The 288,358-nt window shown below is 45.7% G+C and overlaps 1 protein-coding gene and 1 non-coding gene across 7 annotated transcripts; both read right to left on the bottom strand.

Annotated features, from left to right (window-relative positions):
* Nucleotides 1–83,831: 83,831 nt before the first annotated feature.
* LOC134959523 (U5 spliceosomal RNA) lies at nt 83,832–83,944 on the bottom strand. The gene has a single exon (XR_010187549.1). It is a non-coding gene; the product is annotated as a U5 spliceosomal RNA (small nuclear RNA).
* Nucleotides 83,945–88,120: 4,176 nt separating this feature from the next.
* LOC134958056 (transcription factor 20-like) lies at nt 88,121–231,264 on the bottom strand. 6 transcript variants are annotated; one of them, XR_010186858.1, is made up of 7 exons: nt 231,162–231,264; nt 202,572–207,872; nt 177,653–177,746; nt 100,994–101,043; nt 89,722–89,844; nt 88,592–88,774; nt 88,121–88,487 (listed from the first exon to the last, which is right to left on the bottom strand). XR_010186858.1 is itself a non-coding variant. In XM_063940397.1 (6 exons), exons 2-6 carry the CDS (start codon nt 207,858–207,860, stop codon nt 88,763–88,765), a joined length of 5,568 nt encoding a protein of 1,855 aa, XP_063796467.1. In that variant the 5' UTR covers nt 207,861–207,872; nt 231,162–231,264; the 3' UTR covers nt 88,121–88,762. The 6 variants fall into 6 exon arrangements, 5 of the variants coding, with proteins under 5 accessions (XP_063796467.1, XP_063796469.1, XP_063796470.1 ...); XM_063940397.1 differs by having other exon boundaries at nt 88,121–88,774; XM_063940399.1 differs by having other exon boundaries at nt 88,121–88,738.
* Nucleotides 231,265–288,358: the final 57,094 nt, after the last annotated feature.

Genomic DNA, 288,358 nt, shown 5'->3' with positions numbered 1-288,358 from the left:
ATTTTTTTCAGTCTTCTTTATACATACATAGTTACATAGACATCTTCTCTTTATCAACCAGTCTATATTAGCTGCAGACACAGTACAGTACGGTAGTTCACGGCTGTGGCTACCTCTGTGTCTGCACTCGGCAGGCAGTCCATAATTGTATACTAGTATCCATCTCCATTGTTTACCTGAGGTGCCTTTTAGTTGTGCCTATTAAAATATGGAGAACAAAAATGTTGAGGTTCCAAAATTAGGGAAAGATCAAGATCCACTTCCACCTCGTGCTGAAGCTGCTGCCACTAGTCATGGCCGAGACGATGAAATGCCAGCAACGTCGTCTGCCAAGGCCGATGCCCAATGTCATAGTACAGAGCATGTCAAATCCAAAACACCAAATATCAGAAAAAAAAGGACTCCAAAACCTAAAATAAAATTGTCGGAGGAGAAGCGTAAACTTGCCAATATGCCATTTACCACACGGAGTGGCAAGGAACGGCTGAGGCCCTGGCCTATGTTCATGGCTAGTGGTTCAGCTTCACATGAGGATGGAAGCACTCAGCCTCTCGCTAGAAAAATGAAAAGACTCAAGCTGACAAAAGCAGCACAGCAAAGAACTGTGCATTCTTCGAAATCCCAAATCCACAAGGAGAGTCCAATTGTGTCGGTTGCGATGCCTGACCTTCCCAACACTGGACGTGAAGAGCATGCGCCTTCCACCATTTGCACGCCCCCTGCAAGTGCTGGAAGGAGCACCCGCAGTCCAGTTCCTGATAGTCAGATTGAAGATGTCAGTGTTGAAGTACACCAGGATGAGGAGGATATGGGTGTTGCTGGCGCTGGGGAGGAAATTGACCAGGAGGATTCTGATGGTGAGGTGGTTTGTTTAAGTCAGGCACCCGGGGAGACACCTGTTGTCCGTGGGAGGAATATGGCCGTTGACATGCCAGGTGAAAATACCAAAAAAATCAGCTCTTCGGTGTGGAGGTATTTCACCAGAAATGCGGACAACAGGTGTCAAGCCGTGTGTTCCCTTTGTCAAGCTGTAATAAGTAGGGGTAAGGACGTTAACCACCTCGGAACATCCTCCCTTATACGTCACCTGCAGCGCATTCATAATAAGTCAGTGACAAGTTCAAAAACTTTGGGTGACAGCGGAAGCAGTCCGCTGACCAGTAAATCCCTTCCTCTTGTAACCAAGCTCACGCAAACCACCCCACCAACTCCCTCAGTGTCAATTTCCTCCTTCCCCAGGAATGCCAATAGTCCTGCAGGCCATGTCACTGGCAATTCTGACGAGTCCTCTCCTGCCTGGGATTCCTCCGATGCATCCTTGCGTGTAACGCCTACTGCTGCTGGCGCTGCTGTTGTTGCCGCTGGGAGTCGATGGTCATCCCAGAGGGGAAGTCGTAAGCCCACTTGTACTACTTCCAGTAAGCAATTGACTGTTCAACAGTCCTTTGCGAGGAAGATGAAATATCACAGCAGTCATCCTACTGCAAAGCGGATAACTGAGGCCTTGACAACTATGTTGGTGTTAGACGTGCGTCCGGTATCCGCCGTTAGTTCACAGGGAACTAGACAATTTATTGAGGCAGTGTGCCCCCGTTACCAAATACCATCTAGGTTCCACTTCTCTAGGCAGGCGATACCGAGAATGTACACGGACGTCAGAAAAAGACTCACCAGTGTCCTAAAAAATGCAGTTGTACCCAATGTCCACTTAACCACGGACATGTGGACAAGTGGAGCAGGGCAGGGTCAGGACTATATGACTGTGACAGCCCACTGGGTAGATGTATGGACTCCCGCCGCAAGAACAGCAGCGGCGGCACCAGTAGCAGCATCTCGCAAACGCCAACTCTTTCCTAGGCAGGCTACGCTTTGTATCACCGCTTTCCAGAATACGCACACAGCTGAAAACCTCTTACGGCAACTGAGGAAGATCATCGCGGAATGGCTTACCCCAATTGGACTCTCCTGTGGATTTGTGGCATCGGACAACGCCAGCAATATTGTGTGTGCATTAAATATGGGCAAATTCCAGCACGTCCCATGTTTTGCACATACCTTGAATTTGGTGGTGCAGAATTTTTTAAAAAACGACAGGGGCGTGCAAGAGATGCTGTCGGTGGCCAGAAGAATTGCGGGACACTTTCGGCGTACAGGCACCACGTACAGAAGACTGGAGCACCACCAAAAACTACTGAACCTGCCCTGCCATCATCTGAAGCAAGAAGTGGTAACGAGGTGGAATTCAACCCTCTATATGCTTCAGAGGTTGGAGGAGCAGCAAAAGGCCATTCAAGCCTATACAATTGAGCACGATATAGGAGGTGGAATGCACCTGTCTCAAGTGCAGTGGAGAATGATTTCAACGTTGTGCAAGGTTCTGATGCCCTTTGAACTTGCCACACGTGAAGTCAGTTCAGACACTGCCAGCCTGAGTCAGGTCATTCCCCTCATCAGGCTTTTGCAGAAGAAGCTGGAGGCATTGAAGAAGGAGCTAAAAGGGAGCGATTCCGCTAGGCATGTGGGACTTGTGGATGCAGCCCTTAATTCGCTTAACAAGGATTCACGGGTGGTCAATCTGTTGAAATCAGAGCACTACATTTTGGCCACCGTGCTCGATCCTAGATTTAAAGCCTACCTTGGATCTCTCTTTCCGGCAGACACAAGTCTGCTGGGGTTGAAAGACCTGCTGGTGACAAAATTGTCAAGTCAAGCGGAACGCGACCTGTCAACATCTCCTCCTTCACATTCTCCCGCAACTGGGGGTGCGAGGAAAAGGCTCAGAATTCCGAGCCCACCCGCTGGCGGTGATGCAGGGCAGTCTGGAGCGACTGCTGATGCTGACATCTGGTCCGGACTGAAGGACCTGACAACGATTACGGACATGTCGTCTACTGTCACTGCATATGATTCTCTCAACATTGATAGAATGGTGGAGGATTATATGAGTGACCGCATCCAAGTAGGCACGTCACACAGTCCGTACTTATACTGGCAGGAAAAAGAGGCAATTTGGAGGCCCTTGCACAAACTGGCTTTATTCTACCTAAGTTGCCCTCCCACAAGTGTGTACTCCGAAAGAGTGTTTAGTGCCGCCGCTCACCTTGTCAGCAATCGGCGTACGAGGTTACATCCAGAAAATGTGGAGAAGATGATGTTCATTAAAATGAATTATAATCAATTCCTCCGTGGAGACATTGACCAGCAGCAATTGCCTCCACAAAGTACACAGGGAGCTGAGATGGTGGATTCCAGTGGGGATGAATTGATAATCTGTGAGGAGGGGGATGTACACGGTGATATATCGGAGGGTGAAGATGAGGTGGACATCTTGCCTCTGTAGAGCCAGTTTGTGCAAGGAGAGATTAATTGCTTCTTTTTTGGGGGGGGTCCAAACCAACCCGTCATATCAGTCACAGTCGTGTGGCAGACCCTGTCACTGAAATGATGGGTTGGTTAAAGTGTGCATGTCCTGTTTTGTTTATACAACATAAGGGTGGGTGGGAGGGCCCAAGGACAATTCCATCTTGCACCTCTTTTTTCTTTTCTTTTTCTTTGCATCATGTGCTGATTGGGGAGGGTTTTTTGGAAGGGACATCCTGCGTGACACTGCAGTGCCACTCCTAGATGGGCCCGGTGTTTGTGTCGGCCACTAGGGTCGCTAATCTTACTCACACAGTCAGCTACCTCATTGCGCCTCTTTTTTTCTTTGCGTCATGTGCTGTTTGGGGAGGGTTTTTTGGAAGGGACATCCTGCGTGACACTGCAGTGCCACTCCTAGATGGGCCCGGTGTTTGTGTCGGCCACTAGGGTCGCTAATCTTACTCACACAGCTACCTCATTGCGCCTCTTTTTTTCTTTGCGTCATGTGCTGTTTGGGGAGGGTTTTTTGGAAGGGACATCCTGCGTGACACTGCAGTGCCACTCCTAGATGGGCCCGGTGTTTGTGTCGGCCACTAGGGTCGCTTATCTTACTCACACAGCGACCTCGGTGCAAATTTTAGGACTAAAAATAATATTGTGAGGTGTGAGGTATTCAGAATAGACTGAAAATGAGTGTAAATTATGGTTTTTGAGGTTAATAATACTTTGGGATCAAAATGACCCCCAAATTCTATGATTTAAGCTGTTTTTTAGTGTTTTTTGAAAAAAACACCCGAATCCAAAACACACCCGAATCCGACAAAAAAAATTCGGTGAGGTTTTGCCAAAACGCGTTCGAACCCAAAACACGGCCGCGGAACCGAACCCAAAACCAAAACACAAAACCCGAAAAATTTCAGGCGCTCATCTCTAGTTTCCATGCTGTCAATCTACCTACAGGTGACTTGCTAAGTTTTTCAGAGTCAGAAGCTGAGGCACTATTAGTTAAAGATACCTTTCAGGCTGCAGAAGGAGGAGAATCTGTAGAAGACATTTATTTTTCTTTATTGAAGCTACGCAAAAGAGAGATTGACTACCATTTACATGGGGTCACCATCTCCGATTATTATAGGGAACGGAAAATCCCAAGGGGATTCAGGATAAAAAGTATCCCCACAATTGGAAGTACTAATCCTGAATTTTGTAGGAGGTGGGTAGCAGTATTGAACAAATGCTCGCTAGATTTGATGATTTTGGTTGTGGAGGAATCCACTAGAATTCTGAATGAAACCAAATCAAAAATTGATGAGATAGAACGCGTCTCTAAACATCTAAAGGGGGCTTACCAGAGTTGAAAGTTGTCGCCTGATCAGAGTCAGTGGCCGAGCTGTCCACAGCTGACCCCTCAGTGTCCGTCAAGAACCTTCTTGTGTTGCGTCTGGGAAAATACTTTTTATTTCTTGCTGGAAATTTCCCTGTAGCCCATGGGTACACTGCCTGATCTTCATAATCTTTATTGACGGTCGCCAATTTCGTTTTTTTATATTTAATTAACTCTTGCCTATGGGAATCAATTTTGGCTTGTAATTTTTTCAGCCAATCATCCTTGGTGTCATTCACTAGGAGATGTTTAGAGACGCGTTCTATCTCATCAATTTTTGATTTGGTTTCATTCAGAATTCTAGTGGATTCCTCCACAACCAAAATCATCAAATCTAGCGAGCATTTGTTCAATACTGCTACCCACCTCCTACAAAATTCAGGATTAGTTCTTCCAATTGTGGGGATATTTTTTATCCTGAATCCCCTTGGGATTTTCCGTTCCCTATAATAATCGGAGATGGTGACCCCATGTAAATGGTAGTCAATCTCTCTTTTGCGTAGCTTCAATAAAGAAAAATAAATGTCTTCTACAGATTCTCCTCCTGCTGCAGCCTGAAAGGTATCTTTAACTAATAGTGCCTCAGCTTCTGACTCTGAAAAACTTAGCAAGTCACCTGTAGGTAGATTGACAGCATGGAAACCTAAAGACTTGGAGATACCAGCACCTGCTTCCATGTTGATTAAGTCTATACACAACTGTGCATTCAAATAGTCCCACCTGGCAAAAAGTTCAAAGTGATACAAACACACACAAATCCCAGCACTGACGTTATTCACACATGTAGTAGCGTGGTTGCCATGTCGAAAAGGTACTTGTACATCCAAGCCTTCCTTACCCAATTGAGGATCTTGAAAGTGCCAAAAGAAAAGCATTGGCACTCCCACGCACACAACGTCTGCAGCGGAAAGAAAAAACATCAGAGAAGGTACTTCCGCTAATTACCACCTTTAATACTGCAAGCACAATAGTGCGGAAGAAAGTCAGGAAACTGTGGCCAATCATCAAGACAGATAAATCTTTACCATCTTTGAACCAATATAGGGTGCTGAACTGTCATCGGAGGGGACACAACCTTAAGGATTGGTTGGTCCACAATGATACTACAGCAGAGAAAAGGGAATTACGTTCACATTTCCTTACTAAAAAACCAGGTTCAAACAGATGCACAGGCTGTACCACATGCAGGTACCTGGAAGTAGGTCCAGTAGTGTTACATCCACACTCAGGAAAGAAAGTTCCCATTAAACATGTTTTAACTTGCACGTCTAAATTTGTGATTTACATCATCAAATGTCCTTGTGGGTTCGCCTACATTGGTAAGACCACCTGTTCCTTTAGAGAACGGGCAGCTCAACACAGGTCAGCTATAAGACAAGCTCTGGAAGGAAAAGAGATTGAACAGCCTGTTGCGAGACATTTTAGGGAGGCGATACACACGATGGCAGCCTTACGATATAAACTCATCGATCATGTCCCCCCTATGCCCAGGGGAGGTGACCGCAACAAGAAACTATTACAGCTGGAAGCACGTTGGATCTTTGAGTTCAACACAGTTGCCCCATCAGGATTGAATGAAAATCTCTCCCTTCTATGCTTTCTTTAAAAACTCTGTTGGTAGTTTCTTTCCCTTTGACTCTGCATGTCTATCTGCCTCCAGGGGTTGCCATTGGGGTTATTAATCTTAATTATCAGTTTCTAGTTTAGTCTGCACAGTCCTCAAGTTTAGTTTACATACTTGTGGGGCATGTGTTGTATGTATTAGATTAATGCTTCAACACTGATGTTAATGTGTTCCCATGTTCTGGGAAATGAATATACATTTTGTTTGTTGAATCTCTACTTGATCCCTAATGGCATCCACCTGTACTTCTAATTTAATGTCTGGACTTCTGTAGGGTTGTGACATGATATAGAGTATACTGCTATGTTGGAGGAATCACTCTAGTCTGATCATTATTTTTCTGCTCCCTCTGGTGTTAGGTGTTGGTGTGATTTTCTTCACTTTTTAGTTACTATTGAAGCAACATGGACCGAGTGTGACGTCATTCAGTTCCATTAGTGCTTCATGGGGAACGAGCCGCCGCGTTATAGCGGTGTTTTTACACATGGTTAGCCTCGGGCTCTGTGCTCTGGCAGCCCGGCGTTGCTGACAGTGTGTTAGGCTGGTAGCTTTGACAACTATCCCCGCCCATTAGGTGGGGCTAGAGTGGCTTGCAGGAGCTGGACGTAGTGTGTCTAAAGCTCTGTTTAGTATTGTTGTTATGACAACCACTCCGCCTACCCTCTACGTAGCAGTAGGGGACGGCGTCTATGACGTCGGCGCCGGGGGCCGGAAGCAGAGGGGACGAGGCGTGTCTCACGTGTCTGGTGTTATAAAAGGTATGTTTGTTTTGTAAAATTTGTATCCTGACGAAAGGTGTAAATAAAGACACCTGAAACGTTGATCGCAAACTGGCTTGGTGAGCTGTATGATTTATTGAAAATCCTTTGGAGTGCCACCCATTACACTATTTTGTTTGCTGGGCCTTGCAGTGCCACGGGAGGGCACCCAGGTATTAGTTTTTTGCTGTAGGAGTGCCGGTCATAATTGTTTTTATATATATATATATATATATATATATATATATATATATATATATAAAATCCCATAACGGCCGGCACTCAGCGGTAATTGACAGCACGCCCCGGTGCCCTAGTCCAAATAAATATACTGGTCCAAACAGGAACAATTAAAGGCACTCAGAGAGGCACATTATCTGAGTGCTTCGTTCTTTTGCCTCTCTGAGTGCCTATATATATATATATATATATATATATATACATACACACATACATACATACATACACACACACACACTTGAATGCGAGGGGGGGCGCTAAGTTAATGGCTCGCCCCGGGTGCCAAAACTCCTAGTTTCGGCCCTGCCAGGGGGTACAAGCTGGAGTTTCAAACTCTCCCACCTCACAGTTTCTTCAAATCAGGCTTGCCAGCTCTGCCGGCAGACAGAATTATTCTTCTGGAAGCTATCCGAAAATTGGTAGTGTCCGAGGTCATTGTTCCAGTTCCGCCTCATCAGTGGAACAAAGGTTACTATTTGAACCTTTTCGTGGTACCGAAGCTGGATGGTTCGGTACGGCCAATTCTGAACTTAAAATCTTTGAACCCTTATCTCAGGGACTTCAAATTCAAGATGGAGTCTCTGACAGCTGTCATCTCAGGACTGAGGGAGGGGGGGTTCCTGGTGTCCCTGGACATCAAGGATGCGTACCTCCACATGCCCATTTGGTCGCCGCATCAGCCATATCTCAGGTTTGCACTGTTAGACGATCACTATCAGTTTCAGGCGCTGCCGTTCGGTCTCTCCACGGCACCAAGGGTCTTAACCAAGGTGATGGCAGAGATGATGGTTCACCTCCGCAAGCAAGGGGTGAACATAATTCCGTATCTGGACGATCTCCTGATCAAGGCGTCGTCCAGGGAGAAGTTGTTAAGATCCATTGCTCTCACGACACAACTAACTTCTCAAGGAGCACAGTTGGATCCTGAACCTTCCAAAGTCTCAGCTGGAGCCGACAAGGAGGCTGTCTTTCCTGGGGATGATCCTAGACACGGAAGTGCAGAGGGTGTTTCTACCGGTGGAGAAAGCATTGGTGATTCAAACAATGGTCTGGGATGTCTTGAAGCCTACCCGGGTATCGGTTCATCAGTGCATCAGCCTTCTGGGAAAGATGGTTGCCTCCTATGAGGCTCTGCAGTACGGAAGGTTTCATGCTCGATCCTTTCAGCTGGATCTCTTGGACCAGTGGTCGGGATCTCACCTACATATGCACCAGAGGATACGTCTGTCACCGAAAGACAGGATTTCGCTCCTCTGGTGGCTACAACTACCACACCTTCTGGAAGGCCGAAGGTTCGGAGTTCAGGACTGGATCCTTCTAACCACAGATGCAAGTCTAAGAGGTTGGGGAGCATCAAGAACCCCTTCTTCCAATAAACATCCTGGAGCTAAGGTCCGTATACAACGGACTTCTGCAAGCGGCACATCTTCTACAGGATCGGGCTGTTCAGGTGCAGTCTGACGCGACCACAGTGGCCTACATAAACCGACAAGGCGGAACGAAGAGCAGGGCTGCAATGTCAGAGGTGTCAAGAATCCTCCTTTGGGCAGAAAGACACGCGGTGGCGATGTCAGCAATCTTCATTCCGGGAGCAGACAACTGGGAAGCAGACTTCCTCAGAAGACATGATCTCCATCCAGAAGAGTGGGGCAACCATCCGGAGGTGTTCGAGGAGGTAACCGGTTGGTGGAGGGTTCCTCACATAGACATGATGGCCTCCCGCCTCAACAAGAAGCTGCAGAGGTACTGTTCCAGATCGAGAGACTCGCAAGCAGTGGCGGTGGACGCACTGGTAACACCGTGGGTGTTCACGTCAGTTTATGTGTTCCCTCCACTTCCTCTGATACCAAGAGTTCTTCAACTTGTAAAAAGAACAAAAGGTTCTGGCAATCTTCATTGCTCCGGACTGACCAAGGAGGGCTTGGTATGCGGATCTGCTGGATCTTCTGTTGGAAGATCCAAGGCCCTTACCTCTTCGGGAGGATCTGCTACTGCAGGGGCCGTTCGCTTATCAAGACTTATCATGGCTACGTTTGACAGCATGGCGCCAGATGTTAGCTCGGAAGGGTATCCTGAGTGAGGTTATTCCTACCCTGATACAGGCTAGGAAGGTGGTAACATCTAAACATTACCATCGAATTTGGAAAAAGTATGTTTCTTGGTGTGAATCCAAGAAATTTCCTGCGGTAGAGTTTCAACTTGGATGTTTTCTCCTTTTCCTGCAAGCAGGTATGGATATGGGCCTGAGATTGGGCTCCATCAAAGTCCAGATCTCAACTTTGTCCATTTTCTTCCAAAAACAATTGGCTGTCCTCCCTGAGGTTCAGATCTTTGTGAAAGGGGTTCTGCACATCCAGCCTCCCTTAGTGACACCAACGGCACCCTGGGATCTTGATGTGGTGTTGCAGTTCCTGCAATCGGATTGGTTGCAGGAAGGCTGAAATCAAGTTTCTCACATGGAAGGTGGTCACTTTGTTGGCCTTAGCTTCTGCTCGACGTGTGTCGGAATTGGGGGCTTTGTCTTGTAAAGGTCCCTATCTGATCTTCCATGAAGATAGGGCGGAATTCAGGACTCGTCCGCAGCTCCTGCCTAAGGTTGTATCAGCTTTTCATATCAACCAACCTATTGTGGTGCCAGTGGCTACTGACTTCTCAATTGCTTCAAAGGCCTTGGCTGTTGTGAGGGCTTTGAAGATTTATGTGAAGAGGACGGCTCGTCATAGAAAATCCGACTCTGTTTGTCCTTTATGATCCCAAGAAAATTGGTTGTCCTGCTTCTAAGCAGTCGATTTCACGCTGGATCAGGTTCACCATCCAGCATGCATATTCTACGGCAGGATTGATGTGTCCAAAATCTGTTAAGGCCCACTCTACTCGTAAGGTGTGCTCTTCATGGGCGGCTGTCCGGGGTGTCTCGGCTGTACAGCTTTGCCGAGCAGCTACTTGGTCTGGGTCGAACACGTTTGCTAAGTTTTACAAGTTCGATACTTTGGCCTCTGATTACCTCAAGTTTGGTCAAGCAGTCTTGCAGGAGCCTCTACGCTCTCCCTCCCGTTCTGGGAGCTGTGGTACATTCCCATGGTACTAATATGGACCTCAGCATCCTCTAGGACGTAAGAGAAAATAGGATTTTAATTACATACTGGTAAATCCTGTTCACGTAGTCTGTAGAGGATGCTGGGCGCCCGTCCAGCGCTTATTTTCCGGCATTGGTTTTATAGTTCAGTACTGCCTGGTTCCTAGGTAAGTTCTGCGTTATTTACTGTTTCAGTACGGTTTCAGCTGTTGCTGAGTTTTCCGAAATGTTAGCCGGATTTGCCTGTTGTGTGAGCTGGTATGAATCTCACCACTATCTGTGTATTTCCTTCTCTCAAAGTTTGTCGTCTCCTCGGGCACAGTTTCTAGACTGAGTCTGGTAGGAGGGGCATAGAGGGAGGAGCCAGCCCACACTATTAAACTCTTAAAGTGCCAATGGCTCCTGGTGGACCAGTCTATACCCTATGGTACCAATATGGACCCCATCATCCTATATGGACTACGAGAAAAGGATTTACCGGTAGGAAATTAAAATCCTATTATTCTACTTCATCATATGAAAGAGAGGTAGATCTCGAATATACCCGAGTTAATTGAAAGCAATAAAGCCCTGTTATCCTTAGAGGATACAGTAAAGCCTGTGTTAAAAACCAAGGCACCTGTGTTTAAACATCCCAATACTTGAGTTCCAAGAAAATCATGGTTGGGTTACGCCCAATAAAAAGTTAGCATTTCTAAGAAATGGAATTCCTATGATCTGCTTCCAGCTGGGGAGTGTTTAAAAAAAGGGGAGACGGCTCCTAAAGTAGATAAGGAGAATCTACAATAGCTTTGCTTTCAATTTTCCTGTCTAGGGCTATCATGAGGCCAAGCCTTGGCTTCAGCTTAAATGGCAAAGGCAGTGGTTGCCTGGGCTGATGCAATGGAAGAGCAGACTCCAAGAAAGTCAGGTTCCTTCCACATACAGTTCACGCATTGATATTACACTATCAATAGAAGCCTGTCATAGGCTGAATCACACGTCAGTGTGATTCCAAATTAAGAAACAATTGAGCTACCAGAGGATCTACAGTGTGGCCCTGGTTAGTATTCGGAGAATACCTGGTGCTGTAGAAAAATAAAACCATCAGTGGATGGTGTGGTCTCCACCCGGGAGATCCCAGGTTGGGGGGCAGACTTCATCAGGTCTCAGACCTGGCATGGTATCTCTAGCTATGTTTCGCCTTCAAAACAACCTATCTCGGCTATAGATGAAGGCCTGGCTTTGCAAGAAGCAGGTCAGAAAATTACTTCGGTCAGGAATAGTCATTCCAGTTCCTCTGGTAAACAAGGACAAGATTTTACTTCAACCTGGCTTAATCGGAAGACAAATGAGTCATTTCGGCTCATGCTAAATCCAAAAAATGCTGAGCACATGGAATCATATGTTCCTTATGTGGGGCATGGAGCCAGGGTTTTTTTAATTTTTTATGGATTCCTGGAGATACAGGAGGTTTACCTACATGTTCCTATACCTTTGTCCATCAGTGTTATCCAAGGTTCGGCTGTTCCTCCAGAAAAGCATTTTTTCAGTTTAGTCCCCGGACTATTTACCAGAAATATGGGGCAACTTATCTCCGCCAGCAGGGGTTAAGGTTTTTTTCCCATACCTAGGATCTTTTAATCCTGGCACAGTCACAGAGATTGCTCTTGTCACCGGCAACAGCAATAACGAGTTTTCAGGCAAGTGACTCATAACTTGGGGAAAATCGGCTCCAGTTTAGTCACATCGGATGACTCACTTGGGGGCTGTACTGGATTATGTCTGCAGAGAGTAATCTTTTACTTTGCAACAATAAAGCCAACGTTTACTATAGGATTTAAGAATCGCCACACAGTCAAACGGTATCCATTCTCGCAGCAATGCGGGGATGAGTTTGATGGTATCTGCATCGACAATAGGAGTACTGTATGCACAATTCCATTCTAGGTCTCTGCAGCGTCTGATTCTTACCTAGTATAATCTGCAACCACGCCACACTGGATATGCCCAGACTTTATTGGATCATGGAAGATTAGCATTGTGGGCCTGGCTGGTATCCAGAGAGACCAGCTGTGGATACAAGGTGTGGTAAGTATTAATGGATTGCATCAGATAATAAAGACCGACTATGGTACTTATGATAAAAGTAAGAAGGTCATTAGCCTGGTGGCTACAGACATCCCAGGGGAACAAAGGAAAATCCTTTTAATATCAGATTGGAGATTCTGACACTAGGATTAGTGTCAGGGAGATTGTGTTCCCAAAGTGCTGTCTACCAATAAAGGTTGAAACCTCGGGCCATATACAGGGCACCGGTGTAGGCACGGGACAGTTTTCATGTGAAAACCAGTCCAGTTCCGCTCGAACAAGACAATGGCACTAGAGTATCTCTACATCGGAAAGTAACTCTCAGCCGAAAAAGGGGATGAAGAAGGTAAGTCACATATCTAAGAGGATTGATTTCATCATCCAAGCCTTGTCCGCTGTTTTCAGTCCGAGAATCATAAACGGGTAAAAGGACTTTTTCAAGTCAATATACCATTCAGAGGAGTGAATGGGCTCTACACCTTCACACATCTTCCGGAATCTAGAAAACAAGTGGTGCGTGCTAGAGATGTATCTATCAGTGTTAATAATTCTACAATTAACCCTATCCATTAATCTTTCTTCCTAGGTGCCATTATGAGTAAGTTTAAACAGGAAGAATAGCAGAGAATCGCAATGGATGCTCTACTTCTGCTTCCTCAACGTCCAGACCTACTAATGCAGGGTACTGGTTATCACAGACATGTGGGTCAGCTGTCTTTGACAGCATAGCCATTGAAACCTTTATCCTCAGGTCATGAGGATACTTTCAGACAGTTTCAGAGCAAGGAAATCTTTCTTAGCTCGCATATATCACCAAATATGGCAAGCCTATATTCTTTGGTACAGTGAAAGAAAACCTACAGTGTTGGGCCTGGTGAGTACTTGGATGGGAAAACATCTGCAAACACCAGTTGCTGTAGGTGAATGGCCCCAAGAATTTTTTCAGAGTTCTAGGGTCATAGCATTCCTACATGAATCAATGGCTTCCTTGAGAGAAGCAAATGTCGGCATCGACTATAGAGTTTCAAAACTAAATAACCAACTTACAGGTTGTTTTTCCTACAGTGCCGTGGGACTTGGTTAGTCCTGAAAATCCTGCAAGTTGCCCCATTTGAACCAATTAAAAATATGGATTACAAATGGTTGACAGCTAAAGTGTCTTTTCTACTGACTGAGTTGTCAGCTAGAAGAATATCAGACTTAGGGATTGTCATATTGTTCCCCAGTTCTGACTGTTTATCCAGAGAAAGTAGTTCGCAGAACTAGATCTGGGTATCTTCTTTAGGTGATGACTAACTTCCACCTTAACAAAAGGAACTTTTGTCCCGGCCATTTAAAGTCTGGACCGTTTCTGCGGGAGATGCATCGCTGGACGTGATCCATGCATTAAGGATCTACGCAGATGGTACCAGTGTCATCAGAGAAGCATATTCTCTTTTCATTTTTCTATGGATTTCAATGACCTGTTGGTAGGCAGATACTGGAAAGATGACTTCGAATGACTAAGCATATTTTCAAGCTGATCTCCCTGTTCCGGCTAATATCTCTGTTCACTCTACTCGTAGGTCCTTCATGGGCAGCACAATGTGGTGCTTAAACAGATCAGATATGTAAGGCAGCCATACGGTCTTCCGTTTACACATTTTTTAAGACATTATGCCTTGGATACCTTTGCCTCTCACGATGCTGAATTTGGGCGAAGGATTCTCCTGAGCATCAGGAGCGTCCCCAACACTAAACTGCTTTGGAAAATCCCATTGTTATCCTGTGGACCCTGCTGGAGAAATATACGTTGTTGATAATGGTATTTCTCCTAAGTCCACAGGGATCCCACCCTGACGCATCTGATTTGAGGATCCTTTTTAACTCACTACACCTCTTCCTTCTGGCATGGAAGGGTGTGCATGTGTGTTCTTTTCGCCGGATTAGGGTTCTACATAATGCTCCTATCTTGAGCTTTGGAATACAACCGATTTGCCTGAGCCATGGGGCGGGGATATATGGACGGGCCCGTTGCATGCTGGGAGGCCAGAAAGCATTGACTGATTGGTGCAAATCCGCTGTCGCTCCATCATATCCCATTGTTATCCTGTGGAACCTGTGGACTTAGAGAAACACCGGTATCAACGGTAAGTTCTTACCATAACGTATATTTCTTTGCTATAAAAAATAAAATGGAAGAAGTTACTTATTTGTGAATGATGCCTTATATATTTATATGGTACCTATTGCCTTATCTGATTTTGTTTTGTAATGATGATACGGATTTTTATTCTCTTGTTTTCGTATGCTTGGCATTACTGTGGATTTTCTGCTTTAAGACTTCTTCTCAATAAAATTGTTTTTGAAAAGAAAACATGACAAATCAAAATCACTAAGCCATTTGGGGTAAGGGTTTTAAGGGAATAGATCCATCGCATCTCCAACTTGGATAGGCGTGAATCTATATCCCTTGTTCTCCATTTTGATAGGATCTGCTGTATTCCATAGAACTTTTTTCTATGGCATTCATTGGACCCATGTGTATTTTTAAAACGTGCTGACACTGAATGTGTTAAAAGGCCCTTACGTAGGTTATAAACATGTTCGGCAAGGCGCACCTTCAAATTTCTCGTTACTGAGTACACCTGTATGGGAATAGATATAGGCGCGTGATGCAAGCTATCTCCTTATAGGTGACATAAAATGATATGTACCACCCTAAATATATTTGATGCAAACTAAGAATGACAATGGGGTGAATATATTACGTTATAACTCTCGGGCCGGGTGTAAAGGGAGACAGATGTGCGGGAACGAAAGTGTGAGCTGTAGTCGATCGCGGTAGAGGAGAGCGCTCGCGGGGTCCTGCTGTGGGATGCCGCCGGAAGACGTGTTTCGCCCGTCAGACGGGCTTGGTCACTTCCCGGGGGGCTGTATCTCCTCCAGCTGCTTTTAACACGTCAGCGGGTTCGCCTCCTCCCTCATGGTGAGCGATGCTGATGTCACTCAAGCAGCTGTAATTGAAAGGTGGATCAGTAGGGAGAGTCCCCGTATCAGTGCAATCACCGTGGGCCTGCATAAATCCCTAAAAAATATATTTGAAAGAAATTCCAGGTGTACTATCACTATATATTAACCTGGAAAAATGGGTGCAAAAGAGGATAATAAATAAAGCACAAAAATTGTTAATATATGAAGGTAATTTAGTAATTATCCAATTAAAAAGAATAAAGATTAATTGGGAAAGTTTGAGAGAGGGGGGACCTGATCTGAACAGTGAATAAAAACAATTAAACCTTTTTTTTTTCGAAAAAGGGATTTTATAAAACAACTGAACATAAAATGTCCACACAGGTAGAGACAAACAGGGAGTATGACACACTTGGGAGTAGTGAGCACCATATTAAATGGGAAAAGGAGAAAAACTGTAAAATATAAAGCATGTAGTATATATACTAGAATGTTAATTTGGAGTGAATGTGTGGGACAAAGGATCAGAATCAATAATGGCACCTAGGAAGAAAGATTAATGGATAGGGTTAATTGTAGAATTATTAACACTGATAGAGGATTCCGGCCGGCGGCATTTAGTACTGATCCCGTTGGTAAATACTGTTTACCAGTGAGAATGTTAATTCTGTTTTGGAAAGATTAAGTTTGAGGTATCAAGGTGACATCCAATATCAAATGGCAAAAAGAAATTCAATAGAACCAAAATATACGTTATGGTAAGAACTTACCGTTGATAAAGGTATTTCTCCTGTGTCCACAGGTTCCACAGGATAACAATGGGATATGATGGAGCGACAGCGGATTGTCACCAAACAATCACAAGCTTTCAATCCTCTCAGGATGCAACGGGCCCGTCCATATATCCCCGCCCACTGGCTCAGGCAAATCAGTTGGATTCCAAAGCATTTACGCAGGAGCATTATGTAGAACCCTGTTCAGGCGAGAAGAACACACATGCACACCCTTCCATGCAAGAGGGAAGAGTTTAGTGAGTATAAAGATCCTCAAATCAGGTGCATCAGGGTGGGATCCCTGTGGAACCTGTGGACATAGGAGAAATACCGTTATCAACGGTAAGTTCTTACCATAACGTAAATTTCTCCGGCAGGGTCCACAGGTTATCCACAGTATAACAATGGGATTTCCCAAAGCAATTTTTAGTGGTGTGTACGCTCCTGATTAGACAAGAGAACCTTACGCCAGAATTCAGCGTTATGAGAGGCAAAATAATCCAAGGCATAATGTCTAATGAATGTGTTAATGGAAGACCATGTGGCTGCCTTACATATCTGTTCTGCTGAAGCACCATTTTGTGCTGCCCATGAAGGACCTACCTTACGCGTAGAGTGAGCAGAGACGTTAGCCGGAACAGGGAGATCAGCTTGAGAATATGCTTCTGAAATATTCATTCAAAGCCATCTTGCTAGCGTCTGTTTAGTAGCAGGCCATCCCCTCTTGTGAAATCTGTAGAGAATGAAGAGAGAATCTGTCTTTCTGATGGCACTGGTACGATCCACGTAGATTCTTATTGCACGGACTACGTCCAGCGACGCTTCTCCCGCAGAAAGTCCCGATACCTGAAAAGCCGGGACTACAATTTCTTCGTTCAGGTGAAATTTAGATACCACCTTAGGAAGATAACCAGACCTAGTTCTGAGAACTGCTTTATTTGGATAAAAAAAAATCAGAAAAGGAGATTTACATGACAGCGCTCCTAAATCTGATACTCTTCTGGCTTATGCCATAGTCAGTAGAAAGAGAACTTTAGCTATCAACCATTTAAGATCCACTTTATTAAGTGGTTCAAACGAAGCAACTTGAAGGGCTTTAAGAACCAGACTTACATCCCAAGGTACTGCAGGAGGAACAAAAGGCGGTTGAATGCGCAGCATTCCCTGGAAAAAAAGTACGCACATCCTGTAAATTGGCAATTTTCTTTTGAAACCATACAGTCAATGCTGATACTTGCACTCTCAAGGAAGCCACCTTCAAACCCTTATCCATTCCTGCCTGAAGGAAATCTAAGACCCTGGATACTCTGAAAGATTTTGGGTCCATACTTCTTTCACTGCACCAATGAATATAGGCTTGCCATATTTGGTGATAAATGCGAGCTGAGGAGGGTTTCCTTGCTCTGAGCATAGTTTGAATTACCTGTTGTGAGAATCCTCTTGACTTCAGGATAGAGATATCAATAGCCACGCCGTCAAAGACAGTCGATCCAGATGCCTGTGATAACAAGGACCCTGCATCAGTAGATATGGACGTTGAGGGAGCAGAATTGGAGCATCCATCGACATCCTCTGCAGATCTATGCACCAATGCTTTCTTGGCCAAGCTGGAGCTATTAGACTCACGGCATCCTTTGCTTGCTTTATTTTCCTCACCACCCCGGGTAACAGGGTGATCGGAGGAAACAGATAAGCCAGATGAGAAGTCCCATTTCACCGACAAGGCGTCCACAAAGATCGCTCCGGGATCCCTTGTTCTTGACCTGAATGCGGGCACTTTGTTGTTCAGACGGGATGCCATGAGATCTCTCTCTGGCAACCCCCATTTGTCTACTAGAGTCTAAAAAACCTCCGGGTGTAGAGCCCATTTGCTTGCTTGAATGGTGTGTCGACTGAGAAAGTCCGCTTCCCAGTTTAGGACTCCCGGAACGAACACTGTGGACAAGGCTGGAAGGTGGAGTTCTGCACACCTTAGTATGTGACTTATCTCCTTCATTGCTTTTTGGCTGCGAGTTCCTCCCTGATGGTTGAGGTACGCTACTGCCGTCGCATTGTCCGAGCGGATCTGGACTGGTTTTCCTTGCAGAGTGTCCTTTGTCTGAATCAGTGCTATGTATATGGCCCGAAGTTCCAACCGGTTTAGTAGCAGGCAACTTTCTTCTGTGGTCCACTGTCCTTGGAACCATAATTTTCCAGACACTGCTCCCCAGCCCTGAAGACTGGCATCAGGATCTCCCAATCTGATATCCAAAAGGGTCTCCCCTTGTCTAGATGGGATGTCTGCAGCCACCAGGCTAATGACCTTTTTACCTGAAAGTACTATGGTCTGTTTCTTTATTGTCTGATGTACTCCATTCCATCTGGCCAGAATCAGACGCAGCAGAGGTCTTGAGAGGAATTGTGCATACTCCACCATGTCGAATGTTGACACCATCAAACCCATCACTCGCATTGCTGCGTGAATTTATATTGTTTTACTGTGTAACTACTCCTGAGTTCTTAACTGCACCTTGGATATCTTGTTCCGAGGTAAAAATATTTTCTGCAGACTTGAATACAATACAGCACCCAAATGAATCATCTGTGACGGAATCAGAGATGACTTTGCCCAATTTATGAGCCATCTGTGCTTCTGTAGACAAGTTATTGTCTGTTGGAGCTGGCTCAAGAGCAATTCCTGGGATTGTGCCAGGATTAACAGATCATCGAGGTATGGTTAAAATAGGATTTTCATTACCTACCGGTAAATCCTTTTCTCGTAGTCCGTAGAGGATGCTGAGGTCCATTTTAGTACCATGGTGTATAGACGGTTCCGCAGGAGCCTTTGGCACTTTAAGACTTTTTAACAGTGTGAACTGGCTCCTCCCTCTATGCCCCTCCTCCAGACCTCAGTATAGGAACTGTGCCCGAGGAGACGGACATTTACGAGAGAGGAATTTATATTAAACTAGTGGCGAGATTCACACCAGCTCACACTTTACACAAAACATGCCGGCTAACATGGCCTTTAACATAACCCATGCCAACGAGCATGCATAACGCAACAGCTGTGAACATTTTAACACATGAAAAACTGTGCAAAAAGATAAACGTAATTCAGCAGGAAAAATGAGCACTGGGCAGGCGCCCAGCATCCTCTACGGACTACGAGAAAAGGATTTCCTGGTAGGTAATTAAAATCCTATTTTCTATTACGTCCTAGAGGATGCTGGGGTCCATTTTAGTACCATGGGTATGTACCAAAGCTCCCAGTACAGGCAGGAAAGTGCTAATGTTCCTGCAGAACTGACTGACCAAATTTAAGGTAGTCAGCAGCCAAGGTGTCAAACTTGTAAAACTTAGCAAACGTGTTTGCACCTGACCAAGTAGCAGCTCGGCAAATTTGCAATGCAGAGACACCCCGGGCAGCCACTCAGGACGAACCCACTTTCCAGGAAGAGTGGGCTTTTACCGAAGTCGGTAACGGCAATCCTGCCATGGAATGAGCGTGCTGAATGGTACCTCTGATCCAGCGCGCAATAGTCTGCTTAGAAGCAGGACCCCCAATCTTGTTGGGGTCATAGAGGACAAACAAAGATTCTGTTTTCCTTATCCGAGCCGTACTAGCAACATAAGTCCTCAATGCTCTGATGACATCCAAGGACTTTGAAACGGCTGAGGTGTCAGAAGCCACTGGCACCACCACAGGTTGGTTGATATGGAAAGAAGACACAACCTTCGGAAGAAAATGCTGACGTGTTCTCAGTTCAGCCTTATCTTCATGAAATATCAAATAAGGACTTTTGTGTGACAGAGCCCCTAACTCAGACACTTGTCTGCCTGAAGCCAAGGCCAACAGCATGACCACTTTCCAAGTGAGAAACTTCAACTCCACCTCTTGCAGAGGCTCAAACCAGTCCGATTTAAAGGAACTGCAACACCACGTTAAGATCCCATGGCGCCGCAGGTGGCACAAAGGGAGGTTGGATGCGCAGAACCCCCTTCACGAATGTCTGGACCTCAGGCAGGGAAGCCAACTGTTTCTGAAAGAAAACGGACAAAGACGAAATTTGGACCTTTATAGACCCTAGTCTCAATCCAGCATCCACACCCGCCTGTAGAAATAGGAGAAGCCGTCCTAATTGAAACTCCACCGCAGGATACTTCTTGGATTCACACCAAGATACATATCTTCTCCAAATACGATGGTAATGTTTGGACATTACCCCTTTCCTGGCCAGAATAAGTGTGGGAATGACTTCATTGGGAATACCCTTACAGGCTAGGATCTGGCGCTCAACAGCCATGCCGTCAAATGCAGCCGCGGTAAGTCCTGATAAACTAACGGCCCCTGCTGAAGTAGGTCCTCGCACAGAGGAAGAGGCCGAGGATCTTCCAGTAATAACTCCTGAAGGTCTGGATACCAAGCCCTCCTTGGCCAGTCTGGAGCAATGAGAATTGCTCGAACCCTTGTTCTTCTGATGATCTTGAGAACTTTTGGAATTAGTGGAAGTGGAGGGAACAGATACACCGACTGAAACACCCACTGAGTAACCAGTGCATCTACTGCTATTGCTTGTGGGTCTCTCGACCTGGAACAATATTTCTGAAGTTTCTTGTTGAGGCGTGATGCCATCATATCCACTTGAGGAACGCCCCAACGACTTGCTACCTTTGCAAATACTTCTGGGTGGAGGCCCCATTCTCCTGGATGGAGATAGTGTCTGCTGAGGAAGTCTGTTTCCCAGTTGTCCACTCCCGGAGTGAAAATTGCAGACAGAGCTTTTGCATTCCTTTCTGCCCAGAGGAGTATCCTTGTCACCTCTGCCATTGCCGCTCAGCTTTTTGTTCCGCCTTGACGGTTTATGTAAGCTACTGCCGTTACATTGTCTGACTGGATCTGTATGGGACGACCTTGAAGAAGGTGTGCCGCTTGATGAAGGCTGTCATATACAGCTCTCAATTCCAGAATGTTTATGTGAAGGAGTACCTCTTGACTTGACCATCATCCTTGGAAGCTATCCCCTTGCGTGACTGCTCCCCAACCTCGGAGGCTTGCATCTGTGGTCACCAGGATCCAGGCATGAATCCTGAACCTGCATCCCTCCAGGAGGTGAGAACTTTGTAGCCACCACAGGAGTGAAATTCTGGCTTTCGCTGACAAGATTATCCGTTGATGCATGTGCAGATGCGATCCGGACCACTTGTCCAGTAGGTCCCACTGGAACACCCTGGCATAGAATCGGCCATATTGTAGAGCCTCGTAAGCCGCTACCATCTTCCCCAGCAGGCAAATGCACTGATGAATAGATACACGTTTTGGTCTCAAAATCTGTTTGACCATGCATTGGATCTCCTGAGCCTTTTCCACCGGTAGCAATATTCTCTGTTCTTCATTGTCCAGTATCATTCCCACAAATGATGACCTCATTGTCGGTTCCAATTGTGATTTTTGGAAGTTGATAATCCAACCGTGCTGTTGCAGCACCGTCAGGGATAGTGTTAAGTCCTGGACTAACTTCTCCCTCGATCTTACCTTTATGAGGAGATCGTCCAAGTAAGGAATTATGTTGACTCCTTTCTTGCGAAGGAGAACCATCATCTCTGCCATTACCTTGGTGATCTGGAACTGGTAGTGAGAGTCTTGAACTGCAAACCTCAGGTATGCTTGAAACGGAGGAAAAATGGGAACATGCAAATAAGCAGCCTTGATGTCCACCGACCCCAGGAATTCCTTTCCCTCCAAGCCGGAGATCACTGCTCTCAGGGATTTCATCTTGAATTTGAATCTTTTCAAATAAAGATTCAGAGATTTTAGGTTTAAAATCGGTCTGACCGAGCCATCCGGCTTCGGCACTACGAACAGGCTTGAATAATATCCCTTGCTCTGTTGTTCGGCAGGAACCAAGGAAATTACTTCATCTTGACTTAATTTCTGTATTGCGTTCAGCACTTTTGTTCGGTCCTGAATCGAAACTGGCAAGGCTGATTTGAAAAATCGGCATGGAGGAAGGTCTTGAAATTCTAACTTGTAGCCTTGGGATACTATCTGCAATATCCAAGGATCCAGATCTGAGTGATCCCAGACCTGGCTGAAGAACAGAAGACACGCCCCCACCCGATCGCACTCCCGCAGGGGAGCCCCAGCGTCATGCTGTGGTTTTGGCAGAAGTAGCTGTTGACTTCTGCTCCTGAGAGCCTGATGGTGTTGTAGATTTCCTACCTCTTCCTCTCCCTCTTCCTGCAAAGACGGGAGTACCCTTTGCCTTTTTGTACTTGTTGGGCCGAAAGGACTGCATAGTATGAGAATGATATAGTTTTTTAGCCGGTGCATCTGCCGACGGCAGAAATGCTGATTTGCCAGCTGTAGTAGTTGATATCATGGCATCCAGCTTTTCACCAAAAAGAGCCTCACCATTGTAGGGGAGCGCCTCAATATTTCTTTTGGATTCTGCGTCAGCATTCCATTGGCGGATCTAGAGCGCCCTGCGGGCTGAAACTGCCATAGCAGAGGCTCTTGAGCCCATTAAGCCAATGTCCTTCATAGCCTCAACTAAGTAACCTGCAGAATCTTTGATATGACCTAAAATTAGAAGCATATCATCCTTATCGACCGTGTCAATATTAACAAATCAACTTGTCTGCCCATTTTTCCACTGCGTTACCTACACACGCAGAAGCAATTTTGGGTCCGAGTAATGTACCCGTAGCAATACAGATGGACTTTAAAGTTGTCTCTAACTTGCGGTCAGCAGGTTCTTTTAACGAAGCTGACCCTGGGGCAGGCAAAATAATTTTCTTTGACAACCTAGAGACTGAGGTGTCTACCATTGGGGGTGACTCCCACTTACGCCTGTCCTCTTCAGGGAAAGGGTACGCTACACGCAACCTTCTAGGAATAGCAAACTTCTTTTCCAGGTTAGACCAGGATTCTTCAAAGAATGCATTTAAGTCCTTAGACGGAGGAAAAGTCACTACCGTTTTTTTATTTAATTTAAAATAATCTTTTTCTCCAGGTGCAGGTGTTGTGTCAGTAAATTCTAACACCTCTTTAATAGCGACTATCATACATTGAATGCTCTTAGCTAGTTTGGGGTCTACCCCTCTCAAATCCCCAGTGGCGACCTCCGTGTCGGAATCTGTGTCAGTGTCCCTTTGCATAATTTGCGCCAGAGACCTTTTCTGGGAACTGGAGGGATCCCTAGTGGATGATGTGGAGGAGTCAGCAAACAGTGCATCCTCCACAGACTGTCTCCAATGCTTTGTCTGTTGTTCAGACTCAGAGAATTTCTTTGCCAGTTTAGACATATTACTCTACAGCTTTCTCACCCACACAGGCTCAGAACACTCTTGTGCATTCAAATTGGGTTCCTCTGGGGAAGAACTTTCTCCAGACATGGTACACACTTGTACAGTCACACCACTTCCACGCCGGGGAGCTAATGGGGACAGACCTACACTAATGCCTGTCAGAGGGACCCAGAGAGATTTGCCAGTCCATATCACGCACCTATAAGTATTGTATACAGTATACACAATCACAGCGCTGTATATTTAATATTAAGTCCACAGACCTAATGTAATATGTGCTCCCCTCCCCCTCTATAACACCCTGGTACTTGTATCAGCAATGTGTGAGGTGAAGCAGCGCTCAGGATCAGCACTCTGGAGTCCCTGTTGAAGAAAATGGCGCCCAATGTATGGAGTATGTGCATCAGCGGCTCACATGTATGTACTGTATGCCAGTGAGTGTAAGGATTTTAATATGTCCCTCAGAGCGCCCCCCCCCCCCTCCCCTCCCCTCCCCTCCCCCGACGCGTGCGCTCTGCACCCTGTGCTGAGGCTGAGAGACATGTCTCGCGCTAAGCTGGTACCTTTATGCCGCCACGAAGACCGGAGGACCCCTCTCTGCAGGTCTCCAGTAAATACTCACCAGCCTTCTGACTTCTGGCTCTGTTAGGGGGTGGCGGCAGTGCTGTGGGAGTGAGCAGCAGCCAGGCAAGGGCTGTGCTCAGTACCCTCAGGAGCTAATGGTGTCCTGTCAGCGGAAGCAGAGCCATTGAACTAATGGAGAAGTTGGTTCCTACTCCCCCCCCCCCCCCTCCTAAGTTCCACGAAGCAGGGAAGCTGTTGCCAGCAGCTTCCCTGTAAAATAAAAAACCTAACAAAAGTCTTTTCCAGCAGAACTCTGTAGAGCTCCACTGGTGTGCATCCAGTCTCCCGGGAACATTTTCTAAACTGAGGTCTGGAGGAGGGGCATAGAGGGTGGAGCCAGTTCACACTGTTAAAAAGTCTTAAATTGCCGAAGCTCCTGCGGAACCGTCTATACCCCATGGTACTAAAATGGACCCCAGCATCCTCTAGGACGTAAGAGAAATTCTTATCCCCTGCATGCGGAGATAAGCTGCCATAACCACCATGATCTTGGTAAATACTCTGGGGGCTGTGGCTAACCCAAAGGGTAAGGCCTGGAACGGAAAATGTTGCTGGAGGATGGCGAACCTGAGGTAACACTGATGAGACAATGCTATAGGAACATGCAGGTAAGCATCCTGTATATCCAGAGATACCATGTAATCACCTGGTTCCATGGCTAAAACTATGGAGCCTAACGTCTCCATGTGGAACTGTGGTACCCAAATGTATTTGTTTAACATTTTGAGATTGAGAATGGGCCGAAACGACCCATTTGGCTTCTGAACCAAAAACAGGTTGGAGTAAAAACCCTGTCCACGTTGTGCAGGGGGTACTGGAATAATTACTCCTGACTGAAGCAATTTCTGAACTGCTTCTTGCAGGGCTCTGGCCTTCGCCTCTATACGAGACGCACTGGTGCAGAAGAACCTTCGAGGAGGCTGCTTCTTGAAAGGGAAGACATAACCCAGAGATACCGCTTCTTGCACCCAGGCATCTGTTGTCGACTGCTGCCATATGTGTGCAAACTGAAGAAGTCGGCCCCCTACCCTGGTGTCCCCCAGGCGGAGGCCCGCACCATCAAGCTGATGGCTTATGTTCTGGTTTGGAAGCTGGCCCTCTGGTGGCCCATTGCTTCTTTGCCGTACCAAACTTATTGTACTGGGGCTGCTTAGAATCACTTTTTCCTTTTCTTTTTCCTTGCAACCAAAATGGCCGAAAAACCGAACCCCTAGGCCTAGGGTTATAATTGACAAAACCTGACCTTCTTGGATTCTGCTTCTGACTCCAAAATATCTGTCGACTCCTTACCAAACAGAATATTCCCAGCAAAAGGCAAAGATTCCAGAACCTTCTTAGATTCTGATTCAGCTTTCCATGTATGTAGCCAAATTGCTCTGGGAGCAGTTACTGTTAAGGCTGATTCTTTGGAAGCAATAGTACCCATATCTATTGCCGCTTCTTCTAAGAATACCGCAGCCTGCTTCATGTGAGCTATATGGGATTCCTGCTCCCTAGTAGGTGCCGAAAGCCCGTCTTCCAGTACGTAGGCCCATTCAGCTACCGCCTTTGACATCCAAGCTGAAGCCATAGCTGGCCTTATGACTGCCCCTGACAGTGAAAATATGGTTTTCAAAAACCCATCCACTCTTCTGTGACATCATTTAATGATGTTGACGGTAAAGGCAATATAGATTTTCGCACTAATCGAATGACATGCGTGTCTACCTTAGGAGGAACTTCTCTTTTTAAACAGTCCCCAGTTGGAAAAGGGTAATAGGAATCTAATTTTTTTGGAAATCTCTATTATTTTTTTTATTGTGTGTAGCCCAAGCTTCCTCCATAATTTCCATGAGCTAATCTGACCCTGGAAACTCGACCCAGTTTTGGGACGTTTAAACACAAGTGCCTTAGTTTTTAACACCGGCTCTGCTGAATCCTCTAGGGATAGAATAGCCTTCATTGCTCCAATTAATTCAGCTATATCCTCTGAGCTGATACCTTCTACCTGTTTTTTCATACGCTGAAGCAGAGTATATAGAGCTATCATCATCTGATGTATCATCCTGTGTAGCCTGTGAATTTGATGATATATTTACACTCGGTTTATCAACTTGTTTCCTTGGAGAAGCTGTTGGGGCTATACCGTAAGAAGGGAGCTGCGTGTATGGGTTAATAGTGTACCCTACTCCTGGTATTGAAGCTGTAGGGATTACCCGTTCAGCTATACTGGACAAGGTCTGTGCAAACATAGCCCAAGGTGGATCTACCTGCCGTTGAACAGGGATCTGCCTTGCAATCTGCTGAAATGCCAAACAATTTGTACATAACCCATCATGTGCCAGATCCTGGGAGAATAATCCCACTTTGCAGGACAAACATGTTATGAGTGTTGCTGTTACTGTTAATGTAACCTCGTCACCTTTGCCGCTCTTAGACATGATAAATAATCAGCTTTTCACAGTGTACTACACAATTTGTGACTGTAATAACTTTACTATATTTAAAGTGATATCAATCTGACCCAATCCTATGCACCAGCATTGAGGCTCAGAAGAAACCACTGACAAAAATATATAAAGTCAGCAATAACACTAGCAGTCAGTCACATGTTATATATTAGTCATATGAGCATATTATCAACTACAAACACATTTCAAAGTATGTAGGAGTACATATTACTGAATTCTGTTTTATACAGATCTTTAACGTATTCAGACGCATTGCGAAGAAAACCACAGTAATGTATACAGACTCATATGCAACAGGCACTAAAGTTAACTATTCATACTGACAAAAAGTAGATAGAAATTCAGTGCTGTATAACCCGTATTCAGTAGAGTGGGATACAGGTAGACTCACCCCACTTCCAAGATCGATCAATACGTTAGTGAACGCTGAGTGTATAATCTACATTCTGGGTGTTTGTCTTATTGATGTCGACAGTATTATGCCATGTGGTTTATTTTCTCCTTGTTATTTTTACATTTTGTTAATTAAAGCTCTATAATGACATATTTAATCATGGGAAGCACCTGTGTGAGAAAATGCAATTCTGTATACATAAAAACATTCAGTAACATGGACTAACACAGATGGTGACAAAACTGGAGAGTATTGGTAGATATGAGTATCATCCATATACAGATTATACTGAAATCTGAAAGTGCTGGTAAGTACCAAGAAACGTGGCATTGATTGAGAAAAGCAGAGGATCTAGTACTGAGCCTTGCAGTACTCCAACTGATAGAGGAAGCGAAGAATAGATGGATTTAAAGAAACGAACACTGGAAGAGTGACTTGATAAGTAAGATGACAATTAGGTTAGGACTGTTAGGGATTGTAGCGTTTGTATGAAAGAGAATGATTATTTTTTCTATTTCAGCAGCAACTAGTACAAATGTATTGAAGATTATGGCCCCAAAGCGTTTATTTTGGACTCCTGTGAAGTGACGTAGAGATACATGCAAGTCGGCTTCTTTACTCACTTAGAGACAAATGTGGATCTCAACATGTAATTACAGTTGGCGGCATTGCCACTCTTCATCTGCTTGCGTAAGCAGCCATCATCGCTATTGGCATGCATTCGCAATAACCCTATTCTGGGTGCAATATATCAGTCTAAAATAAAAAAGGATGTCTGCATACACCTCTAAATAGCCCACACTTTGCACCTGGAACACTAAGCCTGAGCCATACTGGAGCAGTATGGTTAGCATTACTGCTTCACAGAACTGGGCAGACTTGATTGGCCAAGTGGTTCTTGTTTGCCATCAAATTCCATGTTAAATGACCAGTCACGGCTCAGTTACACCTACTCTGCCGCAAGTAGAGATTCAACTGATGTATGTAATACTAAATCGCCAGTAGTTGCTCAAAGATGCATATGCTTGTCTAATGAGCATGCGCAGTGCGAAAAAGACTTGCTTGCAACTCTTAATCTCAACCATACTTGTCAGGCATAAATTGACCAAATAAAATAAAAAAAAGAAAGTTATGGTAGAATTTACCTTTGTTAACTCTTTTTCTTCGAGGTCCATGGGATACACAGATTTAACCTTGTGTATGCTCTGGTGGAGACAAGGACTGTAACCGAACAATAAACGTTTGTGAGGCTCCCAGGATGCAGTGGGCTCCTCTGCCTTCATACCCGCCTCCATGCTCAGGCACAACAGTTTTAGTTAACAAGCCCAAAGCAGGAGCTGGAGAGAAAAAAGTATGGTACACACAGAAAATCACACTCTCATAGAGAAGAGAAGGGAACTGGTGACAGGAAGGCAACCCACTGAAGCGTGGTATGTCAGGGTGGGCGCTGTGTGGATTCCAAGGACCTCAAAGAAAACTTACTGTTGATAACGCTATTTCTCCTAAATTCACAGGATCTACAGGATAACATTGGGATATGAGGTAGCGACAGTGGATTGGCACTAAACGATCAAAGCTTCAGTCTTCCAGCATGCAACGGGCCTGTCCCAAAGCTCAAGGCAGGAGCATCATAGAGAGCCCTAATCAGGTGAGAAGAACACACATGCACACCCTTCCGTACAAGAAGGAAGAGGTTAGTGAGTGAAAGGATCCTCAAATCAGGTGCGTTAGGGTGGGATCCCTGAAGACTTAGAAGGAATAGCGTTATCAATGGTAAGTCTTCCATAACGATTATTTCTCCGGCAGGGTCCACAGGTTATCCACTGGATAACACTGGGGTTTCCCAACGCAATTTAGTGGTGGGTACGCTCCTGATTGGACAGGAGAATCCTTCACCCGAATTCAGCGTCCTGAGAGGCCAAGGTATCAAAGACAATGTCTAATGAATGTGTTAATGGAAGACCATGTGGCTGCCTTACATATCTGTTCTGCTGAAGCACCACGTTGTGCTGCCCATGATGGACCTACAGTACCTTATGAGTAGAGTGAGCAGAGACATTAGCCGTTACAGGAATATCAGCTTGAGAATAGGCTTTTGAAATCGTCAACCGAAGCAACCTCGCCAGTGTCTGCTTATCAGCAGGCCATCCTCTGTTGTGAAAACCGCAGAGAGCGAAGAGAGTATCTGTTTTTCTGATGGCACTGGTACGATCCACGTAGATCCTTAAGGCACGGACAATGTCCAACGATGCATCTCCCGCAGAAAGGTCCGGCCCCTGGAAGACCAGGACTACAATTTCTTTGTTAAGGTGGAATTTAGACACCACTTTAGGAAGATACCCAGATTTGGTTCTGAGAACCACTCTATCTGGATTAAAAAAATAAAAAAAAATCAGGAAAGGAGGGCGACATAACAAAGCCCCTAAAACTGAAACTCTTCTAGCTGAAGCACTAGCCAGTAGAAAGAGAACTTTAGCTGTCAACCATTTAAGATCCACTTGTTTTAGTGGTTCAAATGGGGCAACTTGAAGGGCCTTTAGGACTAAATTTAAGTCCCAAGGCACTGTAGGAGGAACAAAAGGAGGTTGAATGTGTAGCAATTCCCTGGAAAAAAGTGCGTACATTTTGTAGGTTTGCAATTTTCTTTTGGAACCATACAGTCAATGCTGACACTTGCACTCTCAAGGAAGCCACCCGTAGACCTTTGTCCATTCCTACCTAAAGGAATGCTAAGACTGTGGAAACTCTGAACGACCTAGGGTCAAATTTCCAGTCACTGCACCATTGAATATAGGCTTGCCATATTCGGTGATAAATGCGAGCAGAAAAAGGTTTCCTTGCTCTGAGCAGTGTTTGAATTACCCATTTTGAGAATCCTCTTGCTTTCAGGATGGAAGTCTCAGAAGCCACGCCGTCAAAGACAGTCAACTCAGGTGTTTGTGATAGCAAGGACCCTGAGACAATAGATATGGACGTTGAGGGAGTAGGAATGGAGCATCCATCGACATCCTCTGCAGATCTGTGTACCAATGTCTTCTAGGCCAAGCCGGAGCTATTATTATCACGGTGCCCTTTACTTGTTTTACCTTTCGCATTACCCTGGGTAAAAGGGTGATTGGATTGGTGGAAACACATAGGCCAGACAAAAGTCCCATCTCACTGACAGAGTATCCACAAAGATCGCTTTGTGATCCTTTGTTCTTGACCTGTATGCGGGAACGTTGAGAAATTCAGCTTCACAGTTGAGGACTCCTGGAATGAACACTGCGGACAAGGCTGGATGATGAAGTTCTGCCCACTTTAACGTGTGACTTACCTCCTTCATTGCATTCTTATATATGGATCGAAGTTCCAATATATTTATTGGCAGGCAACTTTATTCCTTGGCCCACTGCCCCTGGAAGCAACTCCTTACTGACACCGCGCTACCCAGCCCTGAAGACTTGCATCCGTTGTCAGAATTTCCCAATCTGATAGCCAAAAGGGTCTCTCTCTGTCCAGATGGGATGTGTGTCGCCACCAGGCTAATGACTTCCTTACTCCCAGAGGAAGGACCATAGTCTGTGGTTTTACTGCCTGATGAAAAACATTCCATTTGGAAAGGATCAGACGTTGCAGAAGCCTCGAGTGAAACTGAGCATACTCCATAAAATGTCGAATGGCGACACCATCAACCCCATCACACGCATTGCTGCATGAATGGATACCCTTTGACTGACTGTGTAGCAGCTCCTGAATCCTTGACTGAATTTTGGATATTTTGTTTAGGAGGTAAAATAACTCTCTGAAGACCCGAATCCAACACAGCCCCCAAGTGAGTCATCCGTTGTGACGGAAACAGGGTCGACTTTGACCAATTTATGAGCCAACCGTGTCGCTGCAAAACAGCTATTGTCTGTTGCAGAGGACACTGAAGCAATTCCTGAGATTGTGCCATTATTAAATAAGTCGTCGAGGCATGGAAAAATTCTTATCCCCTGTTGACGGAGATTAGATGCCATTACCACCATAATTTTGGTGAATACTCTGGGAGCTGTGGTCAGTCCAAATGGTAGGGCCTGAAACGGAAAATGATGCAGGAGGATAGCAAACCTGAGATAGCGCTGATGGGACAGTGCTATATGAACATGTAGGTAAGCACCCTGGATATACAGGGATACCATAAAATCCGAAAGTAAAGTCTCCATATGAAACCGAGGCACCCAGATGTACTTGTTCAGTACTTTGAGATTGAGTATGGGCCAGAACAACCCATTTGGCTTCTGGACTAGAAACAGGTTGGAAAAAAACCTTGTCCTCGTTGTGCAGGAGGAACTGGAATTATCACTCCTGATTGAAGCAACTTCTGCACTGCCTCATGCAAAGCCCTGGACTTTGTTTCCACTGAAGACGGGCTAGTACAAAAAACCTTTGAGGAGGGTGCTTCTTGAAAACAAACGCATAATCATGAGATACCCCTTCTTGCACACAGGCATCTGTGGTAGATTGCTGCCAGATCTGTGCAAACTGAGTAAGTCGACCTCCCACCCTGGGGTACCCCAAGTTAAGGGCCGCACCATCAGGCTGATGGCTTATCTTCTGATTTGGAAGCCAGTCCTCTGGTAGCCCAATGCTTTTTAGTCTTACAAGACTTGTCAGATTGAGAATTTTTGCCATAACCCTTTTCTTTTGCTTTTCCTCGAGTCAAAAAGGGCTGATAAGATGGATAACAAGGCTTGGATTTGTGTGTGGAAGGAAACTTTACTTTCTTGGAATCTGCTTCTGACTCCAAAATACTGTTTAATTCTTTACCAAAAAGAATATCTTCAGTAAAAGGCAAAGATTCCAGAACCTTCTTGGATTCTGAGTCAGCTTTCCATGTACGTAGCCATACTGCTCTGCGAGCTGCTACTGCTGTGGCTGATGCCTGAGAGGAAACTGTACCCATATCCAAAGCTGCTTCTTCCATAAAAATAGCCGATTGTTTGATATGTGCAATATGGGATAGTTGCTCTCTAGATGCCATTGAAAGATTGTCCTCCAATGCATCAGCCAGGCTGCCACTGCCTTTGCCATCCAGGCTGAAGCCATGGCTGGTACTATGATTGCCCCAAAGAGAAAATGGTTTTTAGAAAGCCATCTATTTTCCTATCTGTGACATCATTTAATGATGTTGAATGCAGAGGTAATGTAGATTTTAGTATCAATCAAATGACATGTGTATCTACTTTGGGAGCCACCTCCCTTTTTAAACAGTCCCCAGCCGGAAAAGGATAATGGGAATTCCATTTCTTTGGAATCCTAAACTTCTTACAGGGCGTAACCCAGGCCTCTTGCATAATTTCCGTCAACTGATCTGACCCAGGAAACTCAGTCTTAACTGTTTTGGGACATTTAAACACAGGTGCCTTAGATTTTAACAAAGGCTCTGCTGCCTCTAAGGATAGAATGGCTTTCATAGCACTAATTATCTCAGGTATGTCCACTTCCTTCTTGTCTCTGTATGCAGACCTAGAGTGCGATGAGACCTCATCCTCCGACAAGACCTCATCTGAAATATGTGTAGACTGTGAAGATGTTGTTTCATGTCTATGTGATTTACTTACCATTGGCCCTTCAGCCTGCTTTTGTTGAGAGGCTGCCAATTCCTGTGCTTGATATGATAAACCCCAGGTGGTATGTTGCATGTAAGGTTTAATAGGGTAACCTATCCCTGGTATAGGAGCTGGCATTATTCGCTCAGCTATATTGGATGTCTGTGCAAAAGTAGCTCATGGGGGTTCAACTTAAACCTGTGCCTGCTTCGGATTATTTAAGAGGCTTTGGTAAAAGCTAAAACAATTTGCACATAATCCATTTTGAACTAAATCCTGAGATCTTTGCAAGACAAACATGAAATGAGTGTTGGTGCTGCTGTGGAGAGTGTATCCTCCTCACCCTTGCCTCTCTTAGACATGATAAATAAATCACACACCTGTACAGTGTTACTACACAATGTGACTGCAATGACTTTAAATTCTATTAAAGTGACATACAATCCGATCCCTCCCTGCTTTGCACCAGCATTGAGTTTTGGAATACACAGAAGACTGACAGAATAATTAGTAAAGTCAGCAATCACACTAGCAATCAGTCACAGGTCATACATTAGTATAATAAGCAATATGAGCACATAATCAACTACAGATACATTTCAGGTATGTAGGAGAAACATATTACAGCATTACCTTACATAGGAGTTTAAACGTATTCAGTCGCACAGCGAAAGAAACAGCAGTATTAGTTTACAGACTCATGCATCAGGCACTTATCCAATTATTTGTACTCAAAGTAGATAGAGAATTAGGGCCTAATTCAGAGTTGATCGCAGCAGAAAATTTGTTAGTAGTTGGGCAAAACCATGTGCACTGCAGCCCCCCTGCAAATATAAATATAACAAATATAACATGTGCAGAGAGTTAGATTTGGGAGGGGTGTGTTCAAACTGAAATCTGAATTGCAGTGTAAAAATAAAGCAGCCAGTATTTACCATGCACAGAAACAATATAACCCACCAAAATCTAACTCTCTCTGCAAATGTTATATCTGCCCCCCCCCCCTGCAGTGCACATGGTTTTGCCCAACTGCTAACAAATTTGCTGCTGCGATGATCTCTGAATTACCCCCTTCGTGCTGTATCACACGTCTCAGGAGAGTGGGATACAGGAAGACTTCACCCCGCTTCCAGGATTGATCAATACGTTAGTGAGCGCTGAGTGGATCCAGACGCTATTAGTGAACACAATCGCCCCGTGAACCTACAGTGAACATAGATGCCCAAGTGAACACTGACGCACCAGCCACCCGGCAGCCTGTGCTGCGACTTAGTCCTTTTAGATACACAGCATCTCAGATGGAAGTGGGAACTCAGTTCATGGGGGGAAACTGGTCACGAACTGGGGGGTGGGGGGGGAGAGAGAGAAGGGCGACCAAGGGAGCGTCTCACTCCCCACTGCTGACATCAACCCTATGGATCGCAGCCTCATACCACCCCTGGAGCCTATGATACTTAGGCCTAGTGCTGGTGCACCCGAGGTGGCAGCCATGTCAGCGACTGTTCGGTAGTCTCCATTCCGAAACAGTGCGGCTGTGTCTCACGTTTTCCCTACTAAGCGGAACCGATGCCTTACCTTCTCCCCGTGCTCCGGCCACAGCCTGGTAACATCTGCTGGTCTTGCTACTACATCCTACATAGAGGCCCACCGAAACAGCACTGTACACGTGAGTAAGTGTTGTCATGACCCGGCGAGGAGCTGTTGGAGCGACTCTTTCCAAGGTACGTATAAGACGCTTTTTAGAAAGATCGCTCAAAAAACAGACTATAAAAAAAAAAAAAAAAAAAAAAGCTTATGGCTGCTAAAAACCAGCAGCCCATTGACCATGGTCCGGCTCCTCCCGCACCAAACAAAAAATGTATGGATATTCTCCGAATGTGTAGCAATCCGCAGATTCTCAGCTGTAGTGTAAATATTTTGTCCAGAGGTAGAAAGATTTTCTGATGACTAGCATCCAATACAGCACCTAGGTGCATCATCCCTTGGGATAATACTAGGGTGGACTTTGCCCAATTTAAGAGCCAGCCGTGAGCCTGAAAGAAGGCTATTGACATTTGTATACGGCAGTGGAGTGTTTCCTGGGATTGTGCCAGGATTAGAAAACGTCCACGTATGGGAAAAACCTTATTCCCTGACGACGTAGGTGAGCTGCCATCACCACCACCACCATCATTCTGGTAAATCCCTGAGGAGCCGTAGTAAGGCCAAAGGGAAGTGCCTGAAACTAAAAATGTTGCTACAGTAGAGGATTGCAAACCTGAGATAGCGCTGATGAGAAAGTTTTATTGTACATGTACAGTAGGTAAGCATCTTGAATGACCAGGGAAACTATGAAATCCTCCGTGCTACATTACCAGGATAACAGTCCGTAATGTTTCCACATGGAATCGAGGCACCCAAATATATTTGTTCAGAGTTTTGACATTTAGATTGGGTGAGACCCATTTGGTTTCTGAACCAGGAACAAGTTTGAATAGAAACCTAGTCCTTGTTGGACTGAAGGAACTGGTATTATCACTCCTAATTGTAGCAATTTCTGTATTGCACCGTGTAGAGCCCTAACCTTCTTTGCCCCTGGCGGCGGGTGGTACAAAATAACTATTAAGGAGGGTGCTTCATGAAGACGTACCCATGGGACGCCGCTACTTGCAGCCATGTATCTGTGGTAGACTGCTGCCAAACCTGTGCAAATTGAAGAAGTCGGCCTACCATCCTGGGGTCCCCCAGGTGGAGGCCCATGCCATCAGGAAGGAGACTTATCTTCTGGTTTAGCAGTAGGGCGTGTGGTTGACCAAGACTTTTTGGCCTTAGTCCTAATAGTTTTGATTAAAACTGTTTGACATAAGCCATTCCCTGTGCTTTACCTTGGGGCCGAAAGGACCAAAAAGCAGGGAATCTCGGTTTAGATGTCAATACCAAGGGAAACCCTGTTGATTTAGAATTTGCTTCAGACATTAGAACGTTGTCCGATTCTGTTTCAAACAGAATATCTCCAACAAAGGGGAGGTATTCCGTATGAGCCTTCCATAGTGCTCTGTGAGCTGCTACTGAGGAAGCTGAGGCTTAAGAAGCTAATATACCCATATCAAGGGCTGCTTCTTCCATATAGACAGCTGCTAGCTTTATATTTGCTATATGGGATAATTGTTCCTTTGTTTCTAGAACGGAGAAATACTTTTCCAAAGCTTCCGCCAAGCCTGGCACGGCTTTAACCATGCATGCAGTGGCAATAGCTGGTCTTGTACTTGCCCCTGTTAGGGAAAACACAGTATTAAGATAGCCATCCTTTAATGATGTTGAAGGAAGAGGTAATGTAGATTTGGCACCAGTCGAGCTACGTGAGCATCTACCTTCAGAGGAACTTCCATTTTTTAAACTATCCACAGGTGAAAGAGGATAGTAAGAGACCAATATTTTTGGTAACTTAAACCTCTTAATGGGTGTTATCCATGCCTCTTGTATAATTTTGGGAAAATTATCTGTTTGGAAATTCAGTTATTACTGTTTTTGCACGTTTAAAGATTGGAGCCTTAGACTTTAGTATAGGCTCTGCTATTTCATCCACTGACAAAATGTATTTCACTGCATGAATTAACTCATGTATATCCACTGGGGTGCGGTGCTCCTCTTCTCTCGAGGTAGACTCAGAGAGAGATTTAGCTTCATCTGCAGTATCCTCAGATTCTAAAACATGCGTAGAGTGTGATACCTCATGTTTACTCGATTTCAAATCCCTAGGCCTGTCTGCCAGTAACAATTGCTGAAAGGCAGCCGAGGTCTGGGCCAAATCTTGGACTGAGTGTGACAGCACATCCATCCATGGGGGTTGTTGCATAAATGCAGCAGGATCTTGTGAGAACCTACCCTGTTTGCTTTCTGGGTAAGAGATCGCCAGTGCAACGTCTCACACAGCCTTGTGTGTGCTAGTTACTCTGTGCACCACAGCATTGCTATTATAGCATCCAGTTACATGAGATTCTTCCGATTCGCTGGATTTTCACCTGATCACCTTGGCTCGCTTGCTGGTCCTCCTATTTACCTTTGCTCCCAGCAAACATCAATTCATCCCAGCCTCCAGTCTCCTACTTCCGGGGTTCTGCCAGGCGTTCGCTCTCGGGCTACTGGGTTCTGCTGATCCACCTGCTCCGACAATAATACAAACTACAGCACCAGCTGTACCTCTGTAGGAGACCTATGAAAAATACCTTCATTCAGTCTGCCCGGATTTCCAAAACCCAGGAACTCTGACACTTCTAGTACACCCAACTGGCACCCGCCGTCACATCAGTGTTTACACAAGTGTAACTCTGTTGTTGTGACTATTTGGGCCATTTGATTAGCCATCCATCGTACTGAAGGAAGGCCACCGTCTGCTGTAGGTGACTTTCCTACACCGCAGGAGACTGCACCAGAAGAAGCAGGTCATCCAGGTAAAGAAATATCCAAATTAACCGTTTCCGGAGAGTAGCCATCATCACCGCCATGAGTTTGGTGAACACCCTGAGGGCTGTAGACATTCCGAAGGGTAGGGCCTGGAATTGGAAACCATATAGTCTCAAGGACGCATAGCCAGGACAATTGACTGTAGAGTTTCCATACGGAACCTGGGGGGTTTGAGGTACTTGTTCAGCAATTTCAGATTCAGAATTGGACGGTATCATCCATTTGGTTTCTGAACAAAAAAAAAAAAAAAAAGAGAGGATAGAATAGAACCCCTAACCCTGCTGAGACCGTGGAACAGGGATGATGACCCTCGACTATAGGAGGGATTGTATGACTCTAGACAGCACTTGTGCTTTGTCAAGGTCTGGTGGTGGAGTAGTAGTGAAATATTGTCAAGGGGGACGCTTCAGGAAGAAAAGAGCATACCCGTAATGGAGACCACTTCTAGGACCCAGGCGTTGGTGGTGACTTGACGTCAGTTGGACAAATTGAAGAAGTCGGTCCCCCAGGGGAAGGTATGCCCCATCAGGCAGAGGGTTTGTCCTCTGGCTTGGTAGTTGGATGTCAGTCTGCCCAAGCCTGTTTGGTCTTGGGTTTGGAAGTCTTGACAGTATGAGACCCTCCCGCGAATGTCTGACCTTTGGCCTTGCCGTGCTGATGAAAGGACCGAAAGGACAAAGTCCAAGGTTACACTGATGATGTTGAAGGCAGATAGGCTGTCTTAGAGGTAGCCAGCTTCTCAACAATTTTGTACAGTTCCAACCCAAACAGGAGGTTGCCTGTGTATGGCAAGGGCCTTCTTTGCGTCTGAATCTGCTTTCCAAGATCGAAGCCACACAATGCGGCGAGCTGCAATGCAAACAGCGGAAGCATTACAGGATAATAGGACTGTGTCCAGAGCTGCCTCCCCAATGTAATAGGCTGCGTCTCTAATATTATTGAGCAGAGACAACTGGTCCTTGGTGGGATCAGAGGTGATACTTTGTTCAAGGTTGTCCACCCAAGTCTTTATGGCCTTAGCTACCCAGGCTGTAGCAGTAGCAGGTCTATCCATTGCTCCCGAGAGGGAGTACATTAATTTGAGACACATATCCAACTGCCTACCTGGCAGATCCCTAAGGTAAGATGCCGTTGGGATAGGGAGTATTGAACTTTTAATTACATGTGTCACATGAGCATCCACTGTAGGTGGAGTTTACCATTTTGTACAATCAGCTGATGGTAGCAGATACAAGGAGCTGAGCTTTTTAGGGACCATAACTTTCTTAGTAGGAGTTTTCCATGCCTTGCTCATGGAGTGAATTGGTCCGAGTGAGGAAACTCCACTAAAAACTACCTTCTGCCGTTTACGCAGAGGATCTGTAGTAGTAGGGGCTGGTTCAGCAACCTTTAGCTGAAGTGACTTCACATACCTAATAAATGCCACCACAACCAAACTTAGGTGGGGGCTTCTCATCTCCGGAGAGGGATTCAGTGTCTGAAACCTCAGCTTGCTCTCGGCAGTAATGATTCGTCTGAATCAGAGAGGGGGGAAGATTGTGAGGAAGGCACAGGCCGCTTAGAAGTAGAGGGTGCAGGCAATGTGCCTTGACCCTGCATCATGTTCTGAAAAACAGTCAAGGAAGCAGATAAGCATCATGTTTTGAAAAACAGCTAAGCTTTGTACATTGCTAGAGAATTAATTCAACCATGTGGTAGGGACCAGTGGGGCTGCAATTGCCTGATAAACAGGCTGTAATGGACGTGGAAATCCCATAGAGGGAGCCATTGAGTGCTGCAATGGTTGTAGTATAGCGATAGGGGGAGCCACGGGCTGCAGTGGTTGTGATAGCCATAGGGGAAGCCACAGGTGGAGTAGCAATATGGTCAGCAATCTTAGTCAGCAATGTGGTTTTCCATGCTACCATTGTAGAAGCCCGGGACTGCATTATCTTAGCTTTGTTAGACAGAGCAGAACTACTGTGTACACATACAATTATGGCAATGTGCAGCGTGTAACAGGAGTAGTATGTGACAAGGTGCGCACACAAATTTCAATATACAGTACAGTGTGGCAAATATAACCCCAAACACACCAGTTTTCAAGGGTTAGAGAGAAAGCAATATCAGACAGAGAGATATTGAAAGCATGCAGCAGTACTAGCACAAGTCACATGCAATGCAAAATAAACAATTTAACTGCAATGGGCATGGCTATCAACTACCCTGCTCTGCCGAAGAGGCTTGGTAGGATGCAGTGCTTTGTATAACCTGCAATGTGGTAGAGGTATACAGGGAGATTCTGGCCACCGCTACTGGAGACCTGCAGAGCTCAGATAAAGGCTGCCCAATGTCTCTCTGTGGAGGAGGGAGGAATGGTTCAGGGCGGGAAAATCATTGTGGAATGGTGCCTTGGGCTGTGGCCGCTGGGGAAGCGCTGACCTCCCCAATACTGAATTTCACCACCGGTTCTTCTGACCTGCCTGTGTCGCCAGTGTACATTACACCCCTGGTGGTCTAGCGAGGCCGCAGGGAACACTTAATGGTCCGAGAGCACGTCAGCGCCGCTGGCCCTCTTCCCCAGGCCAGCAGTAAATGGACTGTGCTATACGCGGGTCCCGAAAGCAGGTTACCCGCTTAACCTGTCCGCCAGTGATCCGGTTGCAGTCCAGGAGTTGTGCCAGGGATCCCGCCAAAATCATACACATAGTCGTGTCTTTGCGGCCTGGTGGGGGTGTTGGAGCATCAGCACTGGATTTCTTTTGGACTGCCAGACGCTGATTGCTCAGTGAAAAGTTAGTAAATGAAAAATTGTTAAAGAAAATATAAAACCTTGGGCTGCAGCCCTTGTTCAAGGAGACCAGCTCCATGCTGGCACTGAAAAAAACTGATGAGCCCGAGCATGGGGACGGGGTATGATGGCAGAGGGGCACACTGCACCCTGGGAGCCTCACAAAGCTTTATTGTTCGATGCCAGTCCTGGTCTCCACCAGATCATACCCAAGGTTAACCCTGTGGAGACCATGGCCCCCAAAGAAAAACAATATTTTAATAAAACAGGTCCTGACTTTACCAGACAATGGGGCAGATGTATTAAGCCTGGAGAAGCGATAAGACAGTGATAAGTGGAAGGTGAAAACGCACCAGCCAATCAGCTACTAACTGTTAATTTACATATTGGAGCTGATTGGCTGGTGCGTATCACCTTGCACTTATCACTGCTTTATCACTTCTCCAGGCTTAATACATCTGCACCAATATGTCCTGGAGACACGTGCTTTGAATGTAGATCTTAGAGCAAAAAGACATCCAAGAAGAAAAGGAGATTTATGGTAAGAATTACCATTATTAACTCTTTTCTGCGAGGTACACTGGATTCCACAGGAAATAACATCGGGGTGTAGAGTTGGATCTTGATCCGAGGCACCAACAGGATAAAGCTTTGACTGTTCCCAGGATGCACTGCACCACCTCCTCTATATCCCCACCTCCAGGCACTGGAGCTCAGTTTTGTTATCCAGTCCAATGCAGTAGCTGGTAAAAGAGACGATAGTAGTTAGTAGCCACAGATAACCACATTCTCACGACAGGAGAAGGTAACAGCGGCTAATGCCATACAAACCCAAAGAAGCTAAGTGCGTCAGGGTGGGCGCCCTGTGGAATCCAGTGTACCTCGCAGAAAGAGATTTAACAATGGTAAGTCTTACTATAAATCTCCTTTTTTGCAGCAGGGTACACTGGTATGCCACAGGGAATAACATCGGGGATGTCCTACAGCAGTTCCTCATGGGAAGGGACGCACTGTAGCGGGCACAAGAACCCGGCGTCCAAAGGAAGCATTCTGGGAGGCAATAGTATCAAAGGCATAGAACCTGATGAACGTGTTCACCGAGGACCACGTAGCCGCCTTGCACAATTGTTCTAGGAACGCACCACGGCGGGTCGCCCAAGAAGGTCCAACAGACTAAGTAGAATGGGCCTTGATAGTAGCAGGAGCTGGAAGTCCAGCCTGTACATAAGCTTGTGCAATCACCATTCTAATACATCTGGCCAAGGTCTGCTTATTCGCAGGCCAGCCACGTTTGTGCAAACCAAAAAGGACAAAGAGAATCAGATCTCAAAAGAGAGGCCGTTCTCTTCACATATATACGGAGAGCCCGTACCACATCCAAAGACCGTTCTTTGGAGGACAAACCAGGAGAGATAAATGCTGGAACCACAATCTCTTGGTTTAGGTGGAAAGACGACACCACCTTAGACAGATAACCAAGGCAAGTTCTAAGAACCGCACAGTCACGGTGAAAAATCAGAAAGGGTGACCGACTGGATAAGGCACCCAAGTCCAAAACCCTTCTAGCAGAGGCAATAGCCAGCAAAAACAAGACCTTAAGCTTATGCCATTTAAGGTCCACAGACTCAAGGGGTTCAAACGGAGACTCTTGTAGAGCATCCAGAACCACAGACAAATCCCAAGGAGCCACAGGAGGGACATTGGGAGGTTGAATCTTTAAAAACACCTTGAGTGAAAGTATGAACATCAGGCAGAAACGCAATTTTTCTCTGAAACCATACCGACAAGGCTGAAATATGAACTTTGAGGGAGGCCAGACGAAGACCTGGCCTTGTTGCAGAAAAGCCAAAAGTTTGGCAGTATTGAACTTGTATGCATCATAATTCTTAGCCGCACACCAGGTGAAGTAAGCATTCCAGACCCTATAATAAACCCGAGCCGAAGCCGGTTTACGGGCTTTCAACATCATTCGAATGACCGCCTCAGAAAATCCTTTGGCCCTCAGGACTGAAGCTTCAAGAGCCACGCCGTCAAAGGCAGTCGGGCAAGATCCTGGTAGACACAAGGGCCGTGAACAAGGAGGTCTGTGCGTTGCGGAAGTAGAAGAGGGCGCTTTATCGAGAGACCCTGTAGGTCTGAGAACCAATGCCGTCTCGGCCACGCTGGAGCGATTAGAAGTAGTATTCCTCTCCTTCTTGCTTGATCTTCCCTATTACCCTGGGCAGGAGTGACACCGGAGGGAATTCGTATAGCAGCCGAAAATTCCATGGAATTGCCAGTGCGTCCACAAACACTGCTTGAGTCTCCCTTGTCCTTGCTCCGAAGACTGGAACCTTGTGATTGTGTCGAGACGCCATCAGGTCTACATCTGGTAGGCCCCACTTGTCCACTAGGAGTTGAAAGACTTCCAGATGAAGACTCCACTCTCCGGCGTGTACGTCCTGACGACTGAGGAAGTCTGCTTCCCAGTTGAGGACCCCTGGAATGAACACTGCCGATATTGCTGGCAGATGACATTCCGCCCATAGAAGAATCTTTGACACTTCCATCATTGCCATGCGGCTTCGAGTGCCGCCTTGATGATTTATGTACGCCACTATAGTGGCATTGTCCGACTGTACTTGAACAGGCCTGTTCTGTACCAGAGGCAGGGCCAGTTTCAAAGCATTGAACACTGCCCGCAACTCCAGAATGTTTATCGGGAGTTGAGACACCTCCCTGGTCCACCGATCCTGAAGAGAGTGTTGCTCCGACACCGCGCCCCAACCCATTAGACTGGCATCCGTCGTTAGAAGGACCCAGTTGGAGATCCAGAAGGGATGATCCCTGCTCAATCGTTGGTCCTGGAGCCACCAGGTCAGAGACAGATGAACTTGCGGAGTCAAAGAGATCATGTGAGACCTGATCCGGTGAGGCAGGCCGTCCCACTTGGAAAGGATTAACCGCTGCAGAGGGCGAGAATGAAATTGAGCGTACTCCATGTCAAAAGCAGACACCATGAGGCCTAGTACTTGCATTGCCGAGTGTATCGACACTCGTGGGCGAGAGTGGAAGCATCTTATCCTGTCTTGAAATTTCAGGACCTTTTCCAGAGAAAAGAACAGCCTTTGGTTGTGTGTGTCTAATAACGCCCCCCGGTGTACCATGCTCTGAGCAGGGACCAGCGAGTACTTCTTCCAGTTGATGAGCCACCTGTGGGCTTGTAGGAATTGGACAGTCAGTTCCCTTTGCTTTACTTGGAGGTCAAAAGGCACGAAAGGTGGTACTCTTAGCCTTTGGATTAGTACTTGGCAGACATGCAGTTTTAGCAGACGCTAAGTCAGCAACAATCTTGTTCAGATCCTCTCCAAAAAGGATGTTTCCCTTAAAAGGGATCACCTCCAAGGTCTTTTTAGAGTCCAGATCCACAGACTAGGACCGCAACCACAGAATCCGGCGAGCCAGAATGGACGTAGTATACGCTTTGACCGCCAGCACATGGGCATCAGAAGCCGCCTCCTGAATGTAATGAGAGGCTGTGTCTGGCATTATCAGAAAAATTCAGAGGTAGCTCCGCCTCAACTTCTTGAACCCAGGCTTCAATAGCTTTTGCAGCCCAAGAAACTGCTATAGTAGGTCTATGTACAGCACCCGCAAGAGTGCAAATAGACTTCAAACAATCCGCCACACGCTTATCCGTCGGTTCCTTCAGAGAGGTGACGGCAGTGACAGGCAGAGTAGAAGACACCACCAGACATGCAACATGTGAGTCTACCGGAGGTGGTGTTACCCAATTTTTACTTAACTCTGCAGCAAGGGTATAACGACTTAGCATCTTTTTCGACAGGGAGAATTTCTTTCCTGGAGACTCCCAGGATTCCTGACATATGTCAATTAAATGGTCAGAATGTGGCAAAACTAATTTAGTAACCTTCTGACATTTGAACTTATCAGGTTTCTTAGATGTATCTGGAGGGTCAGTTTCATCATCAATTTGAAGAATCAGTTTGATAGCCTCCAAGAGGTCAGGAACATCAACTTGTGTTGCAGATTCCCCATCAGAAGCATTTGCATCAGTGTCTGATGGATCAGAATATACCCCATCTTCATCGGATAAAGTATTCGAAACATTAGTGGATTGTGAGGAAGATATGGCCCGTTTAGATGACCCTTTGGTCCTAGGAGGGCGAGGGTCAGGCTTTAGTTTAACCAAAGACAGATTTAACTGCTGTAACCGAGTCGACAGAGTATCCGCCCATGGTGGATTTGCAACACGGACAATATGTGATTGTAAAGGCACAGGAGGTCCCACAGGGGGGTGCAAGACTCGTTAATAGCGTAGTCAGTAAATTAGAAAAAGCAGCCCAAGGTGGGTCTTGGTGCGCCACCGGGGTACAGAACCCTCAGTACCTGGATCCTCAGCTGGAATGGTTTCCTCAGATAAATCCACAGCGTCAGCACTGCATGACGCAGGATCAGCCACGAATCTCCCGCCCTGAGACGTGGACATTATTGGAAAATGTAGCCCTAGGGCATAATAGTACAATATAGCCAGACACAGTACCTGACAAAAAAAACCTGTGGAGTGTGATTGCAAATACAGATCACAAAAAGAGGATTTAAGTGGTATATGGTGACTGAAATACACAGAGAAAAATACCACAGAGTATAACCTGTGAAAACTATATATGAGACCCTGATGAACTTAGCCCCCTTCAGGGTACAGAATATAGGGGTAGCAATATGTGTGAGATACACGGAATAGGAACCACACAGCAGCTATAGGCACGCAAAGTCACATGTACAACGCAGAAATTATTACACACAACAATAAAACTGCACTGGACTAGCAATACTATGTAAAGATATGTATGTATACAGATATAACAATGCACAGTAAACACTGGATGTATATCACAGAATACTTGTACTAAATATTCCTGTAGGTATGCACTTGTTCTTAACTAACACTGTCTAAACGACATGTGGAATACTTAAGTGTCCTGTAAATGCACAGCGCTGATGAGGCAGGCGCCCAGCAGTCCCAGTATCAGCGCAGCTCTGTGTAATGGCGCCCAAACGTTGACAGGGAATGAGGGAGAGAGATGCAGCTCCAGGGCGGGAACATCTGCTGTAGTTGGTGCCTGGGGCTATAGGTCAGTGCCCTTTCCCCTATGCTGGACTTCACCATCGGGTACTATGGAAAGGGGACTTTAGTAAATCTGACCTGTGCTCCTTGCCCTGGTGGATATCGTGGGGTCCCTGTACGGCCACAGTGTCCACGCCAGCGTCGCAGTCTGTCTCCAGAGACCGCGCCTCGGATCAAGATTTCGGCGTGTGTCCCGCCTGGGGAACCCTTTTACCTCCTCCCTTAACGTGCGGCCACGCGATCCCGGAGAGCATCGGCGGTGTGTGTGTGCCTGAAGAGACCAGAGTGCTTCCGCTGTAAGTACCCGGCAACCAGGGTGCGGGAGTACACAGCGCCGCTGTGGGAGGTGAGGGAGCCGCAGCACGATATGTCAGAATGATATATAGCAGCTAGTTCCTGTGCTGCAGCCCTTGAAGTCTTCTTTCTTCAGAAAAGCGCTTTTCAGTGCTGCCTAACGCAGCCCTCCCTGTTAGCTGCCTGCACTGCAGGCACAACCTAACAAACTGAGCTCCAGTGCCTGGAGGCGGGGATGTAGAGGAGGCGGTGCAGTGCATCCTGGGAACAGTCAAAGCTTTAGCCTGTTGGTGCCTTGGATCAAGATCCAACCCTACACCCCTATGTTATTCCCTGTGGAATACCAGTGTACCCCGCTGCAGAAAAACAGTTGGTCAGTTAACCATTTAAGTTGTCATGTTTTTCTTATTCAGTCTGCTGCAATAATGCCATTGTCTCCTCATTGCCAAAATATGCCATGGACTCCGTAATTCACACAAAGGGATCAATTCAATCACCATTTCGCTAGCTCATGCATAGTAGTCCGCAGACCCATAGAAGTGTATATTCAAATACAAGATTTAAAGGATAGGACACGTACAGTTTATGTGCGTCATACATGGTTGGCATTGCACCTAAGTGAATTGCCCTTAAAGAATTCTCAATTCACACTATACCAGCAATTAGTACCTTACTTGAACAAGATCCATTGCAAAGAAAATACCTTATCACTTAGGACATTTTAGTCCAATAAGATAGAAGTCTAGCACCCAAGTGCAAAATCTTATGGAGAAAATGTTCTTACCTACTGTACTATGTGTACAAGGTTTAATGGTCCAAAATCAGTCATTTTCCTTTGCTCCAGCCATCTGCATCACGCTTCTGACAATGTTATTGTGGTGGAAAAATACCAGTAGTCAGTTTTGTAAGTGATCAGAATGGTCCTTTTATTATGTAAAAGCATAATATAAAAATGATAACAAAATAAATATATACTTTGTGGAGCAATCAAACAGTCATTATGTCCTTGAGATAGCTCCCCAGTATCCGTAAACACTAGTATGTGTAGGTTTGAAAACATTCATATACATTTTTTAAATGCACAGTACAACACAGGCAACTTTCGGCAATAAAATATAGTTGTTAGATGATTTACCACTAAATACATTTTATGAGAAACAAAAACAGCTGGTCTCTGTCAAAGTTATTAAAACACGTAGGTTAAAGATTAAGAATATGCAATACTAATACCTTTAAAGAGACATAATGGGCAGTATTCAATTCTTTTCACCCCTTCCACACCCATTCTGTTTCTGCTGACAAGCGTGGTATAATCATTTTAGTTCACCTCCCCCTGGGTTAGCGAGGGCGCCCAACCCTTTACGTAGCTAAACCTGATTACTATGGGCGCGATATGCGCAATAACGGGGATCACTTTAGAAAGATTGGGCCCAATATCATTTGAATACCGCCCAATATCTCTGCCAAAAAAAAAATGCAAGTGAAAACATGGTAATTAAATCTTAAGCAAATGTAACATGTTAATTAAACCATCGGCACATGCTTGATACCGTATAATAAATAGACTCTCAAACTGTATGGCTCTGGAACGGCCTCTGACAATAAAAATGACTGCATGACACCAGGTGGCTTATCCTGGGGAATATCTGTGTACTACTAGAGAGGCAAGTGTTGTGTCTACCTCTCGTGATTCCTGCACACATTATCCCCCTGTAGCATTTCCCATCCAGCCATGCTGGGAGACTCATGAAGATGGGTTCAAATTAAAGGCTCAAAAACTGCAACCACAAATAGGGGTATTGAAATCTTAAGCAGTGTCTGCAGCGTGGGACATTTTGGATGTGTTTTGATGAAGAATTTAGAGAACTATTGGACTGAAGAAGTGTATTGAGTCTATTTTAACTCATCCACTGATATTAAGGATATATTTTCTAAATCTTTCCCAAGAATTGAAGAAAGACCCGTATGCATTGTGCGGAGAGACTAAAATCTTTACTGTATTCAATTTTTGGGGTGTTTTAATTGTGGCTTATATTTATGCTTTAGCAGCAGAGTTAAGGTGTGCCATAATAGGATGAACATGTCAGCGGTCTTTTGCACCCAAAGGACATGTGGTGTTAACAGTCACAGCAGTGTGCTGCTGAGCTCACTGCTGATCCAGAACATCAATAGTGCACATGCCCAGAACTGATTTTGTCTTTTGAGGGAACTTCTGAGCTCATCACATGACAGTATGACAACAGCTGGCATATTAGTTGGCTGTGTACTTTACAATATTCACCAGCACAGGCTGTGTATTTTGTAACAGCCATCAAAGTGGTCTCTCTAGACCAGGCATGTTCAAACTGCGGCCCTCCAGCTGTTGAGAAACTACACATCCCAGCATGTGTAGTTTCACAACAGCTGGAGGGCCGCAGTTTGGACATGCATGCTCTAGACCGCAAAATGGGTTCTATACAGAGAGCAGTATAATCACCACGAGTTGGCTAGGAATTCTAATTAAACCATTAAAAAAGGCTATGCACTGTATAATATTCAGCAGAAAGGAATATAATTTATCATCGTACTTAACACAGGATTTACATTTTACACAATTTAGGATGAAAGTTGCTCGATCAATTTTAAGTCCACAACAGGCACTAGAAAGGGTGGGTTATCTAGAAAAATAAGATTTTGGTAGTTACCAAAAAAAGGATTTTAAATTACCTACCGGTAAATCCTTTTCTCGTAGTCCGTAGGGGATACTGGGAATCCATTTAGTACCATGGGGTATAGACAGGTCCACTAGGAGCCATGGGCACTTTAAGAAATTGATAGTGTGTGCTTGCTCCTCCCTCTATGCCCCTCCTACCAGACTAGTCTAGGAAACTGCCCGAGGAGACGGACATACTTTGGGAGAAGGATAGATAAGGAAAGTGGTGAGATTCCGAACCAGCACACACAAAACAAGAGGAAAGCCATGCTAACCAAATTTGAAACAGGTACAGCAACAGCTGAACAAACCATCCACCCCAAGTTGCCGTGGGAGGCACAAAGGGAGGCTGGATGTGAGGAACACCTTTCAAGAATGTCTGGACCTCAGGCAGAGAAGCCAATTGTTTCTAAAAGAAAATAGACACGGCCGAAATCCGGACTATTATGGAGTCTAGACGTAGGCCCACATCCACTTCCGACTGCAGAAAAAGCAGGAAACGTCCCAGATGAAATTCCACCGCAGAATATTGTCTGCTCTCACACCAAGAGACATATTTCTTCCAAATACGGTGGTAATGTTTATACGTTATCACCTTCCTGGCTTGGATCATAGTCGGGATGACCTTTTCAGGAATCCCTCTCCTGGCTAGAATTAGCCATTCATCTTCCATGCCGTTAAATGTAGCCGCGGTAAGTCTTGATAGACGAACGGGCCCTGTTGCAGAAGATCCTCGCGAAGAGGTAGAGGTCACAGATCTTCAGGAAGATCCGCATAACAGGCACTTCGTGGCCAGTCCGGGGCAATGAGGTTTGCTTGAACCTTTTCCTTTTTTATTCTTTTTAGAATTCTTGGGATCAGCGGAAGTGGACGAAACACGTACACCAGGTGGTAGACCCACGGAGTTGTCAGGGCATCTACCGCTACTGTCTGTGGGTCCCTCGACCTGGAACAATACCGCTTGAGCTTCTTGTTGAGTCGATAGGCCATCATGTCGATTTATGGATACCCCTACCGACATCTAAACCACCAAAACACCTCCGTGTGGAGGCCCCATTCCCCCAGGTGCAGATCGTGTCTGCTGAGGAATTCTGCTTCCCAGCTGTCTACTCCTGGAATGAAGACCGCTGACAACGCCACACCATGTTTTTCCACCCAGAGGAGAAATCTTGACAACTCTGACATTGTGGCTCTGCTTTTCGTTCCGCCCTGTCGGTTTATGTACGTCACTGCCGTCACATTGTTCGCCTGGACCTGAAAGGCCTGATTCTGAAGAAGAGATGAGAACTGCAGAAGGGCATTGTATATAGCCCTGAGTTCCAAGTTGTTTTTTGGAAGGACGAATTCCTGACTTGACCATTTTCCTGAAACTGCACCCCCTGGGTGACTGCGCCCCAACCTCTGACGCTTGCGTCTGTGGTTAGCAGAACCAATTCTGAATCCCAAACCTCCGACCTTCGACTAGGTGAGAAGTCTGTAGCCACAACAGGCTTTTGGCTACAGACGGATCCTCTGGTGCATATGAAGATGCGATCCGGACCATTTGTCCATCATATCCAGCTGGAATCGCCTCGTAAGAGGCCACCATTTTCCCTAGACGGTGAATGCACAGAGATCCGGGTTGGCTTCAGGACAGCCCGAACCATCGACTGGATTACCATTGCCTTTTCCAAGGAAAGGAAAACTTTCTGTGACTCTGTGTCCAGTATCATTCCAGGAAAGGAAGCCTCTGAGTTGGTTCTAGGTGAGATTTTGGTAGGTTAAGAATCCACCCCATGATCCAGGAGTAGTCTGGTTGAGAGTAGAATGCTGTCCAACAACCATTTCCCGGACGGAGCCTTTATCAGAAGATCGTCCAGGTACGGAATTATGTTCACTCCCTGTTTGCGGAGTAGAAACATCACTTTGGTGAAATCCCTCGGTGCCGTGGAGACCAAATGGCAGGGCCTGGAACTGGTAGTGACAGTGCTGCAGTGCAAACCGTAGATAAGCCTGATGAGGCAGCCAGACCGGGATGTGAAGGTACGCATCCTTAATATCCAGAGACACTAGGAATTCCCCCTCCTCCAGACCTGAGATCACCGCTCTCAGAGACTCCATCTTGTTTGAACAGGTTTAACAGCTTGAGGTTCAGAATCGGTCTTACCAAACCGTCCGGTTTTCGGTACTACAAACAAGTTGTAATAGTATAAAGAAATAAAGTGTACCAGCCCTGGCTGTAATAATTACATACAATAGACGGTATGCTTGAATTAAAAAATAACAATTTATTGACACAATACATAATAAAATTAGCAAAAATAAGTTGGGTATAAATGCTAATAGCAGCAATGGCATATACAGACACCTCACTAAAAAGGACCACTAATTGCACATCCACTCTTGTATATGTTTTTTATGCCGTCAACTTCTTATTGGCTAGGACAATTTCCAAAGTGCAGTCACTGTCAAGCAATCATTTACCGGATCCACAGGATGATATCCCTTGGTGGCATCAGCTTTAGATAGAGTCCATTTTTAGCTGCAGGGGTGGACCGGGATGATGCCGAATTGTAAATTTCCGTGATGTGAAATGTCCAATAGATGGCCAAATGGTTGAACGAGTTCAATAAATACAAGAAGTGGAGTGGAGTCCAAGTGGGTATCTGGAAATGAGCTCAACGCGTTTCGCTGGTAACAATAGGATCCAGCTTCCTCAGGAGCATTCTCCAAGTTGTAATAGTAACCCTTGTTTTGCAGATTAGGTGGAACTGGACCGGAGTCTGTACCAGTTTTTGAATGGCGTCCTGTAAAGTTATACTTGCCTCTTGTAAAACTGGTAAGCATGATTTGAAGAATCTGTGAGGTGGGAGCTCCTGGAACTCCAGTCTGTAGCCCTGAGAAATAAGATATATGACCCAGAGATCCTGGCACTAATTTGTCCAGATGTGACTGAAGAATTTTAGCTGAGCTCCCACCTGCCAGTCTACCAGGCATCGCGGTCCACCGTCATGCTGAAGGTTTTGAGGAAGCAGAGCTTGAGCACTGTTCCTGTGACTCAGCAGTTGCTGGCTTGTGTGATTTACCTCTAGTGCCTCTGGTGGCTGTAGAAGAACCTCTGGTTTTGCCCTTAACTTGGCAGTCTGAAAGAACTGTAAATTGGGACCTGAGTAGGCCTTCCTAGCTGGTGGAGCTGCATAAGGAAGGTATGTGGACTTACCCGCAGTAGCTTTGGAGATCTATGTCTAGTTCATCTCCAAATAAGGCCTTACCTGTGAAAGGTAGGCCCTCCACGCCTTTCCTGGAGTCCGCATCCGCAGTCCACTGGTGTAGCCATAGACCCATGCGTGCCATAGCCGTAGTGCGTGTATTAAGCAAGCCTATTTGTTTTATGGCCTCCACCATAAGTCCTGTATATGCTGTAGGAACAAGATAACCTCCTCCTGAGGCAAAGTTTCTAACCATTCAATCAGGTTACCCGACCATTTGGCAATGGCTCTAGTAATCCACCCACATGCTATAGTGCGTCTCTGGGCCAACCCAGCAGCTGTATATAAGGATTTGAGCGTAGTCTCAATTTTACGATCAGCCGCGTCTTTTAGGGAAGCTGCACCCAGGACAGGCAATACAATTTTTCTTGAAAGCCTGGATACTGAGGCATCCACTATCGGTGGATTTTCACATTTTTTCCTATCCTCAGGAGGAAAAGCAAAGGATGATAACAACCTTATAGGGTAGGGGTGGGCAAAATACGGCTCGCAGGCAACGGAATCAGCAGCTGCCAGGCTCCAGCCCTGAAGAGGGCACCTTGCTCCAATCTTCTTCATTGCAATGTACCCCTACTTCAGACCTGTGGGTGCAGCACCATCTGCATCTATCTAACTATGCCTGTGGCGGTCCACGCTTCCCTCCACCCCAGACTGCAACCCGGCCACTCTGACTCACACTGCACTGTAGCCCTCCTTCTAGCCATGCCCTCTTGTAATGATCACAGAAGTTCTTCCCCGGCCAGCACACTGACTGAAGCAGCACACTGAGTGACAGCACAGGGTCTTGGCGTTCACAACATTAAAAAGCAGCTATATCCAGGAGTCCTTGGAGCATAAAAGAATGAGTGGCTAAAGGTCACTCTCTTCTACTATCTCGTGCACTTGTAGTATCTTATTTCATCTCAGCAACACAGCAAGTGAGTACTAAGCTAACAACAAGCAGACACTTTACTGTTTCCTGCCTTGCTCAAATACATATAATGTTCATGTCCAACCTTTGCTTCTCCGCTCCTTTTCTATACTATTTCCCTGTACTTTTGATTAAATGTTAAGAAATTGTGGGGTAAATATATGGCCCTTTTCTTGTAGCATTTTGGGCTCAGCTGGAAGGATTGACCAACCATACCAGAGGATACAGTTTTCTCCACACCCCCCTTTCCCCTCTTCTTTCTGGCCTTGCCCCTGTGTGAGTTAATGAGGCTCATTATGTGATCATTTTTAGCCCAATGTCATGCAAATAAATGGAAGAGTGCATTATGCTGTGGGGATGCAGGAAACCGCCAGTCACTATACAGACAGCGGGATCCCAAACGGTGAACAGTCCAACGGTTGGCATGCCGACCAACAGGTACTATTCCCACTTGTGGGTGTCCACGGCACCCATAGAGTTGGAAGAGAACCTGTGGCGAGCTCAGCGAGCCATCAAGGGCCTTCGTTGCACTCGCTTCCACCCTTCCCCCGCCGGCCATCTAACTTGCCCAGGGAGCATGGGAGGGGTGTGGGGGGGGGGGGGGGGGGGAGAGAAGCAGGTAACTGCCCAGGAAGGGATGTGGGGGAAGATGGTAACTGTACAGGGAGCAAGAGGAGCTGATACCATTATTGCTAACCGTATAATACTGGAGGCTGTTTCTTAGTTTCCAGCACTGTTTTGTTCTGTTTTTTTTTTTTTTTTTTAAATTACTGGCTTATAGTGGTTTTTATACATTTATATTCTTTTTTGCCTGTCTCCATTATAAATATGCTAAAGACTTAGTACATCTCTCCCATAATGCGGAAGGGGGGGCCCCTCCAATAGTCACTGCAAAGTGTTCGATGGCCCCCAGCTGAAATAATTGCCCACCCCTGGTTTAGGGATTTGAAATTTACTATCAGGACTAACCTACAGTTTTTCAAATAGGGTATTCAGTTCCTTTGAAACAGGAAAAGTGGCTGAGGATTTATTTTTTATACTAAAATAAGATACCTCACTCTCCTCTGTCACCTTATCAGGGATATTTAGAACTTCTATGAGAGCCTCTATTCCCTGTGACCGAGTACCCTCTCCCACATCTGAGTCCACCTCACACTCCTCCATTTCTGACCCCTTATCATCTGAGTCAGACTGCAGGATATGGGCCAAAGTGCGTTTTTGCGGACAAATGGCAGGGCACTGAGACGCTGGTTTGGGTACTGAGTCTCTTTTCAAAAACTCAGTCATTTGTCTTAAGTATTGCAGCTCTTTCTCGGTCCGAGATAACTTAGTAGAGATTGTGGAAACTATTTCCCTAATGGAGTCCAGCCATGCTGGTTCTGCCCCACTAGCACTAGGGACACTACATTGAGTACACACAAGTGAACCCCCTGGGGCATAGGCACACTGTGCCTTACATGAAACACAGTCTTTTCCTGACATACTGTATAATGATAGCACACACACACAGGAAAAGGTTAAATGCACAATTAATCCGCAAAGAGCCCTTCTAGGGAGACACAGAAGGAGTATGTGCCCTTAACGCTAATCCCAAGTTTAGCCGGGTCACAGGCTAAGTACCTAGATTAGGGAGTTAGTACACTAATAATCGCTCCACCCCTGCTATGACCCCCTGGTACCGCTGAGGTAATCTGCAGTCTCTCCGGAGGAGCTGCGCGTCCCTGTCAGCTGCAGAGGGAAAATGGCGCTGGTGAGCTTCTGGATTCCCTCATAGTGAAGCCCCGTCCCTTCAACAGTGCGCGATCTTCTTGCTCTTTATTATACTGGCTGTTTGTGTCTAAGTGCATAAAATGGAGACAGGCTCCATTTATAGCTTTGTTGCCAGTCAGGGTACTGTGTCCGCTGTTCAGCGTCTGTGTCCTTACACAGTGGGAGACGCAGTCTGCCCCGTTTAGAAGCCATGTGCCTCCGTACCCTCATGCCGCCATAATGGGAGGTGATCCGCTAACCGGGACGCCGGCTTAGTACTCACCACTCTTCTTTCTTCTGGCTCTGTTAGGGGTGGTGGCGTGCTGCGGGAATGTAAGCTCGCTGCGGTGGGGATTGCGAATAGTTTCCTCAGGAGCTAGTGTCCTGTCTGCGGGGAACAGGACTAATAACCCTGAGATAGGTTGGCCCCTTCCCCCAACCTAAGTCCAACGAAGTAGGCAGGCTGGTGCCATCCAGTCCTCCCTGAAAACAACACACACAAAAAATAAATGCAGAAAACTCTTCAGGAGCTTCCAGAGACATGACCGGCTACTCCGGGCACATTTTCTAAATGGAGTCTGGTAGGAGGGGCATAGATGGAGGAGCCAGTGCACACTATCAATTTCTTAAAGTGCCCATGGCTCTTAGTGGACCGGTCTCTACCCCATGGTACTAAATGGATTCCCAGTATCCCCTAGGACGCAAGAGAAATATCCTTTTCTCCAATTCCATAGGAGACATTGGAGTATGTACATTGGGGTATAGACAGGGTGATGAGTGGAGCCTGGCACTTTCAATTTCTTTAGAACAGTAGCTGTCTCCTCCCCCTCTATGCCCCAGAAGACCAAGCCCGAGGGGAGACGGAACAGATACCACAGAGTAAGGAGAAGGAGGAACCAATGACGCAATCTGTCGAAGGATGGAAATGTCCAACCCGGTTGACGCTCAAACTGCAGGTAAGAATCACAAATACCTGCAACTCTCGAAGAACCACCGGCAGGTAGAACCGCAGCAAGGAGCAGTGCTGGGAGGGCGTCCAGTGTCCCCTATGGAATCGGAGAAAAGGATTTATCGGTAACTACCAAAATCTTATTTTCTCCTTCATCCACTAGGGGACACTGGAGTATGTACATTTAGGACGTCCCAAAGTTGACCCACTCGGGCGGAAAGACACTGAAAAACTGCAGAACTCGACCACCAAACCCGAATAGTGTCTTCAGAGTAGGAAACAGTGGTCAAAAATTAAAATCTCCATGTAGACCCTGAGCAGCTTGACAAGAGAATATGAATCAATCACCCTAATAAGAGGGTGACATAAACCTGGTATCATCACTATTGAATTACAAGAAGCAGGAACACTGCAGACAAAAGGTAGTACGAAGAGTATACCAAGTAACTAACATCCACAGGGGAAGAGAGAAACCACGAAGAGGAACCACCTGTGGCCACCGAAGAAAACCCCACGGAGGTATAGAAAATAAAAACCAAGGCAGATCGAAGAAAAAGCCTCCCAGTGATTACCCCAGAGAGACTAGATGAATCCACTGTATAAGACTCTGGTAAAAACAAGCCATCTATGGCTACAGGGAAGACAGTGAACTAGGTAGCACCTCACATTACTGGCAGCTATAGGTGTGCAGTCTAAGGCCCCTCCCTAGCAAACTAAAAGTGTTTTGTACAGACACACCTGAAGGAGTGAGACACCTTCATTCTTAGACTTGCACCCACCCGCACCTGACCCTCATTTATTTTAACTAGGGTACCTAGCATGACTGCACTTGTGAATATGGCACAATTCTAGGTAAGTCCAATTATTCAGAACAATAGGTCAGAAATAGGGTGGCTCCTGGGGTACGGGGCCTCCTGGACTACCGTGGCTGGGCGACAACAGGGCATCGCAGCATTACATTTAATTTGGCACTTTCACCGTTTGTTTATTATACATGTTACACATTTTTTTCACTTATATTAATTCACCCCATAACACCCTTTTTTTCTCACCTATCCCTTAATCCTTCTCACTACACATAATTATTCCCTGCGATGCCCTGGGGTTGCTTGGCTGTGTTTTTTTGGGGGGTCCCGTGCCCTAGGTTTGAACCCCTATAGTGTTAGGTACTGCAGCAGAGTGGAGTCCCTTGCCGCGGGGCTGCAGCTTCATGCATTGATCAATTCATAACTAAACTCCACTATTTATTATATGCTAAGCTGTATGATATCAGTAATGCTAGAGACAGTGCACCTACAACACCCCCCCTTTTCTTCTGTAGAACTACAAGTCTCAGTAGGTAGCACCTCACATTACTGGCAGCTATAGGTGTGCAGTCTAAGGCCCCTCCCTAGCAAACTAAAAGTGTTTTGTATAGACACACCTGAAGGAGTGAGACACCTTCATTCTTAGACTTGCACCCACCCGCACCTGACCTTCATTTATTTTAACTAGGGTACCTAGCATGACTGCACTTGTGAATATGGCACAATTCTAGGTAAGTCCAATTATTCAGAACAATAGGTCAGAAATGGGGTGGCTCCTGGGGTACGGGGCCTCCTGGACTGCCGTGGCTGGGCGACAACAGGGCATCGCAGCATTACATTTAATTTGGCACTTTCACCGTTTGTTTATTATACATGTTACACATTTTTTTCACTTATATTAATTCACCCCATAACACCCTTTTTTTCTCACCTATCCCTTAATCCTTCTCACTACACATAATTATTCCCTGCGATGCCCTGGGGTTGCTTGGCTGTAGTTTTTTGGGGGGTCCCGTGCCCTAGGTTTGAACCCCTATAGTGTTAGGTACTGCAGCAGAGTGGAGTCCCTTGCCGCGGGCTGCAGCTTCATGCATTGATCAATTCATAACTAAACTCCACTATTTATTATATGCTAAGCTGTATGATATCAGTAATGCTAGAGACAGTGCACCTACAACATCCCCCCTTTTCTTCTGAAGACAGTGAACTAGAAAGATCCGACATGCCACGGATTATGACAGCAGAAAAAAAATGGATTGAGGAAAAGGAAAAGCAGGAGCCACTATTGGCTAACTGCCGTAAGCGTGCAAACCACAAACCTGACCAGGGAGGTAAGGACAGCAACAACAAGAGCACTATGCTTTGACAACCTCCCATGTGTCCATCTGGACAACAGTGGAGATCCACCAGAATAAGGATTCCCACACAACCTGATTGACGGAAATAACCCAAGATTAAACCCCTGTACATTAGGAGGTACCAAAACGATTGGGGACCCAAATAAGGATCCCAAAAGAACAGTAGGGAACTGCGAGCAGGGCCTACTGAGGTATAACAATATTGAAAAAGTCCCTTGATTTTAGCCTGAACTAGCCCAAGCAAAACTGCGAATATCATTCACACCCTATGTGACTGGATCATAGGAAGAAGCAGCCTCTGAGATAACATGGTGCTACAGGAGGGTAGCATCCAAAACCTACTGGAATGAGACCTTTTTCACTATGATGGTAACCCAACCACAGACCGACAGCAGGGACTGCAGACAACCACCAACAAAGCTCAGGCCAAAAACATGAAGCCTTGAGGACCGCTGCCATGCTTTATGGGATATTATGGAATTCCAGGACTACCAGCCAGCCAGGAATTCCTGCTGCAGATGAATAAGTCCAGCTTAAGGAAGAAGTCCATTTAATACCAGCCTCTACAGGGATGTGTGTGCTTGCGCACAGTGAAAACATCGGCCCTTTTCCTATGTGACTTAGCAACTAGCTTACACATCAGCAAAAAAAATTCTTTGAGAAAGACCCTACAGCATACAGTTGCCGCTAAAAACTTAGAGAAGAGAAAACTCTAACAGGACTAAGTCAGTCTTCACAGGGGACCTCAATTTTCATAAAAAGGAGGAACTGAGAAGGCAAGGAGATGATGGAAACTACAACCATCCTGAGTGCTTTTGCAAAACCAGTAGTAAGATGACCTGGCCCTGGAGTGACATGTATGGCCGTAGCAATCAATCGCCTGTAGCCAAAAACCGCCTTATATTGTAGCCAGACAACTGAGGAAAACAGACGAACCTCCGATTTTGTAATGATGTTAGCTTGTCGGTGGCTTGTTATACTCCATGTTAAGTGGTTGTATTTTTTGTTTGTTTGTTTTATTTCACAGCTGCTGTTTGACAGAAGGAAAAAGGAGGCAACAGATAATGTAAATGGTCTACTGCTCACTAGAAACTTCAGGGACATTGGTCATGGAATGCATATGTTGACAAAAACAGGGTGATATGGTAAAGCTAGAGACAAGTCGCCAGAACATGAATAGGAGCGTGCACTCGAATGTAAGATACAGTCTCTGTACGCCCAGGTTGTCTGCCATCTAAGAACCAACCAGGCCTACCCATGCTTAGCTTCCAAGATCAGACAACTTTGAGGATGTCCAATGTACTGTGGCTTTGGATTACAGATAACCATAATTATATATACATACATACACACACACACACACACACACACACACACACACACACACACACACACACAGGTTGAGTAACCCTTATCCAAAATGCTTGTGACTAGAGGTATTTTGGATATCGGATTTTTCCGTATTTTGGAATAATTGCATACCATAATGAGATATCATGGTGATGGGACCTAAATATAAGCGCAGAATGCATTTATCTTACATATACACCTTATAAACACAGCCTGAAGGTAATTTTAGACAATATTTTTATAACTTTGTGCATTAAACAAAGTGTGTATACATTCACACAATTCATTTATGTTTCATAGGGGTATATGCAATTGTGGTCGAATTCCCGAAATTGTCGAATTTCGGGTCATTTTCGACCAAAAAAAAAAATTCCCCTATGCAATCCAGTGCTTTCCAACCAAAAAACGGACTTTCAAAATTCGACTTTTTGAAATTCGAATTTTTGCAAATTCGACTTTTCTGCAATGATACAAGTGCTGCAATTCGACCAAAGCATATTCAATTCAAGTTTTGAAATTCGACAGCAGTGCTTTTAGACAGCAAATTCGTCATTTTCAATCCGCCACACTTTGGAGGGTGAAAACAAATAAAAAAATTTTAAACATGTTTTTTTTGGTGTTTTTTTTTTTGGGAATAGCAGATCTATTTATATTAGAAGGGATTAGGTACTTTTTTTTTTTTTTTTGGGAGGCACAAATATTATTTATATATTTTTTAAAATATTATTTTTTTTTTATTATTATTTTTTTATGCTGGAAGGGTAAAATCATAAAAAAAAATGGCGTGGGGTCCCCCCTCCAAAGCATAACCAGCCTCGGGCTCATTGAGCTGGTCCTGGTTCTAAAAATGCGGGGGAAAAATTGACAGGGGATCCCCCGTATTTTTAAAACCAGCACCGGGCTCTGCGCCTGGTGCTGGTGCCAAAAATACGGGGGACAAAAAGAGTAGGGGTCCCCCGTATTTTTAACACCAGCATCGGGCTCCACTAGCTGGACAGATAATGCCACAGCCGGGGGTCACTTTTATGCCGTGCCCTGCGGCCGTGGCATCAAATATCCAACTAGTCACCCCTGGCCGGGGTACCCTGGGGGAGTGGGGACCCCTTCAATCAAGGGGTCCCCCCCCCCAGCCACCCAAGGGCCAGGGGTGAAGCCCGAGGCTGTCCCCCCCCATCCAATGGGCTGCGGATGGGGGGGCTGATAGCCTTTGTGATAATAAAAAGATATTGTTTTTTCCAATAGTACTACAAGTCCCAGCAAGCCTCCCCCGCAAGCTGGTACTTGGAGAACCACAAGTACCAGCATGCGGGAGAAAAACGGGCCCGCTGGTACCTGTAGTACTACTGGGGAAAAAATACCCAAATAAAAACAGGACACACACACCGTCGACAGTAAAACTTCATACGTCGACACACACATACTTACCTATGTTCACACGCCGACATCGGTCCTCTTCTCCATGTAGAATCCACGGATACCTGTAAAGAAAAGTTCAAAATACTCACCTCAACCATGGTCCAGAGATAAATCCACGGACTTGGCAAAATAAGAAAACGCAAATACCCGCACCAAAAACGGACTGAAAGGGGTCCCATGGGACACCTTTCCACGAATGAGACCTGTCAGTGACAGCTGTCACTGACAGGTCTCTAAGCCAATCAGGAAGCGCAACTTCGTTGCGCTCACCTGATTGGCTGAGCGCTGTCTGCACTGTGACAGCGCATCGCACAGCTCCCTCCATTATATTCAATGGTGGGAACTTAGCGGCTAGCGGTGAGGTCACCCGCCGGTCAGCGGCTGACCGGCGGGTGACCCCACCGCTACCCGCAAAGTTCCCACCATTGAAAGTAATGGAGCGGCTTTGCGATGCGCTGTCACAGTACAGACAGTGGACAGCCAATCAGGTGAGCGCCACGGAAGTAGCGCTTCCTGATTGGCTGAAGGGACGTCAGTGACAGGAGTCACGTGATGTCCCGGCATTCGGGAGAAAGGGGTCTGATGTGAAAACATTGGACCCCTTTCTAGTCCGGTATGGATCGGTGTTCGGTTTGTTTTTTTGCCAAGAACGTGGATTTACCTCTGGACGTGGATGTACCTCTGGACGCTGGAAGGTGAGTATAATTTTTTCACAGGTACCCTCGGATCGTCGGCGACCGTGGCAGTCGGCGTGTCAACATAGGTAAGTATGTGTGTGTCGGCAGTATGTAATAAAGTTGTACAAGTCACGGTGTCTGTGTCCTGTTTTTATTTGGGTATTTTTTTTCCAGTAGTACTACAGGTACCAGCGGGCCCGTTTTTCTCCCGCATGCTGGTACTTGTGGTTCTCCAAGTACCAGCTTGCGGGGGAGGCTTGCTGGGACTTGTAGTACTAATGGAAAAAACAATATCTTTTTATTATCACAAAGGCTATCAGCCCCCCCATCCGCAGCCCATTGGATGGGGGGGGGACAGCCTCGGGCTTCACCCCTGGCCCTTGGGTGGCTGGGGGGGGGGGGACCCCTTGATTGAAGGGGTCCCCACTCCCCCAGGGTACCCCGGCCAGGGGTGACTAGTTGGATATTTGATGCCACGGCCGCAGGGCACGGCATAAAAGTGACCCCCGGCTGTGGCATTATCTGTCCAGCTAGTGGAGCCCGATGCTGGTGTTAAAAATACGGGGGACCCCTACTCTTTTTGTCCCCCGTATTTTTGGCACCAGCATCAGGCGCAGAGCCCGGTGCTGGTTTTAAAAATACGGGGGATCCCTGGCCAATTTTTCCCCTGCATTTTTAGAACCAGGACCAGCTCAAAGAGCCCGAGGCTGGTTATGCTTTGGAGGGGGGACCCCACGCCATTTTTTTTTTCGGATTTTTCACGTTTTTTCCCCGTTTTTTAAAATCGCGGCAAAATCCGCCAAATCGGCCGATTTTCGCCCGCGATTCTGGCGAATCCGTTTTTCATTGAATATGGTGAATCCCGGCAGGCACCTGCCGGGATTCACCTGGCGAATTTGGTCGAATTAAAAAACGGCGATAATTGCCGCGAATTCGACCACAATTGCATATACCCCATATACACCTTACACACATAGCCTAAAGGTCATTTAATACAATATTTTTAATAACTTTGTGTATTAAACAAAGTTTGTGTACATTGAGCCATCAGAAAACAAAGGTTTCACTATCTCACTCAAAAAAGTCCGTATTTCGGAATATTCCGTATTTCAGAATATTTGGATATGGGATACTCAACCTGTATGTATGTATGTATGTATGTATGTATGTATGTATATATATATATATATATACACACACACACATATATATATATATATATATATATTTTATCGTGATTAAGCCACTATATGCGTCACAGGTAGAGCCGCAGCCCTTAGGAAATCAGAAATAGTGTGGAAGGCATACAAAATGGAAGAAAACCAAACCTATAATCGACCAAAAGGCTACGAACCCTGCAGACGAACTGACCTGTTCCAAACCGGGAGACTGACACGGGGGAGATGGTGGTGCTAGCCTAAGTTGTGAGGTTGGATGTAGCATAAACACAGATACAACCACAAGTAGTTGTGGCAGAAAACAGAGAACCTGCTTACATTTTCGGATTGTGGGTGGAAATCAGAAGTACCCGGAAGAAACCCACATCAGCATGGGGATTTACAAAATCCCTACAGTTTGGGCCATGGTGGTACCGAACTCCTGACCTCAGTGCTGCAAGGCAGCAATGCCAACCATTACACCAACCATACTATCCCCTAAGACACTCTGTATGAAGGTGCTAAGTTAACCACACATCTAATGACACGGTGTCCAAGGATCCGGACACCAGCCACCGGTAGCGGTGCGGATCACTGTCTCTGGCTGGATGACCACTAAATGGAACTTGTTTGAAGCACTGGAGCATTTACGGACTAGGTTATTTAAACCCTTGATGGTCAGGTCTCAATAAATTAACTATTGTCTTAAATAATATATATATATATATATATATACACACACACACACAAATATATATATATATATGTATATAAATCGTGTCAAGCAGCGGCACTCCACAGTCAATTTGAAGTGAAAGAAGTTTTTCTTCATTGCGGTCCTACGCCGTTTCAGGGTCTAGCCCCTTCGTCAGGGACAAACGTTACACACGAACAACATACAGACTATATACCCACATAACAAACATTCATTGAATAAAATTGTACTCACCTGTCCTGCACCTCTGTTCCCGCCGTGTCCTGCCGCACTCAGTACGGGTCGCCGGAGGCGTACGTCAGCAGATGGCGCCGGACAGGAGAGCCAATGGGGAAGTGCAAACTCCGTTGCTAGGTGACGCCTACAGAAAAAACAATAACAATCTAGATCGTAATCCAGATTTTACATGATACAAGTTATAAAACTTCCACCGAAACAAACAGTGATAATTATTGACTACTGCAGGGGATACTAAAGATCTATAACCAAAATGAGACGAGTTCAATTATTTATGTTAAGTAAAGCTAAATTTAAGCCATAAATAATATAGCCGCATACTGGTTATATTATGTTTGCCCTGTAAACAGTGTTGGACCACCAGCTGTTCATTCATGCCCTACTCGTGTGCCTGCTTGATGGCGCTATGATGCAACGCCATGCGTTCTCGAAATTGCCTCTGTGTCTTGTCCACATAGGCAAGTCCACAGGGGCATTTCAACATGTAGATGACATGCGTTGTGGTGCAGGTAACACGGTGTTGAATTGTATAGCTTTTGCCTGTATATGGGTGATTGAAGGTAGAACCCGTTAATAAAGTATTGCATGTAGAGTAACCCAAGCAGCGATAGCATCCTAATTTGGGGCGTAAAAAGTGAGTTTGCTGCTGTCTAGTTAAAGGGAATACATCTAGTTTAACTACTCTGTCTGCTATACTTCTACCTCTAGTGTAGCTAGGGAGCAGGCGAGTACCCAATAATGCTGGTAAAGCTCTATCTGTATTAACTATGGGCCAGTTTTTTTAGCCCGCTTAGTGATGGCGGCTGAGGCCGATGTATAACAATTGACCCATTGAATTGTAGGAGTCTCCTGAAGTTTGACTCTTGTAACTGAGTCTGATGATGTTAATAAGGACTCTCTAGTTTGCCTTAGAGCTTTGGCTTTACTTGCCAAAAGCTCTGCCTTGGGGTATCCCCTCTGTTCAAATCGGACGACCATCTGACCTATGGCCGTTTCTGCCTCTTGTGCATTAGATGTAATCCTCCTTGCTCTCAAGAATTGGGAATAAGGAAGGCCCTTGCGGAGTGAGAGAGGATGGAAACTCTCATGATGTAATAAGGAATTGTTGTCAGTGGGTTTAACATACAACGCTGTTTGCAATGTTTCCTCTCGTAGTGAAATAGCCACATCCAAAAAATGAACATCTGTGTTAGACATCTGATGGGTGAATTTAACTACTCCATCAGCATTATTATGTTCATCCAACAGACGCCTCAATTCCTCCTGTGGGCCCTGCCAAAAGATCAAGAGATCGTCTATGTACCTCTTATAGAAGTACAGAGATGATACCAAGTGTGGGCCAAACAATGCATTCTCAATGGTGTACATAAACGCATTTGCATACGATGGGGCCACTGGGGACCCCATCGCACACCCTGCTTGTTGTAAGTATATGCGGCCATTGAATGTGAAATAATTGCGGGTCAATACCAATGTTAATAATTGCAGAAAAAGTTCCAGTCGGTCCCTTGTATAGCGGATTGCCCGTGATAAACTGTCGTACCGCCTCCACACCTGTATCATGTGGGATGCAGGTGTAGAGGCTGGTCACATCAGCACTACACAGGGTTAACCCCTCTGGTGGTGTGCCCAGTTGCTAGAGTAAAATCAGCAATGCTGTTGTGTCCTTAAGATATGAGGGCATCGCTTGAACACAAGGGTTTAAGTACATGTCTAAAAATACTGCTATTGGATAATACAAGGAATTTCTCGCAGATACTATTGGTCGACCCGGTGGTTTAATTAATAATCTGTTGACCTTGGGTACAGTATAAAATAAGGGAACCTTAAGGTGATCTACGGTCATAGCTTGTACCTGTTCCTAAGATAAAATCCACCCTCACTAGCCACTGCTAGGATACCGTCTAGTTCCCTTTTATATTGCACCGTGGGGTCAAATGTCAACTGGACATAAGTAGCATTATCTGAAAGTTGCCTATTGCTTTCTACCATATAGTCCATCAAGTCCTGTATGACTGCTGTGCTGCCTTTATCGGCGCTACGGATGATCAAATCAGTCCTGTTGGTTAAGTCATTCATGGCTGCTAACTCTTGACTATGAAGGTTATAATGGATAAATTTGGTAGATTCCTCTTGGTACGATTGCTCCATCAACCGTGAGAAAGTCCGAAATAGATGGGTTGTTGGTATTAGGGTCAAATTTAAAGCGAGGTGCTATCGTTCTTAATTTTTCTGGAATATCACTGGCTTTGTCAATATTGGCGCTACTGCCAAAGTGTTCTTTAAGACGTAAAGTCCTGTTAAGTTTATAATTTTCCACTTGTGAGAGAAACGGGTCCGGTTTAACAGTGGGAACAAATGATAGTCCTTTTGATAAGACTTTTACTTCCAAATATGTCAGCGGTGATGTTGACAGATTAATTACCAAGTCAGTTAATGGCATGGCGGACGACACATGTAACCTCTAGTTCTGCCCCGACCTCTGCGTCCGCGGGCGGGCATTGCTTGATGTCCTGACCTGGTAACCACCCCTAAAGGGTATGATGTTTCTGTTGATGTCGCTGATGCATTAACCTGCTCCCCTTCACTCATAGATGTGCTTGAACCCGTGTGATCAGGATAACGTTTGCGCTGGCGGGGTCTCCTATTTTGTTGGGGACGTACATGATTACAGTTGGTGTTATTAAGCCAGGCATATACTTTTCTCTGCTGATAAGTGGGCTAAAAAACTATGGCCCATAGTTAAAAATAAGAATTTACTTACCGATAATTCTATTTCTCGTAGTCCGTAGTGGATGCTGGGAACTCCGTAAGGACCATGGGGAACAGCGGCTCCGCAGGAGACAGGGGCACATCTAAAGAAAGCTTTAGGATCACCTGGTGTGCACTGGCTCCTTCCCCTATGACCCTCCTCCAAGCCTCAGTTAGGATACTGTGCCCGGACGAGCGTACACAATAAGGAAGGATTTTGAATCCCGGGTAAGACTCATACCAGCCACACCAATCACACTGTACAACTTGTGATCTGAACCCAGTTAACAGCATGATAATAGAGAAGCCTCTCGAAAAGATGGCTCACTACAACAATAACCCGAATTTTTTGGTAACAATAATTATGTACCAGTATTGCAGACAATCCGCACTTGGGATGGGCGCCCAGCATCCACTACGGACTACGAGAAATAGAATTATCGGTAAGTAAATTCTTATTTTCTCTGACGTCCTAGTGGATGCTGGGAACTCCGTAAGGACCATGGGGATTATACCAAAGCTCCCAAACGGGCGGGAGAGTGCGGATGACTCTGCAGCCCCCAATGAGAGAACTCCCGGTCCTCCTCAGCCAGGGTATCAAATTTGTAGAATTTTACAAACGTATTTGCTCCTGACCAAGTAACTGCTCGGCAAAGTTGTAAAGCCGAGACCCCTCGGGCAGCTGCCCAAGATGAGCCCACCTTCCTTGTGGAGTGGGCATTTACAGATTATTGGCTGTGGCAGGCCTGCCACAGAATGTGCAAGCTGAATTGTACTACAAATCCAACGAGCAATAGTCTGCTTAGAAGCAGGAGCACCCAGCTAGTTGGGTGCATAGAGGATAAACAGCGAGTCAGATTTCCTGACTCCAGCCGTCCTGGAAACATATATTTTCCGGGTCCTGACAACGTCTAGCAACTTGGAGTCCTCCAAGTCCCTAGTAGCCGCAGGCACCACAATAGGTTTGGTTCAGGTGAACGCTGAAACCACCTTAGGGAGAAACTGAGGACGAGTCCTCAATTCCGCCCTGTCCGAATGGAAAATCAGATAAGGGCTTTTACAGGATAAAGCCACCAATTCTGACACGCGCCTGGCCCAGGCCAGAGCCAACAGCATGACCACTTTTTCTGTGAGATATTTTAACTCCACAGATTTAAGTGTGTCAAACCAATGTGACTTTTGGAACCCAAAAACCACCTGGAGATCCCAAAAGTGCCACTAAAGGCACAAAAGGAGGCTGTATATGCAGTACCCCTTTAACAATGTCTGAACTTCAGGGACTGAAGCTAGTTCTTTTTTGGAAGAAAATTGACAGAGCCGAAATTTGAACCTTAATGGACCCCAATTTCAGGCCCATAGATACTCCTGTTTGCAGGAAATGTAGGAATCGACCCAGGTGAATTTCCTCCGTCGAGCCTTACTGGCCTCGCACCACGCAACATATTTTCGCCAAATGCGGTGATAATGTTTTGCGGTTACATCCTTCCTGGCTTTGATCAGGATAGGGATGATTTCATCCGGAATGCCTTTTTCCTTCAGGATCCGGCGTTCAACCGCCATGCCGTCAACGCAGCCGCGGTAAGTCTTGTAACAGACAAGGTCCTTGCTGGAGCAGGTCCCTTCTTAGAGGTAGAGGCTACGGATCCTCCGTGAGCATCTCTTGAAGTTCCGGTTACCAATTCCTTCTTGGCCAATCCGGAGCCACTAATATAGTGCTTACTCCTCTCCATCTTATCAATCTCAGTACCTTGGGTATGAGAGGCAGAGAAGGGAACCCATACACTGATTGGTACACCCACGGTGTTACCAGAGCATCTACAGCTATTGCCTGAGGGTCCCTTGACGTGGCGCAATACCTGTCGAGTTTTTCCCAACGGTTTATAATCATGTGGAAGACTTCTGGGTGAAGTCCTTACTCTCCCGGGTGGAGGTCGTGCTGAGGAAAACTGCTTCCCAGTTGTCCACTCCCGGAATGAAAACTGCTGACAGTGCTATCACATGGTTTTTCGCCCCGCGAAGAATCCTTGCAGCTTCTGCCATTGCCCTCCTGCTTCTCGTGGCACCCTGTCTGTTTACGTGGGTGACTGCCGTAATGTTGTCCGACTGGATCAACACCGGCTGACCTTGAAGCAGAGGTCCTGCTAAGCTTAGAGCATTGTAAATGGCCCTTAGCTTCAGGACATTTATGTGAAGTGATGTCTCCAGGCTTGACCATAAGCCCTGGATATTCCTTCCCTGTGTGACTGCTCCCCAGCCTCGCAGGCTGGCATCCGTGGCCACCAGGACCCAGTCCCGCATGCCGAATCTGCGGCCCTCTAGAAGATGAGCACTCTGCAACCACCACAGGAGGGATACCCTTGTCCCTGGTGACAGGGTTATCCGCTGAAGCATCTGAAGATGCGACCCGGACCATTTGTCCAGTAGGTTCCACTGGAAAGTCTTGCGTGGAATCTGCCGAATGGGATTGCTTCGTAGGAAGCCACCATTTTTACCCAGAACCCTTGTGCATTGATGCACTGAGACTTGGTTCGGTTTTAGGAGGTTCCTGACTAGCTCGGATAACTCCCTGGCTTTCTCCTCCGGGAGAAACACCTTCTTTCTGGACTGTGTCCAGGATCATCCCTAGGAACAGAAGACAAGTCGTCGGAACCAGCTGCGATTTTGGAATATTGAGAATCCAATCGTGCTGCCGCAACACTACCTGAGGTAGTGCTACACCGATCTCCAACTGTTCCCTGGATCTCACCCTTATCAGGGAATCGTCCAAGTAAAGGATAACTAAAATTCCCTTCCTTCGAAGGAATATCATCATTACGGTCATTACTTCAGTAAAGACCCGGGGTGCCGTGGACCATCCCTACGGCAGCGTCTGAACTGATAGTGACAGTTCTGTACCATAACCTGAGATACCCTTGGTGAGAAGGGTAAATTTTGACATGAAGGTAAGCATCCTTGATGTCCCGAGACATCATGCAGTCCCCTTCTTCCAGGTTTGCAATCACTGCTCTGAGTGACTCAATTTTGAATTTGAACCTCTGTATGTAAGTGTTCAAAGATTTTTGATTTTAGATTTTAAAATCGGTCTCACCGAGCCGTCTGGCTTCGGTACCACAATAGTGTGGAATAATACCCCGTTCCCTGTTGTAGGAGGGGTACCTTAATTATCACCTGCTGGGAATACAGCTTGTGAATGGCTTCCAAAACTGCCTCCCTGTCAGCGGGAGACGTCGGTAAAACAGACTTTTGGAAACGGCGAGGGGAATACGTCTCGAATTCCAATTTGTACCCCTGAAATATTACCTGAAGGATCCAGGGGTCTACTTGCGAGTGAGCCCACTGCGCACTGAAATTCACTGAGAACGGGCCCCCACCGTGCCTGAACTTGTAAAGCCCTAGCGTCATACTGAGGGCTTGGCAGAGGCGGAAAAGGGTTTCTGTTCCTGGGAACTGGCTGATCTCTGCAGCCATTTTCCTCTCCCTCTGTCACGAGCAGAAAAGAGGAACCCTTTTGTCCGCTTGCCAACCAGGACTGCGCCTGATAATACGGCGTCTTATTTTGAGAGGCGACCTAGGGTACATCCCCTTTTTTAAGGCAATACTTCCAAATGCCGTTTGGAATCCCTGACCACTTTACTGGTAGAATACAACGCACTTATACTTGATGCCAGTCGGCAAATATTCCGCTGTGCATCATGCATATATAGAAATGCATCTTTTAATTGCTCTATAGGCAATAATATACTGTCCTTATCTAGGATATCAATATTTCCAGTCAGGGAATCCGACCACGCCAACCCAGCACTGCACATCCAGGCTGAGGCGATTGCTGGTCGCAGTATAACACTAGTATGTGTGTAAACACATTTTAGGATACCCTCCTGCTTTTTATCAGCAGGATCCTTAAGGGCGGCCATCTCAAGAGAGGGTAGAGCCCTTGTTCTTACAAGCGTGTGAGCGCCTTATCCCCTGTAGGGGGTGTTTCCCAACGCACCCTAACCTCTGGCGGGAAAAGGTATACTGCCAATAACTTTTTAGAATTATCAATTGTTATCGGGGGGAAACCCACGTATCATCACACACCTCATTTTATTTTTCAGATTCAGGAAAACTACAGGAAGTTTTTCCTCACCAAACATAATAATACCCCTTTTTTTTTGGTGGTATTCATATTATCAGAAAGGTGTAAACATTTTCCATTGCATCAATCATGCAATGAGTGGCCCTATTGGAAATCACGGTTGTCTCTTCACCGTCGACACAGGAGTCAGTATCCGTGTCGGCGTCTGTATCTGAGGTAACGGGCGCTTTAGAGCCCACTGTATGAGACGTCTGGACATGCACAAGCTGAGTAGCCGGCTGTCTCATGTCAACCACTGTCTTTTATACAAAGCTGACACTGTCACGCAATTTCAACAGTACATCCACTCAGGTGTGGACCCCCTAGGGGGTGACAACACTATTACAGACACTCTACTCCGTCTCCACATCATTTTTCTCCTCATACATGTCGACACAAACGTACCGACACACAGCACACACACAGGGAATGCTCTGATAGAGGACAGGACCCCACTAGCCCTTTGGGGAGACAGAGGGAGAGTTTGCCAGCACACACCAGAGCGCTATATATATATACAGGGATAACCTTATATAAGTGTTTTTCCCTTTATAGCTGCTGTATTGTTTATACTGCGCCTAATTTGTGCCCCCCTCTCTTTTTTAACCCCTTTCTGTAGTGTAGTGACTGCAGGGGAGAGCCAGGGAGCTTCCCTCCAACTGAGCTGTGAGGGAAAATGGCGCCAGTGTGCTGAGGAGATAGGCTCCGCCCCTTTCTCGGCGTCCTTATCATCCGTTTTCTTGTATGTTTTGGCAGGGGTTAAATGCATCCATATAGCCCAGGAGTTATATGTGATGCATTTATTTTAGCCATAAAAGGTTTTCTATCGATTTATTGCGTCTCAGGGCGCTGCCCCCCCAGCGCCCTGCACCCTCAGTGACCGGAGTGTGAAGTGTGCTGAGAGCAATGGCGCACAGCTGCGGTGCTGTGCGCCTACCTTTATCTGAAGACAGGAAAGTCTTCTGCCGCCGTTTTTCCGGACCTCTTCGCTCTTCTGGCTCTGTAAGGGGGCCGACGGCGCGGCTCCGGTGACCCATCCAGGCTGAACCTGTGATCGTCCCTCTGGAGCTAATGTCCAGTAGCCTAAGAAGCCCAATCCACTCTGCACGCAGGTGAGTTCGCTTCTTCTCCCCTTAGTCCCTCGATGCAGTGAGCCTGTTGCCAGCAGGTCTCACTGAAAATAATAAACCTAAACTAAAACTTTCACAAAGAGCTCAGGAGAGCCCCTAGTGTGCACCCTTCTCGTCGGGCACAGAAAATCTAACTGAGGCTTGGAGGAGGGTCATAGGGGGAGGAGCCAGTGCACACCAGGTGATCCTAAAGCTTTCTTTAGATGTGCCCCTGTCTCCTGCGGAGCCGCTGTTCCCCATGGTCCTTACGGAGTTCCCAGCATCCACTAGGACGTCAGAGAAATACAGATAGAGATTTACCAGCATTGAAGAGCTTTACACTAGAGGTAGAAGTATAGCAGAGTAGTTAAACTAGATGTATTACCTTTAACTAGACAGCAGCAAACTCACTTTTTACGCCCCAAATTAGGATGCTATCGCTGCTTAGGTTGCTCTACATGCAATACTTTATTTACGGGTTCTACCTTCAATCACCCATATACAGGCAAAAGCTATACAATTCAACACCGTGTTACCTGCACCACAACGCATGTCATCTACATGTTGAAATGCCCCTGTGGACTTGCCTATGTGGGCAAGACACAGAGGCAATTTCGAGAACGTATGGCGTTGCATCATAGCGCCATCAAGCAGGCACACAAGAAGGGAATGAGTGAACAACCGGTGGCCAGACACTGTTTACAGGTCAAACATAATATAGCCAGTATGCGGGCCATCATCATAGACCATGTACCCCTATCTCATAGGGGAGGAGACCGCAATAAAATCCTCCTGCAACGTGAAAGCAGGTGGATTTACGTGTTAAACACAGTGGCACCACGCGGCCTCAATGAATCTTTAGGGTTTCAATGCTTTCTCTAAATACAGTGGAGTTAGTCTAAATATAGTTTATTCATATGATAATATATAGATGTAGCTTAAAATTCAATCAAATTAGACATTGGAAGCAGTGTTAGTTTAAATTTAGCTTTACTTAACATAAATAATTGAACTCGTTGTCTCATTTTGGTTATAGATCTTTAGTATCCCCTGCAGTAGTCAATAATTATCACTGTTTGTTTCGGTGGAAGTTTTATAACATGTATCATGTAAAATCTGGATTATGATCTAGTTGTTATTGTTTTTTCTGTAGGCGTCACCTAGCAATGGAGATTGCACTTCCCCATTGGCTCTCCTGTCCGGCGCCATCTGCTGACGTACGCCTCCGGCGACCCGTACTGAGTGCGGCAGGACACGGCGGGAACAGCGGTGCAGGACAGGCGAGTACAATTTTATGCAATGAATGTTTGTTATGTGGGTATATTGTTTGTGTGTAACGTTTGTCCCGGACGACGGGGTTAGACCCCGAAACGGCGTAGGACCGCAATGAAGAAAAACTTCTCACACTTCAAATTGACTGTGGAGTGCCGCTTCTTGACACGATTTACATGGGACCTCAACACAGATCCACAGAGGGCACCGCAGCAAGTAACTATTAGCACCCACACGAGTGCCGGGCTTTTCCGACAATTATTTACACACACACATATATATGTATATATATATATATATATATATATATATATATATATAAAATGCACATATGTTGTAAGACTGTAATGCTAACCATTAGGCCAGCTGTACTGTGCTTCAATGTACATCAAGGTGAGGCTATAGTCCTATAAGACAATGATACTGACTTACTGCCTGCCACTTAGTTGTGGTGTTATATCATCACATAGCACAATGTTCACTGAGTAAGCTGCAGAATAAACAAAGGATACAAGACCTCTTTGCTGTGTTGCAGCAGATATTCTATGCTTTTAGCACTGTGGCTACTTTAGGTTTACAAAGCTTCCCCTCTCTAAGAGTAGTTGAAGTGGCAGTGCAGAGATAAGCGTTGTTCTCTTAGGGGAACAGGGGGAGCTAAGCCGTTCTGGAAAACAGGCTCCCCACGTAGACCGAGCTAAAGCAACCCAAGAGATTGGAGCCGTCGCTAAGCCCCGCCCTTCAGTGTTCAGTGCATTTTAAAACATATGAAATTGCTGCCCTTACTTAGAGCGTGGGCAAGCCAGTATATACTGTAATCTTGTAAGGGCTAAGTACACACAGCTCATACTGACAAAGCAGAAGTATGCTCCTCTTCTGCTGCTGCGTGTGGCGCATGTACCGGCTACAGACATCTGTGCCTCGTAAATACCAAAGGTACTGCTGTGTACAGCGCTTCCCCTATGAAGCCAGCGCTAATGTTTAAATAAATCTTCGGGAGTGAATCCGGGATTTCATTGCAGCTTGAAGGTGTGCTGCGGTTGGCGGGCGATCTCCGAAGAGTGCGCACCAACTGAGTAGGGAAATATCTACTTCCTGGGCTGCATGCTAACCATTGCTAAAGAGAGGTTCCCATTGACAGTAGGACCTTCCGCGGTGTAGCTAGCAGAGTGGTGATGTGGAGATAGCAGCGTCGCCACTAACCCCTCCCAAGCCCCATACCCACTCATTCTATATTTAATAATTATTTTTTGGTCGGGAGTAAGCTGAATACCGAGCCGCTTGTTTTCAGCCTCCTGGGCTGCATGCCATTAGCCCACCAAACTACAGGGTTCTGTTCCTGTATGTAAGTAAAGACACGCTATCACGCTGTCCTGCAGCAGCGCTGTGAGTGGGGTCTAGCAGGCTGGGGGACCTGCAGCTAACCAGACCCACCACCCTTGCTAATCGCGAGTGGTGGGTAACACCGCCGCCTAACGGGTCGGTGTGCGGGAGGCCTCGGGACTCCGACACAAGCCGCAACTGCTGTGGCCGGTCCCTTGGGTCCGTTGATCCTGTGGCCAGGGACCCAGCTACAAGCCTCGTGGACTGTGATGGGTCCCTTACGACAGCATTCCCACGGTGTAGGCATACTGCAGCAGGATTCAGTCTGCCTGTGAACTTGAGGGGGGTTTTGCAATTGCGCCTGAAAGGATGTTTAACTGTGACAATGATTGGTAAATGAATGAATATTTATTTATTTCAAATATTTAAACTAAATGCAACCTTAAGAATAAATGAAAAAGTTATAGATAATATAGTACAATATAAGTCCATATGCTAGTGCAGTGGAGCTGCGTCCTTGAAGTTAGATAGTCCCAATTCGGGTCTCAAAGTTAGTGTTCCTTTCCCCTCAGAGACAAGTACCGCATTACAACGTTCTGGCTGGCAGTTAGCGTCTGTTAGCTCAAGCGATCTCAGTTATCCCAGACGAAGGTAGAGAGCGGTCAGTCCGGAGCCACAATTCGCCTATCTCTCTGTATACATATCCCCCCCCCCCCCGTACATCCATTAGGGGTACCCCATCCACTTTAACCAGTCAGAATCACCCAGCCCTGGAAGACATTTATCATTCACCAGACTTTATGTTTTTACATTTTTGAGCTCTCAACGATCACCTGGAACTGTGTTGGAACCTATATAAAGACATTGCAATACACAATCGAATAGTGCACATTAAGGAGGTGGGACTCCACGCTCCACTGCATTAGCATATGGACTTATAGGGGGAGATTCAAATGTTTGAAAAGTCGGTTGGGTGTCTGTTTTTTCCTGTCTATTAGATAGGAAAAAACAGGCTCCCAACTGACTTTTTAAACATTTGAATCTCCCCCATAGTGTACTATTTTAGCTATAACTTTTTTCATTTCTTCTTATTTCATGTTTTCATAGGGGGCATATGTTATTTTTTGTTTTGTTTCGGATACATTTTTATGGTAACTTTAAAAGGTTACATTTAATTTAAATATTTTTATATAAATAAATATTCATTCATTTACCAATCATTGCCACAGTTAAACATAATTTCAGGAACAATTGCAAACCCCCCCTCAAGTTTATGTATTCGTCTATGAGGTTTTGGGTTTAGCCTCAGCTGCAATCTGCTGCCATTTTACGCTGACTCATAGAAGTAGAGCGCAGGATATAATCGTTGTATACTTAAAAGTCTGCCTGTGAAGATCATTCCAAAAGAAAAAGAAAATAAAATGAAAGGGCTGGAGATAGCCCTCCGTGCACCCGGCTCCCTCGGCCACTAATCTAAAACCGAGGTCTTCTGGGACATAGAGGGGGAGGAGCCAGCTACTGTTCTAAAGAAATTTAAAGTGCCAGGCTCCACTCATCACCCTGTCTATATCCCAATGTACACACTCCAGTGTCCCCTAGTGGATGAAGTCGAAATAAATAAAAATGACAACTGTGGGGTTCAGTATGTAATCCTGATGGACGGGATGCCGATGGTCTGAATACAGACTCTTGGTGTCAGTGTACTGACGCCAGGAATCCCACATCTGTCACCATTCTGGCATCAGTATTGGGGCCGCAAGGCGGGATTGCGGCGTCAGTATTGTGACCACAGGGATCCTGCCCGGTGGCATCTTAACTGCGTCCCCTACTGCGAACGTTACTGTGATGTTAAAAAGCAGGAGAGCAAAGTAATCAGCGTCCTGTAGGGGGAGGAATATCTGGTTGAGTAAACTGGAGCAGTGGTTCCCAAATGCTGTCCTAAAGGCAACCCAACAGTCCAGGTTCTAGGGTTAAACCTAAACAGACATGCTTCAAAGAATGGTAGTGGTTGCAAAGAATAAAATGTTCTTTGAAATATACTGTGAACTTAAGGGTTAGCTGATCCAACAAACTGGTATCCAGATGTGTTCTCCTATATCTAGCCTCAATACGTCATACAACATGACACTAGGACGCATGATGAGACTTTGCTGATTAATTTGATATATGACACTTGTATATTGTGTGTAACTGTCATTCCGTGTCAAATCATCACACTGATTTTACCTCACCAGCTCAGACTTTGATAAAATTTGGTAAATAAATAGAGTATATACGTACAGATGGAGCCACGCTCATCATGGCTACATCTGCGTCCCAGTGCGGTCACGGGCACAGTCGCATCTCGGGCGCGCGTCATATGCGCACGCTTCATTCGCATGAATGGGAGCGCTCCGTATGCTGCCTCGGCGCAGCTAGGCACTGGATCGCCTAGCTGCGAAAAGAGTGCATGTCTGTGATGTAGCCACACTAGATGAGCGTAGCTACATATGTAGTTTAAGAAAAAAAACATATATTTAAATATTTCATGCGGTTTCCAAAATATGGTTATGTAAAGTTTTTAAAAATCTGTCAAAAACACAGAACCAGCATATTTTCTCTCTCCTAATTAAGCTAGAGAGGTAGGCGTAGTGTCATTTTACTGTGTTTTTTTATGCCCTTGTGTATAACAAGAAATGGTGGCTTGCTTATGTGATGGACAAGAATGAAGATGAAGACAAATTAAAAGAGACCTTCCTTCATCCAGCTGGACCTTCACCACAATTCTTCTATGCAAAGAAGCCTGATGTACTATGGATACCTCTAATAGATGTCTTATGCAAAGTCGACCCTATAACTCTAACTCGAAGAACTTATGTCATGTATCCTGATGACGCTTTAAAAACCACTGAGGCATTATTTTACTATCTTCAGCTAACATTGGTGACTGATTGATACACTGTACAATGTCAAGTATTTCTATTCAATTTGATTTATACTGTATAATGAAACGAATGAAGCCATCAAATCTATTATTACCTATTACTATTTGTAATACAGCCAATTTTTCAGCCAATTTTTTTTTTTTTATAAACTACCTTGCTTTATAATAATTTTCAACTATGAACCCATTATCCTCCCACTTTTAAATTTGGACAAACCTTGAAGATTAGTTTAGAGAGACTACTTCCTGGAATTTTTCTTTTTTAACTTTTCTGTCTACGCACTTTTTGAGATAACCATGATCAAAAAATTCAGTTGAATTTGGGAAACGTTTTTCCTCACAAGGCCTGTTGTGTTGTATATCATATGGAAGGACATATAAACACAGTAAAATGACACCACTCCTACCTCTCTAGCTTAATTAGAACAGCTGCTATGGTGATTTGAAAATATGCTGGTTATGCGTTTTTGACAGATTTTTGAAAACTTTGCATAGTCATAATTTGGAAACGGCATGAGATATTTAAATAAAATGTAATATTTTTCTTAGATCACACATATACTCTCCATATATCAAATCTGAATAAAATCTGAGCTGGTGAGGTAAAACTCAACAAAAAGTGTGTTGATTAACACGGAATGACCCACGTGTGTGAGAGAGTTTGTAAAACTGCGGCTGCTACATTGTAGCTGCTTGCGTACAGATTCAGAGGCTCAGTCGCACACAGATATATTTATTAACAGTTTCTTATATAGCGCAGCATATTCCATTGCGCTTTACAACTAGAACAACAGTAATAGAACTATTGCCCTGCTCGCAAGCTTACAATCTATAGATATACAAGTGTCATATCAAATTAATCAGTAGTGTCTCCTGGCGCATCCTAGTCGCATTGCAAGTAAAAATAGGATTTTGGTACTTACCAGGTAAATCCTTTTCTTTGAATCCATAGGGGGCACTGGAGTACTCTTGGGATATGGGCGGCGTAGCAGAACAAAGGCACTGAATATTTAAATTTAGAACTCTCCACCCCTCCATATCCCTAGAGTACCTCAGTGTACGAACCCAGTGTTTTTACTGAGCGAACTACTATAGAGAGGTTGACAATGGAGAATTCCTATAACATAACGGACAACAACAAAGTTGACCCATAACGTTAGTGTCAACTAAACAGTTGACAGCATAACCGATAGACCTTTATAGTTTGAACCAATCGGTGAAAATGTGTTACCATAAGCTCCTTTGAGCTTAATACAAACCAGGTAAAACGTGTTACCCTAAGCTCCTCTGAGCTTAAAACAACCCAGGTAAAACTGCTCTGGGTGGGCGTCCAGTGCCCCCTATGGATTCAAAGAAAAGGATTTACCTGGTAAGTACCAAAATCCTATTTTCTTTTTCATCCACTAGGGGTCACTGGAGTACTCTTGGGACGTACCAAAGCTTCCCTCGTGGGCGGGAGAGCTGTTTGACACTTGTAACAGTAGGCAGCCAAAGCTAGATGCTGATGCCGCAACCATTCATAACGTGTAAACGTGCACAAACGTGGTGCACTGAAGGCTATGTAGCCGCGTCGTAGACGCTCCACGACCCGCTGGGTCTGACATTCCCACAGAACCTGTGGGATGAGCTATTACTGACGTAGGCGATTGTAACTTAGCCTTAAAGTAAGCCTGACTTGTAGTCATTATTATCCCACTGGATAATATCTGCTGAGAAACTGGCTAACCCCAGTTGGCAGCATTATAGAGAACAAACAACGTATCCGTATCACGTACTGTAGACGTTCGGGACATATATAAACGCGTAATGCGTGTACCACATTCAGAATTCTAGAATGTGCTGTCAACACAGGAACCACTATTGGTTTATTGATGTGAAGAATAAGAAAGCGGAATTCGTCCGAAGATCTGCTTTGTCATGAGAAAACTCAAATACGGTGGCTTGGAATACAAGGCACCCAAATATGAAAACAAAACAATTGCCGAAGCTAAGGCTAGAAGAAAAATGTTTTCCTAAGTGAGAAACTTAATCCCCATTTATTGTAAGGGTTCAAAATATGAAAACTGTAAGAAATCTGAACCCAACCTCAATTCACCTGGCGCTGTAGGTGGGATAAATGGAGGCTGCACTTTGATGACGTCTCCCAGCGCTAAAAATAATCAGGTTTGGAGTTGATTATAATTAGTGATATCTATAAATATACTTAAGAATCACTCAAAAAGCACTAAAAACGGCAATATAATTTATAAATGAATTTTTTATTGACCTGGTACAAAATAAAAATGGGACCCTAATCATAAGGTCTTCTCTATTCTTAAAATTAAAAGTGATCCTAATACCGGTATACAAGAAAAGTTACAAACAACATAGGAACATAAAAAACATAAAACACACAGTGATGCGCTAGATGGCGGTTTATTCACTGTACAAATTCCTCAGATATGTATAGGTACATAGGGCTGATTTATATACCACAGTCAGTGTTCATATTAGGAGTGCATCCAATAGATGGGACATCAGGGACACGCTAAATAGCGATGAATGTTTGTATTCCTTTAAGTGAAGTGCTGTCACAGTCACTACTCGTATGTGGAATCGATCCAACAGAGATTCTGGTAATTACCAGCCAACCTACATAAAGTCTATAATTGACAAAGACTATGAAGGCGGGGGTCTTCACTTCTGAGTGTGTTCAGGATATATAGCTGCACTTACTTCAAAGTATCCGGAAGTCGATAGAACGGGTGTCTGCCGGCAGACGAGATGGCTCCACGATCAACTAGTTTCGCCTGACTAGCAGGCTTCCTCAGGATGGTCGAGCCGTATCCATACCCGTTCTTTTATCCCTGTCTTGCGTCACCGTTGTCATGGTGACTATCCTTCTCAGAGTGAACGAGCCTCCGTTCACGTGATGTTCCTGATGACGCGTGTTGTTATGGGGACCAGACGTGATGCCGCGTATTGCTCCCTGCATGTCTCCCGCTTGTTGTGGCTTGTAGCCATGGAGACCGGACGTAATGACGCCTGTAACTTAGTCCAGTACTTCCCCATGAAGGCCGGGCACATCCCTCCAGCAGCGTCTCTTGTTACCATGGAGATCTTCTCCTAGCGATGTTCATTTCTTACCCCTCTCATTGTGTGTGGTTGAATAATGGAAAATTCATTATATATACCATATTTATACGTGTCCATAAGTGTTCCTCACGGTAGGTAGATAATGGATCCCATAATTATATAATCCAGGACAGTGTACAACATACAAAAAAGACATGAAACGAAAAGGACATAAAAAGACATAGAAAGACAGTGACTATGGTTTTTAATCTAAGCAATTAATCTCATGTTAAGTGTATATATATATATATACACATACAGGTGTATTCCTTTATAACCCCCTGGTTTCTCATGATATTTACTCCATATAGTTGGGTTTTATTCTTTAAGGAAGGGAAAAAGGTCCCATTCTATATTGAGACCTTTGGGTATCCGTGTTTCTAATTCAAAAATCATTTTGGCCTCTTCTCTCAATAGTGCATTGTCCCAGTTTCCTCCTCTCCATGATTTCTGCACTAATTTGATTCCAATAAATTCTAGACATTGGAATCAAATTAGTGCAGAAATCATGGATACCCAAAGGTCTCAATATAGAATGGGACCTTTTTCCCTTCCTTAAAGAATAAAACCCAACTATATGGAGTAAATATCATGAGAAACCAGGGGGTTATAAAGGAATACACCTGTATGTGTATATATATATATATACACTTAACATGAGATTAATTGCTTAGATTAAAAACCATAGTCACTGTCTTTCTATGTCTTTTTATGTCCTTTTCGTTTCATGTCTTTTTTGTATGTTGTACACTGTCCTGGATTATATAATTATGGGATCCATTATCTACCTACCGTGAGGAACACTTATGGACACGTATAAATATGGTATATATAATGAATTTTCCATTATTCAACCACACACAATGAGAGGGGTAAGAAATGAACATCGCTAGGAGAAGATCTCCATGGTAACAAGAGACGCTGCTGGAGGGATGTGCCCGGCCTTCATGGGGAAGTACTGGACTAAGTTACAGGCGTCATTACGTCCGGTCTCCATGGCTACAAGCCACAACAAGCGGGAGACATGCAGGGAGCAATACGCGGCATCACGTCTGGTCCCCATAACAACACGCGTCATCAGGAACATCACGTGAACGGAGGCTCGTTCACTCTGAGAAGGATAGTCACCATGACAACGGTGACGCAAGACAGGGATAAAAGAACGGGTATGGATACGGCTCGACCATCCTGAGGAAGCCTGCTAGTCAGGCGAAACTAGTTGATCGTGGAGCCATCTCGTCTGCCGGCAGACACCCGTTCTATCGACTTCCGGATACTTTGAAGTAAGTGCAGCTATATATCCTGAACACACTCAGAAGTGAAGACCCCCGCCTTCATAGTCTTTGTCAATTATAGACTTTATGTAGGTTGGCTGGTAATTACCAGAATCTCTGTTGGATCGATTCCACATACGAGTAGTGACTGTGACAGCACTTCACTTAAAGGAATACAAACATTCATCGCTATTTAGCGTGTCCCTGATGTCCCATCTATTGGATGCACTCCTAATATGAACACTGACTGTGGTATATAAATCAGCCCTATGTACCTATACATATCTGAGGAATTTGTACAGTGAATAAACCGCCATCTAGCGCATCACTGTGTGTTTTATGTTTTTATGTTTTTTATGTTCCTATGTTGTTTGTAACTTTTCTTGTATACCGGTATTAGGATCACTTTTAATTTTAAGAATAGAGAAGACCTTATGATTAGGGTCCCATTTTTATTTTGTACCAGGTCAATAAAAAATTAATTTATAAATTATATTGCCGTTTTTAGTGCTTTTTGAGTGATTCTTAAGTATATTTATAGATATCACTAATTATAATCAACTCCAAACCTGATTATTTTTAGCGCTGGGAGACGTCTCTTTTTTCGTTTATCAGTATCTTTGTGGGGATAGTGGAAATCCTCATTGTTTGCTCCCTAGCAGCTTGAACAGATCAGGATAGCACGACAGCGCAGTCCTCTACCCTTTGTTTTTATATTATGCACTTTGATGACACCTTGTAGAAAGGTGTGTACAGACGCAATAGAGTCAAACGTCTTTGAAAATAAGTTGACCACACAGATACCTGCACCCTCAGTGCAGATAAACGCAGTTTTCCATCCCACCCCGTTGAATACGGGTAACTTGAAGGATGATGTCGGAAACTTCCGAGCTTTACCACCTATGTAAGCACACCAAATTTTGTAATAATGAGCTGCCTTAAGCGGCTTACTAGCTCGTAACATGGTTGGTATAATACTGTAATGCCCTATTTCTTTTCTTAAGAGGGCGGTCTGAACCCTCACCCCGTCAACCGCAGCTGCGGTACATAGGTAATAGGTACATAGGTAACTATGGGTAAAAGAACGTTCCCTGTTGTAACAGGCTGGACGTATTATGAGCGGGCCAAGATCGTGTGCAAGTATTCCTTGGAGATTCGAGAAGCAAGCTCTCCGAAACCCATGAGATATCACTAGTATGACTGTGACGAACTGTCTTATGATCCGTTTTGGCAACGGAGAGAGCAGCGGAAAATGGTGGAGCCAGATACACGATGCTGAATGACCACACGAATGTGAGAGACTCCACCGCCACTGTCCTTGTGATCTGTTGTTTTGTACACATACTGAGCTGTAATTGTGGCGAGATGCCATCATGTATACCTGAGGGTAACCCCCTTCTGTGGACTCACATATGAAAGACCTCTGGATTTAATGTCCAGTTTTCAGGATCTAAATCCTGACGGGTGAGATCATCTGTCTAACAGATGTCCACTCACGGAATGAACCCCGTTGACATTATCACATAATGTGTTCTGGGCAATTGAGGATTCGAGTTACCTGCCGCATTGCCATGCGGCTTCTTGGTTCTCCCTGGTTGTTGTGTATGCAACTCCCGTTGCGTTGTCTGACTGTTGGTCAGACTGAAAGCGAAGCATGTAGTGCATTGTAAAATGCACGGAGTTCCAGGACATTTATCGACAGCAATCTGTCGTGATCCGTTTCAGAACCTCTGTCGCTGATCTTTTTTAACTACAACTCCTGAACCTCTGAGACTCTCGTCCAGATTATATACACCCTCGCCCCTCTGTGGGAAACGCGAGTGAAGGCCGGCGAACTAAATCGCTTTGAAACACATCATTATTCTTAACAGGCGAAACTAGCAATGTACCGCTAGTGCGCGTGTTGGCGAATACAGCAATGTACCGCTAGTGTGCGTGTTTTGCACTAATTACTAGATGTACATTTGTTCTTGCTGGTGTAGTAGGTAAATGTCTTCGATTTACCGTATTTATAATCTTACCTAGGAATTGACGTCGTTTAGACGGAATTAGATGCGATTGTTTTTGAACTTGATCTGCCACCGCAGTATACATTAGTAGCGCAAGTTAGAGGAACTTTGTTGAGACAGAGTTCTTATGAGCAGATCGTCTAAGATAGAGGAACTCTGTTGAGACAGAGTTCTTATGTCTATCAGGACTCTGAGATGAGCTATCATCACCAACATCACTTTGGTAAATACCCGAGGCGACAAGAAACGGTAGACCTGAAATGGTTAATGGTTGTGGCGTTTTGCAAACGCTAGAACCTGTGATGAACAAACCGGAATGGGTAAATACGCATTGTGAAGATCAAATGCAATTATGCAATTTTGTGGCTCTAATAAGCAAAATACTAACCGCAGAAATTCCATTTTCAAACTGCAGTAAGTGACTTGCTGATTGAGATTGCGACGGAGCTGTCTGGTTTTGCTCAAACAGAGGGGAATAAGTAACCCTGACTCTGTTGGTGTACTACTGCCTGGATTATAAAGACAGCTGAAAACCAGCAGAGACTAAATGGCAACCTGCCAAACCGTTCGACAGAGGCAGTCTTGTCCTTTATCTGTAAATAGCTGAGACATCCATGAGTTGAAGTCTGGAACCCCCGCAAATGTAAGATGTAAAGACGCGCTTCCACAATTGGAAAAGAGGTCATCAAACCACTGGCTTGCTGACTGTAGCGTCCTGTCGTTACAAGGCGTGACTGTTTTGTACCACCGTCTGGAAAAAACTGAAGTCTAAAGGGAATAAACGCCGGCACAAGTATTTCCGTTTTGATACTGGATGCGGTAATGGCTGAATATCAAATTTAGGACCAAACAAGCTCTGGCCTTGTCGTGCTGAAACTAGCGACGATGAAAAGTGAGAATCGAAGTAACCGGCGTTAGTAGAAGCTTTACAGATATACTCTGCAGCTTCTTTTAACAGTTATCTCATTGTTTCCATACATAGAGTCTAGTGACCCAAATGTATCTTGGGTCTTTATAATGTTTGACACAAACGCATTTACCAATGGTGGATCGCATCATTTTGGAAACGATTAAATAGTGGTCAAAGTCTACTCAGTCTTTGTAAAAATGGAGACATTGACTCACTGGGATTTAGCAATCTACGTCAACAACCCCGCACTATCTGAGTGCTGGTCTAATGTACCCTTCTCACTCGTAGTTATCGGTGTGAGATCTGACATAGAATCGTGCATTAAATTATAAGACCAGTTAAATAAACACCCTGGTACCCAAAGGGAATTTGGCCCTTTGGAAAGACTGTCTTTTGTTAGAGCAGGCGGAGTACTTCCGAGACTCCGATGTTACCGCTCTTTTAATGTGAATTGCCCATGCTTATAGGATTTTTAAAATTATTTTTAGTCTGCGCTAGAGCCGAACTCGCTATGCAGACAGACACCACAATAGGCAACGGACAGACACTTGCACGACTTATTGAAGTTATTATGTGTCATATATATATTTTATTGTATATGAAACTCATGGTTGTTCCTCTCTACGGAAATCTTTAGTAAAAGGCGAAAGATTTATTAGCTCTGAAGAGAAACAAGAGTATTCTTATGTGAAAAGCAGTTCACATGGGCATGTGAAACCCGAACCAAATTCCCACTAACACCCCTGCGCCTCTGGTGGCTTAGAGATGTAGGGCAGGAATGTTCCAGAATTACAAACTGGAAAACAACAGGAAGCATGGTTAAAATGGCCCCTTTGCCATGCTGACCTGATAATCACAGAACAAATTACAAATGTTTCCGTGTTAATATATTATACAGTATAATCACAGGCCGGGTACAACACATGCTCTATGAATAAATATATCTAAGCTCATAGCCTATCATAATTACATACATTAATATATTTATACAGCATTAATATAGGCTCAATAGCCTATTATACAGTGATACCACAGACCTTAATATAGGCTCCCTAGCCTATTTACAGTGTTAATAACAGCCATTAATATATAGGCTCAATAGCCTATTCACAGACAGTAATATAGATTCAATAGCCTATTACTGCCAGGACAGGTACAATACCTTATAAATACCTGTGATATATATATATATATATATATATATATATATATACCCTGCTGTTATATTTGATCCGCCAGCTTCCACCGTGCCTCTTCCCCCCTGCGGGAAGCCTGCACTGGCATGTCACCGTCTCTGTACTGAGACTGATGGAGCTGCGGCTGTATGGCGCTGGGCGGCCGGACGTAGCTGGGCGGCCGAACTCTCTGCGGAAGGCCTGCACTAGCACTTGTGGATGGAAGGTGCCGGAGCGGCGGTCATACTGAGTATGGCTTCCCCCCTGCTGTGCGGCCGGACGGAGCTGGGCGGCCGAACGGAGCGCTGGGACGGGCGGCTTGATGTCACCGTCCTGTTACTGAGTATGCGGCCGGACGGAGCTGGGCGCCGAACGGAGCGCTGGGACGGGCGCCGCTGTTAGACGTAGCGGCTGGGCTTGGCGGCGTATGAGCGGCGAAGCATATTAACCCTAACATAGCGGGGCGGCAGCCTGCGCTGACCGCCCCGTTCCCCAGCCTACCTTGCTCCTGATCATGGCTGCGACGGGGCTTCTTATGTGTAAGCTCCGTCCAGCTTCAGTGATGTGACTCATGGCTGTGACGGGCTTCTTCTGTGTAAGCTCCGTCCAGCTGTGTAGTCCTGGCTGCGACGGGGCTTCTATGTGTAAGCTCCGTCCAGCTTTCAGTCAGCTTCCAGTGATCTATGGCTGCGACGGGGCTTCTTCTGTGCAAGCTCCGTCCAGCTCTCTAGTCCTGGCTGCTCTTTGTAGGAGCAGTGGGCTGTCTGTGGCTGTGAGGGTGCTCTTTGTGAGGACCGACACGCCATGCGCTGCCCGTGCAGCGGCACTATCCCGGACCCATGTCTTTCTTGAAACTGGGAAGGGATGTGCTCTTAAAAAAAAATTAAAAATAAAAATGAAAAATTAATAAAATCTTCCAACAAGTGTGGGAATCCCACATGCCGATGTTAGTGCTTTGAGCACAGAAAAAACACTGGGTTCGTACACTGAGGTACTCTAGGGATATGGAGGGGTGGAGAGTTCTAAATTTAAATATTCAGTGCCTTTGTTCTGCTACGCCGCCCATATCCCAAGAGTACTCCAGTGACCCCTAGTGGATGAAAAAGAAATACATTTTCAACAGACAAGACACCCTATGCTAGAAGATTCTAAAGCGACCTGGTGTGCCAAGAGGGGCCGTTTGGTGCGACTGCAGCAAAGATGTATGAGGACATATCTGTAGAGGGAAGTTGCTAGAGATTGCAAAGCCCAGCCGAAAAGTAATTCATACAATGCTTTTCATCACCTATTCGAGATGAGAACCATCATATTGGCTTTTCTTTTGAAGATGCTATTTTGCATAGAACTTATTACACTATTACGTTCTTTCTTTTTGGGGGGAATTTATACTGAGGGAGTATTACCCATATTAAAGTAGTCAGTCGGCAATGCAAAATAACTAAACATTACCCGAAATTTCCTCCTACAGTATTTGGCAGCAGCAGGTAAATATGCAGGGGAATTGTAAAAAAACATGCATTCCAGAGTTCTGCAATTAGTTGGCACACAATAAACGGCTCACCAGCAGCAGTACTTCCTGACCAGGAGTATGCAAAGTTGTAGCATGAACCAACATGAAGCAGTCCTATAGGTAACCTAAAGAGACCGCTCCAAGAGTTGTGCCAACTTTGTATGGGGTTGATATTTATATCAACAGATACTAGAGAGGCACTCATAGCAAAACTGATGGAATGGAACTGGCAGCACCTGACAAAATTTCAATGACAGCTCGTGACTGAAGTCAGCAAAGTAGTAACTACGCTGACACTAGAGCCCTCCACACATACCTACTAGCAGTTCTGGGACAGAACGTTACGGAGAGCAAGACGACTTGCACTCTGGAGTTGGTCTTCAAAGTGAAGGACCGGCTACCCCTTTCACTTAGTGGGACACTGAATTGTACCCACATTTAAACTAAAAAAGGTACAGACAGCAGAACTCACTTGCATGTATTTAAAAGGAAGATGGCTATACATGGGATTTGGAGACAAACTGTTCCCAATACCTTGTACCCAGAGCAGATGATTTTTCAGTCACTTGTCGGTTTTTGGTGTTTGAGGGTGGGATCTTAAGAAGAGAGCTGGGCAACGAAGATCAACTTGTTCCAACCTCAGAAAATATTTTGGTTGTGCATTTGGGAGTGGGATTGTTAGGCCTTGAGGGGAGAGGCCCTCATTTCACTGTATCTTTCCTGCCTGGATTACCAAGGATTTGTGAGTACTCTTGACAACAGTGGAAACTAATATGATTTTGTAGAATTGGAGTTTGCCCCAGTGTAGCCAGATAGTGTAACATACTATGACCAAAGGCATGTACCAGCTATCCTGTACCACTGCCACTTGGCTGTTTAAATGACTATCCATGTACGTTGTGTAACCAGCTCCCATGCGTGATGAAACCAAGGACTCACAGCCAATTCATCAGGCCCAGATAGAAAACCAGATGTAAGGCAAGGAAGATGACTCAAGGAAAGCTGAAGCAGCCAAAGAGGGTTAAAATAATCATGACACCCATACAGGTGTGGATCATAACCCTAATTAAGTTGACCCCATATGGTCGACATGGTCATTAGGTTGACATGTAAAAAGGTAGACAATGCAAAAATTGTCTACCTTTGTCTACCATATGGTCGACAGGTACAAAAAGTTGACACATGAAAAGGTCAACAAATTTTTTTTTGTGTTGTTTTCGCTATCAGAGCATAGGTAACAACAATTAGTGTACCACTTCACTTCCCATGCTGCGGGCAAGGTGTCTCGCTGTGATCGGCACAGGTAACTATTCCCAATTGTAGTCCACATGGATGTTGACCATATGCGTGTCGACCATTGGCATGTTGACCATTGGAACCTGTCGCTCTATAGTCTGGATACCCATCCATACTTTGTTAGAAATGAGCGTCAAATTAATCTCTAGTTTCCTCGTAATGAACAGGAGAGTATCACCGTGCCCAGAGTAACATGCTGTGACATTGTCAGTTTCTAGTAAATTGGCTGTGAATGATCATGTCAGATCAGTGTGACAAGAATATCTGCACACAGACAAAACAGCTACATTAAATCATATGTATGGAATTATGACAGGGAAGTATAGACAAAGTACTGAATATTATTTACCCCAAGAAAATTGTAATCATTTTAGTTTGCAATTAGGTTTAATGAAGACTGCACAATTAAAGACAATTCCCAACCTACATGGCAAATTGACTTTAAACATACATATCCAAGATTGAGTCCAGTGTCTCCAAACTGAAACCCTCTGCCAGCTACTCAGTGCAGACTGGTCCATAGTGAGGGACCAGTGGGAATTAGCCCAGACTACCGAGGAGATACTGCAGCAGCGTATCTACACATACCCAGAAGTAGGTGTTACCAGGTGCTGCTGGTAGGAGCCTGCGTGGATTCAAGGTGCTGGTAAAGAGGCCGGTGGTAGCAGCGAACTACCGCCCACTACACACTGGGAGGAGTCAGTAACAAGCAGTTACTGACAGTGAGAGGCGATCTCTAGGAGTGGCGAAGTTAACCCACTCAGTTTTAATTAATTTAAAACCTGCCTTTCAGATATGTAATAAATCCACCACTTCCAAAAGGCTACTGCGAATAGGATGGTCTTAACTTTAATTAATGACAGTACCAACACTGGGTTAAATAAATCAATTTTATATTCGTCCATTGAGAGCAAAACATATTAAGAAGTACTCCAGCTCTCCATACAGATAAATAAATCCTATGGGAGGTCCAGACACACCAATAGGCAGCTGCAGGTCAACCATGGGCGCCTCCCCACCCCATAAGCATTGATAAAGAAAAAAACGACAAGTTCTTCAGTCAATTTACAATTGGCAAAAAGTGTAAGGGGAAGGGCCAACTACAAGCACAAGAAAAAGAAATGAAAAACCCCTGAACTTTGATATCAACAGGTGGGGCAAATCTGTGACTATGTCCTGCTGTCTCACACTGCCAGGATTTTGTCCCGAACTGCTGGCACAGTTGGAAGGTGTGCAAGGCTGCCTGCAAGCAAAATAGATCCATGTTAAATCCTGCTTCTAAAAAAAATAAAAGCAAAAAGGACTAGATTTCAAACATTTGCAAATGCAGGTATAAGCCATAACCACTTTTAAGGTGCTTCCACTATTAGGATAGATCTGCATTGTTCTGCACTGTGTATGAGTCACAGGAATGGTGGTCCTCTGCTATGTTGCCACTACTTCTGTTTTCTCCCTCTGCTGTGCTTTTCCAATGCTGTCAATCAAGTAGATTTACTACACAGGGCATAAGGAAGACTGTCAGTCTGGAGCCTGAAATACAGATCAACACTGTAAAATAATGCTTTTGTTTTACAAGAAATGTATGTTTGGTTAGCCAGGAATAATGTTAGCTAACCAGCAAACAACAGTTAAGACTTTTCCCCTTAATAAAGGGAGATCCAGTGCATATTTTATTTCATTCATTTTCTTTTCAAATGTGTTTTAGGGGGTATCCAATTAGTCTGATGCATTTTCGGACGATAAAAACGTCTGGATATCACGATTCAGGGCCGATTGTCATAAATGGACCCATGATCGCACGAAAACACATAGCATCCAGGATAAGTTTCCGATGCCATGTGTTATCGCAGCTCCTGCAGCTGCTTATGGGGGATTATGCTTTGCGCATAATACCCGATAAGTGACGGCATCGGGGGATAAGGACTAATAGGATAGCCCTCCCCCCCCAGAGAACCTAAAGCAGCTGAAAAGTACAGCTGCTAATAGGATAGCCCCGTTATTGACTAACGTATTACATATTGGCATAATGGGGGGAGATATCCGAGTAAAGACATTCCCATTATACTGGGATTGCTGTTGTGTATGGCAAAGCACCCTGCCCCACTGAAACCCTGGCATGAACACTAGATATATGCTTTGGGACATATTCAATTAGTTGCAGTACGTACCATACAGTTGGAGCTCCCAGGTTTAACACCTGGAGCTGTTCAATTAGCAGCCTGCTTTCTTGCGTGGTAACCCATAGATTCAAGGTTAGGTTCCCGTAGCTATGGGTTAACCGTTTGCATTCAGCCGTGGTAAGCCCCGAAAGCCCCATTTAATATAGATTTATGTTTGCAACTAAATTCCACAGCTAAATTAATATGCCCCTAATTATAAAGGTTTTTAGAAGTCCGTTCCATTCAAAACTGAAAAATGGAGGGTTTCTTTTTTTTTTTAACATCATAACTAAAACCCAGTTTCCAAAGTTTAGCTACCTGGGTTACAGCGATCAGGTTATCTGGCGGACCATTGATGTTTTCATCGCTCCGGTTACAGCTCCTCTTGCTTCTGCACATTCTTTCTGGCTGCTTGCTGTCAGTACACAGCTCACTGTCTGTCTGAAAAAAGAAGATATGCAGGAGTGAGGAAAGTCACACAACATTTACTACACTCTCCTCAATCTTGCAAGCCTGCCTATTTTTCAGACAAGTTATGGTATTTAGAATATCCAGCTGTACTCTCCAACACCTTCCATGCACCAAAATGGCTCTTTTTGCTCAGATACACTTATGCTGGCAACATATGGATGCAGTAAAGACATTCCTCCCAAAACTGAATTTTTGGTAAAATTATTCTTTAAAGCCATCTCTTGACAGCTACAGAAGGTAGTTTTATTTTGTTTGGGAAAGAGTACTATTTAATATACCACATTTTAAGAGCAAACTTCCAGTGTATGAATTGTGGATACAAAAATATCTATTTGTTCCAGTGAACACAGAAGAGAAGGAAGTTAAAGATTTAAAAAAAAAAAACAACAACAAAAAAACAACAACTTTTAAGTATGGACTTGCTCGAGGTATTATTCTAATGCAGATTGTATTTAATTTTAAAATTAAAAGTTTATTTCTAAATTAAAGAACTTTGATAAACCATTAGAACATAAGGATTAATATCATAGTATCTTATCTGTATTGTCCAGGAAACTGTTTGATAATGCTAAATAAAAGTCAACAAATGCTTAATTCTCGGTGGGCATAAATAGGATTTTAATTACCTACCGGTAAATCCTTTTCTCGTAGTCCGTAGAGGATGCTGGGGTCCACATTAGTACCATGGGTATAGACGGGTCCACTAGGAGCCACTGGCACTTTAAGAGTTTGAGAGTGTGGGCTGGCTCCTCCCTCTATGCCACTCCTACCAGACAGTCTAGAAACTGTGCCCGAGGAGACAGACAACTTCGTAGAAGGATTTTACACAAATAGTGGCGAAATTTATACCAGCTCACACATACAAGGCAAACCAAGCTAACCAGCAACGGCTGAACAAGATTACTTAACCAAGTAACAAAACAGTACTTAACCAAGAACTAAGCAGTACTGAGTTAAACAACCACTGCATGAACACGAAGCGCTGGGCGAGCGCCGAGCATCCTCTACGGACTACGAGAAAAGGATTTACCAGTAGGTAATTAAAATCCTATTTTCTCTTAGATCCTAGAGGATGATGGGGTCCACATTAGTACCATGGGGATGTACCAAAGCTCCCAGAACGGGAGGGAGAGCACGGAGGCTCCTGCAGAACTGATTGTCCAAACTTCAGGTCCTCAGAGGCCAAAGTATCGAACTTGTAAAACTTAGCAAACGTGTTCGGCCAAGACCAAGTAGGCGCTCGGCAAAGATGTAAAGCCGAGACACCGGGCAGCCACCCAGGAAGAACCCACCTTACGAGTAGAGTGGGCCTTAACAGACGTAGGACACGGCATTCCTGCCGTAGAATACGCATGCTGGATAGTGAACCTGATCCAGCGAGATATAGTCTGCTTAGAAGCAGGACACCCAATTTTCTTGGGATAATACAGGACAAACAAAGAGTCCGGTTTTCTGTGACGAGCAGTCCTCTTCACATAGATTTTCAGAGCCCTTACAGCATCCAAGGACTTTGATGAAATTGAGGAGTCAGTAGCAACTGGCACCACAATAGGTTGATTGATATGAAATGCCGACACAACCTTCGGAAGGAACTGCTGACATGTCCAGAGCTCTGCCCTATCTTTGTGGAAGATCAAGTAGGGGCTCTTACAAGACAAAGCCCCCAACTCCGACACACATCTAGCAGAAGCTAAGGCCAACAAAGTGACAGCCTTCCACGTGAGAAACTTGACCTCAACCTCCAGTAGGGGCTCGAACCGATCGGAGTAACTGTAACACCACGTTAAGATCCCAGGGTGCCGTAGGTGGCGCAAAGGGAGGCTGGATGTGCAGAACCCCTTTCAAGAATCTCTGAACCTCAGGGAGGGAAGCCAGTTGTTTCTGGAAAAAAATGGATAGGGACGAAATCTGGACATTCACAGATCCCAACCTCAGGCCCATATCCACACCTGCTTGCAGGAAGAGGAGAAACCGTCCCAGTTGAAACTCCACCGTAGGAAATTTCTTGGATTCACCCAAGAGACATACTTTTTCCAAATGCGATGGTAATGTTTAGACGTTACTACTTTCCTAGCCTGAATCAGGGTAGGAATAACCTTGTTCGGAATGCCCTTCCGAGCTAATATCTGGCGTTCAACTTCCATGCAGTCAAATGTAGCAGCGGGAAGTCTTGATAAGCGAACAGCCCCTGTTGCAGTAGGATCTTCCAGCAGAAGACCCAGAAGATCCGCGTACTAAGACCTTCTTGGCCAGTCCGGAGCAATGAGGATTGACTGAACTCTTGTTCTCCTTATGAGTTTTAGAACTCTTGGAATGAGTGGAAGTGGAGGAAAAAAGTATACCGACTGGAACACCCACGGAGTCACCAGGGCGTCCACCGCCATGGCTTGCGGGTCCCTTGACCTGGCACAATACCTCCGAAGCTTCTTGTTGAGATGGGAGGCCATCATGTCTATTCGAGGTACACCCCAAAGATCTATCACCTCCGTGAACACCTCTGGATGGAGTCCCCACTCTCCTGGGTGGAGATCGTGTCTGCTGAGGAAGTGCGCTTCCCAGTTGTCTACTCCCGGAATGAAGATTGCTGACAGCACCAAAGCGTGCTTTTCTGCCCAGAAAATGATTCTTGTTACCTCTGCACATTGCAGCTCTGCTCTTCGTTTCGCCATGTCGGTTTATGTAGGCCACCGACGTTACATTGTCCGATTACACTTGAATGGCTCGATCTCGCAGAAGATAAGCCACTTGGAGAAGACCGTTGTAGACGGCTCTTAGTTCCAGAATGTTTATTGGAAGACTGGATTCCAGGCTTGACCACCTTCCTTGGAAGGTTTCCCCTTGAGTGACTGCGCCCCACCCCCGGAGAATTACATCCGTGGTAAGAAGGACCCAGAACTGAATTCCGAACCTGCGGCCCTTCAGAAGATGAGGCATTTGCAGCCACCAGAAGAGTGAAATCCTGACTTTTGGAGACAGACGTATCCCTCTGGTGCATGTGTAGGTGAGATCCCAACCACTTGTCTAGGAGATCCAGTTGGAAGGACCGAGCATGAAACCTTCCATACTGTAGAGCCTCGTAGGAGGCAACCATCTTCCCCAGAAGGCGAATGTACTGATGAACAGATACCCGGGTTGGCTTCAGGAAATCCCGGACCATTGTTTGAATCGCCAACGCTTTCTCCTCCGGCAGAAACACCCTCTGCACTTCCGTGTCAAGGATCATCCCCAGAAAAAATAATCTCCTTGTCGGCTCCAAATGTGACTTTGGAAAGTTCAGGATCCAACAGTGTTCCTTGAGCAGATGCGTCGTGAGAATAATGGACTGCAACAACGTCTCCCAGGACGATGCCTTTATCGGCAGATCGTCCAGATATGGGATTATGTTCACCCCCCGTTTGCGGAGGAGAACCATCATCTCTGCCATCACCTTGGTGAACACCCACGGTGCTGTGGGGAGGCTAAATGGCAGTGCCTGAAATTGATAGCGACTGTCTAACAGTGCAAATCTGAGATAAGCCTGGTGCGGCGGCCAAATCGGAATGTGGAGGTACGCATCCTTGATATCCAGGGATACCAGAAACTCTCCCTCCTCCAGACCTGAGATCACTGCTCTGAGAGACTCCATTTTGAATTTGAACACCTTCAGGTGAAGGTTCAACGATTTCAAGTTCAAAATTGGTCTGACCGAACCATTTGGTTTCAGTACCACGAAAAGGTTTGAATAATAACCTTTGTTTTGCATATGAGGTGGAACTGGTTTCTGGTCCTGGGAGCCTGAGGGTGCAGGCTTTTTGGATTTTGCATGACCACCTCTAAAGAAAGTGGTAGGAGACTTGGACTTTTTTGCCTTAGCGGTCCGAAAGGACTGCGACACAGCTGAAGAAAATGGTTTCTTCGTAGAAAGAGTAGCAGAGGAAGGAAAGGTGACTTACCCGCGGTTGCCGTGGAAATACACGCATCCAACGCTTTCCCAAATAGAGCCTGACCTGTGTAGGGGAGGTTCTCCACACCTCTCCTGGATTCCGCGTCTGCAGATCATTGGCATAGCCAGAGTCCCCTGCGAGCTGAGACCGACATGGAAGATATCCGTGCTGTGAGCGTACCCAGAGGTCCTTCATGGATTCCACCATGAACCCCGCAGAATCCTGTATGTTACGTAAAAACAATTCAATGTCACTTCTATCCATTGTATCCAAATCCTCTAATAATGTGCCTGACCACTTTACTATGGCCTTAGAAATCCATGCACAGGCAATAGTGGGCATTAAAGCCACTCCTGAAGCAGTGTATATGGATTTGAGCGTATTGTCAATCTTATGATCAGCCAGTTCTTTTAACGCGGTAGATCCAGGGACAGGTAAAACCACCTTTTTAGACAGTCTGGAAACAGACACGTCAACTACAGTATGGGTGGGTTTTCCCATTTTTTCCTATCCTCCTCAGGGAAGGGAAAAGCAACCAGAACCCTTTTTGGGATCTGGAATTTTTTATCCAGGTTTTTCCAGGATTTTTCAAATATAGCGTTTAATTCTTTAGACGCAGGGAAGGTTAGCGAGGTTTTCTTATTGTCTGTGAAGTAAGCCTCCTCAACCTGCTTAGGTGGCGTGTCATTAATGTTTAACACATCTCTAATGGCCTCAATCATGAGCTGCACCCCATTTGCAAGGGATGCCGCCCCCTTTAGCACGTCCCCATCACCAGCTGTTGTATCAGAGTCAGTATCTGTGTCATCTTGCATAATCTGGGCAAGTGCACGTTTCTGTGGGAACATACTAGGGGATTTTGCAGGAATAGGAACAAAACCGGACCAAACTGCCATAGAGTTCTTTAAAACCTGAGTTTCAGTTTTAGTATGAGCTACACTGGTAGAGATCTGAAAGATCATTCCCTTAAGAGAGGACAACCACTCAGGCTTATTAATAGGGATCTGAGACAAGACATTACATTCCTGTGTACCTGGAATGAATTCCTCCTGAGAGAAAACATCCTCTGCAGCATATGACACAGAGTCCCTAGACATGGCTATGTGAGACAACAAACACCCACATGGAAATGTCAGACACAGTTTCTCCCCCAAGTATGTCACAGAGACACAAAGATTGGAGCCATCCCACACACAGCGCTTACTGAGGTAGATATAACACAACTACCTAGCGCTTACTGTGTACCTTAGTAGACTACACAGTATTTACACAGCCTCCCCCCCCCCCCCCTTTTACAACCCCCTGGTACCGCACAGGATAGCTGAAGTTGCTTGGAGGGACAGCTCTCCCTGTCAGCGTCTCTGTACAGGATCTGCAGGCAGGAAAATGGCGCTGAACGCTGCTGGGTCCAATCTGAGGAGAAGCTCCGCCCCCTGAACATGGCGCTGCTTCCCGCTCTTCACTTCTTTATACTGGCCTGAGGATTTCTGCTGGCAGTGTAACAGAGGTCCTCGACAGGCTTACTCACCAATGTAGGGCATCGGCGTTGGCTCAGGCCGCCCCTTACAGCGCCGCACTATGTACCGCTGAGCCTCCGTAGCGCAGTTAATACCGCGCTGCCACCCTGTTAAAGCTATTTTCCCACCGGCTCCCCGCTTGATGAGGGGGCCGGTGACTCACTTGCCACCGTAATCTTCTGGCTCTGTTAGGGGGTGGCGGCATGCTGCGGGAGTAAGCGGTCGTCTGGGGCGGCTAATGATCATCACCCTCAGGAGCTAATGTCCTGTCAGCGGAGATAGTGGCTCAAAACCCCTCAGGCGGACACTACTCCCCAGGCAAATACATAATGGAGAGGAGAGCAGGATCACATTCATTTTGTTTTCAAAGTGATGGTAGCTGGGTTGCTTTACACATGTATAAAGATTCAATTATTATGCAATCATTATAAAACAATGTACAATTTAAATTTGTAATTGTTCTCCAAGAGTCATAAAAGCAGTAGATATGGTAGACTTACCTAAATAACCTTCTTTCTCTGAAGTCCACAGGATCTACCTTGGGATATACGGAAGCGACAGCGGACGGGCACCAAACATTTCAGCTTTTCAGACTCCCAGGATGCAATGGGTCAAACCCCTATATCCCCGCCTCCCGGTTCAGGCAATTCAGTTGGTTACAAAGCTCAAGGCAGGAGCAGTTCACACGAGAGGGAGACCTATTCAGTTGAGAAGATCAAACACACACACACACACACACACACACACACACTCACACACACACACACACACACACACACACACACACACACACACACACACACTCCATACCCAAGGACGAGAAGAAGTTAGTAAGTGAACAGATTCTCAAATCAGGTGCATCAGGGTGAGATCCCTGTGGACACGGTGGACTTCAGTAAATCTACCATAATCTGTGCTTTCTCCATCAGGGTCCACAGTGATCCACAGTATCTACCTTGGGACTTCCCAAAGTAGTACTAAGGAAGGGGACGCTCCAGATTAGACAAGAGAATCCTTCACCCAAATGCAGCATCCTGGGAGACAAATGTTTCAAAGGCATAATGTTTTATTAATGTGTTCATGGATGACCGTGTGGCTGCCTTACAGATTTGTTCAGCTGAGGCACCACGGTGGGCTTCCCATGAAGGACCTACCATAGGAGTATGCTTCTGATATGTGTCTGTTTATTAGCAGACCATCCTCCCTTATGAAATCTGAAGAGAAAGAAGAGTGTCCATCCTTCTGATGGCACTGGAATGATCCACGTAGATCCTAGCAGCACGAACTACGTCCAATGATGCATATTCTGCAGAGAAGTTCGGTACCCGAAAAGCCAGAACTACTATTTCTTCATTAAGATGGAACTTTGAGACCACCTTAGGAAGATATCAAGATTTAGTTTGAAGGACTGCTCTATCTGGATGATATACCAGAAAAGGAGGGCAACATAACCGTGCCCCTAAATCTGATACTCCTCTAGCTGAAGCAATAGCCAGAAGAAAAAGCACTTTAGCTGTCAACCAATGACATCCACACAATTTAGTGATCCAAATGGGGCAACTTGAAGTGCCCTGAGAACTATTTTTAAGTCCCAGGGAGCTGTGGGGTGAACAAAAGGATGTTGAATGTGAAGCATTCCCTGGAAAAAAGTGCGAACATCCTGTAGATTTGCCATTTTCTTTTGAAACCATACAGATAATGCTGACACTTGAACCTTCAAGGAAACTATGCGGAGAACCCAGTCCATTCCTGCTTGAAGCAAAGCTAGAATTCTAGAAACTCTGAAAGACTTCGGGTCAAAACCTTTGGCAGCGCACCACTGAAAATATGCATGCCAAATCCAGTAATAGATGTCTGAATTACCTTGTTTGAATTTTCGAATCACTGTGGGTACCAGAGAGATTGGTGGAAACACGTAAGCCAGATGAATATTCCATCTCACTGGCAGAACATCCATGAAGATTGCTTCTGGATCCATTGTTCTTGACCAGTATGCGCGAACTTTGTTCTTCCGACGGGAGGCCATGAGATACACCTCCGACAGTCCCCACTTGTTTGCCAGAATCTAGAAGACTTCTGGGTGTAAGGCCCATTCGCTTGCATGAATGTCGTGCCTGCTGAGAAAGCCGCTTCCCAATTTAGGACTCCTGGTATGAAAACTGCTGACACGGCTGGATGATGAAGTTCTGCCAACCGTAATGTGCAGCTTACCTCCTTCATTGCCATTTAACTTCGAGTACCTTGGTGATTGAGGTACGCTACTGCCGTGGCATAGTCCATGCATTCTGAATAAGCTTGCCGTAAAGTATTTCTTTCATTAAATGAGTGCCATGTATGTGGCCCGAAGTTCCAGCATTTTGAGTGGCAGACAACTTTCTTCCTTGGTCCAACATCCCTGGAACGAGTACGGTTTCATCACGGCTCCCCAGCCCTGCAGAATTGCGTCTGTTGTCAGAACCTCACAATCTGAAATCCAAAAAGGTCGCCCTTTGTCCAGATGGGCCGTCTGCAGCAACCAGGCTAATGACCAACGCACTTCCTGAGGAAGAACTATTGTCTGAATTTTTATCGTCTGACGCTGTCCATTCCATTTGGAGAGGATCAGATGTTGAAGGGATCTTGAATGAAATTGAGCATACTCTACCATGTCGTATCTCGAGACCATTTATCCGAGAACTCGCACTGCTGCCTGGATGGATACTCTCCGACTGTGTAGCAATTTCTGAACTCTCGTCTGCAGTGTGGTTACTTTGCTCAGAGGCAGAAATATTCATTGAAAACTGGTGTCCAATATAGCCCCCAGATGTGTCATCCTGTGCAAAATGAAAAAGTCACCCTGGGTTCCCCCAGGTGGAGGCCTGCACCATCAGGCCGATGGCTTGTCTTCAGTTTAGAAGCTTAGCGTCTGGTTGGCCAATTCTGCTTCCTTTTAGTCCTACTAGATTTATGTGACTGAGACTGCTTGCTGTAAAGGTCCGCAAAGCAGGAAAAATAGAATTTCCTAACTCAGATCAGCTAAAGGAAATTATGCAAGAGGCATGGGTTACACCCAGTAAGAAGTTTAAGATTCCCCAAAAATTGGGTTCTTTTTATCCTTTTCCTACTGTAGACTATTAAAATGGGAGGTTCTAGCTCATCAATAGCAGCTTGCAGAGCTATTTGGTTACGTGCATGGAAGGCTGATTCAGAATCCAAGAAGGTTTTGGAATCATTGCCTTTAACCTGCTGAATCGTGAATGTTACGCAAAAAAATTCAACATACCCTCTATCCATCGTATCCAAATCCTCTAGTAAGGTAGCCGACCACTTTACTATAGCCCTTGCAATCCATGCACTAGCAATAGTGGGACGTAATATGGCCCCTGAAGCAGTGTACATTGATTTAAGTGTATTATCAATTTTTCTATCAGCCGGCTCCTTTAAGGCGGTAGATCCTGGAACAGGTAAAACGACCTTTTTTGAGAGTCGGGACACAGATGCGTCAACAATGAGCGGGTTTTCCCATTTTTTCCTATCCTCCTCAGGGAAAGGAAATGCCACCTGGACCCTTTTAGGGATCTGGAATTTTTTTCTCCAGGTTTTCCCATGCTTTCTCAAATATAGCATTCAATTCCTTTGATGCAGGGAAGGTTAGCGAGGTTTTCTTGTTTTCAGTGAAAAAAGCCTCCTCAACCTGCTCAGGTGTGGTATCATTTATATTTAACACATCCCTGATAGCCTCTATCATTAATTGCACCCCCTTTGCAAGAGAGGCAGACCCCCGCAACACATCCCCATTACCGTCTGGGGTATCAGAATCGGTATCCGTGTCATCTTATCAAGTGAACGTTTTTGGGGGTATATAGCGGGGCATCCTGAGGTACCAGAATCGGGCCATACTGCCATGGAGTTCTGTAATACCTGGGTTGCAGACTCATTACTCGCAACCCTGTCAGAAACCAGAGTAATCCAAGATTTGACAGAGGAAAACCATCCAGGTTCCCTTGCTGGAATCTGTGCTAAACCAGTGCTATCCTGATTACATGGAATGGGATCATCCCGTGAGGACATATCCTCCACAGCATATGACACAGTGTACCTGGACATAGCTAAAGGAGACCACCAAACACTCCACACACACACACACACACACACACACAGGTGAGGGCAGACAGAGTTTCCCCCCACCAAGAATGGCAAGAGGGATCAGAGATTGGAGCCAACCTACACACAGCGCTTTTACCAAAGGGAGACCCCTTGTCAGCGATGACTGTGCACCTTAATAGGATACACAGTCATATTGCAGCCTCCCCCCCTTCCTTCTACAGCCCCCTGGTACTGTTTACAGATAGCTGGAGTTGCTGTGGAGGGACCTTCTTTCCTGGCCAGCGCTGTGCAGGCAGGGAAATGGCACTGCTCAGAGCAGAGAAGCTCTGCCCCCCAAAATGGCACTGTCTTCAAACTCTTCTTCTGCTTATACTGACCTGAGGATTTAGTGCTGGCTGAGATCCTGGGACCCCAACAGGCTTCTGGACCAGTGTAGGGTGTAGTGCTGGCTCAAAGCGCCCCTCACAGTGCCGCACCATGTACCGCTGAGCCATCCCCGGAGCGCAGTTAATACTGCGCTCCTACCCTCTTGCCGCTATCTTCACACAGACCCCCCGCTTGCTAGGGGGGTCTGTGTCTCACTCGCCACTGATTCTTCAGCTCTGCAAGGGGGGTGGCGGCATGCTGCTGGGGCGAGCGGTCCCCTGTGGTGGAGAACGATCAGACCCCTCTGGAGCTCAGTGTCCAGTCAGCGGAGACAGTGGCTCAGACCCCGCAGGGCAGACACTGCTCTCCCCCTCAGTACCTCGCTGCAGGGAGGCTGTTGCCAGCAGCCTCCCTGTAAAACAAAAAACTCAAAAACAACATTTTACTAGGAAAACACAGGAGAGCTCCCCTAGCTGTGACCGGCTCCTCCGGGCACATTTTCTAAACTGAGTCTGGTAGGAGGGGCATAGAGGTAGGAGCCAGCCCACACTCTCCAACTCTTCAAGTGCCAATGGCTCCTAGTGGACCAGTCTATACCCCATGGTACTAATGTGGACCCCAGCATCCTCTACGACGTAAGAGAAAAGATGCCTTACCTTCTCCCCATTCTCCGGCCGCAGCCTGGGATAGTTAGTACGGACTTGATGGCACATCCAGTCTGGCATCCGCGGAAGCATCAGTGTACTTGGAGGCAACAGTAGTCGCGATCCGATGGGGAGTTGTTGGAGCGTCTTTCCTATTATGCGTTCAAGACGCATAGAAAGCTCACTCAGAAAAATAAAAACACTATAAAATAACAAAGCTTGTAGCTGCTAAAAATGCAGCCCAACAGTTCTAATGGTCCGGCTCCTACCACACCAAACAAAAAACTGAATTGCCAAAGCTGGGAGGTGGGGATATAGGGGACTGGCCCATTGCATCCTGGAAGTCTGAAAAACTCAACTGTTTGATGCCCAATTCACTGTCGCTTCCTTATATCCCAAGCTAAATCCTGTGGACCCTAATAGAGAAAATATCTGTTTATTATGCGTAGTAAACTGTTCTGACCTACACACATTTAAGAAAATACAATGCCAGTGTCTGAGTAACAAAGGTAAGCTGCAGGGGTGTTAGAAATATCTCCCAGCGATTAACTAATACAAATAAAAACAAGTAGCTGTTCCATACCTTGTGACTGGGGCAGTGCACATATAAGTTCTCTTCACTCAGTAAACATTCTGCAAGAAAGAAAATCACTGGAGGGTTATTTATCTGTGAGTGTACACAAGAATTTGATAAAACTAACAAAAGTTGCATAAATGTAAATAAAGTGGAAATAAAGATAATTATGAAAGACAAAAATCTGATAGAGTAAGAATAGAAAGACACACACATACTATATCAGCAAGTGTGCGCTAGACCTAATGGTACTGGTCATAGAAGAAGCTGGCCGTGAACTACAGGTGACACGCACGAAGATCTCAGCATTTGAGAACACCCACCAGGATGTGCTGGAAGATGTGGCCAATTCAAGCTGGCTTAATAAACTACAACAGCAATGCGACCAATATAAGAAGAACTTAATCAAATTTAAAAAGAACAAAAAACACACAGTTGATGCTGATTATGAGGAGAACAGAATCTACAGGTGGCTATCTGGGAGCGCATCAGCAACACGCAATAATGCCTTAGAAAGACGCCGTAGACCGTGGCAACCTCGGCGTCCACAAAATTATACTTCAACGCCTCAAAATAATAGCGACAGTGAATTCGCAATCTCTGAATCAGACGAAGCCTCTATGTCAGAGAGGATCCCTTTAGGCCAAGGTGGGGCCACCCAGAGGGGTGGAGAAAGACCACCCGCAGGGGCGGGCAGAACAAAAGAAATAAGAGAAGTCAGGCGAAATCCCTCCCGCAAAAAGACAGCTTGATTTTTAATCTGTCAAAAAGGATACTACAGCCAACAGAAATTCAAGTATTACAGAAAGGCCTGGCCTTCGTGCCTACCAACATGCACGATGAATTTACATGGAGACTCGACCATCACAAGTTCTCCAGAAATCTACGTTTAAAGGAACATTTCCAACACCAAAAGAGGATACCGGAGAGCTTGTCTCTTGAATTATTCTTAACGGGCAAGACAAGATCGAAATTTGATCCAGTGTCGGTCAATCCATCATTAAAAACGTTCGACTGTTTACTACACTATTCGGTGACGAGATTCAGAATGGCACCTGGTAAAGTACATAAAAATCTATCCAGAGAAGAAGCCTCTGCGGTAAAACGCCTGAGCACATATGAGGATATAATTATCAGGCCAGCCGATAAAGGCGGGGCCATTGTGGTACAAGACATCACTGACTATCGTCATGAAATTGAACAACAGTTGTCTGAAGGAGTATACAGTCGTCTACCCGGGAACCCTACAAGCAAATTCCAAAAGGAACTGCGTGAGATGTTGGGAGTAGCTGTACAACAACAACACATCACCCCCAGGATCTGTAATGCATTATTAGTGGAACATCCAAAGGTGCCGGTGTTATACACATTGCCGAAGCTACAAAAAGACAGCAGGAATCCGCCCGGTCGACCGATTATATCGGCGCGGGGTTCCTTATATTATCCTGTGGCACAATTATTGGATCATCTGCTTCAACCATTGTTGAGCAAGAAGGAGACTTTCTTGAAAGACACCACAGAATTCTTGAAATTGTTAGGTGGTGTTTCCGAAGTACCTAAGGGAACATGGTTATGCTGCCTAGACGTATGTAGCCTTTATACGTCGATCCCCCATGAGGGTGGATTACGGGCGATGAAAAATTTTTTACAACAATTTCTAGATCCTGTATTATTCAACCATGATCTTTTTTTGAAATTGTTAGAGTTGACCCTCTATAGAAATTATTTCCTCTATGACGGTCAATACTACTTACAACAACGGGGGTGTGCAATGGGGTCCCCTGTGGCCCCGTCGTACGCCAACGTTTATATGTTTGAGCAAGAAGAGCAATTGTTTCTAAATCATGCAGAGATATCCGGTAGCATTAAAGTATATACTCGTTATATCGATGATATTTTTGTATTGTGGACGGGAAACATAGATGCATTAATGAATGTATTAGATGAGATCAATGGTGGGACATCGGCAGTGAAATTCACCATTCAGTATAGTGAAGTTCAGGCACATTTTCTAGATGTACAAGTAAATGTTATTGAAGGGAGGATAGCAACAGAGGTGTTTCATAAAGATGTGGACAGAAATACCTTCTTACTCGCTTCAAGCCATCACCCATCATCGCTGAAGCGGGGTTTGCCCCGCTCTCAAATGATGAGGGTGGCGAGAATCTCAAGTGATCCGCTAAAAGCTGCAATCTCCATTGATAGATTAATAGCCAAATTTACGGCACGGGGCTATGATCCTAAAATGCTTCAGGATAACAAACAACAGGTGTTAAAAATACCTAGAACCCAATTACTACAGTCACGCACTAAATCATCTGCTAAAGTCCTCCCATGGGTTAGCAGTTTTACAACAGCTAGCCCTGTAATTAATCGAGCCACCAAGGCCTTGTGGCCAATTGTAGCCTCAGACAAAGATCTGTCTTGTTTCAAAGATGTATGCCCTATAGCAGCGTTCAAAAGGGGCTGCAACCTGAGGGATAGGCTGATGATTACTGACATCACAGGGAGAGGGATTCCCAAATTACCTAATGTGTATGTGAAACCAGCAGGTTGTTACGGTTGTCATAATTGCACTACATGCAGATACATGGTGACCTGCAAATCGTTTAAACACCCACACTCACATAAAAAGTATGACATCCGGCATGTGCTCACATGCACTTCTTCTTTTGTGGTGTATGTGATCACATGTCCTTGTGGTTTATATTATGTGGGGCAGACCTCCCGTAAATTTCGGGAGCGGATGGCTCTGCACAGGTCCGCCATCCATTTATCAGCTGAAGGTAAATCCATGGACCAGCCTGTGGCCCGTCATTTTAGAATGATGGGCCATTCCCTTTCTGATCTGAAGCATTTTTTAATTGATCATGTGGTGGAATCCCCTCGTGGAGGTGATTGCATCAAAGCTCTGTGTTTATTAGAATCCAGAAGGATTGTCCGGTTGGGTACTATATCACCGGACGGATTAAACGACAAAATCAACTGGAATAGCCTGAGATGAGGTGTCCCTGAAGTTCGTGTTGTACTTGCAGTCTATCCCCCAAAAGATAGAATTTAGTTTATCTATAGATAACTCTGAGTACTTGCGGGTGAGAGGTGATCTATATGGTTAATTGACTGTTGTATAAAAAGTATAAAAAGTGCAATAATATGTTAATATTTAGAGTATCCAGGTTTATGTATTGTCATGCAAACGTTTTTTAACCTTGTTTTTAAACACATTATGCTTGCTTTGCCAGGTCCGCCCACATGCCGCACTGCTTGACGACACGGAAGCCGGACTTACAGGACAGGAGCGCAAGCTAAGGGTTGCTTAGCAACCACGTCTTGCGTGACCCGGAAGTGAGATCCCGGGAGTGAATCAGCAGCAGCAGCTGTGGACGCGGACGCCGGCAACAGGTGAGGTTTGGCATCAGGTATATAAATGTTCTTTGTGTGTATGTCTTGTTTGTTTTGGTGGGTCCTGACGAAGGGGCGCATGCCCCGAAACATGTTGATCACAGCACCTTGAATAAAAGCTTTATTGGAACGAGTCCCTGGAGTGCCGTGCCTATTGTATGGGTATGTTATGGAATGCTGCACAGGACACCGGGACCAGTAGTTCAGAAGCAAGGAGTGCCGGCTGAATTGTATTGGTATATATATATATATATATATATATATATATATATATATATATATAAAAGCAGCGGTCAGGCTCGGCACTCCTTGCAGGGAGAGATTACTTGCTGTGGTGCCATCTCAGGATGTATGAAGTCCTTTGTATAGCCTTGGAAGCAGAGGCACTCAGCAGACTGATAAAGTAAAAGTACAGCCTTTATTACGGTCCTACGCCGTTTCGGGGTGATACTTTATCTTCGATGGTCGCATATACTTGCAGGTACTTGGTTGTGCGATGGGGTCCCCTGTGCCCTTATCGTACGCCAATGCCTTTAGGTATACTATAGAGAACACACTGTTTGATTCATCATTGGCTTCTTCTATGTACCTCTACAAGAGGTACATAGATGATCTCCTCATCTTGTGGCAGGGAACACGAGAACAATTGGAGCAATCGTTGGAGGCACACAACCAGACTGGGAGTCCAGTTCAATTTACATATCAGATGTCCTCAGTGGAGATCCAATATTTGGATGTGATAATTAGGTATCAGGATGGCCGATTACACACGGCTTTACATACCAAACCCACTGACCGCAATTCACTTATACATTACACTAGCTCCCATCCGGTATCATTACGTAAGGGATTATCACAATTTTTAAGAGCCAGACGTATTATTTCAGACCCAGAACAGGTGGAACCCACCTTGGACCAGATGGTGCATAAATTTGAACAGCGAGGATATCCACGCCCTGACCTGCTGACCAGTAAAAACAAGGTCATGTCTCTATCTAGGGAAACATTATTGAATTCACCTGGTGAGGGTGACATAAAACAAGTGACCCGCAGAGTACCATGGGTCAACAATTACACAGCAGCCACCACTACCATTACCAAACAGGTCAAGCAGCTCTGCCCAATTGTAAACACTGACAACACATTACCGGCATTATTGGGCTCTCGTGTATTACCTAGTTACACTAGGGGCCCTAATATAGCCGATAGGGTAGTTAAATTGGATGTGTTTCCCCTTACTAGACAGCAACAAACACATTTTTTACGTCCGAAAGTTGGGTGCTTTCGCTGTTTAGGTTGCTCTACATGTAACACCTTATTGACTGGCTCCACATTTAGCCATCCCCATACGGGCAAAATCTTCAAAATACGACATCGAGTGACGTGTACGACCACTCATGTCGTCTATATGTTGAAATGCCCCTGTGGTCTTGCTTACGTGGGCAAGACACAGCGGCAATTCCGAGAACAGATGGCCCTTCACAGAAGTGCCATTAAACAGGCTAAAGAGAAGGGGACCAGTGAACAACCACTGGCCCGCCATTGTTTAATAGCTAAGCATAATGTAGTGAGCTTAAGAGCTATCATTATAGACCATGTTCCCCAGCACCACAGAGGTGGAGATCGTAACAGGATCTTATTACAGAGAGAAAGCAGGTGGATACATGTACTAAACACTGTATCCCCAGGGGGTTTAAATGAAACTCTGGGACTACAGTGCTTTCTATAATACCATAGTATTGTTCATACCCAAGCTATAATCCATATTGACAAGCATCTCTTTATTATTGTCTATCTTAGAAGCGCTAACTGTGCTCTATAGCGGGCTTAATTTATAGCTCTATTCCACCCAGCATAGCATGCATTACTTGTAATAGTTCAGCTGAAATTCCGTTATCAACAACTGACACCCGATGTTTTTAATTTTAGTATTATTGAGGTATTTCAGGAAGTATCCTCTATGATCTTTTAACATGCACTGTTGTTATTGTTTTTGTGTATAGGCGTCACTTAGCAACACTTTTAAACATCCTCTCATTGGCTCTCCTAGTCCGGCGCGGCCAGATGACGTCACTGTTCTGAGACCCGCGACATCAGTGGCTGGACGCGGCGGGAATGGCAGCGCCGGACAGGTGAGTGAGGTTAGACATCATTAACACTTGTTAGATTGGGTATATTAGATGTGGTTTGTAGCATATTGTTTGTATTGCTTGTCCCTGAAGACAGGGTATCACCCCGAAACTGCGTAGGACCGTAATAAAGGCTGTACTATTACTTTATCAGTCTGCTGAGTGCCTCTGCTTCCAAGGCTATATATATATATATATATATATATATACGTCATAATCTGTCCTCGATCAAATACAAAGTCACTGATCATGTGCCAATCATCTATTAGAAGCAGAGACCGATCTTGTCAATTACTACAGAGGCAAGCAGTGGATTTTCCACTTAGATCCATTTCAGACATAAGACCTGGGAAATACACAAGGTATGACATAGGTCTATCAAACAAGGAATTTTCCACGTCTCAGTCTGAGTACCCCATTCATGCTATACCAAAAACCCAGTAAACTCCAGGGTCAGATGCATTCACTCCGGTTCTGCCCTGGAATTTGGTGTGCATTTAGAGGGAACGCTTTCATGTATATATGTTATGCAGCCTTTGATATTTGTTAATGGCAAATATGTGGTTTTATTTCCTAATTAAATAAATTTTGCTTTAAAGCTGTGATACTTACTAGGTACAGTACCTGTGTTTTATTATATTTTACTGAAGTGCTCCAACTCACATTCCCCCACCACACCCAGGTATCAGCCAGTATTACCACTGCTCAATTTCAGTTCTGTCCTTCTCATGTGTGAACTTCCTATAAGTATACAGCATTTGCATAGTCAACTGTGTAATAAATTATAGGCAATCAGGCACTTTTCGTCAAACCCGGGTCTAAAAACCCAGGTTGGATGCGTACACACTAGAAATGACCTGGGTCACACCTGGGAAAAAAGAAAGAATTATGGTAAAACTTACCTACGTTAACTCTTTGTCTTCGAGGTCCATGGGATCCACAGTGTTAACCTTGGGGTATGATCTGGTGGAGACCAGGACTGGCAATGAACAATAAAGTTTTGTGAGGCCCCAGGATGCAGTGGGCTCCTCTGCCTTCATACACCACCCACATGTTTAGGCAGATCAGTTTTATTTAACAAGCCCAAAGCAGGAGAATGGAGAGAAGAAAGTATGGTACACACAGAAATCACACTTTTATTGAAAAGAGAAGGGAACTAGTGACCGTACATGCAACCCATTAAAGTGTGGTGTGGATCCCATGGATCTACAAGAAAAACAGTTAACAAAGGTAAGTTTTACCATAACTCTCTTTTCATCTTCAGGATCCATGTTCTCCACAGGGTTAACCTTGGAATGTCCCAAAGTAAGTTGTTATAGGGAGGGAACTCTCCAAAGCTGAAAGGAGGACTTGGCGGCCAAAGCTTGCATCCTGAGAGCCAAACGTATCAAAGGCATAGAACCTTATAAATGTGTGGGAATAAGACTATGTAGCAGCTTTGCATAATGTTCAGCAGACACTCCACGGCTTCCCGCAAACGAAGGACCCACGGAGCGAGTAGAATGAGCAGATACTGTACTCTGAACAGGCAGATCAGCCTGCGTGTAAGCCTGTGAGATGGTCATGCAAAGCCAACGTGCCAATGTTTTGTTTATTGGCTGGCCAGCTCAGTTTATGGAATCCATAAAGCATGAATAAGGAATCTGTTTTTCCTAACAGAACTAGTTCGGTCCACGTAGATTCTAAGAGCCTGGACCACATCCAACGAAGCTTCCTCAGTTGAGAGACCATGTTCCTGGAAGAACATTACCACAATTGATTCGTTGATATAAAATTTAGACACTACCTTAGGTAGGTATCCACGTTTTCTCCAAAGAAAGGCCCGGTCCAGGTGGAATATCAGAAACGGGGAGCGACATAAGAGGGCTCCCAAGTCAGAGGGGGGTATTCAATTAAGTGCCAATTTTTGGTCGACAAAATGGCACTAACTCGACACGGGGTATACAATTGCGGGCATTTTTCGCCAGTTTTTTAACCATTTTGGCCCATGCCATCTCCCTTTTTTTGTTGAATTGGCATAGTCGAAAACTGTGCCAAGAATGGTCAAAAATGCCCGCAAATTCGCCAAAACAGGTGTATCAGCTGCGAATTCGCCAATATACATTGTTTTTCCTAGTGCCGGATTTTTTTGACCAATCACGAAATGTAAGGATGTAGCCTCCTTTAAAGACAAGGACGAACAAATTAATCTAAGGGTTGAGAAATTTGAGAAAGAAATTGTATATTCTAAAAAACAGAAATTCTCAAGAGATGTAGCTGACTACCAAACAGGTTCAGTTAGAACTTACCACAAACTAAAGAGATCCAATCACCCCATAGATTACCGCCCTAAACCAAGAACTCCCTATAGATCACAAGATAAAATTAACAACTATACTCATAGACCCTCTGCTCATTCCCCTAGATATACTGACTCTTTCAGACGGTCATCTAATTTTGAACCTAGGGACACTACTCACCAAGATACTGGTACTAGACCTAAATCAAAGCAATCTAGTGAGGGAACTCAATCTGATCAGTCGAAGGATTTTTACCAGCTGTCCAAATATCATCATCCCAATCCATACGACCCCCTCAATGTTTCAACCTCGAAAAAACGCAGAGTAAGAGAGGAAGCAGAGGAGGAAGAAAAAGAAAGACAAAACAGAAGGGCGAGATTCAGATAGATGAGAACGGAATTTTTAACCTTTCATCTCATAAACTTTCTAATGATCAAATCTCCCTCCTCCAAAAAGGGTTAAATTTTACCCCTACCAAAGCGCCTAACATTTTTGAGCTCTTTTTAGATCTAAATAGATTTACGAGAGATCTATGTAGAAAACGTTTTTTTGCAGCTAAAAAACTTAATCAAAACTCTGATCATCAAGATCTATTAGAAATACCGATTATTTTGGATGAGTCAGATAAAGAAGGGCTACAATGCCTTGAGCAATTATACAGTGAATCTGTTGATGAAGTTAAACTGTTTGATATAGATACACTGAGTGATCCCTCAATTCTACCCAAATTCAAGAGGAAATCTCAATTTTTTCCCCTTGAGCATAAAAGTCCAGCTATCACCATTTTTTACAATAAAACTCTTAACGATCTCAAATCCCTCTGTCATAAACCTGTGAAAAAACTCAACCCTCAGCATTTTGATTATTCCTCCAATTTGTCTAAAAAAGAGAGAGCAGCTCTAAAAGAACTGAGAGAAACCCTCTCCCTTGTCATTAGACCAGCAGACAAGGGAGGGGGGATCGTTATACAGAATAGAGATGATTACATCTCGGAAGCATACAGACAATTACAAGATACTCAATATTATACTGTACTGTCGGCTAACCCCACTGGCTCTTTTCAAAAGGATTATAACAACTTGTTGGATTGTGCAAGAAGTGAGAAAGCAATATCAGAAGATGAATTTTACTTTTTACAGTGCGCACATCCCATCACTCCTGTTTTTTATCACCTTCCGAAAATTCACAAAACACTCACATCACCTCCTGGTCGTCCTATTATTTCTGGTGTGGGTTCCCTTACGTCTAATTTGTCACATTTTGTCGATGAGCACTTACAGAATCATGTGGTTAATTTACCGTCACATATCAAAGACACCAAGCACATTTTACAAAAAGTGGTGGGACAGAGCTGGACGGATGGGTGGGGCTTCCTCACCCTTGACGTCCAAGCTCTATATACAAATATCCCACACTTAGCTGGGATTGAAGCAGCCAACTACTATTTAAGTAGTGATCGTAATCTAAATAATGAAAGACGTGATTTTGTTATTAAGTCCATTTTGTTTATTCTCACTCACAATTATTTTTTATTTGGTGACACGTATTATTTGCAGGCACTGGGAACGGCTATGGGGACCAGGTTCGCACCGAGTTTTGCGAATCTCTACATGGGCCGCTTCGAAGAAGAGTACATATGGAGCGGCCCATTTAGAGAGAACCTGGTCCTCTATGGCCGTTTCATCGACGATTTGATTATAATTTGGAAAGGGGGTCCCCTTTTAGCACAGGAATTTGTTGATCACCTTAATCTGAATACTTATAATCTCACCTTCACCCACACTTTTAATTTTGACACAATCAACTATCTTGATGTGACTTTCTCTATTCAGAACAATACGATAATTTCCAACAATTATGTCAAACCAGTGGGCACGAGTAATTATTTACATTATGAAAGTGCCCACTTTAAACCTTGGATTAGGAATATCCCAAGAAATCAACTAATGCGTATAAGACGCAATTGTATACGCGATGAAGATTTCATCGAACAATCCAAAATTATGATAGGACATTTTGAGAGGAGGGGTTATCCACCTAAACTTTTGACTGAAGCTCTTACGTCGGTCTCATTGCCGACGTTACTAGACAAAACTGCTAGACCAGAGAATCATGTTGACCCTTTGGGGGGTGTAGACCCTGTTAAAATGGGCAGGGACTCCCCTCTTTCAGGTGAGTTGAAGTTCATCTCTAAGTTTAACTCTAAATCACATAAGATTAGGCAAATTGTGAATACTAATTTTGATATTCTGAAACAAGATCCAATCCTAAGTAACTCCATTGGGTCTAGACCAAGGATGATCTATAAGAAGAATACCAGTCTTAGAAACATATTAGCCCCTAGTGACTTGAGATCTTCAAAAAGTTCCAAGGGTAATGAAGCCATTTTGAATTCTTGGCTCCCTAGTAGACCATTAGGCAACTTTAAGTGTAATAAGTCCGTCTGTTTGACTTGCAGCTACATGAAAAATAGATCAACCAGAGTCACTTCCACGAGCAGTGGAGTGAGTTTCCCAATTAATCAATTTCTTAACTGTGAATCTACATACTCTGTGTATGTTTTACAATGTCCTTGCCAACTGCAATATGTTGGCAGGACTATTAGATCTATCAAGAGTCGTTTTAGGGAACATAGGTGTAACATTCTGAATAAATCCATTAAACATAGTGTTTCACGACACTTTGCAAAATGTCATAATGGAGACCCTATAGGTCTATCTGTAATGGGGGTTGAACAGTTCCGCCAGACAAAGAGAGGAGGAAATAGATTTCGACAGTTATGCATTGGTGAATCTGCATGGATTTTCAAACTCGATACCCTTAACCCTAAAGGGTTAAATGAGGCTATTGACTACACGTGCATTGATTAAGCTATTCATGCTGGGAAATAAGGAGTTAATCTTTAAGAGGGGGTATGTTCTGATTGGAGTTTAATATTTAATATCTATAGTTTACACCATTGTAATATCTATGGTGTTAATCTTATGATCCTATAGTGCTAGTCATTAATATTTATATTTATTATGATTTTTATTGTTCTATTTAGTATCTATTGCTAATGTTCAACAAATTATTATTTAGTATACTAAGATTTATTAAGATTTTCTATTGGACTATTTAGTAATTATTATTTATTAATTTATCTATATTCATCTATATCATTAAGATGAACTTCATCTGTATAATTAACAACAAAAACATTTTTTTCAGTACAGTTTTTTATTATAGTTTTTATTTTATCAATAAGTATATATATATATATATTTTTTGTATGTTTTTCATTGTAGCACTATTTTTTTACTTATATTTTTAATATCTATTTTATATTTTCATTTATTATATATTTTTTTACCATTATTATTATCATTAATATTATTATTATTATTATTGTTATTATTATTATCATTATCATTATTATTATTATTTTTATTTATTATTTCACATATATATTTTTATTTTGTATATTTTATTTATGTACACATTTATATTCTATTATGCTTTATTGTTAATTTTTGATTTAATATCATAAATTCGCTCTAAGGGATTACTGAGTATAGCTGGAACAATAAGTATATATCTGAATCAACTGGCTTAAATTAATATGGAGGTTTAGGTAGTTTAGAATAATATGAAAACTATATAAATTATTAAACATCAATTGAGTTTTAAATGATTATACTATAATCCTGATAAGTAAGATTTATTATGTTTATAAATAAAAAAGCGGTCAATTTAACTATATGGTACTAATGGCATTAGAATGTATTTCTTCAAGTAATTATGTATCCAGTGATTTGGTTTAATGAGAATACTCTTTTATTACGCAGTTGGAACTTGCTTGATTTTATGGTAGTGCGTGATTTAATCTAATTAACTAAGTTATTTATGCACACTAGTGCCTCCAATGATTATGGAGGCGGTCCTTATGGGGAGTTAAATATGGGCCAGTATTGAGTGAGCCCCATCGTCTTGAGGAAGTCCCGGGAGACGGGACGAAACGCGTTGACGTCACTCCTTTTGGCTCAAGCCCACTGACCCACTGATTACTGCTAGCCACTTTTCCCTACAGCGGCGAATTTGAATTTGACAAACAGCCTCAGAGAACCTGCACCGGTACACTTGGTCAGTCTTCCACTGCAGCGTCCTAACCCGCCCGCCAGGACAGAACCATCTGCACCACACTAGTGCCGGCGGCGGACGCTTGGAATTACCGGAACACCAGGTCAGCACTCCAGAGCAGCGTCCGTACCCGCCCGCCAGGACAGAAGCATCTGCACCGCGATAGTGCCGGCGGCGGACGCTTGGAAGGTACTCCGTTTTCTCCTGAATCTCCCCGCAGGTCGGGTAAATATGATCAGTATCATTTCCTCTGCACTGGGACGCCAGTAGCACTGAGGACAGGAGTTAAAGTTTTTCTCGTGCAGGCTTTAACTGTTGCAATTCAGTTCATTGATACTAAGAGACCACAATTAAGGTCTATGTGGCAGCATTGCAGATACATTGTTACGAATCACTTCAACTAAGTGACATTTTAGAAACGTCTTCCAGTGTGCTTGAGCTTCTTTTAAATGGTTTTTTGTTTATTATTGTATGTGTAATTAAATTTGTTTATAATTTACCAGCAAGTTCCATATGTGTTTTAATTTGATTTAAGCAGACACCTATATATATATATAAAATATATATTTCTTTCTTTTTATTAATTGTTATCAAGCATACATCAAGCGCAGCACTTTTGTGTGTATATATTTTCTAGTTGGTTGAGGGAATTAGCAGTCCCCCAGTGCTTGCAGCTGCTGTATAGCCATCTTAAATTCAATTTTTATTTGCGCCAGGAGTTAGAGTGGTTAAACACTCTTAATCTTTCAATCAAAAAAACGGAACAGGTATTGAATAGGTCGAATGTAAATTCGACCTAAAAACGGGAGAAAAGTGCAGTTTTTTCGACTGGTAGAAAAAATGGCACTAATTGAATACCCTCCAAAGACTCTAAACACGGAGGCAAAAGCTAGCAGAAAAAGTTTCTTGGTAGTGAGCCATTTGATGTCAACCGTCTCCAGAGGTTCAAACAGACTGTGCTGTAAGCCCCGAAGCATCAAGGACAAGTCCCAAGAAGCTAACAGAGGGACAAAAGGAGGCTGCATTCGGAGGACCCCATGAAGAAAAGTACGCACATCTAATAGGGGAGTCAGCCTTTTCTGGAACCAGATGGACAAGGCTGAGACCTAGACCTTGAGAGAAGCCAGATGAAGACCCATGGCAAGGCCACGAGTACACCACTGAAAGCAGGAATGCCAAATCTGGTAATAAAGGGGAGTTGAGGCTGGTTTTCGAGCCTGAAGCATAGTTTGAATCACGGCTCTGGAGAAACGTTTCTCTTAGGAGGGATGTCTCAAGAGCCACGTCGTCAAAAACAAGAGAGAGATAGGTCTGGATGGAGGCAGGGCCCTTGGGAGAGAAGGTCTGGATGAAAAGACAGAGTGAAGGGCTCGTCTATGGAAAGATCCATCAGATCCGTGAACCAATGGCATCTGGGCCATGCTGGTGCCACCAGTATGAGCGTACCTCCGTCCTCCTTGAATTTTTGCAGTACTCTGGGAAGGAGAGGCACTGGAGGGAAGAGAAAGGCCACATGGAAGGCCCAAGGGACTGTGAGAGCATCCAGGGTACAGTGAGAGCATCCATGAAGCTCGCTCCTGTATCTTTTGTCCTGGCCCCATACACTGGAACCTTGTGGTTGAGTGTGGAGGCCATGAGATCGATATCTGGAAGTACCAGAATCTTAAAGACCTCTGGGTGGAGAGACCATTGGCCTGCGTAAATGTCCTGTCGACAGAGGAAGTCTGCTTCCAAGTTGAGGACTCCTGGAATGAAGATTGTGGATATGGCTGGGAGGTGGAGTTCTACCCAGGTGAGAATCCCTGTTACCTCCTGCAATGCTGCCACACTGCGGGTGCCTCCCTGACAGTTTATATATGCCACTGCCGTGACATTGTCTGACTATCTGTAATGGAGAACCCTGGAGCAGGGCTTGGGTCATCAAAATGGCCCTGTAGACAGCTCACAGTTCTAGGAAGTTGATCAGGAGATACCTTCAGTCAGAGACCAGCGACCCTGAAAGGAGTGACAGCCCCACATCCCCTGAGACTGGCGTCCGTGGTGAGGATTTTCCAGTGTGGGATCCAGGACGGTTGGCTCTTGTCTAAATTGGCCATGTATAACCACCACGATAGAGCTGTCCGAAGACAATGGGGTAGAATCTAGGTCTGGGACTTTATTTCAGACGGTAACCCAGTCCATTCGGTGATTATCAGGCCCTGAAGAGGCCTGGCGTGAAACTGAGCATAGGGGGTAATTCCAAGTTGATCGCAGCAGCAAGTTTGTTAGCAATTGGGCAAAACCATGTGCACTGCAGGGGGGGGCAAATATAACATGTGCAGAGAGAGTTAGATTTGGGTGGGTTATTTTGTTTCTGTGCAGGGTAAATACTGGCTGCTTTATTTTTACACTGCAAGTTAGATTTCAGTTTGAACACACCCCACCCAAATCTAACTCTCTCTGCAAATGTTATATCTGCCCCACCTGCAGTGAACATGGTTTTGCCCATTTGCTAACATATTTGCTGCTGCGATCAACTCAGAATTACCCCCATAATCCACCATGTTGAACACTGAGACCATGGAACCAAAGGTCTGCATTGCTAAATGAACTGAAACACTGGGACGGCGGAGCAAGTTGCGGATACGCAACTGCAACATTGCAATCTTTTCCTGAGGGAGGAATATGCGTTGTACTCTGGCATCTAGCAATGCTCCCAGGTGCTGCATCCTCTGGGATGGGATGAGGGAGGATTTGGGCCAGTTGATAAGCCATCCATGGTACTGAAGAAAGGCCACCATCTGCTGTAGGTGAATTTCCAGCACCGCTGGAGACTGTGCAAGAAGAAGCAGGTTATCCAGGTAAGGCAATATCCAAATTCCCCGTTTTTGGAGAGTGGCTGTGGTGAACACCCTGGGGGTTGTAGACAGTCCACAGGAAAGGGCCTAGAATTAGAAATGCTGTTGCCGAACAGCAAAGCAAAGATATCGTTGATGACAGGGTGCTATAGGTACATGGAGGTACACATCGTGAATATCTAGGGAGACCATTTAGTCTCCAGGGCGCGTAGCTAGGACAATGGACCATAGGGTTTCCATACGGAACCCGGGTACCCGAAGGTGCTTGTTCAGCAACTTAAGATATAGAATTGGATGGTATGATCCATTTGAACCAAAAGAGGATTGAATAGAACTCCTGTCCCTGCTGAGACTGTGGAATAGGGATGATGACCCCCAACTGTAGGAGGGATCGTATGACTCCAAACAGCGCTTTTGCTTTGCCGGTGTCTGGTGACGGAGTAGTAGCGAAATACTGTTTGGAGTATATGCGCCGGGAAGGAAAGAGCGTACTCGTGAGAGATCACTTCTAGGACCCAAGCGTCGGTAGTGACTTCACGCCATGTTTGGGCGAAATGCAGAATTCAGTCTACCACCCTGGGGTCCCCCAGGGGGAGGCCTGCTCTGTCAGGCAGAGGGTTTGTCCTTTGGCTTGGTAGTTGGACGTCTGGCAGTCCAAGCCTGTTTGGTCTTGGGTATGGAAGTCTTGACTGTGCGAGATACTCTCGCTACTGTCTGACCTTTGGCCTTGGCTTGCTGATAAAAGGACCAAAAAGGACCGAAGTCCTAGGTTGCACTGATGATGCTGAAGGCAGACAGGCTGTCTTAGAGGTAGTCAATTGCTCAACAATTTTGTCCAGTTCCAACCCAAACAGGAGGTCGCCTGTGTATGGCAGGGTCTTCATTGCATCTCAGTCTGCATTCCAAGATCGAAGCCACACAATGCGGCGAGCTGCAATGGAAGCAGCAGAAGCATTAGAGGACAATGGGACTGTGTCCAGAGTTGCCTCCCCAATGTAATAGGCTGCGTCTCTGATATTATCGAGTAGAGACAATAAGTCCTTGGTAGGATGAGAGGTGAAGGCTGTTCGCCCAAGTCTCTATGACCTTAGCCACCAAGGCCGTAGCAGTAGCCGATCTAGCCATTGCTACTGTGAGGAGTACATAGACTTAAGACACATATCTAACTGCTTACCTGGCAAATCCCTGAGGGAAGATGCAGTATGAATAGGGAGTATTGAACTTTTAATTAAATGTGTCACATGAGCATCCACTGTAGGTGGAGTCTCCCATTTTGTACAATTTGCTGATGGTAGCAGATAAAAAGGAGCGGAGCTTCGTAGAGACTGTAAATTTCTTAGTGGAAGTTTTCCATGCCTAACTGTTAGTTCCTGAGAAGTGGTCCGAGTGCGGAAACTCCACTAAAACTACCTTCTGCCATTTACGCAGAGGATCTTTAGTATTAGGGGCTGGTTCAGCATCTTCTAATTGAAGTGAGAATTCAACCGCCCTAATAAATGCCGCCACATGAAACAAAGTTGGGGACTCTTCATTACCTGAGAGGGATTCAGTGTCTGAAACCTCAGCTTGCTCTGCAGTATCTGATTCGTCTGAATCAGAGAGGGAGGTAGACTGTGAGGAAGGCACAGGCCGCTTTGAAGTAAAAGGGTGCAGGCAATGTGCCTTGACCCTGCATAATATTTTTAAAAACAGCCAAGGAAGCAGATAAGCTCTGTATAGAGCTAGAGAAAGAGTCCAACCATGTGGTAGGGACGAGTGGTGCTGCAATTGCCTGATGATATACTACTGATAACTACGGTTTCTTCATTAAGATGGAACTTAGAGACCACCTTAGGAAGATATCCAGATTTGAAGAACTGCTCTATCTAGATGAAATACCAGAAAAGGAGGGCGACATGACGGTGTTCATAAATCTGATACTCTTCCAGCTGAAGCAATTGCCAGAAGATAATTTTAGCTGTCAACCATTTGAGATCTACACGATTTAGTAGTTCAAATGGGGCAACTTGAAGTGCCCTGAGGACTAATTGAAGTCCCAGGGAGCTGTTGGAAGAACAAAAGAAGGTTGAATGTGAGGCATTCCCTGGAAAAAAGTGTGAACACCCTGTAGGTTTGCAATTTTCTTTTGAAACAATACAGATAATGCTGACACTTGAACCTTCAAGGAAGCTATGCGGAGACCCTGTCCATTGCTGCTTGAAGGAAAGCTAGAATTCTAGAAACTCTGAAAGACTTTGGATCAAAACATTTTGCAGCGCACCATTGGAAATATGCATGCCAAATCCAGTAATAGATGCAGAGTATGGCTTTCTTGCTTTAAGCATCGTCTGAATTACCTCTTGTGAAAAATCTTTCGCTTTTAAGACGGATGTTACAAGAGCCATGCCGTAAGACAGTCAATCCAGATGTTTGTAGAGACAGAGACCCTGAATCAGCAGATCTGAACGTTGAGGTAGTAAGAACGGAGCATCCACAGACAGTCTCTGCAGATATGCGTACCAGTTTCTCCTAGGCCACGCCGGAGCTATTAGTATCACGGTGCCCCCGTCCTGTTTGATTTTTCGAATCACTCTGTGTACCAGAGAGATTGATGGAAACACGTAAACCAGATGAAAATTTCATCCCACCATCTCACTGACGGAGCATACACTAATATTGCTTCTGGATTCATTGTTCTTGACCCGTATGCAAGAACTTTGTTGTTCTGACGGGAGGCCATAAGATACACCTCCAACAGTCCCCACTTGTTTACAAGAATCTAGAAGACTTTTGGGTGTAAGACCCATTCGCTTGCATGAATGTTGTGCCTGCTGAGAAAGTCCGCTTCCCAATTTAGGACTCCTTGTATGAAAACTGCTGACACGGCTGGATGATTAAGTTCAACCCACTGTAATGTGCGGCTTACCTCCTTCATTGCCATTTGACTTCGAGTGCCTCCTTGGTGATTGAGGTACGCTACTGTTGTGGCATTGCCCAAGCGAATCTGAATCGGTTTGCTGTGAAGTATTTCTTTTGCCTGGGTGAGTGCCATGTATATGGCCCGAAGCTCCAGAATATTTACTGGCAGACTACTTTCTTCCATGAATCGGTTTGCTGTGAAGTATTTCTTTTGCCTGGGTGAGTGCCATGTATATGGCCCGAAGCTCCAGAATATTTACTGGCAGACTACTTTCTTCCATAGTCCAGCTTCCCTGGAACGAGTACTGTTCCATCACAGCTCCCCAGCCCTGAAGACTTGAGTCTGTTGTGAGAACCTACCAATCTGAAATCCAAAAGGGTCGCCCTTTGTCAAGATGGGACGTTTCTAGCCACCAGGCTAATGACCAACGCACTTCCTGAGGAAGAATTATTGTCTGAGTTCTTATCATCTGATGCTGTCCGTTCCATTTGGAGAAGATCAGATGTTGAAGGGGTCTTGAATGGAATTGGGCATACTCAACCATGTCGTATCTCGAGACCATTGATCCCAGAACTCGCATTGCTGCCTGTATGGATACTCACTGATTGTGTAGCAATTCCTGAACCCTCGTCTGCAATGTGGTTATTTTCTTCAGAGGCAGAAATATTCTCTGAAGACTGATGTATAATACAGCTCCCAGATGCGTCATCCTTTGAGACGGAACTAAGAAATACGTTGTCCAATTTATAAGCCAGCCGTGATCCTGTAGGCTGGTTATAGTCACTTTAAGATGGCGTTGCAGAATTTCCTGAGACTGAGCCAGGATAAGCAAGTCGTCTAGATATGGGAAAATCCTTATTTCCTGAAGACGAACATGAGCTGCCATCACCACCATGATTTTGGTAAATACCCTGGGAGCTGTGGCCAGTCCAAAAGGTAGAGCCTGAAACTTGAAATGCTGTTGAAGGATAGCAAACCTGAAATAGCATTCATGAGAAGATGCTATAGGCACATGGAGGTAAGCATACTGAATATCCATGGACACCATAAAATTCCCCGGGCTCCATAGCCAGGATAATGGACCGCAAGGTTTCCACATGGAATTGAGGCACCAAGATATATTTGTTCAGATTCTTGAGATTGAGATCCACTTGGTTTCTGGACAAGAAATAGGTTGGAATAGAAACCTTGCCCCCTCTGTGCTGTAGGAACCGGTACTATTACTCCTGACTGCAGTAGTTTCTGAACTGTGTCCTCTAGAGCCAAGGCCTTCAATTCCACAGGAGACTCGCTGGTACAAAATAATCTATAAGTAAGGTTCTCCTGAAGGAAAAAGCATAACCGTGAGACACCGATTCTTGCACCTCTTGTATCTGTGGTGTACTGTAGCCAAACCTGTACAAATATAAGTCGGCCTCCCACCCTGGGTTACCCCAGGTGGAGGGCCGCACCATCTGGCTGATGGCTTGTCTTCTGGCTTAGAAACTGAGCGTCTGGTTGACCAATTCTTTTTCTTCTTAGTCTTAACAGATTTATCTGACTTAAGACTGCCTGCTGGAAACCTTTCCTTTTGCTTTACTTTGAGCCCCGAAAGGACCAGAAAGCAGGAAAACTGGGTTTAGCCTTAAATGAAGAGGGAAACTTCACATTTTTAGAATCTGCTTCAGACACAAGAATGTTATCTAATTCTGAGCCAAACAGAATATTTCCAACAATAGGCAAAGATCCCAGAACCTTCTTGGATTCCGAATCAGCCTTCCCATGCACGTAACCAGACAGAAGCTACAGTACCCATAACCAGGGCAGTAACCAGCCTGAGGCCATAGCCCAGGCTAGTTACTGTCCCTGCTAAAGAAAAATAAACAGTCTTAAGAAACCCATCAATCTTTCTATCAGTTATATCATTTAAAGATGTTAAAGGCAGAGGTAATGTAGATTTACGCTTGAGTCAAATTACGTGTGTATCTACCTTGGGAGGAACCTCCCTTTTTAAACAGTCCACAGTACAGAAAGGATAGAAAGAACCCCATTTTTGGGGGAATCTTAAACTTCTTACTGGGTGTAACCCATGCCTATTACATAATTTCCTTCAGCTGACCTGAGTTAGGAAATTCTGTTTTTAGACGTTTAAACATAGGCGCCTTAGACTTTAGCACAGGCTCTGCTGCCTCCATTGACAGAATCAGAAGAGTGCTCTTCTCCTCTAGCTGCAGATTCAGAATGGGAAGATTCAGCTTCATTATCCGATTCTGAAAATTGTGTAGACAGTGAAGATTCCTTGGGCCTATCAGCTTTTTGTTTTTGCTGAAAGGCAGCAAAGGACGGACATAAATCTAATACTGGATGTGGCATGATCCAAGTGGGATGTTGCATGTAAGGGATATGTGGGAACCCTATTCCTGGCATTGTATCAGGCGCCGTACAGTCTGCTAATTTAGACAATGTCTTGCAAAAGCTGCCCAAAGAGATTCTTGTGATTGAACAGGTACCTGTTTCATGGAAAGTACAGCAATTGTACACAAGTCATCTTGTATCAGATCCTGGGTGGTTAACCTAGCTTTGCAGTACAAACATGATGTTAATGTAGGTACCTTGTCACTATTGCCTTTCAGGACATAGCAACAATAATAACCACAATAATCAGTGTAATTCTACGCATAAACGTGACCGTCCTCACTTTAATACTTTAAAGTGAAGTACAATCAGATCCTATTCATCTTTGCACCAGCATTGAGGATCTGAATAACAGAGAGAAGCAGCTAACAGAAACAGAATTTAAAGTCAGCAGTCACATGTGTTATATATATATTTATCTTTACACATATATTAAATGCAGTATGAGCACATTTTTCAACTACACAAAACATGTAAGTAGGTAGGAAAAACATTACTGCATTACCTTATACCAATAAATGTTCACAATGCTCATTTGCATCAGGCACCTAATCAACTACTGAATACCGCCAAGGGTAGGTAGGAACTCTGTGCTGTATCACCTGCCTCAGGAGAGCGGGATACAGGAACAGGGACACAAACCCTGCTTCCATATGCGACCATGCAGCAAACAAACGGCTGAGTGAATGCAGACGCACCAGTGTACCCAGCCGCACTTGCAACTCTGACCGGTATAACATGATAAGCGTCTCAGACGGAAACGGAAAATAGGATTTTGGCATTTACAAGGTAAATCCTTTTCTTTGAATCCATAGGGAGCACTGGAGTACTCTTGGGATATGGACGGTTCCACAGGAACTAGGAACTGAATAAATTAAAATTTGAGACTACTCCTCCCCTCCATATCCCAGAGTACCTCAGTGTTTTTTACTGAGCCGAACAGGAGCTATAGAGGCTGACAATGGAGAATTACATATAACAAAACGGACAACAATAAAGTTGACATAACGTTACTGACAACTAACAGTTGACACCAAACCCGATAGAACTTGCTAATTTGAAGCAGTCGGTGAGTGTGTTACCATAAGATTCTCTGAACCTACCACAACCAGGTAAAACTGCTCTGGGTGGGCGTCCAGTGCCCCCTATGGATTCAAAGAAAAGGATTTACCTGGTAAGTACCAAAATCCTATTTACTTTTTCATCCACTAGGGGTCACTGGAGTACTCTTGGGACGTACCAAAGTTTCCCCCGTGGGCGGGAGAGCTGTTTGGCACCTGTAACACTAGACGGCCAAAGCTAGATGCTGATGCCGCAAAAGTATCAAACTTGTAAAAGCGCACAAACGTGTGCACTGAAGACCATGTAGCCACACGGCAAAGCTGTGTCGTAGAAGCTCCACGACCAGCTGCCCATGACGTTCCCACAGAACGTGTGGAATGAGCTGTTACTGATGTAGGCGGCTGTAACCTAGCATGAAGGTAAGCCTGACGTATGGTCAGTTTTATCCATCTGGATAAGGTCTGCTTAGAAGCTAGCCAACCCATCTTGGCCGCATCCTAGAAGATAAACAACGTATCCGTCTTACGAACTGTAGACGTTTGGGATACATAAACGCGTAGTGCGCGTACCACATCCAAGGTTCCAAAATCTCCTGTTAACACAGGAACTACTATTGGTTGATTGATGTGAAAAGAGGACACTACTTTTGGTAGGAAAGCGGGATTCATCCGAAGTTCCGCTCTATCATCATGAAACACTAAATACGGTGGCTTGCATGACAAGGCACCCAAATCTGAAACACGCCTTGCCGAAGCCAAGGCTAGGAGAAAAATTGTTTTCCAAGTGAGAAACTTAATATCCACTTGTTGTAAGGGTTCGAAATAAAAAGACTGTAAGAAATCTAAAACCAGATTCAAGTCCCATGGCGCAGTAGGTGGAGTGAATGGAGGCTGTACTCTGAGGACACCCTGCATAAAGGTGTGTACCGACGGCAATAGAGCCAATCTTCTTTGAAAATAAATTGACAACGCAGATATCTGCACTTTTAATGTGGATAAACGCAGACCTCCATCTAACCCCATCTGTAGAAATAACAAAAGACGGGATAACTTGAAAGATGATGTCGGAAACTTCCGAGCTTCACACCAACCTATATAAGCACGCCAAATTCTGTAATTATGAGCTGCCGTAACCGGCTTTCTAGCTCGTAACATGGTTGGTATAACCGATTCTGGAATGCCCTCTCTTCTTAAGAGGGCTGTCTCAACAGCCACCCCGTCAAACGCAGCCGCGCTAAATCGGGGTAAAGGAACGGACCCTGTTGTAACAAGTCCGGACGTAGTGGGAGCGGCCAAGGATCGTCTGCGAGTAGACCGCGGAGAACCGAAAACCAAGCTCTCCGAGGCCAATGAGGCGCCACTAGTATGACTGTGACGGACTCTTTTGATCCGTTTTAGCAACAGAGGGAGCAGCGGAAACGGTGGAAACAGATACACGAGACTGTATGGCCACGTGATTGTGAGAGCATCCACCGCCACTGCCTTTGGATCTCTCGTTCTGGACACGTACTGGGGCGTTTGATGATTGTGGCGAGATGCCATCAGGTACACTTGCGGGTAATCCCACTTCTGGACCAGCATGTGAAACACTTCTGGATTTAATGCCCATTCTCCTGGATGAAAATCCCGACGGCTGAGATAATCAGCCTCCCAGTTGTCCACTCCCGGAATGAATACTGCCGACAATATCACTTGGTGATACTCGGCCCAATTGAGGATTCAAGCTACTTCCCGCATTGCCATGCGGCTTCTCGTTCCTCCTTGTTTGTTGATGTATGCGACTGCCGTCGCATTGTCTGACTGCACCTGAACAGCCTGAGCCTGCAGCATGTGCACTGCTTGTCGTAGCACATTGTAAATTGCCCGGAGTTCCAGGACATTTATAGACAGCAATCTTTCGTGATCCGCCCAGAGACCCTGGAGCTGATAATTTTGAACTACAGCTCCCCAACCTCTGAGACTCGCGTCCGCAGTGAGAATTATCCAATTCCAGGCGCCGAACCATTTCCCTGCGGTTAGATTCTGTACTTTGAGCCACCAGAGTAGAGACACTCTGGCCCTTGGAGACAACCTCACCCTGCGGTGAATCTGCAGATGCGAGCCCGACCACTGTGCGAGCACATCCAGTTGAAAAGGACGTGAGTGAAGTCTTCCGAACTGAAGCGCTTCGAAAGCCGCCACCATTGTGCCTAAGAGGCGAATGCACAAATGAACCGAGACTGTGCGTGGCTTGAGCACTAATTGTACCAGATGACGAATGACCTGTACTTTCTGTTCGGGTAGGTAAATTCTTTGATATACCGTATCGAGAATCATACCTAGGAATTGAAGTCGTTGAGACGTAATTAGATGTGATTTCTTGAAGTTGACAATCCAACCGTGGTGAACCAGTACATTGTATGTCAGCAACGCCTGTTGAAGGAGGATTTGTTGAGACGGAGCTTTGATGAGTAAATTGTCCAAGTACGGAACTATTATCACTCCCAGGGATCTGAGATGAGCTATCATCACAGACATCACCTTGGTGAATACCCGAGGCGCTGACGAGAGGCCAAACGGTAGAGCCTGAAACTGGTAATGGTTCTGCCATATTGCAAACCGCAAGAACCTTTGATGAGGTGGCCACATCGGAATATGTGTAAGTACGCATCCTTGAGATCCAGCGCAATCATGAATTCCTGTGGCTCTAGGCCTGCAATTACTGACCGCAGAGATTCCATCTTGAATCTGTAGTAAGTGACGTACTGATTGAGACCCTTTAAGTTCAATATTGGCCTGACCGAGCCATCCGGCTTTGGTACCACAAACAGACTGGAATAATAACCCTGACCCTGTTGGTGTACAGGGACCGGAATCAAAACTGCTGCATCCAGCAGAGACTGAATGGCAATCTGCAGAACCGCCTTCTTGTCGTCCGACACAGGCAGTCCTGTCCTGAAAAACCGCATTGGCGGGAGACAGTCGAACTCTATTTTGTAACCTTTTAAAACTAAATTGCGGATCCACCCATCTGTGGACGTCTAAAGCCACGCCACTGGAATGTCTGAAGGCGTGCTCCCACAATAAGAGATCCGAGATGGGCTGGGAGCCCGTCATGCCACTGGCTTGCCGGTGACTTTAGTATCCTGACGAGTGGCATTGGTTTGTTGGAAACAACGTCCCCAACCTCGTCTACCAGGTGTGGCCGTTCCCCTGCCACGCCCGCGAAAGGACTGAGGTCTAAAGGATTTGAACGCCGGTCCAGAATATCTCCTTCTAGGTACTGTTGGAGGCAATGGTAAGAAAACCGACTTTCCTCCCGTGGCCTCAGAAATCCATTTGTCCAATTCAGGACCAAACAACTTCTCGCCCCCGTAAGGTAACGCTGCTATATTTTTTTATAAACAAGAGTTGAACATGAGATTTTACTACCTTTTTCAACTAACTCTCATTTGTGTGCCTCCCCCGTGCTCCGTGTATCGCTCACTTTACACGGAGGCCGGGCTATGGTGGAGAGGGAGCCGGAAGCGGCATCAGGAGCCGGGGAGCGCGCTGCATAGAGCCGTGGAGCGGCCTATGCATAAATCAACGTGGCCGGCGCGGCTCAGAGTGGTGGGGAGGCAGCATAATTAGCGGCGCTGGAAGCGGCGGCCACACACACACAGTATCCCCACACAGCGGGGCGGCAGCGTGAGCTGACTGCCCCGTCCCAACATACCTGGACCCTGTGGTGAGGGCTATGACGGGGCTTCTTCTGTAAGCTCCGTCCAGCCTTTTCTGCAGGAGTCCTGCACGTGGTGGTGAGGGAGCTCTTTCAGAGAGGCCCGACACCCACAGCTGCTTCAGCAGGTTCCACTATCCCGGACCCTCGCCTTTCTGGAAGGGGGGAAGGGATGTGGAACATTGAAAAAAATCAAGAAATCCAATAATTGTGGACCAACTCCACAAGCCTTGTTGCTCTGTGAGCACCGAAAAAACACTGAGGTACTCTGGGATATGGAGGGGAGGAGTAGTCTCAAATTTTAATTTATTCAGTGCCTAGTTCCAGTGGAACCGTCCATATCCCAAGAGTACTTAGTGTTCATTCTAGCACCCTGCACCTTTCAAAATCTGTGCAGTTCCTCTTTCCTGCCTGGGGTGTCGCTTTCTGCTGTGATGCTTCTCAGCACACTCTGATCTGTTACTCAGTGCTGTGATACAGACCTGTGTGTGCTAAGAAGCACCGGAGCAGAGAGCGACACCCCAGGCAGGAAAGAGGAACTACACAGGATTTGAACGGTGCAGGGTGCTAGAATGAACACTAAGTACTCCAGTGACCCCTAGTGGATGAAAAAGAAATATCAATTCATGGTGGGAGACTCTTCGGAAACTGGTCATAAGGTGGGGGAGGGACGACCAGGGGAGCTTCTTACTCCTCACTTTCACATGAACCTAAGGTATCACGGCCTCTACTATTCCACAGAACCTTTCATCCATGAGGCCTTGAGCTGGCGCTCCCGAGGTGGCAGCCACGTCAGCAACTGTCTGGTATTCTCCCCCCGGAACAGTAAGGCTGCGGTATACGCATCTTAAACCGCTAACCGGAAAAAGACGCATTACCTTCTTCCCCGTTCTTCGGCCGCAGCCTGGGATCATCAGTATGTACTTGCTAGCAGAACCAGTCTGGCGCACGCCGAAAACAGCAGTGTACTCGGAGGTATCAGTTGTCGCGACCTGGCGGGGAGTTGTTGGAGCATCTTTTATATTATGCATTTTAAGATCACTCAGAAAAAGAAAAAATACTACACAAAATAACAAAGCTTGTGGCTGCAAAAAATTTTTGTAGCCCAACCGTTCTAGTGGTCCGGCAACTGCCGTACCAAACAAAAAACTGATTTGCCTGAGCCAGGAGGCGGGGATATAGGTGGATGGCTCATTGCATCCTAGGTGTCTGAAAAGTGTAACTGTTTGGTGCCCGTTCTGCTGTCGTTACCTTAAATTCCAAGGTAGATCCTGTGGATCACTGTGGACCGTGATAGAAAAAAATTAAACCTTGGGCTGGAGTGTGTAGCCCTTGTTCAGTGTGACCAGCTCCATGCTGGCACCAGAAAAACCTGATGTGCCCGAGCATGAAGGCAGGATATGAAAGCAGAGGAGCCCACTGCATCTTGGGAGCCTCACAAAGCTTTATTTCTTGGCACCAGTCCTGGTCTCCGTCAGATCATACCCCAAGGTAAACCCTGTGGAGACCATGGACCCCAAAAAAGAAACCCTGGTATAGAGTAGGGTTGTGAACCCGGGACTTTGACCCAGGTCGTTTCGATCCACACACATCAAAAACTCAGGTCCACTGGCAAAAAGCCAATTTTTTTTCCTTTACAGTATGTCTGAAAGGGGTATAAGATACACTTTCCTAAAAGGATAGATGAAAAACAGGAATTTTTGTGTTTCCTTTAATTTATACCACTTTTGCAGCAATAACCCAGGTCAGACGCGGGTATCTGGACACGGTTCAAACCCAGGTTAGACCTCATTTACACTGCACTTTGGACCTAGATTACTCCCAGGTTAGTCCCATTTACACTGAACCAGTCTCTGCCCTGCAGATCACTCACACAGTTCCTTTAGGCGGACCTCTGCATACACAGTAGCGTTTAAGCATTACCCGTGTTGTGCTGTTTACACTGCACCCTTGCCTGGATCTGATCCTGGTAGCTACCAGTGTCTGATTCACTGATCACTCAACCTGGGTTATTTTTCAAGGATCCTTTTACACTGAGCCATGAGCTGGGTAGACCCAGCAATAACCCGGTTATTGTGGCAATGGAAAAAGGGGTATTATTTACTAACAATTTAAATCTTAAATTGTATTCATGTATTGAGAAATAGTCTAAGGGGGTAATTCAGAGTTGATCGCAGCAGCAAATTTGTTAGCAGTTAGACAAAATCATGCGCACTGCAGGTGTGTCAGATATAACATATGCAGAGAGAGTTAGATTTGGGTGGGTTATATTGTTTCTGTGCAGGGTAAATACTGTCTGCTTTATTTTTACACTGCAATTTAGATTTCAGTTTGAACACATCACACCCAAATCTATCTATCTATCTCTGCACATGTTATATCTGATTCCCCCCCCCCCCTGCAGTGCACATGGTTTTGCCCAACTGCTAACAAATTTGCTGCTGCGATCAACTCTGAATTAGGCCCTAAGTTATGTGTTCTACACTTGTAGATATACCCCTGATGAAGTCTCACCAAGAGACAAAACGTGTTGGGTTTTTCTTATATTTGTGATCCCTGATCTTCCTAGCAAGAAGTCAGAAGTAATTTTCTGTCAAATTACGGACACTGTGATACTGCATTTCTTATACGTAGGATTTTAAACAGAATGGACTTCTAATGTATGAAATTGGGACATGCTTCTGTCTGAATAGATATAAAGTAGTTACATAGAACTTGAAAATATATATATATATATATATATATATATACACACACACACACACATACATACACACACAGAATATATATATATATATATATATAAATGGTTTAGAAAGAAGGTTATCCAGCGCTCATGTAGGTGGGTATTTGAATTGCCCTAAGGCTGCTACCTATTTTCAGAAGTTCCTCAAGCTTCTATAGTGGTAAGGTACAATATGGGGTTAGGTGCGCCAGGTGGACAAACTTATAATTATGAAAGGGATGATGTTTGAAATGATACTCAGACTAATTGTTAAATCTCACAATGGTGTTTTTTATTTTGATCAGAAAATAGAGGGGAAGGGGTGGTTTTGGATATGGAGGAAAGGGGAGTGAAAGAGCTCGGGGGGGGGGGGGGGGGGGGGGGGGAGGAAAAATACAATAAATATGTTGTATATATAGCAATATCCGTGTTAGCGTGTTAGGGTTAGGTAGTGAGGGCTCCGGACATACCGTCCGCCCCTGGGCTCTGTCATTACACAGTGTCGCTCTTTTGAGAACACTGTGACTAACTGTGCCAATTGGGGAAGCGGTCACCGTCTTGGAGAGGGAGAAGGACAGCTGCTTCTAGCCCTGCTGGGCTGTCTGCCGTGTCCTTTCCTCTCCTACAGAGTCCCTTACCTTGTCCTCGTAGCTCCGTCTCGTTCCCTCTTGCCGGCGGCCTTCTCCGTTCTTCTTCGGCGGCGTTGTCCTCTTCCTTCCGGGTTGCTCCGATCACGTGATCAGGGTGCGAGGTCGCAAATGTGTTCGGTCCGTGAAGCGGCGGCTCCCTCTCTTCCGTTTTCGTTGTTCTTTTATCTTACGGCTCTGTCTGTCTGGAGGTTAGATTGAATATTTAAGTCGTGGATAAAAGCAAGGTGCTGTGTTTCCAACGCGTATCGGCCTTTTCTGGCCTTCGTCAGGGAATCTTGTTCGGCCATGTTTGTTGTGGGCTATTTAGCCCATCTTGGAAAAAAGTCTCTCTTTTTCATTGGTCCTGATTTGGGGGCGGTCTGGGGAGTAGATTCAATTTTTTTGAGGACATGTGGATGAAAATACAGGCTGCAGGGGAAGGGTAATTGGGGATACCGGTGTGCATAGGATTTTGGCAGGAGCACGGAAATAAAAATAAAAATAGATATAAGGATAAAAATAAAAAATGCAAGTAGTCTTATTGGTAAAAGTTTATGATAATTATAGACAATAATAATGAGGGATGAAGAAAGGATTAATAGGATATATTCAATTTGTACATAAATATATATATACATACTATTAGTCATATGTATTGTGGATTGCGGAGAACAAATCACTTTGATCTGCAGTTTAAGGGGATTGGGTGCCTAACATGCTCTCTCATTGGTTAGATATTGTTGGTGTTTGTTTACCATCTTATGAGTGGATTGGTTGGATAGATCAAAGATGAAATGGCGATTAATGTGAACATAGATAAAAAAAATAATAATTGAATCCCCAGAGTTGTTATTTAAATGTATGAATTGATGACTGGGATTTGTTGTCTCTGACAACGAGGTGGGTAAGACTTGTACTATCTATTTTAGATATACCTATATATATATAGCTAGAGTGACCGCAAGTAATCCTGGTTTTTATTGGTCTTACCTAACTGTTATGGTGTTGGTTTGTAATTCAGATTATTTCTGGTGCCCTCTTTTGGTAGTACGTTTGAAGTAAAAATTCAAAATGTTCCAAAAAGTGTTAGTTTGTTTCACGGTCAAACCCCCATGATCACAGATCTTACTTCATTATCTATGTTGAGCCCATGTGGTTTCAGTGTTCTAAGTGTGAATATCCATTTAAGTTCTTCTTTGTTTATTTTCTTAATGAAGTCTCCTCCCCGCCAGTTCTTTGTTGTTGTTTTTATTCCTAGTATTCTCATCCCAGCGGGGTCTTGTTTGTGTTTCTCCCGAAAATGATCCGAGAGACTGTGCGTCTCTACCCCCTTTCTTATATTTCTTATATGTTCAGATATTCTGGTCTTTAGGGGTCTTATTGTTCTTCCTATATACTGTAATCGGCAGGGGCATTCTATTAAATAGATTACACCCTTAGTATGGCATGTAATATGATCCTGAATGGTGAATGATTCCTGTGTGTTGTTTGATTGGAATTTATATGTGCCTTTTGTCGTGGTATGTATGGACTTGCAGTATTTGCAGCAGTTGCAGTGGAAAAAGCCTTTGTTTAGTTTGTTTCCTGTTAAGGTGGTTTGTGTTATTCCTTTTCTTTCTAGATGGCTATGGGTCACCTTGGATTTTATGTCTGCTGCCTTCCTATATATCATTTTAGGTCGTCTGGGTAATAGGGTCCCTAGTATGTCATCTTCTAGGAGGATATGCCAATGGTCACGTATGATCTTCTCTATTTTTCGGTTTTTGCAACTGTACTGAGTTTGGAATGTGATCTTCCAGTCTTTTGGGTCTTTTGTCTGTTCTTTTTTGTTCTTATATGTCAGGAGTGTTTTCCTTTCTATCTCTGCAATCTCTTGTAGATCTTTATCTAAACTCTCCTCTTTATATCCCCTATCCATGAATAATTTTTTCATTACGTTTGCTTGTGAGTGATAGTCTTCTATTCTCGTGCAGTTTCTTCTGACTCTTTTGAATTGGCCTGCTGGTACGTTTTTCAACCAGTTAGGGTGGTGTCCACTATTCGATAGGATATAGCTATTGACATCCACACTTTTCTGGTATATTTTTGTGCAGATTTTGGTCTCCTCTGTAAAGATGGTAATGTCCAAAAAATTGACTGTGGTTCTACTGTAATTTGTGGTAAACACTAAATTACTTTTGTTCAGATTAATGTGTTCAAGGAAACTAAGGAGCTGATCCTCCGTTCCTTTCCATATGAAAATTACGTCATCTATGTAACGCCGCCAGAGGACTAGGTTCTCCCCAAAATTATGTCCATCCCAAATATGGGTGTCCTCCCATCTACTCATGAATAAATTAGCATAACTTGGGGCGAACCTAGTCCCCATGGCGGTGCCAGTGGTTTGTCTGTAATATGCGTCCTGAAACCAGAAATAGTTGTGCTGTAAGATGAAGTTCACACAGTCTAGAATGAAGTCGGTTTGTGTATTTGTCATTGTCAAGTCCTGTTCCAAAAAATATCGTAATGAGTCTAGCCCTTGGGATTGGTCTATGATTGTGTATAATGAGGTCACGTCGCTAGTGCCTATCCAGTATTCATCTCGCCATGTGATGTCATCCAGTGTCTTTATGATGTCAGTTGTGTCCTTAATGTAAGATTTCTGTATCTGTACATAGGGTTGTAGAAAGCTGTCGATGTATTGGGATAAGTTCGCTGTGAGTGATCCTATCCCAGATATTATGGGGCGTCCTGGTGGGTTGGTTTGGCTTTTGTGTATCTTTGGCAGATAATAAAAGACTGGTGTGATGGGATGTGTATTGTCTAGGTAGGAGTGTTCTTTCTTGGTTAGGATTCCTTGTCCTAAGCCTTGTTTGAGTAAATTTTCTAACTTCTTTTTGTACTTTGTGGTGGGGTCTTCTTTTATAATTTCGTATGTGTTGGTATCGCCTAATATTCTCAGTGATTCTTTTACATAGTCACTTTTGTCTAAGATTACTATCCCCCCTCCCTTATCTGCCGGTTTTACCACTAGGTCCTTGTTCTCTATTAGGTCCTTGAGTGCCTCCTTTTCTTTAAGGCTCAGGTTGAATTTGGTGGTTTTGTTGTCTAGTTTTTCAAGATCTCGTGTCACTAGTTGTTCAAATGTGCCTATTAGTGGTCCTCTCATGTGTTGGGGATAGAATGTGGACATCGGTCTTAGGTCTGAATGTTTGAAGCGGTCTCCCGTCTGGTTCTGTACTATTTCCCTCCCGGTGTTGCTGTAATATTTAGCGAGTGTGATTTGCGAGTGAATTTGTGTAGATCCAGATAGGTTTAGAATTTGTTTAGTTTTTTAGTGGGAGCAAACTTCATACCCTTGTTCAGTAATGCCTCATGTTCTGGTTTTAGAATTGTGTGGCTAAGGTTGAAAATCCCTGTCTGACTTACTTCTGTGGGTGGTGCCGTTTTTGTCTGCCTGCCTCCTCTTCCTCCTCGTCTAACTCGTCTAGTTTTCGTTTGTTGGGTGTTTTTGAGGTCTGGTTGCAGGTTCTCAGTCCTGCTCCCTCTTCTAAAAAAAACCCTGCACATGGTGTTTGTCTTTCTCCTAAATCAAGAGATGGTGTGACTTCCTCTAGGTTGATGGAGACCTGAAAACCTTTCTCAAGGGAAACACGAGCTAAGTTTTCATATATGAAATCTTCATCAATACTATAAGTTGAGAAACTGGTTTCTTGTGTCGTGTAGCTGTCACCTACAGATGCTATGTTCCTAGATTCTGTTCCCTCTTCAGACTTTCTTACTTCTTTCTTCTTCTTCCCTTTGTTATGTAATTGTGTCATGTATTGCTGATACGTTAGGTTCAATTTCTTGTATATGGGTATGTTGCTATTTTCTGTGCGGTGTGGGGTGTTTTTTAGCAGTGTTTTCTTGTTTGTTCTGGGTTTATTTATAGCCGTTAGTGTCTTTTTCCTATCTTTCCTGTGTTTTCCCTCCTTTCCTATCTTGTCTCTCAGTATTTTTGATTTTTTGGTTGCTACAATTTCCTCTTCGATCTTCTGTAGTCTATTTTGTGATATGTTCTCTAATTGTTGGAATTCTTTATCACCTTTGTATGTCTCCAGTGATGTGTATGTTGTCCTTATCTCTGTCTCTAAGGATTCTAGTTCCTGTTCATGAGTTTCCAGAATTACCTTTATTAGGTTTCTGGAACAGTCATGTAGAATGGAGTCCCATTTTGTCATGAAATTTGTGTTTTCCCTGTTCTGTATCCCCAATTACCCTTCCCCTGCAGCCTGTATTTTCATCCACATGTCCTCAAAAAAATTGAATCTACTCCCCAGACCGCCCCCAAATCAGGACCAATGAAAAAGAGAGACTTTTTTCCAAGATGGGCTAAATAGCCCACAACAAACATGGCCGAACAAGATTCCCTGATGAAGGCCAGAAAAGGCCGATACGCGTTGGAAACACAGCACCTTGCTTTTATCCACGACTTAAATATTCAATCTAACCTCCAGACAGACAGAGCCGTAAGATAAAAGAACGAAAACGGAAGAGAGGGAGCCGCCGCTTCACGGACCGAACACATTTGCGACCTCGCACCCTGATCACGTGATCGGAGCAACCCGGAAGGAAGAGGACAACGCCGCCGAAGAAGAACGGAGAAGGCCGCCGGCAAGAGGGAACGAGACGGAGCTACGAGGACAAGGTAAGGGACTCTGTAGGAGAGGAAAGGACACGGCAGACAGCCCAGCAGGGCTAGAAGCAGCTGTCCTTCTCCCTCTCCAAGACGGTGACCGCTTCCCCAATTGGCACACGGATATTGCTATATATACAACATATTTATTGTATTTTTCCTTCCCCCCCCCCCCGAGCTCTTTCACTCCCCTTTCCTCCATATCCAAAACCACCCCTTCCCCTCTATTTTCTGATCAAAATAAAAAACACCATTGTGAGATTTAACAATTAGTCTGAGTATCATTTCAAACATCATCCCTTTCATAATTATAAGTTTGTCCACCTGGCGCACCTAACCCCATATTGTACCTTATCACTATAGAAGCTTGAGGAACTTCTGAAAATAGGTAGCAGCCTTAGGGCAATTCAAATACCCACCTACATGAGCGCTGGATAACCTTCTTTCTAAACCATTATATCCACCTCCGCATCCAGTTTGCTCTGTATATGGGTATTTTAGATCACAGGACAGATAGGGACCTGAGGGCCAATGCAATATTTTCACAACTTACTCACACTACAGAAACACATGAAACAGTCAACAGTTTTTGTGACCTATTTCTAAATTTAGAAAAATTGGTAACGAGGGAATCAAAAGTATGGTGGGACAAGAAAGCTTTGGAGTGGTATTTAGAACATAACTTAGTACCAAGAGGCCTAAAGATCAAGAAAATACCCACACAGAACAGGGAAAACACAAATTTCATGACAAAATGGGACTCCGTTCTACATGACTGTTCCAGAAACCTAATAAAGGTAATTCTGGAAACTCATGAACAGGAACTAGAATCCTTAGAGACAGAGATAAGGACAACATACACATCACTGGAGACATACAAAGGTGATAAAGAATTCCAACAATTAGAGAACATATCACAAAATAGACTACAGAAGATCGAAGAGGAAATTGTAGCAACCAAAAAATCAAAAATACTGAGAGACAAGATAGGAAAGGAGGGAAAACACAGGAAAGATAGGAAAAAGACACTAACGGCTATAAATAAACCCAGAACAAACAAGAAAACACTGCTAAAAAACACCCACACCGCACAGAAAATAGCAACATACCCATATACAAGAAATTGAACCTAACGTATCAGCAATACATGACACAATTACATAACAAAGGGAAGAAGAAGAAAGAAGTAAGAAAGTCTGAAGAGGGAACAGAATCTAGGAACATAGCATCTGTAGGTGACAGCTACACGACACAAGAAACCAGTTTCTCAACTTATAGTATTGATGAAGATTTCATATATGAAAACTTAGCTCGTGTTTCCCTTGAGAAAGGTTTTCAGGTCTCCATCAACCTAGAGGAAGTCACACCATCTCTTGATTTAGGAGAAAGACAAACACCATGTGCAGGGGTTTTTTTTAGAAGAGGGAGCAGGACTGAGAACCTGCAACCAGACCTCAAAAACACCCAACAAACGAAAACTAGACGAGTTAGACGAGGAGGAAGAGGAGGCAGGCAGACAAAAACGGCACCACCCACAGAAGTAAGTCAGGCAGGGATTTTCAACCTTAGCCACACAATTCTAAAACCAGAACATGAGGCATTACTGAACAAGGGTATGAAGTTTGCCCCCACTAAAAAACTAAACAAATTCGAAACCTATCTGGATCTACACAAATTCACTCGCAAACTCACACTCGCTAAATATTACAGCAACACCGGGAGGGAAATAGTACAGAACCAGACGGGAGACCGCTTCAAACATTCAGACCTAAGACCGATGTCCACATTCTATCCCCAACACATGAGAGGACCACTAATAGGCACATTTGAACAACTAGTGACACGAGATCTTGAAAAACTAGACAACAAAACCACCAAATTCAACCTGAGCCTTAAAGAAAAGGAGGCACTCAAGGACCTAATAGAGAACAAGGACCTAGTGGTAAAACCGGCAGATAAGGGAGGGGGGATAGTAATCTTAGACAAAAGTGACTATGTAAAAGAATCACTGAGAATATTAGGCGATACCAACACATACGAAATTATAAAAGAAGACCCCACCACAAAGTACAAAAAGAAGTTAGAAAATTTACTCAAACAAGGCTTAGGACAAGGAATCCTAACCAAGAAAGAACACTCCTACCTAGACAATACACATCCCATCACACCAGTCTTTTATTATCTGCCAAAGATACACAAAAGCCAAACCAACCCACCAGGACGCCCCATAATATCTGGGATAGGATCACTCACAGCGAACTTATCCCAATACATCGACAGCTTTCTACAACCCTATGTACAGATACAGAAATCTTACATTAAGGACACAACTGACATCATAAAGACACTGGATGACATCACATGGCGAGATGAATACTGGATAGGCACTAGCGACGTGACCTCATTATACACAATCATAGACCAATCCCAAGGGCTAGACTCATTACGATATTTTTTGGAACAGGACTTGACAATGACAAATACACAAACTGACTTCATTCTAGACTGTGTGAACTTCATCTTACAGCACAACTATTTCTGGTTTCAGGACGCATATTACAGACAAACCACTGGCACCGCCATGGGGACTAGGTTCGCCCCAAGTTATGCTAATTTATTCATGAGTAGATGGGAGGACACCCATATTTGGGATGGACATAATTTTGGGGAGAACCTAGTCCTCTGGCGGCGTTACATAGATGACGTAATTTTCATATGGAAAGGAACTGAGGATCAGCTCCTTAGTTTCCTTGAACACATTAATCTGAACAAAAGTAATTTAGTGTTTACCACAAATTACAGTAGAACCACAGTCAATTTTTTGGACATTACCATCTTTACACAGGAGACCAAAATCTGCACAAAAATATACCAGAAAAGTGTGGATGTCAATAGATATATCCTATCGAATAGCGGACACCACCCTAACTGGTTGAAAAACGTACCAGCAGGCCAATTCAAAAGAGTCAGAAGAAACTGCACGAGAATAGAAGACTATCACTCACAAGCAAACGTAATGAAAAAATTATTCATGGATAGGGGATATAAAGAGGAGAGTTTAGATAAAGATCTACAAGAGATTGCAGAGATAGAAAGGAAAACACTCCTGACATATAAGAACAAAAAAGAACAGACAAAAGACCCAAAAGACTGGAAGATCACATTCCAAACTCAGTACAGTTGCAAAAACCGAAAAATAGAGAAGATCATACGCGACCATTGGCATATCCTCCTAGAAGATGACATACTAGGGACCCTATTACCCAGACGACCTAAAATGATATATAGGAAGGCACCAGACATAAAATCCAAGGTGACCCATAGCCATCTAGAAAGAAAAGGAATAACACAAACCACCTTAACAGGAAACAAACTAAACAAAGGCTTTTTCCACTGCAACTGCTGCAAATACTGCAAGTCCATACATACCACGACAAAAGGCACATATAAATTCCAATCAAACAACACACAGGAATCATTCACCATTCAGGATCATATTACATGCCATACTAAGGGTGTAATCTATTTAATAGAATGCCCCTGCCGATTACAGTATATAGGAAGAACAATAAGACCCCTAAAGACCAGAATATCTGAACATATAAGAAATATAAGAAAGGGGGTAGAGACACACAGTCTCTCGGATCATTTTCGGGAGAAACACAAACAAGACCCCGCTGGGATGAGAATACTAGGAATAAAAACAACAACAAAGAACTGGCGGGGAGGAGACTTCATTAAGAAAATAAACAAAGAAGAACTTAAATGGATATTCACACTTAGAACACTGAAACCACATGGGCTCAACATAGATAATGAAGTAAGATCTGTGATCATGGGGGTTTGACCGTGAAACAAACTAACACTTTTTGGAACATTTTGAATTTTTACTTCAAACGTACTACCAAAAGAGGGCACCAGAAATAATCTGAATTACAAACCAACACCATAACAGTTAGGTAAGACCAATAAAAACCAGGATTACTTGCGGTCACTCTAGCTATATATATAGGTATATCTAAAATAGATAGTACAAGTCTTACCCACCTCGTTGTCAGAGACAACAAATCCCAGTCATCAATTCATACATTTAAATAACAACTCTGGGGATTCAATTATTATTTTTTTATCTATGTTCACATTAATCGCCATTTCATCTTTGATCTATCCAACCAATCCACTCATAAGATGGTAAACAAACACCAACAATATCTAACCAATGAGAGAGCATGTTAGGCACCCAATCCCCTTAAACTGCAGATCAAAGTGATTTGTTCTCCGCAATCCACAATACATATGACTAATAGTATGTATATATATATTTATGTACAAATTGAATATATCCTATTAATCCTTTCTTCATCCCTCATTATTATTGTCTATAATTATCATAAACTTTTACCAATAAGACTACTTGCATTTTTTATTTTTATCCTTATATCTATTTTTATTTTTATTTCCGTGCTCCTGCCAAAATCCTATGCACACCGGTATCCCCAATTACCCTTCCCCTGCAGCCTGTATTTTCATCCACATGTCCTCAAAAAAATTGAATCTACTCCCCAGACCGCCCCCAAATCAGGACCAATGAAAAAGAGAGACTTTTTTCCAAGATGGGCTAAATAGCCCACAACAAACATGGCCGAACAAGATTCCCTGACGAAGGCCAGAAAAGGCCGATACGCGTTGGAAACACAGCACCTTGCTTTTATCCACGACTTAAATATTCAATCTAACCTCCAGACAGACAGAGCCGTAAGATAAAAGAACAACGAAAACGGAAGAGAGGGAGCCGCCGCTTCACGGACCGAACACATTTGCGACCTCGCACCCTGATCACGTGATCGGAGCAACCCGGAAGGAAGAGGACAACGCCGCCGAAGAAGAACGGAGAAGGCCGCCGGCAAGAGGGAACGAGACGGAGCTACGAGGACAAGGTAAGGGACTCTGTAGGAGAGGAAAGGACACGGCAGACAGCCCAGCAGGGCTAGAAGCAGCTGTCCTTCTCCCTCTCCAAGACGGTGACCGCTTCCCCAATTGGCACAGTTAGTCACAGTGTTCTCAAAAGAGCGACACTGTGTACTGACAGAGCCCAGGGGCGGACGGTATGTCCGGAGCCCTCACTACCTAACCCTTAGCGATCACCAGGACCCCTTGCCGCACCGACCCTCCGGGGGGACCCCCACCATTTTTGTTGCAATTTTTCCACTTTTTTCTGACCAAACATAATTACCACATACAGGCTCTGGACAGCATTACAAGACTCTAGGCACTGCAGAAGTGGGACGTCACTGACCTGAGTGCCCCCAATACACTATAGTAACTAAAACATCAACATATCCGCTAACACGGATATTGCTATATATACACAACATATTTATTGTATTTTTCCTTTCCCCCCCCCCCCCCCCCGAGCTCTTTCACTCCCCTTTCCTCCATATCCTTCCCCTCTATTTTCTGATCAAAATAAAAAACACCATTGTGAGATTTAACAATTAGTCTGAGTATCATTTCAAACATCATCCCTTTCATAATTATAAGTTTGTCCACCTGGCGCACCTAACCCCATATTGTACCATATATATATATATATATATATAAATAAAAACGAGAGAGAGAGACGGTACTGTGCAAAAATTTAAGGCAGGTGTGGCAGAAATACTGCAAAGTAAGATGCTTTCAAAAATAGAAGTGTTAATTTATATTTATCAGTTAACAGAGTGCAAAGTAAATGAACAGACGGGAAAAAGGGAGTTATGGTAGACTTACCCGCCTCAAGACACTGAGAGCTTAGTTTCGTTAACCAGTCCAATGCAGGAGCAAGTAAAAGAGAAGGCAGGTGTTAGTCACATAGAACCACAATCTCACGACAGGAGAGGGTACCAGCGGCTAATGCCATATAATAAAAAGGAGCTAGGTGTGTCAGGGTGGGCGCCCTGTGGAACCCAGTGTACCTCGCAAAAAAAGAATTAACCATGGTAAGTCTACCATAAATCTCCTTTTCTGAAGCAGGGTAGATTGTGTTCCACAGGGAAATCATCAGGGATGTCCTAAAGCACATCGGATATGAGAACCCGGTGTCCAAAGTAAGCATCCTGGGAGGTGGAAGTATCAAAGGCTTAGAACCTAATGAACGTGTTCACTGAGGACCACGTAGCCGTTTGCACAATTGTTCAGCGGACGTGCCACAACGGGCCACCCAATAAGATCCAAAAGACAGAGTAGAATGGGCTTTAACTGCAGCAGGAGCTAGGAGTCCAGTCTGCACATAGGCTTGTGCAATAACCATTCTAATCCATCTGGCCAAGATTTGCTTATTCGCAGGTCAGCCATGTTTGTGAAAACGAAACAAAACAAAAAGGAAATCTGACCTCCTGATAGAGGCAGTCCTCTCCACATAGATACGGAGAGCCCTAGCCACATCCAAAGAATGTCTCTTTTGGATTCGTCTCCCAAAGAACAAAGTCCGGAACCACAATCTCTTGGATAAGGTGAAAAGATGACACCACCTTAGGCACATAACCTGGGCGAGTTTGTAGAACTGTCCGGTCCCGGTGGAATATGAGAAAGGGTGGACAACAGGACAAAGCGCCTAAGTCAGATACCGTCTTGCAGAGGCAATGGCCAGCAAGAACAGGACCTTGGCTGTAAACCATTTAAGGTCCACCGATTCAAGAGGTTCAAATGGAGACGCTTGCAGAGCATTCAGCACAACAGACAAATCCCATGGAGCCACAAGAGGGACATAGGGAGGCTGAATCCGTATAATGCCATGAATGAACGTCTGTACATCAGGTATAGAAGCAATTTTTCTCTGAAACCCAACCGACAAGGCAGATATATGAACCTTGAGGGAGGCCAGACGAAGACCTAAGTCCAGTCCTCTGTGCAGAGAAGTTAGTATTCAGGAAGATCTGAATCTATGGACATCATAATTTTTCTCTGCACACCAGGTGAAGAATTCCAAACCCTGTAATAAATTCGGGCAGAGGCCGGTTTGCGGGCTTCCAATATCGTTTGAATAACCGCCTCTGAAAATCCTTTGGATCTCAGGAGTGATGACCAGAACCTTGTGATTGTGCTGAGACGCCATTAGGTCTACGTCCGGTAGACCGCACCTGTCCACTAGAAGTTTAAAGACTTCTGAATGTAGACTCCACTCTCTGGCGTGTACGTTCTGGCGACTGAGGTAGTCCGCTTCCCAGTGCAGAACACCCGGAATGAACACTGCCTATATACTTGAAAGATGCCGTTCTGCCCAACAAAGGATTTTCTTTTACACTTTCTTCATAGCCATGCGGCTTCGAATGCCACCTTGATGGTTTATGTATGCCACTGTCGTTGCGTTGTCTGACCATATTTGAACCGGTCTGTTCCATACCAGAGGCAGGGCAAGTGATGCATTGAACACCGCCCTCAGCTCTAGGATGTTTATTGGGAGGAGTGATTCTTCCTTGAGCCATCGACCCTGAACAGAGTGTTGCTCCAACACCGCTCCCCATCCCCTCAAACTGGCATCCGTCGTCAGGAGGATCCAGAAGGGACGGCTCCTGCTCAGTTGCTGGTCCTGGAGCCACCAGGTCAGCGACAAACGAACCTCCGGAGTTAACAAGATCATTTAGGATCTAATTCAATGAGGCAGGCTGACCAATTTGGCAAGAATTAATCGTTGCAGAGGGCAGGAATTAAATTGAGCGTACTCCACCATGTCGAACGTTGACACCATCAGGGCAAGTACTGCATCACCGAGTGAATCGACACTCTGGGGTGACGGATGAGGTGTCTTATCCTGTCCTGGATTTTCAGGACCTTGTCTGAAGACAGTAAGTCTCTGACTGTGCGTGTCCAGAAGCGCCCCTAGGTGCACCATGCTCTGAGTTGGGAACAGCGAGGACTTCTTCCAATTGATCAGCTATCCGTGGGCTTGTAAGCAACTCACTGTCAAATTGTAGATGACTGAGAAGGACATCGTGGGAACTCCCCAGAATCAGAAGGTCGTCCAAGTACAGCAGGATTCTGACTCCCTGGCGACGGAAGTGCGCCGTCATCAAGGCCACAACCTCGTTGAAGATCCTACGAGCCATGGCCAGTCCGAACGACAGAGCCTGGAATTCATAGTGACTGTCGCCAATAGCAAACCCCAGGAACTACTGATGCGATATGGCAATAGGAATATGTAGATAAGCATCCTGTATATCCAAGGATACCATGTAATCTCCGGGTTCCATAGCCATCACAACAGAGCGCAATGTTTCCATGCAAAACTTGGCGACCCTCACAAATTTGTTCAGTGACTTGAGGTTGAGTATAGGCCAAAAAGACCCACTGGGTTTCTGCACAAGAAACAGGGTCGAATAATAGCCTTTGCCACGCTGGGAACGAGGTACCGGCACAACCACTCCTGTACTCAGGCGAGAAGCTACCACTGTTTGTAAAGCCTACGCCTTCAACGGATCTGAAGTGAGTACTGTAGTGCAGAACTGGTGAGGGGGACGTCTCTTGAAGGAGACAGTGTACCCATGAGAGACAACTTCCAGTACCCAAGCGTCTGAAGTGGTCTTTAGCCAGACCTGGGCGAACTGTAGAAGTCGGCCTCCCACCCTGGGGTCCCCCAGGGAGAGGCCCGCCCCGTCATGCAGCAGGCTTGTCTTGTTTCGAAGCAGGCCTACGGGCTGCCCAGGACTGTTTCCTCTTGGGCTTGGTGGTCTTGGGAGCACGAAACTGTCTGGGGTAAGACTGACCATTGGCTTTCACTTGAGGTCGAAAGGAATGAAGAGTGGAAGGCTTCGCCTTCTAAGCAGAAGGATTAGTAGGAGGAAGAAAAGCAGTCTCAGCAGCTGCTAATCCAGACACTATTGTATTCAGGTCCTCTCCAAATAAAATATGTCCCCAGTAAAGGAGTACCTCCAAGGTCTTCTTGGAGTCCAAATCCACTTTCCACAACCTTAACCACCATATGCGGCAAGCCAGGACAGACAAGGATGACGCTTTGACTGCCAGTACCCCCGCCTCCTGAATGTAATAGGCAGCGGTGTAGATGTGACAAAGGTATTGTCTGGCCTTGTCAGAAATATCCTCAGGCATCCTTTAATGCCTGAACCCATGCCTCAATAGCCTTAGCGGCCCAAGAGGCAGCTATGGTGGGCCTATGAATTGGCCCTGCGATGGAATATATAGACTTCAGGCATCCCTCCACAAGCTTATCTGTCGGTTCCTTCAGGGAGGTGACAGTGGTGACAGGCAGAGTAGACAGGTGGCATGAGAATCCACCGGCGGTGGGTTTTCCCATTTACCACATAACTGCAGGGAGAGATAGCGAACCAAAGCCCATTTGTGGAGCGGGAATTTCCTACCTGGGGTAGACCAAGGTTCATTCCTGATGTCCACAAGATGATCAGAATGGGGTAATACAGTTTTAACCACCTTCTGTTGTTTAAAATATCAGTTTTCTTGGCCACTGTAGTGGAATACTCATCCTCAGTGATTTGAAGGATCTGCTTAATAGCTTCCACCATGGCAGGGACATCAACCTGTAAGGTAGAATCCTCCTCAGTAACAAATGATTCAGAGTCTGACAGGACCATATGCTCCCCCTCCTCATCAGATGAAACATCAGAGACGTTAGGGGATTGTGAGGTGGAAGCAGCCCGCTTAGAGGTCCCAGAGACACGGGAGTGACCTGGAGTACATTTCTGTCTAACCAAAGACTGATTTAACTGTTGCAGCTGGGCATTCACTATAGGGACAACTTGTGGTGGCAGTAACAATGGAGGTCCCATTGGGGGGGGGGGGGGGGGCTAAGCGGTTCACCAGAGTCACCAGTAGGGTGGTGAACATAGCCCAGGGTGGCTCTATTGTAGTTACAGGAGCTGCAGGTTGACTGGGATGTGTATGACATTTAGCACACAGACCATCACACAATACTTCCCCCTCAGGTAAACCTTTGGAGCATACCTTACAACTTACAGGAGCTTCCAGAGTTTTACTACCCTTATTGTTAGACACTGTAATAAAGCAACAATTAGGCCATTAGTACGATGAAGCCACCAGACAGAGTATACAACTTGCGGACAAAGCACACAGCCTCACTAAAATTAGAGAAAATACATGAGAAACAGGTTGGCAGTGACCTCTCAGTGAAGCAGCAGCCATAAATCAGTGATTGTAAACACTATAGTATTTCAGTGTCAGGACCCAGGTATTCGTGCTATTATTTTTCTGTTGAAAGTACACAGCCAGCATCAGAATACACACACTAGTGAACTAAATCCCAGTGTACGTGACTGTAACACAGTAAAATATCTGTATAGTGATAAGTACTGTGTACATTATATTAGAGGACCCTGACACACCTAGTCCCTTCAGGTATAGAATATAATGATAGCTACCATAGATGGGATACACATGAGAGTGAAACCATACAGCAGGTACAGGCACACACAGTCACAGGCAATGCAGAGAGAATACTCATACAATATATTCTGTAATAGGTACACTCTTTCTTAACTAACGCTGTCTGTAATAAGACATGTAGAATACTGAAGTGTCTGTAAAGTCTCAGCGCTGTGGACAGGCGGCTTTACAGGGGAGACCTTGCCCTGCAATCCCAGACACCAGTAGCAGCTATGCTCAGAAGATGGCGCACAGCATCTGTTAGGAACTGAGGGAGAGTGTGAGTCAGCTCCAGGGCGGGAAATCTGCGAGGAAAGGGTGCCCTGGGCCTGGAGAGGGGCTACAGGTCAAGCGCCGGCTCCCCTATGCTGGTCCTACGGAGCGTTACCAATAGGGTCGTTAGTACACCCAACCTGTACTCCTATGCCCTGGTGGATATAGTGGGGTCCCAGCTCGGTGACAGTGTCCACGCAGGCATCACAGTCTGTCTCCCTAGACTGCGACCAGGAAGGCAAGGTAAGAGGGTCCACCTGGGGGACCCTCTTACCTCCTCCCTTCGTAGCAGCCACGCAAACCAGGAGAGACCGTGTGCCTAAGCTGGAGCGTCTCCGCCACAAGTACCCAGGATCTGAGCCGCAGGAGTATGCAACGCCACTTGGGAGGCAACGGAGCACTTAATGTCACCCTGACATAACAGTGCTGCGGCCCTTGAAGTCTTCTTTCAGCTTTTTCAGGGCTGCCCAGTGCAGCCCGCCTGTTAGGTAACCTGTTGCCTGCAGGCACCACTCGAAACTGAGCTCTCAGTGCCTGGAGGCCGGGTTATAGAGGAGGCCACAATGCACCCTGGGACAGTCAAAGCTTTGCCTGGTGGTGCCTCTGGATCAAGATTCTGCTCTACACCCCAACGTTTTCCCTGTGGAACACAGTGTACCCCGCTGCAGAAATTTAAATTAAATAAATATTTGGTTTGACCACCATTTGTCTTCAAAACAGCATAAATTCTTCTAGGTACACTTGCACACAGTTTTTGAAGAAACTCGGCATGGAGGTTGTTCCAAACCTCTTAGAAAACTTACCACAGATCTTCTGTGGATGTAAATTTGCTCAAATCATTCTGTCTCTTCATGTAATCCCAGACAGATTCAATGAAGTTGAGGTCAGGGCTCTGTGGGGGTCATATCACTTCCAGTACTCGTTGTTCTAATGACATTGGCTGTATGTTTGGGGTCTTTGTCCTGCTGCTGAGTAAATTTGGAGCCAGACATCTCCCTGTTGCATGATGGACAAGTACCTGGCTGTATTTCTCAGCATTGAGGACCACCATTAATCCTGTCAAAAGCCTGAAATCCATTTGCTGAAATGCAGCCCCAAACTTGCAAGGAACCTCCACCATGCTTCGCTGTTGCCGGTAGACACTCATTATTGTACAGCTAACCAGCTCTTTGGTGAACAAACGGTCTTCTGTTACAGGCAAAAATTTTACATTTTGACTCCTCAGTCCAGATCACCTGCTGCCATTCTTCTGCACCACAGTTCCTACAGTACTTACACATCATTCAATACCATCAGGGAGGCGTCTGATTGGCTCCAAATTTATTCTGCAGCCAGACAGCAAACATACAACCAATGACATGAAGAACTTGCTTCAGTGTAAAGAACAAGGAGACCTGGAAGTGGTGATAAGGACCGCGCAGGGCCCTGATCTCAACTTCATCGAATCTGTCTGGAATTACATGAAGAGACATAAGGATTTCAGCAAGCCTACATCCACAGAAATCTGTAGTTAGTTCTACAAGATGTTTGGAACAACCTACCCGCAGAGTTCTTTTAAAAACAGTGCACAATTAGATTTAGATTTCTCTTCAGTTCATTCACTTTGCATTTTGTTACTTGATAAAAATAAACTATTAACACTTCTATTTTTTTTTTCAAAAGTATTTTGAGTTTGTATAAGGCAAAACAGGCATATTCCAGTGATCAGTACTTAAATGAACAAAGTATAATTGTGATACACTAAAGGTGGGTACACACTAGCAGATATATCTGCAGATCAATTGATCTGCAAATATATCTATGGACGGATCAGGCAGTGTGTTGAGCATACACACTGCCCGATCCGTCGGGGACTGACGTCATGAACTGGGCGGGCGTGTACACAAGCCCGCCAAGTTCAGCTGTCAATCACCGCCGGCTGCCGCAGCATGTGTACGGGCGGTCAGCCGACCGCAGTACACACACAGCGATGCACCAATATATTGGTAGATATATTGGCCGTCGGCTGTTCTGCGGGGCCGACGCGATACATCTGTGAGCGACGGAGTTCACAGACGTATCGGCCGTACACACTGGCCGACGGACCCGCTATATATCGGCCGTTCATGAGAATGGACGATATATCGGCCAGTGTGTACAGGCATCAACACCAAGTCGGGAAAGTTTCAGTGCGGAGTGGTGCATATACAGATAATCAAGCACATGCAACTCGGTGTACCAAAACCACTAAGCCTATGTACAATCATGGAAAATTACAATAGAAAAAAAATAGAGAAAGAATAGAGAAGAAGGGGAGAGAAGGTGGGGTCTGGGATAATAATGGGGGAGTACAATGTATTGAGCATCAGCATAATAAGAACTACCTCAATAAGAACGTGTAAGTGTCAACACCAAGTCAATAATATATATTAGCAGACAAGCCTAGTTAATATCCTACTACAGACTATGAATGAAGGAATAGATGCTATGAACCGCGTTTCAGTGGGTTCAGAGTAGTAAGCCTCAATAGTCATCTATGGACTTTCAAGCAATTTCCTATGCAAGTACCATTCCATAGATTCAAATTGCACAAAAATCAGGGCTTGGGTATCGAGTGGCAGTGTAGTAATAGAAAGAAAAAGGAGTAGTGAGGTTTTATAAAAAATGGAATCTAAGTCAGATAATGTAGAATAGCGATCTACATACAGGTTGAGTATCCCTTATCCAAAATGCTTGGGACCAGAGGTATTTTGGATATCAGATTTTTCCGTATTTTGGAATAATTGCATACCATAATGAGATATCATGGTGATGGGACCCAAGTCTAAGCACAGAATGCATTTATGTTTCATATACACCTTATACACACAGCCTGAAGGTAATTCTAGCCAATATTTTTTATAACTTTGTGCATTAAACAAAGTGTGTCTACATTCACACAATTCATTTATGTTTCGTATACACCTTATAAACACATCCTGAAGGTCATTTAATACACAGTTATTAAAAATATTGTATTAAATGACCTTCATGCTGTGTTTATAAGGTGTATATGAAACAAATGAATTGTGTGAATGTACACACACTTTGTTTAATACAAAAAGTTATTAAAAATATTGTATTAAACAAAGTTTGTGTACATCGAGCCATCAAAAAACAAAGGTTTCATTATCTCACTCTCACTCAAAAAAAGTCCGTATTTCGGAATATTCCGTATTTCGCAATATTTGGATATGGGATACTCAAGCTGTATAATATCTTAAGGAGCATCTGATGTACTGCTGCTAGGGTTGGGGTATGTTTAGATATCCATGGTTTGAGGAGAACCTTTTTCGCAATGGTGACCAGTAATGTCAAGAAGGAGTATAAATGTGAGTTTACAGTATCCAGTTTCCACACTGTGAAGTCTGCTAACAATAGAGCTTGCGGATTCAATGTGGCTCTAAGATCAAAATTAGCATTAACATACTGTATTATTTTATTCCAGAACCGCTTTATGCTGCCGCAGTCCCAAAAATTATGCTAAAAGGTTGCTGAGAAGTGGAAGCATTTCAAGCAGCGTCCAGTTTCCTCCGGTACAAAATGCCGTCTCTGTGCTTGTGAGATATATGCTTTATACACTTTGTTGACATGCACTTCTTGTAATGAGAATGCTCTCAACAATTGCAAGGTTTTGTCATAATGACGAAATATATCATCCGGCTTATCAATGTTTGGAATAAACTGTTTCCACGACTGCATAGTCTGGCTCTGGATTTTGTTACATGAAACAGTTATTAGATCTTGTGTAAAAATCTTGTTTTATATGGGCACGTGCGTAATTAATTCAGTAAAGGGAAAAAGAGGATCCGACATAGAGACATTATTCATTGCCGGTGGTAAGGCGGCTATATAATGTTTAATTTGTAGGTAAGCATAGAAGCAGGTATTATGCAATACAAAATTCTCCTGTAAGGTAGCAAAAGAAAGTAATTTACCACCTGGATCAAAGACATCTGCAATCTTTCTTATACCTTTCAGTTTTAAACCGTAAAAGACTGTGTCATCTAGGGGTGTGAGAAGTGGATTTCCCCAAAAAGATATCATGTGTGAGTATAGTAGGTTCCTAGACAAATTTTCTGTTAATCGCCCACCATGAGTGATATGTACAGTGACGGCCAAAATTGTGGACACACTTTGAAATTTGAATGTTTTTCAACTTTGAATGCTTATAAAAACTGTTACAATTGATGCAGTGCAATGAATCATATCAAGTGAAAGGATATGTAACGCTGAATTCAACACAATTCAAATATTTGCATTACAAGGGTGAAAATCTCTGTGTACTTATGATGTCACTGTCCTATCAGTATTTCGTTCGGTATCCTTTATTTTTCAAGATAGCAGCACAGCGACGTGGCATTGAGCCAACCAATATTTGGAGCTCTTCCTTCTTTATTATGTGGTGCCATGAGACAACTATAGCCTCAATAAATTCTCTTTTATTGGATGGACGCCTCAGATGCACCAGTTTTTTCAAACGGAACCACAAATGTTCTATGGGTTAAGGTCTGGGCTGCTTCCTGCCCATCCCAGCACTTGTATGTCATTCTCCGTGAACCACTGTTTGCATATCCATGCAGTGTGGCAGGGAGCCGAATCCTGCTGGAAAAAAAAATGGGGCATTATCTGGAAAGAGATCCCTGATAGAAGGTAGAAGTTTTCATTGTAGGATGGCGTCAATGTACTTTCTGCTGTTCAGTGTGCCATCTATGACATGAAGGTGGCCTACAGCATCTGCTGTCATACATACCCAGATCATAACACTTGTAGGATTCTTTGTTGTCGCTTGAATGCACTCTGTATGTACCTCTTTCCCAGATGCGACGTCTCACATATTTTCTCCCATCACTACCAAATATCGATGTCTTAGTTTCGCCACTCCATATCACTTGTTTCCACTGACCTTCTGTCAATGCAATGTGTTCTTGTGCCCAATGTATTCGTTTTTGCCGCTGGTTTTTATTCAGGAATGTCTTTTTTCAGGGAATACTACCTCTTAGGCCAACCTCCATTAGCCTTCTCCGTACCGTTCTTGCACTGACAAAAACACCAGATGCACCCGGTTCACTGCTAATGGCCGCAGATGACATCCATTAGACCTGGGCATATGTAAAAAAGCTCTAGGAGAAAAGGGGGCAAATATTGCACAATCTAAATCATATAGAGCATACGTACTGTGTTCGTGCAACCAGTCAAGTGCATAACGAAAATGGATCGTGAGAAATTTAAAATATCTGGCAATCCTATACCACCTTTACTACGGGGTAATTTCAAATGCCTGCTAGAGATCCTAGTCTTACCGCCCTTCCAGAGGAATTTACAAAACATTTTTTCCACTGTTTTAATATCTGCTTTCGATAAACGCAAAGGCAACATCTGTATCAGGTAAGATAACCGGGGGAAAAGTACAGATTTGATCAAAGCATTTCTGCCCAACACAGATAAATGGCAGGGAGATCCAATTATCATTTTTTTTCGATATTGAATTAATAACCTGAGTGTAATTGAGGCTATAGATGGTTTGCAAGCATGCCGGAATTTGTACACCCAGATACTTTATGGTCTTAGTAGCCACTTTTATAGCATGATAGAGGTCCTGTGTATCCAAATAACTAGGAGCGCCATTTAGCAGAAGCAGTTCAGACTTTTGCATATTAATTATATACCCAGAGAACGCACTAAAACTGGAGATCAGATCAAAGACTGCTGGTAAAGTTAATTGGGGATGGGATATGAATAGCAACATGTCATCCACAAACAATGACAAACGAAGATCAATTGCACTCACCTTATCCCATGGTATAGCGGGGATTGTCCGATAGAGATAGCGAGTGGCTGTAGCGCCAGTACGAACAAAAGTGGGGAAAAAGGACATCCCTGTCTAGTGCCCCGTTTTATAGTAAAAGGTGATGACAAGAATCCATTACATAAAATCTGTGAGTCAGGGTTTGTATATAAGGTTTGCAAATAATCAATAAATCGGGGAGGGATGGGACATCTAAACATCGTGTCAAATAGGTGTTCCCAGTGCACCATATCAAACGCTTTTTTTGCGTCCAGAGATAATATTGCCACTGGTAATTTAGACGTGGTGCGCTGGGACACATCAATGGCTGCCAACACCTTTCTGATATTCACCACTGAAGAACGACCAATAATAGATCCTGTCTGATCACAATGAATGATGGTTGGCAAGACCAGCTTAAGCCTTTCTACAAGTATCTTAGTTAGTAACTTGTAGTCTAGGTTGAGCAACGATATAGGTCTATAAGACCAAGGGTCAGATAGGTCCCTCCAATGTTTGGGTAAAACATTAAACACAGCTGAATTAAAACAAAGGCATTTCCCCAGTGGTAAGAATATCATTAAATACCCGGGTCAGTATAGGCGTCAATTTAGGTGCCAATAATTTGTAAAATTCTGAGGTGAGGCCATCTGGACCAGGAACTTTGCCAAGTTTAAGGCCAGCAATGGCCTTTGATACTTCGTCTGTGATATCAGCTGTCAAGGGCGCACCAAGTTCTGGCACCAGCTGTGGTATAGGTAAACCATCCCAAAATTCCAAAGGAGTTAGGGGGATCAGAATATAATGTGATATAATAGGAATGCATAATTTGGTCAATCTGAGCACTGGTGGTCATAAGTGATCCATCCGAATTTCTAAGGGGGTGTACTAGTATCGGGGATCATTGTCCACGCAAGAAGTTTGAAAGCAATTTGCCCGACTTGAAGCTAAACTGGTGAAACCTAGCATCTTTTTTGAAGGAGTATCGGGACTCCAGTTTAGCAAACAAACCATCAAAAGCCAGTTTGGCTGTGGAATACAGCTCCCTATTAACAGTGGATGGGTCAGATTTATAGGTCTGGTATGTCTCCGTTAACAGACGTTGGGCTTTCATATAGTCTGACTGTAAAGTTTTGTATGACCGAGAGGTATGAGGTATAATTTCACCTCTAAGAACTGCCTTAGAGGCCTGCCAAAAGAGCTGTGGCATATCAGATATGTCAGTGTTGTGTTCATAATACGTCACCCAAGCAGCTTCCAACCGATTTCTAAAATCAAGGTAGTGGTATAGGGAAGAGTGGAATCTCCAGGAGCAGAAGGAGCTCCTGTCAGTATGCAGTAGTTCCAACCACACTACTGCATGATCTGAGAATGTGATAGGTTCTATCATTACTTTAACATCTTTGGGCAGTAACACATCAGAAATTAATATATAATCTATTCTAGACAATGTCCCATGTGCGGCCGAAAGGAAAGTGTATTCTCTCTCTATAGGGTTCAAAAGTCTCCATACATCTAGCAAGTGCAAAGCCAGCGCGAACCAAGGGACACCTCGTTTAGGCAGACGACCTCCACCAGCACGAGGAACCTGCCCATCTAGTTGTAGTGAAGAAATAATATTAAAATCACCGCCTATGGTACACCACTAAGTGGCATAAGGATAATAAGATTTTACTTACCGATAAATCTATTTCTCATAGTCCGTAGTGGATGCTGGGGACTCGGTCAGGACCATGGGGAATAGCGGCTCCGCAGGAGACAGGGCACAAAAAGTAAGCTTTTAGGATCACATGGTGTGTACTGGCTCCTCCCCCTATGACCCTCCTCCAAGCCTCAGTTAGGTACTGTGCCCGGACGAGCGTACACAATAAGGAAGGATCTTGAATCCCGGGTAAGACTCATACCAGCCACACCAATCACACCGTACAACCTGTGATTTGAACCCAGTTAACAGTATGATAACAACGAAGGAGCCTCTGAAAAGATGGCCCACAACAATAATAATTATTGTTACAAAAAATCGGGTTATGTACAAGTAATGCAGACAATCCGCACTTGGGATGGGCGCCCAGCATCCACTACGGACTATGAGAAATAGATTTATCGGTAAGTAAAATCTTATTTTCTCTAACGTCCTAGTGGATGCTGGGGACTCCGTCAGGACCATGGGGATTATACCAAAGCTCCCAAACGGGCGGGAGAGTGCGGATGACTCTGCAGCACCGAATGAGAGAACTCCAGGTCCTCCTCAGCCAGGGTATCAAATTTGTAGAATTTTACAAACGTGTTCCCGCCTGACCACGTAGCTGCTCGGCAAAGTTGTAAAGCCGAGACCCCTCGGGCAGCCGCCCAAGATGAGCCCACCTTCCTTGTGGAATGGGCATTTACAGATTTTGGCTGTGGCAGGCATGCCACAGAATGTGCAAGTTGAATTGTACTACAAATCCAACGAGCAATAGTCTGCTTAGAAGCAGGAGCACCCAGCTTTTTGGGTGCATACAATATAAACAGCAAGTCAGACTTTCTGACTCCAGCTGTCCTGGAATTATATATATATATATATATATATATATATATATATATATATATATATATATATATATATATATATATATATATATATATATATATATATATATATATTTTCAGGGCCCTGACAACGTCTAGCAACTTGGAGTCCTCCAAGTCCCTAGTAGCTGCAGGCACCACAATAGGTTGTTTCAGGTGAAACGCTGACACCACCTTAGGAAGAAACTGGGGACGAGTCCCAGTTCTGTCCCGTCCGAATGGAAAATCAAATATGGGCTTTTGTAAGACAAAGCCGCCAATTCTGACAATCGCCTGGCTGAGGCCAGGGCCAACAGCATGGTCACTTTCCATGTGAGATATTTCAAATCCACAGATTTGAGCGATTCAAACCAATATGATTTGAGGAATCCCAACACTACTTTGAGATCCCACGGTGCCACTGGAGGCACAAAAGGGGCTGTATATACAATACTCCCTTGACAAATGTCTGGACTTCAGGAACTGAAGCCAATTCTTCCTGGAAGAAAATCTACAGGGCCGAAACTTGAACCTTAATGGACCCCAATTTGAGGCTCATAGACACTCCTGTTTTCAGGAAGTGCAGAAATCGACCTAGTTGAAATTTCTTCGTGGGGCCTTCCTGGCCTCACCCACGCAACATATTTTCACCACATGTGGTGATAACGTTGTGCGGTCACCTCCTTCCTGGCTTTGACCAGGGTAGGTATGACCTCTTCCGGAATGCCTTTTCCCTTAGAATCCGGCGTTCAACCGCCATGCCGTCAAACGCAGCCGCGGTAAGTCTTGGAACAGACATGGTACTTGCTGAAGCAAGTCCCTTCTTAGCTCCTGAGGCCATTAGTCCTCTATGAGCATCTCTTGAAGTTCCGGGTACCAAGTCCCTCTTGGCCAATCCGGAGCCACGAGTATAGTTCTTACTCCTCTACGTCTTATAATTCTCAATACCTTGGTTATGAGAAGCAGAGGAGGGAACACATACACCGACTGTTACACCCACGGTGTTACCAGGACATCCACAGCTATCGCCTGAAGGTCTCGTGACCTGGCGCAATACCTGTCCCGTTTTTTGTTCGGGCGGGACGCCATCATGTCCACCTTTGGTCTTTCCCAACGGTTCACAATCATGCGGAAAACTTCCCTATGAAGTTCCCACTCTCCCGGGTGGAGGTCGTGCCTGCTGAGGAAGTCTGCTTCCCAGTCGTCCACTCCCGGAATGAACACTGCTGACAGTGCTATCACATGATTTTCCGCCTAGCGAAAAATCCTTGCAGTTTTGCCACTGCCCTCCTGCTTCTTGTGCCGCCCTTTCTGTTTACGTGGGCGACTGCCATGATGTTATCCCACTGGATCAATACCGGCTGACCTTGAAGCAGAGGTCTTGCTAAGTTTAGAGCATTATAAATTTGCTCTTAGCTCCAGTATATTTATGTGGAGAGAATTCTCCAGACTTGATCACACTCCCTGGAAATTTTTTCCCTGTGTGACTGCTCCCCAGCCTCTCAGGCTGGCCTCCGTGGTCACCAGCATCCAATCCTGAATGCCGAATCTACGGCCCTCTAGAAGATGAGCACTCTGTAATCACCACAGGAGAGACACCCTTGTCCTTGGATATAGGGTTATCCGCTGATGCATCTGAAGATGCGATCCGGACCATTTGTCCAGCAGATCCCACTGAAGAGTTCTTGCGTGAAATCTGCCGAATGGAATCGCTTCGTAATAAGCCACCATTTTTACCAGGACTCTTGTGCAATGATGCACTGACACTTTTCCTGGTTTTAGGAGGATCCCGATTAGCTCGGATAACTCCCTGGCTTTCTCCTCTGGGAGAAACACCTTTTTCTGGACTGTGTCCAGAATCATCCCTAGGACCAGCAGACGTGTCGTCGGAACAACTGCGGTTTTGGAATATTTAGAATCCACCCGTGTTGTCGTAGAACTACTTGAGATAGTGCTACTCCGACCTCCAACTGTTCTCTGGACCTTGTTCTTATCAGGAGGTCGTCCATTTTCTTTGAAGACGAATCCTCATTTCGGTCATTACCTTGGTAAGGACCCGGGGTGCCTTGGACAATCCAACGGCATCGTCTGAAACTGATAGTGACAGTTTTGTACCACGAACCTGAGATACCCTTGGTGAGAAAGGCAAATTTTGGGACATGGAGGTAAGCATCCCTGATGTCCCGGGACACCATATAGTCCCCTTCTTCCCGGTTCGCTATCACTGCTCTGAGTGACTCCATCTGGATTTGAACCTTTGTAAGTGTTCAAATATTTCAGATTTAGAATAGGTCTCACCTAGCCTTCTGGCTTCAGTACCACAATATAGTGTGGAATAATACCCCTTTCCCTGTTGTAGGAGGGGTAATTTTATTATCACCTGCTGGGAATACAGCTTGTGAATTGTTTTCAATACTGCCTCCCTGTCGGAGGGAGACATTGGTACAGCAGACTACAGGAACCTGCGAGGGGGAAACGTCTCGACATTCCAATCTGTACCCCTTGGATACTACTTGTAGGATCCAGGGGTCCTGTACGGTCCTAGCGTCATGCTGAGAACTTGGTAGAAGCGGTGGAGGGCTTCTGTTCCTGGGAATGGGCTGCCTGCTGCAGTCTTCTTCCCTTTCCTCTATCCCTGGGCAGATATGACTCTTATAGGGACGAAAGGACTGAGGCTGAAAAGACGGTGTCTTTTTCTGCAGAGATGTGACTTAGGGTAAAAAACGGTGGATTTTCCAGCAGTTGCCGTGGCCACCAGGTCCCATGGACCGACCCCAAATAACTCCTCCCCTTTATACGGCAATACATCTTTGTGCCGTTTGGAATCTGCATCACCTGACCACTGTCGTGTCCATAAACATCTTCTTGCAGATATGGACATCGCATTTACTCTTGATGCCAGAGTGCAAATATCCCTCTGCGCATCTCGCATATATAGAAATGCATCCTTTAAATGCTCTATAGTCAATAAAATACTGTCCCTGTCAAGGGTATCAATATTTTTAGTCAGGGAATCCGACCAAGCCACCTCAGCTCTGCACATCCAGGCTGAGGCGATCGCTGGTCGCAGTATAACACCAGCATGTGTGTGTATACTTTTTAGGATATTTTCCAGCCTCCTATCAGCTGGCTCCTTAAGTACGGCCCTATCTGTAGATGGTACCGCCACTTGTTCTGATAAGCATGTGAGCGCCTTATCCACCCTAAGGAGTGTTTCCCAACGCGCCCTAACTTCTGGCGGGAAAGGGTATACCGCCAATAATTTTCTATCGGGGGAAACCCACGCATCATCACACACTTCATTTAATTTATCTGATTCAGGAAAAACTACAGGTAGTTTTTTTTCACATCCCACATAATACCCTTTTTTGTGGTACTTGTAGTATCAGAAATATGTAACACCTCCTTCATTGCCCTTAACGTGTGGCCCTAAAGGAAAATACGTTTGTTTCTTCACCGTCGACACTGAAATCAGTGTCCGTGTCTGGGTCTGTGTCGACCGACTGAGGTAAATGGGCGTTTTACAGCCCCTGACGGTGTTTGAGACGCCTGGACAGGTACTAATTTGATCGCCGGCCGTCTCATGTCGTCAACCGGCTTGCAGCGTGTTGACATTATCACGTAATTCCATAAATAAGCCATCCATTCCGGTGTCGACTCCCTAGAGAGTGACATCACCATTACAGGCAATTTGCTCCGCCTCCTCACCAACATTTTCCTCATACATGTCGACACACACGTACCGACATACAGCACACACATAGGGAATGCTCTGATAGAGGACAGGACCCACTAGCCCTTTGGGGAGACAGAGGGAGAGTTTGCCAGCACACACCAAAACGCTATAATTATACAGGGACAACCTTTATATAAGTGTTCCTCCCTTATAGCATTTAATATATATTCATATCGCCAAATCAGTGCCCCCCCTCTCTGTTTTAACCCTGTTTCTGTAGTGCAGTGCAGGGGAGAGCATGGGAGCCTTCCCACCAGCATTTCTGTGAGGGAAAATGGCGCTGTGTGCTGAGGAGAATAGGCCCCGCCCCCTTTTCGGCGGGCTTCTTCTCCGGAGTTTGTGATATCTGGCAGGGGTTAAATACATCCATATAGCCTCAAGGGCTATATGTGATGTATTTTTCGCCATACAGGTATTATACATTGCTGCCCAGGGCGCCCCCCCCCGCGCCCTGCACCCTCCGTGACCGCTGTGTGAAGTGTGCTGACAACAATGGCGCACAGCTGCAGTGCTGTGCGCTACCTGATGAAGACTGAAAGTCTTCTGCCGCCTGGTTCCGGACCTCTTCAATCTTCAGCATCTGCAAGGGGGGTCGGCGGCGCGGCTCCGGGACGAACCCCAGGGCGAGACCTGTGTTCCGACTCCCTCTGGAGCTAATGGTGTCCAGTAGCCTAAGAAGCCAATCCATCCTGCACGCAGGTGAGTTCACTTCTCTCCCCTAAGTCCCTCGTAGCAGTGAGCCTGTTGCCAGCAGGACTCACTGAAAATAAAGAACCTAAAAACTTTTTCTAAGCAACTCTTTAAGAGAGCCACCTAGATTGCACCCTGCTCGGACGGGCACAAAAACCTAACTAAGGCTTGGAGGAGGGTCATAGGGGGAGGAGCCAGTACACACCATGTGATCCTAAAAGCTTACTTTTTGTGCCCTGTCTCCTGCGGAGCCGCTATTCCCCATGGTCCTGACGGAGTCCCCAGCATCCACTAGGACGTTAGAGAAATGTAATAATTTTTGTAAAAAGGAAAGGAATGTACATTAGTATTATGTAATGTGTATTCTCTGAATTAGTATTCGGAGCATACACATTACAAAGCAAATATGGTTGACAGTCCAATAACACATTACATAATACAAATCTACCCTCGGGATCTACAATCGTGGATGTAAGCTCAATGGGGACGTGGCTTTTAACCATAATAGCCACACCCCTTGCTTGGATGTAAAAGGGGAGGATGCAAGTACCTTCTACTTCAAGGTGTTAAGTTTAAGTATTTCAGGAGCCACTAAATGCGTTTCTTGCAGAAACATAATATCAACCTTCAGTTTGTTCAGCTATAATAAAAAAAAAAAATCCTTTTCAGTGGGGAATTAATCCCACCTATATAACAGTAGACACTTAGCATGGTATACAATGGCTACATAATCTACGGCCATCTGACCTAATAAGATATGCATGTAATTCAAGAAGTATTGACACTTATACTCATACAATAAAATCAGTAGCAAGAAATGGGAAGGGAAAAGAGAGGGAGGGGAAGAGTGAAAAGGAAAGGGTACAGTTAGAAATATCTGTACCAACCAGGGGAGCCACGTAAGGATCAGTAAGAGCCATCCGACTGGCAGCATGGCACTCCGATCCTGTATGCTAAAGAACACAGATATAAAACATAACATGTAGACGTGACCACGACTTCTGGAGTATAGCAGAACAGTTGTAAAAGCCACAAGGAGGGTGGGAACAGTTCCTTGCCATTCCCGCCGGAAACCAGATAAAGGGGTATGGTCATCCGGAAACTGAAAATGTTAACCGAGATAACCCTGAGTCGAATGAGGGATATGTCCATGGAACAGAAACATGAAGTAGGAAAATTAAACAGTCCCAACATTAGTCAAATTAACAGGATGTGTGAAGACTGCGTGACAGGATATAGTCAGTTTGATGCCAAACCGTGAGAAAAGAAAAAAAAAAATGCAAGAGTGTACATCCCATGCACTGTATCAGTACACCTCAGCAAACAGTCATAATGGTTGAGTGGACAAAATTATATCAAATATCATCAGCGGGGAAAGTGTACTCATCATCTTCTTTTAAGAAGGCCTCAGCATCCGCCACAGAAAGAAAGTCAGTAAACGAGGTACCTGAGTGTATTCGCGGGCGCGCAGGATGTAATAGTGAAAACTTTCTGTTGCGCTGTATGAGTTGTGAGAGTGAGGAGAACGCCTTTCTCACTTTAGAAAGCTCCACTGAGTAATCCTGAAATAAGGATTTTATGAGAGTCCCAGGAGATATTACTTATTTTACGAGAGGCTTACCATATTGCTTCTTTATGCCAAAAGTTGAGGCATTTAAAAAGCACAACTCTTGGTCTGGCCCCCTCATGAGTTTACTGAGCACCCACCTTGTGTGCTCTCTCTATAACCATATCACTGCAAGCTTCGGTTATGTTAAGAATCTCAGGTAAAGTCTCACGTAAGAAAGTGTACAATGCCGGGCCTTTGAGAGTTTCAGGGAGCTCAATTACAAAGTAGGTTCGATCTGCGCGACCTGTTTTCAAGGTCATCTAATTTGTTCCAAATCTGATTATGGGACTTCGTAACATGCACCATATCCTGCTTGAGCAGATACATCATGAAACATTTCTCCTGCCCCCTGCTCTGTCTGCAGCACTCTGTGTGAAAGCTGGGCTGTTTATTGATATCAACTGTCTGAGCTTGCAGGTGGGGACCAATTGCCAAACGGATAGCCCCCACCATGTCACTGTATGTGACAGGAACAGTGGGGGTAAACAGTACCTGATCACCAGGGAGCAGAGCCCGAGTATTGCTGGCTGAGTCTGATGCCCCTGGAGCCGCTGCTGTGATGTGCGGCGAGGTGGAGGAGGAGGGGGGAGCTACAGTCCGGCGTCTCTCCTTCTCCTTGTCTTTTTTGTTCGGCATGGCGGGCGCCAAATAGCGCTCCATGCAGCCGGCAGGGCACCCGGTGTTGGCGGGGAGAGGAGGCAGGTCGATCCGGGACGCTAAGAGCCTTTTAAAGAGAGGTTTCCAGCGGGTGGCAGCGGAGTTTCTCCCTCACGCTGCTTGTATCATCGCAGCCGGAACCTGAAGTCAACACTTGTATTTTTAAAGGCATTATTACTTTGCAGCATTTTTCCCACACCTGCCTAAAACTTTTGCACAGTAACATGCTATATATATATATATATATACATACATACATACATACACACACACACATGCACACACATACAGTGGGGCAAAAAATTATTTGGACAGCCACCGATTGTGCAAGTTGACCCACTTAATAAGATGAGAGGTCTGTAATTTCCATCATAGGTACACTTCACCTGTGAGGGACAGAATCTGAAAAAAGAAAAAAAAATATGAAATCACATTGTATGATTTTTAAACAATTTATTTGTATATTCTTGCGGAAAATAAATATTTGGACAATCAAAAAGTTTAACTCAATACTTTGTAATATAACCTTGGTTGGCAATTACAGAGGTCAAACGTTTCCTGTAGTTCTTGACCAGGTTTGCACACACTGTAGCAGGTATTTTGGCCCACTCTTCCATGCAGATCTTCTCTAGATCTGTCATGTTTTGGGGCTGTCGCCGGGCAACACGGACTTTCAACTCCCTCCACAGATTTTCTATTGAGTTGAGGTCTGGAGACTAGCTAGGCCACTGCAGGACCTTGAAATGCTTCTTACAGAGCCACTCCTTAGTTGCCCGAGCGGTGTGTTTGGGGTCTTTGTCATGCTGGAAGACCCAGCCACGTTCCATCTTCAATGCTCTTACTGAGGGAAGGAGGTTTTTGCGCAAAATCTCATGATACATGGCCCCATTCATCCTCTCCTTAATACGGATCAGTCGTCCTGTCCCCTTTGCAGAAAAGCAGCACCAAAGCATGATGTTTCCACCCCCCATGCTTCACAGTGGGTATGGTGTTATTGGGATGCCATTCATCATTCTTCTCCCTCCAAACACAGCGAGTGGAGTTTATCCCAAAAAGTTCGATTTTGCTCTAATATGACCACATTACATTTTCCCAATCCTCCTCTGAATCATCCAGATGGTCGCTAGCAAACTTTAGACTGGCCTGGACATGTGCTGGCTTAAACAGGGGGACCTTTCGGGCACAGCAGGATTTCAATCCATGACGACGTAGTGTGTTACTAATGGTAACCTTTGTGACTGTGGTCCCAGCTCTCTTGAGGTCATTGACCAGGTCCCCCCGTGTAGTTCTGGGCGGATTCCTCACCGTTCTCAAGATCATTGATACCCCACGAGGTGAGATCTTGCATGGAGCCCCAGGTCGAGGGAGATTGTCAGTGCTCTTGTATTTCTTACATTTTTTAATAATTGCGCTAACAGTTGATCTCTCCTCACCAAGCTGCTTGCCTATTGTCGAGTTGCTCATCCCAGCCTTGTGCAGCTCTACAATTTTGTCCCTGGTGTCCTTAGACAGCTCTCTGGTCTTGGCCATGGTAGAGAGGTAGCAGTCTGACTGTTTGAGGGTGTGGACAGGTGTCTTTTACACAGATAACCAGTTCAAACAGGTGCCATGAATACAGATAACGAGTGGAGGATAGAAGAGCCTCTTAAAGAAGTAGTAACAGGTCTGAGAGAGGCAGAAATCTTGCTGCTTGGTAGGTGTCCAAATATTTATTTTCCACAAGAATATACAAGTAAATTGTTTAAAAATCATACAATGTGATTTCCTGGTTTTTTTTCTCTCCCAGATTCTGTCTCTCACAGTTGAAGTGTACCTATGATGGAAATTACAGACCTCTCATCTTTTTAAGTGGGTCAACTTTCACAATCGGTGGCTGTCCAATATATATATATATATATTATATATATATATATACATACATACATATACATATATATACAAACACAGGTTGAGTATCCCTTATCCAAAATGCTTGGGACCAGAGGTATTTTGGATATGGGATTTTTCCGTATTTTGGAATAATTGCATACCATAATGAGATATCATGGTGATGGGACCTAAATCTAAGCACAGAATGCATTTATGTTACATATACACCTTATACACACAGCCTGAAGGTCATTTAATACAATATTTTTAATAACTTTGTGTATTAAACAAAGTTTGTGTACATTGAGCCATCAAAAAACAAAGGTTTCACTATCTCACTTTCACTCAAAAAAGTCAGTATTTCTGAATATTATATATTATATATATATATATATATATATATATATATATATATATATAAAATAAAAAATTTTTAACATGTATACTGTATATTTTAATTTCAACTAAGTAGTATCCCTGGTGAATATTATATTGATAAGATACGATACTGTGTTAATGAGGTGACAGTTAAGTGTTATGGAACATCTCCCAAATGCGGTATATCTTTAGATTTAATCACGGAAGGACATGGACTTTTGCCATGAAATAAAAAAAAAAAAACAAACAAACAAACAAACAAACAAACACTCCACTATATATTTTCCAGATCAAGACCATCCTTCTCTTCCCAACAAGATGTACTGTAAAGCTTTCCAACACCCTTCAGTTTAAAGGAATTGGTCTGACTGCCTTGATGGCTGTACAGCAGCTTTTTGTACCAATATATGTAGACCTCTTAAGCTTCCTTAGTACAATACTTTATGACAATGAACAAAAGGATTATATAAAGGTTAAAACAAGGTAGAATCGTGTATTTTTCCACCAATGACGATATGTGCGGGTGTATCAAAGTTTTACATTGCAGTAAATGTTTTATGCAGCTCACTGAAGACCGACTACGTAAAAAATTGGTTACCATGGCAAAAACTAAAAATAGGTGCTCAGGCCAATGTTGATACCCAGCTAAATATCATTTTCTTTTCTTTAAGGTTTAGAAAATGATGTAAATGATGATTTAGAATGACAACCCTTATAATACTACTGATGATACCAAAAGTAACTCACACAAACAGATTAGGATTTACCACAAGGCATCCAAAGCAGCTGCTTAGGGCCCTGTTAGTCTCAGGGGGCACTGCTGGTCCCAGGGGGGCCACCGACAAGGCTGTATAAAAGGCATTTCTGGCAGACCACAAGCTTCACCGAAATTGTCCGAGAGCTGAGTAGGCTGAATACCCCCAGCACGCTGTCAGTATTTAGACAGCTGTTGGATGCCAGCTCCAGCGCATGCCTGTGTCCCCAATCCTGCAGTACTGTGCATGTGACCAGTCATGACACACGTGTGTATGACGTCAGATGCTCAGAGAGAGAAGCCGGGATGTGCACAAATAAAAACATGAGTTCATCCAGTGTAAATTATGGCAGGATTTTTTACATTTTATACACTAACATCCACCACTTACTTCAAATTCCAATCAGGCATGAGTGGGGATGATGGGGTGTGGTGGTGGTAGGGAGGGGGGGGGAGTAGACTGTTATTTTAAGTAGTGTTTAAGATCTGCCTGTGACAGTCATGGCTGGGGAGGAGGCACACACTGACTGGTGATAGATCAATGTGCTACAATACTATATTTTAAGTACTACTGTGTATGGGAGATGCCTGCTACAATCAGTGGGGCACTGATAGATAATCAATAGTCCCACTGACTGAGGGGTGTAATAATGGGTATTATAAGGGATGGGGGGACCTACTAGGCTGCTACAATCAGTAAGGGGGGGGGGGGGGGGGAGGCACTATAATGAAGTCAACCCTAATGTAATTGGGTGTAATAAGTATTATAAGGTATGGGTGCCTGCATTATACATCAGTGCCTCCCTCCCACACACCCACACCCACACTGATTGTAGAACATTACCCATCCCCTATTAGCAGGTCCCACATCCCTGATATTATCCATTATTGCACCCCTCAGTGACTGTACTGACTACATATTAGTGACTTTAGTGTGACTCCATTATATGAGGTCTGAGAATTAAGTTAGCAAACTCACCACCATGCAGTAGCGGATTTACCAGTAGGCATCCAAAGCAGCCGCAAGGGCCCGGTGGGTCCCAGGGGGATCGCTGACAGATTATGGAGTCGGGAGGGCATTTCTGATTTCCGCCAAAAATGTCCGAGTGTTGGTCTGGCTGTATACTCCCAGAAGGCTGTCAGTGACTAGATAGCTGTCAGGTGTGATTTTAAGGGCAGCACGGACGGTGTAATTGTTAGCGTTACTGCCTCACAGCACTCAATTCCCACCATGGCCCTAACTATGTGGAGATTGTATATTCTTCCCTGTACTTGTGTGGGTTTCCTCTGGGTACTCTGGTTTCCTACCATAATCCAACAATATACTGATTGGTTAATTGGATCCCAACAGAATTAACCCTAGCGTGAATGTGTACATGTGACAGGGAACATAGATTGTAAGCTCCACTGAGAAAGGGAGTGATGTGAATGGCCAAGCTTTCTCTGTAAAGCGGAATATGTGTGGGCTATATAAAAGTAGAGTTATGGTAGACTTACCATAGTTAAATCTCTTTCTGCGAGGTACACTGGGATCCACAGGGAATACATCGGGGTGTAGAGTTGGATCTTGATCCGAGGCACCAACAGGCTAAAACTTTGACTGTTCCCAGAATGCACTGTACCGCCGCCTCTATAACCCCGCCTCCGGACACTGGGTGGACGCCCTGTGGAATACAGAGTACCTTGCAGAAAGAGATTTCACCATGGTAAGTCTACCATAAATCTCCTTTTCTGCAGCAGGGTACAGGGTGTTCCACAAAGAATACATCAGGGATGTCCTAAAGCAGTTCCTCATAGGGGAGGCACTATAGTAGACACAAGAACCCGGAGTCCAAAGGAAGCATCCTGGGAGGCGGAAGTATCAAAGGCATAGAACCTAATGAACGTGTTCACGAAGGACCACGTAGCCGCCTTGCACAAATGTTCAGCCAACGTGCCACAGCAGGCCGCCCAAGAACGTCCAACAGACCGAGTAGAATGGGTTTTGATAGCAGCAGGAACTGGGAGTCCAGCCTGCGCATAAGCTTGTGCAGTCACCATTCTAATCCATCTGGCCAAGGTTTGCTTATTCGCAGGTCACCCACGTTTGTGAAAACCAAAAAGTACAAAAAAGGTATCTGACCTCCGGATAGAGGCAGTCCTCTCCACGTAGATAGAGAGCCTGTACCACATCCAAAGACCGTTCTTTGGAAGACAAACCAAAAGAGATAAAAGCCGAAACCACAATCACTTGGTTAAGATGGAAAGAAGATACCACTTTAGTTAGATAACCGGGGCGAGTTCGAAGAACTGCCCGGTCACTGTGAAAAATCAAAAAGGGTGAACGACAGGACAAAGTGCCTAAGTCCGACACCCTCCTAGCAGAGGCAATAGTCAGCAAAAACACGACCTTAAACGTAAGGCATTTAAGGGACATAGGGAGGCTGAATCTGTAAAACACCCCGAGTGAAAGTATGAACAGCAGGAATAGACGCAATTTTTCTCTGAAACCACACCGACAAGGCAGATATATGAACCTTGAGGGAGGCCAGACGAAGGCCTAAGTTTAGGCCTTGTTGCAGCAAAGCCTGGAAGTTCTGAACGAATAGGTATCATAATTCTTAGCAGCACACCATGTGAAGTAAGAGTTCCAGACCCTGTAATAAATACGTGCAGAAGCCAGTTTGCGGGCTTTCAATATAGTTTGAATAACCGCCTCGGAGAATCCTTTGGCCCTCAGGAGTGAAGCTTCAAGAGCCACGCCGTCAAAGCCAGGTCCGGGTAGACACAAGGGCCCTGAATGAGGAGATCTGGTCGTTGGAAGTAGAAGAGGACGCTCGATAGACCCCGTAGGTCTGAGAACCAATGCCGCCTGGGCCACGCTGGAGCGACTAGAAGTAGTATTCCTCCTTCTTGCTTGAACTCCCGTAGTACCCTGGGCAGGAGTGACACTGGAGGGAACACGTATAGCAGCCGAAAGTTCCATGGAATTGCCAATGCGTCCACGAATGTTGCTTGAGGATCCTTTGTCCTTGATCCGAAGACTGGAACCTTGTGATTGTGTCGAGACGCCATCAGGTCTACATCTGGTAGGCCCCACCGGCGTGTACGTCCTGACGACTGAGGAAATCCTCTTCCCAGTTGAGGACTCCGGGAATAAACACTGCCGATATTGCTTGCAGATGGCGTTCCACCCAACGAAGGATTTTTGATACTTCCAGCATTGCCAAGCGGCTTAGAGTGCCGCCTTGATGATATATGTACGCCACAGTGGTGGCGTTGACTGATTGTACTTGAACAGGCCTATTCTGTACCAGAGGCAGGGCAAGTGTCAACACACTGAACACTGCCCGCAATTCCAGAATGTTTATCAGGAGGAGAGGTTCCTCCCTGGTCCACCGACCCTGGAGAGAGTGTGTTGCTCCAACACCGCGCACCAACCCGGCAGACTGGCGTCCGTTGTCAGGAGGATCCAGTTGGAGATCCAGAAGGGACGGCCCCTGATCAACTGTTGGTCCTGTAGCCACCAGCTCAGTGACAGACGAACCTCCAGAGTCAAGGAGATCATCCGAGACCTGATCAGACAGGGGAAGGCAGTCCCACTTGGAAAGGATTAACCTCTGCAGAGGGCAGGAATGAAATTGAGCGTACTCTACCATGTCGAATACCAACACCATGAGGCCTAGTACTTGCATCGCCGAGTGTATAGACACTCTTTGGCTAGAGAGGAAGCATCTGATCCTGTCCTGAAGTTTCAGGACTTTCTCTGGAGACAAAAAATCTCTAACTGTGTGTGTCCAGCAGTTCCTCCAGCTGCACCATACTCCGAGCAGGGACCAGCGAGGACTTTTTCCAGTTGATGAGCCACCCGTGGCCTTGTAGGAATTGGATCGTCCGTTCCAGATGACTGAGATCATCATCTTGGGAGTTCGCCAGGATCAGCAAGTCATCCAGATACGGCAGGATCCGGATTCCCTGCGGAGAAGGGCCATTATCATGGCCATGACCTTGGTGAATATCCGATGGGGCAGTGGCCAGTCCAAATGGCAGAGCCTGGAACTGATAATGGAGGTTGCTAATAGAAAACCACAGATATTGTTGATGCGATACAGCACTAGGGATGTGCACGTAAGCATCCTGTATGTCTAGAGATACCATATAGTCTTCGGGTTCCATGGCCAGTACAATAGAGCGCAGAGTTTCCATACGGAATTTGGACACTCACAAGTTTGTTCAATGCTTTGAGGTTGAGCATAGGCCGGAAGGACCCATTTGGCTTAGGAACTAGAAACAGGGTCGAATAGTATCCCTTGCCTCTCTGGGACAGAGGTACCGGCACTACCACTCCTGTACCCAGGAGGGATTGCAGAACCAAGTGTAGAGCTTGCGCTTTCAATGGATCCGAAGGGATAACAGTCGAGCAGAACTGGCGAGGGGGATGTCTCTTGAAAGAGATTGCGTACCCGTAAGAGACAACTTTCCGTACCCAGGCGTCCGAAGTGGTCTTTAACCAGGCCTGGGCAAACTGCAGAAGTCAGCCTCCCACCCTGGGGTCCCCTAGGGGGAGGCCTGACCCGTCATGCAGCAGGCTGGTCTTGTTTGGAAGCAGGTTGACAGGCCGCTCAGGATTGTTTAGGTTTGGGCTTAGTGGATTTGGAAGTACAAGCCTGTCTCGGGTAAGCCTGACCCTTTGCTTAACCTGGAGGTCAAAAGGAACGAAAAGTGGTACTTTCTGCCTTCGGTGTAGAACGCAGTCTTAGCAGTCGCCAAGTCAGTCACAATCTTATTCAGATCCTCCCCAAAAAGGATGTCTCCCTTAAAAGGGAGCACCTCCTACATCTTTTTGGAGTCTAGGTCCACCTTTCAGGACCTCAACCACAGAATTCGGCGAGCCAGTACAGACATAGTAGACGCCTTGGTTGCCATTACACCTATCTTTAGAGGCCGCCTCCTGAATATAGTGGGAGGCTGTGGCAATACGAGACAGATATTGTCTGGCAGTGTCAGAAATATCCTGAGGCAGCTCATCCTCAATTGCCTGAACCCATGCTTCAATTCCTTTTGCAGCCCAGGAGGATGCTATAGTGGGCCTATGTACAGCAACGGTAAGGGAGTAAATAGACTTCAGGCATCCCTCCACACGCTTATCCGTCGGTTCCTTCAGTGAGGTGACAGTGGTGACAGGCAGAGTAAATGACACTACAAGACGGGCGACATAAGAGTCCACCGGCGGTGGAGTTTCCCACTTGTTACTCAACTCTGCAGGAATAGGATAATGAGCTAGCATCATTTTAGACAGGGAAAATTTCTTTCCTGGAGACGACCAGGATTCCTGAAATACGTCAATTAAATGGTCAGAATGAGGTAAGACTACTTTAGTAACCTTCTGACGTTTGAACTTATCAGGTTATTGGACGCAGTGGTGGGATCGATCTCATCATCAATTTGGAGAATCAGCTTAATAGCCTCCACTAGGTCAGGAATGTCATCCTGCGTTATAGGTTCCTCATCAGAAGCGACTGTATCAGTGTCTGACGGATCAGTATATTCCCCATCCTCATCAGAAGAATTATCAGAAATATTAGTGGATTGTGAGGAAGAAACGGACCGCTTAGATGACCCCTTGACCACAGAGGGGCGTGGGGTAGACTTTTGTCTAACCAAAGATTGATTTAACTGTTGTAACTGGGTAGACAAGAGTGTCCGCTCAGGGGCGGATTAACTACAGGGACAATATGTGGCTGCAATGGCACAGGAGATCCCACAGGGGGCGTAAGACGTGTCACAAGCGTATTCAGCATATTTGAGAACGCTGCCCAAGGTGGTTCCTGATTTGGCCACAGGTGCTGCGAGCTGACTGGGAAATGTATGGCACCTAGTGCCTGAACCATCAGCTAAAACTTCCCCCTCAGGTAAATCCTTGGTGCCACCACTGCATGATACAGAAGCGAACGCGGATTTCCCGCCCTGTGTGGCAGACATTAAAGGGAATGTACCCTTATAGCGTAGCAGTACAATATAGCAAGACAAACACAGTACCTGCAAATAACCCCCTGATTTATGCGACAGTAAATACAGGACACAAACAGAGAATCAAAGCGGTATGCAGTGACTGAAATACACAGTAAAAAATACCAAACAGTATATACTGTGTAGAACTATAATAATAATATATATATATATATATATATATATATATAGAACTATTTATAATATATATATATATATATATATATATATAGAACTATTTATAATAATATATATATATATATATATATATATTTATAATAATAATAATATATACATATATAAAATATATATACATATATATATTTATAATGATATATATTTATATATATATATATATATATATATATATATATATATATATATATATATATATATATATATATATATATATATATATAAAAGGCCCTGACGCACCTGCCCCCCAGGGTACAGAATTTATTAATAGCAATAAGTGTGATACACGAGAATGGAATTCACACAGCAGCTGCAGGCACACTCAGTCACAGGCACAATGCAGGAGTTATTACAGATGAACAATAAATCGGCACTGGACAAGTAAAAATATATATATATATAGATAGATAGATAGCGATAGATAGATAGACAGATATAACAATGCACAGTAGACACTGGATGTATATCACAGAATACTTGTACTAAATATATATACTTGTTCTTAACTAACACGGTCTAAAATTACATGTAGAATACTTAGGTGCCTGTAAAATCACAGCACTGATGAGGCAGGCGGATTTACAGAGGAGACAATGCCCTGCAGTCCAGGAGACCAGCCGCAGCTACTTGTAAAGATGGCGCCAAAATCTCTTCAGGGAGTGAGGGAGAGTGAAATGCAGGTCCAGGGCGGGAACACGAGCAGTAGATGGCGCCCAGAGCTGGGGGAGGGACTACAGGTCAGCACCTTATCCCCTATGCTGGTCCTCCCCACCAGGTACTGTGGAGCCCACGTAAAACGGATTGTGTAAAATCTGACCTATGCTCCCTGACCTGGTGGATATAGTGGGGTCCCTGTGCAGTACACTCCAGCGGCGCAGTCAGTCTCCTGGGACTGAGACAGACCGCGATTTACCGTCGGGTCCCACCTGGCGGACCCTCTTACCTCCTCCCTGATGTGCAGCTACGTGATCCTGGAGAGCGTCAGCGGTGGTGTGCCTGATGATCGGTGCGCCTCCGCTGCAAGTACCCGGGAACCAGCCGCGGGAGTATGCAGTGCTGCTGGGGAGGTGATGGAGCCGCAGCACAGCATGTCATAATGACAAACAGTGCTGCGGCCCTTGAAGTCTTCTTAAAAAGCTCTTTTCAGGGCTGCCTAGCGCAGCCTCACCTATTAAGTGACCTGCTCTGCAGGCACCAACTTACAAACTGAGCTCCAGTGTCCGGAGGCGGGGTTATAAAGGAGGCGGTGCAGTGCATCCTAGGAACAGTCAAAGCTTTAGCCTGTTGGTGCCTCGGATCAAGATCCAACTCTACACCCCGATGTATTCACTGTGGAACACAGTGTACCCCGCTGCAGAAATAACTGGTAATAAATAATAATCGACACACTAGTACAACTATCATCTGCCTGCTATAATTGGCTATGGGCAGATTGCGGAGCATACACTGACTGGGGGGCAGCAGGATTTGTCTGCTACAATTGGTGGGAGGCACACTGAGGATTGTTTGAGGAAGGGGGGCCCCAAATAGGTGTCTTGCTTAGGGCCCCATGAGGTCTAAATCCGCCTCTGCACACAAAGGCTCCTCTCAGCAGCATATTCTTAATTCAGACTTTGTGAGAAAACAAACAGTTCACAGTAGCAAGAGTGTGGCACGGTCACATGACTCTGTTTGCTTCTGCTAAACAGATCTATTTCCAGACAAGAGCGGAAATGAATGGAACTATTGCAGGTGCCCAAGAGATGTCAAACACACTGTATGAATGCCAGATCTTGGGAAAGTTATCTTTTCTGACAGAGTTACACTAAGGATATTGTACAAAAACGGGATTTTGGTACTCACCGATAAATCCTTTTCTTGTAGTCCATACGGGGTCCATGAGCCGGGTGCACTTTCAATTCTTAACAGTGTGTGGCTGGCTCCTCCCCTCTATGCCTCCTCCCCCTGGCCAGTCTAGAAAACTGTGCCCAGAGAGAGAGGAACATAGTCAGAGATAGGGAAAAGAGTCAAGCTGATAATAGGAAGTCTAACTACATCAGTAAAACTGGAAACATGAAACCGTTACGTTGAACACCACCAAAATGAACACAAAAAAGCATTCCAACACAAGAGAACACCACACTGGGCAGGCGCCTAGCGTCCCCTACGGACTACGGGAAAAGAATTTATCGGCGAGTACCAAAACCCCATTTTCGCTGGGATAGGCGATTACAGTGGGGACATCTCAAAGCTCCCATCCCAGGTGGGATAGTGTTGAGGGTCCTGTAATACAGAACGACCAAACAGATTCAGATTCTGCAAAGGTATCGAACCTATAAAACTTGATAAAGGTATGTCTACCCACCCAGGTAGCAGCACGACACAATTGAAGAGCTGAAACTCCCCAGGCCGCCGCCCAGGAGGATCCCACCAAACGCGTGGAGTGGGCCGTAATGGACGAAGGTAATGGCTTAGACGAAGAGAGATAAGCCTGCCTAATGGCAAACTTAATCCACCTGGCCAAAGTTTGCTTGAAACAGACCAGCCCAATTTATGTGGGTCAAACAACACAAAAAGGAGTCAGATTTACACAGTGGAGCAGTCCGCTGAACATAGATATGGAGAGCCTGAACAACATCCAAAGTCTTTGCAGCAGGAGAATCGTCCTGTAAGACAGGCACCACAATTGCTTAATTTATGTGGAAAGCTGAAACCACCTGCGGCAAGAAAGCCGGTCGGATCCTCAATTCCGCTCTGCCCTCAAGAAAAATCAATTACGGAGGACGGCAAGACAAAGCTCCCAATTCAGAGACTCTCCGAGCTGAAGCCAGAGCCAAAAGAAGCACCACCTTCCAAGAGAGAAACTTTTAAATCCGTGGTCTCCAGAGGTTCAAATAACGGAGACTAAAGGAATTTTTGCACCAAGTTTAAGTCCCAAGGTGCCGTAGGAGGTACAAAAGGTGGTCGCAGCCGCAACACACCCTGTAGAAAAGTCTGAACCTCTGGGATAGTGGTCAAACGCTTCTGGAAAAAGAGATAAGGCAGAGATCTGTACCTTTAAAGACCCTAAATGTAAACTGACTGACTGGAGTAAATGGCCTAAATAGAAAACCACTGCAGAGACCTGACGGCGTTCACTCCATGTAATGTAGGACTTCCAAATCCTATAATAATGTTGCAATGTCACTTTCTTCCTGGCTCGCAGCATAGTTGGGATAACCGCCTCTGGAATACCCTTGCTCCTCAGCAGCACCTTCTCAACAGCCATGCCGTAAAACGTAGCCGCTGTAAGTTCGGATAAGTAAAGGACCTTGCCGAAGAAGGTCTTCTTGCAGAGGCAGTGGACATGGGGGAATCATTCCAAGTTGATCGTAGCTGTGCTAAATTTAGCACAGCTACGATCAGGCACTCAGACATGTCCAGCACAGGGCTAGTCCACCCCGCATGTCAGTGCCGTGCCCCCCCCCCCCCCGCAGAAATGCAAAAGCATTGCACGGTGGCGATGCTTTTGCATTTCAGGAGCAACTCCCGGCCAGCACAGCTCCTGCGGCTGGCTGGGAGAACCTCCTCACTGCCCGGGGTGCAGCGGCTGCGTGTGACGTCACACAGCTGCCGCGGCCCGCCCCCCCCCCCACCCCCCCCCAACGGTCCGGCCCGCGGCTGCGTGTGACGTCACACAGCAGCCGCGGCCCGCCCCCCCCCCCCCCCCCCAACGGTCCGGCCATGCCTGCGTTGGCCAGACCACGCCCACTAAACGGCGGCTTAACGTTGCCGTCCAGCCCCCTCCTGCCCAGCAACCGCCACTGCCTGTCAATCAGGCAGAGGCGATCGCTCCAATACAACGGCCTTCGGCCACCCAGCATGCGACGGCGCACTGCGGCGCCGGCACACGCGCAGATCCGACCCGATCGGTCGTGGCACTGTCGGATTGAACTTTAACCGCCTGGCCCGAGCATGGGGAACGCATAAAGCAGGGCATTGTAGATAGCTCGTATCTCCAAGATGTTGATGGGAAGAGAAGACTCCCGATTGGTCTAACGACCCTGAAACTGAGAATCCAGTGTCCGTGCCCCTCAACCGCAAATACTCGCATCTGTAATTAGCAGCACCCAGTTCCATGTTCTGAAAGAATGGCCTGCCAGCAGGTGAGGTGTATGTAACCACCACAGGAGCGATATCCTGGACTGAGGTAAGAGGCGAACCATGTGCATATGGAGATGAGATCCTGACCATTTTGTGATGAGATCCAATTGGAACGGTCTGGCGTGGAATCTGCCGTATTGAATCGCCTCGAAAGAGGCCACCATCTTGCCTAGAAGACGAACACAGAGATGGATGCAGACCCTGCGAGGCTTTAAGACCTGTCTCGCTAAAGCCTGCAACGTCACGGCCTTGTCTAAAGGGAGAAATACTTGTCGTTCCACCGTGTCCAGGATCATGCAGAGGAATTGGTAGGTATCAGGTGAGACTTTTGAAAAATCACAATTCAGCCGTGTTGGATAAATAAATTCTGAGTCAAGGCAATACTTTTCAAAAGTAGTTCCTGGGAATGAGACTTTATCAGTAAATCATCCAGATAGGGAACAATATTTACTCCCTGCGTTTGGAGTTGTCTCATAATTTCTGCCATTACCTTCGTAAATACCCGCGGGCTGAAGATAGGCCGAATCACAGGGACTGAAATTGATAATGAGAATCCCGAAGAACAAAAAGTAGATATGCCTGATGTGGTGTCCAGATTGGAATATGCAGATAGGCATCCTTGATGTCCAAGGACACTAGGAACTCCTTTTCTTCCAGTACGGCAATCACTGCTCTCAGCGATTCCATCTTGAACTTGAAAACACTCAGGTACGGATTTAGGGACTTCAAGTTCAGAATCGGACTGACCGAGCTGTCTGGTTTCAGGACCACAAACAAGTTTGAATAGAATCCCTTCTTTTGTTGGTGACAAGGAACCTGGACAATTAACGTTTGCCTGAAGCAACCTGTGAATAGCCTACTGTAAAATGACTTGGTTGTCCTTGGAAGAAAAAAACGGTTGTATCACGAATACGATTTTGTAGCCTCAAACAATGAGATCCCTGACCTAGGCGTCCGGACAAGTCTGCTGCCAAACATGCCAGAAATCTTTGATGTGTGCTCCCCACTCTCTGGGGTCCCCTAGGCGAGAAGGTAGACCGTCATGCGACAGGCTTGGTGGTAGGTTTAGGATCCTGCTGGGAGGTGGCCGTGGTGGAACAACCATGACTTCTAGCTCCTTTGTTAGTGGATAAGGCTCCTCTAGCATGGCCCTGAACTTTGCCGGGAGACAAAAGGATCGAAAGGACAGACCCGTGTAGGGACGTTGCGGAGGAGGAGCTGCAGAAGGACGGATAAGTGGACTTGCCTCCCGTAGCCTTAGAAATCTATTTATCAAACTCCTCACCAAAAAGGGCTACTCCATCATAAGGCAGACCTTCAACACATCTTTTGGATTCCGTATCGGCAAACCACTGTTGCAACCACAGAGCTATGCGTGCCGAAACGGCCATGGCAGAAATCCTGGAAGATAGAAGCCCTATCTCCCTGCCTGCTTCACAAAGATATACAACAGACTCGTAAATGTGTTGTGCCAGTATTACTAGTAACTCCGCGGGGAGGTCCTCTTGAATCCCTGACACCAATTTTTGTGCCCATGCCTCAATTACACTATTAACCCAGCTGGTCTAAGGGTTAATCCGGACGCTGTATAAACTGATTTAAGAGTATTTTCTAGTTTACAGTCTGACGGCTCCTTCAGAGAGGTGGCCCCCAGAACTGGAAGGACAATTTTCTTCGATAAATGAGACACAGACGGATCTACCTTCCGTAATTTTCCCATTTCCTCCTGTTATCAGAAGGGAAAGGATAAAAATATAAGATTCTCTTGGGAATCTGAAACTTCTTATCCGGATAAGAGCAAGCCTCTTGAAAGAGAGTGTCCAGTTCCTGCGCTACTGAAAAAGTCACTGATGACTTTTGCCTAAGTCCGAAAAAGGAAGGTTGTGCAGGACCTGGATCAGAATCAACAATTTTTAAGATATCTTTTACCACCAGGATAAGTGCGTCAAATCCCTGCGACGCCGAGTTGGATTCTTACTGAAGATATTCCTCTTCCGAAACCTGGACGTACTCACCCTACTCCAGTGTCGGCATATCATCATCCGCCACCTCTGATTGCAGTACAGCCAGCAAATGGCGTTTCTTTGACACCTGCTTAGAAGGAATGGAAGATTTTTGTGAAGAACCCAAGGCTGATGCTAAGTTTTCCACAGATTTACCTAAATTCTGAGCCCACACTGGCTTAGGTGCTTGTTTCAAGGATTCTCTATCCTTTCTTGCTGCAGCAAGTTCCGAAGATAAGTTGGACATTACCCCTGTCAAAAGATCCTACTGAGCTTTTGAAGAGGACTGTGATGCAGACTGCTCTGAACACTGGGAGTTATTCCAACCCGTTCGCACGCAGCGCTTTGTAGCTGCGGTGCGAACAGGTCTGGAGTACGCATGCGCGGCGGGTGCACTGCGCACGCGTGCCGTTGCCTGGCGACAGGGGTCGCCGGGTTACGTCGCGTCCTGCAAAGAAAGCGGTCGCAGAGCCGACCGCAAGAAGATTGACAGAAAGAAGGCGTTCCTGGTCGGATCCGGACCGTTGGCTGCCATTTTCTGGGAGTGGTAAGCAAAATGCAGGCGTGTCCAGGAGAACGGAGGGCAGATGTCTGACGTCAAACCCGCCCCCAGCATCGCAGAGATCGTCGCACAGGGTATGTCCAGGGCTAGTCATGTCTTGCTTGAAATTTTTTTAGCTTAGCAGGACTTCACAAGCGATCACAGCCCTGCTAAGCTAAAATACACTCCCCCTTAGGCGTGGACTAGTTGATCGCAGCAGCAGCAAAAAGTTGCAGGCTGCGATCAACTCGGAATGACCACCATTGTTCACAATATAAGGAAGCTTCAGAAGATGACGGAGTAAACTTATTTCCACAACCTTTACATGTTAACAGCTTCTGTGAGCCCTTTAAACATCTTCTTTCCCTGTCATGTTTCCAGTCTCATTGTACCATAGACTGGGTGTTAGAAATAAGGATAAGAAAAAAAAGTCCTTGAGAGGAAAGAGAGCGCCTAGAGGGGAGAGGTGCCACCTTATAATACTTGTCTATGGCACCCAGACAGTATTAGCACAATTAGATCTAAAAACCAGAGTTGCTTAATACCAATCTGATATATATATATATATATATATATATATATGAGAGAGAGAGACACAGATGACACGCCTCTATGCGCGGCTAGCACAATATTTATGCGCCGCGCTGCTATGGTTACTGCTGACGCGAATGGTTTGACTTCCGTTGCCATGGCAACGCGTGACACGTTTGACGTACTTCCGGTAGATCCGGATGCGCGGCATAGCGTCTCCAGCTGTCTCCAATCCCCTAATGACCATGTCTACTCCGGCAACATGTATGACGACTCTCATATTGCTCTGTGAGTACAGATGTTATACTATATGCAGAATGGGGGGTTTTGATTAGCACTGCATGTGTCCTATTTAGGACGATTACATTGTTGATTAATATTGATATGCTATATAAGGGGACCCGGTAGGCAGTGTCAGTATGTGTGTAACTGGCATGCTGTCTGGATGTTCTCTCTGACTGTCTTGAGAAAGGCCCTATGGGTCGAAACGTCGACACACTACTGGTGATTAAGATGTATCAATAAAACCTTTATTATCATTATGGACTGGTGAGTGCCCTCTGTTGGATTTTCCAACACACCTAGTATATGTGAAACCTTTCCTTTGGGGTTATCATGAGGAGCACCCCACGGCGATGACATATTGGACGTGAGTGCGGACACCTTTATGGATATATATATATAGAGAGAGATATATATATAGAGAGAGATATATATAGAGATATATATAGAGATATATATATATATATATATATATATATATATATATATATATAGATAGATAGACAGATAGATAGATATAAAGAGAGAGAGAGAGAATCTTTTTTTTAATTTTTATTTAAAGAATGTGTGTCCCTTCACCAACCCCCACTGTAATGAAAGCTGGGGTTGTGTCTGCAGAGCGTCTTCCACCTGTCACACGCTTCTGTAACCCAGGCCCGTGTGTGCTCTAAGATGTCTCAGTGTGGAGATGCCGGTTACGCCTAAGCTCTGCCCCCTGTAGTGTTGGTGCCTCAAAACAAGCCGCTCCCTTTACCTTGGAGTGCTTGTGTGGGGGCTGTGTGGCTTCCGCCGGGTGGATCGACTCTTCCGCTCCCTGCCACCGTCTGTATACTTACCGCCATGTTTGGCCTGCCAGCAGCTGGCGGCAGACTGCGGGGGCTCTTATTGCCAGCCCTCATACAGCTGCAATGGAGTCTCCCGAAGACGGAGGTCCCAGCAGTCGGGGACCCGGGCGCTGACCACGCAGGATAGGAACAGGTCCCCCCAGTAACTCCATCGGTGCAGGGAGACAGGAAACAGCTGTCTCCCTGTTGCTAACTCGAAAACTGAACAATGAAATGAAAGATTAAAGAGAGATTTTGGAACCCACCAGAGTGTGTCTGTCTCTGAGGACACTTTTTTCTAAACTGATCAGGGGGAGGGGGTATAGAGCAGAGGAGCCAGCCACACAATGTTAAGAATTTAAAGTGCATCCGGCTCGTGGACCCCGTCTATACCCCACTGTAATCCCCTATCCCAGCGTCCCCTATGGATGCTTGAGAAATAATAATACGGTACTGCAAACCTAAATGTAAGTGGAATTCAGTTTGAATCACATAGGAACTGTATAAGACAGCACTAGAACTGAAGCTTAACACATACACACAAGCTCAGTCCAGCACCAGCAGAAGGAGGTTAAGGGCTTTCCACTGTTAATCATGTTTAACAAACTGGATTTCTGGTGGCAAGCATGTTTATCCTTACCGGAGTCCATGGCACATGGGTAGTGATAGCAGCAGGTGCAACCTTTGCTGAAGCAGCCCAGAGTGGCTCCGGGCTCCTGGCAATGAGCACAGATCTAGAAAAATATACAGGTGTAAGATATTAACAAATCACTAATTTAAGTGTGAACTAAGTTGCATATATAAAAAAATTGCTAGACACAATGTGGAACAGACATGTGGGCTGCAACACCGGTCAGATTAACGCACTAGGTACCACTGACAAAAATAAGTCAAAAGGTACTTTGTTGCTCAAACTGTCTGCGTCCACTTTCAGCACTCAATATTCAAACAGAAAAAAATAAGAATTTACTTACCGATAATTCTATTTCTCGTAGTCCGTAGTGGATGCTGGGAACTCCGTAAGGACCATGGGGAATAGCGGCTCCGCAGGAGACTGGGCACATCTAAAGAAAGCTTTAGGATCACCTGGTGTGCACTGGCTCCTCCCCCTATGACCCTCCTCCAAGCCTCAGTTAGGATACTGTGCCCGGACGAGCGTACACAATAAGGAAGGATTTTGAATCCCGGGTAAGACTCATACCAGCCACACCAATCACACTGTACAACTTGTGATCTGAACCCAGTTAACAGCATGATAATAGAGGAGCCTCTAGAAAAGATGGCTCACTACAACAATAACACGAATTTTTTGGTAACAATAATTATGTACCAGTATTGCAGACAATCCGCACTTGGGATGGGCGACCAGCATCCACTACGGACTACGAGAAATAGATAAGTAAATTCTTATTTTCTCTGACGTCCTAGTGGATGCTGGGAACTCCGTAAGGACCATGGGGATTATACCAAAGCTCCCAAACGGGCGGGAGAGTGCGGATGACTCTGCAGCACCGAATGAGAGAACTCCAGGTCCTCCTCAGCCAAGATATCAAATTTGTAGAATTTTACAAACGTATTTGCTCCTGACCAAGTAACTGCTCGGCAAAGTTGTAAAGCCGAGACCCCTCGGGCAGCTGCCCAAGATGAGCCCACCTTCCTTGTGGAGTGGGCATTTTAAGATTTTTGGCTGTGGCAGGCCTGCCACAGAATGTGCAAGCTGAATTGTACTACAAATCCAACGAGCAATCGTCTGCTTAGAAGCAGGAGCACCCAGTTTGTTGGGTGCATACAGGATAAACAGCGAGTCAGATTTTCTGACTCCAGCCGTCCTGGAAACATGTATTTTCAGGGTCCTGACCACGTCAAGCAACTTGGAATCCTCCAAGTCCTTTGTAGCCGCAGGTACCACAATAGGTTGGTTCATGTGAAATGCAGAAACCACCTTAGGTAGAAAATTTGAGGACGAGTCCTCAATTCTGCCCTTTCAGAATGAAATATTAAGTAAGGGCTTTTATATGATAAAGCCGCCAATTCTGACACCCGCCTGGCTGAAACCAGGGCTAACTCGTCACTTCCATGTGAGATATTTTAAGTCCACAGTGGTGAGTGGTTCAAACCAATGTGACTTTAGGAAACTCAACACAACATTGAGATCCCCAAGGTGCCACTGGAGGCACAAAAGGAGACTGTATATGCAGTACCCCTTTTACAAATGTCTGAACTTCAGGCACTGAAGCCAGTTCTTTTTGGAAGAAAATCGACAGGGCCGAAATTTGAACCTTAATGGACCCTAATTTTAGGCCCATAGACAGTCCTGTTTGCAGGAAATGGAGGAAACGACCAAGTTGAAATTCCTCTGTAGGGGCCTTCTTGGCCTCACCCCACGCAACATATTTTCGCCAAATGCGGTGATAATGTTTTGCGGTTACGTCTTTCCTGGCCTTGACCAGGGTAGGGATCTTCAGGATCCGGCGTTCAACCGCCATGCCGTCAAACGCAGCCGCGGTAAGTCTTGGAACAGACAAGGCCCTTGCTGGAGCAGGTCCTTTCTTAGAGGTAGAGGCCACGGTTCGTCCGTGAGCATCTCTTGAAGTTCCGGATACCAAGTCCTTCTTGGCCAATCCGGAACCACGAGTATAGTTCTTACTCCTCTCCTTCTTATGATTCTCAGTACTTTTGGTATGAGGGGCAGAGGAGGGAACACATACACTGACTGGTACACCCACGGTGTTACCAGAGCGTCCACCGCTATTGCCTGAGGGTCCCTTGACCTGGCGCAATATCTGTCTAGTTTTTTGTTTAGACGGGACGCCATTATGTCCACCTTTTGTTTTTCCCAACGGTTTACAATCAGATGGAAGACTTCTGGGTGAAGTCCCCACTCTCCCGGGTGAAGGTCGTGTCTGCTGAGGAAGTCTGCTTCCCAGTTGTCCACTCCCGGAATGAACACTGCTGACAGTGCTATCACATGATTTTCCGCCCAGCGAAAATCCTTGCAGCTTCTGCCATTGCCCTCCTGCTTCTCGTGCCGCCCTGTCTGTTTACGTGGGCGACTGACGTGATGTTGTCCGATTGGATCAATACCGCCTGACCCTGAAGCAGGGGTTTCGCTTGACTTAGGGCATTGTAAATGGCCCTTAGTTCCAGAATGTTTATATGAAGAGATGTCTCCAGGCTTGACCATAAGCCCTGGAAATTCCTTCCCTGTGTGACTGCTCCCCAGCCTCGCAGGCTGGCATCCGTGGCCACCAGGACCCAGTCCCGAATGCCGAATCTGCGGCCCTCTAGAAGATGAGCACTCTGCAACCACCACAGGAGGGATACCCTTGTCCCTGGTGACAGGGTTATCCGCTGAAGCATCTGAAGATGCGACCCGGACCATTTGTCCAGAAGGTTCCACTGTGCGTGGAATCTGCCGAATGGGATTGCTTCGTAGGAAGCCACCATTTTTACCCAGAACCCTTGTGCATTGATGCACTGAGACTTGGTTCGGTTTTAGGAGGTTCCTGACTAGCTCGGATAACTCCCTGGCTTTCTCCTCCGGGAGAAGCACCTTCTTTCTGGACTATGTCCAGAATCATCCCTAGGAACAGAAGACAAGTCGTCGGAACCAGCTGTGATTTTGGAATATTGAAAATCCAATCGTGCTGCCGCAACACTACCTGATATAGTGCTACACCGATCTCCAACTGTTCCCTGGATCTTACCCTTATCAGGGAATCGTCCAAGTAAAGGATAACTAAAATTCCCTTCCTTCGAAGGAATATCATCATTTCGGTCATTACTTCAGTAAAGACCCGGGGTGCCGTGGACCATCCCTACGGCAGCGTCCGAACTGATACAGTTCTGTACCATAACCTGAAATACCCTTGGTGAGAAGGGTAAATTTTGACATGAAGGTAAGCTTCCTTGATGTCCCGAGACATCATGTAGTCCCCTTCTTCCAGGTTTGCAATCACTGCTCTGAGTGACTCAATTTTGAATTTGAACCTCTGTATGCAAGTGTTCAAAGATTTTAGATTTTAAAATCGGTCTCACCGAGCCGTCTGGCTTCGGTACCACAATAGTGTGGAATAATACCCCGTTCCCTGTTGCAGGAGGGGTACCTTGATTATCACCTGCTGGGAATACAGCTTGTGAATGGCTTCCAAAACTGCCTCCCTGTCAGCGGGAGACGTCGGTAAAACAGACTTTTGGAAACGGCGAGGGGAATACGTCTCGAATTCCAATTTGTACCCCTGAAATATTATCTGAAGGATCCAGGGGTCTACTTGCGAGTGAGCCCACTGCGCACTGAAATTCATTGAGAACGGGACCCCACCGTGCCTGAACTTGTAAAGCCCTAGCGTCATACTGAGGGCTTGGCAGCGGCGGAAAAGGGTTTCTGTTCCTTGGAACTGGCTGATCTCTGCAGCCATTTTCCTCTCCCTCTGTCACGAGCAGAAAAGAGGAACCCTTTTGTCCGCCTGCCAACCAGGACTGCGCCTGATAATACGGCGTCTTATTTTGAGAGGCGACCTGGGGTACATCCCCTCTTTTAAGGCAATACTTCCAAATGCCGTTTGGAATCCGCATCACCTGACCACTTTTACTGGAATAATTGGACAACGCACTTATACTTGATGCCAGTCGGCAAATATTCCGCTGTGCATCCTGCATATATAGAAATGCATCTTTTAATTGCTCTATAGGCAATAATATACTGTCCTTATCTAGGATATCATATTTCCAGTCAGGGAATCCGACCACGCCAACCCAGCACTGCACATCCAGGCTGAGGCGATTGCTGGTCGCAGTATAACACCAGTATGTGTGTAAATACATTTTAGGATACGCTCCTGCTTTCTATCAGCAGGATCCTTAAGCGCGGCCATCTCAGGAGAGGGTAGAGCCCTTGTTTTTACAAGCGTGTGAGCGCTTTATCCACCCTAGGGGGTGTTTCCCAACGCACCCTAACCTCTGGCGGGAAAAGGTATACTGCCAATAACTTTTTAGAAAATATCAATTGTTATCGGGGGGAAACCCACGCATCATCACACACCTCATTTTATTTCTCAGATTCAGGAAAACTGCAGGAAGTTTTTCCTCACCAAACATAATACCCCTTTTTTTGGTGGTATTCATATTATCAGAAAAGTGTAAACTTTTTCCATTGCCTCAATCATGCAATGTGTGGCCCTATTGGAAATCACGGTTGTCTCTTCACCGTCGACACAGGAGTCAGTACCCCTGTCGGCGTCTGTATCTGAGGTAACGGGCGCTTTAGGGCCCCTGTATGAGACGTCTGGACATGCACAAGCTGAGTAGCCGGCTGTCTCATGTCAACCACTGTCTTTTATACAAAGCTGACACTGTCACGCAATTTCAACAGTACATCCACTCAGTTGTCGACCCCCTAGGGGGTGACAACACTATTTCAGACACTCTACTCCGTCTCCTCATCATTTTTCTCCTCATACATGTCGACACCAACGTACCGACACACAGCACACACACAGGGAATGCTCTGATAGAGGACAGGACCCCACTAGCCCTTTGGGGAGACAGAGGGAGAGTTTGCCAGCACACACCAGAGCGCTATATATATATACAGGGATAACCTTATATAAGTGTTTTTCCCTTTATAGCTGCTGTATTGTTATATACTGCGCCTAATTTGTGCCCCCCTCTCTTTTTTAACCCCTTTCTGTAGTGTAGTGACTGCAGGGGAGAGCCAGGGAGCTTCCCTCCAACTGAGCTGTGAGGGAAAATGGCGCCAGTGTGCTGAGGAGATAGGCTCCGCCCCTTTCTCGGCGTCCTTATCCTTTTTCTGTATGTTTTGGCAGGGGTTAAATGCATCCATATAGCCCAGGAGTTATATGTGATGCATTTATTTTAGCCATATAAGGTTTTTTTATCGATTTATTGCGTCTCAGGGCGCTGCCCCCCCCAGCGCCCTGCACCCTCAGTGACCGGAGTGTGAAGTGTGCTGAGAGCAATGGCGCACAGCTGCGGTGCTGTGCGCTACCTTATCTGAAGACAGGATCGTCTTCTGCCACCGATTTTTCCGGACCTCTTCGCTCTTCTGGCTCTGTAAGGGGGACGGCGGCGCGGCTCCGGTGACCCATCCAGGCTGAACCTGTGATCGTCCCTCTGGAGCTAATGTCCAGTAGCCTAAGAAGCCCAATCCACTCTGCACGCAGGTGAGTTCGCTTCTTCTCCCCTTAGTCCCTCGATGCAGTGAGCCTGTTGCCAGCAGGTCTCACTGAAAATAATAAACCTAAACTAAAACTTTCACAAAGAGCTCAGGAGAGCCCCTAGTGTGCACCCTTCTCGTCGGGCACAGAAATCTAACTGAGGCTTGGAGGAGGGTCATAGGGGGAGGAGCCAGTGCACACCAGGTGATCCTAAAGCTTTCTTTAGATGTGCCCAGTCTCCTGCGGAGCCGCTATTCCCCATGGTCCTTACGGAGTTCCCAGCATCCACTAGGACGTCAGAGAAAAAGAACAAAGTACAGATGTGTCCTCACACATCATTGCTGCAGTTGCGCCAAATAGACCCTCTCGGCGTGCCAGGGCCCGTGAAACTTTGCTATCGGTCGGCTTCTTTTTTGCCGAAAATGCGTCTTAGTCACAAAGCGATGTAGCTAGGACACACCAGTAGACAGTGCTACTTTGATATGCAACACTTGTATATCTGTGTGCAATTGAGTCTCTGAATCTTTACATGAAGTGCTACAAAGTAGCAGCTGTACATTTTTTCCAATACCATTTCCGTTGTGCACATGTATACAGACTCCGTCACACACAGATATACAAGTGCTACATATCAAATTTATCAGCACAGCCTCTTGGTGCGTCCTAATCACATCACACTTTTTAATAACAAGACACCCAACGCTAGCAGAGTTGCTTTGGACCTCGCTGCTAACTTGCGCCAGGCATGTTGAGGCTAGATGTACTGTATGAGGAAACATCTCTATGTTACACAACACAGTCGGTTTTCCTTTTACAAATTACATGCAAATTAAGAGCTATTAAAAAAAAAAAAAAAAAAAAAGAAGAGGTTGAAAATATTTTAAACTACCTAGCATTTGTCCAGCCTGCATGTAAGACACAATTGGGCAGGCTTTGGAAGTGACAGAGAGAACAAATAATAGATGATTTCCAGATGTTTTAATGGATGTAACTTAAAAATAGTTCTGGTATTCAGTACACCAATAAAACATCTATAACTGGTCATCTACCATTTTATTCAGAGGATAAGGCTGCACACACACACACACTATATATATATATATATATATATATATATATATATATATATATATATATATATATATATACATATACATATACATATACATATACATATATATATATAAGATTTAGCTCACCGGTAAATCTATTTCTCGTAGTCCGTAGTGGATGCTGGGTACTCCGTAAGGACCATGGGGAATAGACGGGCTCCGCAGGAGACTAGGCACTCTTTAAAGAAAGATTAGGTACTACATCTGGTGTGCACTGGCTCCTCCCTCTATGCCCCTCCTCCAGACCTCAGTTAGGGAAACTGTGCCCGGAAGAGCTGACATTACTAGGAAAGGATTTGGAATCCAGGGTAAGACTCATACCAGCAACACCAATCACACCGTACAACTCGTGATAACTATACCCAGTTAACAGTATGAACAACAACTGAGCCTCATTAAACAGATGGCTCAGAACAAAAAACCCTATAGTTAAGCAATAACTATATACAAGTATTCCAGAAGTCCGCACTTGGGACGGGCTCCCAGCATCCACTACGGACTACGAGAAATAGATTTACCGGTGAGTAAAATCTTATTTTCTCTGACGTCCTAGTGGATGCTGGGTACTCTGTAAGGACCATGGGGATTATACCAAAGCTCCCAAACGGCGGGAGAGTGCGGATGACTCTGCAGCACCGAATGAGCAAAGGCAAGGTCCTCCTCAGCCAGGGTATCAAACTTGTAGAATTTTGCAAACGTGTTTGATCCTGACCAGGTAGCAGTTCGGCAAAGTTGTAAAGCCGAGACCCCTCGGGCAGCCGCCCAAGAAGAGCCCACCTTCCTCGTGGAATGGGCTTTGACTGATTTAGGATGCGGCAGTCCAGCCGCAGAATGTGCAAGTTGAATCGTGCTACAGATCCAGCGAGCAATAGTCTGCTTAGAAGCAGGAGCACCCAGCTTGTTGGGTGCATGCAGGATAAACAGCGAGTCAGTTTTTCTGACTCTAGCTGTCCTGGAAACATAGATTTTCAGGGCCCGGACTACATCCAGCAACTTGGAAGCCTCCAAGTCCCGAGTAGCCGCAGGCACCACAATAGGTTGGTTCAAATGAAACGCTGATACCACCTTAGGGAGAAATTGGGGACGAGTCCTCAATTCTGCCCTGTCCATATGGAAGATCAGATAGGGGCTTTTACATGACAAAGCCGCCAATTCTGACACACGCCTAGCCGAAGCCAAGGCCAAAAGCATGACCACTTTCCACGTGAGATATTTCAACTCCACGGTCTGAAGTGGCTCAAACCAATGTGATTTTAGGAAATCCAACACAACGTTGAGATCCCAAGGTGCCACTGGAGGCACAAAAGGGGGCTGAATATGCAGCACTCCCTTAACAAACGTCTGAACTTCAGGCAGTGAAGCCAGTTCTTTTTGAAAGAAAATAGACAGGGCCGAAATCTGGACTTTAATTGATCCCAATTTTAGGCCCATAGTCACTCCTGACTGTAGGAAGTGCAGAAATCGACCCAGCTGAAATTCTTCTGTTGGGGCCTTCATAGCCTCACACCAAGCAACATATTTTCTCCATATGCGGTGATAATGTTTTGCTGTCACATCCTTCCTAGCTTTTATCAGCGTAGGAATGACTTCAACCGGAATGCCCTTTTCCATCAGGATCCGGCGTTCAACCGCCATGCCGTCAAACGCAGCCGCGGTAAGTCTTGGAACAGACAGGGCCCCTGCTGTAGCAGGTCCTGTCGGAGCGGCAGAGGCCAAGGGTCCTCTGAGATCATTTCTTGTAGTTCCGGGTACCAAGTCCTTCTTGGCCAATCCGGAACGATGAGCATAGTTCTTACTCCTCTCTTTCTTACTATCCTCAGTACCTTTGGTATGAGAGGAAGAGGAGGGAACACATAAACCGACTGGTACACCCACGGTGTCACTAGAGCGTCCACAGCTATCGCCTGAGGGTCCCTTGACCTGGCGCAATATCTTTTTAGCTTTTTGTTGAGGCGGGACGCCATCATGTCCACCTGTGGCCTTTCCCACTGGTGTACAATCATGTGGAAAACTTCTGGATGAAGTCCCCACTCTCCCGGGTGGAGGTCGTGCCTGCTGAGGAAGACTGCTTCCCAGTTGTCCACTCCCGGAATGAACACTGCTGACAGTGCTAACACGTGATTCTCCGCCCAACGGAGAATCCTTGTGGCTTCTGCCATCGCCATCCTGCTTCTTGTGCCGCCCTGTCGGTTTACATGGGCGACCGCCGTGATGTTGTCTGACTGAATCAGCACCGGCTGGTTTTGAAGCAGGGGTTTTGCTTGACTTAGGGCATTGTAAATGGCCCTTAGTTCCAGAATATTTATGTGTAGGGAAGCCTCCTGACTCGACCATTGTCCTTGGAAGTTTCTTCCCTGAGTGACTGCCCCCCAACCTTGGAGGCTTGCATCCGTGGTCACCAGGACCCAGTCCTGTATGCCGAATCTGCGGCCCTCGAGAAGATGAGCACTCTGCAGCCACCACAGCAGAGACACCCTGGCCCTCGGGGACAGGGTGATCAGCCGATGCATCTGAAGATGCGATCCGGACCACTTGTCTAACAGATCCCACTGAAAGATCCTTGCATGGAACCTGCCGAAGGGAATCGCTTCGTAAGAAGCTACAATCTTTCCCAGGACTCGCATGCAGTGATGCACCGACACCTGTTTTGGTTTCAGGAGGTCTCTGACCAGAGATGACAACTCCTTGGCCTTCTCCTCCGGGAGAAACACCTTCTTCTGTTCTGTGTCCAGAATCATACCCAAGAACAGCAGACGCGTCGTAGGAACCAGCTGCGACTTTGGGATATTCAGAATCCAGCCGTGCTGTTGTAGCACTTCCTGAGATAGTGCTACTCCGACCAACAACTGCTCCATGGACCTCGCCTTTATAAGGAGATCGTCCAAGTACGGGATAATTATAACTCCCTTCTTTCGAAGGAGTATCATCATTTCGGCCATTACTTTGGTAAATACCCTCGGTGCCGTGGACAGACCAAACGGCAACGTCTGGAATTGGTAATGGCAGTCCTGCACCACAAAACGGAGGTACACCTGGTGAGGTGGGTAAATGGGGACATGTAGGTAAGCATCCTTGATGTCCAGTGATACCATATAATCCCCCTCTTCCTGGCCTGCAATAACCGCCCTGAGCGATTCCATTTTGAACTTGAACTTCCTTATACAAGTGTTCAAGGATTTCAAATTTAGAATGGGTCTCACCGAACCGTCTGGTTTCGGTACCACAAACATTGTGGAATAGTAACCCCGTCCCTGTTGAAGGAGGGGAACTTTGATTATCACCTGCTGGAGGTACAGCTTGTGAATTGCCGCCAGTACTACCTCCCTGTCCTGGGGAGCCACTGGCAAGGCTGATTTGAGGTAACGGCGAGGGGGAGACGTCTCGAACTCCAGCTTGTATCCCTGAGATGCCACTTGTAGAACCCAGAGATTCACCTGTGAGCGAACCCACTGGTCGCTGAAGTTCCGGAGACGGGCCCCCACCGCACCTGGCTCCACCTGTGGAGCCCCAGCGTCATGCGGTGGACTTAGTGGAAACAGGGGAGGATTTTTGTTCCTGGGAACTGGCTGTCTGGTGCAGCTTTTTCCATCTACCCCTGCCTCTGGGCAGAAAGGACGCGCCTCTAACCCGCTTGCCTTTCTGAGGCCGAAAGGACTGTACTTGATAATACGGTGCTTTCTTAGGCTGTGAGGGAACCTGAGGTAAAAAAAAGTCGACTTCCCAGCTGTTGCTGTGGATACGAGGTCCGAGAGACCGTCCCCAATCAATTCCTCACCCTTATAAGGCAAAATTTCCATGTGCCTTTTAGAATCAGCATCACCTGTCCACTGCCGAGTCCATAATACTCTCCTGGCAGAAATGGACATTGTATTAATTCTAGATGCCAGCCGGCAAATGTCCCTCTGTGCATCCCTCATATATAAGACTACGTCTTTAATATGCTCTATGGTTAGCAATATAGTGTCCCTGTCAAGGTAATCAATGTTATCAGACAGGGAATCAGACCACGCTGCTGCAGCACTACACATCCATGCTGAAGCAATAGCAGGTCTCAGTATAGTACCTGAGTGTGTATACACAGACTTCAGGATAGCCTCCTGCTTTCTATCTGCAGCCTCCTTTAAGGCGGCCGTATCCTGAGAAGGCAGTGCCACCTTTTTTGATAAGCGTGTGAGCGCCTTGTCCACCTTAGGGGATGTCTCCCAGCGTAACCTATCCGTTGGCGGGAAAGGGTACGCCATTAGTAACCGCTTAGAAATTACTAGTTTCTTATCTGGGGAACCCCACGCTTCTTCACACAATTCATTTAACTCATCAGATGGGGGAAAAGTCACTGGCTGCTTTTTCTCCCCAAACATAATACCCTTTTTTGTGGTAACTGGGTTAATGTCAGAAATGTGCAACACATTTTTCATTGCCGTAATCATGCATCGGATGGCCCTAGTGGATTGTACATTTGTCTCATCCTCGTCGACACTGGAGTCAGACTCCGTGTCGACATCTGTGTCTGCCATCTGAGGTAGCGGGCGTTTTTGAGCACCTGATGGCCTCTGAGATGCCTGGGCAGGCGCGATGCCGAGATGCCGGCAGTCCCAAAGCTGCGTCATCGAACCTTTTATGCAAGGAGTTGACACTGTCGGTTAATACCTTCCACATATCCATCCACTCAGGTGTCGGCCCCATAGGGGGCGACATCACACTTATCGGCACCTGCTCCGCCTCCACGTAAGCGTCCTCATCAAACATGTCAACACAGCCGTACCGACACACCGCACACACACACAGGGAATGCTCTGACTGAGGACAGTACCCCACAAAGTCCTTTGGGGAGACAGAGAGAGAGTATGCCAGCACACACCAGAGCGCTATATAACAGAGGGATATACACTATACACAAAGTGAATTTTCCCCCAATAGCTGCTTATATCACAATTTGCACCTAAATTTATGTGCCCCCCCCTCTCTTTTTTACCCTTTCTGTAGTGTATACTGCAGGGGAGAGCCTGGGGAGCGTCCTTCCAGCGGAGCTGTGAAGAGAAAATGGCGCTGGCTGTGCTGAGGAAGATAGCCCCGCCCCTTCAGCGGCGGGCTTCTCCCGCTTTTTTAATGAAAATTATGGAGGGGGATTAGGCACATATACAGTTTAGAACTGTATTATCTGCAGTTTGCCATTAAGGTATACTAATTGCAGCCCAGGGCGCCCCCCCCACCAGTGACCGGAGCGTGTGGTGTACTGTGGGAGCAATGGCGCACAGCTGCAGTGCTGTGACAGCTGCAGTGCTGTGCGCTACCTTATTGAAGACCGGAGTCTTCAGCCGCCGATTTTCTCCGGTATCTTCCATCTTCTGGCTCTGCAAGGGGGACGGCGGCGCGGCTCCGGGAACGGACGATCGAGGTCGGGCCCTGTGTTCGATCCCTCTGGAGCTAATGGTGTCCAGTAGCCTTAGAAGCACAAGCTAGCTGCAAGCAGGTAGGTTTGCTTCTCTCCCGTAAGTCCCACGTAGCAGTGAGTCTGTTGCCAGCAGATCTCACTGAAAATAAAAAACCTAACAAATACTTTCTTTATAGTGAACTCAGGAGAGCCCACTAAGTGCATCCAGCTCTGGCCGGGCACAGATTCTAAGTGAGGTGTGGAGGAGGGGCATAGAGGGAGGAGCCAGTGCACACGAGATGTAGTACCTAATCTTTCTTTAAAGAGTGCCCAGTCTCCTGCGGAGCCTGTCTATTCCCCATGGTCCTTACGGAGTACCCAGCATCCACTAGGACGTCAGAGAAATATATATATATATATATATATATATATATATATATATATATATATATATATATATATATATATATATATATATATATATATACATACACACACACACGTTATGGTAAGAACTTACCGTTGATAACGTGATTTCTCTTATGTCCACAGGTATCCACAGGATAACATTGGGATATTGTCGAGCACAGCGAAAATGGCACCAACACGGTCACGAGCTTTCTGGCCTCCCAGGATGCATTGGGGCCTTCACCATATAGTCCCGCCCCCTGACTCAGTCAGATCAGTTCTTTCCACAGCTTTTTTTCGCAGGAACATCAGGTAGAGACCTGTTTAGGCGATAAGAACACACATGCACACCCTTCCATACAAGAAGGAAGAGGTTTTAGTGATTCTCTAGATCCTCAAAACAGATGTGTCAGGGTGGGATCCCTGTGGACATAAGAGAAATCACGTTATCAACGGTAAGTTCTTACCATAACGTCTATTTCTCTGGTTGGGTCAACAGGATTATCCACAGAATAACATTGGGATTCCCAAAGCCATTTTAGTGGTGGGGACGCTCCCGATTGCACAGGAGGACCTTTCGCCCGAAGTCTGCGTCATGAGAGGCAAAAGTATCCAAGGCATAATGTCTAATGAATGTGTTTATGGAAGACCATGTGGCTGCCCTACATATCTGTTCTGCTGAAGCACCCTGTTGTGCTGCCCAAGAAGGACCTACCTTACGTGTAGCGTGTGCAGAGACATTAGCCGGAATAGGGAGATCTGCATGAGAATAAGCTTCTGATATTACCATTCGGAGCCATCTCGCCAGCGTCTGTTTACTAGCAGGCCATCCTCTTCTATGGAATCCGTAGAGGATGAAGAGAGAATCTGTTTTCCTGATGGCACTAGTACGATCTATGTAGATTCTTAAAGCCCGGACCATGTCCAGCGACGCTTCTCCCGCAGATAGTCCCGATACCTGAAAAGCTGGGACTACAATCTCTTCATTCAGGTGAAACTTTGATACCACCTTTGGAAGATAGCTAGATCTCGTTCTGAGAACTGCTCTGTCTGGAAAAAAACTTAGGAAAGGAGACTTACATGATAATGCTCCTAAATCTGATACTCTTCTGGCTGACGCCATTGCCAGTAAAAAAAGAACTTTAACCGTTAACCACTTAAGATCTGCTCTCTCAAGTGGTTCAAACAGAGGACCCTGGAGAAAATTAAGAACTAAATTCAAATCCCAGGGAGCTGCAGGAAGAACAAATGGAGGTTGAATATGTACTACTCCTTGAAAAAATGTACATACATCCTGTAAATCAGCAATCTTACCATACAGTTAACGCTGAAACTTAAACCCTCAAGGAAGCAACTTTCAACCCTTTATCCAATCCTGCCTGAAGGAAATCCAAAATCCTAGCTACTTTAAAAGATCTCGGATTGAAATTTTTTCCAGTACACCAATGAATATAGGCTTGCCATATTCTATGATACACACGGGCCGAAGAAGGCTTTCTTGCTCTAAGCATAGTTTGGATTACTTGTTTCGAAAACCCTTTAGCCTCTAAGATAGAGGTTTCAACAGCCACGCCGTCAAAGACAGGCGATCCAGATGACTGTGACAACAAGGACCCTGCATTAGCAGATCTGGACGCTGAGGGAGCAGTATGGAGCTATTAGAATGATTGCTCCTTTTGCCTGTTTTATCTTTCTCACTACTCTGGGTAACAGAGATATTGGCGGGAACAGATACGCCAGCTGAAACCTCCATTCTACTGACAGTGCGTCTACAAGGACCGCTCCTGGGTCCCTTGTTCTCGATCCATACCTTGGAACTTTGTTGTTCAGACGAGACGCCATAAGGTCTATCTCTGGTAGACCCCATCTGTTCACCAGTGTCTGAAACACTTCTGGGTGTAGTGCCCATTCGGTTTCCTGAATGGTGTGCCGACTGAAAAAATCCGCTTCCCAGTTTAGTACACCCGGGACAAATACTGCTGACAATGCTGGGAGATGGAGTTCTGCCCATTTTAGAATGGGAGTTACTTCCTCCATCAGTTTCTTGCTTTGAGTTCCTCCTTGACGATTGAGGTATGCTACTGCTGTCGCATTGTCTGAGCGGATCTGGACTGGTCTTCCTTGTAGATTGTCCTTTGCCTGAACCAGAGCCAAGTAAATGGCCCTTATTTCTAACAGATTTATTGACAGGCGACTTTCCCTTGCGGTCCACTTTCCTTGGAACCATAGGCTTCCAAGTACCGCCCCCCAGCCCTGCAGGCTGGCATCTGTTGTCAGGACTTGCCACTCTTTTATACAAAAGGGTCTCCCCTTGTTTAAATGGTCTGTCTGTAGCCACCACGCTAGAGACCTTTTTACATTTACTGGAATCTTTATCATCTGCTTCTTTATAGTCAGATGATTTCCGTTCCATTTGGTCAGAATAAGGTGCTGTAATGGTCTGGAGTGGAATTGCGCATATTCCACCATGTCGAAGGTTGATACCATCAGACCCAACAGTCGCATTGCTGCATGGACTGACATTGTCTGGGCTTGCAACACTTCCTGAGCCATGACCTGCACCTTGACTATCTTTTTCTCTGGTAAGAGAACTTTCTGTAGGTCTGAATCCAATATGGCTCCCAAATGAACAATCCGCTGTGCTGGATACAGAGACGACTTTTACCAATTTATGGGCCACCCGTGTCTCTGTAAACAAACTATCGTCCGTTGAAGATAGCTCAACAGTAAATCTTGCGACTGTGCTAAGATTAACAGGTCGTCTAGGTATGGGAATATTCTTATCCCCTGTTTGCGCAGACAAGCTGCCATAACCACCATGATCTTGGTAAACACCCTGGGTGCTGTAGCTAGCCCGAAAGGCAGAGCTTGGAACTGGAAATGTTCCTGTAGGATAGCAAACCTGAGGTAACACTGATGTGATAGTGCTATAGGCACATGTAGATAAGCATCCCGTACATCCAGAGATACTATGTAATCTCCCGGTTCCATAGCCATTATGGAGCGTAACGTCTCCATGTGGAACTTCGGGATCCATATGTATTTGTTCAACATTTTCAGATTTAGAATTGGTCCATATCACCCATTTGGATTCTGGATTAGAAATAAATTGGAGTAAAACCCCTGTCCCTTTTGTGATGGAGGTACTGAGACAATCACACCTAACTGCAGTAATTTTTGGACTGCTTCTTGCAGGGCATTGGCCTTTGACTCTATACAAGACGGGCTGGTGCAAAAAAATCTTTGAGGAGGCTGCCTCCTGAATGGGAACCCATACCGCTGAGATACTACCTTCTGCACCCAAGCATCTGCTGTTGACTGTTGCCATATGTGTGCAAAAAGAAGGAGTCGGCCCCCAACCCTGGAATCCTCCAGGCGGAGGCCCGTCTCTTCAGGCTGACTGTTTCTGTTCAGGTTTGGAAGCTGGCTTTTTGCTAGCCCACCGCTTCCTACCCCTGGATTTAAACTGGGGTTGCTTAGGCTCCTCTTTAGCTTTCGCTTTGCCAACAAAATGAGCGAAATTTTAAACCCTTGGACTTAGGGTTATAAGCAGCCGGAAATCTGACCTTTTTCGATTTGGTTTTCCAAATAATATATTACCGACAAAAGGCAATGCTTCCAATTCTTTCTTGGATTCCGCATCTGCCTTCCAGGTACGTAGCCAAACTGCTCTGCGAGCGACTACTGTCAAGGCTGAAGCTTTAGAAGCAACTGTACCTACATCAATTGCTGCTTCTTCCAAATACTGGGCAGATTGTCTTAAATGGCAAAAACGATCCTCTTGCTCCCTAGTAGGAGAAGGGATGTCATTCTCTAGTTCCTCTATCCATTCGCCCATTGCCTTTGCTACCCAGGCTGAAGCCATAGCAGGTCTTACCACTGCTCCTACTAGAGAAAAAATATTTCTCAAAAGGCTCTCTACCCTTCTGTCTGTGACATCATTCAATGAGGTAGAGGACAGTGGTAAAGCAGATTTATGCACGAGTCGCAGAACATGTACATCTACTTTTGGAGGAACTTCTCTTTTCGAACAATCCACAGCAGGAAATGGATAATAAGAATCCCATCTCTTAGGAATCTTATACTTTTTACTGGGCGCTGCCCAAGACTCATCCATCATCTCCGTCAGCTCATCTGACGCTGGGAATTCAGCTTTCACTGATTTTGTTTGTTTAAATACAGGTGCTTTAGCTTTTAACACTGTCTTGGCTGGCTCTTCCAACGAGAGAACAGCCTTCACAGCATTAATAAGTTCAGCTACATCTTCTGAACTAAAGCTCTGCGACTGATCATCATACGGAGTTGAATCTATTGTATCATCATCATCCGATGTATCATCTTGTGTAGTCTGCCACACAGACGTATCTGTCTTAGTCTTACCTGTCCCTTGGTTGCTTGTAGAGGCTACTGGAACCAAACCATAGGAAGGGAGCTGCATGTATGGGTTCATAGTGTAACCTAACCCTTGAGGTGGTGCTACCGGAGTTAACCTGTCCGCTATTGAAGATAGAGTCTTTGCGAACATATTCCATGGTGGCTCTGTTGGTGGTTGAACCAACTCCTGTTTTTTACTTCGCTGAAAAGCGAAACAGTTTGCACACAAACCCTCATAAGTGACCAATTGATTCATATCAATTACCCCTGACATACAAGATAAGCATGTTAGGGCTGTAGGAGTGCTTGATAAATTCTCCTCATCACTTTTGCCGCTCACAGACATGGTATTAAACTGTTATTGAGTACACAATTTGTGACTGAAAATCACCCTATATGTCAGTATATAGAGGCGAGATCAATCTGACCACAGTGCACCTGATTTGAGGGTCAGAACAGGACTGACATTACACAGAAAAGTCAGCACACATACTAGCAGTCAGTCACATGTTAAAGCATTAGACATTGCCATATGATAATACAACCTCCATAACAACTTATACATAAGTAGGAAAATTGTACTTCTGTTTTAAACTGGTTCTTTTTTCAACATAGCATGCAGAAAACACCGTAATATACAGGTCTCAAATGCAATAGGTACTAAAAATTAACAATGCATACTAAGAAGTAGAGAGAATTTTTAGTACTGTATACCCTGCCTCCTTAGAGCGGGATACAGGGAGACTCACCACACTTTCATATCCAAGCAAATACGTTCGTAAGACGCTGAGTGGATTCAGACGCTACTGGTGTACACTGCCGCTCTTGATAACTGATAACGGACACGGACGCTCACCAACGGACACGGACGTTGAGCGACTTCCACGTGTATGCAGACGCTTAGGCCTGCGACTCGGTCTGGGCGGGTTTATCTCCAGTGTACACAACCGCAGCGTCTAAGCTGCGACAGAGTACCCTCGTGGTAGCGTCTGAGCCGGAAGTGAGGTCATTTAGTTCATGAAACGAGAAACACGCGGGAACTGGCCATGAACTCGGAGGAGGGACGGCCAGGAGAGCGTCTGAATCCCCTGTTGACTTAAACTCCCAGGATCGCGGCCTCTGCCTAGTCCTGGCGCCTATGATCCCCGGAGCGTAGCGCTGTCGCACTCCAGATGTTCGGCGCATCAACACACTGTTTGTAGTCTCCACCAAATTCAGTGTAGCTGTGTCCTGACTCCTCTAGTAAGAGGAAGTCCATAGACTCACCGTCTCCCCATGCTCCGGCCACAGCCTGGTTACGTCTGCTGGACCTGCTAGAATATCCGACACAGACGCCCGTCGAGACAGCACTGATACCCGAAGGTAAGCGTTGTTGCGACCTTGTGGGGAGTTATTGGAGCGACTCTTTTTAGAATGCGTTTAAGACGCTATTAAGATAAGTCGCTCAAAAAAACAATATAGTAAGTCTATAAAAATAAAATAATAAAAGCTTGAGGCTGCTCTCACAGCAGCCCTATGACCATGCGGCTTCCTGCCGCACCAAGCAAAAAACTGATCTGACTGAGTCAGGGGGCGGGACTATATGGTGAAGGCCCCAATGCATCCTGGGAGGCCAGAAAGCTCGTGACCGTGCTGGTGCCATTTTCACTGTCGCTCGACAATATCCCAATGTTATCCTGTGGACCCAGCCAGAGAAATTATAATATATATATACATACACATACACACATATACATACACACACATATAAATATATATTTTTTATTATTTCTGTTTATAAGAGTTTATCAATTTTGCTTGGTCTACCATCTACCATTGTGTTGCATATTTAGAATGATTAGTATTAGAACTATTAGAAAAAATAAGATTTTACTTACCGATAAATCTATTTCTCGGAGTCCGTAGTGGATGCTGGGGTTCCTGAAAGGACCATGGGGAATAGCGGCTCCGCAGGAGACAGGGCACAAAAAGTAAAGCTTTTCCAGGTCAGGTGGTGTGCACTGGCTCCTCCCCCCATGACCCTCCTCCAGACTCCAGTTAGGTACTGTGCCCGGACGAGCGTACACAATAAGGGAGGATTTTGAATCCCGGGTAAGACTCATACCAGCCACACCAATCACACCGTACAACTTGTGATCTAAACCCAGTTAACAGTATGATAACAGCGGAGCCTCTGAAAGATGGCTTCCTTCAACAATAACCCGAATTAGTTAACAATAACTATGTACAATTATTGCAGATAATCCGCACTTGGGATGGGCGCCCAGCATCCACTACGGACTCCGAGAAATAGATTTATCGGTAAGTAAAATCTTATTTTCTCTATCGTCCTAGTGGATGCTGGGGTTCCTGAAAGGACCATGGGGATTATACCAAAGCTCCCAAACGGGCGGGAGAGTGCGGATGACTCTGCAGCACCGAATGAGAGAACTCCAGGCCCTCCTTAGCCAGAGTATCAAATTTGTAAAATTTTACAAACGTGTTCTCCCCTGACCACGTAGCTGCTCGGCAAAGTTGTAATGCCGAGACCCCTCGGGCAGCCGCCCAAGATGAGCCCACCTTCCTTGTGGAGTGGGCCTTTACAGATTTAGGCTGTGGCAGGCCTGCCACAGAATGTGCAAGTTGGATTGTGCTACAGATCCAACGAGCAATCGTCTGCTTAGACGCAGGAGCACCCATCTTGTTGGGTGCATACAATATAAACAACGAGTCAGATTTTCTGACTCCAGCTGTCCTTGCAATATATATTTTTAATGCTCTGACAACGTCCAGTAACTTGGAGTCCTCCAAGTCACTTGTAGCCGCAGGCACTACAATAGGCTGGTTCAGATGAAATGCTGACACCACCTTAGGGAGAAAATGCGGACGAGTCCGCAGTTCTGCCCTGTCCGAATGGAAAATCAGATATGGGCTTTTGTAAGATAAAGCTGCCAGTTCTGACACTCTCCTGGCCGAAGCCAGGGCTAGAAGCATGGTCACTTTCCATGTGAGATATTTCAAATCCACCTTCTTTAGTGGTTCAAACCAATGAGATTTTAGAAAGTCCAAAACCACATTGAGATCCCACGGTGCCACTGGAGGCACCACAGGAGGCTGTATATGTAGCACTCCCTTAACAAAGGTCTGGACTTCAGGGACTGAAGCCAATTCTTTTTGAAAGAAAATCGACAGGGCCGAAATTTGAACCTTAATAGATCCCAATTTGAGACCCATAGACAATCCTGATTGCAGGAAATGTAGGAATCGACCCAGTTGAAATTCCTCCGTCGGAGCACTCCGATCTTCGCACCACGCAACATATTTTCGCCAAATTCGGTGATAATGTTGCACGGTTACTTCCTTCCTTGCTTTAATCAAAGTAGGAATGACTTCTTCCGGCATGCCTTTTTCCTTTAGGATCCGGCGTTCAACCGCCATGCCGTCAAACGCAGCCGCGGTAAGTCTTGAAACAGACAGGGACCCTGCTGAAGCAAGTCCCTCCTTAGAGGTAGAGGCCACGGATCTTCCGTGATCATCTCTTGAAGTTCCGGGTACCAAGTCCTTCTTGGCCAATCCGGAACCACTAGTATCGTCCTTACGCCTCTTTGCCGTATAATTCTCAATACTTTTGGTATGAGAGGCAGAGGAGGAAACACATACACCGACTGGTACACCCAAGGCGTTACCAGCGCGTCCACAGCTATTGCCTGCGGATCTCTTGACCTGGCGCAATACCTGTCCAGTTTTTTGTTGAGGCGAGACGCCATCATGTCCACCATTGGTCTTTCCCAACGGGTTACCAGCAAGTGGAAGACTTCTGGATGAAGTCCCCACTCTCCCGGGTGAAGATCGTGTCTGCTGAGGAAGTCTGCTTCCCAGTTGTCCACTCCCGGGATGAACACTGCTGACAGTGCTATCACATGATTCTCTGCCCAGCGAAGAATCCTTGCAGCTTCTGCCATTGCACTCCTGCTTCTTGTGCCGCCCTGTCTGTTCACATGGGCGACTGCCGTGATGTTGTCCGACTGGATCAACACCGGTTTTCCCTGAAGCAGAGGTTCTGCCTGGCTTAGAGCATTGTATATTGCTCTTAGTTCCAGAATGTATATGTGAAGAGACGTTTCCAGGCTCGTCCATACTCCCTGGAAGTTTCTTCCTTGTGTGACTGCTCCCCAGCCTCTCAGGCTGGCGTCCGTGGTCACCAGGATCCAATCCTGTATGCCGAATCTGCGGCCCTCCAATAGATGAGCACTCTGCAACCACCACAGAAGAGACACCCTTGTCCTTGGAGACAGGGTTATCCGCAGGTGCATCTGAAGATGCGACCCTGACCATTTGTCCAACAGATCCCTTTGGAAAATTCTTGCGTGGAATCTGCCGAATGGAATTGCTTCGTAAGAAGCAACCATTTTTCCCAGGACTCTTGTGCATTGATGTACAGACACCTTTCCTGGTTTTAGGAGGTTCCTGACAAGCTCGGATAACTCCTTGGCTTTTTCCTCCGGGAGAAAAACCTTTTTCTGAACCGTGTCCAGAATCATCCCTAGGAACAGCAGACGAGTTGTCGGCATTAACTGGGATTTTGGAATATTCAGAATCCACCCGTGCTGTTTTAGCACTTCTTGAGACAGTGCTAATCCCATCTCTAGCTGTTCTCTGGACCTTGCCCTTATTAGGAGATCGTCCAAGTATGGGATAATTAATATGCCTTTTCTTCGAAGAAGAATCATCATCTCGGCCATTACCTTTGTAAAGACCCGAGGTGCCGTGGACAATCCGAACGGCAGCGTCTGAAACTGATAGTGACAGTTTTGTACAACGAACCTGAGGTACCCCTGGTGTGAGGGGTAAATTGGAACGTGGAGATACGCATCCTTGATGTCCAAGGATACCATAAAGTCCCCCTCTTCCAGGTTCGCTATCACTGCTCTGAGTGACTCCATCTTGAACTTGAACTTCTTTATGTACAGGTTCAAGGACTTCAGATTTAGAATAGGCCTTACCGAGCCATCCGGCTTCGGTACCACAAAAAGAGTGGAATAATACCCCTTCCCTTGTTGTAGAAGAGGTACCTTGACTATCACCTGCTGAGAGTACAGCTTGTGAATGGCTTCCAAAACCGTCTCCCTTTCGGAGGGGGACGTTGGTAAAGCAGACTTCAGGAAACGGCGAGGTGGATCTGTCTCTAATTCCAACCTGTACCCCCGAGATATTATCTGCAGGATCCAGGGATCTACCTGCGAGTGAGCCCACTGCGCGCTGTAATTTTTGAGACGACCACCCACCGTCCCCGAGTCCGCTTGAGAAGCCCCAGCGTCATGCTGAGGCTTTTGTAGAAGCCGGGGAAGGCTTCTGTTCCTGGGAAGGAGCTGCCTGTTGCTGTCTCTTCCCTCGACCTCTGCCTCGTGGCAGATATGAATAGCCCTTTGCTCTCTTATTTTTAAAGGAACGAAAGGGCTGCGGTTGAAAAGTCGGTGCCTTTTTCTGTTGGGGAGTGACTTGAGGTAGAAAGGTGGATTTCCCGGCTGTAGCCGTGGCCACCAAATCTGATAGACCGACTCCAAATAACTCCTCCCCTTTATACGGCAAAACTTCCATATGTCGTTTTGAATCCGCATCGCCTGTCCACTGTCGCGTCCATAAAGCTCTTCTGGCCGAAATGGACATAGCACTTACCCGTGATGCCAGTGTGCAGATATCCCTCTGTGCATCACGCATATAAAGAAATGCATCCTTTATTTGTTCTAACGACAGTAAAATATTGTCCCTGTCCAGGGTATCAATATTTTCAATCAGGGACTCTGACCAAACTACCCCAGCACTGCACATCCAGGCAGTCGCTATAGCTGGTCGTAGTATAACACCTGCATGTGTGTATATACTTTTTTGGATATTTTCCATCCTCCTATCTGATGGATCTTTAAGTGCGGCCGTCTCAGGAGAGGGTAACGCCACTTGTTTAGATAAGCGTGTTAGCGCCTTGTCCACCCTAGGAGGTGTTTCCCAGCGCTCCCTAACCTCTGGCGGGAAAGGGTATAATGCCAATAATTTCTTTGAAATTATCAGCTTTTTATCAGGGGCAACCCACGCTTCATTACACACGTCATTTAATTCTTCTGATTCAGGAAAAACTATAGGTAGTTTTTTCACACCCCACATAATACCCTGTTTAGTGGTACCTGTAGTATCAGCTAAATGTAACGCCTCCTTCATTGCCAAAATCATATAACGTGTGGCCCTACTGGAAAATACGGTTGATTCGTCACCGTCACCACTGGAGTCAGTGCCTGTGTCTGGGTCTGTGTCGACCGACTGAGGCAAAGGGCGTTTCACAGCCCCTGACGGTGTTTGAGTCGCCTGGACAGGCACTAATTGATTGTCCGGCCGTCTCATGTCGTCAAACGACTGCTTTAGCGTGTTGACACTATCCCGTAGTTCCATAAATAAAGGCATCCATTCTGGTGTCGACTCCCTAGGGGGTGACATCCTCATATTTGGCAATTGCTCCGCCTCCACACCAATATCGTCCTCATACATGTCGACACACACGTACCGACACACAGCAGACACACAGGGAATGCTCCTAACGAAGACAGGACCCACTAGCCCTTTGGGGAGACAGAGGGAGAGTTTGCCAGCACACACCAAAAGCGCTATATATAACAGGGATAGCCTTATAATAAGTGCTCCCTTATAGCTGCTTTATATATATCAAAATATCGCCATAAATTTGCCCCCCCTCTCTGTTTTACCCTGTTTCTGTAGTGCAGTGCAGGGGAGAGACCTGGGAGCCGTCCTGACCAGCGGAGCTGTGAGAGGAAATGGCGCCGTGTGCTGAGGAGATAGGCCCCGCCCCTTTTCCGGCGGGCTCGTCTCCCGCTATTTAGTGAATCCAGGCAGGGGTTAAATATCTCCATATAGCCTCTGGGGGCTATATGTGAGGTATTTTTAGCCTTTATATAGGTTACATTTGCCTCCCAGGGCGCCCCCCCCCAGCGCCCTGCACCCTCAGTGACTGCGTGTGAAGTGTGCTGAGAGGAAAATGGCGCACAGCTGCAGTGCTGTGCGCTACCTTTAGAAGACTGCAGGAGTCTTCAGCCGCCGATTCTGGACCTCTTCTGACTTCAGCATCTGCAAGGGGGCCGGCGGCGCGGCTCCGGTGACCATCCAGGCTGTACCTGTGATCGTCCCTCTGGAGCTGATGTCCAGTAGCCAAGAAGCCAATCCATCCTGCACGCAGGTGAGTTCACTTCTTCTCCCCTCAGTCCCTCGTTGCAGTGATCCTGTTGCCAGCAGGACTCACTGTAAAATAAAAAACCTAAGCTAAACTTTTTCTAAGCAGCTCTTTAGGAGAGCCACCTAGATTGCACCCTTCTCGGCCGGGCACAAAAATCTAACTGGAGTCTGGAGGAGGGTCATGGGGGGAGGAGCCAGTGCACACCACCTGATCTGGAAAAGCTTTACTTTTTGTGCCCTGTCTCCTGCGGAGCCGCTATTCCCCATGGTCCTTTCAGGAACCCCAGCATCCACTAGGACGATAGAGAAATCTACTGTATAACTGCAGTTCTCAACTGCAGTCTGCAAATACTACCAACAGGTCATGTATTGTGGATTTCATTATAACCACTGATTTATAGGATTTCACAGTATTTGAGGCATACTGTAGTTTGTATTATGGTGTATACTGTATGATCACACATAGTAATTATTACTACTTGTAAGAGCACCCAGTGCCTTGCTCTAGCCCTTGTTTTACAGAACTGCAATTTTGTTAGTGTTCTGACACATGCTGGGAGAACTGTGGATAAATTGCTGCAATGTCCTTATCCCCCCCGACAGCTGGGTCGGAGGAGAGGGAATATTAAACATGTTTAAAAATCCTGATTCCCTGATCCCGTTCAAAAACAGTTTGGTTCGATAAAATGGGCATTTTTAACGTTTAATTTCCCAGATGGATCGCAGAATCTTCGTTGGCCACCAATCGGGGAATGATGTATGGGGGCCTGAACACAGAGAAATGAAAATACTCTTCTGTAGATGTAACCAACTTCCTGGTAGGACAGTTAAGTCAATGTTTCTCACTACATTCAGCATACAAGATTACGATTATGAAAAAGATGTACAATTCAATAAACTCACCATATCTCTGGCAATGCCAAAAGCCTCCTGCAAACCATACAACCGGCCACAGACAAAGTAGACACCACTGACCCAAAGGACACACCCCTCATGAATCCAGAATTCATTGCTGTCGAGCGGTAGTTGGGGGATTGGAAACCCTTGGTCAGGGATTACATCTGCAGTGGATTGTCCACTACAGTCCGTTAACAGTTCACAAGGGTCAGTGGTCTTCCTACGTGAGGGTACAGCATGTCTAGAAGAGACACAGTCTCCTGAACGGTTCCGGCGTTTGTAACGGGGGTGTGCAGACAGGCTGCGCTGTTCCCTGGCTTGCTGAGGCTCCTCCTCCTCTTCATCAGAGTCAGTCTTGGAGCCATCTAATGCGTCTTTGTGCCGAACTTTCACTTTTTGGGGGGTTTCTGATGATTTTTTCGGTGGTGGGTTCTTGGATAGTGTTGACGCGTATTCCTGGGTGTAAAAAGGACCAAATAAATCTCCAAGATTCTTGTAATTGGCCCATTTACCACAAAAACAGCAGACAAGGTGCCCCATTAATGCAGACTCTGTTACTGCTGGCCCCTGTATCATGAAGCTTGAGATTGGAAGAACTTTGCTCTCAGTAGGCTGTGGAGATGTAGTCCTATGACGCTTTTGTACAGATGTTAGGTTTTTCCAGTTTTGTTCTTCCTCTTCAGCATTGATTATAACACAGGACAAGCCTAATTCCTTTTTGTTTTCCACATGGATATAGGGGAAAAAGGATTTAGTTTTGGTCTCAGTTTTCTCAATGGCTTGGCTAGCATACTTTAATTTGATCTCTGGCTCTATTGGGGCAACTATAGGAGCTGCTTGCTTACCCCGTCTCCTTCTCATTGTCCCACCTTGCTTCCTTCTCTCCCTTCTTCTCGGTTTAGGCTCAGACTCGAATGTCTGCTCTGGCTGATTTTGAGGTAGTGGAGGCAGAACAGGAGGTGGAGAAGATGTCAGATCTACTGTAATAGATGCTTCAAGCTGCTGTTCTTCCTGCAATTGTTTTTTCTGCTTATTAACACTTCCAATAGGACGACCTTTCTTTTTCCCTGATGGAAAATAGCCTTTAGGAGGTATGATCTCCTGTTTGGGGGTAATAATTAGCTTATCTTTGTCAGCCACTTCTTGGGGTTGCACCGGTGGTAAAGGGCATTTTGACACCAAAGCTGGGGAAGCTCCCCTGTCTTCCATAACATGATTAGATGTTTGTTGTATTTGAGGTCTAGATTGTGAAAGGTCTTTGGCTTCCATAGACTGTTCGTCAATTTCCTTTTTAATTTGCTTGTCATCCTGGATATTCCAAGTGTTAAATGACTTTGGGGAAAGTCTGTGGAGTTTTAGCTCTTCATTATTAGATAAATCAGGTAAGATATCAACTGCTCTTTCTACTTTGTGCATTAATCCATTACCACTTTCTGAGTCCTTGCCCTTGAGAGATAAGAAGTCATCAAGTGTTACTGGTTCAACAGCATTCTCTGAGCTGCTTGAAGCAGAAATCCGACGCACATTGGGAGATGTAATTTTCTGCACTATAGCTTCTAGCTTTAGGCCCCTTCCCTTGCGGGGAGGGAGAATTTTTGTCTTTGTTGGACTTGAAAGGGATACTGGAGGAGGGCTCCTCTGTTCAGGTCCAGATTTGGAGGACTCTTCTATAACGGATAAAAATTCACCATTGTTTCCCCTTGGTGACAAACTATGTAATGTAGGTGTTTTGTCAGGACCTTCTTTTGAAATAGAATTAGGTAGCCGGCCTTTGTCATCAAGCAACTGCTTTTTGCTAGGGATAGGGGAAATGAAAGAACGTACTCTTCTTCTCATAACTAATGGGTTGTGGTGTGATACTTCTTCAGGTCCTGAAGGCTGATGCGCATTGCACACAAGTTTTGGGAGCTCTATTGATTCTCCAGCACTGGTTCCATGTGTTTCAGATTCCCTAATGGAGTTGAATGGTTTCTGGTTTGTACCTACCGGAGACACAACTTTCTTTAAAGGAGAAGCTTGTTGTCCCAAGTGCCAATTTAAGGGTTCTCTTGACGGAGACTTTTGACTGTTTCGCTTTAACGCAACATTTGTACCTTCACCCATACGCATATGGCGGCCATAGTCTATGTTGCTAGATTCATGATATGAAATTTGCTGACTATATCCTAAGCCTTCATTTTCACTTCTACCTGGACTACGAACATGAAAGGGTTCCTGTCTCTGACTTTTCCGCAGCACTTCATGTCGATGTTGTGAGGCTGCGAGTATAGCTTGAGCAGAGTTTCCTAACCATTCTTTATATTGTTCTTGTTGGTAAATATGTCTTTTGTAATGTAAAGAAGTGAATGTGGGGTGAGGCTCTCCATAAGAGCTTGATCTAGAATTTGTATGATATCCTAGAGTAGAACTATCAGTTTTTGGGAAAAAAGCAGAGTACAAAGCTTCTCTACTTGCTCGTTCTGATAGACTCATTGTTGGATTAATGTGATGAACCTCCGTTGCACCATGACTTCTTCCTGGAGACATCTTTAACCTATTACTAAGCTCTTGAGACTGTGCTGGTGACCTCCCTCGAGATCCCACCCTGCCAGTACCCCTTTTGGGATTTGAAACACGATTGTTATGTGAACTAAAGCTCTGGTTTGGTTCATGTGTCAAGGATTTTGGACTGGCATTTCCTTTGGCAGAGTCTTTCATGTTGTATGGCATACAATGTTTTCCTGTTCTCTTTTTCTGCACCTTTGGGAACTCGATATCTTCACCCTTGGCCATACCTTGACTAGTGGACCTTTCCATTGATAATATTCCACTAGGAAGGATAACAGACTGTCCAGGTCTTCCTTCTGGTGGTCTTTCTTGAGCAGTGCCAACATTTTGAGAACTATTGGGTTCACGCACAAGTTGTCTTAGTGGGGATATGTCACATATAACAGATCTCCTTTCAGAAGGAACGCTACTCTGTTCAGGGCAAACAGTTGGTGGTTCAATCTCAAACTTTCGATTTGCAGGATAATCTGACATATTTATCTGTTTCATTTCTAAAATAGATTTTCTATCCCACTGAGTCCAATGTGAGGATTCTAAATGAGGTGCTAAACTTTTCCCAAAGATAGTACGGTTAGGTTGGTCATTTGTCTGGTTCACAAAAACATTGGGCCTTGATGGTACTTCGGGACTTCCAGCAACTGCTGGATTGTCATGAGTGTTAACAGCATACCTTCTTTCTTGTTGATGGTGACCTTGCAAAACCTCTTGTAAAAGGCTTGGATATTTTTCACCTCTTCCAGACTTTCGATCACTCTGCCCTCCAAAATTTCCCATCTCTGATTTTTTTGGATGCGGATTGGTAGGATTTCTGGAAATACTTGGTGCATCGTTTAAGCCAAATCCAGTGTCAACCGGAGATTTAACAGATTCTATTTGGAGTATACTAGTGGTTGTGGTAAAGGCAGTATCAGCAGTATTAGGTTCTCCATCCTGGCTGTTAGAACAATCCTTAACATTTTCCTCATTAGCCATTTCAGGCAACTCAGGTTCAAGTGTTTGCTCAACATCATTATTAACTGATGTCTGATCATCATCAACTACTTGCTCTGGCCGGTTTGCAACAGTTTCCATTGAAACTATCACCCCAACGGACTTCTCACTTGCCTTGGGAATTTCCTGAAAGGTCTCTTCTGGTTCTGGCACTGTATCATTTTGTTGAATTGCAGTCTTTCCTAAAAGTTCATTTTGCCATACATGAGAGGTTGAAGTTGTCTTTTCTGAAGGCAGTCCTTTAAAACCCATTTCTGAACTGGAGCTCTGGCCACTTAGCTGTCTTACTCTTTCACCTTGATCTCCCGAACTGCTAGAACAGCTACCATCCAATGATTCTGCCATTGGAGATTTCAGTTGCTCTTCAGCTTGGGAAGAAGTCTCTGAATTGGCACAACTGTCAGTTTTTCTAGAAGTCCGTTTACCACCTTTTTTGTGAGGCGACAAAGCATCAGAAAGCAGCATGTGTTGAACTGTATTAGGCAAGTTGGCTACTTGGCTACTAAGTGCACTAAGGCTGCTCAGACCTGGGTCTGTTAAATGTTTTTCTTGGAGACCTTCCACATCAAAACCTTTAAAACTGGCCAACTGTTTGCTAGGACTCAGTTGTGGCATTACCGGCAATATACGGTTTCTGGTTGGGAGTGGTACATTTCCCTGTCCACACTGAATATTTTCTCCACTAGTCATCAGAGGTGAAGGTGAGGAGCTACAGCTAGGAGACTGTACTACAGAAGCAGCTGGAGATGGGTTGGAGATAGGGCTGAAGTTCGGCTGGAACTGCATAGGCGATTGTACAGTGACTTCAGATTGGTTGAATTGTCCAGTTTGGTTTTGTGGTAGTAATTTAGAGGAATTTAAATACTGCAATACATTAGGAGGGTTCTGCGGTTGTTCTCCCTGACCTCCACTTTGTGGAATTTTAGCTGTATCAAAGTTTTTTAAGTGCTGGCTGGCATAACTGCTACACCCTTGTTGCGTTCCATAAGATGATCCTGATATATGACTCTCATATGGAGAGGTAGAACCCCCAGGACTATAGCCCTCATAGTTTGTTCCAGATTGCCCAAACCTCTGAAGAGGAAAGGAACTGGATGTTGACCCTGCAGAAGACTGATAATGTTGTTCAAACTGTCCTACTCGTAAAGGATATCCAGGTGAACGCTGCATTTGCTGCAGATGTGAGGATCCTGTGGATGCAGGTGTGTTGCCAGACTGAGGAAGGGGCTGATGTGACTGGTAAAGTTGTTGTCTTAACTGTGGACTAGGAACATGTGATGAATACTGGCTACCACTTGGGGAATACGATCCTGGAAAATCCTGCGAGTACTGAGAAATGCTGGCTGCCGCAGATGGCTGACTTGCAAATTGGCTGTGGTGGCCCTCTCTCCCAAAGTGACTGCTGAAGCCTGTGCTGCTACTACTGGTATTTCCTTGAGGAGGTCCATAACTCTGTACTGGTCCAGGGGGTCGGCGCTGTGGTGTCTGGCTCCCAGGTGAGCTTCCTTCTTTATTCCCAAGGTAATAGAAGTCACCCGATTCTTTTCGATAAGCTTGGTAACTTTGCAGACTGGAATTTTCCCCTGAAGCCATTGTAGTAGGAGTGACTGTCCCTCCTCTACGTCCTCCATAGCTGCTTTGGAATATCTGAGCCTGCTCTCGAGGACTGTACTCTTCCATACTTGAGGGCCTGTGAGCTTCCGGTGAGTAGGTTTGCTGATTACCGTGGTAGCTGCTTTGCTCTCGGAATGACTGCATAATTTAGAGCTCCTATAGCAAAACAAAAAGATTGAAAATGTTACTTATAGTGGATTTTACATTGGTCACTGACAAAACAACATTCATTCAGCTAAGCAAAGGCTGTTAAGAAAATTATTTGAGAGCCCAATAGTAAAAAAAAAAAAAAAAAAAGTTGAAAAACTTACATGACCCATGACCTAAACAGTGCATGCAAATAGCAGAACTACAGGGGATCAGTATGATTAACAGATGGACAGGATACCGGTGGTCAGAATACAGACAGCGGCATCCTGTCCATCAGAATCCCGACAGCCCATTCTAAAGTACCCTAACCCTCCCCGGTGGTACCTAACCCTCCTGGGTGGTGCCTTACCTTAACAATCACTCCTCTGGCTGCCTAAACCTAACCCTCCTTCCCCAGTCCCTAACTGGCAGGGTTGCATACATTTTTTTTTTTTTTAAGTAAACAGTTTCATTTTAGATCTTTACACCTTGTTTTAGTAATACATTAACAATTTTTGAAGAACAGTAACAAAATGAACACAGTAATAGAATAAATACACACTTAACAGTTGCATGAAGAAGTACAATTAGGCTCTGAATTTCACTCAGTTGATTGAGTCCGAGTCAAACATGTACATGTTTTTGTCCACGTCCTCACGTTTGTCCTCAACAGAAAAGGCTCTGTAGCATGCAACCAACTTAGCTGCTTTTTCATTTCCCAATCTGTTGCTGGTTTTGGACCATACGTTGAAAAAGTCCTTTTAATTCCTGCACTTGCAGGAATTGAAACTGCAGTGAACATCTGCTTCAGAAGATTCACTATAGAAGTGTCTGACTGAGGTTGAGCTGCGTAGGACATCCACCATGCTAGAGGAGATACTTGGCCTAAAGTGTCCACTTCAAGTATGTATGCTGCAAATGGTTTCATGGATGCACGAAAGTTGCTGATGACCAGCATAATTTGATTATTGGCATGAGCAAACTCTATAGCAGTCACAATTTCAGCAGGACTAAGCTTTTTTCCCTGTACCTAGAATCAAGGACAGTCAGCCAGCAAGTGGGCATCTGTGAGTGCAATTTTAGCTCTTGCCTTTGCCCTCTTTATTAAACTGCTGTGGTGTCCAATTTCTTCAAGATCATCTAACAGCTTCTTCCACACTTGTACAACCTCACTGATTGTGCAGCTGCGTCTTTGTGCACGATCCAGGGCTACAGCTACAGGTTTCAGTCGAGCCAAATAATCTTCAGCACTCCGCTTAATACCAAAGTTATTAAATTTGTTAATAATGTCTTGTGGGATATCAGCTTTATTTTCATCACATACTCGAACAAGAATGGGCCAGTTTTTCAGAAAGGACTCCAAACAGTCTGCCATAGTATTCCAGCATGTGTCACTTGGTAGTATAAGCCTTTTCCCATCTGCTACTGCTTCTTTGTATTTAGGTCCTGAAAAATTGACATTTCTGGAGTGCTTAATAATAGCAATGATATGTTCCTTAACTCCTGGAATGATGAGGTCATGTGCAAGAGATTCATTAAGTGTGAAGAACATCCATGTGCAATAATATCCAGGTCATCAGTTTCTTTTAAGTGTGCTCTCATCTTTGCCATATGCTCTTCACAGAACATTCAATAGATTATTCACGCAATTTAATACTTTTGACTGCAAGTTCACTTGAGTACTCTGCAGTATGACTATGGCATGATGTGTCAATACTCTCTAAGTATTCAGTCATCTGAAGTAACCGAACAATTGGCTCATTATGCACTTTGCTCCAGCCATCAATAGCCACACACACTGTTTTGTCTTTCAACTTTTCCTTGCTTTCTTCTCTAACAGACCGACACAACTCATCAAGCAACTTTCCACCTACATCATTGTGGTTGGGTGGCTTGTATCCTGCGCGAAGCATCTGCACAAACTTAATCATCTCTGGGTGTTGACCACATTCAAATGGTGAATTTGTTGCACAGATGTACCGAGCACATTGCAGGTCAATTCGCTTCTTTTTCTGATTTGGTAGATTTGACTACAAAGTTTTCAAGTGTTGCTGCTTTTGTAGCTTTTCGCTTACTTGCATGTCCACTAGAAAGCATTGGTGAAGAAAGTGGGCTGCACATTTCCACATCAGAAGAGAAGGTTGGTGAAGGGGTGGATGTTGAATGATGAGACCTCACACCAACAGCAGCTACAAATTAACTTTAATTTCCATGAGTAATTGTACCTTTGCTTCTTGAATTAAAATTTCATCAACATCAGAATCTGAATGTGAAGCACATTTTTCATAATGGTCTTTCATTCTTGCTACAAATCCTTGCATTATTTTACTGCATGTTTTACATTCTGCTTTACAACCAGATTTACCAGGGATAGTCTTTTTGTTTAAATATAAGCAAATGGCATCCCTTACCAACAGCTTGTGTCTGGTTGTTCAGACTTCAAAGTGAAAGTGAAAGTGAATAGCTATGAGTATCACAAAAGTGAAAGTGAAACTGAAGAGTATGGGGAATCTCCTATACATCATCTATTATTTTCCCCAGCACAGTTAAAAGAAGTGAGGGGAAAAAAAAAAGGACAAAAAAAAGAAGGACTGCCCCCACCTACAGGTCTCTCTCTTTCTAAGCAAAAGTTGTAGTTTTTAAAGGTTTTGATTTAAATCATGATTAAATCACTTGATTTAAATCGTGCAACCCTGATGTACGGTGTTAGCACTTCCTGCAGTAGCTGGCGGTGATTGACTGCTCAACTGGGCGGGCACATGTAAATGCCCACCCACTTTGTGACGTCAGTCACGACGGATCGGGCAGTGTGTATGCACAACACACTGCTGAGTCTGTCTATATGGTGCCCATACACTTGTGAGATAATTGGTACTAACCTTCGATTTCGACGGGATCTGTGAGAGAAATCGGAGGATTGTATGCACATTTTAGGTACCTTTCGACGCGATGCGCGGGCACGCCGGTCGAATCTCGCGTCTCACAATAGTATGTGCTGCACTTAATTTTTATCGAATCGCGGCATGATCGCATGCTGGTTTTTACCACTTTCGATTTATCACACCGCGATGTGCGATATGTGAAGACAGGAGCAGACGTCCTGGACACTCCTCTTCCCCTCACTGCGCACATGACTGGAGAGTAAGCTGCAAGCACGCTGCTGAGCTCCCAAACACCGCACAAGGTAGGCAGGATATACCACTGGCCACCAATGACTATTTTTTTTTTTACCAACACTGCCCACCGTTTATGCTGCTCTACCCACGATTATACAGGCCCCTGCCCAAAATGCTGCGCCACTGCAAGGCCCACGTGGCCGCGCCCTAAACGCCATTATACTGCGCCACTGGCCACCAATGACCATTATTCTTTTTTACCAACACTGACCACCGTTTATGCTGCTCTACCCACGATTATACAGGCCCCCTGCCCAAAATGCTGCGCCACTGCAAGCCCCATGCGGCCATGTCCTGAACGCCATTATATTATGCCACTGGCCACCAATGACTATTATTCTTTTTGTATATGCTGCAGGAGTAAAACATCCCCCCTAGACAAGGAATCTAACTCCTCAATTAGGTTACCTGACCATTTAGCAATGGCTTTTGTGATCCATGCACATGCAAAAGTGGGTCTCTGGGCCACCCCAGCAGCCGTGTACAATGATTTGAGTGTAGTCTCAATATTACGATGAGCTGTGTCGTTTAGGGAGGCTGCACCAGGGACAGGCAATACGATTTTTCGTGACAGCCTAGAGACTGATGCATCCACTATCGGTGGATTTTCCCATTTTTTCCTATATTCCAGAGGAAAAGGAAGAGATGAGAGAAACCTTTTAGGGATTTGAAATTTCTTATCAGGATTAACCCACGGTTCTTCAAACAGGGTCAATTCCTTTGACGCAGGAAAAGTGACTGAGGACTTCTTTTTTACATTAAAATAAGACTCCTCACACTCCACTGACACCTTATCAGGAATTTGCAGAACATGTCTGATAGAGGTTCTTATAGAGGTTATTCCCTATAACAAAGTAGCTTCCACCCCCTCCAAATCCACCTCGCCCTCCTCCATGTCTGACCCATCAGCGTCAGAGTCAGACTGCAGGATATGGGCCAGAGATCGTTTTTGCGGACAAATGGGAGGGGATTGAGACGCTGATTTGGGGACTGAGTTTTTATTCATAAGCTCATCCACAGTCTATCTAAAGTATTGCGCCTCTTCCACATTGCAAGATAATTTCGTAGAAATATTGGAGATCATTCCTTTAATGGAATTAACCCACTCCGGTTCAGCCCCGCTATTCTAGGAAGGTGCACTGCCTTGAGTACCCAGTAGTGAGCCCCCTGGTGAAGAGGAACACTCCGCTGTACAAGAAACACACTCTTTGCCTAACATAATGAAAATGTGACTGCACGCACACACACACACACAGGAAAAGGTTAAGCACAATAAACCCACAAAAAGCCCTTCCAGGGAGAGACAGAGTAATTTGGAGCCAGCCCCCACTGCGCGTCTTATTGCTAATGACAAGCTTAGCTGGGTCGCAAACTAAGTACCCTGATGGGGGATTTAATACACTAACAATCGCTCCTCCCCTGCTATAACCCCCTGGCACCGCTGAGGTAATCTGGAGACTCTCCGGAGGAGCTGCACGTCCCTGTCAGTCAGCGTGTGTGTCCACTGCAGAGGTAAAATGGCGCTGGTGAACTGCTGGATCCGCTCATATTGAAGGACCCATCCCTTCAATGGTTCACGGTCTTCCCGCTTTTTTTTGTACTGCCTGAGGTAATCTGGTGCTTAATATGGAGAGAAAATAAGATTTTAAACCTACCGGTAAATCTTTTTCTCGTAGTCCGTAGAGGATGCTGGGACTCCGTAAGTACCATGGGGATAGACGGACTCCGCAGGAGACATGGGCACTTTAAGAAAGATTTTAGGCTCTGGGTGTGCACTGGCTCCTCCCTCTATGCCCCTCCTCCAGACCTCAGTTAGAGAAACTGTGCCCAGAGGAGACGGACAGTACAAGGAAAGGATTTTAGGTAATCCAAGGGCAAGATTCATACCAGTCACACCAATCACACCGTATAACTTGAGATATACTATCTAGTTAACAGTATGAAAAACCAACATAGCCTCGGTCCACCACCGATGAAACTATAACATAACCCTTATGTATGCAATAACTATATACAAGCCTTGCAGAAGTAGTCCGCACTTGGGACGGGCGCCCAGCATCCTCTACGGACTACGAGAAAAAGATTTACCGGTAGGTTTAAAATCTTATTTTCTCTAACGTCCTAGAGGATGCTGGGACTCCGTAATGACCATGGGGATTATACCAAAGCTCCCAAACGGGTGGGAGAGTGCGGATGACTCTGCAGCACCGATTGAGCAAACAGGAGGTCCTCCTCAGCCAGGGTATCAAACTTACAGAACTTTGCAAAGGTGTTTGACCCCGACCAAGTAGCAGCTCGGCACAGCTGTAGTGCCGAGACCCCTCAGGCAGCCGCCCAAGAAGAGCCCACCTTCCTAGTGGAATGGGAATTAACCGATTTTGGTAACAGCAATCCTGCCGTAGAATGCGCCTGCTGAATCGTGTTACAGATCCAGCGAGCAATAGTCTTGCTTTGAAGCAGGGCCGCCAACCTTGTTGGCTGCATACAGGACAAACTGTGCCTCTGTTTTTCTGATCCTAGCCGTTCTGGCCACGTAAATCTTCAAAGCCCTGACCACATCAAGGGACTCGGAATCCTCCAAGTCACATGTAGCCACAGGCATGACAATAGGCTGGTTCATATGAAAGGATGAGACCACTTTAGGTAGGAATTGAGGACGAGTCCGCAATTCCGCCCTATCCATATGAAAAACCAGATAGGGGCTTTTATGTGATAAAGCCGCTAATTCCGAAACTCGCCTAGCCGAAGCTAAGGCTAACAACATGGCCACCTTCCAAGTGAGATATTTTAACTCCACCGTTTTGAGTGGTTCAAACCAATGTGACTTAAGGAAACTTACCACGTTAAGGTCCCAAGGCGCCACCGGAGGTACAAAAGGAGGCTAAATATGCAGTACTCCCTTCACAAATGTCTGTACTTCAGGAAGAGAGGCCAATTCCTTCTAAAAGAAAATGGATAGGGCCGAAATCTGAACCTTAAGGGAGCCTAATTTTAGGCCCAAATTCACTCCAGTTTGTAGGAAGTGAAGGAGACGGCCCAGCTGGAATTCTTCCGTAGGAGCATTCCTGGCCTCACACCAAGAAACATATTTTCGCCATATTCGGTGATAATGTTTTGATGTCACGTCCTTCCTAGCCTTTATTAGTGTAGGAATGACCTCATCCGGAATACCTTTTTTCGCTAGGATCCGGCGTTCAACCGCCATGTCGTCAAACGCAGCCGCGGTAAGTCCTGGAACAGACAGGGCCCCTGTTGCAGCAGGTCCTGTCTTAGAGGAAGAGGCCACGGATCTTCTGTGAGCAACTCCTGCAGCTCCGGATACCAGGTCCTTCGTGGCCAATCTGGAACAATGAGGATTGTTCTCACTCCTCTTTGTTTTATTATTCTCAATACCTTGGGTATGAGAGGAAGAGGAGGAAATACATAGACCGACCGGTACACCCACAGTGTCACCGGGGCGTACACAGCTACCGCCTGAGGATCTCTTGACCTGGCGCAATACCTTTTTAGCTTTTTGTGGAGACGGGACGCCATCATGTCTATTTGGGGCAGTCCCCACCGGCTTGCGATCTGCTCGAAGACTTCCTGATGAAGCCCCCTCTGTCCTGGATGCAGATCGTGTCTGCTGAGGAAGTCTGCTTCCCAATTGTCCACTCCCGGAATGAACACTGCTGACAGTGCGCTGACATGATTCTCCGCCCAGCGAAGAATCCTGGTGGCTTCCGCCATTGCCACCCTGCTCCTTGTGCCGCCTTGGCGGTTTACATGTGCCACTGCGGTGACATTGTCTGACTGAACCAGAACTGGTTTGTCGCGAAGTAATGCCTCCGCTTGACGTAGGGCGTTGTATATGGCCCCCAACTCCAGGACGTTGATGTGGAGACAAGTCTCTAGACTTGACCAAAGACCTTGGAAATTTCTTCCCTGTGTGACTGCTCCCCAACCTCGGAGGCTTGCGTCCTTGGTCACCAGGATCCAGTCCTGAACGCCGAACCTGCGGCCCTCTAGGAGGTGAGCACTCTGCAGCCACCACAGGAGAGATACTCTGGCTCTGGGGGACAGAGTGATCCGCCGATGCATATGTAGATGTGACCCAGACCACTTGTCCAGCAGGTCCCACTGGAAGGTTCTCGCATGGAACCTGCCGAAGGGAATGGCTTCGTATGATGCCACCATTTTCCCCAGGACTCGAGTGCAGTGATGCACTGACACCTGTTTTGGCTTCAATAGGTTCCTGACCAGAGTCATGAGTTCCTGAGCTTTTTCCGTCGGAAGAAAAACCCTTTTCTGGTCTGTGTCCAGAATCAAGCCCAAGAAAGTCACACGCGTCGTAGGAACCAGCTGTGACTTCGGGATATTGAGAATCCAGCCGTGTTGCTGTAACACCTTCAATAAAAGTGACACGCTGTCCAGTAACTTCTCCCGAGATCTCGCTTTTATGAGGAAATCGTCCAAGTATGGGATAATTGTGACACCTCGCTTGTGCAGGAGCACCATCATTTCCGCCAGTGCCTTGGTGAAAATCCTCGGGGCCGTGGAAAGCCCAAACGGCAACGTCTGAAATTGGCAATGACAATCCTGTACAGCAAATCTCAGGAACGCCTGATGAGGTGGAAATATTGGAACATGAAGGTACGCATCCTTTATGTCTAGGGAAACCATAAAATCCCCCCCTTCCAGGATGGCGATGACCGCTCTGAGCGACTCCATCTTGAACTTGAACTTTTTCAAGTATAGGTTCAGGGATATTAAATTCAAAATGAGTCTGACCGAACCGTCCGGTTTCGGGACCACAAACAGGGTTGAGTAATATCCCCTCCCCTGTTGCAGTAGGGGAACCTTGACCACCACCTGTTGAAGATACAATTTTTGAATTGCATTTAACACTAACTCCCTCTCTGAGGGAGAAGCTGGCAGATCCGATTTGAAAAACCGGCGAGGGGGGACCTCTTCGAATTCCAGCTTGTATCCCTGAGAAACAATTTCTATTGCCCAGGGATACACCTGTGAGAGAACCCAGATGTGGCTGAAAAGTCGAAGACGTGCCCCCACTGGAGCGGACTCCCTCAGGGGAGCCCCAGCGTCATGCGGTGGATTTTGCAGAGGCCGGGGAGGACTTCTGTTCCTGGGAACTAGCTGTGTGCAGCTTTTTTCCTCTGCCCTTACCTCTGGCAAGAAAGGACGATCCACGTACTTTTTTGCTTTTATTCGAACGAAAGGACTGCATTTAATAATGAGGCGATTTCTTAGGCTGTGAGGGAACATAAGGCAAGAAATTCGATTTACCTGCAGTAGCTGTGGAGACGAGGTCCGAGAGGCCTTCTCCAAATAACTCCTCACCTAAGGCAAAAACTCCATATGCCTCTTCGAGTCGGCATCCCCCGTCCACTGTCGGGTCCATAAGACTTGCCTAGCGGAAACAGACATAGCGTTTATTCTGGAACTTAGTAAACATCTCTTTGAGCATCCCTCATATATAATACAGCATCTTTTATATGCCCTAGGGTCATTAAAATTGTATCCTTATCTAGGGTCTCAATCTCCGCTGATAAGGAATCAGACCATGCAGCCACAGCACTACAAACCCAGGCCGACGCCATTGCCGGTCTAAGTATTGTACCAGAATGTGTGTAAATGGACTTCATGGTAACCTCCTGCTTGCGATCAGCAGCATCCTTGAGGGTAGCTGTATCTTGGGATGGCAGCGCTATCTTTTTTGATAAGCGTGTCAATGCCTTGTCCACCTTAGGAGAGGATTCCCATCGTATCCTATCCTTTTGCGGGAAAGGATACGCCATAAGAATCCTTTTGGGAACCTGCAGTCTCTTGTCTGGGGTTTCCCAAGCCTTTTCGCATAATTCGTTCAGCTCATACGAGGATGGAAAGGTGAGGATGGAAAGGTGACCCCAGGCTTTTTCTCTTTATACATGTGTACCCTCGTGTCAGGGACAGGGGGTTCCTCTGTGATATGCAAAACCTCTTTTATTGCAATAATCATATATCGAATACCCTTAGCCACTTTTGGCTGTAATTTTGCATCATCGTAGTCGACACTGGAGTCTGAATCCGTGTCGGTATCTGTGTCAACTATTTGGGATAGTGTGCGCTTCTGAGACCCCGAAGGACTCTGCAACATTGGGACAGGCATGGTTTGACTTCCTGACTGTTCCCTAGCCTCAGCTTTGTCTAATCTTTTGTGCAATAAATTCACATTAGCACTTAAGACATTCCACATATCCATCCAGTCAGGTGTTGGCACTGCCGACGGAGACCTTGCATTCATACACTCCCCATCCTCCTTAGGTGAGCCTTCAACCTCATACATGTTGACACACGCGTACCGACACACCCCACACACACAGGGAAGCTCTTTTCTGAAGACAGGTTCCCCACCAGGCCCTTTGGAGAGACAGAGAGAGAGTATGCCAGCACACACCCCAGCGCTATATGACCCAGGAAAAAACACAGAATGTTTTACCCAGTAGCGCTGTTATAACTTTATACACGCCAATTATGTGCCCCCCCCCCCTCTTGAAAAACCCACTGTCACAGTCAGTAAGCAGGGGAGAGTCCGGGGAGCTTCCTCTCAGCGCTGTGCTGTGGAGAAAATGGCGCTGGTGAGTGCTGAGGAAGAAGCCCCGCCCCCTCAGCGGCAGGCTTCTATCCCGCTCAAAATCTATCAAAACATGGCGGGGGCTCTTTATATACATGTACAGTGCCCAGCTGTACATGTATATATATGCTTTTGCCATAGGAGAGGTTTATACTGCTGCCCAGGGCGCCCCCCCTGCGCCCTGTACCCTTACAGTGACCGGAGTGTGTGAGGTGAACGGGAGCAATGGCGCACAGCTTCACCGCTGTGCGTTACCTCTATGAAGATCAGACATCTTCTGCCGCCTCTGAAGTCTTCTTTCTTCTCATACTCACCCGGCTTCTATCTTCTGGCTCTGCGAGGAGGACGGCGGCGCGGCTCTGGGACAGACGGCGAGGATGAAACCTGCGTACCAATCCCTCTGGACCTAATGGTGTCCAGTAGCCTAAGAAACAGGACCTTGAAACTCAGAGAAGTAGGGCTGTTTCTCTCTCCTCAGTCCCTCGATGTAGGGAGTCTGTTGCCAGCAGGCTCCCTGAAAACCTAACCAAAATACTTTCTTACAGGAAACTCAGGAGAGCTCCCTGCAGTGCACCCATCTCCTCTGGGCACAGTATCAAACTGAGGTCTGGAGGAGGGGCATAGAGGGAGGAGCCAGTGCACACCCACAGCCTAAAGTCTTTCTTAAAGTGCCCATGTCTCCTGCGGAGCCCGTCTATCCCCATGGTCCTTACGGAGTCCCAGCATCCTCTAGGACGTTAGAGAAAACCGTTTTAAGGCTGTTTTTGCCAATGTGGGTACTGTGTACAGTGTTAGAAGCCGTGCGTCTCCGTACCCTCATGCCGCCATAATCGCCGATACCCCACTAACCGGGACGCCGGGTTAGTACTCACCACTCTTCTTTCTTCTGGCTGTTAGGGGTGGTGGCGTGCTGCGGGAATGTACGTTCGCCATGGAGGGTCTTGCGAATAGTTCCCTCAGGAGCTCAGTGTCCTGGGACCATTAACCCTGTTGGAACGAGACCATTAACCCCGCTGGGCCGTTTCCCCACCCCCAAGTCCCACGAAGCAGGCAGGCTGGTGCCACCCAGCCCTGCCTGAAAATAACAAACATATAAAATAAATGCAGAAAACTCTCCAGGAGCTTCCATAAGTGTGACCGGAGGAGCCAGGCCACAATATCAAATTCTTAAAGTGCCCATGGCTCCTAGTGGACCCGTCTATACCCATGTTACTTAATGGAACACGCCAGTATCCTCTAGGATGTAAGAGAAAAAGAAAAAAAGAAAAGAAGAAAAAAAAAAGAAAAAAAAGGGAGCACCCCCCCCAAAAAAAAAAAAAATCAATAACTAGCACCGGGCCACTCAGTCTGATTTGCCAATAGAAAGGGGGGCAAAAACCAGCGTGGGGCTCTCCCTATTTTCCAAAAACCAGTCAAGGGGATAATGCCATATCAGGGAGACTCGTGTGGGGTCTCTGGCTTCAAATACTTTTACAACAAAAAAAAAGAAGAAAAAAAAAAAGGGATGACACACTTATCTCGCAATAAAATCCACCCAGCTGCCTTGTTTTACCACAAAAAAAACACAAACCCTCAAATGACAATAGAAAAACAGTGGAGTGGAAGACACTGGCGTTGAGTACATGTACTCAGTGCCACTGTCTTCCACTCCACTGTTTTTCAAATACTTTTACAATCAAGAGGGGAAATGGTGCAGACTGTAATGCACTAAAACCATATAAAAGCATTAGCAGTACAATCATTAACTAAATAGCAATGTTATAGCAATGTAATTATCAATGGTAAAGAACAGAAACCATAGAATAATCCAAAATATTGCTAGAATGCTCAACTTTCATACCCGAGAGATAAGTGGATGAGTTTTAGTTGTCACCTGCCTCAACTATCGCAATCTTCTTCACCATCCATCCTCGCTTCAATTATTATCATTATCGCAAATTTACATAGTGTTGTACAGAGAAAATTATTCAAATCCCTGATCCCAATGGATTATTTTATCATCACTCTGCTAATTTCTACACTGTTTTCCATATTATGCAGAACCCAATTCAAATAAGGTACTCCCATACAACAGCCCTCAACACAATCACTTCATACATCACAAAAAAACTCTCTACCATGTCCCTTACTATAGGTCTACATCTAACTTCAGGCCTAATAATCGCCTCTCAACCCCTGCCATGCAAGATAAGACTCTACACCAGCATTTAAATCCTTAAACACTGAAAATCATCCTCTTGCTACAATTTTTGCCTCCTATAACCTGTCCTGCTTACACTGGTACACCCACACAACAGTCACAGCCTTTTTCCCAAACAGATTTAAGATCTCTCATCCTTTGTTTTCATGTATGCATTTAGTTTGTGTACCTTGAATGTCTGTTTAATGTATGTTTCTTCCTCCCCCACTATTGTATTTCTTGTCTAGAGTAACCCCCTCCCGCAGCACCTGGGGATTGTTACCAGCTTGATTAGAGCAGTTTTCCACTATTTATTGCAGTTCAGAGAGGCATAGATGGAGCCAGCATTAGGAGGGCATGCTGGGTCCTGTGGTGCCATTTGGAGGATACAGGGGTGCCTCCAGGTAAACTAGCTCTCAACCTGGATATGTTCTGTATGTGCCATTATCATGTGGCCATACATTAAGCAATTGTATGACCCATAGTGGATGTTATTATTATTATTATGCTGTGTATGGGTTTGGGGAGTGGTACCCCCCGGGTCTGGTGGGGCTGGGCCACCTTGGGGTAGCATGCCATATTATTTATTTAGCACTTATGTAACACTCCTATTTTTTCACTAACATTACTCTTTTGAGTATTTTATTAACACCCTTATTTTTGTAGCACTTTCTAACCCATAGCTTCTGCTTCTTTCTTAACACATATTAACACTTTAGTATTTCAATGGTGTGCTGCCCTGGGGTGGTCGGGCCTGAGCCGACTTTGTGGGGTCCAAGCCCTGGACCTATGCTTAGATAGGGACCTCCAGTAATAGAGCAGCCGTGAAGTGGCCTGGAGGCTTATCATATCTTTTGCAAAACATATGTAACGAAGAGCTCTAAATTTCCTATTATTACATAGTATATAGCTCTTCTTACTAACAGCCAGCAGAGTGCGTGGGAAAAATCCCTTTTGTATTTCTTGTCTAGAGTAACCCCCTCCCGCAGCACCTGGGGATTGTTACCAGCTTGATTAGAGCAGTTTTCCACTATTTATCCCCCACTATTATAAAATGATCTGTTGGTCAAAGACTGGAGGATTGGGGGTACCAGAGGAGTTGGGGCTGAGCAGGGAAACAGAGACTCAGGTGACCCTGCATAAGCCAGAAACTCAAAAGATAAGCATGGTTGAATTGGGGTTAGACCGTCTCCAGACCATAGTAGTTTTAAATATTCTAGGCAATTGTGTTTTTTAAATAATCGGGTAAAACGGAGTATGGACATAACCTAGATGAGAACCCAGACACTTATTACAAAGGCCACATTTTTCCCTTTCAAAGGCTGGTAATGTTATTCTGATGAGTGCAGCTTAAGCAGGAGTCCATTTCTACTGCATACAGATGAGAAGATACAAGAATTCATTGCTGAAAAACAAACCAGGGAGTTTGGCTATAACAACTACAATAACTTCACTAAAGGGAGAAAAGAAAAATACATTTGTGAGCAGAGAGATGAATATTTCATTCCATGTTTTTGGAGAGGCAATATTCGTCATTAAACTAATGTAACTCAAAAAAAATATAAGAGATACTGTACACCGGGGGAATTCAATTGGGTGTGAGGTTCAGTGGGGTAAAAAAAAACCTTGCGCCTAATTCTGGATTACCTTGAGTATGCGCGCTGCAGATAGCCACGGTATCCAATTTAAAAAAAAAAAACGTTAAGGGGCTTTCAGCACTGAAAACCCTGCAGCATGTGAATAAAAAACAAAAAGACACTCACCTCGCCGGCGGTCCTCACTAGCCCTCCCATGCGGTCGGGTGCTGCTGGGAGATTTAATTCGTTCGGCCACTGCCACTGGGGGGGGGGGGGGGGGGGGGTCACACACAAACACATACTTACAGACACTCAAGGCTGGGACCCGACTAGGGGATTTGAACTCTGGTCCGCGCTGCAGCCCCACCTCTGGAGCTGCCACTGGTTGGGTTTCGACAACGCTTCGGAAAGGTGAGTAACTACAGACGAATTAAGCTAATTGTAAACTTTCAGTTGCTTAGTTTGTCCTTAGGTGGGGTGCCAGAGCAAGTACCGGTGATTTTTCTTAAAAATAATGATTTTAGGAACTTGCCCTGGGGTGCGGGATAAAAGATGCAGTGATTTCTATAGAAATCACAGCATCACATAGCATTCCCTCCTGGATTCCAGGCCAGCAGGGCACAAGGGCTGCAGGGGCATGCACGTTGGAGGCGTGGCCAGTTAGGGAGGGGGAAGCGGTCCTGCCGACGTCACAACTGGGGACAGGCCTGCCCCTCAACGTCACTTATGGAGTCATGCCAGAGTAGTCGGCATCAGTGTAGCAAGTTAATTAACTTTTAAGCATGTGTGTGATAGCGACTGCTTTCTCCTTTGCAATGTCTCACTGGAGGGTAAACAACAATGACTGGCAAAAAGTCACAGCATCTTATGTGAAGGCAGAGGTGGGAGAAAATGGGATATTGGTACACGCAGGTAAATCCTTTTCTCGAAGTCCACAAGGGATACTGGGATGACTCTTTACAGTGGGGGGGGGGGGGGGGGTTTAGATGGGGGCCGTAGCCGATGCAGTTTAAATATTTAAGTGTGTGTGTGTGTGTGTGTTGGCTCATCCCCTCTATGCCCCTCCACCCCCCAAAAAAGACACTTTTTTGTGAAACTGATTACCTTATTGACGCCTTATATGGATGAAGGTCTGATGGTCTGCGGTGATTTTAACCTCATCTCAGATATATACCTGGACAGGTCTTCTGCCCCCTCACACTCTTTCTCACTTCCCAAGTACGGTATTCCCCATTTTGCCACACAATTGTCCCTTGTGGACATCTGGAGAGTTAATAATCCCACTGTCAAAATGTATACCTGTATGTCTGCCGCCTATCACACTCTGTCCCGCATAAGACTACCTGTTGCTGTCTCTGGCCTTGCTCACAAGAGTCTCGTCCGTGGAGATTGAGCCGATATCTGTTTCGGATCATTCTCTACAATGGTTCTCTTTGCACATCTCTGATGAACCCCCTAACAAAATCATATGGCGTTTCCCATCCCACCTTTTGACCTCCTTGGAATTTAAAACAATGCTTCAAACTAGTTGGGAAGAATACTACGCGAATAATCAGTCCCACGTGATTGATAATTCCCCCCACCCCCACCCCTATTTTGGCAAGCAGCTAAGTCGGTCCTACGGGGAAACATTTTGTCATATGTGGACCGTCTCAACAAATCATATGCTGCCACTTATTTAACATTGCAGAGTTTGCTTTCCACTGCCTACTCAGCTTATTGTCAAAGCCCTACTATGACTAATAAGCAGGTATACCTCACTGCTAAGACTCACTTCAATGAATACTTAAGTAGTAGAGGTAATAAATCCTTATATGCAGTAAAATAAGAATTTACTCACCGGTAATTCTATTTCTCGTAGTCCGTAGTGGATGCTGGAAACTCTGTAAGGACCATGGGGAATAGACGGGCTCCGCAGGAGACTGGGCACTCTTAAAAGAAAGATTAGGTACTATATCTGGTGTGCACTGGCTCCTCCCTCTATGCCCCTCCTCCAGACCTCAGTTAGGGAAACTGTGCCCGGAAGAGCTGACATTACCAGGAAAGGATTTTTAATCCAGGGTAAGACTCATACCAGCCACACCAATCACACTGTACAACTCGTGATAACCATACCCAGTTAACAGTATGAACAACAACTGAGCCTCAGTAACAGATGGCTCATAACAATAACCCTTTAGTTAAGCAATAACTATATACATGTATTGCAGAGAGTCCGCACTTGGGACGGGCGCCCAGCATCCACTACGGACTACGAGAAATAGAATTACTGGTGAGTAAATTCTTATTTTCTCTGACGTCCTAGTGGATGCTAGGAACTCCGTAAGGACCATGGGGATTATACCAAAGCTCCCAAACGGGCGGGAGAGTGCGGATGACTCTGCAGCACCGAATGAGCAAAGGCAAGGTCCTCCTCAGTTAGGGTATCAAACTTGTAGAACTTAGCAAATGTGTTTGAACCCGACCAAGTAGCAGCTCGGCAAAGCTGTAAAGCCGAGACCCCTCGGGTAGCCGCCCAAGAAGAGCCCACCTTCCTTGTGGAATGGGCTTTTACTGATTTAGGATGCGGCAATCCTGCCGCAGAATGAGCTTGCTGAATCGTACTACAGATCCAGCGCGCAATAGTTTGCTTTGAAGCAGGAGCACCCAGCTTGTTGGGCGCATGCAGGACAAACAGCGAGTCAGTCTTCCTGACTCCAGCCGTCCTGGCTATATATATTTTCAAAGCCCTGACTACGTCCAGCAACTTGGAGTCCTCCAAGTCCCGAGTAGCCGCAGGCACCACAATAGGTTGGCTCACATGAAAAGCCGATACCACCTTAGGAAGGAATTGGGAACGCGTCCTCAATTCCGCCCTATACACATGAAAAATCAGAGAAGGGCTTTTGCATGACAAAGCCGCCAATTCTGATACACGCCTGGCCGACGCCAAGGCAAACAGCATGACCACTTTCCACGTGAGGTATTTTAGCTCCACGGTTTTAAGTGGCTCAAACCAATGCGACTTCAGGAAATCCAACACCACGTTGAGATCCCACGGTGCCACTGGAGGCACAAACGGGGGCTGAATATGCAGCACTCCCTTAACAAAAGTCTGAACTTCAGGCAGTGAAGCAAGTTCTTTTTGGAAGAAAATGGACAGAGCCGAAATCTGGACCTTAATGGAACCCAATTTTAGGCCCATAGACACTCCTGACTGTAGGAAGTGCAGAAAACGACCCAGTTGAAATTCCTCCGTTGGGGCCTTTCTGGCCTCACACCAAGCAACATATTTTCGCCAAATACGGTGATAATGTGTTACGGTCACATCTTTCCTCGCCTTAATCAGCGTAGGAATGGCTTCCTCCGGAATGCATTTTTCCTTTAGGATCCGGTGTTCAACCGCCATGCCGTCAAACGCAGCCGCGGTAAGTCTTGGAACAGACAGGGTCCCTGCTGCAGCAGGTCCTGTCTGAGCGGCAGAGGCCATGGGTCCTCTGAGATAATTTCTTGAAGTTCTGGGTACCAAGATCTTCTTGGCCAATCCGGAACCACGAGTATAGTTCTTACTCAACTCTTTCTTATTATTCTCAGTACTTTGGGTATGAGAGGCAGAGGAGGGAACACATACACCGACTGGTACACCCACGGTGTTAACAGAGCGTCCACAGCTATTGCCTGAGGGTCCCTTGACCTGGCGCAATATCTTTTTAGCTTTTTGTTGAGGCGGGACGCCATCATGTCCACCTGTGGCCTTTCCCACTGGTGTACAATCATTTGGAAAACTTCTGGATGAAGTCCCCACTCTCCCGGGTGGAGGTCGTGCCTGCTGAGGAAGACTGCTTCCCAGTTGTCCACTCCCGGAATGAACACTGCTGACAGTGCTAACACGTGATTCTCCGCCCAACGGAGAATCCTTGTGGCTTCTGCCATCGCCATCCTGCTTCTTGTGCCGCCCTGTCGGTTTACATGGGCGACCGCCGTGATGTTGTCTGACTGAATCAGTACCGGCTGGTGTTGAAGCAGGGGCCTTGCCTGACTTAGGGCATTGTAAATGGCCCTTAGTTCCAGAATATTTATGTGTAGGGCAGTCTCCTGACTTGACCATAGTCCTTGGAAATTTATTCCCTGAGTGACTGCCCCCCAGCCTCGAAGGCTGGCATCCGTGGTCACTAGGACCCAGTCCTGTATGCCGAATCTGCGGCCCTCTAGAAGATGAGCACTCTGCAGCCACCACAGTAGAGACACCCTGGCCCTTGGGGACAAGGTTATCAGCCGATGCATCTGAAGATGCGATCCGGACCACTTGTCCAGCAGATCCCACTGAAAGATCCTTGCATGGAACCTGCCGAATGGAATTGCTTCGTAAGAAGCTACCATCTTTCCCAGGACTCGCGTGCAGTGATGCACTGACACCTGTTTTGGTTTTAGGAGGTCTCTTACAAGAGATGACAACTCCCTGGCCTTCTCCTCCGGGAGAAACACTTTTTTCTGTTCTGTGTCCAGAACCATCCCCAGGAACAGTAGACGCGTTGTAGGAACCAGCAGCGACTTCGGGATATTCAGGATCCAGCCGTGCTGTTGTAGCACTGTCTGAGCTAGTGCTACTCCGATCAACAACTGTTCCCTGGACCTCGCCTGTACAAGGAGATCGTCCAAGTACGGGATAATTATGACTCCCTTTTTTCGTAGGAGTATCATCATTTCTGCCATTACCTTGGTAAATACCCTCGGAGCCGTGGATAGACCAAACGGCAACGTCTGGAATTGGTAATGACAGTCCTGTACCACAAATCTGAGGTACTCCTGGTGAGGAGGGTAAATGGGGACATGCAGGTAAGCATCCTTGATGTCCAGTGATACCATGAAATCCCCCTCGTCCAGGCTCGCAATAACCGCTCTGAGCGATTCCATTTTGAACTTGAACCTTCTTATGTAAGTGTTCAGTGATTTTAGATTTAAAATGGGTCTCACCGAACCGTCCGGTTTCGGTACCACAAACAACGTGGAATAATAACCCCTTCCCTGTTGCAGGAGGGGTACCTTGATTATCACCTGCTGAGAGTACAGCTTGTGAATTGCCTCCAGCACTGCCTCCCTGTCTAGGGGAGTTGTTGGCAAAGCTGATTTGAGGAAACGGCGAGGGGGAGACGTCTCGAATTCCAGCTTGTAACCCTGAGATACCACTTGTAGAATCCAGGGATCTACCTGTGAGCGAGCCCACTGGTCGCTGAAGTTCCGGAGACGGGCCCCCACCGCACCTGGCTCCGCCTGTGGAGCTCCAGCGTCATGCGGTGGACTTAGAGGAAGCGGGAGAGGGCTTTTGCTCCTGGGAACTGGCTGTATGGTGCAGCTTTTTCCCCCTGCCTCTGCCTCTGGGCAGAAAGGACGCGCCTTTAACCCGCTTGCCTTTCTGTGGCCGAAAGGACTGTACCTGATAATACGGTGCTTTCTTTGGCTGTGAGGGAACATGGGGTAAAAATGTCGACTTTCCAGCAGTTGCTGTGGAGACAAGGTCCGAGAGACCCTCCCCAAACAATTCCTCACCTTTGTAAGGCAAAACCTCCATGTGCCTTTTAGAATCTGCATCACCTGTCCATTGCCGGGTCCACAATACCCTCCTGGCAGATATGGACATTGCATTTACTCTAGATGCCAGCCGGCAAATATCCCTCTGGGCATCTCTCATATATAAGAGTGCATCCTTAATATGCTCTATGTTTAGCAATATAGTGTCCCTGTCCAGGGTATCAATGTTATCAGACAGGGAATCTGACCACGCGGCTGCAGCACTGCACATCCATGCTGAAGCAATAGCCGGTCGCAGTATAAAACCTGAGTGTGTATACACAGACTTCAGGATAGCCTCCTGCTTTCTATCAGCAGGCTCCTTTAGGGCGGCCGTATCCGGAGACGGTAGTGCCACCTTTTTTGACAAGCGTGTGAGCGCTTTATCCACCCTAGGGGATGTCTCCCAACGTGACCTATCCTTTTTTATCGGGGGAAGCCCACGCTTCATCACACACTTCATTCAACTCATCAGATGGGGGAAAAACCACTGGTTGCTTTTTCTCCCCAAACATAATACCCTTTTTTGTGGTACCTGGGTAAAGATCAGAAATGTGCAACACATCTTTCATTGCCGTAACCATGTAACGGATGGCTCTATTGGAATGTACCGTGGTCTCACCGTCGTCGACACTGGAGTCAGTATCCGTGTCGACGTCTGTATCTGCCATCTGCGGTAGCGGGCGTTTTAGGGCCCCCGATGGCTTTTGAGACGCATGGGCAGGCACGGGCTGAGAAGCCGGCTGTCCACATCTGTCATGTCGTCAAACCTTTTGTGTAAGGAGTTGACACTGTCACTTACTTCCTTCCACATATCCATCCACTCAGGTGTCGACCCCGCAGGGGGTGACATCACATTTATAGGCACCTGCTCCGCCTCCACATAAGCCTCCTCATCAAACATGTCGACACAGCCGTACCGACACACCGCACACACACAGGGAATGCTCTGACTGAGGACAGGACCCCACAAAGCCCTTTGGGGAGACAGAGAGAGAGTATGCCAGCACACACCAGAACGCTATATAATGCCGGGATTTACACTACTCACAGTGATTTCCCTTATAGCTGCTTATTACACAGAATTGCGCCTAAATTTAGTGCCCCCCCTCTCTTTTTTACCCTTATGTAGTCTGAAACTGCAGGGGAGAGCCTGGGAGCGATCCTTCCAGCGGAGCTGTGAGAGGAAATGGCGCCAGTGTGCTGAGGGAGATAGCCCCGCCCCTTTTTCGGCGGACTTCTCACGCTTTTATTAAATTAATGTGGCTGGGGTATTTTACACATATATAGCCTAGTAAGCTATATTATGTGTGTTTGCCACCTGTAAGGTACTCAAATTGCTGCCCAGGGCGCGCGCGCCCTCCCCCCCCCCCCCCCCCCCCCGCAGCGCCCTGCACTCATAGTGACCGGAGTGTGTGGTGTGCACAGGGAGCAATGGCGCACAGCTGCAGTGCTGTGCGCTACCTTAATGAAGACAGGAGTCTTCAGACGCCGATTTTGAGGAAGATCTTCTTGCTTCTGGCTCTGCAAGGGGGACGGCGGCGCGGCTCCGGGACCGGACGATCATGGACGGGCCCAGTGTTCGATCCCTCTGGAGCTAATGGTGTCCAGTAGCCTAAGAAGCCCAAGCTAGCTGCAAGCAGGTAGGTTCGCTTCTCTCCCCTAAGTCCCTCGTAGCAGTGAGTCTGTTGCCAGCAGATCTCACTGAAAATAAAAAACCTAAAATATACTTTCTTTTTCTAGGAGCTCAGGAGAGCCCCTAGTGTGCATCCAGCTCAGCCGGGCACAAAATTCTAACTGAGGTCTGGAGGAGGGTCATAGTGGGAGGAGCCAGTGCACACCAGGTAGTCCTAAAGCTTTCTTTAGTTATGCCCAGTCTCCTGCGGAGCCGCTATTCCCCATGGTCCTTACGGAGTTCCCAGCATCCACTAGGACGTCAGAGAAATATATATATATATATATATATGGACTGGACTTATACGCCAGTACCACTGGACATGTACGGCCAAACCACTGGACATGTACGGCCAAACCACTGGACATGTACGGCCAAACCACTGGACATGTACGGAAGTGTCAGACAGGTGTCAGAAAGGATGGCACTTTAAAAAAATAGTCCCCAAACAGCACATGATGCAAAAAAGAAAAAAAAAAGGTGCACCGAGGTTGCTGTATGACTAAGCTAAGCGACACAACCACCTGGCCCATCTAGTAGTGTCACGCAGTGGCTGAATGTCGAGAGTGGGCCGCAATTGTTCGGTCCACTGACAGCATCTCCAGCACGCCCTTGTCATTTCAAAAAAAATCTGCAATTGGTGGACTTATACAGCAGTACCCCTGTACTCATACGGCAGTGTCAGAAAGGATGGCACTTTTCAAAAACTAGGCTCCAAACAGCACCTCATGCAAAGATGTCGAAGAGGCGCAATGAGGTAGCTGTATGACTAAGCCAAGCGACGCAAACAATTACCACTGGAATTATACGTCCAAATCACTGGAATTAAATGGCAAAATCTCGGTATCGCCTGCCTAGTGAAGTGGAATCTAGATGGGATTTGGTATCGGAAACACAATACCTCCATCAATTGTCTAAATCCCACTGCACTAATGGTGGATACCGGATGCACGTCTAACACCAACATAAGTGTCAAGGCCTCAGTTATGAGGGCTTCCATCGTAATGTAAAGCTGAACCACTAGTCATGAACATAGGCCAGTGCCTCAGCCGTTCCTTGCCACTCCGTGTCGTAAATGGCTTATTGGCAAGTTTACGTTTCTCCTCAGACCATTTCAATTTCTTTTTTGGGTCTTTTTACTGAACTTTGGCTTTTTGGATTTTACATGCCCTCTACTATCGCATTGGGCATCGGCCTTGGCAGACGACGATGGCATCCTATGTCATGGCTAGTGGCAGCAACTTCAGCACTAGGAGGAAGTGGTTCTTGATCTTTCCCTATTTTATCCTCCAAATTTTTGTTCTCCATTATTTTTCTGGCGTTATATATAACACAATATGCGGCACAGGAATGACTGATGGCTGATGCACAGGACACTACCACTGGTCTGATGCAGGACAGCACAGCAACACTGTAAGGGACTTATTGTTGTTGTTGTTGTTATTATACGGCAGCAGTGGACATATAGCAGCAGCGTATACCACTGTGACTGCCTGGTCACTGGAATGACTGATGGCCAGGACACTACCACTGGTCTGATGCAGCACAACACAGCAACACTGTAGGGACTTATTATACAGCAGCACTGGACACATGGCAGCAGATGACACCACCACTTTCAATGGTCACTGGACTGACTGATGCCCCACAGCAACACTGTGACTGATGCAGCACAACACGACAGCACTGGACATATGGTAGCAGAGGACACAAGCACTGTGACCGGACAGATTCAGCACAAGACACGGACACAGAGAACGGAGACACGTCCTCTCTCTACACTCTCCTATGCGGGAGAGAAAATGGCGGGGACGTGCGTCTCCTTATATGGAATCCAAGCCCCGCGAGAATCTGACAGCGGGATGATGACATTTTGCCTCATTCTGGTTTCCAAGTCAGGCAGGAAAACCCGAGCCTGGCTTGGAACCGGACTCGAATGGTTAAGTTCGGTACGGTTCTCTGAGAACAGAACCCGCTCATTCCTAATTATCACCTTCCACTTATCACTTCTTCAGGCTTAATATATCTTCTCCACTAATACATAGCAAGGATACAGAACATCATCACACAGCACTGATCCAGAACCCCAATACATAGCAGTGATCTAGAACACTAATACATAGCATATATATATATATATATATATATATATATATATATATATATATATATATATATATATATATATACACATACACGCATACATACATACACACAGCAATATATCACTGATACAGAATACGAATACACATCGCCCACTGAGGGATGATCACACACCAGTATTGCTCTTTGTCTTTCTCACGTCTGCATTTCAAAATGCAAAGATCCCGCTTACTACGTCAGGCTCTCTATAAGATGGATGCGTAGAACATTGCAGAGATCCTCTTCCCATGTAAGCACTGAGCGGCAGCCCCGCACTCCCGTCTGCTTCTGGCAATGGAGCTGCTCATTAGAGGATCGGCGATCCCGCTACGCTCTCCCAGGACATGACATGTATAAACACTGCGACTCTCCCCCCATTCTATGAGCGATCCCTCCCCAACCAGTACCTGCGGTCCCTCAGATCTTTGCTAGCGCTCGCTGATCACTTGCACACACACCACGGCCATCCTCTGACATCACTTCCTGTATCGTCTCTAAGCTTGCAGTTTTTTTTCCCCACCGCCTAACTTTATTGATAAAACAGCATAGACCGTGCAATCTCTTAATAAGGTGTGTTATATACATATGCATCTATATAAAAATAAGATAAGGTCGCTTACTCATTTATATTTTGATTTTTTTATGATAGATAGATATATATATATATATATATATATATATATATATATATATATATATATACATACACATACAGGATGTCCAAGTTGTGCAAACGTGTACGATGTCTGATGGCTCTATTTTCCAAATCACTGGGGAGACACATGAAGCAGTGAAGAGAGGGTGAGGTCCTTTCCCCAACTTGGTTTTAGCCATAACCATGAAGAGAGGAGGGATGTGGGCCAGTGGAGAAGTTGTCCATAGCAACCAATCAGCTTTGAGGTAGCATTTATCAAGTACTTTCTGTTAAATTATAGGTAGAAGTGTATTGATTGCCATGGCCAACGTCACTCTTTTCACAGCTTCGTACATTTCCCTTAGTCTTTAAAATTAAGGTGAAAGGAAATAATTCTGTACTTATTCAGTTCATTTTTGTTTTTTATAGTAAGTAAATCGCACAATTTTATTTTGCTGAATTTTTTTTAGCAAAAAAGACAAGTCACGTAACAAAAATCTGTCCTACAGAGAAACAGCCGATATAGACATTATGGGTAGTATTCAAATGATATATCACACCCAATCTCCTTTCCAAAGTGATCCCTGTTTTCACACATATCGCACCCATTGTAATCAGGTTTAGCTGCATAAAGGGTTGAAATGATAATACCACGCCCATCGGCAGAGGTGTCGATTTATGTATTTGCTGGTGGGTGCTCAAGCCTGTTGGATGCCTCATCCCCATGATAAGCCTTCTGCAGTAGCCTTCATGACTTGTTGCTATGCAGATTTGAAAAAAATGAGTAAAATGCATGCATTTCAGCACCACAGGATGCTAACAGTGACTGGCACCTCTGCGCATACGCACACACACTTTACAAGAATTAGAGCTCAAAGGTTTAGGTAACAATAGTATCATTGTTACAATGTAATACCAGTCAGCGCCAGGCTTATGCTCCGCCCCCGTTTCTAAGCCCCACCTTTGGCACTGCCGCGATTAAGCTCCACCTCCTGGTGATGTCACCAGTCAATCACCAGGAGTGCAGGGGGAAGCTAACTGCATAGGGGGCATGGCCTCATGAGGCATAAAAGGGCGTGGCCTAGTGGCGCATCCCATCCGCAGCTGCTGCCCCTGACGTCGGGACCTGAGTCTTTAAAGACTCAGGTACCCGGCGTCCATGTGAGAGTGGCGGCCATTATAGCTGGGGCCACGGGACAAGAGGAAGGAGGTCCCGCGGTACCCTGGCATTAGGGGGGTGCATGGCACTGCCACGGGGGCACAGTTAATGCAATGGGCAGAGCCCAATAAGTAGAGGGCCCCCTCTTTGAAGTGCCCTCAACACATGAAGAAAAGGGGAAAGCCCTGTAATATAGAGGCCCCCTTAAGGTGCCCCCAGATAGCAAGGTCCCTTAGAGAGGCATGATATTGCCTCATGCAAGTGATTGTAGCTGGAGTAAAAGAAACATAGAAACATAGAATTTGTCGGCAGATAAGAACCACTTGGCCCATCTAGTCTGCCCCTTTTTTTTTTTATTATTATTTTTTATCTCTAACCTTATTTGATCCTTATTTCTTTGTAAGGATATCCTTATGTCTATCCCATGCATGTTTAAATTGCTCTACTGTCTTAGCCTCTACCACCTCTGATGGGAGGCTATTCCACTTGTCCACTACCCTTTCTGTGAAATAATTTTTCCGCAAATTTCCCCTGAACCTCCCCCCCTCCAGTCTCAGTGCATGTCCTCGTGTCCTTTTGCTTCTCTTCATTTGAAGAATGTTTCCCTCCTGGACTTTGTTAAAACCCTTGATATATTTGAAAGTTTCTATCATGTCCCCCCTTTCCCTTCTCTGCTCCAAACTATACATATTGAGATTTCTTAGTCTTTCTGGGTGTGTTTTGTGATGTAGACCATGCACCATTTTAGTTGCCCTCCTTTGTACAGTTTCTAATGTATTAATATCCTTTTGAAGATATGGCCTCCAGAACTGAATACAGTATTCTAGATGAGGCCGTACCAATGACCTATACAGTGGCATTATTACTTCTTTCTTTCTGCTGCTGATTCCTCTCCCAATGCAGCCAAGCATCTGACTAGCCTTCCTCATTGCCTTGTTACATTGCTTACCTGCCTTTAAGTCATCTGAAATAGTGACTCCTAGATCCCTTTCCTCCTCAGTAGTTTCCAGTATAGTGCCATTAATACTGTATTTAGCTTTAGGATTTTTGAGACCCAAGTGCATGATTTTGCATTTTTTGGCATTAAACTGTAATTGCCAGACTCTTGACCATTCCTCTAGTCTACCTAGATCCTCAATCATTTGTTTTACCCCACCTGGTGTGTCTACCCTGTTGCATACCTTTGTGTCATCTGCAAAAAGGCATACTTTCCCTTTAATGCCATTTGCAATGTCACCAATAAAGATATTAAAAAGCACTGGTCCAAGTACAGATCCCTGGGGTACTCCACTGGTAACACTTCCCTCCTGTGAATGCACTCCATTTACCACAACTCTCTGTTTTCTATCCTTCAACCAAGATCTTATCCATTCAATAATCCTAATATCCAATCCCAAACTTCCAAGTTTATTTAGCAATCTGCGATGTGGAACTGTGTCAAAAGCCTTACTAAAGTTTAGATAAGCTATATCCATGGCTCCACCTGCAGTTTGAGAGAGAGAGCCCTGGCAGAGGACAAGAGGGGGAGTGCTTTTGGCTGTTACGTGCCTACAGCGAGAAGTGTGCAGTGGAGAGTGCTCCTGTATAGTGTAACCCTGCAACAGACCAGTGAGTGCCACAGTGGAAGATGAGAGATCTCCTGTGAAGTGACAGCCCATGTGTGAGAGGGTGAGTATCTGTGATGTGTAACATTCTGGATCCTTGGTTGATAGCCCCTGGAGAAGTTCCCAATAGTAAGGGAGGGGTCATTGCAAAGTGGCAGCGAGACTAGAGGGGAGTCCTGAGTAACCATATACTTAAGTGGAAGAGCCCAGCAGTGAAGGGTTTAAGGCCTCCATAAGGTGTAGTTTGTCAGAGTGTCAGACGAAAGGTTCCTGGATAGTGGGATATGTAGAGTCCTTGACTGTAGATGGCGTTAGCATGCCTGAAGAAGGTGTATGTGGGACGACGTAAGGGTCCCTGTGTATTGGGATATTTCCGTACGTTAGAAGTCTCCTATGAGGATTGAGACAAGTGCGATGAACTTCAGATCTGGAGTCCCCTGTATGTCGTATGGTGTCATTATTGGATTAACATGCTGTAGAACTACTGTACCCAGCAACATCGGGTATGTGCTGTCTTCAGTGCTGTAAGACGGTGCTGGATGTATTCATTTGGAGTGGAAACTACTGTATATCTAACCTTTTGTAACCAACAGAATTTAAGTATACAGCATTTACCATCTGTGCTGAAGGAAGTTGTCAAAGTAGAGCTTGAAACCATTACGCTTACTGAGCTTAAGAATATTGAGGAGTATAAATAAAGTTTTCTTGTTTGTGCATTACGAGATGGTCTGATGCCCATCATTTCTTTCTTACACTGCACCTGTTGTCCATGTGTATTCCCTCCATCAGGTACTTTGTGCTAAGCACCCGTGTATTCAGTGGTCATGGACGCCATACCCACGCCGGAGCAGAAGCGAGCAACCGTAAAGGGGTGAGATTCTATATTTCGGGTACCCCAAGTAAATGTACCACAGTACCAGTAGGGTTTCACAATGATACACACCATAAAACGCACGGAAAGTAATCAATTCCACGAAAATTATTTTGTATTAATGCTCACATGACTATACTGTACATCACAGATCAAGTGCACAATTCGACACCAGCACGGCTGTGAGACACTGCTGATATAGTGAACGCAACATAACAGTATAGGCTACATGGGGCCTACTGACAAACCGAACAAGTTACATGCATAAAGAAATAGCGTTAAGGTGGGTACACACTGGAAGATATATTTGCCGATCAATTGATCGGCAGATATATCTATGGACGGATCGGGCAGTGTGCTGTGCATACACACTGCACAGGGGATAATGAGGATTTTTCATCGTTCTGGTGATCGTACTGTGATTGACAGGAAGTGGGTGTTTCTGGGCGGAAACTTGCCGTTTTCTGGGCGTGTGCGAAAAAACGCTGGCGTTTCTGGGAAAAACGCGGGAGTGTCTGAAGAAACGGGGGAGTGTCTGGGCGAACGCTGGGTGTGTTTGTGACGTCAAACCAGGAACGAAACTGACTGAACTGATCGCAATGGCTGAGTAAGTCTGGAGCTACTCAGAAACTGCTAAGAAATTTCTATTCGCAATTCTGCAAATCTTTCATTCGCAATTCTGCTAAGCTAAGATACACTACCAGAGGGCGGCGGCTTAGTATGTGCAATGCTGCTAAAAGCAGCTAGCGAGCGAACAACTCGGAATGAGGGCCAATGCTTTTGCAGTCACTCTTTCTAGTTACAAAATCCTCAACATCTTGCATGTGTTTGAAAGCTGACGGACTAAGGGGGTAATTCCAAGTTGATCGCAGCAGGAATTTTGGCCCTCATTCCGAGTTGTTCGCTCGGTAAAAATCTTCGCATCGCAGCGTTTTTCCGCTTAATGCGCATGCGCAATGTCCGCACTGCGACTGCGCCAAGTAAATTTGCTATGCACTTAGTAATTTTACTCACGGCTTTTTCATCGTTCTGGCGATCGTAATGTGATTGACATGAAATGGGTGTTACTGGGCGGAAACAGGCCGTTTTATGGGCGTGTGGGAAAAAACGCTACCGTTTCCGGAAAAAACGCAGGAGTGGCCGGAGAAACGGAGGAGTGTCTGGGCGAACGCTGGGAGTGTTTGTGACGTCAAACCAGGAACGACAAGCACTGAACTGATCGCAGATGCCGAGTAAGTCTGAAGCTACTCAGAAACTGCTACGAGGTGTGTAATCGCAATATTGCGAATACATCGTTCGCAATTTTAAGATGCTAAGATTCACTCCCAGTAGGCGGCGGCTTAGCGTGAGCAACTCTGCTAAAATCGCCTTGCGAGCGAACAACTCGGAATGAGGGCCTTTGTTAGCAGTTGGGCAAAACCATGTGCACTGCAGGGGGGACAAATATAACGTGTAGAGAGAGTTAGATTTGGGTGGGGTATATTTAAACTGAAATCTAAATTGCAGTGTACAAATAAAGCAGCCAGTATTTACCCTGAACAGAAACAAAATAACCCACCCAAATCTTACTCTCTCTGAAAATGTTATATCTGTCCTCCCTGCAGTGCACATGGGGGGGTAATTCCGAGTTGATTGCAGCAGAAAACTTTTTAGCAGTTTGGCAAAACCATGGCCCTCATTCCGAGTTGTTCGCTCGCAAGCTGCTTTTAGCAGCATTGCACACGCTAAGCCGCCACCCTCTGGGAGTGTATCTTAGCTTAGCAGAATTGCGAACGAAAGATTCTCAAAATTGCGAATAGAAATTTCTTAGCAGTTTCTGAGTAGCTCGACACTTACTCTGCCACTGCGATCAGTTCAGTCAGTTTCGTTCCTGGTTTGATATCACAAACACACCCAGCGTTCGCCCAGACACTCCCCTGTTTCTCCAGCCACTCCCGTGTTTTTCCCAGAAACGGCAGCGTTTTTTCACACCCATCCATAAAACGGTCAGTTTCCGCCAAGAATCACCCACTTCCTGTCAATCACACTCCAATCACCAGAACGAAGAAAAAACCTCGTAATGCCGTGAGTAAAATACCAAACTTCTAAGCAAATTTACTTGACGCAGCCGCAGTGCGAACATTGCACATGCGCAGTTAGCGGAAAATCGCACCGATGCGAAGAAAAATAATGAGCGAACATCTCGGAATGAGGGCCCATGTGCACTGCAGGTGTGGCAGATATAACATTTGCAGAGAGTTAAATGTGGATGGGTTATTTTGTTTCTGTGCAGGGTAAATACTGGCTGCTTTATTTTTACACTGCAATTTAGATTTCAGTTTGAACACACCCCACCCAAATCTAACTCTCTCTACACATGTTATATCTGCCCACCCTGCAGTGCACATGGTTTTGCCCAACTGCTAACAAGTTTTCTGCTGCGATCAACTCGGAATTAGGCCCTTGGTTTTGCCCAATTGCTAACAAACTTGCTGCTGCGATCAACTCAGAATTACCCCCTAAATCTGCAATCCAGGGATGTTGATGCTGTATCCATGACCTCAAAGTATTTCTGTCGGTACATAGCTTCAGCTGTTTGAAAGCTGTGTAGAGGCGCACCTCCATCTTCCAGTCAGCAGGGAATTTTTCTTGGTCTTGGCACTACTGGGCTCTCCAAGTTCAGGTCATGTGTTGCTGTGGTAGTGCTTTCCCAAAATTCTCGGAATCCTTCTTCACGAAGACGCGATATGTCTTCCCTGAGTGGGTGAACAATCTGTCTAGCTTTCTGTAGATGCAACTGGCTCTTTTGGAGTGCAGCATTGACTGTTTCCATGCGCGAGAAGAATTTCAGCATGAGTTTTAATGAGAAAAAAGCGCTAAATTTCTGAAGCTGCAAAAACAGACCGTTGGCTTTACCTCCTGCCTCACCTTTGTCATCTAAACTGAAGTCCTAGAGAAATGCCATTAGAGCACTGAAGTTGGAAGTAATGGATTGTAATGAGGTCATTTTCATGGTACAGCGTGTCAGGATATACGGCATGGGGGGGTTAGGTGACACCATGAGATACAACACTGGGTGACATCAACCCTAGTAAAGCATCTGCTTACTGCTCCCTCCCCTCGCAGCCTCCATTGCTCACTGCCCCCCCCCCCCCCTTGCATCTCTGCCCCCTTGCAGAACTCACACATCTCCCCTTCCCACATCCATGCAGCACTGAGATTCTCAGTGCTGCATGGGGGAGTGGATGTGTGAGTTCTGCAACCTGTACACCCCTGATGGCAGCCATGGTAACAGAGCATATTGTATTGCCAGTCATGCTGCAGCCCCCTGTGTCAGTCTGAGACATCTCCCCCACATGCCCCCTTGCAGCATTTGGTTTCTCCCCCACCTTTTGCCTACCTACCGCCGCTGCTAATTAGGGCTGTTTCACACGCGGCGGTTTTGCCCGGATGGAAAAATCCAGACAAACTTTGTCCAGCTTTTTGCCATCTGGTAGTGTCTTTCATACACAACAGCTTTGAGCCATGTTTAATGCTGTGCGCAGGAGCTGCAGGAGCTGCTTGAAGAAAAAACGTGTGTGAAAGCTCCCATTCACACACTCGGTTCACTGCCTACAAGGACGGCACGGCCCTGGCACGGCAGCCGTACTTTTCAGTGGCTATTTCCGTCGGCAACCCGGCAGCCGGACCGGGGCCGCACTGTGTGAAAGGACCGTACACTATACATTATTAATTAGAATACCAGCAAGGCAAAAAGCCATCCAGCTTTTTCCCATCCGGCAAAAACCACCGCGTGTGAAACAGACCTTATAGTATGCCGCAGCTGCCGCCTGCCCTGAGCCCTCTCCTATAATCAGGCTCTCTGGCTCCTCGTGCTGCAGACGCAGTGCATTGTGGGAACCAGGAGCTGAAGAAACGTCATGATGTCTCTACCAGTCCCAGCTCTCGAGACGGAGCTGCTGCAGGCGCAACACAGATACCGGGCGCGCCGCGCCTTTAAGATACATTGCGGCGGGAGCTCAGCACTGCAGTAAGATGGGAGTCCCGCTACTGGCCATGGGTGCTCATCATTTTTCGTGGGTGCTCCCGGGCCTGAGTGCCTATGCCCGTCAGCAGAAACAGAACGGGTGTGGAAGGGGGCGGAAAGAATTTATCTACAAGAAGGGTATAGCTAGCATTTATCTTCAAACACCCCATAGTAGAGCTATAACAAAGAAAAGTATTGCAGTGATACCATATAATACAGAAAGCTTCACAGTGACTTCCATATAATAGAGAACATTGCAGTAACTGTCGTATAAAGCAGAGAACTTTGTAGTGACAACCATATACAACAAACATCAGTGCTTGTCAAATAATACATCAAGCATCCAAGTGACCTCCATACATCACAAAGAACATTGCAATGAGTGCCATATAATATAGAGAACTCCAGTGATCATCATAAAATACAGAAGACATCACAGCAACCCACCATGCTTCCTGAAGTGGGATAAATCAGACAGCAAGCTGACGACTGTTCTATCTATCTATCTATCTATCTATCTATCTATCTATCTATCTATCTATCTATCTATCCATCACCAGTACTTAACAGAACTCACACTATTTAGTGCTGGGCATTGGCAGTGGCTTTGATCAGACACCTTACTGGAAGAATGCCTGGGTACACCAAGCACAGCCCGCCTCCATCCTTTTCTCCACTATCCTCCCGGCTCCCTTTATACTGTGTGCACAACATCCAGTTTGCCAACCAGGGCCGGATTAAGCCCTTGGGGGGCCCAGGGCACCCAAGACAGCCCCCCCCCCCCCCACCGGCAAACCCCCCCCCCCCCGCAGGGGCAAAAGCAGGATCCGGAAGGGGGGTTTCCTCTGATGCACGTGTGCGTGTGTGTGTGTGTGTGTGTATATATATATATGTATATATCCTCCAAATGTATGGTACTCAGCGGACTTCTTCATCACATATCACAACCGCCAGCTAGTTCAGCAATGTTTCGGGTTTTATTTACCCTTTGTCAAGCAGCACATATACGACAAAAGGGTAAATAAAACCCGAAACGTTGCTGAACTAGCTGGCGTTTGTGATATGTGATTAAGAAGTCCGCTGAGTGCCATACTTTTGGAGGTTATGTGAAGACAGTGTAAAGAGCACCACAGCTGCTGACTAAGGAGAGGGAGTGCCGGCCAATCGATTTGTGTGTATATATATATATATATATATATATACTTTGTATAGGCGGCACTCAGAGACTTGCAACCAATATTTCTCTGACGTCCTAGTGGATGCTGGGAACTCCGTAAGGACCATGGGGAATAGACGGGCTCCGCAGGAGACTGGGCACTCTTTAAAGAAAGATTAGGTACTATGGGGGTCATTCCGAGTTGTTCGCTCGTTATATTTTTCTCGCAACGGAGCGATTAGTCGCTAATGCGCATGCGCAATGTCCGCAGTGCGACTGCGTCAAGTAAATTTGCTATGCAGTTAGGTATTTTACTCATGGCATTACGAGGTTTTTTCTTCGTTCTGGTGATCGTAATGTGATTGACAGGAAGTGGGTGTTTCTGGGCGGAAATTGGCCGTTTTATGGGAGTGTGTGAAAAAACGCTACCGTTTCTGGGAAAAACGCGGGAGTGGCTGGAGAAACGGAGGAGTGTCTGGGCGAACGCTGGGTGTGTTTGTGACGTCAAACCAGGAACGACAAGCACTGAACTGATCGCACTGGCAGAGTAAGTCTCGAGCTACTCAGAAACTGCACAGAGAAGTCTTTTCGCAATATTGCGAATCTTTCGTTCGCAATTTTACTATGCTAAGATTCACTCCCAGTAGGCGGCGGCTTAGCGTGTGCAAAGCTGCTAAAAGCAGCTTGCGAGCGAACAACTCGGAATGACCCCCTATATCTGGTGTGCACTGGCTCCTCCCTCTATGCCCCTCCTCCACACCTCACTTAGAATCTGTGCCCGGCCAGAGCTGGATGCACTTAGTGGGCTCTCCTGAGTTCACTAAAAAAGAAAGTATTTGTTAGGTTTTTTATTTTCAGTGAGATCTGCTGGCAACAGACTCACTGCTACGTTGGACTTAGGGGAGAGAAGCAAACCTACCTGCTTGCAGCTAGTTTCTGCTTCTAAGGCTACTGGACACCATTAGCTCCAGAGGGATCGAACACAGGGCCCGACCTCGATCGTCCGTTCCCGGAGCCGCGCCGCCGTCCCCCTTGCAGAGCCAGAAGACGGAAGATTCCGGAGAAAATCGGCGGCTGAAGACTCCGGTCTTCAATAAGGTAGCGCACAGCACTGCAGCTGTGCGCCATTGCTCCCACAGCACACCACACGCTCCGGTCACTGGTGGGTGCAGGGCGCTGGGGGGGGGGGCGCCCTGGGCTGCAATCTGTATACCTTACTTGGCAAAAAGGCACATAATACAGTTCTAAACTGTATATGTGCCTAATCCCCCACCATAAATATTATTAAAAAAGCGGGAGAAGCCCGCCACTAAAGGGGCGGGGCTATCTTCCTCAGCACAGCCAGCAGCATTTTCTCTTCACAGCTCCGCTGGAAGGACGCTCCCCAGGCTCTCCCCTGCAGTATACACTACGGAAAGGGTAAAAAAGAGAGGGGGGGGGCACATAAATTTAGGCGCAATTGTGACAATAAGCAGCTATTGGGGGAAAAATTCACTTTGTACTAGTGTAAATCCCTCTGTTATATAGCGCTCTTGTGTGTGCTGGCATACTCTCTCTCTGTCTCCCCAAAGGACTTTGTGGGGTCCTGTCCTCAGTCAGAGCATTCCCTGTGTGTGTGTGCGGTGTGTCGGTACGGCTGTGTCGACATGTTTGATGAGGACGCTTACGTGGAGGCGGAGCAGGTGCCGATAAGTGTGATGTCGCCCCCTGCGGGGCCGACACCTGAGTGTATGGATATGTGGAAGGTATTAACCGACAGTGTCAACTCCTTGCATAAAAGGTTCGATGACGCAGCTTTGGGACAGCCGGCATCTCAGCCCGCGCCTGCCCAGGCATCTCAGAGGCCATCAGGGGCTCAAAAACGCCCGCTACCTCAGATGGCAGACACAGATGTCGACACGGAGTCTGACTCCAGTGTCGACGAGGATGAGACAAATGTACAATCCACAAGGGCCATCCGATGCATGATTACGGCAATGAAAAATGTGTTGCACATTTCTGACATTAACCCGGTTACCACAAAAAAGGGTATTATGTTTGGGGAGAAAAAGCAGCCAGTGACTTTTCCCCCATCTGATGAGTTAAATGAATTGTGTGAAGAAGCGTGGGGTTCCCCAGATAAGAAACTAGTGATTTCTAAGCGGTTACTAATGGCGTACCCTTTCCCGCCAACGGATAGGTTACGCTGGGAGACATCCCCTAGGGTGGACAAGGCGCTCACACGCTTATCAAAAAAGGTGGCACTGCCGTCTCAGGATACGGCCGCCTTAAAGGAGCCTGCAGATAGAAAGCAGGAGGCTATCCTGAAGTCTGTGTATACACACTCAGGTACTATACTGAGACCTGCTATTGCTTCAGCATGGATGTGTAGTGCTGCAGCAGCATGGTCTGATTCCCTGTCAGATAACATTGATTCCCTTGACAGGGACACTATTTTGCTAACCATAGAGCATATTATAGACGTAGTCTTATATATGAGGGATGCACAGAGGGACATTTGCCGGCTGGAATCTAGAATTAATGCAATGTCCATTTCTGCCAGGAGAGTATTATGGACTCGGCAGTGGACAGGTGATGCTGATTCTAAAAGGCACATGGAGGTTTTGCCTTATAAGGGTGAGGAATTGTTTGGGGACGGTCTCTCGGACCTCGTATCCACAGCAACAGCTGGGAAGTCGACTTTTTACCTCAGGTTCCCTCACAGCCTAAGAAAGCACCGTATTATCAAGTACAGTCCTTTCGGCCTCAGAAAGGCAAGCGGGTCAGAGGCGCGTCCTTTCTGCCCAGAGGCAGGGGTAGAGGGAAAAAGCTGCACCAGACAGCCAGTTCCCAGGAACAAAAATCCTCCCCTGCTTCCACTAAGTCCACCGCATGACGCTGGGGCTCCACAGGTGGAGCCAGGTGCGGTGGGGGCCCGTCTCCGGAACTTCAGCGACCAGTGGGTTCGCTCACAGGTGGATCTCTGGGTTCTACAAGTGGTATCTCAGGGATACAAGCTGGAGTTCGAGACGTCTCCCCCTCGCCGTTACCTCAAATCAGCCTTGCCAGCTACTCCCAAGGAAAGGGAGGTAGTACTGGCGGCAATTCACAAGCTGTACCTCCAGCAGGTGATAATCAAAGTTCCCCTCCTTCAACAGGCACGGGGTTACTATTCCACAATGTTTGTGGTACCGAAACCAGACGGTTCGGTGAGACCCATTCTAAATTTGAAATCCTTGAACACTTATATAAGGAAGTTCAAGTTCAAAATGGAATCGCTCAGGGCGGTTATTGCAAGCCTGGAAGAGGGGTATTATATGGTATCACTGGACATCAAGGATGCTTACCTACATGTCCCCATTTACCCACCTCACCAGGAGTACCTCCGATTTGTGGTACAGGACTGCCATTACCAATTCCAGACGTTGCCGTTTGGTCTGTCCACGGCACCGAGGGTATTTACCAAGGTAATGGCCGAAATGATGATACTCCTTCGAAAGAAGGGAGTTATAATTTTCCCGTACTTGGACGATCTCCTTATAAAGGCGAGGTCCATGGAGCAGTTGTTGGTCGGAGTAGCACTATCTCAGGAAGTGCTACAACAGCACGGCTGGATTCTGAATATCCCAAAGTCGCAGCTGGTTCCTACGACGCGTCTGCTGTTCTTGGGTATGATTCTGGACACAGAACAGAAGAAGGTGTTTCTCCCGGAGGAGAAGGCCAAGGAGTTGTCATCTCTGGTCAGAGACCTCCTGAAACCAAAACAGGTGTCGGTGCATCACTGCACGTGAGTCCTGGGAAAGATGGTAGCTTCTTACGAAGCAATTCCCTTCGGCAGGTTCCATGCAAGGATCTTTCAGTGGGATCTGTTAGACAAGTGGTCCGGATCGCATCTTCAGATGCATCGGTTGATCACCCTGTCCCCGAGGGCCAGGGTGTCTCTGCTGTGGTGGCTGCAGAGTGCTCATCTTCTCTAGGGCCGCAGATTCGGCATTCAGGACTGGGTCCTGGTGACCACGGATGCAAGCCTCCGAGGTTGGGGGGCAGTCACTCAGGGAAGAAACTTCCAAGGACAATGGTCGAGTCAGGAGACTTCCCTACACATAAATATTCTGGAACTAAGGGCCATTTACAATGCCCTAAGCCAAGCAAAACCCCTACTTCAAAACCAGCCGATGCTGATTCAGTCAGACAACATCACGGCGGTCGCCCATGTAAACCGACAGGGCAGCACAAGAATCAGGATGGCGATGGCAGAAGCCGCAAGGATTCTCCGATGGGCGGAGAATCACGTGATAGCACTGTCAGCAGTGTTCATTCCGGGAGTGGACAACTGGGAAGCAGACTTCCTCAGCAGGCACGACCTCCACCCGGGAGAGTGGGGACTTCATCCAGAAGTCTTCACGCTGATTGTAAATCGCTGTTAAAGGCCACAGGTGGACATGATGGCCTCCCGCCTCAACAAAAAGCTAAAAAGATATTGCGCCAGGACAAGGGACCCTCAGGCGATAGCTGTGGACGCTCTAGTGACACCGTGGGTGTACCAATCGGTTTATGTGTTCCCTCCTCTTCCTCTCATACCAAAGGTACTGAGGATAATAAGAAAGAGAGGAGTAAGAACTATACTCATCGTTCCGGATTGGCCAAGAAGAACTTGGTACCCGGAACTACAAGAAATGATCTTAGAGGACCTTTGGCCTCTGCCTCTCAGACAGGACCTTCTACAGCAGGGGCCCTGTCTGTTCCAAGACTTACCGCGGCTGCGTTTGACGGCATGGCGGTTGAACGCCGGATCCTGATGGAAAAGGGCATTCCGGTTGAAGTCATTCCTACGCTGATAAAAGCTAGGAAAGATGTGACAGCGAAGCATTATCACCGCATATGGCGAAAATATGTTGCTTGGTGTGAGGCTATGAAGGCCCCCACAGAAGAATTTCAGCTGGGTCGTTTTCTGCACTTCCTACAGTCAGGAGTGACTATGGGCCTAAAATTGGGTTCCATTAAAGTCCAGATTTCGGCCCTGTCTATTTTCTTTCAAAAAGAACTGGCTTCACTGCCTGAAGTTCAGACGTTTGTTAAGGGAGTGCTGCACATTCAGCCCCCTTTTGTGCCCCGGGTGGCACCTTGGGATCTTAACGTTGTGTTGGATTTCCTAAAATCACATTGGTTTGAGCCACTTCAGACCGTGGAATAAAAATATCTCACGTGGAAAGTGGTCATGCTTTTGGCCTTGGCTTCGGCTAGGCGTGTGTCAGAATTGGCAGCTTTGTCATGTAAAAGCCTCTCTCTGATCTTCCATATGGACAGGGCAGAATTGAGGACTCGTCCCCAATTTCTCCCTAAGGTGGTATCAGCATTTCATTTGAACCAACCTATTGTGGTGCCTGCGGCTACTCGGGACTTGGAGGCTTCCAAGTTGCTGGACGTAGTCCGGGCCCTGAAAATCTATGTTTCCAGGACGGCTAGAGTCAGAAAAACTGACTCGCTGTTTATCCTTCATGCACCCAACAAGCTGGGTGCTCCTGCTTCTAAGCAGACTATTGCTCGCTGGATCTGTAGCACGATTCAACTTGCACATTCTGCGGCTGGACTGCCGCATCCTAAATCAGTAAAGGCCCATTCCACGAGGAAGGTGGGCTCTTCTTGGGCGGCTGCCCGAGGGGTCTCGGCTTTACAACTTTGCCGAGCTGCTACCTGGTCGGGATCAAACACGTTTGCAAAATTCTACAAGTTTGATACCCTGGCTGAGGAGGACCTTGAGTTTGCTCATTCGGTGCTGCAGAGTCATCCGCACTCTCCCGCCCGTTTGGGAGCTTTGGTATAATCCCCATGGTCCTTACGGAGTTCCCAGCATCCACTAGGACGTCAGAGAAAATAAGAATTTACTCACCGGTAATTCTATTTCTCGTAGTCCGTAGTGGATGCTGGGCGCCCGTCCCAAGTGCGGACTCTCTGCAATACATGTATATAGTTATTGCTTAACTAAAGGGTTATTGTTATGAGCCATCTGTTGCTGAGGCTCAGTTGTTGTTCATACTGTTAACTGGGTATGGTTATCACAAGTTGTACAGTGTGATTGGTGTGGCTGGTATGAGTCTTACCCTGGATTCCAAATCCTTTCCTTGTAATGTCAGCTCTTCCGGGCACAGTTTCCCTAACTGAGGTCTGGAGGAGGGGCATAGAGGGAGGAGCCAGTGCACACCAGATATAGTACCTAATCTTTCTTTAAAGAGTGCCCAGTCTCTTGCGGAGCCCGTCTATTCCCCATGGTCCTTACGGAGTTCCCAGCATCCACTACGGACTACGAGAAGTAGAATTACCGGTGAGTAAATTCTTATTATAAAGTGCAAAAAAAGACCCCAACGGGCCAATTTAAGTGCCGCCCACACAAAGGATATATATACAGACGCTGATCTGCAGGGAGGGCACCGGAGCAAGGTGAGCGTAAGTCCGGGGTGCCAGGGACCCTCGATATATGGATACATATATAAATATATATATATATATATATATATATATATATATACACACATACATACATATATACACACGTTGCATAGAACTCATACACCCACATACACACAAATACATAACATACACATAAAACACATACACACACATAAAAAATATACACACATACATATACACTAATAGAACATATACACATACACAGTGGCGGTTCTTGCCACGGGCAAGCGGTACTTTTGCCCGGGGCGCCGCCTTCCGGAGGGCGCCGGCGCCATCCGGAGGGCGCCGCACCAGGGCAAGATCCGCCACTGTGCCCCCCGCAGTGCCCTGCTGTGCCCGCCCGCTTTGAAGGGAACTGTCAGGAATCGACTTACCGCTGTTATGTCTGTCCGCCGGAGCGGACTCCGTCCGGGGTCACTGCATGTTGCTGTCACCTGTCACCCTGCTCGTGGATACCATCTCAGGCCTGGGAGCGCCCCTGGAGTCAACGGGCGTGTGGGCGCGCCGCGTCCCAGCCGGGCCGCGTCATGAGCGCCGCCATGACAGTTTTCCCCAGTGTAAGTGCGGCAGCCAATCCGGAGCTTGGCCGCACCTCCTCGTCTCACTCCAGCCAATACCTGCCGGTCAGGGGGTATATCAGGAGCTGCAGGGTGAGTCAGAGGTTGTCCTGAACTTTGTGTCACTCCTGCGACCCGTGTGTCTGGACCTGTTCTCCTGTTCCTCCGTGTTCCTGGATATTCTCCTGATCCTCCGTGTTCCTGGATATTCTTCTGTACCTGTTACTTCCGTGGAACTACAAGTACCAGCACCAGCAATACCTTTCTGGCTTCACACCTTCTACACCTGCAGTGTGCTCCAGCCTACAGCAGTAGAGACTCCCTCTCCAGGTGCATTCCGTCATCTCACCTGTGATTCAGCCTGCATGCTGATTGTGCACTTCCAACAGCACAGTGAACATTACCATCCAGTCTCCTGCATTGCTACCAGGTTTGCTACCATTATTCCACCTCTGCTGGCTCCACGTTTTAATTACTCTGGTTCCATTTCTGCATTACAAACTTTGCCATAGACTTTCAGTTTCAAACCATATTATATCATTGCCATTACCATTGCCGTTACCATTGTCATTTCCATTGCATTCGTTTGTTTTACTTTCTGCTGCATTATTATCTGGACTTTCTGTTATTAATAAATCTACATTGTGCACATGCGCAGAAACCCAATACTGCCTCCTTACTTCATTCCACCTACCTCCACTGACCCACTAGCGCCCCCTCCGGGGACACAAACTAAACCGACTCTGACAGTAAGTTCAGGACAGATGGACTCGGACGGTGGTCAGAGTGTGGGGTCAGGGGCCTTACAAAACCTGGTCTCCCGTTTGGATGGACAAGAGGCTGTGCAGCAGCAGATATTCCAGTTTCTGCAAGGGATGTCCTCCCGGATTGATACGTTACAACAATCTCTGCTAGTGCGCCTGCACCTCCAGTTCCTGTTACCCCTGCACATGCAAGTGTAGGGGGTTCTTCTCCGGCTGCATCTGCTCCTGTATCTCGTTTGCACCTGCCTGTGCCTAGCAGGTATGATGGCAGTCCGAAGTTATGCCGTGGGTTCCTCAACCAGTGTGAAGTCCAGTTTGAACTTTTACCTCATAATTTTCCCACGCCAAGATCCAAGGTTGCTTATATTATTTCACTGCTCTCCGGATCAGCCCTGAGTTGGGTGTCTCCTCTGTGGGAACATGCCGACCCGTTGATGAACAACTATGCCGAGTTTGTTTCCATCTTCAGACGCATCTTTGATGAACCGGGTCGTGCAACATCAGCCTCCGCAGATCTTCTCCAGCTCCGTCAAGGGACTCGCAGTATGGGCCAATACGTCATCCAGTTCCAGACGTTAGCCGCAGAGGTTCAGTGGAATAACCAAGCCTTGGTAGCAGCCTTATGGCATGGACTCTCGGAACGGATAAAAGATGAACTGGCAACCCGTGATATCCCTGTGCAATTACCAGAATTAATCTCCCTATGTATCAAGTTGGACTCTCGCATCCGCGAACGCAATTGTGAGCGTGCTCGTGCTGAGTGTCGCAAACCAAGAATGGTACCTCCTGTACAGTTTCAGCCTCCACCTTCTGACGAGCCTATGCAAATTAATAGGTCCCGCTTAACCTCTGAGGAGCGGTCAAGGAGACTTTGTGAGAGACTGTGTCTTTATTGTGCGGCAGTAGGTCACCAAATAAATTCTTGTCCAGTGCGTTCGGGAAACGCCAGATCCTGACTTGTAGGGGAGGAGTCAAGTTGGGATCTTTCAAGCAAGCTCCTTCAACCCAAGATTTCATTCTTCCTGTGACCTTAGAGACGGCGGCTGGACTCCAATCTGCCACTGCGTTGGTAGACTGTGGTGCAGCGGGGAATTTCATCACTCAAGCTGCGGTAGACAAGTTTCATCTGCCGGTCTATGAACTTCCATATCCAGTCTACATCACGGCAGTTGATGGTAGTCGTATTTCTAAGGGGTATATCACTCAACAAACCCGGCCAGTGATACTGGGGGTTGGGTTCCTGCATTCTGAGTTAATAAAATTTCTAGTTATTCCTCAGGCAACTCAGGAGATTGTGTTAGGTATGCCCTGGCTCCAGCTACATAACCCACAGATTGATTGGGCTACCTTACAACTAACTGCTTGGGGTTCACATTGCCGTCAGTCCTGTTTAGCCCAAGTTGTTCCTGTCAAGACTTCTGAAATCAAGACCCAGTCTACTCTTCCTATGGCCTATCAAGATTTTGCTGACGTCTTCAGCGAGAAGGCCGCTGATGTCCTGCCGCCCCATAGAGAGTGGGATTGCCCCATCGACCTCATTCCTGGCAAAAAACCACCTAGGGGGCTGTCAAAGTCAGAAAAATGTCTCAATGCACGTTGCCATATTTGCACCGCACACTGGTCCGCGCTGCGCGTGCATGCGCTCTCCCGTGGATGCGCATACCCGCAATAACGTGCACTTGCAGGCGCGGTATGCGTATTTACGGTAGAGTTTATGTAGTCGTAGCGTGCGACTCATTCGTTACAAATGTTCACAATTAATGTAGTTTATAGATCACGGTCCCTTTGATAGATTCTGAAAGTTTGGTTAAAATACAATGTCCCAGAGCTGAGGAATCCCTCTTTATATCGTACGAAGGGTCTAACAGGAATCATACAGCAGTGTTTGGTACCCATCGGAAGAGTATTTAATTAGCAATATTCCGGTGTTGGTTTGGAGCGTATTAATCGCTCGTGCGAATAGTTATGGACATAAGAAGTTTATGTCCATTTCTATTATTTACACATACTCAGGTATGCGGCGGGAAACCCAGTTTCCCACCCACCTGAGCTGTTGGAAATCGTCACAGCCCACCTGTATGAATCACCCTATGACCTTTTGTTATGATGCAGGGCCGAATTCCTTCGGCCAATGGACAATGGGATTGTAGGACCAGGAGATTGCATTGTGTGTGGGGCATAAATAGGCAGGCCGACCACATCCAGCTCTCACTCTCTCATCAACGGTTATCTGCTGATAACCGGGAGCTGGATATCGAGGCGCAGGCGATCATACCCTTTGTGCGTAAGTTTCTCTCCGTTATCATTGTCTTTCTGTGAGCCAATATCTCTCTCTCTCTCTGTTCTGTTCTCTCATATCTCCCCTAGACTAGGCTAGTATTGTATTGTATTAGATAGTATTGTATTGTATTGCATTTAGGTCAGTGTAGTATTGTCTTTTTGTAATTATTGTTTAGTTCTGTGGTTAGGAAGTCTCTGTTATATTGTAGTGTATCATATGTACTGTTATCCCCTTTTACAAGTATATTAGACATAATACAGTTAATAGGCCTTGGAACCTAAACCAGTATCTGTGTATTTTCTATAGTGATAAGTGTTCACTTGAGCGTCGGTGACGCTCAAGCAGCTTTGTAGTTAGTCAGGTTACACAAGGTTGCACTTACACCCTGTACTCACATTAAGGTATTCAGTGTATTTCATTGGTATGAGGTTTTATCATAAAGGTATAGTGTTGTGAGCGTCTGCATCGCTGGTGACCTCCTCGTGGTCTCGAGCGTAAGCTACGCCATAGCGAATCATTACCCTAGACATAACCAATAACGTGTCCTGTGATCACTGGGCCGTGAGCGAACGTGACGCTTGAGCGTCTCGCCTACGGCTGAGCGATCGCTACGCAGATAGCGTACCATTACGGTACTTCTTAAGTAAACAGCGTACAGTGTTCTTAGCTTCATAAAGGGTTGTTTATACGACAAAGGAATTTAGCATTGTCAATTGCGGGCTCGTCCTATACTTCTCACATCTGCACTAGGTAGATCAGCAGACATTATCCCCCAGCAAAGGGTGGGAGATTGTCTCATAGTGCTGGCGGGATAAGCGTCTGCTTCGCTTAGATAAAGAGTGCTGAAGGAACCCGGTAACTGGAAGTAAGAACAAAACGCTTGTGTCTTTTTAAAACTGTTTATTTTTCTTTTGTCTTGCGTACGCATACATACCTGCATTTCTTTTCACTTGTGTATTTCATTTTTCGTATATCACTATTCCTGTTTGCCAAATTTTATAGTTGATAGAAAGTGCTAAAAAGAGATTTGCTGTTATTTCATAGTAGAGGTAATAGTTAAAGTATAGAACAACACACGGTTTGTCTGAGATACAAGGCAGTCAGTGTGGATTGCGGTAGATGATCAGGGATCATTTACATTGATAAAAATAGAAATTGTGTTACGGTGGATCCTTTGCATTGCGTACACGTGTCGCTAACAAAGACTAGCGTACGCAATCCAAAAGGCAGACGCACGCAGCGTACATTACGCAACGTAGCGTCCGGTTACGCTCACGTAGCTCAAGTCACAAAAAAGTTGAATTAGCGCAAAGCGATAATTAGCGCAAGGCGATAAGTAACGCACAGCGGTAGATAACGCGAAGCGGTAAATAACGCAAATCTATTTTTAGAAAATCTGAAATTTAGTTTAACAGATCCTGCTCCTAATTGGTAACACTCTTGGGCTAAAGACAAATTTCTGCGCAGAAATAGATATAGAAACAAAAGTGTACATGTGTTGAGTGAGTGTGTTTTGTATACAAAAGTTTATATAACTTTAAGGTGGAACCAAAAGGAAAGCCGGGTACTCGTCAAGGGACATACGTGTAAGTGACATATACGGTGGCTAGGGAGGCATCTCTGGTTAAATAATATTTGAGCATTAGAGTATAGCGGACCATAAGGTAACAAGACCAGGAGGTCATAAGGTAAAGGTAACAGACCAGGAGGTCATAAGGTAACAAGACCAGGAGGTCATAAGGTAAAGGTAACAGACCAGGAGGTCATAAGGTAACAAAGAGGTCCGCTATAAAAGTACAGTGGCACAACGCCTGGGGTGTTGGTGCAGAACCCATATAGGCCATACAAGCTCTGGCTGAAGGAATCGCAGCCGGAAACATAGATTCCATTGATCTTTCAGTACATGACAAGTAGTGCTCGTGTACTGAACGATTGGACCGCACGTAATTGTGTGCAGTAGTTAGTAATCTGACCTAATACCATTAGAGTAAAGTGGTCACAAACGCTATCTGTACATTCTGACGTGATTTGTGTAATTTTTTATTTTTGGAAGGGAAGTTCGCTGGTCACTCGGGAACTATCCAACAACCGATACTTACTGGGGACTGGTAGGTCCAGCACGCCCCAGTAAATAAAGGTTCACAGGGGCCCTAGGTTGGGTACAGCAGCTCTGGCTACAGTGATTGCAGCACAGGCCAACGTGGGCGAGAAGTAAGTGGGGTACTTGATAAACCACCACCGCCGGCCTGCCCAAGGACATCTTGGTTTGTTTGTAAGGGTTCGCTGAAAGCCTTGATATTCAAGGAGGAATAGGCAACGCCTGCAGATTATGGGGGCCATTTGTTCAGGTAGGGGGCGATCAACCTCGGTTCGGGTTGATTCAGAGAACCGATCCATCGGGTCGGCACGATATGGAAATCACGCTGAAGTTTTATGTGATGAATAGGAGAGAATGACTGTACAAGACAGGGACAAATTCCCAAGAATAGGTAGCTTCAGTCCAGTAGTGTTACAAAATTTAAGGAGGAGGATAAGTCTCATTGAACCAACGAAGAGACAAAATAAACATTATGAATATTTACAGTTATGGCAACAGGAAAGTGAATTACAAAAAGAGTCTATTGACTTTTCTGACTCTTATCTTGAGAGGAGAGATATGGCAGCAGGAGAGGAGTTGATTGCGGAGAGAAAAGCACAAAGGTGGAACAATAAAAACGCTCTTAGCAACTGTAATATAGATTATAAGAATAAGTGTAATAAATGTAACAATGATTATTGTAATACTGTTGAATGTACAACTATTAACCTGTGCAAGCTGCACCCCATGTCAAACCTCCCTCAGGAATACAAACAAGAAAGTGAGCCCAGAACGATGTCGGCACCTCTTCCAGAAGCCATCCTACAAGACATCCAGGTGGACACGACCAAATTGGTAAAGGCAATAATCAAACCCCCTAACGGAGGGTCAGAAAGATCGTCGGTTAGGAAGGAATATTGCATCACCAGAATGATCGTTTTTGAAGACTGAGAGACAACACCTTTTGAGAGGACAGCAGAACAAGAAGAACAACAAGACGAGAGAACTTATTATCGTAACAAGTTCTCTCCCCCTCAAACTGATTTCTTATACCCCCTTTACAAATTTCTTCTTTTCTCATCCTGTAAGATGGACTTGCCCCAAGAGACTGTGATATGGATTTTTCCCGTTAACCATGATGTTGACCAGAGCAGTCTGTTTCGGTGAGAGTACCAGTGAGGTCGAGAAAGGATCCAGAAAGGTCCTGATGACTGAGACGGAGGTGTAAATTTCCAATAGCAACCCAATCACCAAGCAAAGGCGAGTACCGGGCACGATCTAACAACCATGTTATTTGTAAACAACTGTGAAGGAATGTTAGTTCAAAAAAGAAAGTTGTATCTGTAGGCTCTGTAACAAAGAAATGCCAATCTAGTTTTAATATCCATATAGACCGGCATCCATTGAGTGACTATCACTCCTTAGTGGGTAACGTGTTAAACCAAACAGATTGTTGGGTATGCTCTCAAGTACCTCAGGGTCACAGCAAATCAGGGCTAGTACCATTTCCTTTAACGTTAGGGGAGGTACTTGAGCTAAGTGGTGGGAGACCGGTGGACCGGAGGTTTAACATCTCCAGCCCTCCTAGTTTGAAGCTCCACCAATACCATGTGGATAGGTCCCTCTTATGTTTTAACATCTCCAATCCCAGAAAACCAGGAAATTGGGAAGTGTCATGGAGCAACCTTACCATGACCTTTTCACACAGAGCAGATAGAATGCCTACAGATACAGAGCTTGTACGCCACATAGCCAGTAGAGGAAAATCTTTCCGGTATAGGTATACCTTAGGAAATAGGATTACGAGAGTTGGAGAAGTATCACCAGGATACTGTGCACATATCGTACAAACTGATACGTGCCTTAAGCAGATGGAAGAATTAGGGTCAGGAGATTTCACCTGGAAGGTTTGTAACATGGTCATGTCCTTCTCCGTCCCATATGTTCTCCCCGATGATGCATATTTCATATGCGGGAGAAAGGCGTACAAGTGGCTTGCCCCAAACTCTGAAGGATTGTGTTATATTGGAAAAGTATTGCCTGAAGTGATGACTGTTACACATGACAAAATGAAGGACATACACCGTGGTGCCCAAGCTCCTTATACTCACACTCATTACGAGCACCGAGTTAAAAGACAACTGTCAGAAAGGTTAGAGCATCCGGCCTCTGATCTTATCCATGAATCCACCGGGATTCAGGTTCTGGTAGCGTTAGATTTCACTCGTACCGCTCGAGGAGTGATGAATTATAAATACATTTCCGCACTCGCCAATTTGTTAGATAATATCACTGAAATGTATGATGACACGTTTAGATACACTGGAAGAGAACTTCAAGCTTACAAAACAGAACTAGTTCAGCATAGGATGGTTCTTAATTATCTTACAGCAGTAACAGGCGGATATTGTGTTACATTGGCAACACAGTACGGCATAAAGTGTTGCACGTATATCACAAATAGCACCGAGGATCCGGTAGAGGTCATAGACCAAAAGATGGACGATATTCTCCAATTGAAGTGGGAATTTCGTCGAAAACACAATCTCACCCTTGCTGCTGTAGGTAATGAGCTGACTGGTTGGGTGTCATGGTTGAACCCGCGAAATTGGTTCTCCGGTTTAGGAGACTGGGCTCAAGGAGTCATAATGGATGTTGGAAAGTTTCTACTATGTATCTTGGGTGTCGTTATATCGATTGGATTGATATTTAGATGCGGGCAGGCTTTAATGAGGTGCAAACAAAGTACAAAAGTGATGAGCCTGAGGAGTGAGGAAACTGTAATTAACCTGGATTTGATTTATGACCCAATGATAGAAACCATGATGTGATGAAAATGCGATTATAAGGTCCGTTTCTTTCACCTGTTTTTCTGCTTTTCTCCAAGATACAAAGACCCCCTTGGACGAGGAAGTTGACGAGACGCTATACAGACAACAGACAAGCACCAAAGATGAAGTTTTGACAACCTATGATATGGACACTTGATGAACTTTGCCATGGATCCCCAGTTTCCCTAGTATTTTTAAACTCACGCTAGCCCAACATTTTTTGTAAATCTGATGGCACTGACAAAGCTTGTTGCTCAGGCCTAAGGAGCAAAACAGCGCAAAGAAGACGACTCTCAACAGATACCGAAAACAACTTCGACGACAGATGTACATTTCCCTGACATAGAATATCATTGCATTTTTCGTAAGTGTTCTTTATCTTCATCTCTACAACCCTCAGGTAACGACACACATAGACGATAGGGAATACAGGCACAGATATCAGCAACCACATTCCTCCCCCATTCATGTATCATCAACTAAAATGTGCATCCCCATTTTGTTACAACCACAGCCGAAATGAGCTCGGTAGAGTTTGACAGCCCATCCACAGACCTGTACCACAGGATAAGAAGGAATTCAAATGTATACTTCGCAATACCTCGAAGCTTGATTTACCACACGTACGGCACGATGATACATGACCCCCCAAACATGGATTCATACACACATGCTTCTACTTTCTCACTAGGTCATACCCTTTTCACACCTTCTCCTCTCTCCTCCCCTACCCAACCATGGAAATCAATTAACCCCTGACTTACATTTTTCTCCTTAAATGTTTTGTGGCAGTTATTATTGACTGCCAAAGGGTGGACTGTCAAAGTCAGAAAAATGTCTCAATGCACGTTGCCATATTTGCACCGCACACTGGTCCGCGCTGCGCGTGCATGCGCTCTCCCGTGGATGCGCATACCCGCAATAACGTGCACTCGCAGGCGCGGTATGCGTATTTACGGTAGAGTTTATGTAGTCGTAGCGTGCGACTCATTCGTTACAAATGTTCACAATTAATGTAGTTTATAGATCACGGTCCCTTTGATAGATTCTGAAAGTTTGGTTAAAATACAATGTCCCAGAGCTGAGGAATCCCTCTTTATATCGTACGAAGGGTCTAACAGGAATCATACAGCAGTGTTTGGTACCCATCGGAAGAGTATTTAATTAGCAATATTCCGGTGTTGGTTTGGAGCGTATTAATCGCTCGTGCGAATAGTTATGGACATAAGAAGTTTATGTCCATTTCTATTATTTACACATACTCAGGTATGCGGCGGGAAACCCAGTTTCCCACCCACCTGAGCTGTTGGAAATCGTCACAGCCCACCTGTATGAATCACCCTATGACCTTTTGTTATGATGCAGGGCCGAATTCCTTCGGCCAATGGACAATGGGATTGTAGGACCAGGAGATTGCATTGTGTGTGGGGCATAAATAGGCAGGCCGACCACATCCAGCTCTCACTCTCTCATCAACGGTTATCTGCTGATAACCGGGAGCTGGATATCGAGGCGCAGGCGATCATACCCTTTGTGCGTAAGTTTCTCTCCGTTATCATTGTCTTTCTGTGAGCCAATATCTCTCTCTCTCTCTGTTCTGTTCTCTCATATCTCCCCTAGACTAGGCTAGTATTGTATTGTATTAGATAGTATTGTATTGTATTGCATTTAGGTCAGTGTAGTATTGTCTTTTTGTAATTATTGTTTAGTTCTGTGGTTAGGAAGTCTCTGTTATATTGTAGTGTATCATATGTACTGTTATCCCCTTTTACAAGTATATTAGACATAATACAGTTAATAGGCCTTGGAACCTAAACCAGTATCTGTGTATTTTCTATAGTGATAAGTGTTCACTTGAGCGTCGGTGACGCTCAAGCAGCTTTGTAGTTAGTCAGGTTACACAAGGTTGCACTTACACCCTGTACTCACATTAAGGTATTCAGTGTATTTCATTGGTATGAGGTTTTATCATAAAGGTATAGTGTTGTGAGCGTCTGCATCGCTGGTGACCTCCTCGTGGTCTCGAGCGTAAGCTACGCCATAGCGAATCATTACCCTAGACATAACCAATAACGTGTCCTGTGATCACTGGGCCGTGAGCGAACGTGACGCTTGAGCGTCTCGCCTACGGCTGAGCGATCGCTACGCAGATAGCGTACCATTACGGTACTTCTTAAGTAAACAGCGTACAGTGTTCTTAGCTTCATAAAGGGTTGTTTATACGACAAAGGAATTTAGCATTGTCAGGGCGCACCTACCCGTTATCTGTTCCTGAAACCGAAGCGATGAGCGAATACATCAAAGAAAACCTACAGAAAGGATTCATCCGTCCCTCATCATCACCTGCTGGGGCAGGTTTCTTTTTTGTTAAAAAGAAAGATGGAGGACTACGTCCATGTATTGACTACCGGGGACTTAATGATATTACCGTTAAGAACAGCTACCCGTTACCTCTTATTACCGAGTTATTTGATAGAGTCAAAGGAGCCCGCATCTTCACCAAGTTAGATCTCCGCGGTGCCTATAATCTCATCAGAATCCGCAGCGGTGACGAATGGAAGACAGCTTTCAATACTCGGGATGGCCATTACGAGTACCTGGTAATGCCATTCGGGTTGAGCAATGCTCCAGCAGTGTTTCAACACTTTGTTAATGAAATTTTCCGTGACGTTCTGTACAAGTATCTCGTTGTTTACCTGGACGATATCCTCATCTTCTCTCAAGACCTCCCTTCTCATCGTCTCCAAGTCCGTGAAGTCCTCCGACGTCTTCGTGAGAATTGTCTTTACGGCAAATTATCTAAGTGTACCTTTGAGGTTACCTCCATACCCTTCCTGGGGTATATAATTTCTGGATCGGATCTCCAGATGGACCCGGCAAAATTGGAAGCTATTGCCAATTGGTCCATTCCGAACACTCTCAAGTCCATTCAACGATTCCTGGGCTTTGCCAATTATTATAGGAAATTCATCCGAGGCTTTTCAACTCTCATTGCTCCTATTACTAGCTTAACTCGGAAAGGGGCAGATCATTCCAACTGGTCAGAAGATGCCCTGGCTGCGTTTCAAAAAATCAAGATGGCTTTTGTCACCGCTCCAGTTTTGTTACAGCCCGATATTAATAAGCCATTCGAGTTGGAGGTGGATGCTTCCACAGTAGGAGTGGGAGCTGTTCTCTCTCAGATGGGAGCTGACGGGAAGATTCATCCCTGTGGATTCTTTTCCCGTAAGTTTCTTCCTGCAGAAGTTAATTATTCCATCGGAGATCAAGAGCTTCTGGCGATTAAACTGGCCCTTGAGGAATGGAGGTATCTCCTGGAAGGGGCGAAGTTTCCATTTAATATCTATACGGATCATAAAAACCTGCTCTACTTGAAGGCAGCTCAGTGCCTTAATCCTCGCCAGTCCCGATGGGCTATGTTCTTCTCCCGTTTTAATTTCAAGCTCCATTTCCGCCCAGGTTCTCAGAATACCAAAGCAGATGCCTTGTCTCGATCCATGGAATCTGAGGACGAGATATCCGATCCAGTACCACGCTCCATCCTGGATCCTGTTGCTTTTGCTTCTTCACAAGTTTCTCCAGCTCCGCCTCCTGGTAAGACTTTTGTTGCTCCTGAACTCCGTTCTAAGTTGTTGTCTTGGGCTCATCAGTCTAAATTTACTGGGCATCCTGGTGTCCTAAAGACTTTTAAATTTCTCTCTGAAACATACTGGTGGCCGAAGATGAAAGTCGACATCAAAGACTTTGTGGCGTCTTGCCCTAAATGTGTGCAGCACAAAACTCCTCGTCAGTCTCCAGCAGGTCAGTTACAGCCATTATCCATTCCCAGCCGTCCTTGGTCACATCTGTCTATGGATTTCATCTCTGACCTTCCCTCCTCCCAAGGATTCAATACCATCTGGGTAGTGGTCGACAGATTTACCAAAATGGCTCATTTTGTTCCACTCCAAGGACTTCCTTCCGCTCCAAAACTAGCTCAAATCTTCCTACGGGAGATTTTCCGTTTACATGGACTACCCACTGAAATAATATCTGACCGTGGAGTTCAGTTTGTGGCAAGGTTTTGGAGAGCTCTCTGTTCTGCCATGCAGGTCCATCTCAAGTTCTCGTCAGTGTATCATCCTCAGACGAATAGGCAGACAGAGAGGGTAAACCAGGAGTTGGAAACTTTCCTGAGACTGTACATATCATCTTCCCAAGATGACTGGGTAGATTTGCTCCCGTGGGCTGAATTCGCTCACAATTTCCGCTACCACACAGCTACTGAAACTACTCCGTTCTTCGCTGTTTATGGGCAGCATCCACGAGTTCCTGATTTTCAAGACCTTCCTAGCATCGATGTTCCTGCTGCCACTACTGTCCTCAGTCAGTTCTCAACAATCTGGAGGAAGATTCATACTTCACTCAAAAAGGCTTCTGCCCGGTACAAATTCTTTGCCGACCGCAAGAGACGTGCAGTTCCCAGCTTGAAACCTGGGGATAAAGTCTGGCTGTCAACCCAGAATCTTCGTCTCAAAGTGCCTTCGATGAAGTTTGCACCACGCTTCATTGGTCCTTTCTCCATCGAAAGAGTTCTAAATCCTGTGGCTTACAAGCTCAAGTTACCCTCTTCATTGCGTATTCCTAATGCTTTCCATGTCTCTCTCCTCAGACCATTAGTCCTAAATCGCTTCCAAAGAGCTCTTCCAGCTGGCCCCAGCATTCCAACTCAGCGGGGCATAGAGTTCGAGATAGAGAAGATCCTGGACTCCCGTCACCGGTATGGTCGTCTGCAATATCTCATCGACTGGGCCGGCTATGGTCCTGAGGAGAGGAGTTGGGTGAACTCTGCTGATGTCCACGCTCCCAGGTTGGTCCGTGTTTTCCACAGGTCTCATCCTTCCAAGCCACGTGGGTGTTCGGTGCCCACCCATAAGGGAGGGGGTACTGTCAGGAATCGACTTACCGCTGTTATGTCTGTCCGCCGGAGCGGACTCCGTCCGGGGTCACTGCATGTTGCTGTCACCTGTCACCCTGCTCGTGGATACCATCTCAGGCCTGGGAGCGCCCCTGGAGTCAACGGGCGTGTGGGCGCGCCGCGTCCCAGCCGGGCCGCGTCATGAGCGCCGCCATGACAGTTTTCCCCAGTGTAAGTGCGGCAGCCAATCCGGAGCTTGGCCGCACCTCCTCGTCTCACTCCAGCCAATACCTGCCGGTCAGGGGGTATATCAGGAGCTGCAGGGTGAGTCAGAGGTTGTCCTGAACTTTGTGTCACTCCTGCGACCCGTGTGTCTGGACCTGTTCTCCTGTTCCTCCGTGTTCCTGGATATTCTCCTGATCCTCCGTGTTCCTGGATATTCTTCTGTACCTGTTACTTCCGTGGAACTACAAGTACCAGCACCAGCAATACCTTTCTGGCTTCACACCTTCTACACCTGCAGTGTGCTCCAGCCTACAGCAGTAGAGACTCCCTCTCCAGGTGTATTCCGTCATCTCACCTGTGATTCAGCCTGCATGCTGATTGTGCACTTCCAACAGCACAGTGAACATTACCATCCAGTCTCCTGCATTGCTACCAGGTTTGCTACCATTATTCCACCTCTGCTGGCTCCACGTTTTAATTACTCTGGTTCCATTTCTGCATTACAAACTTTGCCATAGACTTTCAGTTTCAAACCATATTATATCATTGCCATTACCATTGCCGTTACCATTGTCATTTCCATTGCATTCGTTTGTTTTACTTTCTGCTGCATTATTATCTGGACTTTCTGTTATTAATAAATCTACATTGTGCACATGCGCAGAAACCCAATACTGCCTCCTCACTTCATTCCACCTACCTCCACTGACCCACTAGCGCCCCCTCCGGGGACACAAACTAAACCGACTCTGACAGGAACCAGACGCGTAGCGTCTAGATTACCTTCATTGAGAAGACCTTAGTTGTGCGGTGCGCGATGACGTCATCGCGCACCGCACAGCAAAGGTCCTCTCCATGAAGGGAAACTAGACGCTACGGTCTAGTTTCCCTTCATGTAGAGGACCTTTGCTGTGCGATGCGCGATGACGTCATCGCGCACCGCACAGCATAGTGGCACAGACACTAGGGGTCATAATTGACCTCTAGTGTCTATGCTGTTCTATGGGAGAGACGTAATAATGTCTCTCCCATAGATCGAAGAGAAGAGAGGAGAGGAGAAGAGCGGCGCCGCCGGCGGAGGGGGTCTGCAGCGGTCTGGATCAGGAACGGGGATGGTAAGTATACTTTTTTTTTATTTCATTTTTTCTTTCAGCGTCGTGACCACGCCCCCATTTGAAGCCATGCCCCTATATTTTGCCCGGGGCGCCACAAAGCTAAGAACCGGCCCTGCACATACATACAGTAACACAGATAAAGCACAAACTGCACACACTTACACTGAAGCCTTCCCTGAGGAAAGGAGTGAGGATGCCGCAGTCAGGAGATATTGCTGGGAGCCAGGGACACAGTTCACCATTAGGCCCCACCCCCATGGCAAAAATGCCGCTATTTGCGGGGAGGGGGTGGAGCCAATATGACATGATTCTATAACAATTATCTCATATCAGCTCCGCCCCCGAATTGCGGTATACAGCCACGAGGGGGCGGGGCTCTGAATGCCGGCCGTAGGACCGGACAGCGGGCATTGAAAAAATAAAAACATTTGGGCCATCCCCGCCCCCCCCAGCACAAAGCCAGCCGCCGCCAACAGGAGCTGTCGGGGTCAAGGCTCCACGCTGCAGCAGGGAGGAGAAGACTCCCAGCTGCTGGATAGGGAGGATTCCGCGCTGCCAGCAGGTGTGTGATGTCCCGCTCACAGCTGTGCATGTGGCTCCCTCCCCACTCCTCACGTGTCAGCGACTGATACAAGGCAGAGGGGACAGCAGCAGCAGAGCGGTGAAGAGCAGCTTCGGCTGGGGGGGCCCTTATGCCAGGGGGGCCCAGGGTACTGACCCCCTTGGCACCCCCCTTAATCTGGCACTGGTGCCAACACAAACAAACTGAGCCTGCAGCTGTGCTATAGTGAAGCAGAGCTGAGGCAGTTGCAGTTCACAGCCCCGCTGAAGAGCGATGATGCTTGATCACCGTCACCCTTCATTGTTCATGCTGCTGCAGCTCCCTTCTGTCCGGTGTGGGGAGGCCTCATCTGTCACCCAGGGCACATGCCCCACCTGCCCTCTCCTATCTGCACCCCTGCATACATACATACATACATATAAATACATAAATGTCCCCTCAAGGCCATAAAAACACATGATTAGAACTGACTATCTGTGACAAGCTCTAGTCAGGAAGTAGTCATTAGGTTGAAATTGATAATATAGATATTAATAATGTCAACATAGCTAAAATGTTGGCAGGCAACAACTGTGTGTGTGTGTGTGTGTGTGTGTGTGTGTGTGTGTATATATATATATATGTACAGAGTAGTAGAACCCAGCGCCTTCTGTGTTAAACGAATTCCAAGTGAGAATTAAATAATATGCGTACCGCATCCCATGTGTATTTCAGGCATGTAGTGTAAACCGTGTTTCTCCTGATGCCGGTCTTCTAGCTTTCCCACTGACTCCGTAGATGGACCGTAAGAAAATTAGAAAAATAAAATATAGTGTAGTATTGCCAACATATATAAAGGTGTGCATATATCAACATTTCCGATGTGATTAGTGGTTATGCCTTTAATTGAATGGTGCACCCAGTGTCACAATTGAAGACCAAGTGATGTGCCCACCGCCTAAGGTAGTATAAAAATAAGTACCATGTAGAGGTATCTTTAGAGAATTCTTCTCCTGAGGTTCATACTGGGGACCCTTAAAAATGAAATAGAGTCTCCCAGAAACGGGAAGAAGAGCCCATAGTGTAGTAATTTTAAAAAAATGTAATACAGACCAACGCGTTTCGTCCTTTTAATAATTTATTAGGACTTCATCAAGGGGTAGTCCTAATAAATTATTAAAAGGACGAAACGCGTTGGGCAGACGATCCACTCCTCTGAAAGGATCACAGATAAGCTTTTATAATCTTTTTTATTGTACGGGTCCAATCCTTATGTTTTTCATGTGTTTTTTACGTTTATGTCTGTATTAAAAAAAATTAAAATTACTACACTATGGGCTCTTCTTCCCATTTCTGGGAGACTCTATTTAATTTTTAAGGGTCCCCAGTATGAACCTCAGGAGAAGAATTCTCTAAAGATACCTCTACATGCAAGCATTGCAAGTCCTGAGGGTACTTATTTTTATACTACCTTAGGCGGTGGGCACATCACTTGGTCTTCAATTGTGACACTGGGTGCACCATTCAATTAAAGGCATAATCACTAATCACATCGGAAATGTTGATATATGCACACCTTTATATATGTTGGCAATACTACACTATATTTTATTTTTCTAATTTTCTTACGTTCCATCTACGGAGTCAGTGGGAAAGCTAGAAGACCGGCATCAGGAGAAACACGGTTTACACTACATGCCTGAAATACATATAGGATGCGGTACGCATATTATTATTTAATTCTCACTTGGAATTCGTTTAACACAGGAGGCGCTGGGTTCTACCATTCTGTACATTTTACCTACTTGGACTTTTGAAATAGAGTCCACCCAAGAGGACCTTTTTAGCAGCCCCCCTGAATAGGGGAAGTGTTTCTGAACTTTAACCTTGACCTAAAATTGTATTTATTAGTCTTGTTACCCAGGTAGCAGCGCTATTTGCACTATTGTTTTATATATATATATATATATATATATAAAACATAAAGCGGCGGCACTCAAACGGGACTTAGCATCATGAAAAGGAAGGGACTGAACTCTAATCCATAGTTAACATTTCAATTTTATAACTTTCGTTAGAACACTGAACAAAGTACAGTGACATACCTTTATACCTTCACCATTACATGTGAACACTGCCCGTGGCTCGGTCACACCGGGGGGGGAAGGGTGATGTGATCAATCTGCAACACTTGCAGGGCGCTCCTCCCTGTCATCGCTCCGGTTACCATAGGGACTGTTGTAAACAAAATACCACAATGTTAAAACATAAGGATCCTGCATAACCAGTGCAATGACACATAATATACAGACTGTACTACAGGTATACTTAACTACATATACCCCGATCAGACTATCCGATAATAGTATCTAATTGACCTAAGAACCCGACCCTAATGTATACATATTTAGTCAATAAAGCAATTTAAACTAAGCTGTACATTAAGGCCGCCTGGGGTCATTGTATTTAGATGGTGTATCCACCTTGCTTCTCTTTGCAACAATAATTTGTTTCTGTTGCCCCCTCTAATATTTTTGGGTTCTTGGTCAATGATCTTGTACTTCAATGTCGCCAGACTGTGTCTATATTGTGAGAAATGTCTTGCCACCGGCTGTGCTTGACTGTCTCCCTCCAGGGCCGCCCGAATGGCCGACCTGTGCATCGCTATTCTCTCTCGGAACTGGCGTGCGATTTTCCCCACATAAAAGAGCCCACAGGGGCATCTAATAAAGTATATGACATGGGTACTCGTGCATGTAAGGATCTTATTAATCTTAATAAACCTGCCAGTATGTGGGTGCGAAAACCCCGGCCCTGTCTCCATATAGCTGCATGTTGTGCAGCCTACACACCTGTAACATCCAGGTTTTTTAGTCAAGAAAGTATATTTTACTGTATATCGGGTTTAAAGGATGAACTATCATTATGTACTAGGTAATCTTTTAGATTCCTGTTCCTAGTGTAACTGGGTAATAGAGATACATTCTTAAAAGAATTGAGTTCCTTATCAGAGGCTATAATTGACCAAGCCTCCCTAGCATGTTTAGAGACTTCCTTGCTGACTGTAGAGAATCTTTGAACAAAAGGAATTTTGGAATGCATGGTCTCTACTTTAGGCCGTGTCTCAGAAAGGAGATCTTTTCTATTTAGACTAAGTACTTAAGCTTTTGTTTTCATCAGTTCCCCCCAATTATACCATCTAGCATTGAAATTAAGGGCCATTTTGTTGATTTCGGTCTCCGTTTTCATAAGGTCATCTGAAATCCTATGAGCCCTAAGGAACTGGGAATAGGGTAAACTACATTTAGTTGAAGCCGGGTGGAAACTAGCTGCATGTAGCAGGGTGTTTTTATCCGTGGGTTTATTATATATGTTAGTATGTAACTGCCCATCATGCAAGGATATTTCAACATCTAGATAATTAACTCTTTCACCACTCATTGTGGTGGTGAACTTAATGTTGGCATCCCGTAAATTTATGTCTGTGATCACCTGCTTTAACAAATCCTCCGTACCCGCCCAGATAAGGAAAAGATCATCTATATATCTAACGAAGAATAATATCTTCTCAGCACAATCAGTCTGTAAAAAATAGATCCTTCTCTATCTCGAACATGAAGCAGTTAGCAAACGCAGGGGAAACGCAACTGCCCATAGCGCAACCCTGCAGTTGTTCAAACCTCTTGTTATCAAACAGAAAGTAGTTCCGAATTAAAGTCAGCCTTAATAATTCCAAAAACAATTGTAAATCAGGACCATTATACAAATGCCTGTTTGAGAGTAAACGTGTGGCTGCCTCCACACCTCTATCGTGAGGGATATTGGTGTAGAGGCTAACCACGTCTAATGTACATAATATACAATCAGCGGGGAGATCTGTCAGCTGCTGCAACTAATGATTAAAGAGGTAGCATCCTTCAAATAAGTGAACTGTGCCTGGCTCACCGGTTGAAAATAGTGATCCAGGTATTGTAAAACTTTATAGAACACAGAGTTACGGGCTGCTATGATAGTATTGGTGGCTCACTCAAATCTTTATGAATTTTCGGTATGAATTCCTGTATTCTGTATCCTGTATTCCTGTATTCCTGCCTCCTGTACCTCAACAGAGATTAAATTATTGTGCACTGCTGCCACTAACACATTTCTGAGCTCGCTATTGTATTTCTCAGTGGGATCAGACGATAAACGTCTATAAACAGAAGTATCAAGCAACTGTCTATACGCTTCTGCCTTGTACTGACACAAGCGCTTTGCACTACAATACCGCCCCCCTTATCGGCGGGGCGAATGACTATACTTTGATCCTTACTGAGTGCATCCAGTGCCTCTCTTTCACCTTTAGACAAATTCACCTAACTTGTTTTCTGTGATTTAACAGCATCCCCCACCTTAGAGTCCAAAACTCTAACAAAACATTTTAACGAAGTGTTAGTAGTAACAGGATCAAACTTAGAGCGAGTACTTAATTTCATAGGAACATCTGATCTTTTCACCAACTTTGGTTGTCCAGCAAAATGTTCCTTTAAACGTAGCCTCCTGTTGACATTACAGGAATCAATTTTCCACTGCAAATCATCGAATTCAGTGGTCGGTACAAAGGATAGGCCTCGATTAAGGACTGAAAGTTCGTCTTTAGTTAAATGGCATCATGATAAATTGAAAATCACATTGCTTTCTTGGATTTTGCTTTTTTTTTTTTAGGATTCTTTGATTTTGTTTGCTGCGCCTGGTGCTGTGCCTGATTTGGCTCTTATCATAGCTCGGGTGTTCACCCCTAAAGGGGTCTTTCTCCCTTGTGATCCTCCTGATGTCTCATTCTCACTGAACGTGGACAGGGCCGGTGCAAGGTGTCTCAACACCCTAGGCAAAACTTCTGCATACTGCGCCCCCCCCCCCCCTCCCAATAACCTCCTTCCACCCAGGAAAGGGGAGAGGGGTGAGTTGTGAGTCAGTGTTTGAGGGGTCGATATAAGGCAGCAGGGGGAGCAGGAGAGGGAGTGAGAGACAAAGAGGGTTTTGGGGAGAGAGAGAAAAAGGGGGGAGCAAGGGAGAGAGAGGAGAGAATGAGCGAGAGAGACTGTATCAGGGAGATAGAGAGGAGTGACAGTGAAAAAGGGTGTCAGGAAGCGAGAAAGAGACGAAGAGAGAGAGGGTGTCAGGGAAAACGGGGGGGGGGGGGGTCAGGGAGAGAGATGGGGTGTCGATGCGAGAGAGAGGGGGTGTCAACCAAGGAGAGGGGAGGTTTTGGGAAACCGTCAATGAGCACAGCAATTTAAGGCAAAGTAGTTAGAGAAGGGTCATAGAACAGTTCACATCAAAATGACATCAAATAACTAGCGTATATTTCATATAGCAGGTGGAGGTGTGCCCAGAGAGTAAATATAGTTTTGACAGAAAAAATACAGAAAGAAACTCTCTTGTTGGGGCACTCTTGTCTATGAAAAAATAGAATTAGTTAAAACTTAACTTTTATTAGTTAGAATTGTAATAGATATACAATAGCCTGTGAGAAAAATTTCACATGGTGCATAACACTAGAAGGAAATTTCTAGGGTTGGTGAAAAATATCAGAAATAATATTAAGAAGTTTGAGTTCAATGACTCAAGTCAAAACATATAGGCAGTCCTATATAAATATATTGACAGTCTGATACGGTTATAAAATTGTCCGAAACCTGAAATATAGATAATAAAAAGCAGGATGCTTAAATATAAGGAGTTTCATCAATTATAGGTCAGACTGACACTATATTAGGCCGAAGTAATTTCCACAGACACTGGGGGTCATTCTGAGTTGATCGCTAGCTGCATTCGTTCGCTGTGCAGCGATGAGGCAAAAAAATGGCACTTCTGCGCATGCATATGCGGCGCAGTGCGCACGCGCAACATACTATTACAACGAACTATGTCGTTTCACACAGGGTCTAGCGTAGCTTTTCAGTTGCATTGCTGGCCGCAGAGTGATTGACAAGAAGTGGGCGTTTCTGGGTGTCAACTGACCGTTTTCAGGGAGTGTTCGAAAAAACGCAGGCGTGCCAGGAAAAATGCAAGCGTGGCTGGGTGAACGCAGGGCGTGTTAGTGACTTCAAAACAGGAAATGAACAGTCTGAAGTGATCGCAAGCGCTGAGTAGGTTTTGAGCTACTCTAAAACTGCACAAAAAAACACAAAGGGTCACAGTGATGACAGAGTGACTATGGGGCTGATTCAGACCTGATCGGTGCTGTGCGTTTTCACATAGCAGCGCTCAGGTCTAAACTGCGCATGCACTGGCGCACATGCCAGACAGCCAACGGCTGTCTCAGCGCAGCGATCGCCTCTGCCTGATTTGCAGACAGAGGCGGTCGCTGGGTGGGAGGGGGCGGGCCGGCGGCATTTAGTCGCCGTTTAGGGTGCGCGTTCTGGGCAATGCAAGCGTGCCCGGTCCATTGGGAGGGCGGGCCACGGCGGCTGCGTGACATCACATGCAGCCCCTGCGACCTGAGCAGCGACGAGTAGCTCCCTGCCAGCACGCAGGAGCTGCGCTGGCTGGGAGTTACTCTTCCAGTACAAAAGCATTGCAACTGTGCGATGCTTTTGTACTGGTGCGACGGGGCAGGGACTAACATGCGAGGTGGACTAGTCCTGTTCTGGGCGTCCCCCCACATGTCAGGGAAGCTGATCGATCAGGTCTGAATCACCCCCTATGTCCGTAGAGCCGGCACTGTAGAGAGGAGACAGGGGGCTATATAGAATGTTTGCTATTGGAAAAATGAAGTCAGATTGTCACTTTTGAATTCAATTAATTAATTAATTAAATTCAGCGCAGGGACACTGCTGACCCATGATTCAATGACAGCACTCTGGAGAGGAGAGGTAGAGAGATGAGATGAGAAGAGGTGGGGGCAGAGGAGAGGAATAGAGCTGGAGAGGGGTAGAACAAAGTTCCGGTGAGGTTCTGGAGAGCCGCTGCTGCTTGCTGTATGTAATGTATAGTCACAGTGTAGTCACAGGTCCTGCCACAGGGTGACCAGATAGAAGGATGAACGAGTGGGGGGCTGTGGAGAGCGGTTGAGTCAGCAGCATACCCTGTTGCAGTGCCCTGTTTTCAACTGAATTATTGAACTTAAATTTCTTGATATTTTCGCCAACCCTAGAAATTTCTTTCTAGAGTTATGCCCCATGTGAAATTTATCTCAGAGACTATCGTATATATATTCTAATTATAACTAATAAAAGTAAAGTTTTAAGTAATTCCATTTTTTCACAGACAGGAGTGCCCCAACAAGAGAGTTTCTTTCTCTATTTTTTTCTGTCAAGAGAGAGAGGGTGTCAGAGAAAGAGAGGAGAGCGAGAGAGAGAAGGAAAGAAAGGGGGAGAGAGAGTGATGGAGAAAGAAAGAAAGAGATGAGATGGGAGAGAGAGTGAGTGGGCAGAAAGGAGGGAGAGAGACGGTGTCAGGGAGAGAGGGAAAGCAAGTGAGAGAGACAGAGGGTGTCAGAGAGAGAGAGTGGGGAGCAAGAGAGCATGTCAGGGAGAGAGAGAGAGAGAGAGAGGTGAGAGGGAGGGGGAGCGAGCTAGAGTGAGAGACAGAGGGTGTCAAGGAGAGAGAGATAGAGCGTATCAGTGAGAGAAAGAGGGAGAGACAAAGAGGGAGAGAGATAGGGGGGAGAGAGAGGGGGAGAGGGAGGGGGGGCAAGTGGGAGAGAGCGAGGGTGTCAGGAAGGGAGAAACAGACAGGGGGAGAAAAAGAGAGGGAGAGAGTGTTGGGGAGAGAAAGAGAGGGATATAGAGAAGGACGGATTGAGCGCAGCAAGAGTGAAAGAGAGAGGAAAGACACAGAGAGAGGGAGGGGTAGTGAGTGGGAGAGAGAGCATCAGGGAGAGAGAGAGAGGGGTGGGAGACAGAGGGGAGAGATGATGAGAGGGAGGTGACAGATGGAGAGAGGGAGGGGAGAGATGGAGATGGATAGAGAGAGGGGGAGAGATAGAGCTAGGGAGAGAGAGGGGGGGAGGGAGAGATAGAGGGGAGAGATGGAGAAAGGGGGAGAGATAGAGGGCGGGATGTACTAAGCGGAAAATGCGGTAAACCCCCTGTTTACCGCATTTTCCTGATGTACTAACCCACGTCCGGCAGGTCAGCGCCGCGGCGGGGTTTGCCAGCTTTAGCTGGCGATAGTCCATAGAAGCCTATGGGCTTCTTTCCGCGGCGCTGTGAGAGGGATCTGATTGGATCTCTCCCAGCATGACCTGTGGCCGCCCCTGTCACCCCGCGCATGCGCAGACTGATTCGTGGGGCTGAATACCGGAAGTCAGGCTGCCGCTGTGCATCACGGAGGACAGCTCTTATCGGAAGAGCTGTCCTCCGCAATGCTGATCGCATATGTTAGTACATATGCGATCAGCATCGTGGTGCAGGGCGGCAATGTACATTAGTACATCCCGCCGAGAGTGAGAGAGGGGGGAGAGATAGAGAGAGGTCGAGAGAAAGGGAGATGTAGAGGGGTGAGAGAGCGAGCTGGGGAGTGAGAGGGGGAGAGATAGAGAGGGGGGAGAGAAAGAGGAGGGGAAAGAGGGAGTGAGGGAGATATAGAGAGGGAGGAGGGATGGGGAGAGACACACTACCTCTCCCAACCTTGCTAGGCTCCAGCACAGGTCTCTGATGGGGCGGGCACTTCACGGCATTAGGCCCCGCCCCCTTTCCACCCGCGAATCGCGGCAATGCATTAACCTGCTGCCGGCAGCCGGCCTGGTAGAATGGTCCCGCCGGCCCAGATGTTTGTCGCGTTCTGGGGGCCCCTGGATGACCGCCCGTCTGCCCTACAATCCGGCCCTGCCCACATACACAGCACACCGGCACTACAGAGCCTTAGCAGTGCCCCCACCAGGCCAGGCTCCAGCTGCAGGGGAAGAAACGCCCGCTGTCCCCAGCGCTGCCATAGTCACACTCACCATATGTCCTCCAGTTGGTGCCCCTGCACAGTGCTGCCCGGGATCCATCAGCGCGGTCATCATGCAGGGGGGTCCCGGCGAAAGTGCCTGTCCAGCCTGTCCTCAGAACAGGAGCGAAGGAGCACCAGGTATTGGGGAAGGGGGGCGGCATCAGGTCACAGTGTATGAAGCACATAGGGGGACCACCTGACCTTTGCAAGCTGACCCACTGATGTCCCCTCTGGCAAATTAGAAAAGAGATGGGCGGGCACACAGACTGCAGCATGCGAGAGATCAGTTCCTGCCATCACCGAGTGCCTGCCAATCGTTTGCTTCATCTTTCCCCCAGGCAACCTCAGCAGGCCGCCCTTCAGGTCCCAGCGCCCATAGGCAGCTGCCTAAAGCTGCCTAATGGAAGCACCGGCCCTGGCTCGGAGGCACTGTGAGGGGTTATTGTCTGATGAATATTGTATTTGTAGGAATTGTGAGAATATAATAGAGGATGGGTGCATCCAGAGATGTCAGTCCAACCTTAATATCGACATGGGCCGCCATCCGTTGAGTGATTACCACTCATTAGTGGGTAAGGTCTTAAACCAGACAGAATGCTGGGTGTGCTCACAAGTACCTCAAGGTCAGAGTAAGTCAAGATTAGTACCATACCCTTTAGCAATAGATGAGGTACTCGAATTGCGGGGTGGGAGACCGGTGGACAAGAAATTCAATATCTCTAGGCCCCCTAGTTTGAAGCTCCACCAGTATCATGTAGACAGGTCCTTATTGTGTTTTAATATTTCCAATTACAGAAAACCGGGAAATTGGGAAGTGACATGGAATAACCAGACAATGACCTTTTCATACAGAGCTGATAGGATACCCATAGACTCTGAACTTGTACGCCAAATAGCCAACAGTGGGAGGTATTTCCGGTATAGGTATACTCGTGGAAGCAAGACCATGTGGGTTGGAAAAGTATCGTCAGGGTATTGTGCTCATATCATCCAGCCCGATACTTGTACTAAGCAGATGGGAGAACTAGGGACTGGTTTCTTTACTTGGAAAATTTGTAATATGGTGATGTTATATTTTGTCCCCTATGTTCTCCCAGATGATGCCTATTTCATATGTGGGAGGAAGGCGTACAAGTGGCTTGCCCCGAGCTCAGAGGGATTGTGTTATATTTGGAGAGTACTACCAGAGGTCATGACTATAACCCATGATAAAATGAAAGACGTTCACCGCAGTGCTCAGGCTCCTTGTACTCATACTCACTACGAACACATCATCAAGAGACACCTCATAGATAGGGCAGAGCACGCAGCCTCTGATTTGATCCACGAATCCACCGGGATTCAGTTCCTTCTCGCATTAGACATTACCCGTACGGCCAGAGGAACTATAAATTATAGGTATATCCATGCGCTAGCGAACTTGATAGATAATATCACTGAGATGTATGACGACACCTTCAGGTATATGGGAAGGGAGTTACAAGCTTACAAGAAGGAACTGATTCAGCACAGGATGGTCCTTAATTATGTCACAGCTGTGACAGGTGGGTACTGTGTTACCCTGGCAACTCAATATGGTGTGAAGTGCTGTACTTATATTATAAACAGCACTGACGACCCAATGGAGAGTATCGATCAAAAGATGGACGATATCTTGCAGTTGAAGTGGGATTTCAGGAGGAAGCACAACCTTACTTTAGCGACTGTGAGTAATGAACTGACCGGCTTGGTCTCATGGTTGAACCCACGTAAATGGTTCTCAGGTTTAGGAGAGTGGGCTCAGAATGTCATTATGAGTGTGGGGAAGTTTCTCCTTTGTATCCTGGGAGTAGTCATAATTATTGGTTCGATATTTAGGTGTGTTCAAATTCTAATGCAGCGCAAGCACGGCACAAATTTGATGAGTCTAAGGAGTGAGGGCGCTGTTATAGCAGCAGATTTAATTTATGACCCATCCATAGAGACAGTGTTATGATAAGGATTGCAAATGAATTTCATGTCCTGTTTCTTTCACCCGTTTTTCTTTTGTCTCCCCCTCTGCCCAGATACATCCATCCGGAAAAGACATCAGCCCTACCCAAAATGTTTATGTGAATGTTTTTTTATATATGTGTCATATCTTCATCTCTGCAATCTCCAGCTAATGGCACACATAGTCGACAGGTGATATCCACATATACTAGCACTCACATATGTTTCCCCCTCCATGTATCATAAACTAAATGTGCACCCCATTTGTTGGAACAAGAAGCCGAAAAGAGCTCGGTAGTGTTTGTTGGCCCATTTACAGACCCTTAATATGGGATGAGAAGGATTTAATGTATACTTCGCAATACCTTGAAGCTTATGTAGAACATATACAGCACAATGATACATGCCCCTCAGACATGGATTCATACATACATGCTTTTACTATCCCACTAGGTCATATGTTTCCCACCTACAACTCTCTCCCGACCATCCAAACTTCTGTAGATATTGTGTAGATATTTTTCTGTTTATTGATTAGGTAGTGGCAGTTATTGGTGACTGCCAAAGGGTGGACTGTCAAAGTCGAAAATATTGCAGTATACACATCATGTACAAACTACACACAGATGGCCTCCATGCGTGTACTTGTTCTGCCGTGCATGCGTATATTCGCAATTTGCGTATGGTCGCTCCCGTGGTCGTGCGCATTAGCGCGTGGTATGAGTATTTATGGTAGAGTTTGTGGACGCATGGAAAAGCTATCAAAACACATTACATATTTAATCCAAATAGTGCACAATGTACACATAGTCTCCTCGCATCACACCAGCAAGTTACAACAGTTTAAATGGTATCAGAACAAAGGGATTCACCTTTGCAGGATAGGAGGGGACAGAACAAGGTTATAAGGTGGTGTTTGGTATCCAGCTGTAGGGTATTTTAAGGGTAATATTCCGGTGTTGGTTTGCAGAAGATCGCGCGTTCCTGCGAATAGTTATGTGCTGGAGCAGAATATAGATATAAACTGTATTTACTGTACATTAGGTATGCGGCGGGAACCCAGAGGAGACCACCCACAAGTGCATCTTGAACAGACATCGCCCACCTATTCAAACCAACCTATGACCTCTCCTGTACTGTAAATGACTATCCCTGTGTCCAATGGACAAAGAGATTACAGTATCCATTGTGTTAAGTTTTGAAAGATTGTATAAAAGGAGCCAGCTGCAGGCCTGGTCACACAAGACTCTCAAAGTTATCTAACTATATGACCGAGGACCAGACTGGGTAGCGCGGCAAAATCCATACAAGTATGTACCATTGACTGTAGCCATTATTCTCTTGTATTGTATTGCTTTGTTATTGTAACCCCCTTTCAGTAATAATATGTTGTGGTGTCGGAACCCAGCAGTTTAAATACAATCTGGTGTCATGTTTTCCTTTCCCTGCTAAGGTTTAAAGTGTATTACTATCACATGCATAGCTGTTAAGGGCTCACGGTGTATCTTTGGGGTGTACGCGCTGCGTGTACTTTGTACAGCCAGCACGGCATTTGTACGCAAAGTCCATACACGGTAAAGGACTCTGTACGCTAATGGTGTAATAAGTACGTAGGTTGTGGATCAAGTATAGCGGCCGCAGCGGCTTCATTTAAAGTGTATGAAATGTCTTTTTAAAGTGTTGCTTTTAGTCCTGTACGTAAACCAGCGTTTACAACACACAAACACAGACAGATATACATAAACACACAGTATACACAGACATAAACACATAAACACAAATTATACACACATTAATTCTCACCAAGAGGGCAGCAGCAGAGCAGCTCCTCATTCTAGCCTTGAGGGGCGGAGGTTCTATGTGATTGACAGGCTGGGCCTCCGTGGGTAGAAGAAAAGGACTGAGGAAAGGGAAGGGGTGGCCACCACACAGCCTGCATGTTCCAGATCACTGAATGCAGATACCTAACAGCCAGGAAGCATCTATCTTCTGACAAGCCTCCAAACCTCCCCACTTCCTAACAACACACCACACTACACTGCACTGGACTCTCTGCACTGCAATCAGTGACATGGAACTTGCACGCAGTGTGGTGGGCTCCCTTTCCCTCTCTTCTAGTCATCTCCTCCTACCCGGAGGTCCTTGCTCTCAGCTGTGTTACAGGGAGCCGGCCCCTACTGTCCCCAGCGGCGCCTGGAGCTCGAGCTTTACTTGCTCCACCCTCCCTATGCCCCTGCGTATTCTTAACTATGCCGACAAAGTTCGTTTATTGGATGCGTACAGGAAATGCTCGGATCTTCGCTATGATGATGCTAAAATCCTTCTTTTTCAAGACTTTTCCTATTTGGTCACCACAAAGTGGAGTGAATTTGCCCGCATCTGTAGGAAAGTGTTTGAAATGGGACACCGCTTTGCCTTATTGTATCCGGCTGATCTCTGTGTCTTTCATGATGGGAAGCCCTACTTTCTGGATTCTCCGCAAGAAGCCAAGAAATTTGTTGACTCCTTATCCTCTTAATCTTCTTCCCGCATGGACGATGCCGACTGATTTCTTTAAGTACAACTAATTGCCATATCCTTTTAAATTTGTTTCATTTATTTTTCTCCTGATGCATAATGTTGTTTGTCTAATTTTATATATTATGTGCCTTTTTTTGGCATTGCTCTGTCTCTGCCCCCGGTTGGTTAGACTCCCCAAATGTTGGGATCTCTTATATACCAAGTTCTGCGATCCCTCATGGTAATTTTGTTTTACTGGGTTCGCCTGGTTCTATTCCTGTTGTCTGGTTACTTGTACTTGTCATTGTATTTCTTATGTTCCTTTTTCCTGTGACATGTCCATTTTACCCAACTCCCCCTATGATGCACTCATTTGATAGTCTCTATAGTGGGCGGTCCTTACGATTGCCCTCCTGGGTTCTTGAAATAGTTAAACTCATTTTTAACAGTTTCTTTGTTAGGTGTGTTGTTGATCGGTATATTATATGGTACACAGGCTTGACAATGGCGCCTTAGGCTTTTGTTACTCCTCCGAGACCCGCTTGTTGGGATGGGTTGGAGATTACCTTTCTTATTATTTTTCTTTTTTTCATGTCCTAGGGTGGGTATCGGATAAGAATGTATATTTCTTGTGATAGCTCCACCAGGGTTCAATCTTCGTTAAAGTTCGTATCATGGAATGTTGAGGGCCTCAACTCCCCGCTTAAGAGACGTAAAGTTTTAAGCCATTTGAAACGCTTAGACCTGATATAGCATTTTTCCAGGAGACGCACTGGGATGTAAAAGATCCCAATGTGCTGAGAGACTCCTGGATAGGTGAATTTAGAGCCGCCTCTTTTACAGCCAAATGCAGAGGTGTTCTGATACTGTTCCGTAAACATTTACCATATACTATCAGCAGGGGTGTATCTACCCATTGGCCAGGATGGCACTCGCCAGGGGTGCCAGGCAAGGAGGGGGTGCCGCCTGGCTGTGCCACCCGCAGCCAAAGGGTAGCAAGCAGTACTGTGAGACTGTACTTGGTGAGAGTCTGTTACTGTTGGAACGGCGCCGGTGTCCGGCAGCACCGCACTTGTAATCAGACTCAAAATAACTACAGCTCCCAGCAGCCCTAGTTGCTGGGAGCTCCCGGCAGCAAGGGCTGCTGGGAACTGTAATTTATTGTGAGTCTGATTACAAGTGCGGTGCTGCCGGACACTAGTCTTATCACTAGTGCAGTGCAGTATGTGGTGCTGACGGACTCTAGTCTTATCACTAGTGCAGTGCGGTATGCAGTGCTGACGGACACTGGCACCAAGCCAGGCAGTAACAGACTGGCACCAGGTACACAGCAATTGTTATATAGCACAGTGCTATAGATCTATTTGTTGTTGAAGATAATAAAAAAAAGTGTCAGTGTTTGGGAGAAGGGACTGTAGTACCTGGAAAACTACACGATTTTCATGCATGTTAGATGTAAGTTAGTAGTAAGTAAGCGAAAAGTTTAACTTGTTGAGTGTAATAAAGAAAATACATATCTTACCTATTTCAAGGCCAGGTTCAAGGAAATGTATATCAGTTAATTGTATAATTGACCATTTTATCTTGGAAGTGATGGCACCCTGATGTTTTTTCTAACAGGAAGCACTTCTACCATCCAACTAATGGTGTTAAGTTAATGGCTGGGTCCATTTGAGGCTCATCTCACTGCAGCTCATTAGCATTTAATTCAGGATGCAGTCAAGATGCCGGCGTTTGGCATCCCGGCGGTCGGAAAGCTGACGCCAGCATCCCGAAACTGCTCAGAATGCTGATGATGCCATCCCAACATAGATAGCGATGCAGAATGCCAAAATCAGGATCGATTTGGTGCCAAAGTCTTCACTGGCAAGCCATGTAGGAGGGTTAGGGTTCGGCTGCGAGGGTGGGAGGGTTAGGGTTAGGCTGCAGGGAGGGAGATTAGGAAGGGTGGGTTAAGGTTAGGCTCCACTGAAGAGGCTTTTTTTTTTTTGGGGGGGGGGGGGGGGCAGGTTAAGGTCAGGCTGTGGGAAAGGTGGGTTAGGGGGGAGGGATGGTGTAATGTGAATACGAGACACTACTGTGCGGTGTAATGTGAATAAGGGACACTACTGTGTGGCATAATTTGAATTGGAAGTACTACTGTGACCACACCCTTCCCCCACAAGACCATGCCCCATTTCCAGTACTCACATCTTATTCCAAATGTGTGTAGGGGGGCGCCAGCCCCAAACTTTGCCAGGGGCGCTCGGACCCCTAGATACACCCCTGACTATCAGGGACATATGGTTGGATCCGGAAGGCCATTTTTTATTCATTAAACTTACGCTTTATGGTTCCTTATATACCTTTGCAGCTATTTATGCCCCTACATCCTTGAATAAAATATTTTTTACTTTTTTATATGTTTACTTACAATCTTGGGTAGAAGGAGATTTAATACTGGGGGGATTTTAATTGTGTTCTTTCTGAGGGTTTGGACAGGTCGAGGGGCAAGAATGTTGCTGGCAGTGGGCAATGCCCCTCTCCTTTGTCACTATTGATTAATTCATTACAACTGTGCGATCCCTGGAGGTGCCAATACCCTTTTTCCCGTGATTATACTTTTAATTCCCATCCCCATCTCACTTCTTCACGTATTGATTTTTGGTTGGTGTCAGTCTAGGTCTTATTGCTTTATCTGATCATGCTCCGGTATGGTTTACATTGTCACTTAAGAATCCTGTCACTACGTCCTATAACTGGAGATTTCCTTCATATTTGGTCAATTCCACTGACTTCCGTAGCCATTTAGAAAATGCTTCTCTCTCTTGTGCCGCTGATAACAAGCAACATGTGGATGATATTCATCTATTTTGGGCAGCGGACAAACCAGTTGTTAGAGGTCGAATTATGGAATATGTTGCCAGGAAACGGAAAAAGCTGAATACTGTTATAGCTGACCATAGTAAACGATTAGCGTCTGCATATGATGATCTACTTTTAACAAGTTCAGATAAGGCCCAAAAATCATATATGGAAGCCAAACATGCTTATGATATTTTATGTACGGAGAGGGCCCAATTTGCACACAATATCCAGCGTAAGAAATATTTTTGTGGATGTAATAAGTCAGGGAGGTTGCTGGCTAATTTGGTGCTTTCTCAAGCCGTATCTTCACGTATTTTGCAAATAGCTGCTCCCTTGGGGTCGCTGGTTTCGGACACACCAGAAATTTCAGCAGCATTTCAGTCTTATTATAAACACCTAACTCCTGATTGGCCTCTTGAGGGTATGCAATTCCTTCGAAAGGCTGATTTGCTGACACTTACTGATGAGGAGAGGGACTCCTTAACCGCTCCGGTGACTGAACAGGAACTACTGTTTCTTATTAAATTCATAGTGAAAGGTAAATCCCCGGCCCAGATGGCTTCGGGGCCGAATACTATCAAATGTTAAAAGACCATTTACTCCCCCACCTTATGTCCCTGTACAACTCTACTCTCTGGAACCTTACCTCCCCATACTTTTACTGCAGCTCGAATTGTGGTGTTTCCGAAGCAGGGAAAAGACCCTACTCAGGTACAATCTTATAGACCTATTTCTTTGTTAAACCAAGATTTAAAATTTTTGACTAAATTGCTGGCCCAACGTCTACAGTCAATTTTACCTAGAATTTTGCATCCGGCACAAAATGGTTTTTTTAAAGGACCCACCTCCGTGCATAATATACTCGTTAGTGGCAACTATGCACCGTATACATCAGCTTGGTAATAAGGAAGCTATTATTGTTAGCTGTAATGCGGACAAAGCTTTTGATCGTGTTTCCTGGTCACATCTTCTCAGAACACTACAAATTCAACAGTTTGGTCCAGACTTTATTGGGGTATTTAGAATGTTATATTCCTCCTCAGCGACCTACTGTATATCATGATTAATGGTTTAAATTCCCCTTCTTTTTATCTATTTAGGGGAACCTGTCAGGGCTGCCCCTTGTCCGCTTTGTTATTTAATTTGGCCCTTGATCTCCTGATCTGTGCCTTTTTCCATGAGGTTTCTTGGCTGTGAGTAGTATTGGGTGACATAGAAGTGAAGGTGTCGGCTTTTGCTGATGACCTGTTATTATACTTTAGTAATCCGAAACTTGCCTTGCCCGGTTTACAAATTATACTGAACATTTTTCATGACATCTCAGGCTTTCTGGTTAACTTTCAGAAAACGGAGGTGTTAGCACTACATCCTGATGCACAGATAGGCTAGGGATCTTTGTTCCCCTTCCGCTGGGCCTCAGTGTGTTTGGTAATGGTATACCTAGGTCTACGATTTTCTAGAAATGTTTCAGACCTCTACTCTGTCAACTTCTCTCACTTCATTTCTCAAATGCTGTCTGACTTTGATAAATGGAAACATTTACCAATCTCCTATACTGGTCACTGTTATTTATTTAATACCCCTTTTCCACTAGCTGTTTTTACCCGTGTTTTTGCACGGGGGCGCGCATCGACAGGGATTTTTAGTAGGTGGAAACGGGTCAACACGGGTTGAGTGACCCGGGAATCCAACCCGGCTATTTACCTGGGTAGAACACGGTAATGACACGGATAGCGGTGCAGTGGAAACGGTCATTACACGTGTTTTCAGACCCAAGTAACGCTCTGAGACGCTAATTGGCTGCTTCTGGGGCACTGGAAGATGATGTCATCCCTGGGAGACACGCTGGGCACATGCAGGCACCGCAGCAGCAAACAACACTACGCTGGGCACATGCAGGCATTGAGGCAGCTTGCAAACAAAACACTCTGAAGTCGCGCTGGGTACATACAGATATTTTTATTGCAGCAGCTTCCAAACAGACAATATACAGCAGCAGAAGCTCCAGCACAGCAACATGGCTAGCCATACCTGGTCAGACACAGAGATCAAAGAGCTGCTTAATATTCGGGGAGAGGAAGAAATAAGAAGGCAGGTGACTGGAACAGTTAAGGATGCTATCGTCTACAAGAACATATCCCTTATGCTGGCAGAAAGAGGCATCCAAAAAACCCAGCAACAAGTCGTTAACAAATTGAAGGCACTACGCAGACAATTCACCAAAGTACACGACCATAACCGCAAGAAAAGTGGTGCTGGGCGTATGGAATGGCCATATTATGACCTATGCTATAGTGTCTTCGGCAAAACTGCGATAACAAATCCCATAGCACTATCGTCATCCAGCTCTGCCAGTCGCCAGATGTCAGTCGACGAGGACTGTGATGAAACACAGCACAGCCTTCCCAGCTCACAATGCAGCCCATCATCCCCGCTGCTTATATCGGACAGCAGTTTCGAAGACTCGACCGTCAATGATGATTCCATCAGTGCCACTATTGAGGACGTACCACAGTCTCAGGCGGAGACGTCGCAACCCCCCAAGACCACGACTTTGCGCTCAAATAGTAAGTATTACCATTACAAATACAGTTGCAGCAGTCCCTATATGTAAAGGCATGGTAATGTTGCAGAGTATAGCTAGTGTGCAGGTGGGAGAAGGCCACAAACACGTATATGCTACCACTGCTATTTTTTTATAGAATCATGGTAATGTTGCAGAGTATAGCTAGTGTGCAGGTGGGAGAAGGCCACAAACACGTATATGCTACCACTGCTATTTTTATATTGTTGCTTACATTCTGTTTCATCTCCTTCACAGTCTACAACGTTCCACAGCGGAAAAAGAAACTGAACAAAACAAAACAAACGGTCAAAGCAATGAAGTCCATTATCGTGGATCACCTGCGTGAGGCAGATAGTGAGCTCAATGCCCAGGAAGATGCACGGCTTGAGAGATTTCTTGCGTCAGAAAAAGAAATGCATCAAACTTTTATGAGTCAGTTAATGACCATGCATGATAGGCAGATGACATTTTTTGAACGCACGTTTGCACGTACCATAGGGAATACCACACAAACACAACAGCAAGACACAGCCTACCCACAGCACCCATATGGTCCATACAACTATGAGCCTCCCTCAAATCCCCCAACACAAATCCCGCAATCCTCAGAATTTCGGGTATATAGACAACTGCCTTAGAGCAGCGGGTTATAAAACAATGTTTGTGTTTTAAGGTTCTGTTTGCACTGAATCCTCAACCCTGATACCTACAAATGCAAACATTATTTTGATTTTACAGAGTGCCCTGTTGGCACTTTAAACTTTTATATTGTTACCTCAGAAAATGGGCAGTGGGATCCAGATATTGGGGCTACCTTTTTATATTGTTACCTCAGAAAATGTGCGGCAGTGTGATCCAAATATTCGGGGTAACCCGATACCTGCCAAACCATACATTAGGGTTTTTTTTTTACAGAGTGCCCTGTTTGCACTTTACTCAGGGCAGGTGTCTTCACCATGTGGCCCTCTAGCTGTTGTGGAAACACATAGCAACACATGCTGGTACATGTTGTTCCACAACAACAGGAGGGACACATGTTGAAGACCCTTTGAGTTATGTGGAATTTTACAGTGACATGTTTGCACTTAAATATTTTATATTGTTACCTCAGAAAATGTGTGCCAACTGTTTAAAAGAAAAAATATAATAACAACTTTTGAACCAAATTTTTATAACTGAAAAACGAAATAAACAAAAATTGTTTGCACACAAAAACTTGTCTGTCTTCTCTACTGCAACATTGTTTGAAGATTAGCTGCAATGGTGGCCCTTATGCACTCGCTGGCAGCGTCATGCCCCCCCACCAAGCCTGGTGCATCATGTACAGCGACCCCCGCCCCATGATCATGTATATTCCACTCGGGGAGAAAGTTTTCCTTTTGAATCTCACATATGTTATGGAGAATGCAGCAGGCCGCTACTATATCTGGCATTATTTTCAAGTTCACATCATTCCTCTTCATGAGGCAGCGCCAGCGTCCTTTTAAACGCCCAAACGCATTCTCCACTGCCATACGGGCCGAACTTAGGGCATGGGTATATGATGTCTGTTCGGGGGATAAGTGAACATGCTGGGTGTAGCCCTTCATTAGCCAGCGCTGTAATGGGTATGCTGCATCACCAATGAGATGGACCGGGATGTCCACACCATGTACGATCACCGATTTCTGTTAATAAAACATTAATATTATTACAGGGGTAAAACTTGACTATTGGTTTATGGGCGAACATTTCAGTTTAAGTAGTAAATAATCTTACCTCTCGAGGGAAAAGCCATCCACCAAGCTTGTCCTCAGCAATACTGTAAAGATCGGAGTTGGCGAGAACCCTTGCATCATGTGACCGTCCGGGCCACCCTATGAAGACATCTGTGAAACTAAAAATAAAAGTTTATGCATTATCATAAAACAGGCCAAGCCTATTTCAAACACATTAGTGAAACAGTGCTTACCAGTATTTGTGGTCCACTACCGCTTGCAGAACAATGGAATGCCAACCCTTACGATTGTAATAGTCTGCTGGGTTGTCACGGGGGGCGATGATGGGGATGTGGGTCCCATCTATGGCACCAGCACACTGTGGGTAGCCACGCTTCTTAAACCCTTTTATAGTCTCATCTAGCCGCTGTCCTTGTGGCAAGGAAATAAAGCGATGGTACATGGTATCCAGCAATGCCCGCGTGACTTGGTAGACAATCTTGCAGACCGTGCCAATCCCTACTCCAAATAAACTGGAAACTGTGCGATACTCTCCAGGGGTAGCATACCACCAGAGAGCAATCGCTAATCTCCTGGCTGGCTCAATGGGCTTACGGAACCTGGTGGTCTGCATGGTTATCGCGGGGGACAGTAGTTCCAAAACATACTCGAATGTAGCGCGAGACATCCTGAAGTTTGCCATCCACTGCTCCTCCTGATATGCTAGAATAGTCTGCATGAATGCTTCCCCATGTCTGCGATCTCTCATCCACATTCTTCGGCTTGGTGTACAGTTCATTGTTATGAGAGAAATAACAACAGTGGATGATATACGCGCTCTCCTCCTTTTCAAATATTTGCGTCGATAGGTAGCCCTCTCTGCAAAGAATTGAGCTCTCCTTCTCCAGCTCTGCAGTAGGTAGCACAAGGTGAAAAGCTGCATCAAGCTGTCTGTAGCAGAAAGCAGCAGTAAACTGCAAACAGTCTGCGACTCCATGCTAGACACAGCTACTGCACCGGCGTCCATTGCTGCAATGCTGTGAGCAGGCCCCACCCCTCTGTTTTGGTCCTTTTGATGACATCATCTTGATGAGACAGTAAAAAAGTCAATTTGTAATGACAGCAATAGGCTTTTACAGAGCTTACCCGGGTTAGGTGGAAACGGATCAGGGACGGGAATAACCCGTGTCGAAGTGTAGTGGAAACGGGGGAGCCGACACAAGTTGTACCCGTGTTAAACATCCCGGATCGGACATGGTACGTAGGTGGAAAAGGGGTATAAGATGGTCTCCTTTCCCAGGCTCCTCTATCCAGTCCAGATGCTGCCTTTTCTTTTAACTAAACGTGATATTACTATTATTAACAGGGCACTTACCAAATTTATATGGGCCAGCAAATGTCCCAGGATCTCACTGCTGAAATTACAACAGCTGTTATTACTGGAGGTTATTAACCTACTGTCGGCATCCGGGGTCTTACCGGTACGCTGGGGCCAAGGGGCTTGCTTCACTGGCGGCATGCGGGCAGTGGCGGAGGAGGGCTGCCGCGCCGGGTCTGTGCACAGCGGGAGGCGACGGTGGGGGGTCCGCTCGTGGTGGCGGGACGCCGCTGCAGCGGATCTCGCTCGTCCTAGCGGTTGCTAGGAGACCAGGGGCAGGGAGCTGAGTGCTGATGCAGGAAGGTCTGCCTCACTGGGCGCCGCCATGTTGGAGACCAAAGTTGAAGCATATTGCAGGCTTCCTGTTTCTTCCATCCAATCCAGGGAAAGTTTTTCCTATAAAAGGGGTCTGGTTTAGGACAGGGACGCCAATGCTTCAAGTTAAACTCTGTTGTAGGTGCTTTAGCCTGTGCTCCCAAGATCCTTGCCGTGTTCTGGTTACTCCTAATTCTGCTAAGCCATTTTTTCAGTTGCTGCTGCAGCCCTGCCGTTCCTAGCCTACTGCCGCCGGTGGAAGCGCTCCTGGAAAACCCTGTCCAGTAAGAGCCTTGGGGCACGGATGGTCCTGGGCTTTCTGCCTCGTTCTTCAGCCACGTCTTCAAAGCCATCATCCACAGTCCACAGTTCATTATCTACAGCATTGTCTTTCAAGCCACAGTCCGCAGTTCTTCATCTTCAGCCGCGTCTTCAAAGCCACCATCCACAGTCTCCAGTTCAATATCTACAGCTTTGTCTTTCAAGCCACAGCCCGCAGTGCTTTTCCTTCAGCCACGTCTTCAAAGCCACTATTCACAGTCCCCATTTTATCATCTACAACTTCGTCTTGCAAGCCACAAACAGCAGTTCTTTATATTCAGCCACGTCTTTAAAACTCCATCCACAGTCTACAGTTCATTATCCACTGCCTCGTCTTCCAAGTCACAGTCCGCAGTTTTTGTCTTCAAACCTCGTTTCTTAGTCATCATTCACAAGTCACAGTTCTTTCCCTTCAGTCTCATTCTCAGGAACTGTTACTCATTGACTCATAGTCCCGCCTACGTTTCCTATTTCATCCCTGTCCCATGAGAAGGAACTATATTCAGCCCCCATGCCTTCTTCATCCGCAGATAACTACTTCCCTGGGCAAGGCCCAGCTGCCGGATCCCCAAATCCAGCCGAGCGTGACAGTAAGCACTGGCGCCATAGATTCGATGGGTGATCAGGCCTCAGGAGGTGATTCAACTGCGGATATCTGGTTTCGCCTGAGTAAGCAGGAGGCCACACAATCTCAAATAGTGCAGTTCATGCAGAATATGTCCAGCCGTCTCGATTCTCTGTCGCTTTGATGGCTCCTCAAGATGTTACAGCTGCTCCCACAATAGTGTCTCTGGCTCCACCTTCCCCTGCACCAGTTCCACTTTCACGTTTGCATTTGCCATCTCCTAGTAAGTTTGATGGAAACCCGAAACTATGTCGCGGGTTTCTTAACCAGTGCGAAATTCAGTTTGAACTTCAGTCGACAAACTTCCCATCAGCACGTACCAAGATAGCTTATATCATTCTTTGCTTACTGGGCAAGCGTTGGAATGGGCTTCACCATTGTGGGAGAGGTCGGATCCCGTCCTAACTATTCTGAATTTGTGGCCACCTTTCGAAGAATCTTCGACGAACCGGGCAGGACTTCTGCTGCCTCATTGGAGATCCTGCGCCTGCGTCAAGGCACACGTACAGTCAGTCAGTACGTGATCCAGTTTCGCACTCTCGCCACAGAACTGAACTGGAATGAAGAGGCTCTCATTGCAGCTTTCTGGAGTGGTCTCTCCGAGAAGATCAAAGATGATCTAGCAACTCGGATGTACCAGATAAATTGGACAAGCTAATCTCCTTGTGTAATAAATTAGACTTGAGATACAGAGAACGTTGTCTGGAGAGATCACGGTCAGATCGACCCAAGCCCCGAGCCGTCCCATCCCCGAGACAGCCATCCCAACTAACGAAGAACCCATGCAGATTAATCGTTCCCGTCTCTCCAACGAAGTATACCAGAGGCGGCGACAAGGGAACTTATGCATGTATTGCGGTGCATCCGACCATTTTGTTAAATCCTGTAGTCAATGTCCAGGAAACACCCGCTCCTAACTTGTCCTGGAGAGGTTAAGTTAGGAGAATCCTTAGAATTATCTGCCAAGAAAGAGTCTGTTTTATTAACCCATCTGGAGCTCCCTTCTTCCAACCTTCTCATCCCTGCGCTGCTTGACTCCGGAGCTGCCGAAAATTTCATTACCTCTGCTCTGGTTAAACGATCCGGAATTCAAACGTTTCGTTTGGATCATACAATCTCTATTACTGCAGGTAACTCCAGGGGCAGGAAGCTGAGTGCTGATGCAGGAAGGTCTGCCTCACTGGGCGCTGCCATGTTGGAGACCAAAGTTGGAGCATATTGCAGGCTTCCTGTTTCTTCCAGCCAATCCAGGGAAAGTTCTTCCTATAAAAGGGGGCTGGTTTAGGACAGGGACGCCAGTGCCTGTGCTCCCAGGATCCTTGCCGTGTTCTGGTTACTCCTAATTCTGCTAAGCCGTTTTCTCAGTTGCTGCTGCAGCCCTGCCGTTCCTAGCCTACTGCCGCTGGTGGAAGCGCTCCTGGAAAACCTGGTCCAGTAAGAGCCTTGGGGCATGGATGGTCCTGGGCTTTCTGCCTCATTCTTCAGCCACGTCTTCAAAGCCATCATCCACAGTCCACAGTTCATTATCTACAGCCTTGTATTTCAAGCCACAGTCCGCAGTTCTTCATCTTCAGCCGCATCTTCAAAGCCACCATCCACAGTCTCCAGTTCAATATCTACAGCTTTGTCTTTCAAGCCACAGCCCGCAGTTCTTTTCCTTCAGCCACGTCTTCAAAGCCACCATTCACAGTCCCCAGTTTATAATCTACAACTTCTTCGTGCAAGCCACAAACAGCAGTTCTTTATATTCAGCCACGTCTTTAAAACTCCATCCACAGTCTACAGTTCATTATCCACTGCCTCGTCTTCCAAGTCACAGTCCGCAGTTTCTGTCTCCAAACCTCGTTTCTTAGTCATCATCTACAAGTCACAGTTCTTTCCCTTCAGTCTCATTCTCAGGAACTGTTACTCATTGACTCATAGTCCCGCCTACATTTCCTATTTGATCCCTGTCCCATGAGAAGGAACTATATTCAGCCCCCACGCCTTTTTCATCCGCAGATAACTACTTCCCTGGGCAAGACCCAGCTGCCGGGTCCCCAAATCCAGCCGAGCGTGACACCTACCGAATATCCAAGATTATGTCCTAGCCTCAAATTTATGGTATGCAATGGCCTGGATAGGGGGCGTGGATAATTATGGTTATAAGTCCTTAGAAGCATTTCTCTCCAATGTTACTTTGGATGCATTGTTACATAAGCCAATGGCATCTTTCCCGGACATCTGAGGAATAATCCTTTGATATATACCCCTTACTTGGCTTGGTGCACTTCTCGCAAACTATTACATCTATACTAGATCTATATTTCTACCTCTGATTTAGAAATACAGATTTCCAAGGTGGGATAGCGGATGTTGTTTTCACTGATTGGCTCCTCCAGGGACTACATCTGGTATATCAGCTTCTGGCTGAGGATTGTTTCACGGTCCTCGACTTGTCTGACCTCAGGGAACTACACCCCCAGGTTTCCATACCTTTATTTGCGTATTTCCAATCCTGTAGTTATATTCTGAAACTATTGTCTGACCTTCCAACACATGAGCGAAATAACCCATTTGACACTTTAATATTAGGTGATAGGGGGGGTCCCATGCCCACTTCCCTGCTATATGACCAAATTCGGATGAAACTTGATCTTTCCCGAGTCACCACTGGTCTGACCAAGTGGTGTGCTGTCTTCCCTGGTTTTTCAATACATTCCCTTATCAAATCTTCGGTCTTATTGAATAAGCAACTAATTTCTGCCTCCTTTATGGAGATGCAATATAAAATATTACATAGGGCTTATTTTACGCCTATAATTCGTCACATAATTGGTGTGTCGGAAAACTCAAATTGCTTTAAATACTTACTCACTGAAGCTGATATCTTTCACTGTTTATGGTCCTGTTATGGAACCGACCATGTCTACTCGATGTTTATTAGCTAAACTAGCCGCAGTAGTGTCACAACTGAGGGCTGGAGACCGTGACTGGGAGCCTCAGTTGTAGGGGCTGACAGGTATTTGAACTTAGGAGGAGCTATGTGACTCCTGGACATGCGTAATGACAGTAGCAATGAATGCCCGAGGGCATGACCACGACAACTGGAAATGCCTTAAGTGCTTTTATGAAATAAAAAGTCAAATAACGTGCAAAAGAATAATAGAAAGTCACACGTGATAATTAGGTGCACAATTGGTAAAGACCAGTAACCTGGAATATGGAGGAAAGTTCTGTAAACAATAAATGAAGCTGGGGTTCGCTGGAAGATGAGTAAAGAAGCTGGGGTTCGTTGGAAGATGAGAAAAGAAGCTGG

This window comes from Pseudophryne corroboree, chromosome 9 (assembly GCF_028390025.1).
Source record: "Pseudophryne corroboree isolate aPseCor3 chromosome 9, aPseCor3.hap2, whole genome shotgun sequence".
In the NCBI taxonomy this organism is placed as follows: Eukaryota; Metazoa; Chordata; class Amphibia; order Anura; family Myobatrachidae; genus Pseudophryne; species Pseudophryne corroboree.
This window is presented reverse-complemented; position numbering and strand designations above follow the sequence as displayed.

Coding starts and splice junctions, on each gene's coding strand:
- LOC134958056 (XM_063940397.1), bottom strand. CDS start 207,860: ATGCAGTCATTCCGAGAGCAAAGCAGCTACCACGGTAATCAGCAAACC. Junction 177,747..202,571: donor TTGGCATTGCCAGAGATATG/GTGAGTTTATTG, acceptor ATATTTTTCTAG/ATCTGTGCTCATTGCCAGGA. Junction 101,044..177,652: donor CCCATGTGCCATGGACTCCG/GTAAGGATAAAC, acceptor TCTTTCTTGCAG/AATGTTTACTGAGTGAAGAG.